Source organism: Lissotriton helveticus, chromosome 2_2 (genome assembly GCF_964261635.1).
Source record: "Lissotriton helveticus chromosome 2_2, aLisHel1.1, whole genome shotgun sequence".
NCBI lineage: Eukaryota > Metazoa > Chordata > Amphibia > Caudata > Salamandridae > Lissotriton > Lissotriton helveticus.
In genome coordinates this window covers 482,051,527-482,339,884 of record NC_136060.1, presented here as the reverse complement: position 1 = coordinate 482,339,884, position 288,358 = coordinate 482,051,527, and the positions used below count along the sequence as shown (strand labels likewise).

The window sequence follows — 288,358 nt, the reverse complement described above, 5'->3', positions numbered from 1 at the left end:
CCAACCCTGGCTACCCTATCTCCTTGCTCCCTCAACCGCCACTGCTCCAGCAAGCCGCGAGTACTAGACTGGCTGCAAATGTCAGACCATATTCGATCTTAAAAAATGCATCTGGGCCATTAGATCACTGTAAAATTCCACAAACAGAGGTTCCTGACGCCGACCCTAGTCAAGGCTGGGGGTGGCTTCCAGCGATTCTGTCATTTAAATGTACAGAATGAATTCCAGTGGCAGGGCTTCCGTCCACGACAAACAAACCTTTGGGCGCGCCAACCCGGTCCGCAGTTTATCCCATCACAGACGAATATCAAGGGCATGCTACATTTTTTATGTGCTCCTGGAATATCAGTGGGCTTCACCAAAAAATCGAGAACCAAGAAACCATCTCTTTTCTATGTGAGCACACAGCAATAGCTCTGCAGGAAACCTGGGCAACTGATGGCCATCCCATTATTGGGTTTATTGAATTTTGGAACCCAGCCCTTAGAGACAGCCCCCACGGACATGCAAAAGGTGGCCTGTCAACTTACATATCCACCAATTTAAAAGGTACAATTAAACAACTATCCATCAAAGAAGACTGGATACTAGGGGTTAAAATCAATCGGTGGCGGAATCTGCGTTCCCTATTTCTTTTAAATGTGTATATTAATCCAAACTCTTGCACCAAAAAAGTCCATCTGGCCCGCCTAATAGAAATCATGAGCAATATAGCCACTGAGCACCCAAATTCAGATTGCATCGCTACGGGGGACTTCAACATCAACCTATTCCAGGGAATAACAGCAGACACCGATGAGCCCCTTTTGTTCAACATCACTGAGGCCGCAATTCAAACTAGACCGCGTAATCAAGCCCACAGCCAACTGGGAAGAACTCTGCGTGTCGAGACTTTACAGTGCGGGCTTCCTGGTAATGAATGGTAGGTCTGCAGGTGACACTCCGCCAAACTGGTCCTGGTCAAATGGCAGTAAATATTCACATCTGGACTATACCATCTGTAATGCTGACCTGCTTTACTATCTAGATACCTTTAGTATCCTCCCACGTACAGAAAGTGACCACAGGCCCCAGGTTATCTCTCTCAACACAAGGCCAGAGACCCATAAATCAGCACCCCCAACCTGTCAGGGAATATACACCGAAAATCTGAAGCGCCTGAAGTGGAGTGACGATACCAGCCCTAAAATTCTACAAGTGTGCATGGATTTCATAAAAGGCGGTAACAATCTAGATGCCTCACCGAGTGCTACATGGACGATCCTCTGCTCCCACCTGACCAGTAGTTTTCCAGCTAAAAAGCAGGCTCATAGCCGAACCCAGTCTCGCAAGTTTGTAGCATCCCTAAAAACGAAATCGCTTAAAAAGGCCAGAAACAATGCGCTACGGCTGCTCGTTAAATTCCCTGGGAACAGTGAAATCTTAAACACTTATCACAGAACCCAAAAGGCTTTTAGGCTGGCGATTACCAAGGACAAGCGGACACATGAAAATCAATTCTGGTGCAAACTGGTGTGGGAGAGTAAGAGCAAAAACTCAAGGAAATTCTGGGCCCTAATCAATCATTCAAACTCGAGTTTTTCAAACTTTGGAACCGCAAATATACAAGAAGCAGAATGGGTCAATTACCTCACGGACCACTTTAAGTCACAAGTTGACCCAGATTCAGCAGGACATGGATTGCAAGGAGAACCGGGCACTGGTCTCGGCACCGAAGGGTGTACCCCCGTTGAGCGAACACACCTGTCAGACGAGGCTTACCAGGTGCCTGAAGACAGGGTCATCATCGCAGTGACAAAGGCAAGACAAGACGGAGCGCCCGGGCCCAACGGCCTCCCACAAAACCTGTTCAAATCGGACATAATCTTTTGGTCTGGATTGTTAACAAACATTTTTAACTACGCATTGAGAACTACAACAATCCCTGATTCGTGGCGGGGTGCAATAATTCACCCTATTTATAAATCAGGTTCGCGTGCTGTTCCCAATACCTACAGACTCATAGCCCTCTTGGATATTGAGGCGAAACACTACGCAGGGCTCCTTTTGGAGGACCTGAGGCATTGGGCAAACGATCACAACCGGGTGCCAATGAACCAAACCGGGTTCACTGCTAACTCGGGGACCATGACCAACTTATTAGTGGTGTCATCTATTGTCGACAAAGCCCTCTTTACATCTAGGTTTGTGTTTTGTTGCTTTGTCGACTTCAAAGCCGCCTTCGACAGGGTCCCCAGGGAGGCCCTATGGGAAAAGCTGAGGAAGTGGGGAATCCCAGATAAATTATTGAATGCAATCATTCAACTGCACTCATGCACCTGGGTCCGAGTGAAGCTAGGGTCCGGCACGCATCTCTCGCGAAAAATTTCAACAACGAGAGGCATTAAGCAGGGATGCGTGCTGGCCCCTCTCCTTTTCAACCTGTTCATAGTTGACTTATCTGGCACCCTGGATGAGGTTAATAGCCACCCGCCAAAGGTAGGAGGTACGGCATTAAGTAATCTCCTATATGCCGACGATCTGGTGCTGTTTAGCCGCACAAGGGTGGGGTTGCAAAGGCTTCTTGACACACTGCTGCAATATACGATTAAGAACTAATTAGAAGTCAACATGAAGAAAACCCAGGTCGTTCCGTTTGGGAAGAAGCGATATGCCGGTGGCGGATGGTCATTTAATAACAATAGCCTCGCCATAGGCAAGTCGTATAAATATCTGGGGGTCCACTTAGACTCCAGGGGTAACCTCACAAAGCAGCGTGATGAGATCGCGGTCAAAGCAACGATGCTTGTGGTGTCATTGACCAAGCTTTCGAAAAATGTGTCAGGTCCCACTTTGTTACCCCTTCTGGAAGTCCTGAAAGCGAAAATTGGCCCTACCCTGTCGTATGGTATAGGGATATTCAAGGGCAAACTGAATACTGTTTTAAATCAGCATACAATTAAAATTTATAAAAAGGTTCTTCAGTTACCACATTCTGCATCTCCTCCACAGATCAGATTAGAGATGGGGCTATTGAATTATGATGTTTCTAGCATTGGGGTATTTCTTAACCTTTGCCACAAATTAAGACAATCCAACCTAGGCACACTAGAGTCTCTAGTCTGGCAAGAAATAACTGAGAAAAACCCAGAAGGTACATTCGTCCGTCTTTTTAAGGATTATATCCAATAAATGTCAGCAGACGGCCTCTGGGCCCCTAACCCCAGTCAGCCAGCATTTAAGCTTGCAATCAAAAAATGTGTAAGAATGCGATCACTCATTAGTGACAAAGCACTGTTTTCAAAACGAAGTCATTCATGGGCATTAATTCTAATAATCAGCTAATCCCTGCCTCTTACCTCTCCAGCCCTTATTCACTGTATTTAAAATGTAGTTTCATAACTATTAGAATGGGTGACTGGCAATTTTTTCAAAATTTACCCCCCTGGCTTCGCACGGAGGAGGATACAACATGCAGAGGATGCGGCGAAGTAGCAGAAACGCTACTGCATGTGGTTTGCATTTGCCCCGCCTTCGACCTCCAACGTAGGCTCAAGCTGAGGAGGGAATGGAATCGGCTGGGTGTTCGGACCTGTAGGCAAGCCATTATTGCGGCATTGAGCCCAGATAACACAGACCTAAACATAAGACTGACAAACTTGATCCAGCATGCATATCGCAATTTTAAACAAAAGTGGCCTGCTACAGCTTCTCCCCAACCTTTTTAAATTAAATAACGCTTTTTATAAGTCTCAAACCAGTAGGAAATTAGCGACAAGAATAGTTTAAATAGTTCCTTGTGATCATGGTTTGTTTTATGTATGTAACCACAGCTTAGGGGAGCAGTTTTAATAATTCTTATAACTGGGAGACCGAGGAGATGATCATTTAGATTTTCGCTGTGCATTTGACTGTTTGTACTGTTTTTACTATTTGTAAATAACATGAACCTAACATGAACCGGAAATTCTCTTTTAAAGATATTTGTTTTATATCTAAATAAAGATTTTTTGATTTGATTTGATCAGAACTGTGCAGAACCGACCAGGCAGTGACTTGTACTAACTAAAGGCATGAAGAGGTTTGTTGTTTCACATCAGACAACACACGGCTGTGGCCCTCTGCTGCGTCACATTGGAGTTTCATATTAACAGAGCCACGGCATAGCGACAGCGTGGATGTTTACATTGCGCAGTCGATCACGTTATCTCGCGCGTGAAGAGTCTGCAGTCTGTGATTCCTTTACATTTTCAAGTGCATGAAACAATTGCGCCACCCTGTGCCTATTTTGTGAGCATTACAGGCAATCCAGATGCTTTGTTATGTATTTGTCTCACTTTGTATTAGAGGCATCTGTTCCAAACTTGCCAATCGTGTTTTTGTCTCAAACTTGCTGCCCGTCGTGGATTCTAAGCAGAAGGAATAACACATGTTTGTTGGTAATCGGAATGCTTCGTCCAAACATTCCTGAGGCTCGATTTAACACGTCTGAATTACAGTGTTTCAGACAATAAAACTGTTGCTAGTAACTTGCACTGAATTAAATAACATCTCGTCGTGTTTTCTTTTCTGTATTTTACCACTTTCCTTATAAACAATTTTTCCAATTTCAAGAACCTGAAAAGCGAGAATTTTGTTGGCCACTGGAAGTGACAATTGAAAGTTCTTTTCAGTTCTAGGTAGTTAAGTTTGAGAATTTTTTATGTGAATTAACATTTAACTCCGACATTATTAGAAATACACTAATGGGGTAAATCAAAACTCAGGCTTTACACTGTGATCTTGGAAGACTTTATATTTGACACTATCTTATCTGATTAAAGAATCGGTGTTGTTGACACTGCACAACTTGTTACTGGAAATAATATTCGTACCAGAGATTTAGCTCCACCCCCTTTTTGTTAGTCTTTGTACACAATTCAATTGATTGGCTACAGATTTTGTTAATTGTGCTTCAAAGAAACCCCTCCTTGTGAACTAGATAATTGTTATCATTGCTTTCATGCTGTTAGTTTTTAATCAAATGGGCCTGTTACATTTAAGATGCTTTCTATCATATTGTTTGTGTACCGAGATTGTTTAATCATGATAAGGAAACAGCCACATAAATATACCCAAAAATTCTTGGAAAGTTTTTCAAGTCCAGAGAAGCTGATAACATTCTATAATATGAAATAAGGAATCAAAGGATTCAATTGTTTGCATTGGGTTTAAGTTATGACTGGTAGATTAAAACTATAATCCAGTTATTGTCTTTTCAGTGGCTCCTGAGGCTTTCCTCCACTCTCTGTGTCTAGACCGAGACTCTTACCAACCCCACCGTCTTCTCTGCATTCCCTTTTGCATTCAGAATTTAAACATTTGAATTAGGTGTATTCTGCCTGGCACTTTACTTAATTGTTGTTTTGAGATTGTTTTGTGTACGCCATATACTCATAACATTTAAGCATGTATTGACATAAGAGAAAGCTGAACTAACAGATTTTAGACAGTAAATATTATAAAATTCATTCCAAAGACTACCTTAAGAAGTCCAGGCTACAAGTCTCCATTTATCCAGTTTCGGCTGCTATTCATGAGCCTTCAAGGTAACATCACTTCAATCTCAAAGCGCCCCTCTGTTTAAGTTTAAAATGTCTTAAGGAACCTCGGAATCACTCGTCCTGAAGCTGTGACTGTGAGACTTCCGGTGCCCTGAAACTACAAATGCATAAATGGCTTCCTGGAGCTAGGTCATAGTTTCTGCACAGCCCTGCTCTTGGAATGCTAAATAACTAAACATTTTTTTTATTAATTCTAGCATGAAAAAGAAGGGTGCTGTCTTTCAATACTTACTCAGTACCATGGATAAGCAAAGTGGCCTATGGCTTATTGTACATCTAATTAGACCCAGTAGTCGCTGCATTTCCCGGCAGTTTAAAGAGCATTGAAGCAACGTGTCTTGCCATAGAGCAGAGAAAAGGGATTGTAATGGGTTATACACTGATTGCGTTAGTCTAATTCAGTTGAGATTCTGCTGATTCGTCCTCAGCATTTGAGAAGTCAATTGACCAAATATGAACAACTCATACTAGCAGCTGAAAATAATTCTGATAGTCACTGCAATATCCTGAATCCTGCCACACTCTGGCCAATGCCTTCTGAAGATACCCATAATGGGGACAATGATTGTGGCTATGATTTTATTAGCATGACAGATTTATGCACCAAACCAAGAGCAGATCCTCAGATGTACCACTCAAATTAACTGATTTGATTTTCTTTGTAGATGGTTCTTGTTTGAGAGACCATCAATGTATTTTGAGAGCAGCAGATGCTGTGTGCACAATTGCATACAAGGTTGAAGCATCGTCCTTGTGTACACAAGTGGCTGCATTAATAGCCACTACAAAAGCATGCTGGATGGCCAGTGGATTTAGTGCTCAAATCTACATAGATTGCCAAAATGGTTTTGGAGTGTTCATGGCTTTCGTAATCTTTGGTCACAAAGGAGTTTCTTAACTTTTTCTGGTAGTCCAATTAGAAATGAACCAATAATTTTGGACTGGCTAATTCTTTGCAGTTGCCCAAGAAGGTGTTATTGAGGAATGTGCAGCACATTAGAGTGGAGCTGGCATGGTCACTCTTGGCAACTGTTATGTTGACGAGGTTGCAAAATACTGTGCTCTTATGTCCATCACATTGAAAATACATGAAGAGTGTAACTCTGAATGGGAGAGTATAAATTGAAATTTATCTTTGGGAGTCCAGACTTTAGGCAAGTTGAGAATTTTGCATCTGATGTTGAAAGGAAAAAATGATACATATTGATGAATGCTGTTCTGAACCATATAGTTAGTAATTTTCATGGTCCTACACTTGTTGGATGCCGTGATACGATTCTTAAAAAAAATGGTTTAATCGTCATTTCAGAGCTGAAGCTTTTTGTCAATGTTGTGTTATTTGTCAGCAGTTAAATGTTGGCAAGAAGACTGCAATTGAGTTATGCTGGACAGTTTTTTGGCCCCATAACAAAAGTACAGATCGACTTTGTTGAAATGCCCATGTGTAATGGTTTATGTTACATTCCAGGTAACGTTACATTCTAGTTATTGTCTGTTTGTTCTCAAAGTGGGTTGGAGCCTTTTCAACTAGGGGATGTGATGGTATGACGGTAGCTAAGCTTTGACTGAGGGCGTTAATCCCTAAATTCAGTTTGTCGACATTTTGACGATCAGGTAAAGGGACATATTTCAAGAATCGTGCACCGCATTGAAAATAGATCAGCACTTCCAATGTAGCTATCGACCTGAAGCATTCGTAATGGTTAAGAGAGTGAATATTTTTCTGAAATTAAAGCTGTCAAAAATGTGCAACTTATGTCCCTGAAGAAGCCAGATGCATTACCTTTCTCACTAATGAATCTCAGAAGTACTCCTAATAAAGTGACTGAACTTTCTCCAAAAGAGGGTTTAACATGGAGAAGGATGCGAGCTCTGGGTTTTACTGCTGCAGTACTTGTAAAGATTGCTGATGACCTTGTGTTAGACTATTGCAAGGGTGGGGGCTGGCTGTATTGACGTCCTGCGTGTGAGTGTGCAGCGATCTTCTCGCCCCTCCGGTGGAAAATATTTCGGAGGGCAAAAGTGCACACACACAGCCAGCCCCCACCCTTGAACACGCACACACACACGCGCGCGCGCACACCCACACATGCACATACACACACGCGCTACATTGAAAACAAAACCAGTTTAGTAAGTCCGTCTCTTCAGTGGGTTTTCCCTTGAATGGATGAATGCAATTCGCTTTACACACTCCCAGTGCTTTTGCCGTTCCGTCATCCTGATTTAAGTAGTTTAAGGGTTTAGAAGTATCTGGTTGGTGGTCACAATAGAGGCCTCTTGTCTCTTTTGCAGAGAATGGGCCTGTGTACCATTGTCGCACGCGCTTCCCCGCGGGAACTCCGGTGTTTGTATTGGCTCTCGTTCCGGAAGCAATACACAGCGGGTTTGCTTTCAGTAAACGCTGCTCAGTGCATGATTACTGCGCACTTCATTATTTAGTCACCAGAGCATTTTGATATTTCTGTTCTTAGTGTAACTGTAGTGTAAACCTTTCGTCAATTACTATTAGTGCATGGTGTAATATAGTTGACAGTCTAGTAGCTGGGGTGGGCGGAGCTAGGTGGGCTGAGGGGAAGAGGAGGAGTCAGAACAGGATGAGGGCAGTTAGAGTAGGGACAGGGTCGAGACAAGTTGTATAGAATAAAGCTCTGATATATAAGAACCTGTGTTTGTGGTTCTTTGTAGCAGGATGCTACAACTGGCGACGAGGGTGGGATGAGCAAGCCCACTGCGTGCAGAACCCCAAGAAGACACCCTGTCCCAGGTAACGTCCAGAAAAACGCTGCCGAGTACAGTAAGCTGCTGCCCGAGAAAAGAAGCCAGCAGCAGGTGACCCTGTCCCTTCAACAGTCGAGAGGGACCCAAGAGGGAGCCGAAGCACCGAGCGCTGACTCGCTCGCAGAAGAGACGCTGTTCGCGCTGAAACGCGACTCACGCGTGAAGCGTGCAAGAACTGGGAGCGCTGCGCCAGCAGAAGTCGGGAGCCTGCTCCGACTCTGCCAAGCCCCAAAAGTGGAAGAAGAGTGCCTCAGCGTGGAGGACATCGCCCCCACGAAGGTCTGTTGCCCCCACGAAGGTCTACTGCTAAGCGCTGCTGAGCGCGCTGAAATTTGAGCCCGGGTGAGGTCCGACGTCGGAAAACCTCACCCCCGATGCGTGAGCTTTGGCAGGGCGCCGCTGAAGGAGCGCGAGACCCTGCAAAGTAAGGCGGGAGCCCACCCCAACCTCACCTGACTGTAGCAGTGACCAGAGGGAGCAAAATCTGGAGTATGCTGACCCTGGAAGCAACTGCCGGTGAGTCCTGTGTGAAGAATCAGGTCGAGTGCAGAGAGAGAAAGTAGTGCCTGCAGACAACTACGGCGGCCATCTTTGAGTCAGGCAACTCATGGGACACCATACCCTGTGCGAACTGTAGGCGGCCATTTTGAAGTCAGGCAAGAAGAGATAAGCAAGCATTGGTTGAAGCAAACAAACAAGCATTGGCGAATGGAGATAAACAAGCACTGGCAAGAACAAATAAACAAACATTGGTATATGAAAATAAAACAAGCATTAGCGAAGACCAAACAAACATTGGCAAAGACAGGCAAGCAAGCATTGGTACATGCAAATAAACAAGCATTGGTGCATGCAACTAAACAAGCACTGGTACAGCAAGCATTGGTACATGCAAATAAACAAACATTGATATATGCAAATAAAACAAGCATTGGCGAAGACCAGACAAACATTGGCAGAGACAAGCAAGCAAGCATTGGTACATGCAAATAAACAAGCATTGGTACATGCAAATAAACAAACATTGGTACATGCAAATAAAACAAGCATTGGCGAAGACCAAACAAACATTGGCAAAGACAAGCAAGCATTGATACATGCAAATAAACAAGCATTGGTACATGCAAACAAACAAACATTGGTATATGCCAATGAAACAAGCATTGGCGAAGACCAAACAAATATCGGCAAAGACAAGCAAGCAAGCATTGATACATGCAAATAAACAAGCATTGGTGCATGCAAATAAACAAGCATTGGTACATGCACGTCAACAAGCCTTGGTATGTGCAGATAAACAAGCACTGGTAAATGCCAAGAAATAGGCATTGGTAAGGCAAATAAATAAGCGTGGATAACGGCGCGTGAACAACAATGAACCAGTCTGGGCAACCAAAACAGAATAAGCACATGCAAACACGAGAGTGAATCAACTAACAAGCATGAGCAACCACAAGAGTGACTTAACAAACATGCATTGACAAAAACAAATGTCAGCCCGGGTGGAAACGCGAACATTGAGAAACGCAAGCGAATGCGCAGTGGCGAATGTAATGAAGTAACACGTGTCTGTAAAATAAAAGAAGCACAAGCGAACACCAGGACCAAGCAAAGACAACAGCACAATGGAACAAGCATAAGCAAATGCAAGAGACAGATAAAGACGACGCTGAGCACAAACCGAAGAGCGCCGAAGGGAGAAAAGCTGCTGGGCAGAACTGCAGAAGACCCAGAGGAGGGCAGTCCTACAGAGGACCCCAGAGAGAGTAGAACCATTCAAGTTCATTCCCCGGCGCATACTGTGATGGTTACAAAGACTATCAATTTCTAAGCAAACGACCAGACCAAAGACCTTGACCAGAATCTCCCTCTCTCATGGCGGGAAGAGACGTAGCACAGCGGATCACTCCATACATTGAAGTACCGCCCCCAGCGGTGCAGACTGATGATTGGATCTCGGATCTCAAACGACACTGGTGGCTCGAAGCCTTGGAAGATTTCTTAAAAGCCAATGGTGAGCAAAGAGAGAGAAAATGTCTGATACTACTCCTCCATCTGGTGGGTCCTGAGGGCCGATGCCCAATCAGGACATTTTCCAAAGAGGATACAGAAATCTATAAAAGACTCCAAAGGGAGCTCTGTGCCCATCTCAACGCACAGACAGATGTGGATCATAATCGCATGGTTTTCAATACAGCACGGCAGGAACCAGGCGAACCGTTGCCAAATTTCATCACTAGGTTGCAAAGTCTGGTACGAGGCTGCCACTTCAACACTTTTACAAATGAAGATGCGGTTCGACTTCGGATAGTTGAAGGTTGCACAAACCCTGACACAAAGCGCAAGATCCTGCAAGGGCATTGGTCGTTAAAGGAAATCATCAAGAAGGCCGAAATTGGAATGCAAATCAAAGCAAGAGACGGATTGAAGGACGTGCACCTGAGAGCAAACCATCAAGATACCTGGGAAGAGAGAACTCAGAAAACAAACAAAACTGAAAGGAGAGAGAGGGAAGGCAGACCAGCAAAAAGACAATGGGAAAGATACAGTGACAAAGAAGGTGACAAAGATTACTCAGAGTCAGATTCCTCAGCATCCGACTACTCAAAGTCAACCAAGGATTACTCAGAGTCAGATGACTCAGAGTCAACCATCCAAAAGACAATTCCAAGGAGTTATTCACCCCCCAGGAGTTCCTCAAGGAGTCATTCAAAGTATGACACACAGTACTCTGATGAGGAAAGAGCGTCAAGTGGGACCGATCGCACTCCTGGACAAGAGGGCATCCTGCACAACAAGTGGGAGAGAAAGACAAACCATAGAAGAAGGGGTCGCACTGGTCAACACTGGAAGTCGGCGCAGGAACATCAGTCGCCAAGCAGTGAAGACGAGTCCAAGGAAACATCTGGCAGGAGAAAACATCACCCCCAGATCAGAGGTGTTAGAGCATCAAACAAGCGTGAAGGAGAAACAGGTCGCACAAGACGGACTGATCCTCCACAGCAACGAACCAGAAAAGATCCATGCATCCATGGCTCTCGCGACAACGAAGAAACGGAGAGGAAATTGTTAACTTCAGGCGAGAAAGACAAAGAGGCGAAAGCTTGGGATCAAGCACAAGGAACAAGCACGGGATCATCAAACAACCTCCCAAATGAGACAGCATTGAAGATGTTCCAACAAAGGCACACGGAGAAGCATCTCAAAGACAATTCAAAGGGAAAGAGCAGTTTGTCGCGGACTACGGAATTCAAAAATCCATTACCCAAGAATGGGAAGAAGGATCTCTCTGACGCGGAGTGCACATCTATCCGATCCTGGAAGTCGACAAAAGACTTCTCTGACCCAGAAAGCACGTCTATGGCCAGGACCTCCTCTGGTTCAGAGAGCGCGTCTGTCCAATCCTTTAAAAGGGGTATGGCCAGGACCTCCTCTGATTCAGAGAGCGCGTCTGCTCGATCCTGGAAGTCGACAAAAGACTTCTCTGACCCAGAGAGCACGTCTGTTCAATCCCGTGAGTCGACCGAGTCATGGTCCCGACAACAGACATGGCGTCAACCACCTGAACGCACCATGGAACCAAAGGACATCCTTCCCGTCAAGAGCAACATGTCACACACTAAGGTCTCTGAATACTCAGTCACTCCACAGGACAACCTGTCATGTCAGTCACAAGTATATCCAGACACAGATCAGACACCGTCACCCCTGAAGGGGTCCGCGAGGCTGACTCAAAGGACCTACAAAAGGAAAACAGAGACAGTGGACCTTAGTAACCGGATGGGAAGGGACCAGCCAGTCACTCCGCAAGGAAAGCCGGACATGTCAGGAGAGAGAGATCATCAGATGAGAGAGAAACATACCTATGCACAGAAGCCGGACGTGTCAGTAGAGAAATATCATCAGATGAGAGAGAAACATGCCTATGCACCGATAGCTCACGAGCTCGCCAGACAACCCGAGGCCGTGAATGAGTTATCGAACCAAACCAAGACCGTCTCATCAGATAGCACCGTACTGTCTGGCATACATGACCCTGAATTGGAGGGCAGTGTTGCTCTCGACCGGACTAGCCAAAAGGAAGTAAGGGTAGATGCGGCAAATGAGTTACCGAACCAAACCAAGACAGTCTCATCAGGTAACACTGTACTGTCTGGTATACATGACTCTGAATTGGAGGGCAGTGTTGCCCTCGGCCGGACAAGACAAAAGGAAGTAAAAGTAGATGCGGGTGCTCGGAAGAGGACCAGAACATTATCCACTCGTGAAAGAGATCGAGCATCTGAACTAACCGTAGTTACACCACCGGAAGGAAACATGAGGACTGCGGACTGTGAGAGTAAACAGTTCACACGCAACGTGGTCAAGAATGCCCTGATCAAGACAACAGAAAGATCGATCAAAGCCAAGCCCACCACTGATTCGACACTACTGAAGCTTGAAAAACAGGCTGACCGCCGACCCGTGTGGTGGATTGAAGAATTGCGAACACTGAAGACATTAAGCTCATTTTGTTAAGAAAGGGGGAGATGTAATATAGTTGACAGTCTAGTAGCTGGGGTGGGCGGAGCTAGGTGGGCTGAGGGGAAGAGGAGGAGTCAGAACAGGATGAGGGCAGTTAGAGTAGGGACAGGGTCGAGACAAGTTGTATAGAATAAAGCTCTGATATATAAGAACCTGTGTTTGTGGTTCTTTGTAGCAGGATGCTACACATGGTATGTCAGTCTCCAGAATTTTTGTAGTACTTATTCTGGCATCGGTGTTGCCTGGGATTATTAGCAAGTGTTTTGGGCATTATCGTGGTTATGTGGATGTTTACTCATAAATTGAGAGAAAACAATACTCATACACTCAAGGAAGTCACAAACAATGTTTTAATTAAGAGGCAGAGCATCTGCACGACTTTATTCGCTGGATTGCGGAAACAAATTACTTATGTTATGCTTAGTTCATATATGTATTACCTACACCTGCAAGTGAACCTTTCCATTAGGGCTCGAGAACCCCATCCCAGCACATACACTCACGCGCACACACGCCCCCCCTCCGCTCACGACTTGTTTCATGGTGGCGCTGTTGTCCATCTGTGGAAAGTCTTCAAACACTTTTCGGAGGCTGGGTGGCGTGCCGCACTTCGCCACTACTATGGATATCAGTTTGCCCTCCGAAATATTTTCCACCGGAGGGGCGAGAAGATCGCTGCACACTCACACGCAGGACGTCAATACGTCAGCATCGGGGGCACCAGTGCGCATGCGCGGTGTAAAATACACACGTAAGAATGTTGTTATAGTGAGATTCAGAAGAGGGTGGCTTTCTTAACATCTCAGGGACTTATTAATCAGTCACATAGAAATAAAAGAAGAATGAAAATAAGAAGTGAGCTTGCAAGGATCGCCGCCATTTATTTGTAGTTTCTGTAATTCTAGGCACGAGCCGGTGGTATCAAGGATTATTATACTATTATTTCTATAACTTTTTTTTTCAGTGAACTTGCAGCATTCATTGATTTATGTTTATAATGAATGGTGATGTCTTAATCTCTCGATCAAACTTCAATTGACATTGTGATTTCACAAGAGACCTCGATATGTGATGACGACCCTTTAAAAATGGCCGTATTTTTTCCCGAATGGTTCTTTATTCAGTTCTTTCTAGGCAGCATGTACAATATGTCACACTTTGAAAGAGTTTTTACAAATTAAATGACAACTCGCAGATCTTCAAATAGGTCTGGACTACATTCCTCAATGGTTGATATCCGTATGTACATCTGGTTTGGATTCCTGTGCCCCTAGAAATGCCCCCACACAGTCCTTACATTCCCGGGGGTTCTTTTCTCAGTGACCTGTGCGGTTGTTCAGTCAAGCAGACCATGGGACCTTCACTCTACTCCCTGATGTAGAAGAGCTATGTGGAGGGGTTAGCAGGGGTCCAAAATTTCCTAATGGACCGGTCCACATTCTTACATAGGACCTGGACCTCTACTCTCTCCCCACCCCCATTAGAGTCTCAGCTGTAGGCATCCCCACCCCGCTAAATTGGCGTTGATCTATTTATTCTCGACTACTGCTCTTTAAGGTTAGAGCTTTCTTGCTTATTAGTTTACCTCTTATTGTCAGACCTCTGGATGAGTGTAAAGTGTTGCTTAAACAGAGGTTTGCATTAGGTTACTGTTGGTTATATTGCCTTGCATTATGAACTATGTGTACATCCTGTGTTGCATCTTTAAGTGGATCCTGACAAAGCCAATAAAGAATTGAGATACAACAAAAAAAATCTTATTCCGCAAATTTCTACTAACATGGAATCAATGAATGGACACAAATCACTTCACACATTTACCTGCAGAAATAAGAAATGGTCAAATCCTTTAACCACAGAGCTCGGATTTTGACATGTTGGGATTTATAGTTTTAAATAACAAGCAATATAGCACTTGACAGGTGACCAACAAAATACAATATCTTCCAATCCAGTGCCCTCCTTAGGCACTGGATTGCGGCAGACAGCTCTCATTTTTCGTAGACAAACATTTCTTCAAATACATTTCATATTCTTGTTTTTTTTTTTTAAATATATTTTATTTTTTCCACACTTTGCACATTGCACATTGTACAATTAAACATTTCATGTCAATCATATGTAAATGAAAACCAAAAAAAAAAAAAAATCATTCTATTATATATATACAGTACATCTTTTAACTCTACATTACAATAAGAATCTTAATCTTAATGTGAACCCATATTCCCTTTCCATCTAGATATATGTTCCCAAATTCTCAATCCTCTCATTTTACCCCTTATCCCTTTCCGAGCATATATAGATTTTTCCAAATGATAAGCCGCTAGTAAATTAGCCAACCAATTTTGCATGGCAGGTGGATTTTTATCGAGCCATGCTCTGGCTATAGTCAATCTGTATACTGCAGCGGCCACAAAGATAAATTCTCTCTGCGCATTTCCCCAATCTGGGTCTATCCCCAACAACAACAGTGAGGGCGTGAGGGTTATTTGAATATCCAATGATCCATTTAAGAAACGTTCTATGTTTCCAATCAAGGTATGCAATTGTGGGCAGGTAGCAAAATCATGAACAATATCTGCCTCATGGAAGTTGCACCTCGAACAGGTAATACCAGTAGTGCCTCCCCATTTAGCTATTCTCGCTGGGGTAAAGTATAATAAGTACAGTGTTTTGTAGTGCTGGGATTGAAGGGGAGCAGAACACAGTACCATACGAGCCAGTTCAAGTGACTCCTGGAATATTTCATTCGGAATGCTCAATTTATCTACCCATTTGATACAGTACTTTTCCATATCATCTGCTTTCCCTTTCACCAAACATGCACATACACACACGCGCTACATTGAAAACAAAACCAGTTTAGTAAGTCCGTCTCTTCAGTGGGTTTTCCCTTGAATGGATGAATGCAATTCGCTTTACACACTCCCAGTGCTTTTGCCGTTCCGTCATCCTGATTTAAGTAGTTTAAGGGTTTAGAAGTATCTGGTTGGTGGTCACAATAGAGGCCTCTTGTCTCTTTTGCAGAGAATGGGCCTGTGTACCATTGTCGCGCGCGCTTCCCCGCGGGAACTCCGGTGTTTGTATTGGCTCTCGTTCCGGAAGCAATACACAGCGGGTTTGCTTTCAGTAAACGCTGCTCAGTGCATGATTACTGCGCACTTCATTATTTAGTCACCAGAGCATTTTGATATTTCTGTTCTTAGTGTAACTGTAGTGTAAACCTTTCGTCAATTACTATTAGTGCATGGTGTAATATAGTTGACAGTCTAGTAGCTGGGGTGGGCGGAGCTAGGTGGGCTGAGGGGAAGAGGAGGAGTCAGAACAGGATGAGGGCAGTTAGAGTAGGGACAGGGTCGAGACAAGTTGTATAGAATAAAGCTCTGATATATAAGAACCTGTGTTTGTGGTTCTTTGTAGCAGGATGCTACAACTGGCGACGAGGGTGGGATGAGCAAGCCCACTGCGTGCAGAACCCCAAGAAGACACCCTGTCCCAGGTAACGTCCAGAAAAACGCTGCCGAGTACAGTAAGCTGCTGCCCGAGAAAAGAAGCCAGCAGCAGGTGACCCTGTCCCTTCAACAGTCGAGAGGGACCCAAGAGGGAGCCGAAGCACCGAGCGCTGACTCGCTCGCAGAAGAGACGCTGTTCGCGCTGAAACGCGACTCACGCGTGAAGCGTGCAAGAACTGGGAGCGCTGCGCCAGCAGAAGTCGGGAGCCTGCTCCGACTCTGCCAAGCCCCAAAAGTGGAAGAAGAGTGCCTCAGCGTGGAGGACATCGCCCCCACGAAGGTCTGTTGCCCCCACGAAGGTCTACTGCTAAGCGCTGCTGAGCGCGCTGAAATTTGAGCCCGGGTGAGGTCCGACGTCGGAAAACCTCACCCCCGATGCGTGAGCTTTGGCAGGGCGCCGCTGAAGGAGCGCGAGACCCTGCAAAGTAAGGCGGGAGCCCACCCCAACCTCACCTGACTGTAGCAGTGACCAGAGGGAGCAAAATCTGGAGTATGCTGACCCTGGAAGCAACTGCCGGTGAGTCCTGTGTGAAGAATCAGGTCGAGTGCAGAGAGAGAAAGTAGTGCCTGCAGACAACTACGGCGGCCATCTTTGAGTCAGGCAACTCATGGGACACCATACCCTGTGCGAACTGTAGGCGGCCATTTTGAAGTCAGGCAAGAAGAGATAAGCAAGCATTGGTTGAAGCAAACAAACAAGCATTGGCGAATGGAGATAAACAAGCACTGGCAAGAACAAATAAACAAACATTGGTATATGAAAATAAAACAAGCATTAGCGAAGACCAAACAAACATTGGCAAAGACAGGCAAGCAAGCATTGGTACATGCAAATAAACAAGCATTGGTGCATGCAACTAAACAAGCACTGGTACAGCAAGCATTGGTACATGCAAATAAACAAACATTGATATATGCAAATAAAACAAGCATTGGCGAAGACCAGACAAACATTGGCAGAGACAAGCAAGCAAGCATTGGTACATGCAAATAAACAAGCATTGGTACATGCAAATAAACAAACATTGGTACATGCAAATAAAACAAGCATTGGCGAAGACCAAACAAACATTGGCAAAGACAAGCAAGCATTGATACATGCAAATAAACAAGCATTGGTACATGCAAACAAACAAACATTGGTATATGCCAATGAAACAAGCATTGGCGAAGACCAAACAAATATCGGCAAAGACAAGCAAGCAAGCATTGATACATGCAAATAAACAAGCATTGGTGCATGCAAATAAACAAGCATTGGTACATGCACGTCAACAAGCCTTGGTATGTGCAGATAAACAAGCACTGGTAAATGCCAAGAAATAGGCATTGGTAAGGCAAATAAATAAGCGTGGATAACGGCGCGTGAACAACAATGAACCAGTCTGGGCAACCAAAACAGAATAAGCACATGCAAACACGAGAGTGAATCAACTAACAAGCATGAGCAACCACAAGAGTGACTTAACAAACATGCATTGACAAAAACAAATGTCAGCCCGGGTGGAAACGCGAACATTGAGAAACGCAAGCGAATGCGCAGTGGCGAATGTAATGAAGTAACACGTGTCTGTAAAATAAAAGAAGCACAAGCGAACACCAGGACCAAGCAAAGACAACAGCACAATGGAACAAGCATAAGCAAATGCAAGAGACAGATAAAGACGACGCTGAGCACAAACCGAAGAGCGCCGAAGGGAGAAAAGCTGCTGGGCAGAACTGCAGAAGACCCAGAGGAGGGCAGTCCTACAGAGGACCCCAGAGAGAGTAGAACCATTCAAGTTCATTCCCCGGCGCATACTGTGATGGTTACAAAGACTATCAATTTCTAAGCAAACGACCAGACCAAAGACCTTGACCAGAATCTCCCTCTCTCATGGCGGGAAGAGACGTAGCACAGCGGATCACTCCATACATTGAAGTACCGCCCCCAGCGGTGCAGACTGATGATTGGATCTCGGATCTCAAACGACACTGGTGGCTCGAAGCCTTGGAAGATTTCTTAAAAGCCAATGGTGAGCAAAGAGAGAGAAAATGTCTGATACTACTCCTCCATCTGGTGGGTCCTGAGGGCCGATGCCCAATCAGGACATTTTCCAAAGAGGATACAGAAATCTATAAAAGACTCCAAAGGGAGCTCTGTGCCCATCTCAACGCACAGACAGATGTGGATCATAATCGCATGGTTTTCAATACAGCACGGCAGGAACCAGGCGAACCGTTGCCAAATTTCATCACTAGGTTGCAAAGTCTGGTACGAGGCTGCCACTTCAACACTTTTACAAATGAAGATGCGGTTCGACTTCGGATAGTTGAAGGTTGCACAAACCCTGACACAAAGCGCAAGATCCTGCAAGGGCATTGGTCGTTAAAGGAAATCATCAAGAAGGCCGAAATTGGAATGCAAATCAAAGCAAGAGACGGATTGAAGGACGTGCACCTGAGAGCAAACCATCAAGATACCTGGGAAGAGAGAACTCAGAAAACAAACAAAACTGAAAGGAGAGAGAGGGAAGGCAGACCAGCAAAAAGACAATGGGAAAGATACAGTGACAAAGAAGGTGACAAAGATTACTCAGAGTCAGATTCCTCAGCATCCGACTACTCAAAGTCAACCAAGGATTACTCAGAGTCAGATGACTCAGAGTCAACCATCCAAAAGACAATTCCAAGGAGTTATTCACCCCCCAGGAGTTCCTCAAGGAGTCATTCAAAGTATGACACACAGTACTCTGATGAGGAAAGAGCGTCAAGTGGGACCGATCGCACTCCTGGACAAGAGGGCATCCTGCACAACAAGTGGGAGAGAAAGACAAACCATAGAAGAAGGGGTCGCACTGGTCAACACTGGAAGTCGGCGCAGGAACATCAGTCGCCAAGCAGTGAAGACGAGTCCAAGGAAACATCTGGCAGGAGAAAACATCACCCCCAGATCAGAGGTGTTAGAGCATCAAACAAGCGTGAAGGAGAAACAGGTCGCACAAGACGGACTGATCCTCCACAGCAACGAACCAGAAAAGATCCATGCATCCATGGCTCTCGCGACAACGAAGAAACGGAGAGGAAATTGTTAACTTCAGGCGAGAAAGACAAAGAGGCGAAAGCTTGGGATCAAGCACAAGGAACAAGCACGGGATCATCAAACAACCTCCCAAATGAGACAGCATTGAAGATGTTCCAACAAAGGCACACGGAGAAGCATCTCAAAGACAATTCAAAGGGAAAGAGCAGTTTGTCGCGGACTACGGAATTCAAAAATCCATTACCCAAGAATGGGAAGAAGGATCTCTCTGACGCGGAGTGCACATCTATCCGATCCTGGAAGTCGACAAAAGACTTCTCTGACCCAGAAAGCACGTCTATGGCCAGGACCTCCTCTGGTTCAGAGAGCGCGTCTGTCCAATCCTTTAAAAGGGGTATGGCCAGGACCTCCTCTGATTCAGAGAGCGCGTCTGCTCGATCCTGGAAGTCGACAAAAGACTTCTCTGACCCAGAGAGCACGTCTGTTCAATCCCGTGAGTCGACCGAGTCATGGTCCCGACAACAGACATGGCGTCAACCACCTGAACGCACCATGGAACCAAAGGACATCCTTCCCGTCAAGAGCAACATGTCACACACTAAGGTCTCTGAATACTCAGTCACTCCACAGGACAACCTGTCATGTCAGTCACAAGTATATCCAGACACAGATCAGACACCGTCACCCCTGAAGGGGTCCGCGAGGCTGACTCAAAGGACCTACAAAAGGAAAACAGAGACAGTGGACCTTAGTAACCGGATGGGAAGGGACCAGCCAGTCACTCCGCAAGGAAAGCCGGACATGTCAGGAGAGAGAGATCATCAGATGAGAGAGAAACATACCTATGCACAGAAGCCGGACGTGTCAGTAGAGAAATATCATCAGATGAGAGAGAAACATGCCTATGCACCGATAGCTCACGAGCTCGCCAGACAACCCGAGGCCGTGAATGAGTTATCGAACCAAACCAAGACCGTCTCATCAGATAGCACCGTACTGTCTGGCATACATGACCCTGAATTGGAGGGCAGTGTTGCTCTCGACCGGACTAGCCAAAAGGAAGTAAGGGTAGATGCGGCAAATGAGTTACCGAACCAAACCAAGACAGTCTCATCAGGTAACACTGTACTGTCTGGTATACATGACTCTGAATTGGAGGGCAGTGTTGCCCTCGGCCGGACAAGACAAAAGGAAGTAAAAGTAGATGCGGGTGCTCGGAAGAGGACCAGAACATTATCCACTCGTGAAAGAGATCGAGCATCTGAACTAACCGTAGTTACACCACCGGAAGGAAACATGAGGACTGCGGACTGTGAGAGTAAACAGTTCACACGCAACGTGGTCAAGAATGCCCTGATCAAGACAACAGAAAGATCGATCAAAGCCAAGCCCACCACTGATTCGACACTACTGAAGCTTGAAAAACAGGCTGACCGCCGACCCGTGTGGTGGATTGAAGAATTGCGAACACTGAAGACATTAAGCTCATTTTGTTAAGAAAGGGGGAGATGTAATATAGTTGACAGTCTAGTAGCTGGGGTGGGCGGAGCTAGGTGGGCTGAGTGGAAGAGGAGGAGTCAGAACAGGATGAGGGCAGTTAGAGTAGGGACAGGGTCGAGACAAGTTGTATAGAATAAAGCTCTGATATATAAGAACCTGTGTTTGTGGTTCTTTGTAGCAGGATGCTACACATGGTATGTCAGTCTCCAGAATTTTTGTAGTACTTATTCTGGCATCGGTGTTGCCTGGGATTATTAGCAAGTGTTTTGGGCATTATCGTGGTTATGTGGATGTTTACTCATAAATTGAGAGAAAACAATACTCATACACTCAAGGAAGTCACAAACAATGTTTTAATTAAGAGGCAGAGCATCTGCACGACTTTATTCGCTGGATTGCGGAAACAAATTACTTATGTTATGCTTAGTTCATATATGTATTACCTACACCTGCAAGTGAACCTTTCCATTAGGGCTCGAGAACCCCATCCCAGCACATACACTCACGCGCACACACGCCCCCCCTCCGCTCACGACTTGTTTCATGGTGGCGCTGTTGTCCATCTGTGGAAAGTCTTCAAACACTTTTCGGAGGCTGGGTGGCGTGCCGCACTTCGCCACTACTATGGATATCAGTTTGCCCTCCGAAATATTTTCCACCGGAGGGGCGAGAAGATCGCTGCACACTCACACGCAGGACGTCAATACGTCAGCATCGGGGGCACCAGTGCGCATGCGCGGTGTAAAATACACACGTAAGAATGTTGTTATAGTGAGATTCAGAAGAGGGTGGCTTTCTTAACATCTCAGGGACTTATTAATCAGTCACATAGAAATAAAAGAAGAATGAAAATAAGAAGTGAGCTTGCAAGGATCGCCGCCATTTATTTGTAGTTTCTGTAATTCTAGGCACGAGCCGGTGGTATCAAGGATTATTATACTATTATTTCTATAACTTTTTTTTTCAGTGAACTTGCAGCATTCATTGATTTATGTTTATAATGAATGGTGATGTCTTAATCTCTCGATCAAACTTCAATTGACATTGTGATTTCACAAGAGACCTCGATATGTGATGACGACCCTTTAAAAATGGCCGTATTTTTTCCCGAATGGTTCTTTATTCAGTTCTTTCTAGGCAGCATGTACAATATGTCACACTTTGAAAGAGTTTTTACAAATTAAATGACAACTCGCAGATCTTCAAATAGGTCTGGACTACATTCCTCAATGGTTGATATCCGTATGTACATCTGGTTTGGATTCCTGTGCCCCTAGAAATGCCCCCACACAGTCCTTACATTCCCGGGGGTTCTTTTCTCAGTGACCTGTGCGGTTGTTCAGTCAAGCAGACCATGGGACCTTCACTCTACTCCCTGATGTAGAAGAGCTATGTGGAGGGGTTAGCAGGGGTCCAAAATTTCCTAATGGACCCGTCCACATTCTTACATAGGACCTGGACCTCTACTCTCTCCCCACCCCCATTAGAGTCTCAGCTGTAGGCATCCCCACCCCGCTAAATTGGCGTTGATCTATTTATTCTCGACTACTGCTCTTTAAGGTTAGAGCTTTCTTGCTTATTAGTTTACCTCTTATTGTCAGACCTCTGGATGAGTGTAAAGTGTTGCTTAAACAGAGGTTTGCATTAGGTTACTGTTGGTTATATTGCCTTGCATTATGAACTATGTGTACATCCTGTGTTGCATCTTTAAGTGGATCCTGACAAAGCCAATAAAGAATTGAGATACAACAAAAAAAATCTTATTCCGCAAATTTCTACTAACATGGAATCAATGAATGGACACAAATCACTTCACACATTTACCTGCAGAAATAAGAAATGGTCAAATCCTTTAACCACAGAGCTCGGATTTTGACATGTTGGGATTTATAGTTTTAAATAACAAGCAATATAGCACTTGACAGGTGACCAACAAAATACAATATCTTCCAATCCAGTGCCCTCCTTAGGCACTGGATTGCGGCAGACAGCTCTCATTTTTCGTAGACAAACATTTCTTCAAATACATTTCATATTCTTGTTTTTTTTTTTTAAATATATTTTATTTTTTCCACACTTTGCACATTGCACATTGTACAATTAAACATTTCATGTCAATCATATGTAAATGAAAACCAAAAAAAAAAAAAAATCATTCTATTATATATATACAGTACATCTTTTAACTCTACATTACAATAAGAATCTTAATCTTAATGTGAACCCATATTCCCTTTCCATCTAGATATATGTTCCCAAATTCTCAATCCTCTCATTTTACCCCTTATCCCTTTCCGAGCATATATAGATTTTTCCAAATGATAAGCCGCTAGTAAATTAGCCAACCAATTTTGCATGGCAGGTGGATTTTTATCGAGCCATGCTCTGGCTATAGTCAATCTGTATACTGCAGCGGCCACAAAGATAAATTCTCTCTGCGCATTTCCCCAATCTGGGTCTATCCCCAACAACAACAGTGAGGGCGTGAGGGTTATTTGAATATCCAATGATCCATTTAAGAAACGTTCTATGTTTCCAATCAAGGTATGCAATTGTGGGCAGGTAGCAAAATCATGAACAATATCTGCCTCATGGAAGTTGCACCTCGAACAGGTAATACCAGTAGTGCCTCCCCATTTAGCTATTCTCGCTGGGGTAAAGTATAATAAGTACAGTGTTTTGTAGTGCTGGGATTGAAGGGGAGCAGAACACAGTACCATACGAGCCAGTTCAAGTGACTCCTGGAATATTTCATTCGGAATGCTCAATTTATCTACCCATTTGATACAGTACTTTTCCATATCATCTGCTTTCCCTTTCACCAAACATGCATACAAACTCCTAATTGTACAGTCTGCAGAGACCTGTATTTTCTCCATAATTTCGTTTCTTTGATACCCTGCGGGTCCTCCTTGTTTATTACTCAAAAAGCTCCTAACCTGCAGGTATTTAAAAAACGACCTCCTATCAATATCATATTTCGCCGTAAGGTCTGCAAACTGTACTATCTCTTCCGTGTCCCTCAAATCCCCAATCTGTACTATTCCTCGTTCAGCCCACCTAGCCATTGTACCGTCAGCAAAAAGTGCCGCAGGGAATGACCTATTTTTATATAGCCTAGTATATCTATTAAATCTTCCAAGACCTGCCTTTTTTAGAAAAGCATTCCAAATTCTGACTGCTGCGTTAAGTGTTTTAAATCTGGTCCTCTTGTAGTACCCATAGTCCGTGCAGTTTAGGAAGCAGTTTTCTGCTTCCTCTCCTAAAACAGCCACGTAGATTTCTGTAGACATGGTTGTCACTTTTTGCTCATTGCCACCCCCCCCCTATTAACCCCTGCATATATTGTAGGGCAGCCGCAAAATAATACATTCTAAAATCAGGTACCCCCCACCCCCCTCTCTCTCTCGGTAAAGCCATAAATCTGTAAGCCCTTCTGGTCTTACCCTGTGCCCAGATGAATCTATTCAAAATAATCTCTAATGAATTGAACCATTTAGTTTAAAAAAAAAGTGGGATAGCTCTAAATAAGTAAAGAAACTTGGGGAGAATTAACATCTTAATAACATTGGTAGTACCTACCAAGGATAAGTGTAGGTTGTTTAGTCTTTCCAAATCAGATTTTACCCTTGATAATAGGGGAGCAATATTGTTTTCAACAACTTTATCTAAATCTGACGAAATAGCCACCCCTAAATAAACTGCAGAGGTAACCACCCGTGGGTCATTGCAGCTGGAATGTGCATTTTCTACAATCTGCATCTTTGATCTATTAAGGCTATATCCAGAAATTTGTCCAAACAACTCAGCTTCACCTTCCACTTCACTAATTGACAAATGAGGATCTGGGGTAAGTATTGCCACATCATCGGCGTAGGCCAGTGTTTTGACCACGCATCCATTCACCCTCACAGGAGGGATCAGTGGGTTGAATTCGAGCCTACGCAGTAGTGGCTCTAAATAAAGTGCAAACAACAATAGGGATGAGGGGCACCTTTGTCTCGTCCCCCTCCCAATTTTAACTGCTGCAGAGTACCCTCTGTTAACTCTTATTTTAGCCGTAGGCTCCTTATATAGCGCCTGTATAGCCCTAATAAATCCTTCTCCTATCCCACACCACCTCATAGTTTGCCATAAGTACTCCCAGGAGCCCCTATCAAATGCCTTTTCGGCATCTAAAAAAAGCGCTGCCATAGGGTCTCCCAGGATACCTGCCGCATCGAACATAGTTACTACCGTCCTAATATGCTGCGTTGTCCTTTTACCGGGGATAAATCCATGTTGGGCTGGGCTTACCAATCTCTCAATGACCGCTGACAACCTTGTGGCTAAAATTTTGGAATACACTTTAACATCAGCGTTCATCAATGTTATCGGTCTGTAAGACCCCGTGACTTTTGGATCCTTCCCCTTTTTCAAAATTACAATGATGTCCGCTCCCCCCCATGATTGGGGGATCGACTCTCTCTTTTGTGCCATGACCATGATATTAAACATATCAGTTATCAGATCAGTGAGCCTTTAAATACTTTATAAAACTCCACCGGTATCTGGTCCGGTCCTGCTGCTTTACCTGATGGTAGACTACTCAATGCAGCGTTAAACTCATCTATATGTAGTGTCATTTCTAAATCTTCACTTCCCTCCTCAGACAGTTTAGGATGATCAATTTCCCTAAGATATCTTGCTATATCCGCAATGCTTTCTTCCTTCTCAGGGGTCTACAGGGTGGTGTAGTAGTTCCTAAATACTTCTCTAACCAGTTCAGTCTCACCTACCATATTACCCTGGTGATCCTTAATCTCTTTAATATCTGAGGTAGCCAATCTCTGTCTAGTGCGCACGGCCAAAATATGCCCTACCCTTTCACTTAGTTCATATGCATTCTCCTTTTTGGTCAGGTAATTCTTTGCAGCTTTCTCAGCAATACCTTCTATGGCTTCTGATTTTAGCGCTATAATTCTAAATGAATATGCTTCTAATGGGCGATTCTGTATTATAGCCAAGGCCAAATCTTCTTCCTCTTTTATCAGCATCAGTCTTACTTCCTCTAATCTTGCTCTTTCTTTCTTCTGCTTTGCTAAGACAAAACTTGTAGTCTCTCCCCTTATCCCAGCCTTAAAAGCGTCCCACACAGCACCTGGTGATGCGGTTTCTCTATTAATCTCCCCCAAAAATTTAATCCATTTCTCCATATGTTCTCTATAGGCGGGATCTATTAGTAAAGCTCTTTCAAAAGTCCATTGTGTTCTAGTATTTTGTTCCTGCCCCATTTTCAAAGTTAATATCAGTGGACTGTGGTCTGACACTATCCGAGGCTGCTTCTCCATTTGCGATCCCTGTAGTAATGTTCTAGAAATTAAGAAATAATCCAACCTAACCAAAGTCTTATGTGGGGCTGAAAAAAATTTACTGCCATCTATATGCGGGTGCAGCTTGACCCAAGGGTCTTCCAGAGAATTATGTGACACCAGATCTACCAGAGCCTTATATACTTTCTTCTTCCTCCCCCCATACTTTCCTCCAGCCTGCAAAAAAGAGCTATCTGGTACATGTATGTTTAAGTCCCCGCAACATACAATAGGCTCTGGCCATTGAGCTAGTTCAATATCTAAATATTGCAGGACATCTGGATCATCCTCAGTAGAGCCATAAACTGTAACTAAAGTTAAAGTCTCCCTTTAAAGCAAATTTCAAGAATCACCCACCTCCCCCATTGATCCTCTTTCTTTCTTCTTACTACTATCTCACTATTTCTGCCCAAGACTGCTACCCCCCTTGTTTTTGTCCCTTGTTTAGTGTTTGCTAATACTCTAAATCCCAGTTGTTCCAATAGATACCCTCTTGTACCTTCTATATGTGTCTCTTGTAGACATACCAAATCCAATTTCAAAGATTTTAACAAGGCTGCCACCCTCATTCTCTTAGTAAAACAATTGAGTCCACAGATATTAATAGAAGCGATCTTACATGTCATCGTAATGCCCCAGTTTCCTTATGTGAAAACCTACTATTTTTGTGTACCATATACTTTTAAACTTATACAATGTGCCACTGTGCTGGATCAAATAGTGAGTACCAAAGATTTGTGCGTTTCCCCCCCCCCCACCACCCCACCCCTGAGCTCCCTCCCCTCCCTCCACCACCCTCCCCCCTTTACGGGCAAATAGGTCAAAAATGACCTATGTGTGGCCGCTTTTGAATTGCGTCAGTCGCATCCCCCCTCAGCCTATATAATCACAAGCCGAATCCCTGAATCATCCTTTCCCATCATACAGAGCTATACATTTGTGCACACCCACCTTATATAGCATTTCCAGCATCTTAACCCCCTTCCTGTTTTTCAATTCTTCAATAAACTGCTGTGCTTTAATTTCTGAATTAAACATTCTTATTTTCCCTTTTGTTACCACTTTCAGTTTAGCAGGGAAGAGGAGATATGCTTCTGACCCTAATGCCTGTAATGGTGCAATCAGCTGTCTAAGCCTCCACCTTCTCTCTACCGTCACATGGCAAAAATCAGGCCTAGCGAAGAATGAAGAACCTTCAAATGTCCTCTTACTGTCGGGTCTGGCTTTAGCGATAATTTCCTCCCTTAGCAAGAAATTCCCCACATTTACTAGGATTGCTCTGGGAAAGGAGCCCTGCCCATCCTTTCTTACTCCCTGCTTCAATGTGAAGGGGTATCTGTGCGCCCGTTGAATCTCTTTGTCCCATTGCCAATCTGACTCTGGAAAAGCCCCCTTTAACATATTCACTACAAAGCGCCTCGTGTCCTGCCCTTCAATCCCTTCTGCCACGCCCAAAAGTCTAATGTTATTTCTTCGCTGGCGATTCTCAAAATCTTCCAGTTTCCATTGGAAGTCCTCCGAGAGTTTTTCTTGGTCCGTCTTAAAAGTCTTGAAATCTCCCATGTCATCTTCCAACTTGCCTGTTCGTTCTTCTGCTTCCGTTACTCTTTCGGCCAGTTCGTCATATAATTTATTCATTTTCCTCATTGTGTTCTGAATTTTTTTAGCATCCTGCCTTGCCCTCCGACTTTCCGCTCTGGCCTCCGCTTGTATTTGTTTAAGAGTGTTAAATAGAAGCTCTACGGGAATCTGTTGCGTTGTACTCCCAGGGGGAATTTCTAGGTTATTATCATCCACTTCCCGATATGACTGTGAAGTCGCTGAGTAGTCCCATACTAATTTCCTCTGGGTCCCCTCAAAACCCCCTGTCAGCTGCCTGGATAGCTTTAGGGACTTTTTTTTCTGGGTAGTGTCTTTATCTGTACTGGACTCAGAGCCAGAGCCTGAACACTCCTCTGTACTCCCAGCACTTGTTTGTTCTAGCTCCGATTCCTCATTGAGGGAATAAAAACAATCCCCCTCAGCAGAGCCACCTTCAGCTTTTTCTATTCCCTCGCTCAGTCCGTCTTTACTTGCAAGGCTTAGGGTGCTTCCCCATGTTTTAGAAGACTCCCCCATTGCTGAATTCATCTCCTTTTCTACTAACATTAGAGCCCCCAACATGTCCGTGTTACCGAACTCAAACACAGCCTGCCCCAGGCTCTCACCAGTTTTTGTTCTATTTTGTACAGCAGGGTCGGTAACATTACCTTCTGGCTGTAGCGTCTGATATGCCTGCTCTGCTTGCTCTGTCAGAGCTACCGTGCGAGTGCCAGCAATTGAATCGCGCTCCAGCTTGCTGCCTGGGTCGAGCTTACGTCGTTGCCTAGCAACCTCACCATCAGCGTCCTCGGCGTCCTCGAGGACGCTCTCTCGATCATCCAGCTTTTCACCGCCTTTACCGGCTCCGCTGATGCCGTTGATGCCGCTGTCCCGTCTGCCTCTGCCGCCTGCTGTATCCTCTACATGCTGAGAGGGTAATCTCGGTGAAAAAGCCTCCGTGACGGTAGGTTGCCGCATCATTGTCTCCTTACTTTTCTGTTTCTCTTCGTTTTTTCCCGTTTTGCTGGTGGTTGCCGCTCGTTGTGCTGCGGTGTTCACTTGCACCTCAGAAGCTGCTTTAGTTTTTTGCTCTGTTTTCTTTTTCCCCCCAGCAGAGATTCCTGTCTTAGGGATGGCGCCGGGGTTGCGAGGGGGTTTACTCACATCCTCCGCATTCGCAGCTACTCCTCCCGGCGTCTTTTTTTCTTTCTCTTTTTCTTGCTTTGACGTCCTCGCTGGCATCTTGCTCACTTGTGCCAGCTGCACCTGTTGTTTCTTTTTGAGCCCGAGCCCGAGCACACTCATCAGGCCTCTAGCACCTCTCTTGAGCCAGGCAATAACCCGATAGCAATTTTGAATATAGTTCACGGCAGACCCTGTATCAAACACTCCAAGTAAATCAGAGTCACCGTGTAATGTCCATTCAGGTGCCATTCAGAATATACAGGATATTCAGGGTATTCAGCATCTCAAAATCATGCTTCTAAGTCCTTAAAGCTGGAGAGGGGAAAAGTGCGACTGCTCACAGGAATCCAGTGTCGGCCATCTTGCCTTCCCCCGGAATCTACATTTCATATTCTTGAGTGGGTTTTGGGTCTGTCACTGGGTTCTGATAGATGGCTTTATTTTCCATCTCACTTCCATGCTTCTGATTCAATGGCTTTTCTACCTATTTGTCTAAACCCACATGCATCACCACCCCCATATGCCCCATGACTGATTTATGTTTGCATCAACACAAATGTGCACGGATTAGAGCCCATCTTGCAATGGATTTTCTTTAACAAAGCTAAAGGCAACACTGCTAGTCAAGCACGCGCTATGACATGTATTTGCATGCAAATGGTGGAAAAAAAGTAAAAAAGCATATCCAATTACTTGGTCTTTTAGAGCAGAAACAATACTGGTTTTGCTAATGCTTTTATTTTTAATATCATGCAAAATGATTGCAAATCTAAAGATACTTAAAAAACCCTACTCCACCAGGGATCTGATCTTTCAGGAGCAACAGCCCTCACACACCCGAGGGGTGTCATGCTTCATCATTGTGCAGCTCCTCGTTGGGCCGGCGCTGCAATGCTCAACGGGCCCGTAAGAAGGCTCTTTGCCAGAGTTCTTTTAGGCTGCCGTTTGTGAAGTGCGAGTATGGTGGTGAGAGAGTAGTTTGTGAGTAGAGTGCTAAGGATTAAAAATAACTCTTAGGGAATTAAAGATTAGGTTTAATGTGTTAAACCCTAGGTTATGGTAAAAACAAGTGTAGGCCAAGGAGGGTATAATGGTCCATGTTTGCTCAAGGTATAGGTAGTGGTCAAGATGGTTCTTGCCATTTAAGTCGTGGAAGGTCAAGGCAATTTGTCAGGACAGTGAAAAACAAAAAACGAAACTACTCCTAATGAAACAGTCAGAGGTGCATGTCTTCTCTAGTGCTGTGCTGTCCCACACACAAAATGATATAGAGAATACCTTTATCCAATCCAATCCAAAAATTCTTTATTTCGGTCATTTAGACCATAAAAGATGCAAAACATATTCACATTTAAAACATAAATATTAAAAAAAAAACACATTACATACAATTACTTCCCATTATAATCCAGGCACTAGTGGGGGTTAAAAAACACTTCATGACATTGTCCGTACTTTCAATTGTTTTTTCCTAATCTGCCACATGGGCGTTAAAAATTTAGCAACTGCAAAAACTATATGGGGCAGAGTGCTAGTTTTCAGTATTCTGTACGCATACAGGTGACTCCTAAATCCCAAGTTCCTGCATAACGGCACCAACCAGTATTTTCTGGGTCTGTTGTATGCTGGGCAGAAAAACGAGATGGATATCATCTTCATCTTGGACATTACAGCCTGGACAGATTTTGTCATCCCCCTTTAGCCATTTACAAGTAAATGTTTTAATGGGCAATGTGCCTAACCTCCATTGTATAAACAATTTTCGTGACAAAATGGGAAAAATAATATCCATAAAACCTTCAAATTTGTAAGAATTTTTGGATTCCAGAAAACGATCGGTTAGGGTGCCGTTATTCGGCGCAGAGACCAAAAGTGCTAGTCTTTCCTCCTTGTAAATTTGCACCCGTTTTTTGCGGGAAACCCTTTGGCAGCCTTGTACAGGATCATCCCACAACTCAGACAATTTCAAACAATACAATTCTTTCTTCACAAAGGCCAGCCAAGGGATTCTATCACGATGATTCAGGTTCAAAACATGAATAAGCTCTTGCCTATAGCGCGCAAGTTCACTAGTAGACCAGAGCCTATGCCAGAACCTTAATGGCTTTGACTCAAGATCCTCAGCAATAGAGGGGAGACCCATATCTAGTCTTAGGGGGAGCAGCGGTGTGCCTCGGGGGAGGGCCAAAAGGCGTCTAAGGAAATTATTTTCCACTCTGGCAAGTTCTTGCCCTGCTTTGTAGCCCCAAAGTTCACTCCCATAGGTTGCGGCTGCCTTTGCTTGGGTTTTATACAGTTCTACTGCCTGGCTGACGGGTTTAAAGGTTGAGGTGTTTACAACCTTCAAAATTGCACCAGACAATTGGGACAGCTTTAGCCGGGATCTCACTATCTGGGGGTCCCAGGATTAATTTTCATGTAGTGTTACCCCCAGATACTGGAAAGTTGTTACCCTTTCGAGGCTAGCTAGCCCCAATGTGGGGTTAGGTCTAGTTTTAGGGGATGGATTAAAGATCATGAATTTGGTCTTTTCTGTATTGATCTCTAGACCATGTTGTCTACAGAAAAGGCCAAATCCATCCAGAATTAGCTGGATCCCCATCGGGGATTTGGAGAGCAGGAGGGTGTCATCGGCAAACATAATAGCCGGCACCCTCCTGCCTGCCAAACAGGGGGCGTCATTGTCCCTAACATTGTGAAGGTGGAGTATGACACTGTTAACAAAGAGGCAGAACAGGGTTGGCCCCAGGACACAACCCTACCTTACCCCTCTGAGAACAGGGAACCTAGATGATAGCGCACCATCCCTTCCGCACCTAACCTGCGCATAATTGCTATCATGCAGCCTAGTTATAGCATGCAGTAGCTGGGCCGGAACACCCAGCTTCTTCAGAACCTCCACAGTTTCTTGCATGGGACCAAGTCAAAGGCTGACCTCAGGTCCACGAACACCATGTACAGCCTCCCCCCCTCGAGCCTCACCGTTTTCCAATACAGCAGGACGAGGCGGAAAATCTGGTCCATGGTGGACGTGTTTTTCCTGAAGCCAGCCTGGAGAGGACTCAGTATTTCATTGGCCTCCATCCAATCTAAAAGGTGGTCCAAGAGAAGGCGAGAGAATAGTTTTTGGGGGACATCTATAAGGCTAATCGGCCTGTAGTTGGCTGGGAGAAGAGGAGAACCCTTCTTAAAAATAGGGACTATCTCCGCCCCCAGCCAAGTACAGGGGATCTCCATACCTCCCGAAAAAGGCTTTAAAGAGAATAAGGAGGTACGGACCCCAGATCTCGGAATGATGTCTAAAAAGATCACCAGGCAGTCTATTAAGACCCAGGGCCTTCCCCATCGCCAGTCTCTCTATTGCACTGACCACTTCACTGAGTGTAAATTCCAAACCAGCTACAGGGATAGATATGGCCTCAGGGGCCATGTCATTGGCAGATGGAATAGTGTCTTGGTATAATTTACCAAAGTGGGCCTCCCAAACAAGAGAAGCAATGTTGGGCTCCACTGCCGCTTTGGGTTCTCCTGTGCCAGTATTTACCAGGGACCAAAATGTTCTAGAGTCCTTCGTCTCTAATGCTGTGGAGAGGTCCTGCCATCGGTTCCAATCCCACTCCGACCTTGCCAATGCCATGGCCGCCTTATATTCCCTCCTTAGTTCAGCGACCCTGACCTTGTTTGAACCTGTTTTAATTGTGGCAATTAGTTCTGACTTAATCTTCTTACAAGAAGAATTATACCAGGATGGAGTTCGGGTCTTTTTGCTACGTGGTGCTGCCACTGGATAGAAAACCTCAGCAAGTTCTCCCACTAGGCTGGCATGGATTTGACCCAGTTTCTCGTTATAATCTGGGACTCTAGGTTGTTCAATTAATTCATCCACTTCTTCGAACTTGGGGAGTGCTATTTCATAGATTTTGCTTAGGTTTCCTTCAGCGTTTATCAGTTTCCCCCATTTTACTCTGCGTCTGTTGGAGGTAAGAACCAGGTTCACTGGGTCATCACTAGGGTTAGAGGATGGTGATCCACCAACAGGTGCGGGATGTTGCATCTCTAGTAAAAGTGCGTTGTGGTCGCTATCAGTTCTGGCTACCACCCTGAAGTCCTGGACCTTAGACCACAGACCAATGTCTATGAAGATATAATCCAGCCTCGACTCATGGTCCTTCCTATTGAAAGTACATAGTGAGGGGCTGTCTGACGGGGTGCACCCATTACAAGCCCATATCGCAAAATTTAAGGTAAGGGACATGATTTGCACTGCAAGTGGGGACCAAAATTTAGGGTGGGGGGATAGGAAAGGTGGAACACCCCAAAAGTCATCCTCAGCAGTAAGAGCACCCTCCTTTAAACCCTCCAGGGTTTCAAAATGGCAGTTAAAGTCTCCGCCCATCACTATCTTGCAGTCACTTGGCAGTTGGCCCAGAAAAGACGATAGGTCTTCGATAGTGGAGGATTCCATGGCCGCACTGACAGGGCGGGAGTATACATTAACAATTGCCAGATTTATAGCACCGGGCCACTTGAGCAGTACACACTGAATGTCTTGCGAGAACGTAGATACGTTTTCCGCATTACATCCAGTATGGCTAGCTACCCAGACCGCCAAACCACCTGAAGGCCTCCCCTTGCCACTCCACCTTGCCGGGATTTCTAAGACTGCGTAACCCGTTCTACTCAGGGGTTCCCTTGCCCACGTCTCCTGGAAAAGACAGACGTCACTGCTACCTACTAAGAGATCCCAGTCTGCTGTATGTATCTTATTTGCAATGCCCGCCACATTCCAGGAGAGAACCTTGAGTGTTTCAGTAAGGGCTTTTATTCCCGGCCCCTCAGTTGCTTCTAGTACAGTATCCGTGGGTGGAACTACGGGCCTTTGCAGTGATGTTTCTGGGGCAGATGGGGCAGCTGATGTTAATACAGGAGCACACACGGCCATGGATGTTAAGTTGCTACCCGGAGGGCTCTGGAGTAAAGTAACTACTTGGCCCTCAGAACTAGTGAGGATTAGACTGCTCTTTAAGGTGGGTTCCAATTCTCGAGTAGGAATCTCGATATCACCTCTCGCCATCCCCTGACCTACACATTCACTTTCAGTATTTTGATTAGCTTGTAGGAGCACACCCTTTTGTGGTCAATCGACATAATCCAGACAAGAGAATTTGTTTGGATGCGTATAGCTAACATAGGCAGGGCAGGCGTTATGTTTGGGCCTGTATCGTGACCCATCCACTGCAAAACCCACACGTGTCCAACCATCGTCCCTCCTCAAAGTTAGATTACGTGCATTTGGATACAAATATGAGAGAGGGACCAGTTCAATAGAGGTATTACCTAAACTACCAAGCCAATTACAAATGTAGGTAGCAACCTGCGGACTCTTAAAACTAACAATTATACAGTCCCCCACACAATTCTTAACAGTAAGCCCAACCCATGGAACCCTTCTAACCATAAGAACTTCTCCTCTTAAGTTAGATGGTAATGGCCTATGGATGTTTAACCAACTGATTACCTTATTGCGTAAAGAATCATGCGATTCCATCACGCCACCAGTAATCTCTGGTACCCCCATCATAATCACGGTATAGGCTGCCGCCTCTGTGGGAAGATTTACTGCCTTGCGCCTGGTGTTGGGGCTGACCAACTGGTTAGAACCATTAACTATCTCGTTATTTGGTCTCTCCTGGTTGGGTAAAGTGGCCGGAGCAGATTGCTTCGACCTTCTGGGGACTGGTACCGGAGGCAGCAACCTAGGTGGTGGTACCGGTACAGATTGGAGCGCAGGTACTACGGTATTGTTAGTATTTGTGTTTTCCCCAGGAGGGGTTAATGAAGGAATCGGAGCCAAAATGGGTGCAGCAATAGAGGAATGGGTGATCCCAACACTGGCCCCGTGTGCCCCCTGTGTGCTTGCTCCTGTCCCTGACTCAGTGCCATTATTAACACTCAATCTTTCTATAGCCATTAGTCTGGACTCTATAGAATCCAGTTTGATGGTGAGGGGATTCAAAAGGCTTTTGAGGATGTCAGTGAGTGAACTAATAAGGAGCTCTGCGGTGTTTGGGGAGGTCCCACCAAAGATAAATGGCCCGGTGTACACAGGTATGGAGGAGACAGATGGGATGCTCGTTGTTTCCATATCATTTATCATAGGTGGTATACCAGACGCGCCACGTTATCTACAATATCTACCTGAGTGGGCATTATAGAATCAACTTTGGCCCTTTTAGCGCCTTTGGGCTGCCTCGATCTCTTCCTTTTTGATGCAAGGTCCCCCCTACAACCCATATGTTCCATCGCTGTTGGGCCCTCCGCCAGAGCCTCAACCTGTACCAACTCAACGACAGGAGAGAGATATGCATCAGCAAGAGTGCAAGAGGAGTCTCTGTCCCTGTGCAAAGTCGATGGTGTCCTTATTTGTTGGAGGACAGACTCTATGGTCTGGTCAATACTATCCATTAATGACAGATGGGTGGCATCAAGTAATAAAGGTGTGCTAGTATTGGTTGGTGAGGCCGGGGATGCCAGAGAGGAGTATTCTGCACCCTCTTCAGTTTGCTTATCTAGCAGAGTTAGACCATTGTTAACCACAGATTTTGCCTTATAAAGGAATTTGTCCAAAGTACCTGATACCGCATGAGCAGCCTTGCTTCTTGATTCTCTACTGGCCATTATGTAACAACCAGCGTCAGGACAACAAACAGTCAAACTGAGGTGACAGTGAAAATGAAGCTTTAGGGAGGTGGCCGGCCCGGCCTCTTCCGTCCTTGAACGGCCTGAAACGGCCCGCCCTTTGCCCGGGCTTAGCCCGGCGCACTCCCGCGCGCGTCCCGCGTGCGCGGTGTAGGGAAGAACTATAAAGAAGTAGGCGTGGCGGGAAGAGTCTCCAGGTCTCCAGGTGCGGCCGGTTGGTCGCCGCACTGACCACTGGGACTCGCAGTCCCGCTTTCCCAAAGCGCCGGTCATGTCTGTCAAAATGCCCAGGTTGCAGGAAAACAAGAGATTAGTTTTGCGCCTCTGCCCTTACGACTCGACTGCGAGCGGCCCTCGCGAAGCGGGGGCCGCGAGTCGTGAAAAGGGCTCTGGAGGCGGGGCGGGAAGAGTCTCCAGGTCTCTAGGTGCGGCCGGTTGGTCGCCGAACTGACCACTGGGACTCGCAGTCCCGCTTTCCCAAAGCGCCGGTCAGGTCTCTCAAAATGCCCAGGTTGCAGGAAAACAAGAGATTAGTTTTGCGCCTCTGCCCTTACGACTCGACTGCGAGCGGCCCTCGCGAAGCGGGGGCCGCGAGTCGTGAAAAGGGCTCTGGAGGCGGGGCGGGAAGAGTCTCCAGGTCTCTAGGTGCGGCCGGTTGGTCGCCGAACTGACCACTGGGACTCGCAGTCCCGCTTTCCCAAAGCGCCGGTCAGGTCTCTCAAAATGCCCAGGTTGCAGGAAAACAAGAGATTAGTCTTGCGCCTCTGTCCTTACGACTCGACTGCGAGCGGCGCCCGTGAAGCGGGGGCCGCGAGTCATAAAAAGGGCTCTGGAGGCGGGGCGGGAAGAGTCTCCAGGTCTCCAGGTGCGGCCGGTTGGTCGCCGCACTGTCCACTGGGACTCGCAGTCCCGCTTTCCCAAAGCGCCGGTCAGGTCTCTCAAAATGCCCAGGTTGCAGGAAAACAAGAGATTAGTCTCGCGCCTCTGCCCTTACGACTCGACTGCGAGCGGCTCCCGCGAAGCGGGGGCCGCGAGTCATGAAAAGGGCTCTGGAGGTGGGGCGGGAAGAGTTTTCGGCCGCAAAGCGGCGATAATTTCATCACCCTATTAGCAAGCTGTCGCTAACATTAGTTAGCGACAGCTTTTAGGTGATAGCGAGCGGTTTGGGGCCCGCTTTGCATGTCAGCGATATTTATCGCTAATGACATGCAAAGTGGGCGTACCCAACCAGTTAGCGACTGAAAGCAGTCGCTAACATCGCTATCGCCTATTAGCAAGGCAGGCGTAGCGATAAAAAGATTTGCGCTAAGCGCCAATATCGCTAAAAACTAACGCTTACTCAGACCAGTTCTTAGCCATTATATCCAATGGGAGGTGGATATTCTGGCTAAGACCCTATTGGCGATGATGCGTGAATATCGCTGGTTTTCCAGCTTTATTCACGCATTTCGCCGCTATCGGCGGTTATTTTATCGCATTGGAGATAAACGTTGCTAATAGCACGTTATCTCTGCGATAAAATCCGGCGATACGCGGCGATAAAAAAATGTCGCTACGCTTCTTTAGCGATAAATACCGCTAGTTGTTGATAATAGGCCCCCAGGCTCGTAAGAAATGATCTTACCAAAAAACCAAAATGTGCATATTTCGTATTGGTTTACATTTGTTATTTTTTTAAATGTTAAAGAAAATAAGGATACATAGAAGAAAGGTTTTAAGTTTTGGACCAGTTTAGGCGGAGAGACGTAAGATGATCTTTCCAGCAGACTGGTTAAAGACCAGATATATTGGCAAATTCGGCCCAGAGAGAGTATGTACACGCTGTTTGCACGCAAGAGGGAAGGTAACAATACAGGACGTGCACCAGACCACATCCCGCCTGGTTTCACTTCGAGGAGCTGGGAGGTGGTGGTAGACCTGCTCGGTACAACTTAGAAGGGACTAATACCAGTTGTGCATGACCTTAAAAATAGGAACTTCAGTCTTGATTCTGTGTCACATCACAATGTGGTACAAACCTCCTCTCTACTCCTAGAAAGAGTCCTGAAAAAAAGAGCCTAAAGATAGATATGGTTTGTCTTGAGTAAAAGTGGTTAGTATGAATGCTATAAAGGCCAGAGACGACTCCCCTGGATTTGCCCCATGTCAAGAGACATCGCTTTACGAAGAATGCGGGAACACTAAAAGGGTGGAGATTTTCAAACTGTTTTATTTGGATGACTCCTCTTGATACCAAGCTCGTCCCCCGCAACCCAGTACACTAAACCAAGATGTTATCATTATGCCTGATAGATGAAGGTGTGGATAGTAACGTATCGATCATCACCTTTTTGTGCATATGCTTTCACTTAGTCTATGTGGCTCTAATGTGACTCTAATTATGAGAATGTAAGTATGGTGGGTGGAGATGCCAACCTAAAGAGTGCGGACATAATCTGCATGTTTTTCAATGTGTCTTGTTCTAATCATTGGGGGTCTGGATGTAGCAGCAGCTATACCAGAGATTATGAGACTAGTAGTATGTATGCGTTGCACTCTTAGGCCACCTGGCTCTATATGTGCAGGTAGTCTGTACGTTTTAAGGCGAGCTGTGTACCACCCCACAGAAAAGATTAGATGTCAATTAGCATCAAAATAGATTGATATACCACTAAGGGAATCATGCTAATATAAGTGGCTGGATTGTAGTGTAATGCTAATTTTAGCAATCTGGATGATAGCCCCTCGCAAACATAAATTGATAGATATTAAGCGCTCAGTGTCAATCAGGATTTTTGCATTCAAGGGATTTGTATTATCTGCAACCCTTCTATCTAATCCTCTGTTGATCAGTAATCTTAGATGTTTAAGGACATTGGGTACCAGTCTCATGCTACGGCCCCAAAACTGGCCTTTATGGTAACACAGGACATGGACAGAGCCTCAAATTTAGCCCAAAATATTTTGTAGCCAGAGAAAGATGAGAATGAGCTCATCATTGTCATTAGTGCAGTGAGCGAAACTTGGTGTTGAGAAGAGTAAGCAGAATGTCAACCAAAATTTTACCTGTTCAAATTGAGTGTTCATGCCCCAATGTCCCTAAACTGTTGGATAGCTCTGATCAGTGGTTCCAGCGCAAGAAGGAAGAATAGGGGAGAGAGTGAGCATCTCTGCTGGATCTCACCCAGATAAGGAATGGGTTGTCCAAATATCTCATCAGGCAACTTCTACTGTCAGAACTTCAGACAGTTTCATATATAATCTTGGCCCAGATCCAGACTCTCCTTTGGTCGCATCCAAAATAGAAGAAAATCGCAAGACTGACACAGTATCACTGTTGAACCATCTTGCAGAACATTGTCATATAATATCTCCGACAACATTGCAATACTGCCCGAAAAAATTGAGAAAGGCGTTTAGAAGGTGTCTTCAGACCAGATCCCTGCGATTCTTAAAATGAACTCATCAACAATCCACAAGGAAATGAGTGTTCTTTGGAATGGTTGTCCACTGTCATCCGCAGATTCCAAACTTTTCCATAATTCATGTGAGTGTTCCGGTACCCTGAAACAATGAATGCATAAATGGCTTCATGGAGCTCAGACATAGTTTCAACATGGCCCTGCTCTTGGAATGCTAAATAACATACACATATTTTTAAAATTCTAGCATGAACAAGAAGAGTTCTCTCTTTCAGTACTTACTCAGTACCATGGAATAGCAAAGTGGCCTCTGGCTTATTGTTCTTCTAATTAGACCCAGTGGTCCCTGCATTTCTGGGCAGTTTCAAGAGCATTGAAGCAACGTGTCTTGCCATAGAGCAAAGGGATTGTAATGGGTTATACACTGATTGTGTTAGTCTAATTCAATTGAGATTCTGCTGACTCCTACTCAGCATTTGAGAAGTAGCTGATTGACCAAATATGAACAACTCATACTAGCAGCTGAAAATAATTCTGATAGTCACTACAACATCCTGAATCCTGCCACACTCTTGCCAATGCCTTCTGAAGATACCCATAATGGGGACAATGATTGTGACCATGATTTTATAGGCATGACAGATTTATGCACCAAACCAAGAGCAGATCCTCAGATGTACCACTCAAATTAACTGATTTGATTTTCTTTGTAGAAGGTTCTTGTTTGAGAGCCTTCAGTATGTTTTGAGAGCAGCATATCCTGCTTTCACAATTGCCTACATCATTGAAGCATCGTCCTTGTGAAATGTAATCTCTACACAAGTGGCTGCATTAATAGCCACTACAAAAGCATGCTGGATGGCCAATGGATTGAGTGCTATAATCAACACAGATTGCCAAAATGGTTTTGGAGTGTTCATGGCTTTCGTAAGCTTTGGTCACAAAGGAGTTTCTTAACTTTTTCTGGTAGTCCAATTAGAAATGAACCAATAATTTTGGACTTGCTCATTCTTTGCAGTTGCCCAAAAAGTAGTTATTGAGGAATGTGCAGCACATTAGAGTGGAGCTGACATGGTCATTCTTGGTAACTGTTATGCTGATGAGGTTGCAAAATACTGTGCTCTTATGTCCATCACACTGAAAATACATGAAGAGTGTAACTCTGAATGGGAGAGTATAAATTGAATTTTATATTTGGGAGTCCAGACTTTAGACAAGTTGAGAATTTTGCAAATTAATGTATCTGATGTTGAAAGGAAAAATGATACATATTGATGAATGCAGTTCTGAACCATATAGTTAAATGTTTTCATGGTCCTACACTTGTTGGATGCCGTGATACGATTCTTTAAAAAAGAAATGCTTTAATCATCATTTCAGAGCTAAAGCTGAAGATTTTTGTCAATGTTGTGGTATTTGTCAGCAGTTAAATGTCGGCAAGAAGACTGCAGTGAGTTTGAGTTATGCTGGAAAGACTTTTGGCCCCATAACAAAAGTGCAGATCAACTTTGTTGAAATGTCCATGTGTAATGGTTTATGTTACATTCTAGTTATTGTCTGTTTGTTCTCAAAGCATGTTGGAGCCTTTCCAACTAGGAGATGTGATGGTATGACCGTGGCTAGGCTTTGACTGAGGGAGTTAATCCCTAGATTCGGTTTGTCGACTTCTTGACAATCAGGTAAAGGGGACATTATTCAAGAATGACTTGATGAAAGTATCGTGCACCACATTGAAAATAGATCAGCACTTCCAATGTAGCTATAGACCTGAAGCATTCGTCATCACCATTGTTAAGAGAGAATATGTGTTTCTGAAATTAGAGCTGTCAAAATGTGCAACTTAATGTCCCTGAAGAAGCCAGATGCATTCTCTTTCTCACTAATGAGTCTCAAAAGTACTCCTAATAAAGTGACTGAAAGTTCTCCTCATGAGGTTTTAACATGGAGAAGGATGCGAGCTCTGCGTTTTTCTGCTGCAGTACTTGTTAAAGATTGCTGATGACCTTCTGTAAGACTATTGCAAGAGCGTGGCTGCTGTGGTATGCCCTATCTCTAATCAGATACATTCTGATCCACCATCATCAAGTGAAGAGCTGTGCAATGATCTGGTTTCTGGTGACTGGATCATGGTGAAGAAGCATGTGAGGAAGAGTGGTCTGGATCCAGATGATTTGGACCCTTTCATATCATACTTGTGATGAACATTGCTGAGACATAAGCAGGCTTTTCACAGTGGATCTACGTGTCTCACGCAAAGAGATTAAAGACTGCAGATGAACCACTAATTCACAATGTCCATTTCAAGTTTGCTTTATGGATCCAGAGGGGGGCAAGTAAACCAAGAAGAAGAAGCACTGAGTGCAGCACAACAGCAGTCAGCAAGAGTATATTCAAAAGTGCAAGTTTAAAAAACCTTCAGAGTGGATAGAGTTGTTCTAGTGGAAACCTGCACAGAGCAAGTGTCATGTGAAGATGAAGATGCAGCAGTTGTCTCGCTTGGGTCTGAAGATGAAAGCTGGCTCCAACTTCAGTTGTCCTGAGAGTGTGAAGAAAAGAACACCAAAAGAGAGTTGCAGACTCAAAAGAGTGGATGAAGAGACACAGCAGGACTTAGAGCAAGCAGAGACCAGTTTGAGTGAGAAAGAGTTAGAAAAATGAGTTGCCAGAAGATCTACAAGAACAAGAGTTTCGAATAAAAAGTACTCAGCATCGGAATGAACATACTTGACTAGAATTAAGCTGGAGCAAATAGGCATTGACTTGATTTGTTCATTTCTGAAGAACCACTGTGGACATGCGGAAGAAGAAATTTGAAGAAATCAGTGTTGACATTTATTTTGATGGAGTGCTGAAATATGAATTTAAAATGTTGTACCTTTTCTGAAGTACGTACATTTCCTTACACTGGTTAAGATGTACATTCATTTTTTAGAAGATTTGTTTTTGTACTTCAGGTATGCAGTTGAAGATGGTAGGTTTGATATGAGCATTGTCTGAACTGAATCTCCTATCAGTGACTTATTGATTTGAAGACATTAAAGATGTTTGCACCATATATAGTTACATATAGAATAGAAGTTTAGATTCTTGCTTTGGATTTTTGTTTTTATTAGGTTTATTTATAGAAATGAGTCATGGCCAAAATTAAGAAGAGTTGCTGTTTAGCTTTAAAAAACAGTTCTGTGGTTTTCCCTGATATTAATTTTAATATGTATTCTGGCAATGCTTCACACGGAAGTCCTCATCCTGGGCTCGTCACCCTCCGCCTGTGACAGCTCCTGGTGGCCCCCCGCCCTGGGCAGCGCACCCAAACCCACAGACCACGCACGCAACCTGGGCTTCATCCTGGACTCCTCACTCTCCATGACCAGACAAGTCAACGCTGTCTCCTCGTCGTGCTTCAACATCCTGCGCATGCTACGTAAGATCTTCCGGTGGATCCCCACCGAGACCAGGAAGACGGTCACCCAGGCCCTCGTCACCAGCCGTCTGGACTACGCCAACTCCCTCTACGCCGGAACCACCGCCAAACTCCAGAGGAGACTCCAGCGGATCCAGAACGCCTCAGCAAGACTCATCCTCGACATCCCCCGACAGAGCCACATTTCCGGACACCTGAGAGACCTGCACTGGCTCCCGGTCAACAAAAGAATCAACTTCCGTCTCCTCACCCACGCTCACAAAGCTCTCCACAACCAAGGCCCAAGATACCTCAACAGCCGCCTCAACTTCTACACCCCCACACGCCAGCTCCGATCGACCAACCACGCCCTCGCCGCCGCCCCCGCATCCGAAGAGCCACCACAGGAGGAAGGTCCTTCTCCTACCTGGCCGCCAAGACCTGGAACTCCCTCCCGACTCACCTCCGTCTGACCCAAGACCACCTCGCCTTCAAGAAGCAGCTCAAGACCTGGCTCTTCGAGCAGTAGCGGACCCCCCTCCCCAAGCGCCTTGAGACCCTCTGGGTGAGTAGTGCGCTATACAAATGCTTGATTGATTGATTGATCTGAAGGTCTAGAATCATATGTTAGTACTATTGCTACTAGGGATAAGAGATTAAGGGCCTGATTTAGAGTTTGGTGGATGGAAAACTCCGTCTTAATCGTGATGGATATCATGTCCACTATATGACAGACACATTATATTTAGTGGCACTTGTAATACAAATAATGTATGTGACCGTAACCCATCTGACAAGCTATAAATCAGGCTCTAAGTAATACTGAAATATGATGATTCGGAAAATGTTTCTTCTAGCTTGTTGAAAAAGTGTTTACTAATCATGAATGTCTTAAATTGTTTTGTATGTACATACCTTGCTGCTTCTTTTACAAACAGATGACGTATAATCAGTATACCCCTTAAACTCTAAAGACAACCCAACTCAATTGACCCCACATGCCAACCCTGCCAGCCAAGACAGCCACGATACTCAAGATTAAGTTCCTCGTCTCTTGACAACTACTCGATCTGTACCTAACCCCGGTACCGGTCAGGCACAGTGTAAACTTGTTTGCTATCAGCGTAGTTGCCGATACCACTCATATGTTATTATAAGGAGCTATCACCAGGTTCAAGACAGTCTCATCCCGTTGAAGACCTTGTGGGAAAGCAGAATACGATCAACTCAGGGACACTCTCACAAGACTATTTGCCATTGGCTACCATACAAAGTCAGAATACAACTCAATCTGGCCTGTATCACTTTTAAGGCGATACATTCAAAAACACTGGCGTATCTAGCTCAGAAAGTGGTGATATATGGAGGAGGCAGGTACTCCCAGGGCACAAAATATCTTGTGCTGAAACCACCATTCTTCCAGAAGAAGAAAACATACAACAGAGCTTTCTTAGGTGCCGTACCCAGAATCTGGGGCTTGCTACCGCCAAACATTAGAAGAATACCGTCCTCATTAAAATTCAAGAAGGAAGCTAAGATCTTCCTAATGGGTAAATTTTTCCATAACTCACTACAGAGCAGTCACCTAATCGTCTGACTATCGATCATCATCCGGTCCCTACAGATTTATAATCAGAGAGCCCCTCAAGACTTTCTTAATAAAACGCATTGGGATCTGGACAACCTCTTCTAGGGTCCCCTATCAAGTTAAGCCTCTGAGGCGAACGTTTAGCTAAACTTTGAATTCTGAGTCCTTTGATGGTAAAGGAACATTTTTAATATTTTTTCAGTCTCAGTTATTATTGTAAGTGCTTATATTTTTTTCAGGCCACTGTTTTCTTTTGTTCTTCACTCGTAAGTTTATTATGATGCTTGCTATTGTTGCAATCGGGACCCTAGAGGGTCATGTTCACGCTATATAAAACACTAAATAAATAAGTAAATAAGGGAGATGGGAGAACACTGCCTCATACCCCAGCACAGTTTGCCCCTTTGCATTATGGTGAATGCAGTTCACAATTAGCGCTTTCTTGAATATTAGTAAAAGCATTTTTATTAAAGTTTGTACTATTCATCTCTTGACACACGTGTTTCTGGATTTTATCCTTCATCAGTAGAGATAAAAAAAAATGTACACCTGGGGTTGCTGAGAATGCTGCCACAGTGCTCTCAGGTCTCAGTACCTTTTACAGGCGCACAGGTGCGTCTCCAAAACCTTGACAGCTCAATGGCTCATGAGAGCCTTTTTAAACAGACGGGAAACCCTCACCATTGTCTGTCCCAATGTTAGTTGGAACCCTCGCTGTTCTCTGTCCTGATGATAGTTGGGACTCTTACTGTCCTCTGTCCCAGTGGAGGTTGGAACCATCAAGGTTGTCTATCCCAACAGTATTTGGGACCCTCACCGTCCTCTGTCCTGGTGGTGGTTGTGACCCTCACTCCCATCTGTCCCTGTGGCAGGTGGAGCAATCACCGTCCTGTGTTCCTGTGGTGGTTAGGACCCTGACTGTCCTCTGTCTTGGTGATAATGGTGGTTGAGACCATCCTGATGATGGTTGCAGCCCTCACTATCCTCTGTCCCAATAGTGCTTGCACCCTCACTGTCCTCAGTCCCGTTGGTGATTAGGACCTTCATCGTCCTCTTCCCCATTGGTAGCTGGGCCACTGGTCATGTTTTCTTGGGATCCTGTTTAAGTAGGTTTGTGACAGCATTACAGAAGTTTTAAAGTCTGTTCTCTAATTTGAAATAGTACAAAAGCAACACATTTTATTTCATGGGCATCATACTTTATTGTCTGTGCCGTAAAGTGGCCCTTAACGCAACATGCCAAGGCCTTGAAATGTCACACCTGAGCACCCTATGGACATGGACATGTGAGACGTTAGCAAGTAAAATACAAGGCACCTTTCAACATTAGCTGTTTTCGTTCGATTAAGATAATGGTAATCATGGATCTTCTGAGTTTCTTCTGCACCTGTTATCATGGTGAAGTATTGTATCTATCTAGCTCTTCAATAATTGCAATACAAATAGAAACTGATCATAAGGAGGATATGGGTATATTCAATCTAATTTTGCAAGTGCCATTGTGGTGATCTTCTGAAATGACCACTTACAAAATCAGAATCCTGTCGATTTATAAATGCATAGCATTCTAGGCACTCTTTCAGTTGGATCCTTGTCAACCACAAAGGGCTTCTTACAACCTCTCCAGCTTTCAGAAACCTCCAAGGCCCTAGCTTAGTTCTAGGTGGCTCCGGAGTGGATGTTCCAGGACCCCTCTGCCATTTTTGTATTAACTCCCACATGTTGGTACTTATAGTTTTGTATTTCTAATAGTATAAACAGGACAGCAGATACCAGAGAACAAAGATAAATATGTGAAACAGATGATCCGGTCACTCATAGAACTCAGGATGTTAATCGCTCTCTCACCCTCCCCTTCTTGTGGGTGATGGCAGTGTCGCGTACGCGTGATTTCTGGTGTATGATCACTTTGCACAATTGTGACTCTATGTTCAGGAGGGGTTCTGCATCACTGATCTCTGTTTCTACTGAATGTCATCATGGTACTCTCTGGACTCATGTTATGTCTCTATGGTCTCTCCTCTTTCTGCAGAGCTGGTGACTCTGGACCCGGACACAGCCAACCATAAGCTGACCCTGTCTGAGAGTGGAAGACGTGCGAAATGGACACGCGAAGGAGAGATCTTGCCCGCTAATCCCAAGAGATTCACCCGTGATGGGTGTGTACTTGGGAGGGAAGGGTTCCTCTCAGGGAAGCATTACTGGGAGATAGAGCTGCTGCAGGCAGAGTATTATTGGATCATTGGGGTTGCCAGAGAGTCTGTGAGCAGGAACAAAGGTCCACCTATGGCAGGGATGTGGGCCTTATTGTGGTCTATCGGAAAGTATGAGACTATCACTGATGATCCTTCCCGTTCGTCCGGCTACTCTGAAGACCGCCTTCGATTGCAAGACCCCCTCAGAAAGCTGGGGATGTATCTCGACTATGAAGCAGGGCGGCTGTCTCTGTACAACACCGAGACCCTGGAGCACCTCCACACCTTCAGCAAGGCCACCTTCACCGAGAGAGTCTTTCCGTTCTTCTTCCTCTCACAAACAGAAATTCGTAATATATAGTCTCTGCAGTTTCTTTCTCATTTCTATAATGGCGTCCATTATTTCTGGAAGTGGTGTGTCACACTAGTAATTTATTCCTGCATAAGGGGTCTGTCTCCAGAATCTTTTAGCTGACCTGTTCATCTTTTGAGTGCACAAGCGACCTCAGGATGTATGCACAAGATATTTGTATAGTGTAAACCTAGCCAAACCGCAGCAGAGCGATATGCAGTGCCTTTGGCAATGATACAGTCAGTGAATCATGGGACGGGGTAGCTGGTTCTGGGAACAGACACAGACCATGAATGCATTGTGATGTAGTGTTCTTTAAAGAGGGGTGTCTACAGCTCTTTCCTAATTGCCTCCCTAAAGGATATTTGGATGTCGTTCCTGGCTGCATAGATGGTTAACACCTGATGTTTTTTTCCTTTTGGCTACTTTGCGTCTAATGTCTGAGAACATAAAAATGGTAGGTGTGCTGAGAGTCCCCTGAGATGGTGAGCTTGGTAGCCAGATATGTGGGGGTACTGGTCAGTATGGCTTTGTAGAAGATAGGGCCCATTCACAAACGTAGATTTATACATGAGTAAATGTACACTTGTATGTTTACTCTTACATTTTGGAGTGACTTTATTACTTTGGGCTTTTCATCCTCACTCAAAAGTGTAGGCTTAGCTGTTACTCATCAAATTTAGGAATATAAAAATCCTGTAACCAAAAAGGAGTAGTAGTAAGTCCAGCCCACATATGGTCAACCACTGACACGGCAACAGCCTTCCACAGAAAATAATAGAAGTAGGGGCGTAAAATCTCCTCCGCCCCAATAGGAAATAATTTTAAGTTAAATTACATTATTTAAAATCATTAAAAATATATATACATTTAATTTAATACAAAACATCTAAAAATAAAACATGTTTTATTTTATTTTAACATATTTTATTAACCTTTTTTTAATGTAATATATAACTTAACATTACTTTTTATAAATTACATTTCTTGAAAATAATTCTACACAACAACTTTAATAGTTCTTAATACAAAATAAAGAATAGTACCTTTCATGGAGATGTTTTTTTTGTTAATACATCTTTAAAACATTCCTGGCAATTTAATATATTTAGATTAATTAAATATTCAAACCTAAATCAAGATAATAGTGTTGTATCATTTTTTAGTTTCTGCTATGTTAAAAGTAGACAAGAATATAGTATTGCCCATAGTACAGTATAGGGAAAATAAAAAATAAAAAAGTAGATTAAATTTACAAATAATATAAAACATAATTTTATGCTGAATAATGTAAATTATTTCAAATGTAGAACAAAACTAAAAAGTACAACATTTACAGCTTAATTTACATGCAACATGTAAATATTTTGAATATACTAAATTAACATTATTTTTCATATATTTAAATTGAAACAAAATTTAATCTAAAGTAAAATATATATGTAATTTAGGTGCACATGCATCAAAATAGACAATAGCGATTATTTAATGGCGATTCTTAAAGAATCGCAATTAAAGAATCGCTATTGCCTATGCCTGTAGGGAAAAGAAATTGTGATTCCTACACATTCCATAATTGCGACTCGCAAATTGCGAGTCACAATTAAGGAATTGATTCCCATTCATTCCTAGGGGCCTAAAGGCCCCCAAGAATGAATAGGAATTTCATGCGCAATTTGCGAGTACCCAATAGATACTTGCAAATTGCACATGCAATTTCAAGGGTGCAAGGTTGCCAAAAGGACATCCTGTTGCACCCCATAAATTACAATTTATCCACATGTTGCGCACACACATGCCTCAAGGGCATGTGTATGTGTAACTTGGAACAAGAAATCGCAAATTACCGTCAAATTTGGATTGACTGTAATTTCCTATTCCTATTTGCAAAATCGCAAATTTGTTAAGGTTAATGCATTGCATTTAAGAAATCGCAATTTGCGATCCCTTCAATGCAATCGCAAATTTTGCGATGACTTAAATTGCGATTTTTGCATTTGGGATGCATCATCCCAAATGCAAAAATACCTGTCGGAAAGGGTCAGATTCTGAGAATCTGCCCGTTTGCAAGCGTTTTTTTCATTGATGCATGGGGCCCTTAATATTTTAATAAAAAATGTTTGCAATATTTTTTAAATTTGAAAAAAAGGTGAAATATGTTGAACTAAAGGAAACACATCTTATTAGATGTTTTAATTACAAAAATACATTTAATTGTGCTTTTAACTATTTCAAATAACTTCATTTATTTTAATTTCATTTATTTTAACAAAATTTCCTATGAGGTTTTATTTTGAGTCCCTACACATTTATTTTCTACAGGAGGGTGTTGGACTATGTATGGGCAGTTGTGCGTAGTGCTAGACTTACTCCAGGTCTGAGCTGAAGTACCATTTACTACTGTTTTGGGACCTTTGTAGCAGTAGTAGATTTAGAATAGCAGTGTGTGGATAGGATGGTCTTATTGTTTTGTAGGCAGGTGTTTGTCTCTCCCCAAACCCCTCTTTAACTCCCTCTCAACACCTCCCTAGTCCTTCCCAAATGCCACTTATTATGATGTAAGAACAACCTATTTTTGGGGAGTGTGGTCGAGCATTATGTTGGGAGGACATACTTGCTGGGCTCTTCAGCCTATGAAAAATAAGCCAATGTGCAGTTCCTAGGTGTGTGGGAGTGTTCAGGTATGTTATGAGGTGCCCTCACACACCCCGGAGGATGTCATGCTTCATCATTGGGCCTGCTCCTTGTTGGGCGACGCTGCAATGCCCGACGGGCACCCACAAAGGACTCTTTAGCGGAGATTGTTTTATGAAGCCGTTGGTTGTGTGAGGGTATGTGGACAGGGTAATGTCATGAGTGTTCAGTGTAGTTTAAAATAGGTCCAGAGCTGCCCTTTTAAATAATTTTACTCTCAGGGTGCACTAACCTAACTAAAAACTGAAAGCCCTTCCTGGAGTTAATGGTCCAACCATGTGGTGCATGGTTTTGCCTAAATAAGCCCCTAAGGGCAGGACTTTCAGTTTTTAGTTAGGTTAGTGCACCCTGAGAATTATACACTCAAATTTGTACAAAAATCCTGCACCTTCTTGAGGAAGGCGTAACAAGGAGAAATGTTTTCCTTTCTCCCTTTTTACCTCTTTGCTCGTGTGTTGCATTCTCCAGCATGCATGCAAAGAGGACGATGCTGACAACAAGGCCAGACACCCTTGCACTACGGCGCCAGGGAGCATGCGTTTAGCGCTTGGCCGGCAAAAGAATAGAAATGCACCACTCACTAGTAGATAGGGCGCAGGTCTGCTCTCTCCCATTGACGCAAGACAGCGCAGCCACTTTACTTTCTGTGCTGCATTGCGCCAACGCTTGTAAATCTGGTCTTAAGTACACAATAAGAAACTGTGCGTTTAAGATTCTTATACTCATTACTGTATGAAGATGGTGTAGAAATCCAGTGATGTATGACTGGGTGTGGTACTGATTGTAACAAATCTCTCACTGTTGGCACAAGTTCCTATAATGTTTTCTTCACTTGTTTGTAAAAAAGAATGAAACATTTGAATAAAAAGATTTTTTGTATTTTTTAAAAAATTTCTTGTTTTGCAATCACTACCCCTGGTCACTTCCACATTTACTGCTTAGTAGTAAACTTAGATGCGTGAGGATCTCCTCATAGAACATGTAAGAGAGGTGGAAGTGTAGATTATACTCCTAGGTGTGTGTTCATAGCATTTGTGGTACTTTACCAGTACTATTGCAGTACTACTACACGTACTACAAAATGCAGTTTGTGAATGGGCCCGGTGCATCTGGCTTTTGAAGATTGTGCTTGTCGACAAAGGGCAGGCAGGGAACTTCTATCGAGGTGGGGGTGATGTGGTCATATTTATTTATTTATTTTAACAACTTCTAGAGCGCACAAATAGCCATGGGTGTCTCGGTGATATGGACTGTAAGGATTAGCGGAGGGCTTGCCACTTATTGCTCAGAGAGCCAAGTTTTTACTTGTCTTCTGAAAGATTACAAGGTGGGACTGGTCTTAATTTGTAGGGGGAGTGAATTCCATAGTTTAGCCGTGGTCACTATAAGTCTTCTATCACCCCAGTTGAGTTTCTTGATTCTGAGGACGATCAGAAGGTTGGTATCTGCTGAGTGCAGGGCTCTGCTGGGCGCGTATGCAAGAAAAGCTTTTTTCGGGTATTCAGGTCCTATATCGTTAACTACTTTGTAAGCAATGCATAGCGCACAGCTTTCCAAACTGTGTGGCGCGACAAGTTACTGTGTCGCGCCCCATGGGTAGGTGTGTCGCGCGATCAGCATGCTGTTTAGATCACCCCCGCGGGCCTTCCAGCCACAGGCAGTGTGGCGCTGCAGGGGCTCTAATATGAAAAACTAAGCCTTATTATCATGTTAAGTGGTCTTTTAAAGACCTGTGAAGTGCTCGGGTACGGCTGTGTGAGTGCCCGGGAGCCGTCTGAGCCAGGGCTGACACACACGACGGAGCGGGGCTGGGGGATAATACATCCAGCTATTTGGGTGTAAGCTATGTTTTACAATGCGCATTGTGTTAAAAATGTATTTACATACCGAATGATTATAAAAATTGTTCCATTATATAAACACAGCGAATGCTGGTGCAGAAATAATTGCCATACTACGCAGTAATAGCATTTCTACCGGTCAAAATACACGGATACAGTCGGGATATAGTCAAGGAGGAAACTGTTGTTTCTTGTTTGCATAGCATGTGTTATTAATGTGGATTCTGTAACAAACATGATTACATCCAGAATGCTACAAAATAAATTACATCATTGAGTTGTATCCACTCCACGGAGGGAGGCAAATTCATAGCGAATACAAGGCAAGAAATACTTGCTATATTACACATTATTAGCATTTCAAAATACATGAATACAGTCAGGGAGCAAAACATTGTATCTTGTCTACATATCAGAGTAAAGGTAGGTAAACCACGATGATGTTAATGCACTGTATTATGTGAATATTTGCCAAAATACCAATGCACGTGTGTGTGGCTACTCATTCATGCGAGAGACACGCTAGTTGGGCATGGCTGACTTCAGATTCATTAAGGCCATTATTGATGGTGTCAAGAAGTGACATGCATTTGCATTCCCTCACATCTAGTATGTGCCCCTCATATTTCCACACCTTGGGCCCAAAGAGGCCTTTTCCAGGATCAGCCAGCAACGTTCATCAGCGTTCTGGAAGTGTTCAACCAGGGCATTTGACTTTAAAATGTGTGATTCTGGGCAAATTAGTTGACCTCACTGTGCATAAAATTGTAAATATGTGTGGAATGTAATCTGATTGTAAATATATAAAATGTAATATCACAAATGTGCAAATCTCCTGTTCATGCTCTGTTACCAACCATGTGGGGTTTCTTCAGATCCATACAAACATACGTACATTATCTGGGGGTGGATGTGTGTGGGAGTGTGGGTGTGTGTGGGGGTCTGTGTGGGGTTGTGTGTGGGGTGGTGTGTGTGGGGGAGTGTGTGTAGCTGTGTGTGGGGATGTGTGTGTGGGGATGTGTGTGTGGGGGTGGGGATGTGTGTGGGGATGTGTGTGTGTGGGGTTGTGTGTGTGGAGGGTGTGTGTGGGGTTGTGGGGGGGTGGGTTGTGTGGGGTGGGTTGTGTGTGTGTGTGTGGAGGGGTGTGTGTGGGTGTGTGTGTGGGGTTGTGTGTGGGGTGGTGTGTGGGGGGGGTGTGGGGGGTGTGTGTGTGGGGATGTGTGTGTGTGGAGTTGTGTGTGTGTGGGGTGGGTTGTGTATGTGTGTGTGTGTGTGGAGGGGTGTGTGTGTGTGTGTGGGGTTGTGTGTGTGTGGGGTTGTGTGTGTGGGGTTGTGGGTGATTCGGGCTAGCTCCCCTCTGTTTTTATGATCCTTTATGGTTAAAACCTTGTCCTGTATGCACTTATTTCACTCACTCGCTGGGTTGCCTATTCCAAGATGGCGCCCAATATCGGGATCACTGTCACCTCCGACTAGTCCGTCCTCACTTCCCATCACCACTAACCCGGACCACATTAGGCGCCGCTGCATGCAGACGCTGAGCACCAGGCCATCGAGCCTCCAGACGGGAACCCATTGCGGCCCCACTACGAGCGTATTACGGTAAGCCTTGAACTGATGCATTACCCCGGCTCCCTTGAGGGCCCATCTCAGTCCAGTGTGCCTTATGTGCGCCCTCCGTATTCTTTCCTTACAGGCTCGCACGGATAAGGCCCATGCTATTGAGCGCCATGCGGCGTTCACAAACCGCATATTACGGTAATTACCTGCCTGCACTCGCCGTCTTCACCTTCACTTTTATTCACTTCCAACCTTCTCATGTTTTGTTCACAGGTTAAACTTCCATTGAAGTTCCCCGTCGAGCCCACGCTAGATGCTAGGCTTCAAGGGTAATATTCTGTTCCTTCACTGCACTTAATCCGCCACTTCGGCTTCACCCAGTAGGTCCTAAATTTTTGTAAAAAACCCTTTCTTTTAGGTCTGAATTGAACCGACCCAACTGGGTTGATATCCACACATTCTCTGACGCCGCCCAACTACGAAGCGGAAACAGTAAACCCGGTAATTCTAGTCCCCTTAATTGTTCTTCTTTAACCTGTTATTCGCCTCTTATAATAAAGATATCTTCTTATAGGCATCAGCTATATCGGAAGCCTATTGCTCATTTGAAGTGTCTTCAGCCACGCCCGGCCAACCTTGCCTCGCTTGTGGTAATCAGATTTTATATTAAGGTCCGACTCACATCCTTGCGACCTTCTGGCCAACACTCCCTCACTATGACAATTTTTCACAAAACACCATGAATCTCGCCACCGAGCACTACTTTTTATTAAGCAAATGCGGTATGCCCTACTATCACTCGGTCTTCTTCACTCCAAATACGAGCACAAAAGCACCCGTGCCCTTTGGAACAAGCAACTGCATGTGCACGTGTTGCATTCTGCATGTCAAGAGTGGTCACTGACTAGCTTCTTTTAATCCTCACTATGTAACGAACTGATGAAGAATCTTCTTTCCCCTTTTTTCCTTCCTGTTTAAACCCTACAGGCTCACTCGACCAATCAGGCAAAGTCAATTATAGTCCTGAAGATGATCCCACTATACTGTAGGAGATAGGGATCGAAACGTTCGTCGACTGTTTTGCAGTACTGCTCGTTTCATGATTTATAATTTTCACGGCAGTTACTGTGGGTTTGTGCTTATTCAAAAATTGTTTGCATTGTATTATAAGCCACCCTGCTCTCCTAGTTTGCCTGTAAACTATTTTTCTTTTTCCCTTGTATTGTTTTCTTCTGACTAGGTACAGGCTTGTGCCCAGTTACCAATGTGCGACTTGTCTCGCCCTATTCTGCCTATACTAAAAATTGCTTTCCAAATAAACGCTTCTAGGTCCGGCTGGACATTGAAGAAGAAAAACACAGCCTTTATCTTGAGCCTGTGTAAATTATTTCTCTAAGTATTACTTAAAAACCTAGGACCTTTGTTAAATAAAAATTGATGAAACAGGAGTCACGGCCGCCGGGGGCCACCAGAGAATGCTCTTTTCATGAGTAGTGTGCCTGCTGCATTGGTCTACGTTTTCACTAAGTTGATTGTATTATTTGAAAACGTCACAACATCAAAGGCTTATTTCTGTAGACATTGTGCCGTTTTCAGATTATAGCATTTATGGTGCAATTCGTATTTTTTTGTAATGTCCACTGTTGTAGGAAGCAATTGGAGGCCTGCCACTGGACATTAGGCTGGTGATTCAAAAAATGTTACCCACTCCATCTCCCCAAATTACTTCGAACGAAGAAGGCGTATCTTGTATGGCTTTCATTAGTGGGATAATATGTCAATGTGAAAAGCTGCGCTAGCTCAGTGGGCTAAATCACCTGATGCAGGTATGCATCCACGCGCCCATCAGGTCAGGGGATTTGAATTCCGTCGTTTTCAGCCTCCCATCTCTCTAGGGGTGATAACATGAGCTCCGAAGGGTCGGTAAAAGTAACCCCTGATGTTGAAGGTCTACAAAACCAAGCACTATGTACAAATGCGTATACTTTGTGATCATTAATAAGATGAAGCAACCTTGAAATTAAGACATACTTTTCGTTCGTCCTTTATTGTTTTAATAAAATGTGCCACTGGAGGAAGCGCAGCGGACGAACGCAGCGGGAGCGCCGTTAGCGCGCCGAAGGCGCGCTTAAGGCAAGCCCGTCTGCGCCCGTCCGCGCCCGTCCGCGCCAGACCGTGCCTAGGGCCAGGCACTCTGGACCTTTCCCCTCAATCCAGGCTATCGTACTCTAGGGACTCTCTGCTACAGTTGAACCAGCCTTTACAGGCCCCCTGCGCCAACTCCCTTAAAGGTGAGGACCGCTGCAACAATTGTCTATATTGCCCATTTAAACTTTCTCCTACATTTAAGAACCAACTTCCCCCGACAATTATTAATATGGCTCTACTAAATTGTAGATCTCTACCCAAACACTCCCAGGAAATATATATGTTACTAGAAGAGGAGAATTTGGAGATCCTGTTTCTTACAGAGACATGGCTCACACCAGACTCGGACCATGACATTGTACGGGCGTTACCTCAGGGTTACCTCCTGCAACATTTAGACCGAGCAAAGGGAAAGGGAGGAGGGATTGCTATCATCTACAGGGACTGATTCACATGTCGTTTTCACGACAGTCCCCTATCAAACTGTGAAAATGTACACTTTAACATCCAACTATCCCCATGTAAATCCCTCTCAGGACTCCTCATCTACCGCCCACCAGGGTCACTGGGTCAATTCTGTAGTTCCCTGGTGGAATTTTCAACTATACTGTCCAGCACCTCGCCCAACATGATAGTCCTAGGGGACCTTAATATTCATTTTGACATCAGCGAGGATAACACCGCCTCAGAATTGCTTTCAGACCTAGCTACCCTTCAGCTCCACTTACAGAGCAATGAGCCCACGCACAGGCTCGGACATCTACTTGACCCCATCATAAGTAACATGAGCAATTTTAAAACTAAGGCCCCGATCCCGTTGCCATGGTCGGACCACTTACTCATCCCTTTTAGGTGGGAAATACCCCATATCCTTCCGCCTAATAGACCCTCAGATAAACTCACGCGTCCATGGGCCAAGTTAGATTCTGAGAATTGGAAGCAGGTTTTGTAATCCCACAAACCTCCCCTGGAAACAGATCCTATCAAAGCAGATAGGAAGTTTTCCTCCTGGATTGAAAACTCCCTTAACATGACTCTCCCCAAAAAATCTCATCCTACCTCCCATAAAAAAACATCCGCTCCTTGGTTCTCACAAGAGACCCGCCAGCTAAAGAAACTCTGCAAAAAAGCCGAAAGAGAATGGAGGAAAGACTTCGACCCTAGCCGCAAGAAGGACTACAGATTGTCCATTCTTACGTATAAAAAAGCCCTGAAAAATGCCCAAACCGCTTTTTTCCAAGAGAAAATCAGCTCTGCATCATGCTCATCTAGGGAGACTTTCCTAATCGTTAAACAACTTCTCAAAACACCAGAACCCACCGGCTCTATCGACCCATCAAACAACCATTGTGATGAACTGGCCATGTTTTTTGACCAAAAGATCTTAAATATTTTACAGTCACTCCCACCCCTTCCCCCGACTGACCAGACATTGCCATTGGTACCGCAGGGCAACGATCTCAACAAGGGATTTGATTCATTTACCCCGATAAGTCCTGATACTCTGTCCCCTATCCTCCAATCACTTAAAAGTGGCTCACCTTCGGACCCCGCCCCAGTCAGAATCTTAAAGCTGGTTGCACCTACTATTCTTGAACCATGGGCAAATGTGATCAATGCCTCGCTGACCAACGGATTGGTTCCCCCCAGCTGGAAAAAGGCGAAGGTGAGGGCCTTACTGAAAAAACCTAACCTAGACCCCCTCAACCTTTCCAACTTTAGACCGATCTCCCTCCTTCCATGCACCAGCAAGATCACAGAAAAATGTATCAACTCTCAGCTGTCTAAGTATCTTGAATCCAACGAATTACTTAAATCATCACAGACAGGCTTTCGCCCGGGCCAGGGCACTGAAACAGCGATGGTGACGGTGATCGAGGAAGCCAGGAGGATCATGGACACAGGAGGATCAGTAGCAGTGATCCTCCTGGACCTAAGCGCGGCCTTCGACACGGTCAACTGCCAGATCATGGCCCAGCGACTCAGAGACCTTGGGATCACAGGCATCGCCCTGTCTTGGCTGAAATCATTTCTGCAGGACCGCTCATTCCAGGTCATAGAGGGCAATTTTACATCGAAAGAAACCCCTATACGTTGCGGAGTGTCTCAGGGCTCCTCCTTGAGCCCTACACTCTTCAACGTATATATGTCCCCCCTGGAGAAGATAGTTACCCCACACGGGATAAAACTCCTGACATACGCAGATGATACGCAGCTGGTGGTTTCCCTCTCCCAGCAGGAAAATTCCACCATAGACCTCTACTCCTGCTTAAAAGACATAGTCAGCTGGATGGACAGATCTCACTTGAAGCTGAATAGCGACAAGACCGAGATCATGGTGATGGGGAACCAAGCCCACTTCCATCCAGACTCCCTCTGGCCCCCCTGTATGGGTAAACCCCCAACTCCCAAGCCTGAGATTAAAAGCCTCGGTATATGGCTTGACAAAAACCTCACCATGCAAACCCAAGCCAGGAAAACGGCTGGAGTTTTCTTCGGTATCCTACGGTCCACCCGAAAAATTCTGCCATTGCTCCCTTTCCAATCAAGGAAACTCTTGATCCAAGGTCTCGTCCTATCAAGACTGGACTACGGCAACGCACTGTACCTGGGTGTCCCCCAGAAGGTTATAACTAAATTACAAGTAGTACAAAACGCTGCTGCTAGGATTTTGACCAACACTAAGACCCGTTGTTCGGCCAAACCAGCTATCCGCGAACTACACTGGTTACCCATCATAGAAAGAGTACAGTTCAAAGCGCTCTGCCTCACGCACAAAATTCTCAATGGAAAAGCTCCCCCCATACTCAAAGATCTGGTCACTCCTTATATCACCTCCAGACCCCTCCGATCCTCTAACGCCCACCTCACACGAGTTCCTAAGATCAACAGAGCACGAACAGGAGGCCGTTGTTTTTCGTATAATGCGCCCAAATTGTGGAACTCCCTGCCCTCTGACCTTCGGGCACAACCCAATCTGCTTGCATTCCGGAAAGCACTGAAGACATGGCTGTTCCCATGAGCCCCCTCATCAGTAATGGGTCAGCGCTGGGACGCTTACGGGCAGCTATGCACTTTAGAAATATTATAAATAAAAATAAACTTGATAGTGTCCCATTTCATGCTCCATGATAAATACAAAGTTCATGGTTGGCGTTTCTTTTTCCAGTAGAGATTACAGTGTGACTGCTTTTCTATAATGTTTTGTTTTAGCACTGTCGCCTTCATAATTGCGTTCATATAGCGCTTCACACCTGCGAGCGGGGACTTAAAGCGCTTTTGCCAATGTCATCATAGTCCTTACTGTATTGAAATATGCAAATCGGCACCACGTACAAATGCATATACTTTGTGATCATTAATACGTTGAAGCAACCTTGAAATTAAGACATACTTTTCGTTCGTCCTTTATTGTTTATATACTTGTTTGCAGTGTTGCTCATCCGTCTGTTCGGCCTCTCTCTCTTCCCTACACTCTCTCTGTCCTCATACACCCTCTCTCCTCATACCCCATGTCTTCTCACTGCTACCAACTCTCTTCTCTATGAAACTTTCTCTCCTCGTTACCGTCTTTCTACTCTCTTTGTTGCCTCTTAACCATCAGATCCACTCGCTTCTCTCCCCTGTAGTGACCCTACTCCTCAGAGCCCCTCACTCATCTTTGCACTTTTTATCCTTTCTTCTGCCCTGCATACCCTAGAACAACCTCTTCTAAGATAACTACCCTCCATACTGCCACACAGTCTCTCCTTAGACGCTCTGTCCACTCTCCTCTCTCACTGCCGTCGGTCTTTATTCCAGTCCTTTCTCTTCATCCACCGTAGCACATATGTTCTGTACCATCTCTCTCCACATATGCCCTCTCCTCATCCCAGTTCCTTGCAATCACAGTTTGGACATGGGTCGGGTTACAGCACCCTCCCTCTCCCCCCATCTGTTTCCAAGACCGGTTTCTCTTCATTTTTTGGAGAAAAAAAACACTTTGTTTATTCTGTACAAATGGCGGTGGGCTGTGTTTGATCTGTTGGCTGGCAGACCAGAAAAATGTGCTGAGTTGCTGTAAATGGAACATTTATGTTTGTATTTGCTGTAGCATAAATATTCACAGCAGAGCTCCCCTCGTACAAATTTGGAGGCTTACAGCCTCATAAAGGCATGGCGATAGTAGCAGAGCAATGACACTGCCTCTCCCTTTCTTTGGCCCTCGAGCCCTGCCCCCTTACGCCCCCTCTTCACTGATCCATGTCATCCTGGATTGTGTGGAAAAGTACGTCACGACGTGCAGGCATGAACTTTCAACAACCATGTGTTGCTATATTTTCCCTCTTGCAAATATTTCTATCACACTTCACTTTAGTACACCACACACCTCGCTCTCCATCACATGCAATCATGCGCAGTTACAGAAGTGGAGGAAAGCTTACACTGCTGCTGACTGTGCTGTATAAGTGTGTAAACTTGTTAACCACTTGCGTTCTCATTTTGGTGGTCTTTCATGGTGTCAATTTGTGTATTTCACTATTTGTTCACATTATGCACGCTTTTCTTTGTTCAGTGTTTTTTATTTCCAGTGGGTAGCTACCAAAGAGTGTTTATCTATCTATCTATCTATCTATCTATCTATCTATCTATCTATCTATCTATCTATCTATCTATCTATCTATCTATCTATCTATCTATCTATCTATCTATCTATCTATCTATCTATCTATCTATCACCCTCACTCTGTCTATCTATCTCCCTCACTCTATCTATCTATCGCACTCACTCTATCTATCTATTGCCCTCACTCTATCGATCGCCCTCACTCTATCTATCGCCCTCACTCTATCTATCTGTCTGTCTATGTATCTATCTATCTATGTATCTATGTATCTATCTATCGCCCTCTATCTATCTATCTATCTATCTATCTATCTATCTATCTATCTATCTATCTATCTATCTATCTATCTATCTATCTATCTATCTATCTATCTATCGCCCTCCCTCTATCTATCGCACTCACTCTATCTATATCATCACCCTAGCATCACTCAGGGGCACCACAACATCACTATGCGCTACCACAGCATCACTGAACACCACAGCATCACTCGTCGCCACCACAACATCACTCAGCGCCACCACCGCATCAATCTGTGCAACCTTTCGACAACAACTGGTTCAAATATGTTCTCTCAGTGTTTCAAGCTTTATTACAAATGTCACAAAGATGTTAATATTTCACTTCTGTTCTTGGATTATCGTCACAATAAAATACACTGAACATGATCTTCACAAAAGTTATTTACAAAAGTTTAAGCTATTACCATTATAAATTACAATAACTTTTATTTAAGTATTAATTATTTTAAAAAATTAAAAGCCATTGTTATTTTAAATATCAATACATATAAGTCACGTAAATACAACACATATTGCATTACAATTGCTATAGGTGTCACATTTGCGTAAGGTATAACTATTGACATTGTAAATGACAAAGCTATTAATTTCGCTATTTTCAAAACCAACACATAAATAAAAAATGTCATTTACAATACCAATAGCTCAAACTTTCATAATGCGAGACCTATTGCATTGCAAATGCTTGTTGCCCTTGCATGTGTGCACTGCTGAAGCCTGAGGTCAGTTTGAAAGCAGCCCTGTGTTGCAGGATTGCGTTTAAATGTAAACTGTACTCAAACTCGACTTTGGTGGTAGGAGCACTTAAAGATTGATATTCGACAACATTTTGGTATTTTAAGTACATCCAGGGTCTCCTGAGGAAGATGCAGTGCTTGGAGTCAATGGTGAGCGGGGCAAGGAATTCAGGAATGGCATTGCAGAAGCCAGAGCATGGTCCTGGGGGTATGTAGGTAAGGGTGCCTCTGATATTAGTTTTACCATGTGTATGGAGTTGGAAGTTGAAGTGTTCCATGATCGCTGTGGTGTCGTCTTTGGTCGTAGTGCAACAGATGGTTTCTTTGTGTATGATGGCGGTGCCGCCTCTGTATTTGTTTGCACGTTCCTGGTGTATCACCTTGTAGTCGTAGGGTATCATGATGGCAATGTTGGGAGTGGTTTATGGGTTGAACCAGGTCTCTGTGATGAAGATAACTACAGGGGTGAGGGTTGTGATGGGGTCCCAAGTTTTGGTGGTTCATTGGCAGAGTGTTCGGGAGTTGAACAGGAGGCAGTGTAGTAGTTCCTGGGCAGTCTTGGTCTGTGAGGTGGGTGTAGCTGGCAAAGAGGCAGGCAGGTGAAAGGCAGGTGTGGTGGCAGCAGGTAAAAGGTCCTGCAATTGATCGGGGAGATGCGATACAGGAGTTGTTGTTGCGGTATCTGGAGTCCAGGGCTCAGAGCTCTGCGGTGTAGTATCTGTGGGTGGTCAATGGACTAGAGTTCCTCTGGCCAGGCGCAGTCCAGCCGGGAAAGGGTGCCGGCCGGCCAGCCTTTGGCGCTTCAGCAGCATGCCCATGACACATGGGTGTGCTGCGACCTCCATTAAATAGGTCCTGGGATGTGGGCGGGCTGGTGGGAGGCGTAAAGTGAGTGAGCGCGAGGTCACAGAGACAGCAAACAACAAGAGGAATCAATCAAGGCATGAAGAAGAAAAACAAACAAAACAAGTACAATATGGGCACAACTAAATACTAGAACAACTACCAAACAAAGCAATATAAGCAAACAGATACCAAAGATGAATACAGGCAATAATTGGAGGCAGTGTAGTACCATAAAACAAGAGCAATGTGGGCAAAGGCAATACTGGAGACAAACCGAGGCTGAACAATCAGGAGCACTGAGGCAACAAGGTGGGAGCAGAACACGGGGCTCTGCTCTTCTCTCCACTACATGCAGCTCCACTCGGCAAGACTCTACTACACTGCATGCCACTCTATGACACTCAACTCCACTCTATGAACCTATACTTCAATGTACAACACTTTACCCCACCCTTTGCCTCTACACTCCACTGTAGAACACTCTGTGAGACTCTCCAACACTCTAGGACATACCGGTCCACACTACTGTAGGACCCACCACTGCCATTTATGACAGTTTTGTTTTAATGGGTAAATATGATGTCAATGAATACCATGATATGTGCAGGCCCGAGAATGGCAATATCAATAAATGCAAAACAACAGTTGATGGACAGAATGCAGAACAATGTCATACATTCACCCCAGTACAGAGTTCTGGGCCTAAATCCATCGTTTTTTTGCACTCCACACCACCCCAGTTCAGACATGGCCATATGCAAATCAGTCTTGACCCTGTGCCTCATGGGAACAGTCCAGCCCGAACTGCCAAGCCATGTCTTTCCTGGACTGGAATCAAACATCCTAGGACCGGTTTCTGGCTATCAGCCGTCTTCAGCCAGGATAGCTTGACTCCAGTGGTGTGGAGAGCATGGGACTCACGTCTGAGCATACCCATCCCACTCGGGGTGACAAATGCAAAACAACAGTTGATGGACAGAATGCAGAACAATGTCATACATTCACCCCAGTACAGAGATCTGGGCCTAAATCCATCGTTTTTTTGCACTCCACACCACCCCAGTTCAGACATGGCCATATGCTGTAATGCCAGAAACCGGTCCTCGGAAGCTTGTTTCCGGTCAAGGGAAGACATGGTTTGGCAGTTCGGGCTGGACTGTTCCCATGAGGCACAGGGTCAGACTGATTTGCATATAGCCATGTCTGAACTGGGGTGGCAGAGTGGGCTAAAGAACGGTGATGGATTAAACCCAGATCTGTTGACTGGGTGTGAGTGTTTGATTGATTCAGATCCTCCGTCCATCACCACCCCTTTTTGTACCGCTTTTGGCCGCCATAAGTGTGGCAGGGTATGCTCAGACGTGAGTCCCTTGCTCACTTTGCCACTGGATTCAAGCAAGCCGGGCTGAAGACGTCTGGAATGCCAGAAACCGGTCCTCGGAAGCTTGTTTCCGGTCCAGGGAAGACATGGTTTGGCAGTTCGGGCTGGACTGTTCCCATGAGGCACAGGGTCAGACTGATTTGCATATAGCCATGTCTGAACTGGGGTGGCAGAGTGGGCTAAAGAACGGTGATGGATTAAACCCAGATCTGTTGACTGGGTGTGAGTGTTTGATTGATTCAGATCCTCCGTCCATCACCACCCCTTTTTGTACCGCTTTTGGCCGCCATAAGTGTGGCAGGGTATGCTCAGACGTGAGTCCCTTGCTCACTTTGCCACTGGATTCAAGCAAGCCGGGCTGAAGACGTCTGGAATGCCAGAAACCGGTCCTCGGAAGCTTGTTTCCGGTCCAGGGAAGACATGGTTTGGCAGTTCGGGCTGGACTGTTCCCATGAGGCACAGGGTCAGACTGATTTGCATATAGCCATGTCTGAACTGGGGTGGCAGAGTGGGCTAAAGAACGGTGATGGATTAAACCCAGATCTTTTGACTGGGTGTGAGTGTTTGATTGATTCAGATGCTCCGTCCATCACCACCCCCTTTTGTACCGCTTTTGGCCGCCATAAGTGTGGCAGGGTATGCTCAGACGTGAGTCCCTTGCTCACTTTGCCACTGGATTCAAGCAAGCCGGGCTGAAGACGGCTGCAATGCCAGAAACCGGTCCTAGGAAGCTTGTTTCCGGTCCAGGGAAGACATGGTTTGGCAGTTCGGGCTGGACTGTTCCCATGAGGCACAGGGTCAGACTGATTTGCATATAGCCATGTCTGAACTGGGATGGCAGAGTGGGCTAAAGAACGGTGATGGATTAAACCCAGATATTTTGACTGGGTGTGAGTGTTTGATTGATTCAGATGCTCCGTCCATCACCACCCCCTTTAATATCAATAAATGCAATGTCAACGTGTGCCATAAACTGTGCCCGCATAACCATACCAATGCCCATAAATGCATAGCCAATATGTACTTTAACCTGTGCCTGCAGAACAATGTTGACACCATCAGTAACTATGTCAATGTATGCCATAATCCATGCATGAATGACAGTGTTGTTACCAGTAGAATGCATGTTGATGTACGCGATGACCTAGGCAAGCATAACTGTGTCAATATCAGTAAAGACAATGTCAATGTACGCTATGACAACTGTACGGCACAATATTTAGACTGTCGATAAATTTGATCGCAGTGACTGCCATTTTATTTTTCGGAGTTCCAGTAAACTTGGATCATTGCTGTTGGATTTACCCAAGGTGACCTTCCCATCAACTCTGAGACACGTGGTCAGGCAGGACCTGTGACACACACCCATGCCTATCGAATGACAGATATCAGGTGGGGTCTCTCTTAGCCAAAAGACAAATGAGGACATAGGCCCAGATCGATTGCTAGATAGATAGTTGCACCGAGAAAATTGGTCCCAATGAAACATGTTTGGCCAAAGACTTTCATTCCCCAAAAATACCATAAAACTAGATACCACATGTAGATGGGAACACTCAACCCACAAGGTTGCTCATTAAAGGACACACTCACTGTAGTTCGATTGTTCCCAGCACTAGAGGAACCATAAGGCCATGAGACTGGCCACGGCCACTGGCGCAAACTTTTGATTGATTATTTAATGCACATGGAACACGTCCTTTACTCGCAAAGAACGCCACTGAGGAAAAGAAGCAATTCTTGAAACGTGTCTGGCTTGGCTGCAAAACGAAGATGTTTGTACTTGCACTATTGCCTGTGTGTGAGCCTTCACCATTAAAAGCTGAAATACTAATCTGCTGGTGGTCCTTTCCATTGGGGCTAACTTTTGGCTTGGATGTAAGCGGCTGAGCCCAGCCGCGGAAAGAGACCCACCGCTGTTGTGCGGGCCCTACTGAGTACCTGGAAGGTGGCAGCGGACACCGGGAAGCTGTATTCTGGTGAAGGCTGCATAGTAAACTTCCCATATGGGGCAATTCAATGCTGCCCGGCATTTATCAAGATAACACAGCCCTTCAATGGGCCAAATATGGGGTACACTTTTTGGGTCAACTGTTTGATTGCACTGGTATAAAGACATTTGAGAACTTCTCTGTAACATTTAACATTCCACAAAGCCTTTTTAAAAAATATTTACAGATTGATAGTGAACCTCCTGAGGCGGAAGCCGGGAGTCGTGAGAGCCTAGAATTATTGTTTTTAACCTGTGATAAATTGTGTTTAATACTTGCACTGACCGTTTGGCACTAGCTTTTAGACTTTACCGAGCAGCAGACTGAACGCTGTTACGGGTAGACCCCTCCTTCCTGCCGCCATTACCTTCATGCAAGGGAGCCACGAGACACGCCCACCTCGGCTGGCCATGCCCCCCTCTCACCTGGTTTAAATAGCGCGCGCTGACTACTAACGCCGCATTGATAGTGAACCTCCTGAGGCGGAAGCCGGGAGTCGTGAGAGCCTAGAATTATTGTTTTTAACCTGTGATAAATTGTGTTTAATACTTGCACTGACCGTTTGGCACTAGCTTTTAGACTTCCCCGAGCAGCAGACTGAACGCTGTTACGGGTAGACCCCTCCTTCCTGCCGACATTACCTTCATGCGAGGGAGCCACGAGACACGCCCACCTCGGCTGGCCACGCCCCCCTCACCTGGTTTAAATAGCGCACGCTGACTACTAACGCCGCATTGATAGTGAACCTCCTGAGGCGGAAGGCGGGAGTCGTGAGAGCCTAGAATTATTGTTTTTAACCTGTGATAAATTGTTTTAATACTTGCAATGACCGTTTGGCACTAGCTTTTAGACTTCCCCGAGCAGCAGACTGAACGCTGTTACGGGTAGACCCCTCCTTCCTGCCGCCATTACCTTCATGCAAGGGAGCCACGAGACACGTCCACCTCGGCTGGCCACGCCCCCCCCCTCACCTGGTTTAAATAGCGCGCGCTGTCTACTAACGCCGCATTGATAGTGAACCTCCTGAGGCGGAAGCCGGGAGTCGTGAGAGCCTAGAATTATTGTTTTTAACCTGTGATAAATTGTGTTTTAATACTTGCACTGACCGTTTGGCACTAGCTTTTAGACTTCCCCGAGCAGCAGACTGAACGCTGTTACGGGTAGACCCCTCCTTCCTGCCGCCATTACCTTCATGCAAGGGAGCCACGAGACACGCCCACCTCGGCTGGCCACGCCCCCCTCTCACCTGGTTTAAATAGCGCGCGCTGACTACTAACGCCGCATTGATAGTGAACCTCCTGAGGCGGAAGCTGGGAGTCGTGAGAGCCTAGAATTATTGTTTTTAACCTGTGATAAATTGTTTTTAATACTTGCACTGACCGTTTGGCACTAGCTTTTAGACTTCCCCGAGCAGCAGACTGAACGCTGTTACGGGTAGACCCCTCCTTCCTGCCGACATTACCTTCATGCGAGGGAGCCACGAGACACGCCCACCTCGGCTGGCCACGCCCCCCTCACCTAGTTTAAATAGCGCACGCTGACTACTAACGCCGCATTGATAGTGAACCTCCTGAGGCGGAAGGCGGGAGTCGTGAGAGCCTAGAATTATTGTTTTTAACCTGTGATAAATTGTTTTAATACTTGCAATGACCGTTTGGCACTAGCTTTTAGACTTCCCCGAGCAGCAGACTGAACGCTGTTACGGGTAGACCCCTCCTTCCTGCCGCCATTACCTTCATGCAAGGGAGCCACGAGACACGTCCACCTCGGCTGGCCACGCCCCCCCTCCTCACCTGGTTTAAATAGCGCGCGCTGTCTACTAACGCCGCATTGATAGTGAACCTCCTGAGGGGGAAGCCGGGAGTCGTGAGAGCCTAGAATTATTGTTTTTAACCTGTGATAAATTGTGTTTTAATACTTGCACTGACCGTTTGGCACTAGCTTTTAGACTTCCCCGAGCAGCAGACTGAACGCTGTTACGGGTAGACCCCTCCTTCCTGCCGCCATTACCTTCATGCAAGGGAGCCACGAGACACGCCCACCTCGGCTGGCCACGCCCCCCTCTCACCTGGTTTAAATAGCGCGCGCTGACTACTAACGCCGCATTGATAGTGAACCTCCTGAGGCGGAAGCCGGGAGTCGTGAGAGCCTAGAATTATTGTTTTTAACCTGTGATAAATTGTGTTTAATACTTGCACTGACCGTTTGGCACTAGCTTTTAGACTTCCCCGAGCAGCAGACTGAACGCTGTTACGGGTAGACCCCTCCTTCCTGCCGACATTACCTTCATGCGAGGAAGCCACGAGACACGCCCACCTCGGCTGGCCACGCCCCCCTCACCTGGTTTAAATAGCGGGCGCTGACTACTAACGCCGCATTGATAGTGAACCTCCTGAGGCGGAAGGCGGGAGTCGTGAGAGCCTAGAATTATTGTTTTTAACCTGTGATAAATTGTGTTTTAATACTTGCACTGACCGTTTGGCACTAGCTTTTAGACTTCCCCGAGCAGCAGACTGAACGCTGTTACGGGTAGACCCCTCCTTCCTGCCGACATTACCTTCATGCGAGGGAGCCACGAGACATGCCCACCTCGGCTGGCCACGCCCCCCCCCTCCAGCGCCCCCAGCACCCCGATAAACCATGTGTCTCTGCCGGAAGCGCAGCGGACGAGCGCAGCGGGCGCGACAATGGCGCGCCGAAGGCGCGCTTAAGGCAAGCTCGTCTGCGCTTGTCCGCGCTAGGCAGAGCTCAGAGCCAGACACTATGGACAACACCTTGTACCCCACGCCCAGATACTCAAGGGACGCTCTACTACACCTAAATAGAGAGCCTAAGGGCCCCTGTCTACACTCCGTATCGGGGGACCACTCCCTTAACCACTGTCTCCACTGCCCATTTAAATTTACACCCTCCGTGCTCGAAAATTCATCCCCCATCCCAATGCGCATGGCTCTGATCAACTGTAGATCTCTCCCGAAGCACTCATTAGAAATCTACCAAACGATTGAAAACCATGAGCTAGATGCTCTTTTCCTCACGGAAACCTGGCTAGGACCTGACTCCAATCCCGACATTGGTAAATCCCTCCCCCCGGGCTTCCTAATTCAACACATGGACTGCTCCAAAGGGAGGGGTGGGGGTGTCGCTATAATCTACAAAGACCATCTTTCCTGCCGACTGCAAGGTAGCCCTCTTCTAGAATGTGAAAATGTTTTGTTTTCAATTCAAGTATCCCCATGTAGATCTCTGTCGGGTCTTCTTATCTACCGCCCACCAGGACCCCTGGGCCAGTTTAGTGAATCTCTTGTAGAACATACATACACACTGGCCGCCACTCACCCCACTTGTATGATCCTAGGTGATCTGAACATCCACTTTGATAAAAAGGAAGCTAAACCAGCCGCTGACCTAATAGCAGACCTCGAAACCCTTCAGCTAAAACTACAAAGTCGATTACCCACCCATTCACTGGGCCACCTGCTGGATCCGATCTTCTCCAACATCAACGATCTTACCATCCTAGATCCCATCCCGGTACCCTGGACGGACCATTTTTTAGTCCCACTTAATTGGCAGTTGTCTCCTACCCCACGCCTCAAAACAATACCTAATAAGCCCACTCGCTCCTGGGCCACACTAGATCCAGAAAAATGGAAACTTCATCTAGAGTGCTCTCCCCCTAAACTTGTCTCCAACCCCATTTACGCGGACGCAGAGTTTTCGACCTGGATAGGAGAGACCCTGGACAAAACGCTTCCAAAAAAGTCTTCCTGCAAGCCTCGGGGTAAAGCTACCTCCCCATGGTTTACGCAGGAAATGCGACTTCTAAAAAAAGCATGCAAGAAATCAGAAAGAGACTGGAGGAAAAATTTCGATCCCATTAAAAAAACTGAATACAAACAGATCCTTCTATAAAAAAGCACTTAAAATTGCTCAAGTCAATTATTTTGAGGAAAAAATCAGCTCATCCACCAACTCATCTCGGGAGACGTTCCTAATAGCTAAGAAACTCCTCAAAGTACCGGACCCTCCTCCCCTAGTAGAGCCGTCAGTTACCCGATGCAATGAACTTGCAGAATTCTTTGATTCAAAGATAAAAAACATCATCAATTCCCTCCCGCCGCCTATCGCGGACGCCCCTGCCGTTGCCGATCAGTCCTGTCTTGCACCCCATGCTACAGCCTGTCAATTGTCACACTTTACTCTCCTGACAATAGACACTCTCCTTCCTATACTTAACTCAATCAAAAGGGGTTGCCCTACTGATCCCGCACCACTTAACATCCTTAAGTTAGTTGCACCTACCATCCTTCCATACCTGACAAAGCTGATTAACATCTCACTCACCCATGGCATTGTTCCCCCCAGTTGGAAAAAAGCAATTGTCAAAGCACTCATCAAAAAATCTCACCTCGACCCACTAGAGCTAGGCAATTATCGGCCGATTTCCCTGCTCCCAGGCATCAGTAAAATTGCTGAGAAGTACGTCAATTATAACCTCTCCCAGTATCTCGAAACCAACGGGCTCCTGGAGCCTTATCAGACTGGTTTCAGGCCGGCCAGAGCACAGAAACTGCGATATTGGCGGTTGTCGAAGAGGCAAGGAAAATCATGGACTCACGAGGATCAGTGGCAGTGATCCTCCTAGACCTAAGCGTGGCCTTCGACACCGTCAACCACTCGACACTGGTCCACAGGCTCAGAGAGCTTGGAATCGCGGGAACGGCCCTGGCCTGGCTGGAATCCTTCCTTAACAATAGATCCTTCCAGGTAGCAGATGGCAATTTCACTTCCAGGTCCACTGCCATTAGCTGTGGGGTTCCTCAGGGTTCGTCCCTGAGCCCGACCCTTTTTAATGTTTACATGTCCCCCCTTGAAAAGATCGTCACCCCTTTTGGGATCAAGCTCTTAATCTACGCTGACGATACCCAACTGGTAGTATCCTTAAGTCAGCAAGACCAATCCCTCCCTAACCTCCAAACCTGTCTAAGCGAAATAACTAAATGGATGATCCTCTCCCATCTCAAACTGAATAACGACAAAACAGAGATAATGATCTTGGGCAATCAATCACTCTACCACCCTAAATCGCTATGGCCGCCCTGCATGGGTTTACCACCCAAACCGAAACAATAAATCAAGAGCCTAGGGATATGGCTGGATGAAGGCCTCAATTTTTCCGCCCAAGCAAGAAAAACGGCTGGTGTGTGCCACGGCCTCCTACGGTCAGCTAGGAAAATTCTGCCCCTACTCCCTACACAGTCCCAACAACTCTTGATCCAAGGCCTTGTGTTGTCACGCCTGGACTACGGCAACGCCCTCTATCTGGGGGCCCCTAAAAAAGTGCTGTCAAAGCTCCAGACAGTACAAAATGCTGCCGCCCGCCTTCTTACAGGAACTCATCGCCGCTGCTCGGCCAAACCAGCTTTGAATGCCTTGCATTGGCTGCCTATTCAGGAGAGAATACAATTCAAGGCACTCTGCACGACATACAAAATCCTACATGGTAAGGCCCCACCAATTTTACAAAACCTAATTTATTTATTTATTTATTTATTTTTGCAATTTTTAAAGCGCTACAATTACCCTTGGGTGTCTCGGCGCTAAAGGCTAAAGGCTGAAAACCAGTAGTTAGAACTTTAAGACATTGGTTGAGATGATCTATGAATCATGTCGTTGAGAAAACAGCCAAGTCTTTAGCTGTTTTCTGAAGACAATCAAAGATGGACTAATTTTTATGTTGAGGGGAAGGGAGTTCCATAGTTTTGCCGCTGCTATGGCAAAACATCTGTCTCCCCAGTTAACTTTCCTTGTTCTGGGAATCTGAAGCATATGAGCCGTGTTGGAACGCAGCGTTCTGGGAGTTGCCAAAGGCTTAAAAGAACTTCTCAGGAATTTGGGTCCCATATTGTTTGTTGCCTTATAGACAATGCAGAGGGTCTTAAACTTCGTGCGACTTCTGACTGGAAGCCAGTGCAATTGGTCCAGATATCCAGAAACAGAGCTATATTTGGGAATGCCCAATAAAACTCTGGCGGACGCATTTTGTATCAATTGCAATTTGGAGATAACCTTTTTTTGAGCATTGAGGAAGAGGGCGTTGCAGTAGTCAGTACGTGAAAACACCAGTGTGGATATAAGTGTTTTTCCCGTAGCTGTGGGAAGATACGGTAGAAGTTTCTTTATTTTCCTTAAGATGTTAAAGGATGATGAAACTACAGCGTTCACGTGGTGATGGAAAAGGAGCTTGTCATCAAATATCACTCCCAAATTTCTGACTTTACTGACAGGTTGAGGTGGAGTTCCCAGTTCCTCAGGCCACCATAAGGGGGACCACAAAGGTTGAATATTTCCAAAGAGCATGACCTCCGTCTTAGATGAATTGAGTTTTAAGCAGTTGGAGGCCATCCAACTACTAATGGCCCTCATACCATTCTTAAAGTTTGCTGCAACAGTAGGTCCGTTTTTGTGTATGGATAGTACCAACTGGGTATCGTCGGCGTATGTTGTCAAGTTGATGTTGTACTCTTTTATTACCCTCGCTAAGTCCGAAACATAGATATTAAAAAGGGTCGGACTTAGCGAGGAACCCTGAGGGACTCCACAAGGAAGGCTGAAAGTAGGTGAAGTGAAAGTACCCAACTTAACTGCTTGTTTACGGTCGGCCAAGAAGGATGTAATAAGATCCCTGGCTCTATGTTTAATACCTATGACCTCGACACGGCCGATCAATGTTGCATGATCGACTGTGTCGAAAGCCGCCGACAGGTCCAACAAAATCAGGACAGCCTGTCCACCTTTGTCCATTGTGGCCCTTATTTCGTCTGCCGCCTTGATTAGGGCAGTCTCTGTTCCGTGACCTTGTCGGAAACCGAACTGGGTGTCATCTAACAAGTCATTAGTTTGAATGTAGTCAGACAGTTGTTTATTCATGACCGATTCAAAGATCTTAGCTGGAAACGGCAGAGAGGCAATGGGACGGTAGCTGGAAGGTAGTGAGGGGTCCAGGGAAGGTTTCTTAAGAAGCGGCCTGATAATGGTATTTTTCCAGATGGTAGGGTAAGAGCCTGTTGAAAACATAATGTTGCAGATGTGTGTCAATGGTATAGAAATGATATTTGAAATATTGTTAAGTATAGATGGATGACAAGGATCCAGAGGAGAGCCAGATTTCATTGACTGAGTTAGTTTGTGAATGTCTTGTGGATTTATCCTGGTAAATTCAGTTAGAGCTATCGTATTCTCATGTATCTGAGAGTCGGAGGAATCAGAGATTTTCACATGTGGGTTAAAGTCTTTGAATATAGATGTGACCTTTTCGGAGAAGAAATCGGCCAGTACATTACAAAGATTTTTAGATGTTTCAGTAGGAGGGTTAGGTGGTTCGGCCAGGTGGTTTACAACTTCAAACAATTTCTTCATGCTGCATCGAGCTTGGTCTATTTGAGTAGTGTAGTAGATGTTTTTCTCTAATACTATGCTCTGCTTATAGCTAAGGAGTGCAGCTTTGTAGGTTGACTTGTCTGCTGAATTATAATTTTTGCGCCAGTGTCGCTCCATATTACGACAGTGTTGTCGTTGGAGTCTAAGATTTTCGGTGAACCATGGGGCCGAAGGAGTCTTCCTGTTGCGTTTGAGTGTTCTAGGTGGGGCTAAAGTGAAGAAAGCCTCTTCTAGAATAGAAGTGTATGTAGTAGCTGCAATATTGGGGTCAGTTACATTATCTATACTCATAAAAGCATCAGTGAGAGTCTGTTCAAGTTGATTGTAGTCTAGATTTTTCCAATCTCTCGAGATTAGAAGAGGGTTTGGAGATATAATGTTAGGAGCTGTGATTTTAATTTGAATATCGAATAAAATGGCAAAGTGGTCAGACCACGTTAAGGGAAGTATTTTGTTCTTGATGATATGAGGGTTGTTGGTAAATATGCCATCAAGCGTGTGACCTGCTTCGTGAGTTGGAGCTGTAATCAGTTGTTCGAGACCTACAGCGAGAAGATCATTAATAAGCTGATCGGTATCTTTATCTGGCAGTGATTCAAGATGAAAATTAAAATCTCCCAGGAGAGTGAAGTATTTATGGTCTGCAGATAACTCGCTCAACTGATGGAGTTGTGAGAGAAAATTCGAGCGAGAGCCTGGAGGTCGGTACAAAAGAGTGCCTGTGAATGATTGATTAGTGGTAAGAGTAATCGTAAAGGCAAGCGCCTCACAACTCCTATGTTTTAAATCAATGGCTTTAACGCGGAGGCAGTTGCGATATATTATTGCAATCCCCCCGCCTTTATGGGCAGAGATGCGGTCTTGCCTATGAACACAGTAATCTTCTGGCATCGCAGCCTTAAAATCCGGCCCTGATGCATTGTCTCCCCAAGTTTCGGTCAGAAATAGGAGATCAATAGCATAGGTGTTGAGCAACTCCAATATGTCAATTTTGTGACAAGGAAGTGAGCGGGCGTTAACAAGTGCAGCATGTATGAGTTTCTGGGGTTTTAAGGTTGGAGTAACCAAGCTATTGTTAATGCACATAGTACATAAAAATGGCCCTCCAATGGGGTCAGCTAATAAGCATGTCGGAGAGACATGAACATTCTGTAAAGTGTTGTTTAAATTACGAAGTTCATTAGCGGTGTAAACTAACCTTGTTGAGGGTGAAGATGTAAGGGGGGTGGCCCTGGGCTCGATCCAGGCTCGGACGGGCGCAGACGGGCTTGGCTTAGGCGCGCGCCCGGCGCGCCCGCTGCGCCAGCCCGCTGCGCCGTCTGGAGATAACGCACATTTTATGGCTAAGTGAGGAGGGCGTGAGTCCTGCGCGACTAGAGCGCTGACCCCGCTACCCCCAAGATGGCGCCCACCGCTGCCAAACGCGTGATCAAATCGCCACAAACAGAGGTAGGGAAATAATAAAGAAGCGTGTCAAGGGTGTCAGAGTACCTAAAATAATTCCCCAGTTAATTCTCTGGTTGAAGAGCCCCCAGATAAAAATTATCGTTCAATATGCAGTTTTTGTCACAACCTGGTAAAAAACGCTATTAAACACTGTTAAAATATAGTCTCAGTTTTAAATCACTGGTATGCACGCGATTAGCTCGCAGCCCCAGTCGCAATCACCGGGGAGAGCTTCTAAGGCAACGCGGCCACCGGGAGCCTACCTTAAGTATGCTGGGAGGGCGGGAGTCCTGCGCGACTAGAGCGCTGACCCCGCTACCCCCAAGATGGCGCCCACCGCTGCCAGACGCGTGATCAAATCGCCACAAACAGAGGTAGGGAAATAATAAAGAAGCGTGTCAAGGGTGTCAGAGTACCTAAAATAATTCCCCAGTTAATTCTCTGGTTGAAGAGCCCCCAGATAAAAATTATCGTTCAATATGCAGTTTTTGTCACAACCTAATAAAAAACGCTATTAAACGCTATTAATAATCACACCATACACCACCATGAGAACGCTACGATCCTCAAATTGTAATTTAGCATCTGTTCCCAGAATCAAGAAAGCCCGCTCTGGCGGTCGATTGTTTGCATACAACGCCTCCAAACTGTGGAACACGTTACCCCCAGGCATCAGAGCCCAACCTAACCTTCTCTCATTCCGTAGGGCACTTAAGACTTGGCTGTTCCCGTAAGGCTCCATCTGCATCTGGTTCATGTCATTAGCGCTGGGACGCTCACGGGCAGCCATGCGCTCTACAAATCTGTAAAATAAAAATAAAATAAATAAAATTAGAGACCATTTGGTTAGGAGGTTAGAAATACGGATGGTTAGCGGGGCTAGTATGTGGGAACTTATCTATGGTCAGAATCTGCAAGCAACTATCAGCAAGGCATATTAAATGCTGTATCAGAATAGGGCAGATGGGTGTGAGAAATTGGCGCTTAAATGGAGTGAGAATTTGGGGGAAGCTATTACTATTGATAAGATGAAGATAGCCTTTGATAATATCTCCAGATTTGTACATTCAACTAATTTACAGCTGCAGCAATTTCGGACACTTCGTCGTCTTTATTATACACCGGAAAAAAATTGCTTGATGGTCTCAAGCAGGTAATGTATGGGGTAGTCCTCAGGGAAGGACTCGTCAGAATTGCCCTAAATGTGGGCAATATGCCGCAGACATTGTACACATGTTTGTGCTTTGCCCTTTGTTGAAGGAGTTCTGGGATACGATCCTGGGGACTATCTCTATTAGATTAGGTGGGGATCTTAGGTTGACGACAACAGAGAGGATGTTAGGATATAAAGAAGATGCTGGCAGAATGGCCCTATATTGTCAATAATTATTGTAGTTGCACGACTAGCGATAGCTAGAGCATGGATCTCTCCTAAACCCCCTACGCAGATGGAATGGTGGTTAGTTTTTAAAGAAATTGGGAAAAGAGAGAAGGCTCTGGCTAAAGTTAGGGGAGTTCAGGCTCTTCGGAAATATAGATCTGTTTGGGGGGTCCTAGAGTAGGAGAGCTTTAAGATATCTTGTTTTCAAACAAAGCAATGACATAAATAAATGAATTGGTTGCCTAGAAAAGAAGCTTAGTAAGGAATGCTATTGAGGAATTTTGAATATATGCATGTGTCATTAATTTGTTATCTAGGCTATATATGGGTATGCTATAGGATTTAAACTGTTGTTCTCTCTCTCTTTTTATTTATTTTGCTTGTTTGGATTATATGTATCTTACTTGAATGTATGATTACAATATCTCTTCTTTTTGACAATAAAAAGTTTTTTTTTAAAAGGGATTTATATTTCAGCAAACAGGATATCAGTCACCATTAACGTTGTGATGGAGTAACCCGTCCACCAACATCTAAATCAGGCTGGTTGAGCTAATGCTGGGACTTGAACCTGGTTTCCAAATTTCAAAATCGGCTGCTGAAGCTTTTATTAAAATAATTCTACACAGCATTTGCTGCGGCTTGAAAATGATACTTTTTACATGTTTTTGGTGTGAGCACAAAACCAACAAGCAGTTACAATGCAACGGTCTCGCCTTTGCAAAAGTTAGAGCTATTGGCATTGTAAATGACAACATGTTTATTCATGTGTTGGTTTTGAAAACAGATAAATAAATGGCATTGTCATTTACAAAGCCAATAGCTTAATCTCTCGCAAATGCGAGACCTATTGCATTTGCAATGCAATAGGTCACGTATTTACGCGAGTTTGAGCTATTGACTGTGCAAATAACAGCAGGTTTTATTTATGTTTCAAAAACACACACACAGCCACACACAGCCACACACACAGCCACATAGAGCCACACACACACACAACCACACATACACACAGCCACACACACACACACATACAGCCACATTCAGAGCCACACAGCCACACACACACACACAGAGCCACACACACACACAGAGCCACACACACACACACAGAGCCACACACACACACACACAGCCACACACACACACACAGAGCCACACACACAGAGCCACACACACACAGAGCCACACACACACACACACAGAGCCACACACACACACACAGAGCCACACACACACACACACAGAGCCACACACACACACACACACACAGAGCCACACACACACACACAGACCAACACACACAGAGCCACACACACAGAGTCACACACACACATACAGGGCCACACACACACACACACACACACACGCATTCACACACACACACACAGCTACACACACAGAGCCACACACACACACAAAGCCACACACACAGAGCCACACACAAACAGAACCACATACAGCCACACACACAGCCACACACATAGAGCCAGACTCACACACAGCCAGACACACACAGAGCCAGACACACACAACACCAAGCCACCACCTTTCTTTAAAAATCAAAGAAATGTAAGACGCATGTCAAAAACCAACAACCATGACGAGTGGAACCAGTTGGTCAATCCTCAAAGGGGCACCCAACTGGGCTAATCCTCACCACACCCAACCATTTCGCCTAAACTCGCAGAAACTGACAACAGAGCAAAAGCTCACAATTACATCATGGTAATGGGCTGGTCTGAGGGCAGTTCTGCAAGCAAAACCTGAGGTGGCTTCCTACATAAAGTGATATCCTCTGCCTACAGGAAACGTGGGCGCTCACCCCAACTGTCTTACATGGCTTCTACGAGATGTTTAAACAAGCCAAATGCACTAGCATATTTGGCCAGCCACAAGGTCGTTTCTCAGTCTTTATGAAGCAGAACAACAAGATCAAAGTTGTGCCCCACAATCAAAACTCCCCAGCTCTGCAAGTGGCAACAGTCTCAGGTTTAACAATAGCTCATAAAAATCTTCCATTGCTCCTGATCAACTGCTATCACAACCCGCAGAAAGCATCAAAACAACAAGCAACCAGTGACCTCTGTAACCACCTAGAAGCCATTCTTATGGAATTCCCTTCTCATAAAGTTGTCCTCACAGGGGACTTTAACATCAGTGACCTGGGAAATCCTAGCAATGCTACTTGAAATAGCAAGGAACGGGAAGAAATTAACAATTTCCTCGGTTCCTTGAAACTAATCCCTGGTAAAACAAGTGTTCAAGGCCCAAGACCCCCAGTATCAGTCACACAGCATCTTCAAATAAATCTCAGCAATCAATTACATCTTCCTGTGTGAAACCTTCGCAAATAATCTTACCAACTTTGAGATTTCCAACAGGGGGAAAGCAACCACAATCCCCTGACTCTAAGTATGGACCTAGGAATACCAATGCCTACACCATTTCGTGCTGTGGGCACTTCCGCATGCGGGGAAGCTACAAAGTTAGACAGGAGGATCAAATGGAGGGCCATAGATACATCCACAGTGATCAACTGGCTACGCAAGGTGCTCAGAAATTTAAATAATGAATAGCGAGACTTACAAAACAACTGGGGCAAACTGACAACAGAACTTATGGACTTGTTACTCGCCACTGGAGCCCGTAAGCAAAGCGCCCTCTTCCCCCCAGCAAAAGGGAAGGTTCAGCTCAATCAACTAGACAATAAGCCTACTGTTATTCATGGAGAAATCTAAGAAGATCCCTGTGCAACTATGAGCTCAACCCCACCACTAAACAGGCACAGGAAGCCACTGAATCACATAACATGTATAAAAAATAACTAAACCTCTCCAAGCCCTAAACAGGGTAAATACAGCACACCCCCCACATGAGCCAACCCACTAAACTGACAGTAGCTGACACAGACGAGCATGTGCGAAACTGCACAGCCATCCAGCACGTCGGAATCCTGTGCGGCGCGCTGCGATAGGCTGAGAGGCCCGTAATGCTCCAATCCTATATCACCTTACTCTTTAGCAGTACCTCCTCTAAATCTAGATGACTCTCTGGATATGTTCTGCCTCGGGATTGGTCTTAACCCGACCCGGGATGCTAAAAGAATTATGAGCAAATGAACATCCGTTAAAAGATCAACGACGGACATAATTAGCAGAGTGAATTGCACGGATGGTCAATGTAAGCAATGAACAAGTGGTCTTTTTAAGTGGGTCACATACTGACACGACAAAAACAATGTCTTAGAAGTGCTCTAATGAACGCATACCTGGAATTGATTCTAGTATAAGGGCACTAGCTTTGATTTTGACACGGACGAAGGAACACTGTGCCCGGGATGGAGTGGAAAAACAGCTCCGGAGCAGGAAGCAGCCAGAATAGGGATAAGAGGGAGCGTCCCCCGCCCCCTCCCCCAGGCTGGGCTCAGCCAGTGGAAGGGCAGGGACGCCAGGGAGGACGGCGCAGGCAGAGCCAAAACTTTCTCCAATGTCTGCTCCCACGCAGGCCTGTCCGCGTTGCCACTTCGCTTCTGCTGTCCAGCTACGGAGATCAGATCTTGAAGCACTAGAAAGCGAGGTTGAAGAAAATTGTCTTTTAACCCCGTCCCTTTCAGACTGGGCGCCCCGACTTCCTGCTGGGGAAAAAAGGTTCCTTATCTTCTTTATGTGGCCGTCTGGACCCATAAAGAAGATAAGAAACCTTTTACTTCAGCAGTAAGTCAAGGAACCCAATCTGAAAAGGACGGGGCTTAAAGAGAAAGAACTACGTCATGGCGACCTCTTCTCCAATGGATGGCCACCATTTACGAGGCCAGCCAATGGAGAAGAGGGGCTGGGTTTAACCCTCGCTATTGAAACTCACTCTAAGACATAAAATCTCGCGAGCTCGACTGCGCATGTGCGCTGTACACCACACGAGACCTAAAAGCGCTTTGGTCTGATCCTCAGCCGCTGTCACTCAACCTCATTCTGCCTGCTGCTAATGTTTAAGGCGAGTGGCACCGACTGCGGTTTCCTCCTGCCTCATCTGCTCACTTAACTAAGGTGTGTTTATCATGTTGCAGGAGGGCCCATCCCACAGTCTCTGACAGTCATGGCCTGGAGGTGTTTTCATGAATGTTGGTTAATTGTTCTTTGTTATATAGATACGTGCACTTGCAGATCTTTGGCACACCACGGAAACGCCCAGATGTCCTCTGCACAGGAACACTGGGCAAAGCCTCTAGGACTCCTTAAACAAGAATCAAAACAACCCAGCAATTTTAAACCAAATGTCAGCACACATCAAATAACACAAATAGCATATATTTCGAGGTACATGCTAAATCATTGTACTGGCATAATAAATAAACTGCAAAAAAGGTCTTGTATTTTTAAGCCTTTTGCCGTTTGCTCAGTTAAAAGTACTTTAAGTATGTTCTAGCCATGTCTTAAATTGCTGCAGTTACATTGCCACGTTTGAAATTGAAATAAATACAAATTCTCATTAAATGGCTTGGGATTTTTCCTTTTATTTTTTTTTGTTCCAGATGAGTGCATCATCGCTTTCACTACATTAGGTTTTCTTTGTCTGTGCTGTTAACAGGGTTTTTTTCATCTTTTGTGCAGGCCCACTTTATATGCACCTTGGGTATTGGCTGCCAGTAGATAACCGGCCAGCAGAATTAAGTCCACCATAGGAACCGTATGGCATGGTTATTCTGCTGCGCCATCCACCATCAGCTCACAATTCTCCAAAGACAGCCATATGACTTCCTTCACAAGTATGCAGTGTTGGAGAAGCAAAGATATCGAGAGTTGGGTAACCAAAATGATTTGTCATTTCTTGGAATGCCTTGAAACTCAAATTCAAACTCAAACTGAAATTTTTTGAAGATGGCATGTATCGACTTAGGCTGCCTGCTTGAAGATTGACTATCCCCGTATCATACTGGGCCCGAATCAAATACAGGTTAGGGTCTGTCCAAAAGAAACATTTTCTGCTAATGTGGCCAGGGACTGTGACTTTGTCCATCCTTGTCTGTTTTCACCTAACTTTAGGACTCCTAAATGCCTTCTGTGAATACCGAAAGTCTTAAAGTTAGGATTTTTCTCAGTTTAGGAGTAGTAAAGTTAGACTTTAGGACTCTTAAACTGAGAAAAATCCTAACTTTAAGACTTTCGGTATTCACAGAAGTCATTTAGGAGTCCTAAAGTTAGAACTCCTAACTTCTGTGAATACCGAAATGAGTAAGTGCATTCTGTGAATACCAAAATGAGTAAGTACCTTCTGTGAATACAAAATGGTAGTAAGTTTAGAATTTTGTCTTAAGTTAGTTCTGTGAATCGGGCCCCAGGTGTATGTAAATCGGCAACCACTGGTGCAAGTACCTCTGTAAAAACCCTTGGAAATGAGGAGAAAGGGAAGAACCTAGAACTGGAAATGCTGGTTCCCCACCACAAATGGAAGAATCCTTTGAGAATCCATGTGAATTGGCATGTGACAATAAGTGTCCCGTAAGTCTTGGGTCATTACAAAATAGCCTTGAGAAATAGAGGGGAATCCATCTCTGTACAGACTCTATTTTTAATGTAATGTATTTCACGAACTTGTCCATGTTTTTCAAAACTCCCGTACGACTTTGGCACTAAGAGGAGTAAAGAATAAAAACCTTCACCTCTTTCGACCTCTGGTACAGACACAATTGCTCCTTTCTGTGCAAGGGTTTCAACTCTCTGGAATAATGCTTGATTTTTTATTTGATTCTTGGAAATTGGAGTTTGCAGGAAGTGTGTTTGGGGGGAATTCTGTGATAACCTTGACAGACTATTGACAGGACCCATTTGTCTGTTAGTAGTCCTTGCCATTGGTCCATAGAGACTTATTCTTTCTCCTGCCATTGGTAAGCAATTGTCACTGTGTCTGTTGTCGCTGCTGTTGCAGGTGTGGTTGCTCTGGCCATGATTGTCCACCTGCCATAGATGCCTGACCTCAAGCCTGGCCTCAAAATGGCTGTTTATTTTTGTAGACTCAGATTATAATGTCTTTGGATGAATTACCTCTGGAGCAGTGTAATTTAGTCTGCACCCTTACTCGTCACAAACATGCAATTATTAACGTGAACCTGACATTATATTCACTGTGTGCATACATTTCATTAACATGAGTAAAGCATTTAAAGGCATTACTGAAATATATTCATGTGCAAACTAGAGATGTATGTATATACCTGTGCACTAATGTTTAGTGTAACCATAATTCATGTATTCGTTTTGCACTTACACTTCTAATTATAGTGCACCTGTAAACAAGTGTTCTTTTTGCTCACGTTTTACAGTTCATTTAAAGTTACACATGTGCATGTATAACCATGTACACGTAGGTCACATAAAATGTTCATTTAACTGATTATTATTACTACCTCATTCACTTCGTCTAGTCATGTAAGCTGCACCCAGCCACCTTCTACACCTCGACTACACCACTGTTACCTCGTACATTCTGATGTGTAAATCTGATTCCACCTAGCCGGTTCTACCTCTCATATCTTGTACATGGTGTAAGCTGACTGCTACCTCGCATATAGGATACATTATGTAAGCTGCACCTACGGACTGTTGTTCCTGGATTGCACTGACTTCTACCTCTTACACATTGGTCACTCTCAAGTGTCACTCCTTTGCACTGTAACTAGCGGCTGACAGTTTTTATTGTCGTCCTATCTCCTACACCCAACATCACAGCCTTTCTAAAATGGAGCTCAACGGCACGCACACTTTTAGAATTATCTACCCTCCCACACTCACCAAAAAAGCCACTAAACGTTTTAAACATAACTTCTTGAGATCGCACCCTGAAACACCCTTTGCCGACACCTACTTCTCACCGGGCAATGGAGCCCTGAATACTGATATCATCTTCCACACCTCACGCAGAGCCCAATGGAGAAAAGTGTTCCTATCCCTACTCACCGTCTCCACCACCAGGAAAACAACTCATGGCCTAACTCTCTCTATCACACCTTCCCACCTCTTCCCTGGCAGGACTACCATTACTATCTACAATAACGGGATTGTCCTAATTCAATCCACGGATAAGAACCTGGAACTACTAGACAACCTGTTCCCCAAGTTCAAAGAACACCTTTCCAAGCTGCGGACCCCCACCCAGAACTCCACCAGCACTACCACCCCTGACGTCGCAGCCCCCACCTACAACATCTATACCCCTAGCACCCCAATAAATTACCCACCTGCAGTTAACGCCCCACACTCCCCAAGAACAGTCACAAATGTCTCCACCTCATATACTAGCCGCCCCTCTAACAGGACCCCTCGTACCCCCACTCATACCCCCGCCATCCCTTTCCCCCCTGACATAACAACTCCCACTCACAACACGCCACCATCTGAACACACCATCGCCCGGAGTTTATCCACCCCCTCCTCCCTTCCCCCCCACGGCAGACCCCTCTCCCTCCCCAGCTCCCTCCCCAGTCCCACCCACGAGTCTCTCACACCTGACACAATAACTCTCACCCACACGCCACCATCTGAACACACCACCATTTGGAGTTTATCCACCCCCCACTCCCATCCCCCCCACGGCGGACACCTCTCCCTCCCCAGCTCCCTCCCCACTCCCACCCAAGACACTCTCACCCTCCCAACAAAAGATACAGAACATACCGCCTCCCTTACCTTAGCATCCCCCTCTCTCCCACCTCCTATTCTCAGCCCCCACTACCCTCCTGTCTCCCCCACTGTCTTCAGCCTTCACTCACTCTTCTACTCACCGACACCGTCTCCCACTGACGTCACAACCTATGCCTCCCACCCACCGCCTACTTCACCTACTTCACCCACACCCCTCGCCCACAAACACGCCCACACTTTGAATGCCATCCCACTCTTTAGCACTGCATAACCCTCCAACAACGCCAGTATATCCACCCCCTCGATACCCTGCCTGCTTTCCAGCTCACTACTCAACGATTCACCAATGGCTCTCACCACAAACCCCATCCCCAATGCACCTCCTGACCAGACTTTATCCACCCTCCAGCAAGTCAAAGAGGATATTCTACAAATCAAAAAAGATGTCCACGCAATCAAAGAGCTTCTCTCCTCACAGCCCAGTCTACCTCCCACCATCCCTCTACCCTACAAACGACGCACCCTCCCTACATACACTCGCCTCCAACGACACCCGCGCTGGCCGACTATCCCCGTTCGCATTAACGCCCACCGCCCCCGTCGTGTCCTCAACCCATTGTCGGACCGTGACTTATGCTCTCTACTACGCTCTTATGGCCCAGGTCCGGTAAAACACATATCCAACACACACATCCCCATACCCACAATTCTTACAAACCCTCTGAGGCTCCCAACACTCAACAACAGAGGTTCCGTCCCTAACAACCTCAGAAAAGTTCCCCTCACACTAGAAAGCTCGACCACCCTTCTCTCTCCCAAACTCAAATGCATCCTACTCAATTGCAGATCGGCCCAGAGACACTCCTCCGACATCGCTGATCTCGTCTCAGCTAGGGATCTGGACCTAGCCATTCTAACGGAAACGTGGATTACTGAAGCCTCTACCCCGATTATGGACATACTAGTCCCCCCCAATTATCACATCATTAGGCTGGACAGGTCTCCTGGCAAGACGGGCGGGGGAATTGCATGCATTTTTAGGAGCAACCTCTCCGTTACTAAAATCACCCCCCCCTCCTTCTCCTCCAGTGAACTCCTCTGCCTCGACATCACCAGCGAGGGCAAACAAGCTTGTGCTTTACATCTCATCTATCACCCGCCTGGTGACAATTTCATATTCACCCAACAACTCATGGACATGATCACTTCCAATACCGGTCGGCAGACAACCCAAGTCTACCTGGGTGACTTCAATCTTCACTGGAACGATCAGAAAGACACAGTGGTGAATAGTCTCAAAACTTTCCTTAATGCGCTTGACCTCACCCAAATATGCAATAGACCAACACACGACAAAGGCTCGATACTCGATCTCATCATTGCCAAAGAGAACTCAACACAACTGGAGGCGATTCAACCCTGCGACTGATCTGATCACCACATTATCACCTTCTTTATCAATGAAAAAGTTAAACCTATCCCAGCTCAACCAATCAAATCCAAAACATGGAAAAGGGACATGAAGAACCTTAACCCCTCTACCCTGCCTCCCCACTTCGGCAATCTCCTCCTTCCCCCTTCAGGTGCCTCGGATGTTCAATCACTGATGGACCACTACCTTGACTCTATGAACACAGTAGTCAATGAAGTCGCCCCACTGCAACTGAAGAGAGTCTCCACCAAAACTTCTAACCCCTGGTATGATGATAGACTCAATGACGACAGGCGTACTATGCGAATGGCAGAGCGCACCTGGAGATCGGACCCTTCAGCACTGCACCTCAAAAGGCTTAAGAACAAGAGAAACGCCTACTTCAGGAAAATAAAGCGCACAAAGGCGGACTTCTTTAGCCGCCAGTTGGACCAAGCAAAAAACAGGCCAAGAAAGCTGTTCGAACTAATCAAGACCCAAACAAAGACTCGACCCCTACAATCAAACAGCACAACAAGCGACACCCCACACTGAAGCCTTCTCTGCTTTCTTTAAGCTAAAGACTGACAACATAAGAAATGACCTCATCATGGATGTAAGTCGATTCCCCAACAACACCAGAATGTCTTACACTCAACCTAAAAACAAGGCATCTTGGCTGTACTTCGATACCTACTCGGAAGAAGCAATACGCAAACTGCTCTGCACCTTGAAGCCCTCTAATCACCTCACAGACCCTCTACCTGCTAATGCTGTAAAAGACTTCATCCCCTTGCTCCTCCCTCTCTGGACCAAAATCATCAACAGCTCCCTGCAACAAGGCCTCACTCCGGACTCCCTCAAGGTGGGGCAAGTCACGCCTATACTCAAGAAACCTACAGCTGATCCGTCTGACCTAAACAATTACCGGCCCATCACCAATATCCCCACCCTGGCCAAACTGCTGGAAAAATGTGTCCAACTACAACTAACTAAACACATTGACCAATTTGACCTCCTCAACCCTCATCAATCAGGCTTCCGAGCGAAACATAGCACGGAAACAGCTATGACACACATAATTGATGACGCCCTCCAAATTCTTGATCGCAATGAGTCCTGCCTCCTCATCCTTCTTGACCTCTCGTCAGCATTTGACATGGTCAAACATGAGAACTTGCTGGAGCTGCTAAGCACTAGAATGGGTCTATCGGGAACTGTTCTCAAATGGTTTTTGTCCTTCCTTCACAATCGGTCACAGAAGTTCAAGATCGACAATGTGCTATCCACACCTGTGCCTGCAGATCTAGGTGTTCCACAAGGATCCTCCCTCTCCCCCACACTGTTCAACCTCGTCATGGAACCGCTCGCCACCTTGCTCCAAGCCTCCAATGTCCAATTCCATATGTACGCCGACGACACACAACTCTACCTAAAGCTACAATCCCCGGAAGATATCAAACATCTGAATTCCACGCTTATTAACACTCAATCTTGGCTGGCAGATAATCACCTCAAACTAAATGCTCTGAAAACCGAGTTCCTACTCATCTCACCCCCGGCGAAAACTTCCACCACCCAAACATGGCTCAATAACCTAACAGCACTCAATGTCCAACCTACCATCGTGGACTCGGCGAAATCCCTAGGCATCACACTCGACGCCAAGCTCAACATGCAGCAGCACGTTAGCAAAGCCACAAAAGCAGCTAATTTCCAAATCAACACATTGAGGAAAATTAAACCTTTCCTCCCTGCCGAAGACTTCCAAACTGCTGTACAAGCTCTAGTCATCCCTCGAATAGACTACGGAATTGTGGCCCTCAGCGGACTCCCGCTATCCACAACTGCACCCTTAAGAGCCTCCCTGAACGCTGCAGCAAGACTCATTACTGGCTCAAGAAAACATTCGCATATATCCCCAGACTTAAAGTCTCTAAAATGGCTGCCTTTTGAAGCCAGAATACAGCTAAAAATTGCAGTTATGACACACGCGGCCGTGCACCACAATGCACCCAACTACCTCGCTCAAAAGTTGTCTATCTCAGGAGGTTCGAGGTCCAATAGAAGTACAAAAAACCTACTCCTGAAACCTCGTAGATTCCGGAAAGAGAAAACATACAAGCGCTCCTTCTCTGGAATGGCACCCAGGATTTGGAACGCGCTCCCGCCTGAAACTAGGCTGATCTCCTCCACTGCACTCTTCAAGAAAGAGGTGAAAACCATCCTTCTGGCCAAGATCTCCTGAACATGATTGGTGCTGGATCAGAGACTCTGCATTGCTTTGTATCACTGTTCACCTTGTCCTCTGGCACTATACTTCTAACTTGATGCTGTCACTACCAATATATGATAAACGTTGATTCACTCTCCAGATGCCCCCACTCAGTGTTCTCGCTACACTAAGACTTGGGTATAAGCCATCCACACACCCAAGGGGTACCTGAACACCCCTGTAGTGGGATCAATGACTTGTACCGTCTTATATTACTTGTTTACCTGATTGTATATTGATATGTTTTATGTATGTTACTATTATCCCACCATGTTAGTGACTACTATACTGCTCCCATTATCTCTGTTCACTCCTACTGCCCCTACCCTGTCTTTGTGAAGCGCTCTGATATCTGTAAGGATCTTGTTCGCGCTATATAAAACTTCGAATAAATAAATAAATAAATAAGTTAGCCTGACTACAGGCCTCAGTCGAAATGCTTTCTGCTTCACCACAATGTTTTCCCTTTCTTCCTTGCAGGTTTATTATCATGATTTACATTAGCTATTGAAAGGTTAGTTGTCTGTATTAGATGGCCGAGAGAGAGACTTGGCAGTGAACGTGGAGAAAGATGTTTATGTTCACCGTGTACCTGATGCATTGGGTACTTTGAGCAATGTCACATTCACAGCATTCTGATTGGCTGCTGGTAGATATATTGTAATCTCATGTTTCTTTTATATTGGTGTTCTCACAGCTTTGAGCTAGTGTGGTCAGAGTTAGGGAGAGATCCCATTTAGACTTTGAGAGGTACAGATCTCTCTCCTGGCCCTGTTCTTGTAAGTATGATGCTTTATGTTAAATACTTAGGGGCAGATTTATGAAGGCCTTGCGCCGCCGGTGCGTCACTTTTTCCCATGTTAAAAATGACGCACCGGCGGCGCAAGGCCTTCATTAATCTGCCCCTTATTTCCTCTTCGATTTCTACTAAAGTCTGATCATGCTGACATCTACTTTTACTATTCTCTCGAATTAGAAACCCTTAATAGATGATCCTATATCTGGCGCACATTAGAGTAGAGAAGGAAGATTTCTTTATGGAACGCGTATTCGCTTTTATTTGTTGTAACATGCTTGTGGCTGTTACAATTCTGTATGTCATGTTATTGCATGTTAGCCATCTGAGATATTTTTCTTTACCCATTGTACTGATGTACTTCTTGACTCTGCATTTGGCTTGCATATTGACTGTATTGATTGGTAATCCAAATAAAACCCTTTAATCTTATTAATTGATTCTTGGTCCTCATTGCGGAGTGACATAGACTTCACAAGTCAAATTGTATTGTTGATCTGTTCTCCCTTTCAACACTAAGGGGTCCATTAGGATGGCGGGCGGCCTAACGGAGATTGGGACCGCCCGCCATAATGGCGGGGGTCCCGTTGGGGGTATTAGGATGTGCCCGCCACAGTGGCGGGCACATCCTATATGTTTTACATTGTGGCGGGCGGTGCTCTCTGCACCGCCCGCCACAATGTAAAACATACGTTGATGCATTCACACATGCAAAGCGGCAGGCACCGCGCGGTGCCTGCCGCTTTGCATATGTGAATGTGGGGGGTACCATAGGTACCCCCCATGTACTCCCCACAGTGACGGTAACCTGGGGCCCTGCAGGGAGCCCCCGCAGCAATCTCCGCCTGCCTTTCCGTGGCGGCATTGCCGCCGCGGAAAGGCCCACACATTTTGCCATCGTAATATGGCTGGCGGTGTCCATTGGACACCGCCACCATATTAATCTATTACCGCCGCGGTCGCAAGGCGACCGCGGCGGTAAAGCAGCGGACGGTCTTTCCGTCCGCCGCTGTCCCCTCTGCCATCCTAATCTGGCGGAGGGGAAACGAGAGTGATTGTCGGGCGGATTGCCTCCGCCAGGGTGGCGGTGGCCACCACCACCCTGGCGGAGGCAATCCGCCCTATATCCTAATGGACCCCTTAATGTCAGCTAATAATGTTCATCGAATTTGTTGAGTAAATACTTCAACGACATGACAGAGTGACCACAGGGCTTATTCATGAGAGCCCTGCGTCACATTCACACCACGTAAAGTGGAACATGAGTAACATAGGCTCTCATTTCGATTTATGAAGCCACGTACAGCCACCCAGCATGGCTTTAAGTGACCTTATAAAACATGAGTAAGGTGATGCAGCATAAACTCTGCGCCCTGGGTCCATGGGGTTGGTTTTCCCTGCAACACTCATGGAATTTGACACTTTCCCAGATCTACAAAGTGATGTAAACCTGGAGGAGTGCCAAATACTTACGCCTCCCGAGGTGAGGGCCTACTAAGGTGATGTGTAAAAAGTATACATTTCTTTATTTCTCCTTGTTTTTTCCGCTTTCCACGTGTGATGCATTCAGCATCTCCCATAGAAAGAGGAAAATGCCTCTCAGGATTGTTTTCTTGCAGGAAGATGCCCCTTCCTGCACAAAAACAATCTTGTCTGAAATGTAGGTACCCTTACACCCTAGTGTAACAGTGCCTACGTTGGCGCTAGGGTGCCAAATCAGCTTCAGAGCTTGGAGAAAGGACACACATGCACTGTATTGCTTAAATACAGTGCATTCCTGCTATTTCACGTTGGCGTAGGGGAGCGCAGCAAAGTGCTAAGCTGCGCCTCCCTATGTCAAAATCCCATAAACGTGCCCCCATGTTTGTAAGACCCAGGATGTTCCATCACATTTCAGTATTGTATGGTCTACTCTGAAGGGCTGAAGTAGCTTATTTTCTTCAGCTTCTTTTTTAAAAAGTGTATCCAATTGAAAGGACAAGAGTTTCTCTTTTTGAAAGGAGGCCAGAAAATGAGAGTTTTGAGCTTGACCAAGCTGCCAAATGTTCAACTAAAGGAGGAGTCATGCAGCTATTGCAGCCACTGCTGAGGTAGCAGGCAACCAAAGGAAATCAAGACCGGTCAGAAAGAAATTGAGCTAAGATTTCCATATTTGCCAATATTTCCAAAGGATCCTTTTTATCCTGGGGACAATCACCAAGAAGCTGGAAATCTTAAATAAGGGTCTGAGAAGAATATACAGCATATATTGCTGCACGTAAAGCAAAATTAGAGGCTGCATATGTCCTTCTGAAATAACCTGTAACCTTTTTATCTGCAGGATCAAATAAAGATGCCTCTTCCTTGTACATATTTGCATTTTGTAGTTGAGTCAGACGTAAACTACGATAAGTCTCAAAAGAGGGGGGGCTTTTAATGAACACCGGAGCAGCACTAATTACTTAGAATGGGTTATATATAGTTTGCTTGTTGACGTGCAACAGTAACACGTCCCATTGGGCATAACCCGATCAGAATGTTTGCTAAATATCATATACCAAAAACCAAACTAATGCAAGGTTCTATCTACAGTCAAGATATATTTATTATAATTGCCTAGTTCATTTTACTAGAGGGCGCGGTATGTATCTGGATGCCCAACTTCTATTTAGGCATAATACATCACATGACCTTCTATTGTTCCCACACGAAAACAGGACAAAAAATAAATCTTTGGTTTTTGGTATATGATATTTAGCAAACATTCTGATCGGGTTATGCCCAATGGGACGTGTTACGGTTGGATTTTCTCAGTCACCAATCTCTAAATATGACTGCAATCTAATTGAGTTTCAGTTCCATGATCTGCCTATATTTTACAAATGAAATTCTGCATGCAATGGCTGGTTCAAAGTGGTGAGGTTGCTGATAATTTTGCTATTTATGGAGTAAATGGAACTTTGTTTAGGCAAATCCAACAGCAGATTTTTCCCAACATATAGATAGTATAGTGACGGAGACAGCAATGCTGTATACTTCACACTAACCATCTCATGCATTCTCCATACTACCCCTATAGAGCTGCAACCTGTGGATTCTCCTTTTTTTGGCACTTATTTCACCCAAGGACTTTAGGGTACGCAGCTGGGCTGATTTACAGTTGAATGGTAACATTAACCCTGTCAGCCCTCAGCGTCACACGTCCACTGTCTCAAACACGGCATGATGTATGCCTATCTAAAGCTCAACCCACCCAAAACAGAATTCTTGGTTTTTGCCAAGAACCATAGACAAAATACAGCACAAAGCTGGTTTCAATGGCATGAACCTTGATGGTTTCAACCTCAACTTTCACTTAAGGCCAGGTCACTTGCATTCAACTTGGACCCCAACCTCATCCTCAAGAAACACTCTGGCAAGAAAAACACAAATATCTACCGATACCAGCTCTCCCTTCTAAAGAACGCAAACCCATTTCTTTTCAGAAAGTGACTTCAGAACTGCTGTTGGAGCCCTTGGACTCTTGCATCTGGTTAGTGGTAATGATTTGCTCCATGGCCTCCCAGACTACACACTGGCTCTCCTTAGGAGGAATCCTACACGCTACAGCTCATCTCTTCCATGGCCTGAAGAAATATGATCACATCACCCCCATTCTAATGAAACTCAATGAATTCCCATTGCCGGCCAGCACCACCTTCAAAACGAGCATCATTTACAAAGCTATCACGACTAGTAACACCATTTATGTTGCAGTGAAGCTCATGATTTCTGATTAATCTCAGCACATACGGAGTCAGGACACCATCAGACTAAGAAGTATAAAAAAGAAAAAACAAAACAGCAGAACTTTTCTGTCTCTGCACCCAAGATCTTGATCAAACTTCCTGTGGCCATCAGGACTGCCCCAAAGCTGCTCCAATTTAGGAAAGAGTTGTAGACTCACCACTTTAAAGACCACTACATAACAATGCATCAACAATCTACAACCCAGCTTCTTCTCCTCTTATTCATTGATTTTATTATTGTCCATGACCATGCACAAGCGTTGCACTTCCGTTTGCCTAGGTTTGAGCCACCATATACATACATACATACATGATAAGGAAGTTGAAATTAATTTATTTGAGAAGACTGGCCCAGTAGAAAATCAGACATCAGAATTGCATCTGTCGTGCGATGATGAAAACTCTGCACAGGCCAAGAATTCTCCAATGAAGAGCATACCACTTACACCACAACGTGGAGGGTTTCCTGTTACTAGCCAGCTGTGAAACAGTCCCTTATCAAATTATATCTTCTGTGATATTAAAAGTAGCTTGAAAAATAAATAAAAAGTCTGATTTAGATTTGGGTCAAGGTGGCAGATGGCTGAACCTGGATGAGAATCTGCTGTGGAATGCTCATAAATATATTGTTAATATGGTTGAGGACCTACAAATGGAGACGTCTCCTCTACATTAAGAGCTTACTCTAATGCAAGGATTTCTTTGTGTTACCCAAGTAAAAGCCAGGTACGCAATACATCTTTCAGGGGTTGCAGAGAGTCCAGTCTATGGCGGCAAAGATGGTGCTGAATAAACAACGTAGGTCCTCAACAGCATTGGCCTTGAGAGAACTTCACTGGCTGCCCATTAGGGAAAGGGTGCAGTTTAAATCACTCTGCATTGTATTTAGAGCTGCGCACAATTTGGGTCCTATTCCGTTACGTGAGAAATTTACGTGGTATAATCCAAAAAGGCAGCTACGATCTTCTAGTACAGGCCTGTTGATGACTACTAGATTTAGGCGCTCCAGGATGGGGGGGGGGAGGGCCTTTAGCATGGTGGCCGCCCAACTATGGAATGGACTGCCACAGAACATTAGACAGGCCAACTCGTTGACGGAATTCAGAAAGAGCCTGAAAACTTGGCTCTTCCCTAGAACTGACCTTTAACACTGCCTCTACGGTTGCTTGGTTGCGTGTAGGATGATTGTTCCAAGTCTGAGCACCAGGATACCCGTAGGGTGACGGTTGCGCTATATAAAAGCTCAATACAATACAATACTACAATACTAGGGTTACTACGGCAGTGATAATTCAGCAGCTAGATTCTCCATTGGCCGAGAATCCACCACAAGGAAAACTTGCCCTCTTATTGTAACCACCCATCATTAAATCAATTTGCACCTAAATCTCACATTGGCAAATACATTTGCTTAACAGCACCCATCTTGGACAGTGAATATTGCTATCCAGAAACCAAATAATATTCCAGAAAAAATAAACCTCTGCTTCAACTGCTCAATCTTAGAATCCATGATCTGAAATAGATAATTTGAATTATCTAGGATAAGGTGAGTCAGATTCTCCACAGCAAACCATTCCTCCCAGTGCAAGGAATCTCTTACCACTGCAGCCAGGTACATAGAAAAGATAACCTGATTCCCACCAGCTGACTCCGAACCCAGAAATCCTGATGGAAAAGGACCAAGATACCTTCCAACCCACAACCCAATCCAACACGTTTCACTTCTGGTGGATCCCTGAGTATCCTCACTTGGAGTCATAGTATGAACTTGGCACACCGTCCCACTCTGCATCACAGTGCACCATTTACAGACCAGGAGAGTCCATTCTATGTGAGTCAATGGTCTGTTCCGAGCTCAGCCACAAATGAACTCAGATCAGCGCATTATCAAAGGTCAGACTGGCTGTTTGAAGTTATCCCTCTGCCTTTCACTGCAGGCAAAGATCTAGCCTGAGTTTGAAAGGAGCCAAAGATTCCCCCTGTAGGCTGGTGCAGTTATTGCCTGCACCCACCTGCAGGGTGTATGCATTGAGGGCTCCAAGCACCCCCATCCCTCATTCCAAAGGGTACCATCAGGGTGCGCTGACTGACCACCACATCTAGGTAGTGCATAATCAGTGCACCTCTTGATGTCTCTTTTGACATTGCCCCTGCATCTTTAATAAGCTGTATGCACAAGGGAAAATAATTCCTTTATGTGTGTGAGGCCACACCCCTATGTAGATCAAGAAACGCTCCCTTGTGATCATGCTGAAGCACATCTTGCATCTGCGTGATACATATTACTGAAGGGGCCACAAATTCATATATGGTCTATTCTGTAATATTAGTGCACCAGAAGGACAATCAACTGGCGTCTACTACTGTTCAGAGGCACTTTCGATAAAATGGTGACTGGCGTCCTCTGCTAAAGGCAAAGAAATATGAGGGTGTCGCCTGCTTGGGCCTACCTCAAAACATAACAGCTAAGGGAGAAGTGTGGCTCACCGGTTAGAGGTGGCAGACCCAGAAGCAGAGGTCAGCCCGGGACCAGGGTTCAATTCCCGACGCGGCAGGGTACGGAACGAATGTCAGCGGGCTCGATAAATCTCGCCTCGGTGCCTCTCTAACCATGGGTCCCACGCTGCAACTCTGGGCAATAGCTTGCTTAATCTCCACAATGGCCCCCTCGCTGCTGGGGATGCCCAACAGGGACCATCTCACAGGGATAGCCAGGACGGGTTCCCCAGCGGCACACAGCGCCAAGAAACCATGCGGTGAACGTGCGCTCTACAAATTCAGACTAACATAACATAACATAACAAGGGACACAATTTCCTCATCTTGACCCATAGACCACACAGCATTTCGGCACCACTCTCCACAACACTGTGGGCCACCCACCTCACCTTTCATCGGATTCTCGCTAGAACATTTGTCTAACAACCACATTTTTATACAAAGCTAAAATGTAAAACAACTGAGTAACTTCATCATTGAGATTTCTGAAGGCTAATGAAACAATTCCAAAGATACATTTATACAACTGAAAGCACTACAAACAAAGACAAGTGATGGGTAGAGTGCTTGAAATAATTTCAGCCTCTGGTAACCATTCTGCGCCACTGTCTAAGTTAGTATACATGAGTGCGAGGGTAGGCTCCCACATGGGCATAAAGCCATCTGTTCTATAGGACTCAAGCTGCACTTCACTGATGAGGCCAAGTGTTACAAATGGGGTCTCTAGTTGTCAGAGGTATGCACCCTGTCCAAGCAGAGACCCCCATTCTAGTCATGATAAGCTAGATATACACTAAAGAATATCCTGTGTTCACCCTTTGGTAGCTTCACGCAGAGCAATCAGGGTTATGTAAAGAGGCAATGTGTAAAGTACTTATGCAACACATACTAACACAATGAAAACACCACAAAGTCTCCACACCAGGTTAGAATAGATAATATTTTTATAAATAAATCAGGACCAAAACTACATAAATCCAGATAGTACAAGTCAAGTTATGATTTTTATAAAGAATAAAAAGGTTTCTAGTGGTTAGAAGCAATTAGCACCAATGGTGGTTATCTGGTTGCGCTGGACTTGGGCAATGTATTAGTTCAGGCCAACCGGGATGGAGCGCAGGCTGGGGACAAGAGCCACGCTGGCCTGGTGAACAGAGGTACCTTGATCCTGGTCGCAATAGTGAGATGGGGGTGCAGATGAGCGTGCGTCGATGTCACACCCACAGTCGAGGTGATGCGTCGATTTTCTTCACGCAGTGGTGGAGATGCATCAGGTCCATTGAGCAAAGCGCCTGTTCCGAGTGCGGTGGTTCCGAAGACGATGTGTTGGATTAATCCACACGGGAGGGACGATGCATCGATCTTCTCCACACAGTGGCGGCGATGGATTGGTTCTGAAGCTGTGGTTCTGGATGCAGTGCTGCAGTTCCGAGTGCAATGCACCAGGTTTCACCCCTGCAACAAGGTTCTCCTACATGCAGACTGCAGATGCATCAATTTGTATGGTGCAAGTATCTGGGTCCACTACCAGTGAACCAACCACAGGAGCAGGGTTCGAGACTTTAATAGCCCTGAGTCTCAAGCACCATGAGGCAAACCAACAAGCCCTTAGAGATCACTTCACTTGCAAGGCATAGTCCCGCTCTCCTCAGCAGGGGTAGAGAGCAACAGGCCGTAGGGCAGCACAGCAGAAAAGCAAGCCTTCCAGGTCATCAGTCCAGCAGAGTGTCAGTCCTTCATGCAGCACAGTAGTTCCTCTGGCAGGATGCAGTTGTAGGGCCAGAAGAGTCTGATTTAGTGGGGTCAGAGACCCAGTACATATCCCCAGTTGTGCCTTTGAAGAGGGGGTCACTTCAAAGAAGGTTCTTTGAAGTGCACAGAAGCCCTTTCTTCCAAGTTCTTGCTCCAGACTATCAGTAGAGGCTAATCACTCCATTGTGTGGGGACAGGGCACTGCCCATTCATGTGTAAATGTCACCATTCACAATAAACAAAAGAGTTCTATGTTGTTCCTCTAACAAAAGAGGAGGGTTGCACCGCCGCCCCAACGAGGAACAGCCCAGATGATGAAGCATGACACCTGTAATGGGTGTGTGAGGGCATTATGATCCAACAAAAAGATCGCCATGTTTAGGATCCCCTCATTAGGACAAAGTGAGGACCCCACGTTTGGCTTCGACTCACTGCTACTTCTATCTCTCCCTCCTCTTTTGTTAGAGGAACAACATAGAACTCTTTTGTTTATTGCGTTTGCTGAGGCACACTCTATGTTGGACCTCCCCACTACTCCCAAGAGTGGGAAATAGCCTCTTGTCCCTCCTTTTTGTTCTTAAATGTCACCATTCCCTCGCTTTCTGCCCAGGAAGAGCTATCAGAATGCAGATGAATACTCGGACACAGCTGGTGGACTGCATACCTCTGAGCTACACCCACACCGACTAACCATGCACGCAACCTTGGAATCACCATCACCAGCCAACTGACCTTGAAACGACAAGTCAACACAGTTGCCTCCTCCTGCTTTCACACACTTCACAATCTCTGCAGCATCTTCAGATAGCTTCCAACCAACACCAGAAAGACCATGACTCAGGCACTCTTCAATAGCCGCCTCAACTATGGCACCACCCTCTATGCTGGTATCCCCACCCAGCTCATCAGCAGACTACAGACCATACAGAATGCCGTAGCCAGACTCATCTGAGACCTCCCCAGATAAACCTACATCGCCCCCCACCTTCGAGTCTTCCACTGACTCCCCATCAAGAAGAGATGCCAGTTTAAGATCCTCACACAAGCCTACAAAGCCCTCCACAACCTAGGACCTACCTGGATCAACCATCGACTGAGCTTCCACCAACATTCCAGACACCTGCACTCCTCCTCGCACACACACCCAACATCCATCACAGCCGCAGCTGTGGCTGCTCCTTTTTCTACATCGCTGCCAAGAACTGGAATGTCCTTCCCTCCAGCTCCATAAGGCCCCCATGCTGGCAGACTTCAGAAAGGGACTCAAGACCTGGTTCTTCGACACAGGTACAGAGCCCAACTACCCCGTGGATGAAAGTGTGCACTTTACAAATGCTTGATTAATTGATTGACACACATAACCTTCCTGTGTATGTGGCTGTCTAGAAGGAATGCACAAAGTGTAGCTGTCACCCACCCCAGACGTGTACTGGAGACAGGCTGCAGGGACACAGAGCTGTTAGGGCAGAGATATGTCTACTTTCTAAACGTGGCATTTCTAAAACAGTAATGTTAAATTTAACTTTACCAGTAAAGAGGATTTATCATTACCATTCCAAAGCTATAAACCATGAAACAACCACTCCTTTCTAATCAGAAATGACAGCTTAAAGGTGTATTAAGGAATTCCAAACGTTATCCTATGAGAGGAGTAGGCCTCACAGTAGTGAAAAATATATTTAGTGGGGGTTTCACTACGAGGACATGCAAAACATAAACACGCATGTCCTATATTTCATTTACAAAGCATCCTGCCCTATTGGCTACCTAGGGCCTCCCTTAGGGGTGACTTAAGTGCAATAAAAGGGAAGTTAAAGGCTTGGGAAATAGTTTTAAATGCCAAGCCGAAGTGGCAGTAAAACTGCACACATAGGCTCTGCAGTGGCAGGCCTGAGACATGTTACAGGGCTACTGATGTGGGTGGCACAATCAGTGATGCAGGTCCATTAGTATCATTTAATTTACAGGCCCTGGGTATATAGTATACCACTTTACAAGGGCCTTAAAAGTAAAATAAATATGCCAATTGTGTATACACCAATGTTACAATGTCTAGGCGAGGAGCACATGCACGTTAGCTCTGGTCAGCAGTGGTAAAGTGCTCGGAGTCCTAAGGCCAACAACAAGATTCAGCCAGAAGAGGAGGTAAGCAGGAGAAACATCTGGGGGAAGACCACCCTAAGCCAGCAATGCCAAAATCAACCTAGGGTTACTTGTGCTTGCTTTCAGAGGGGATATGGGCAAAAATGTCAGTCTAGACAGTTTCATGTAGGTTGCGCCAAGGCTAGTTAGCATGATTTGCATATGGCTGGCTTGTTTGTAATAAAACACTAAAGCTCAAAAGATAGACATGAATGTGGCCCAGAATAATCAATAGTTGCTGAATGTAATTAAAGCATACCATCTATCATTTTTTTTCTAAGTGAGTCTCTATAATCTAAGACATTCCTATATAAGAAAAGTATGGAGTTGCCTACAATCCATGTGGATGCAACACAACATATTCACGTTAGCATTGCGATCATAAATAACCCTGCGAAATTCTGCATATTTACACAAAAGTCTGCGAGATTACGTGAAATTCAGCGAACAGGAGAAATCAGGCTCATTGCGCTGCTTGCACTGTAATTTAGCACTGAGGACTCGTTCTGTGCTGAAAAATCAGCACCAACTGCACCAGGCAGCGTGCCTGAGGGTGCAGCTTCTCAAGTTGAGTTTCTACTTGAGGGGCGGCTTTCAGATCGCAAATGTTAGCGGCATCCTGTATTGGAGAAATCTAACCGGGTGCCCTACCAGTGACCGCAATCTTGCTCGCAAATTTATCAATAGTGAGCAGCATGCAAGAAAAAATTCTGCCACGTGGCGGCTGGTGGAATATGGCCAGAACTCTACGGTACAAGCATAACACAGAGTGGGTAAAAGTCCGGTGGAGCTCAATATATCGCTTACTCCTGATCATAAAAAGGTTGGGCGGAATTGGCGGCATTTGATTCTGTGGAATTCCACTGAATTACATTACAATGCCATGCAATCTGCAGAATTTCTCGATGGGACGGAGGGGGCATTCAGTGCTATTTTCGTAGAGCAAAGTGCACCCTCAAGTCCAAAAATGGATGTGAGGACTCATTTTGTGCTAAGAAATACCGCTATTAAATACCCTGTGGATACCCTTCTGCGCTCTTGCATACTTTGAAGTGATTACTGCAGAGTGTCTAACGGCGTCTTAGGGTATACACTCTTAGTGCATTTGGTATTTCACACTGCTCTAGTGCATACCCCTTGGTGCCTTTACATACTCAAAGTATATATGCCTTATAGATTGAGTATGTAAGGAAGCCAATGGGTATGCGGCATTACAGTCAGTGTTTTTTAAACAGCCTGGAGAGGGAGGTGTCCCTCTATGTTTACAAACCACTGCAGAATAAAGTTTAATCTGCAGTGTTTTTTAAACGTGGAAGGACTGCTCCCCCTTCCCGCCCTTTTTAAAAAACAAACATGTAAAAAAACAAGGGGGCATGAGAAGCTAAATAAGGGCAACCCTCAGCTTCCTTTCAATATAACAATCAGCACACAAGAGAGGGAAAGCCTCACAAATGGTGAACTCTTAACGTGTTAAGAGGCCAAATAGACTGGTCTCAATATATACCAAAGTGGAAAGGGATCTGCTACCAGGTGAATCGGTGCAACCCTTGCATCATATGGATGTATTAGTAGTATTCTCACCCATGAGTACCACCAGTGGCATGCTACGTCATCGGACCTCACCCACAGCAACTAGTGTTAGCGGGAGGGCTCGACATGATCTGAGAGAGAAGCTTTTACAATGTGCAAATTAAAAAAGCATTGAAGATCCTAATACTTGTTTATTAATAAGGTACTTTAGCAAGGATAAAAACAGTGTGATGTTCAATGGGCACAATGACCACTAACATCTATTGCTAAGTAAGGTCAACAAGTTTATTTATTTATTTATACATTTTGTATAGCGCCAACATGACCCAAGTAAGTATCAGAGCGCTTTACATAAGGTTAAAGAAGAAATAGGAACACAGCTCAAAGAGACAAAACAAGGTACAAATTGGTCAATGTGCAACAATAGCAAAAATTACATAATGGAGGGAAATAGGGAGAAGGCTATGGTAGCAAGAGAATAAGGACAATATCCATCAAGAGCAAAAGGGACATTATGGCAGGCAACAGTAGGTCTCAACAGATGACATGTAATAGTTAGGATATCCAAAAAGTCTCGGGGTAAGAGGAGCAAAGTTTCTAGATCAGCGCATTATTCATTAATAGTGCTTTCACTTCCCATTTGAAGGTAAAAATAGATGGAATAAGCCTTGTCTCCACTGGAAGGGCATTCCAGATTCTCGGGGCAATGCCCGAGAATGTACGATTGTAGGTTTTAAGCTTACTGAATTTCTTTGCCTTGAGCAGCAAGGTGCCGGGGCTCCTTGAGGGCCGGGCACCCCCAGAAAGTTCCAGCTTATTTGCCAGGTTATGTTATGTTGAATGGGTGTCTTGTATAGCGCACGGCTACTCGGGCAGAGTGTCCCGGTGGTAGAGTGGGGTATTAAAGTGAAGAGCTCTATGCGTCATACAAGCAATCTTTAATTGGATCCTTGCCTCAAAATGAAGCCAGTTGAGTGATATCAGGTCCGGCGAGATGTGGTTGGTCTTCTTGGAACCCGTGATGAGTCTCGTAGCCGCATTTAGCGAAGGTCTGATGGGGGCTACACTGAGTTTCGGCAGTCCACATGAAGTAGCACTGCCATATTCTAGTCTGGAGATGACCAGTGCTTGCACTGCTGATATGAAGTCCTCATGGGGTAGGTAGGGTTTGAGTTTTCTTAGGATGCACAGCTGAAAGTTTGCTTCTTTGGTAGATGCTCTGATGTGCTCTTGCATGTTTAGGTTTTTATCAAGCAGAATTCCAAGTGATTTCGTGGAGTCAGTGAGGTGTGGTGTGCAGTTAAGTGTGGTAAGATTAGAAAGATATTTCACAACAGTGGGGGTTTGCCAAGCCGGTGCAATGAGGAGGAATTCTGTCATGAGGGCGTTTAGTTTGAGGTGGTTGGAGGTAAGCCAGTTTAGGGTTTTTAGCAGTTTTCCTTTGAGAGCATTGATGTCTTCGGGGGAGGATATTTTCATGTATAGTTGGGTGTCATCGGCGTACATGTGATATTGGATGTTGGAGGCTTTAAGAATTACCGTCAGTGGTTCCAGGAAAAGGTTAAAGAGCGTGAGGGAGAGTGAGGACCCTTGGGGAACACCCAGCGTGCAGGGATTGGGATTGGATAGAGTCTGATTGGATTTGACTCTTTGAGTTCTATTGTTGAGGAATGAGGCAAACCATTTAAGGACCGTGCCAGATAGTCCCATTCTGCATTCAAGGAGGTGGAGAAGATTGTCATGCTTGACAGTGTCGAATGCAGATGAGAGATCGAGAAGAATTATTAGACAGGCTTCATTCTGGTCCAGTAAAGTGAGAGCGCCATCCACTATGTGAGTGATGGCCGACTCAGTAGTGTGGCCAGTGCGGAAACCGGATTGGAATTGGTTGAGGAGCTGGAATAGTTCAATGTGTCTGCGCAGTTGTTCATGAACACATTTCTCCAGCAGTTTAGCCAGGGTAGGAATGTTTGTGATTGGTCTGTAATTATTCAGGTCTTCAGGGTCAGCCAAGGGTTTTTTAAGGATGGGGAGCACTAGGCCCTCCTTCAGGCAGTCCGGGATCTCGCCTTGATGGAGAGAGGCGTTTATGATCTTGGACCAGAGAGGTGCTAATGAGCCTATCATTTCTTTATAGAAGTTGGGGGTGAGGGGGTCATTGAAGTGGTTTGAGGGTTTAATGGTCGAGTGAGTGTTGAGGATGGTAATGTCATCAAGGGGTGTGAATTGACTCCAAGAGGCATTGTTTTTGGGAGAGAAAACAGACTGGCTGGGCGGGGGCGTGGAGAGGGAGGAGGCAGGAGGGGGTGAGAGTAAGAGTGCAGCAGACCTTAGATCAGATTCGATATTGTTCGACTTTTCCAGGAAGAAGTCAGCAACCGTTTCGCAGTTTGGTTGCTGACGCGCGAATTGCTGAGATTGGGTAGGTGCGTTGTTGGATTGTGTTTTAATCAGCTCAAATAGTCGTTTCGGCCAATTTCTTGCTTTGTCAAGTTGGGCTTTGAAGAAGGAAGGTTTTGTGGTTCTAATGAGTTTGTTGTATCTACTTTTTGAGTATTAGGACTTTTAGATGATCTGTGGAGGGAGTGGATCTCCAAGTGCGTTCAGCTAGTCTAAGGCTGCGTCTGTCCGCGTTTAGGTTGTCGTTGAACCAAGGTTTGGAATCCTTGACGGGTATTCTTTTTTGTTGTAGGGGGGCCGTAGCATTCAGCGCCGAGAGCATGGCATTGTTATAGTGCTCAGTGAGGTCGTGCACGTCAGTCATGTTTGCAGGTGGTGGAAGGGAGTCATTACAGTGCGCTAGGAGATCATTAACGCTAGTGTTGAGAAGCGATCTTTTCCAGTGTTTTAATTTTAGTGGTTGTGATCTATTGGGGATTCAGAATTCAAGGATAAGGAGGTTGATATAGTGATGGTCCGACCAGTCACAGGGAAGAATAGATTCGAGGTGAATGGTGTTGGGGTTGGAAATGATTAGATCAAGTGTCGAGCCTAAGTTGTGTGTGGGGTTGTCGCAGAATTGAGATAGAGAGAGGTCTGTTAGGAAGTTCTTGAGAGTGTTATCTGCCTGATCATGCGGGTCATTCCAGTGAAGGTTGAAGTCTCCAAGGAAGATCTGTGGGTATGTTTCAGCCTATTACAAGTGCCACTTAGGGTCAACAGGCTTTCTTCAGGACTTACTAAATCTGTGGAATTCCCACTGATTGGGGTTGGTGAATGTCAAGTCCAAATGCCGGTTTATACAATTCACTCAAAAGAAGCATGGTCTATCACTCATAAATATTTGGGCTCCATGAGGTAGTGGGGGTGGGGAGATCTCTGATGCCACACTTACACCAAGGGACATCATCCTCCCTGGGAAGCTAAATAGGTGCATTCTGCGGCAAACATATAAAGAGGAAAATGCTTCAGGGGGTTGCCTTGTGCAGGAAGGTGCCCCCGCCTGCACAAAAATAAACCTGCTTACCATGCAGGCACCCTTGTACCTTGGTGCAAGAGTGCCTGCTTTGGCTTTAGGCAGCACCTTGTGCGCCAGCGTTGGGAAAATGCATCATATTGTGTCAATACAGCGCATTTCTGCCCTTACCCTGTCATGCAGCACAGCAAGCTGACTTGCTGTGCTGCACTGCATGACTTCTAAGGAAATACGTCCCTAACTTTTCGGGAGATGTGGTCTAATGGCTAGAACTACTGACTTTGGAACCTGGGTCCCCAGGTTTAAATCTCAGCCTCGGTGCTTGACTCGTTATTATGTGAAATGTAATGTGTAAACTGCATTTGTGCAATCCTCGCTTGATGTATGCAATCTTGTATACTGTCTCCCATTCCTCTCATATAATGTACAGTGATCTTTTGCTTTCTTGCTAGGTGTGCACAATATAAATACTAAACTCGCAACTTTTTAAATCCTAATGAGACGAAGTCTCCTTCTGTGAATACCATCGCCACCCAACTAGGAGGAGCTTCTGAGGTTTTAGTACCACCCGTTCTTGCTCAGACAAGCGCCACACAATGAATTGCTTAAAAAATTGAGGAAATAAACCACCTCTCCAGTAGTGTCCCAATAAACTATTCTCCACTAAACTTGGGGAAAGGAGTTGGCCTAACGGCTAGGGTGGTCTACCTCGAATCTGGGGAACCGGGTTCGAGCCTCGGCAATGACGCTGAACATCCTGTGATTCTGGGAAAATCTCCCCGTGCCTAAAACAAAATGCATGTGTCCTCATGTAATGCAACTGGTGTGCTATGTAAAGCGCTCTGATACTGGATTCGGGTCAAGTTTGCGCTCTATAAAACTCTGTAAAATAAAAAATAAACATTCCTTTAATCTCTTAGAAGGTTACAGGCCTCAAAACCAAGCTGTCACTTCCACACTGGTGTTAGTTCATTGACAAATTTGACTTTGGTGAACAGGCCAAGTATATAGACAAATTTCACCCCAACAAAGCCAAGTAAAGTTGGGAGGCCTTCTGGTGGGCTGATAAAATGGGTCAAGTCCTCAATGAACTGTAAAATTTGACAAGTAAATACTGCAAATGTGAATATACATGGTATTGAAGTCAGTGCTGACAGCAAGCCTTTACTGTTATTGCTTAGTATTTATGCGAGAGGAGAAATGGGTGGGGCTCCCTCACCAACAACTGACTCACTTGAGGCTTTGTTGAATAGGCAACATCCTGGGGTCAATTTGATTCTTGCTGGTGATTTCAATACAACTTTTGAGCCCCTCCATAGAGATGATATTAATATCACAATTGAAGAGGACGAAAGGTGGGCTATCCCACAATTGGAGATCGCCCCGGTTAAAAGGAGGACTCTGGCTGCTCTTCAGTTCAACGCACTCACCACTGAATTTGATATACAAGCTCTTGTTTCCGTCCGAATCGTTCACAGTTCTGAACAACCAAGTCTGATGCTTGGAAACCCTTAGCGTTGACCAAATCGGTTCCTGAAGGCTTTCGGAGAGATAGAGCATTCCGGAGCCGATTCATACAGCTCTATGGACTAGGTTTACAAAGAAAGCACGAACGATGAACGATTCGGACAGCCTTTCCAATTTGGATTGCCTGGATCAAAAAAGCTGCTGAAATCGGTCTTTGGGGGCCGGTAGCAGGCCCCCCTTCAACCAGGGCCCTCCGAATTGGGGGCATGAGGGTACCCATGGGTCCCCTCTTCCCAACCATGCACAATGTGGCAGGTACCAAGGGGTAAACGATTATACCCAACCACTCCTTTTGTCAATGCAAGCCTGTGTTCACGTTCACTACACAGGCTCCCCTTGAAACCAATGGGAACCCGACCCATTCATATCAGGGTGCATTCAAATGCATCGTAATCATTCGGTCAGACTCTACCATCTGGTATGCTGTCCGGACCCGAGTTGTAGGAAAGTGGCTCTATATATACTGGACCAAAGTAAGGTACAGTGTGTATAGAGTCCTCCAGTCCCCAGAGGTTTGGCAGAGGCTAAAGTTAGATATAACCATACTCTCTAAAGTGGTAGCTTGGTCGAGCAGTAAGGCAGTATCAGAGGACAGTGTAAAGCATTTATTCTACCCACTCAGTCAGCAAATGGTCTCACACACTGAAGAACTGAACTCTAGGCCAATGGTTTTGTATCAAAAGATATAGTGTCTTATTTTAGAACCAACAAGGTATCAGTTTGTGGCAATAGGCAACACAATTTCAAACACAATGCAACATTGAGCTCAATGGGAATTTCTGGTTAAAGGCAAGTAATTACTCTGTAGATTACTTTTCTAACCACAGGACTGGATCCTGGATTCTGTCCCGGGACATGAGCTGTAAACAGTTAAGTAAAAGAGTTTTGGTTACAGTAGAGATTTTTATGGAAAATTGTTGTATTTTAAAAATAGACAAAAACTTTTTCAGTTGAAATGACCAATGTTATCCTATGGAAGGAAATTCAATTTGCAGGTAAAGTAGGTTCTCGTTACTTTTGTAATCCAGTACTGGACGCCTAGGTTCAGCACTGGGACCTCTATCTAAAACAGGTAAGTAATTACGTTTTGGTTCTTGGTACGATTTTTAAAGAATATTTGGAGTTTGCAAAAATTGACACTGGTGAGTGAATCAGAATTCTTTGTTTGGTTGATTTTAGGTGAATATTTCAAAGTTCCAAAACTCCACACACAGAAGAATTTCTGAGTGAAACCAGTCAATATTAGCCCATGGAAGAAAAGTGAGTTATCAGCTTTTAGGTAAGTACTCGACTGGCAGAATTAAGGTTCTGGGCATAGACTCAGGGGTCTCCCAGGGTCAGGTAGGTACCGTTGATACACCCTCAGCGGCACAGGGGCAGCCGGGTGCAGAGATAGTTAGGTCCAATGTTATCCAATGAGAGGCAGGGGGTCTTCGGTTGGTGGCTGCTGGCTATCAGGCCACACGGCTGTAGGAGCTGGGCTCCTGGTCACTTGCTCAGGGCAAATGGGGAAGTAGGATAAGACAGAGGTTGTACTGCCAGGGGCACTCGGGCGGCTGGTTGCAGGGTGCTTTTGAGCCGTCGGGCGCTCAATGTTATTCAATGGAGATCTTGAAAAGGGAACAAAGGCTGCAGGCCCGGGGACGGTGGATTTTCTGGAGCAACCAACACTTTAAGGGGTAACTTGGGATCTTGGAGGGTAGGTAGGCACCCCGGAGTTGGGCACAGGAGGCCGGGGGGTGCCGGGTGCAGGGGTGTCTTTGGACGTCGGGAAATCTTACCCTCTGCTGGTCGCGGTGGTTGTATGATTTAACAACTACCTCTGGAATCACGAGTGCCTAAACCACGAAGGCTAAATAACGACCTAATCCCAACCACTATGTTTTGAACCACGACTCACTGAACTACGAAATAAATTCCATTTACATTTAAACCAAATCTACTACTATATATCTCCGTTTCGCTGTCAGTGCTTCAAGTCTGATTAGGGCTACATAAACGCTTTAAAAACCATTTATGGAGTAACACTATTAACAGGTGCTGGTTGTGCTGCGAGAGTGTTTTTTGTGCCACCCTGCCCTGTTACCAACATCAGCAACATTTTCCGATGCCAAAGCTCTTCCCCTGAATGTCAGTCTTGATCTTTTTTCCACAGGGTCAGAGGAAAGGGCATCCTCCGAGCCAAATCACCCCTCATTAGAAAGCCTTAACATGTTAAGTAAATTCCTCAGAAAAACCCTCTGAAGTATAGGAAGCAGAAAGCAAGGAAAGGATTGGCGCTCCAAATTCTTCCATTCATTGGTTTCATTCATTCATTCATGGTACGGAAGGCACCATGGTCCCAGCGGTCGACTTCACGCCGCAAAGTCTCTACAGCAGGGGGTGTACCAGCACCTCTCTCTTGGCCCCCACTGCATCCAGCAGGGGTTGCTGCGCCACACTGCCCCTCTGCAGTCCTCGTCCTCACATCACGGTGTACTGTGCCTCACCCTCTCAAGGGGGGTACATTTCCACACTGCGCCACAGGCCTCCACGCCCCCAACCTAAGTGCACAAATCAAAGTGTCCCAGGGCGGAGGGTGCGCCGAGAAACAGATCCGTGCACAAGGTCCTCCTGCCTGAAAACTATCCTACAGTGCCATCTACTGGTCAATTAAAACCAGGTAAATTAAAACGGACTATCATTAGATGTTTATTAAAAATAGTATACGTTTGAAGTGTACTTTAACTAAATTACATTATTTTCATGTTTAAAGGTTGGAGTCGTTGTTAAGGCCATTAGTTGTTTAATAAAGTAGTTGTTAAGGAGGTCGTGGTTCAGTCCAAGGTCGTTGTATATGAGTCGCTGTTAAGGCCGCTCGTTGTTTAAAAATCGTTGTTCAGGCCGTTTCCCGGTCGCGGTAGGGGGGGTCCCTGGTTCTGAGTCTGCAGGCGTCATCTGGGTCATCAAAGAGGGTCCTTGGGCACTGGAATCCAGGTCAGAATCACCGGGGGGACGTCCTCAGGATCTTTGTCCACTTGGGCACAGGCCGGGCTCGGCGGATGCAGCGTGGGCTGGATTTGCGGATCCTGGTTGGCACCAGGGGTATTGGTGTTTGAGCAGAGCCACTGCTCGTGGGAGTCCCAGTCTCTAAGAGGGTCAAGACAGGCAGGTCCTCCGGGGTTCTCGAGGTTGCTGTCCACAGGAGACGCCGGGATTTTGCAGGAGCAGGTTCAAGGATCAACAAGCCTCTGGGGCTGGGTCCAAGTCAGTTGGTGCCGTCCTCTTGTTAGCAGCTGCACGGCAGGTCTTCTTCTTCTTGGTCTTCTTTCTTGTTTTGAAATCGGGATCTGAGGAGGGAAGGTTCAGGGTGCCCCTAAATACTATATTTAGGGGTGTTACAGGTAGGGGAAGGGCAGGGACCAATAGGGGCCTGTCCTGGGGTGAGTACACACCCTATCCTGCTCCTCTCCTGTGGGAGGGGGCAGGAGCCTATCTCTGATTGGGCAGGGCTCCACATCCTCAAGATGACCGGAGCCCGGAGTTGTGCTTCAACTCGCCTTGTCCACCTGAGGGTTGGAGTTGGCACAGGCTGGCACATCCCCTTTCCTCACGTAGGGTTTCCCGCCAGTCTTCCCGCCAGAGTGGAGGTCAGGACTGGTGGGGGCCAGTTGCTGATGGCCAGGTACATCATCTTCTAAAAGTTGAGGCTGGTGCCACAAGTTAGGTAAATGGTAAAATGCCATTGCTGTTGTTTGGGGACGGCACTCTGTTAATCTCAAAATCACCAAGTGGCCTTTAAAAACTCTTGGTCAGTTTTAGTGATTTCTGTGAGGAGTGGGGCTTGCAGATAAATGTTGATAAGACAACATGTATGACTTTTAATCATCGTAAAAAATGTTTTGGAAAGCTACCTTTGGGAAGTGAGTTTTTTGAGCATGTAGATTCTTTCACATACTTGGGCATTAAACTTACACCCAATTTATCCTGGGATAACATATTGACGTTGCCACGTTAAAACATAAACAAACAGCTGGAGTAATTTTAAAAGAACAGCATGCCAGTTATACTAGGCCTATTGCTCCTGCCTTGAAAATCAATTAAGCTAAGGCTTTAGGGGCTTCATTGCATGAGGCTGAGCTATGGGGGTTTGGTGATACTATGGGGATGGCAAAATCTGAGAACAAATTTGCTAGAGAACTGGTTGCGCTCCCAGTGAGTGCCACTTTGTCCCCCTTATTCATGGATTTGGGTATGAAAAAGGTAGCCTTGAAGGTCCAGTTGCGGCCTTTATTTTACTTGCGTAGGATTTGTGTTACCCCGGAGTTAGTGCACTATGCAGCGGCATTGGGCGCATAGATTAAGTTGGATAAATCAAATAAAGTACCATGGCTATGCTCAGTAAAGCAGCTATTGAAGGCGTTTGGTCTTGGTAACCTAGGCCTCCACCCTGAGATTGGAGAAATCCCACCAAAGGATGTGATGAAAAAAAATTATCGGGCTTACATCCTCCAGAAGGAAGAGGGGAATGCCGGGAATGCCTCACTTACTACTAACTGTCCAACTTCATAGAAAGCTTTATCATCAATTTAGAGTGGGCTCACTTCCTGTAGAGGTGTTTGCTGTAAAATGGAAGGGTGTTGATAGTGAGGATTGGCCATTCTCTGAAGTTCAAAAAGAGACAGTTCCGCATGTGTTATTCGCTTGCCCTTTGTATGCTAAGCTCCGCTCTGTTTGGATTGCACCAGTGTGTAGGCGGCGAGGCACTGCCAGCTACCATGTAGTATTAAGAATTCTACGCATGGATCCATCCTCACTGTATGTATGTGCCATTGCATAATGTTGGGACCTGATGTGGGCGAAAAGGACGCCTACCACTGCTGTTAAATAACATTAAGGGTTCTTAAATGTTTTAATTGATTCTGTAGACCTTTTATCATGACTTTGAATCATATTTTATAGGGAATACTATTTGTAATGGGTATTATCTCATGTGAACATTGATTGCTGCTTGAAACTGACATAAATAAGTTGTCTAATGTGATTATATATTATTAAAGTATACAGCCCTGTTGAAGGCTACGGCTGAAACACGTAGGCCATTTCACTTTGGTGCTATGTAAATACCTAATAAATTAATATCTTGAAGGATTACCTCTTTAGCGTTGCCGTGTCCTGTGTGCGAAGTGGATGCTGTGCGAGGGCGTTCCGACCGCTGCAGAAAGGATCAATTCAATATATACTTTTATGGCTATCCTGAAATAGTTATCTATGATTGATAAATACCAATACATAACTTTCATGGAATCCTTGAGGTACAGATCTTCACTTTTCTCAGGGCAAAAAAAATTCATTTTTCATTTTATTTACTGACCTATAGAGGAAGCTCATGACAAAACAGTAATGTAGGCCCTCATTTCGGGTTACTCAGGATTCCAAATTAGGGCTGAATAAGGGGGTTCGCTCTCTCTGCCATAGTCTAAATGACCCCTTAGCCTACTTCATGTTTACGTGCCCTTCTTGGGGATCACTTGAAGGAAGAGCAGATGCTCTTCCCATATGTTACAACAAAACAAAGCGACTGGAAGGACTCAATGTCCATGAGAAGGCCTTGACAGAACTATGGTTGGCGGATGACATAGACTTCGAAAAATGAAGGAGCTATTCTTGTTTTATACCTCAGAAACTAATACTAGCCTCATTCGAGTTAAACAGCTTTAGGAAAACGTAACGTTGAAGTCTACCAAGTAAGGGCCGTGGTAAGTAGGAATAGACGACCTCGACACATGTCCCGATTACAGAGCCAATTCACAGTCTACTATTATATTCGTGGACGGTGCATCATTGAACTAGATGACACTTTGGCAATAGCAGTTAATGTGAAGTTAAAAATTAACAAGCATTTGCAATGCAATCGGTCTCGCCTTTGGGACCTTATATGTTTTTAGCTATGCAGCACATTAGCCTGGGTGCTGAAACATCTACTGTTGTAAATTGTAAATAAATTGTAAATTTGTAAATTTGTAGAGCGCGAATTGCTGCCCGGGGGCGTCCAAGCGCTAAAAAGGTAACAGAGGAGACCTCGTCAAGTAGCCAGCAGAGGATTAGTGGGGAGAGGTAAATAGGAATGTTTTTAACAGTTTGCGGAATGAAGAGAGGTTGGGGTTAGCTCTAAGATGTAGCGGGAGAGTGTTCCAAGTCCTGGAGGCATTATAGGAGAACGTCCTGCCGCCAGTTCTGGTCCTTTTTATTCTTGGGGCCATAGCCAAATAAGACTCGCTTGAGCGGAGGTTTCTGTTGGGTTGGTAATGGGTGATTAAGTCGCGAGTGATCATAGGACCTGTGTCCCAGAAGGCCTGATGGGCAATACACATGGCCTTGAAGAGGATTCTCTGGCGCACTGGCAGCCAATGAAGGCTGACCAGACCGGCTCTCACTGATTGCCTGCGAGGAAGCTCGAGCAGTGCGCGGGCCGCACAGTTCTGCACTATCTGGAGTCTGCGTAGGGTGAACTCTGGAGCGCCAAGGTAGAGGACGTTGTTAACATGGAGGGAAAGGAAGCACCAAACTGCGTGACACGCCAGGTATGGGACCTCATGGAGAGAAATATTGCCTTTCAGTGGGAAATGGTTTAGTCCAAAGCTCTGTTTTTAATATAAAATCGGGACCTTCGATGGTGATATCACGGAAATTACAAGATTTGAAAAAAATATTATTGTCTACGTGTGCTCGTGATAGACAATTTCTATAGACTGGAATATAGAGACTGCTAGAGTGATTCTGGTATTTTATTGACCTCTACTGGTCGTTTTCTATTAAGAAAGTTTAATAGAGGCAGTTGCCAGAATTTTTTTTTAAAAGAAAGCCCCTCAGCAGGAAGCAATTCTGGTATTTTACTGACCTCTACTGGTCGTTTGCTATCAAGACAGTTAAATCGCTGCAGTTGAACAGGTAAAAAAGTCCCTAAGCGGAAGCAGACAAGTCCTATGGTGCTCCCCCTTTTGATCTCGGCATCTTGAGGTGCCTGCCAAGCGGTGCAGGGATGAACACAAACTCCCTTTTCTGTATGGAAGCTTGCACTGCGGCCGATTTCTAACCGCAGCACAAGCTCCCGTACAGAAAAAGGCCCTTGGATCGTACATTAAGTGGTCGGTACCGCCACACAAAGGTCGCTCAGACCCGTATCTGCACTGGTGTTGTGTCCGCCCGACATCTTAATAAACCCCCTATGCCTATAATTCTATGATGGACAAAATATTTTTTATTCATATTTCTAAAAAATTGACTATAGGACTTTGAATGGTCTAAATGCATTCCCCTATAATCTCAACATATGTTCCTCCCACACTTTATCATGAACTTCACATTACCTGCTCAAGACATCAATGGTTCACTATTTCTGAACCTTTGCTTTCCATGCTGAGAAGAGTGGAGACTCAAAGGGGCTTTGGGGGATGGAAGCTGTTGCCAAGTGACCATACGTATGTAAATTTAATCATGCTTCCCTGTGCTGGTAAAAACAGCATCATGCAGAAAAGGCCAGGGGAAGGAGGGCGACATTAGCAAATTGTTATGGGCTATTGTTTCATGGTTTGACTTGAACCCCCTTTAGCTGGTTTCCAGGCTAATTAATATTCCAAGGAAAGTCAAGTGTCTTGAACCCAGCAGACTCCTAAGAAAACCCGAGTACTATGCAGAAACATACCTGTAAAGTGTAAAACAAATTAGCCTTTTTTTAGGAGCCATGAAGACATTTCTTCAAACAGTAGATGCTTAAAATATAGCTTCCATGCTTTTTTTGTTTCCTTTTTTCACAAAACATGCATGTAGTGAGTTTACACCTTTTTTTAATTAACAATAGCATTGCTTTAAATTCCATATATGTTTTCCTTTCATTGATGAAATTGGTCTGGGGTGTATAATAATATGGCGTTCTTTAAAGTTTGAACAGCATGTTACTTCCAAAGCTTCATCCGTCCCTGAACGTTAGTATTAGAATAGACACAAAGTTGGATTTGTTTGTTGTGCAGTGGGCAAACTGTGCTGCTCCCATTTTGCACATTGTGTGGTCACCAACTCCGTGATGTTGATACCGGCTTATGCAAAAATTAGAAAATGCTGTAGCAACATGCACAAAATGAGAAAATAAAAGTGTGCGCATCATACTCCCATGTTGTCAATGTATTCATCAAGTGTAAAATGCACAGATGCCCAGGACAAGTATTATTTGTGTTTGGATGTTCATTTTACTATGACTAGGGTTGTGTGAAAATTATCATGCAAAATACAAATCCATCATTTCACGCTATATTTTAGCCTGAAATAGGTCACTGCATCAAATTTTGCCATAAGGCCACTTTTTGTTTTGGTCAAGGAGCTTTATTTGTTTTTTTAAAATGAAAAGCAATACAGAAGAAATGAGGAGGGAGAAGAGAAAACAATTGAATAAAACACCTGACAGTTACATGATGTGTACATAAATGTGATGAACAAAAACACAGCAAACAACAGCTGCTCATGTTCTGTTTGTGTGCTCTCACTGACATTTTTAATTGTGAATTGCCCATTCGCAGTAACTTTTTATTGCAAATGGCATGTAATTACCTGAAGTGACATAATGGGGTATTTACAGGTATTCTGCACAACAGGTTTAATTATGACATATATTTTCTGCATAAAGTGAGCCACCATAATCTAATTTGTACTGGGAAGCATTTCCAATGTACAGTCACTGCTGTGGGTTACTCAGCCTTTACACTTTTAAAAAACGTGACATGCCATATATTAATATGTTAACATCATGAGAAACAGACTGAATTTTACATAATAAATAGTAGGAAGTTAAATAGTTCTCTAAAAAGAAGATCTGAACATTCACCTTACTCAGTTCTATATACAAAGGCAGGCGCACAAGCATACTGTTTAGCTCCGAACATAAGAAAAGAAATTACGGTCCGTGCATTTTGAACTGGTAAGGTACTGCTGCTAAAGTGAAGTGTCTTTTTCATTCAAATAAGTAATCTATCTAATATCATTAATACAACAGAGTCATGAGTTACTAAATAGTGGTTCTGCATTTATTTATCTGAAAACAACCGTTCCAAACATATAGAAGGTGCAAATTCAGAAGCTTTGTTTGATTGTTATTTTTAATAAAAGGAGGAAATGTATGAGACTACTACAACCATTGTTTTTAGTTTGAGCCTAGGCCGCATGCATGCGCTGTCTGCAAAACCTGCTGTAATCCTATACTGAGTGAAATCCCGCCATCTGCTACAATTGGTTCACTCCTGCGTCCCTTGTATTTCCTGGCCCCTTAATTGGTGCCGCTCCCGATAGATCACTTCTGTTTTTAGTTCAGGAGCCCCGGCAAACTACAGTTTCCTTACGCTGAAGTTGTTTATGTGTTCCTTTGGGAACTACTTGTTTTATTTAATTTTGGTGTTACTGTGTGAGTGCTCATAACTTGTATGCACACTGGTGCGGTGCTTCATGTTTTAGCACGGAGCCCGCTCTCATGTTTCTTTGCACCTCATAAAAGGTACACGGGCGCCGTGATTTATATTTAGTACGGCGCCTGCTTTTATTTTTTTTATTACCATTGCCCACTTCATGGTTTTTTGATTACCATCACCCCTTTCCTGGGCCGCCACACACATGCGTTTTAATCTGTACACGGGTGTCACACTTTGTTTCAGCACAGCGCCATTTCCATAACATTCAGGTGCCCCTTGGGTACCTGCCATGGACTATGCACTGCCGAGCTGACTCACAAATGCTAAAACTATTGCTGGTTAATATTCATAAAGATGATTATATAAAACTACTAGTAGTAATAAAATAAGAATTATACACCTGAAACCTCCCTTCATCCTGCCCCTATTCGCTCCCCTCTTTCCCTCATCACCATTTCTTCTACTTCCACTTAACTTCATTACTGTCTCAGCGTTTCTTTCCGTATGATCTTGGGTGCTTGTTACATTAAGGATTGTTTGCTTATAAAGGCTTATCAATAACTTGCAGTAGCAAAGGACTTGCAAAGCACAAGCAACACGGAACAGTCTGCTGGAAACTGAAATATGCCATTGGAAAGTTAACAACGTGGTTCGGACTATAGCCGCCATCGCTCACACGTGGATGTTCAGTGCTGTGTTTATAACATTGCTTTGGAGTGTGTTTTCAATAAATTGTCTTGGGCAGTGCACTGCTCGTACTGCTGCACGTACATAGGAATGTGACATGTTTTGAGGCAGCACGCATGCTAGTACGCATTTGCAATCGGATCATTGATTATTCAGGTAAATAACAGTGTATCAGTTGGGAGGATGAATGCAAGCATGTTTGTCTGGCTGCATGCACAATCTGGCAATATTTATTCAACAAGCATTTGCAATGCAATAGGTCTCGCGTTTACGCAAGATTAAGCTATTGCCATTGTAAATGACAATGCCTTTTATGTAGGTTTTAAAAACAAATACTTAAAAAATGCATGGCCATTTACATTGACAATAGCTCAAACTCGCGTAAATGCAAGATCTATTGCATTGCAAATGCTTGTTAACTATATGTCTCAGAACCAAGAACAAGCGATAACCCCTTTTGGATGTATATGTGCTCTGCAAAAGATTCATGACAGAGCAACTCTATACAGAACTAAATGAACAGCTATTGCAGACTTTCCTCCAGCATAACCATACTTATCTGTTTGAGGCACTCTATGACGGAAGCAGGAATTCCAGCAATTGTGATGGCTCTTTCTGTCGAGTTGGGTAGCATGTCCCCCGTGTTAAACCTAAGGTCAATGGACAATCGATATTTGCCCGGCGGTATCGCCTCTTTAACCCACGAAATATTAATCAATGAAGAGGCAGGCGCTGGAGACGAGAAGGCAGGAAACAAGGTTTATTCTCTCCGGAGGAGAACACATCAGTTCAGACAGCAGGTATCGTCATGAGGTGCTCTAACCGCATCTCTGAGGCCTGGCCTCTTATACACAGGTTTATTGCTTTATTACATACAACATATTCTTGGCAAGGCTTTGATATACGGAAAGACATTCTCGGAACCCCCGCTCCCAGCCCGTTCCCACACACATATACAGCAGAAGTCCCCACCCCGGTCGCAACAGGTGATGATTATCGCGCAGCTGGACATTCCGCCGATTCACGGAGTGTGGGGGGTTTGATCGGATCTCATAGGGTGGGGGCTTTGATCAACTCGAGGGTCCTTTAATGAGGGAAACTTCTTACTGTACGGGGGGGGCAATAAACAGTATCGGCAGGGCTAGGTGTCGGCCTGGGAACGAGGAAGACAAACGGGCACACAGGAAAAGGGGATTTGTATCAAAAAGGGCCTGGGACCATGAAAGGAAGGGAGGGAGGTGTCGCGCCGGGGACAGGATGGGGTTCTGAGGCAGAGCTGCGCTGAAGAGGGGTTTATGACCCAAGGCATGTGCGAGCGGGGGGGGGTTGTCAGAGTGCGGGCTTTGTGAGGGAGGAGGGCTATGCTGGGGGCCAGTGGCATGCAAACGGGTTTGTTCTGATCGAGGCACCTAAAATGGCGGGTGCGCACGACAAAAAGTGTGGCATCAGGGGAAAAAGGCAAGATGGCGCAGATAATGTTTACCAGACCGTACTAATTTTCCACAGTCCTCCCTTTAACATATCCAAGACATCTTGCTGGCCTATTTCCAATTCATGTCGACTGTGGTGGTCATAGGAAAAGAAGTAGGCACCCAGGTGAAGGAGTTATAAACATTACATTTTAAAATCTTTCATCTTAGGAGGCGGGTCTATCGATAAAAAAACTCGTTTGCAGGGAAGCCATAGTAATGCAATAATAGACAAAGATGATTCTGTAGTGAGAGCATTGGGTACATTTCATAGCTACTTATAGTCGTTCGGAATGTAAATTGATAGGTCATTACATATGTGAGTTTTGTTCATGTTTGGTTGGAGCATAATTAATACAATGGTGGCTGGGAGAGAAATGAGACGTAGTAGAAACGATAATTGAGGGTGTCAATGTTCGAAGTTAATGAGTTCTCAGCATTCTTTGTCGTCTTTTGTTGGCGCTGTGGAGCACCGGCGGTGGAGCTACGGGTCCAGCTCTATTCTAGGTCCCGTGTTGCAGGGCACGACCTTTTCCTCGCGTTTCTGGTCAAAAAGGTCCTTTTCGCCCTGTGTCCTTTGAGTTGTTTGTCAAAAAGGTTCAGATGGAAGAAGAGTGTGTAGTCCATAGGGTAGGTCGGAGAAAAAAGGGGGATGGAGCTGGGCCAAATCGGGAACAGATCAGGGGGGTGGAAATTTCAGGTAGGCGGGCTCATGACCGAATTCAGAGAGCGGGGACTTTTCGGCACACGTTGACCATTGAGCAGGGGCATCAGGTCAGCCCTTTCCTCTCACTTTGACGGAAACAGTGCCTCGTCCTGCAACTCCTTTCTGTCGCGGTCTCGCCTTGGCCAATGTCGCAGATGTTCCACGATCTGTAGTCAGGCCACGTGCTCCCACATCCGGTCCTTCTTTCCTTCGACAGTCGTACCCTTAAATTAGTTTGAAAAGACAGTCTTTAGAGAATTGGCAGAGGAAGGTAATCACATAAGTCTATTTCTCTCCCAGCTCCAGGCAAAAATGGAAACGTCCGTTATATTAGGGTTCGCAACTAACATATAAATGATTGATGCTGAGCCTGCTGGATTTACTATAACTTTCCTTCACAGCTATTTCTTTGGTGTTTGTTGGTCGTGGGACGAGATCTGGCACCTTTTATTGCATTACAGTTACGTCAGTTCTTCTGACGGAGACCCACCTTCTTAATACGAGCCTTACAAAGCTATACCGTTCTCCAGGGCTTTATATTTAAAAAGGGTGCTGTGTGCTATCACCATGGTCTGACAGGTATCTTGCTGAGGGACGAACATAGGCTAAACATTTTTCATTCTATCAATGCATCCTGCCTTTCAACTAAACATTTTCGCTTTCAACAGGGTTCATTGCAATGATTTCTTCGCTTCGGTCTAATCTTTAACTTTGTAAAACATCATTCTGGTTCCTACGTAGCCTCTTACGGCCTGACTACTCAATTAGAAAAGACAGGGGTCTTATGGGAAACAACTAGGGACATAGAAAACTGTGGTAAGGGCGTAAATAGACCCATCTCTTACAACCGGGGGTGAGGGACAGTTTTATAACCCTCGTCTGGGGCAGCTGATACGAAACAGGGGGCGTTCCGGGAACATGAGGATGTTTCGATCACCTTTACTGTTTGGGTATTGCGACAATTCGGGACGGGGAAGGTCGCGTTATCTGAGGCATCTTTTTATAAAACAGGAGCCGCTGACATGTAGTTCCCTTATTTCGGGTCAGATTAGGGAATCTCAGTCGTCTTACCTGTCCTTTCCCTAATGGCCAAATCTCGGTTTCATCAATTTTAGCAGAAAGGAGAGGTAGTGACACGGCGTCAGGGTGATTTTTATCTAGGATAAATTTTGAGCAAATACTTGTGGTATTTGGAGCCAATTGGGTGGTGCACTAGGGGTGGCGGTTTGCCAATTTAGGTGCTAGTCGTTCGGAAGAACGGGAGAGAGAGAGAGAGAGAGAGAGAGAGAGAGAGAGAGAGAGAGAGAGAGAGAGAGAGAGAGAGAGAGAGAGAGAGATGTGCAACAACAGGCTAAATAGTACACGTGCGACATGGGGAGTGGCCGTGTATTAAGATAGGCTATTCAGCGCATTATACAACATAAGACATTACGGGTCTGTGTTAGAATGTTGAAAGCATGCAGTTTGGGATGGACGAGCATTAGGCCGGGTACAGGGGACATGCATCGAGTAAAAAGGGCACCATTGTCGCATTTCTTGCATTCTCGGTCCTTTAACCAGTTAAGTCAACGCGTCAGTCATACACAAACATCATCTCATAGTTTCAGACATACGTGACAGGTGTCCATTCATGCAACACGGATTAAGGGTGATCGCTTTCATCATGTCATACAGTTTATTGGCTCTTTTGGTACAAGAGCAGTTTGTGGGTGTGTTTAGGTGCCACCAGGCAGTGTTAGTCCGCTTCGTGTATCAGACATGGCGAGGCTTCAGATCTTCACCATACCTCGGTCGTGATTCCGATGTGGCCTGCAGGGGGGGGAAAAAAGAGGGGAGGGGAGAGGGACAACATCCGAGCATATCAAAAGCACGGGTACGAAAGTCTTTTACTTACCTCATACTCGTCTTATCTCCTCGGGATAGAATCCCTGGGGTTGTGGTTTCTGGAGCCAAGGGGGGGGGGGGCAGTGTGTCCTTATAGGCTGTGAGTAGGAGAACGTTAGAGAATCAGAAGCACTTAGCGTGAGGTTTCTAGTTGGTAGGTGTATTTAGCTATCGGGGTCCTTAAATCTCTTCCAACGCTGTGATGTTCTAAGGTTTATCAGCTCTTCGGTCAACTCTGTTCCCTAGTACCTTTGAGTGTCGTATCTTTATAATATACTATCATTTACATCGTTTCACTTTACCCATCCTATATATTCCATCTTTTACACCGTTTCGCTTTACCCAACCCCAGAAATCGAGGTCTTTCTCCATGCGCGAGTCCCTGAGTCAGTCGCATATTCGACGGCAGAGGGTCGTGTCTTAGATTCGATCCTCCATCCGGGGCTGGGCAACCATCTTCTATTAACCTTAAAGAGAGAGCAGAGTAGGGTGCACAGAAAAAAAACTCTCCCGCCGATCCCACATTTTAAATAAAGCATGCAATACCCGTTCATAGTTTCGAAAACCTTTATTTGCACAATCGTTCAGCATGTTGATAGGACAGTGTGATCGGGGGTGGCCGGATACGGCAATGGCTAAAGTGCGTACAGTAGAGGGGGGGGGGTTATCTTGTAGGATTAAAAACATGTTTAAAAAGGTTCATTCATTCATTTGCAGGGAACTAAAAACGTCTATCGAATAGTTGAGGGACCAAGGGGCATTAATTTCATAATTGGAAACACAGTTGGACTAGTTGTAATCAAATTCCTATAGGTATACCATGGGTGTGTGTTATAAGCGAGGTTACATGATAATATCATAATGAATCGTACATTGAAAAAAACAGTTTTCACGGGGCCCTTCTACATGTTCATCGAGTGAACCCTCCCTCTTTTTCGTCAAGTGTACAAAGGATCATATACATTTTTCAGAACATCGAGTCTTTTTAGCTAAAAAAAACACCACGAGGTGTTCGTGAGTTCCTATTGATACCGGCGCCATTTTGGGCGGGGCCGGGTTAGTCCAGAAGTAGCGTCAGGGAAAAAATGTTTCCTACAACCGGCAGTTGGACCAGAGTCCTTTTCGGCAGTTCGAGAATTCATGCTAACAGAAGGAGTGGCTATGTCATGCTTATTTCGTTAGCGATCAAGGCAGTTGTTCCTCACCGGAAGCCTGCAGGGGCCGAGGGCTCCTGGGACTTTTGTAGAATCTTCAAAGCTGTGGAGATGCTGTCGGAGGTAGGGGCTCGTGCCCCGGTGGACAAGCGTCCGAGTTACATTGCTGGTCAAAGTTACTCTAGCGGCCTAGACCCGCCTTCCAGGGGGCCCAGACGCCATTTTGCGGCCCTGCAGCAGCCGCCCTTTGTCCAGTTTGCAAGAGTGGAGGAGACCTTTTGGAGTGAAAGAAAAAGGAACTCTGTGTTGTAAGAGCAGGACATTCGGCTAGGGTGCAGCTGTGGCGCCCCCACATGGGGGGGGGCCAGGGAGACTCGTTCGCGCCGTCTCCCTCTCCCGGTGCACTCCATGCCGCTCTCTTTCATGGGCATGCACGATGGCCTTTCCACATCCCGTGCTCCACAAGTCCCATGTCCAGTGCTGCGGAAGTATGGGCACCTTTGTGTGTTCGGTGCTGCGCAAGTATTGGCACCGTTGCATGTTCAGTGCTGCGCTAGTATTGGCGCCACCCGGCTGGAGGATTTCGGCGCCGGGCCGGGGGGCTGGGGAGCCTCCTACCTGTGGAGGTGGGAGAGGCTCGTCCGCGTCGCCTCTCCCTCCCAGCCCAACCTCCAGAGTTGTTGCAGCCATTATTCAAGTGGCGCCGGGCGTGCTGCTGCGGCCATTACGGAGGGGAAAAGAAAGAAGTGGCGCCTGGCGTGCTGCTGCGGTCATTACGGAGGAGAAAAGGAAAAATGTCCCGTCCGTCTCTGGGCCGGGCTTCCGGTGGATGTCGGCCGGACGCCCCTTGCTCTGGCCCCATGAACGGGTTCCTTGGCTCATCGGCTGCAGCCGGATCCAGTTGGCCCCAGTCCCCGGCCATTGGTGGCCGGACCGGGAAGACATGTGGCGGGACTACCTGAAACTCCCACGCGCCACCGTGGCCGGACTGGGGGAGAGAGAGAGGGGGGGGTCGAGGATATAGACATTCCCCCCCCCTACAACTCTCCGGTGTGGTCAAGGTGATCCCCTGGCTGGGTCCCGCTGGCCCTTGTCTCTCCTCCGGCTCCACCCTATGTTACGATTTCCTGGCCGACTGTTGGCAGCAGGACCCGCCTTATATGGGTTGCTGCCTGCTGGGCGTAGCCGTAACCCTGCCCTACTTTGGAAGGTTCCAGAGTGGGGTGGGCGAATGTTCTGCTGACTTTCATTTTCTAGTTTACCATTCTTGTTTCAAACGTTTTCTGTTGTTAGGGCATTGATAGGTGTTATTATTACGTACTGTTATTTGTTTCTTGTTCGTTATGTAAAATAAAAGTTCAAGCTCATCAGTGGCCTACGGATTTCGTTTTCCCATTCCTTTCTTTCCAGGTTGTTCCATGCTAAAGCTTCTGTTAACAGAAGTTTAAGTAACACGGTAACACAGGCAGAGGGATGACGCAGATTCATGCATCATGTACACACAAACTCAAACGGGGAGACAGTACGAATATTATATAAAAAGACCCAAGACAAACATAAAACAGTTATTGGCCATAATTATCTTATTTCTATATGCTGCGCATACTCTTTGTTAGAGCAATGGGGCAGGCTTTAGTTATATGCCTATAAGGATGCGGAAGAAAGGAGGTAGTAGGTTTTCAGACATTGGCAATATCCCTAGTCCTCTCGGCGAAGGATACTTGTGTAACCCTTTACCTCGAAATACCCTAAACTTTTCCCTACTTGGCTAAACGTAAGGATGCTTGATCATGTGTGTACATTATTCTTTCTGCTTTCTTCGGGGTTTGTCGTCTGTTAATTTAGAGCTAGACTGGGTTTCCCGTCTTAGCGTTGTTTGATCTATGAGGACTCGAACATGTCGCTGAAATCGGCCTGGCGAAATCTGTGCCATCGGGCATAATCGAACGTGGTGGTTCTATCTGGCCTGTCCATGTCAGTCTGATTCATCTTTGTCTCTCGCCTTTTCCCTTTCTGCCGGCCTGTTATTCCTGTCGGTCCTCTGCTCCTACTCACATTCAGTAGAGTCGGGCATTGGGCTTTCCAGTGCCCGGCATATCTACAAAAAGCACATTGGTTTTGCCCTAAGTCTGGCCGTCCTGTGCGTAGTGTCGGGGGATTACTTTCGGGACGTTGTGTCCTGGGGTCGTCCTGTCGATATGTTCCTTTACCTGCTCTGTCCTCGTCTCTTTTCTTTCGTTGCATTGCTTCTTTGCGCCACATACCGAGGCAGTCGAGCATAATAGGCGTTGTCTTATTATCACGAAGGGCTATTTCTAACGTTTCTATTTTATCAAGATCGAAGGATCCTATCAGTGGCCACTGTTTCTCTTGACTTTCTTTGGTATACCTGTGCCACAGTTTACTATAGGCTATGGTAACTAATCCATAGTTTATGAACATGTCTTTATTAGGGGTGCCTTCCAGCGGAGCTAGATGATCCACCTCTAATAAACGGTCCGGGCTGAACCAGCTATCGACCAGTGGGGAGAAGACAGACATGACAGCTCACAACGAGGGACAAAAGTCAGCACTGCCTATCTTATCACTGTATGCAAAGACTAGACAGAATATTTCTATTCTACGTTGTTTGCAGGCAGTGAATACCTCATGAACAAATATAAAAATAAAAAAACAATTCAGTGGGAAGAATAAGTAGATTCGCAAAAGGTCTGCGTCCTCTACCCTCTCACTATCTGCAAAGGGGAACCTGTTCTTTCCTGTTTGTAGACAGAGAATCTCCAGAAAACAATCCGCGAACAGTAGCTCGGGGTCAAAAACAGTTAATCAGTGTCCGTTAATAAATAATTAATCAGTGGGGGAGAAAGATAGGCACGACGGCTGCGTTACCTATCCTTCACTGTTTGCAAAGAGAAAATAGCCTACTGTTTCTTCGTGTGCAGACAGTGAATCTCCAAATAGGTCAACAAAGAGTAATACTAGTATTTTCTGAACAATTAAACAATTATTTCATGTTTCGTCGTGTCTACACAACCTTACCCAGACCGTATGGACATTTCTTGTCTTCCGAATCCAGCGCCCGATCGTCCTCTTTTCTTTGTATTCCTCGCAGCACTCCTGATGGTTCCCAGTCAGGACCGTAGATCACTCGAGAGAGGTCTGTTCGGAACCAGTGAAGTTCGGATGATCGGCTGCCAGACGAGGGTCTATTGGGCAAGAGCTCTCCCGATCGTTGCAGTCGTTCACTCTGTCGTCAGGACCTCTCCCACTGGATCCACGAGTCGCTGATGGGCCCCACGCTTGGGACGCCAATTGTTAAACCTAAGGTCAATGGACAATCGATATTTGCCCGGCGGTATCGCCTCTTTAACCCACGAAATATTAATCAATGAAGAGACAGGCGCTGGAGACGAGAAGGCAGGAAACAAGGTTTATTCTCTCCGGAGGAGAACACATCAGTTCAGACAGCAGGTATCGTCATGAGGTGCTCTAACCGCATCTCTGAGGCCTGGCCTCTTATACACAGGTTTATTGCTTTATTACATACAACATATTCTTGGCAAGGCTTTGATATACGGAAAGACATTCTCGGAACCCCCGCTCCCAGCCCGTTCCCACACACATATACAGCAGAAGTCCCCACCCCGGTCGCAACAGGTGATGATTATCGCGCAGCTGGACATTCCGCCGATTCACGGAGTGTGGGGGGTTTGATCGGATCTCATAGGGTGGGGGCTTTGATCAACTCGAGGGTCCTTTAATGAGGGAAACTTCTTACTGTACGGGGGGGCAATAAACAGTATCGGCAGGGCTAGGTGTCGGCCTGGGAACGAGGAAGACAAACGGGCACACAGGAAAAGGGGATTTGTATCAAAAAGGGCCTGGGACCATGAAAGGAAGGGAGGGAGGTGTCGCGCCGGGGACAGGATGGGGTTCTGAGGCAGAGCTGCGCTGAAGAGGGGTTTATGACCCAAGGCATGTGCGAGCGGGGGGGGGGGGTTGTCAGAGTGCGGGCTTTGTGAGGGAGGAGGGCTATGCTGGGGGCCAGTGGCATGCAAACGGGTTTGTTCTGATCGAGGCACCTAAAATGGCGGGTGCGCACGACAAAAAGTGTGGCATCAGGGGAAAAAGGCAAGATGGCGCAGATAATGTTTACCAGACCGTACTAATTTTCCACACCCGCTTCTTGCACCTGTGCTCCAGTGGTCTTCAAAGGAGAAGAAAACGAAATGGCTCAACCCCGGGATGCAAAGCCTAAGATAGTTTCGTAATGGGAGAATGAAGTTGAGTAAGGTGACGGACCTCCGAAGTTCAAACTGTCCCCCACTACAGAACTTATGGTTTCAAAGGCAATTGGCGAACAAGTGAAACCCAACCCAGCGCTTTAAGTTTGTTGGACCCAGAGAATCAAACTAACTAATGGTGGAAAGTGTTCTCAATAGGTCAAAGTGCCAAAGAGGCATGTATACTTAAAGCATTGAAGCTTATTGTTAAGTCATGTTTTACTAGCCATTCATCTAGTATGTCTTAACACCCTAGACTGCTCTAGCTGGGGCCTACAACATGGCGTAAAGGCAGATATGCTATCTACCCTCCTAAAGACTGCACCCAATGGGTTAAAAACTAACAATGTACCTCTCTGATCTCTTTAATCTTGCAACCTCATTTCCCAACGAGGGAACCACACTGGCTGGCAGGGACCATGAACCTCAGAGCGACAGGGGGTTTGCTGGAAGCAGTGCTGTTGGTCATCGCGCTACTGATGTCCTTCGTGGGCAGAAAAGAACAAAAGCATCAGACAACCATGTTGCAAAAGAAAATCTGAACAAGCAACTTCATCTTAGGCAAAAATGTCCATTTGGTTGCTAGTCTAGCTTTGAGAAAGTATCGCAGCCACGATACCATAAACAAAAAAGCTAGTGATTAGTTTAAATTTCGTTGTACGCATTTTTACTTTTACATGGTGAAAAAAGATGGGCCTTAGCACAGGACAAAAATTAGCAATTTGAATGTGCCTTCTGTACAATGCAATACAGACACGAGGTGGGGTAGCTGCTTGCATGCAGAACATGTTACTTTGCCTGCGACATAATGTTGCAACTAAGTAATGTGCACGAGGATGTTTTTCCCATACGTCTGTGGTATGACCCTTAGCCAGACCAAAATAAAACACACTCGAGACTTAACGGTGGAGTTAGACTCTCTCCACGACATCTTTTAAGTTAATCATGTTTATTACGGACATTTAAGTCAAATAGGCTAGTGGAGATTTCACATGCGCAACCAGGAAAATTCTCGGCACTTGCCAGGTAGGGAAAAAAAAGTTACTTTTCAATGCCAAGTTTTTACTCGCCAACGCCCCAGTTAGACATTTGCACTACCCAAAAGATATTGAGGCAGACCTCTTCTAGTTTGTCAATGATCATAGAAAAATGCTTTGAAGATGGCATTAGTAGGTCCAGCGAGAGTGAATATCCTTTCTGGGCAGTTGCCTTCCGAGATGTTTATACGAGCTCCGCTCTAAGAACATGATAAATAAAAGCAAAGTTGATGTCATTGTATATACTGGCAACAACTTCAATTCAAAGTCGTAACCCAAATAAATAAAGTCAGTTGCATTGGTGCTCCAGCATGCCCACCCATACATTTGCACCTGTGTCACCACTGAGCAGTTGAGATAAAGAGTTCTATAAAACTTGCACGCATTTCAACAGAAAATATTTATCCACAGTTGGCCAGCGAATGAAAATCGAATTCACTATCCATCTTAAGCAGAGTGAAAGCTGTTCTAAATAAGAATTCCAAAGCCAATGTCCGGGTTCTTGAAGGAGAGGGAGGGAAAGTGAAAGTGCGCGATGTGCGCTCTGTGCCGCCGGTTTCTCTGCTGAAGGGAGACAGGAGGTGGCACGCGCAGACAGGAGATGTGCACGTGTATGGAGTGCACATCTCCTGTCCGGCGTGCTACCACCTGTCTCTCTTCCAGCACCAAAGTGGCAGCAATAGAGTCTCGCTAGCGAATCAGCGCATGCGCTGCGTTCGTAGCGAGACCTAACAAAAAAAACACAGGGACTAGTGAGGTCTGAAAATCGATGTCTGTCCTTCTTGCTGCAACAGATCTGGGGCAAAGACAGAACCTCCAAGGTTCCATAGCGTGAACCAGCACTGTCTTCTGTGCTACTCCTATAGACAGTCCGGGCTACAACTTGCCCCGGTTGATATATTAGTGGACAAACTAAAAGGAGAAAGTATGGGTTTGCAACATGGGAGCTTGTTCCTTAAAACCCCTAAGATCGTGTCCAGTCCAGATAATGGAAGCAAAAAAGAGAACTCCCTCTTGACCTATAACCACTTTGCTACTGGGAAAACCTCTAATAACACAGGCATACATAAACCACGTATTCATCTTTTTTTGATTTATTTATTCATTTTTATTTTTAGTCTTTTTTTCCTTCATTGAATCATTTTTTTCTCTTTTTTTGAAAACATAATTATTCACTGTATTTCATATCATTTTCTTTGAATACATATACAAAAGTTCATTTTATAGTTCCATTATCTAAATAAACATACATATCTCTTTAAAAAAACAAGACAGTTATCATGAACCAGTTCGAGACACAAACACATCCACTCACTCACACATCCTAATCATGCATAAATCCACTACAACCAAAAGAACACCCTGTTGTTTTACACTAGTTGTCCACTATACAACCAAAAGGTTGGATCTAAGTAAAGGAATGGCCGACGCGTTTCGGTGGAAGGACTGCAATGAAGACCACCTTCATCATGACCAGCCAGAGGCAATTCAACAGTGTATCTCGCAACCTGGAATTAGTGTCTGTGAAAAGATTTTTTTGAAAAAAACAGTTTTTCTTGTATGCCCAGATTAATTTACAAAACCTTTTGAGACAACAATGACAAGGACCAAACGCACCAAGCTAGCATTCTATCCACATTGTGCTGCCTTATAGCCCCAACAACGTGAAAATACACAAGAATACACCCAGGATTTATTGAAACAGAAAATAATAGCAGAATGAAGAAGTGAGGAAGAGAGTTTATTAGGGTTTTTTTTGGCCACTAAGTCTTACCAAAGACCTAATACACAACAGATTTCTTGGTATCTACCTCTATATTAAAATGTACTGTAACAGCATGTTGGTGCGAGCCTTCTTCACACCTCAACAACCAGCTAGAGGTTTAAACCATTTCAATTTGGTAACCGAGGATTTTTCACCGTCCGGTAAAAAGTAAAGGTTCACACTGATAATGCAAACCCCAGATTTGTGGTAATTACTGGTGGAGTCTGCCAGCAAAAAGGGGAGACTCGTCTCAATTTAGTCCAAAGGAATGCCAATGTCTACAAGAACGTCATTCCTCCGGTTGTGAAGTACAGCCCTAACCGCATCATCCTTGTGGTTTCCAATCCAGCGGATGTGCTCACATACGTGACCTGGAATCTGAGTGGTCTCGCTAAACATCGTGTGACTGGTAGTGGATGCAATATAGATTTCGCTAGTTTCAGTTACCTTATGGTTGAGAAGCTTGGCGTCCACCTTCCAGCTGCCATGGCTAGGTTTTGGGAGAGCATGGAGATTCCAGGTTGCCTATTTGGAGTGCAGTTAATGTTGCTGGTGTTTATATGGAAGGCTGTCTGGCATTGTCACACTTTGAATATTGCTGATTAGGGAATCCGATGGAAAATGGCTGAACAGTGATTAGCTATAATCATGCTCTCTGTTATTTCTTTGCGCTTTGGTGAAAAGGTGGGCCATAAACTCCTCTCTAGCCACGTTCAGTTTCAGGGGAAAAAACTCTCTCTCTCTCTGCCTCACTCTCTCTTTTTCTCTCACACTTCCCTGCATCCATATTAATAATAAACTGTCCACACTGACACAAGCAGACACGCAGTATTCTGTTCTGATGTTTTCTCTTCTGCCTGCTGACATCACAGAATAATCTTAATGTTTCAGCAAATCCCGTCAGTGATACAAATAGCCTGTCTACAGTCAGTGGGGCTTCATGACCCTTAGCTCTTAATCTGTGTTTATCTAGACCAGTTTGTTTTATTCAAAATATGTTTATCACTGGTGCGTATAGCATGGGACATCATGTGTTCAACACGCACAGGGAATTAATATTTAGAATCACCCTTTACAACATGCCCTGGTTCTCAAATTCTGACCCAACATCCTTCACTCACATCTAGACCGTTGCTACATCCTTACCACCATCCCTCTCTTGCACTCGTTTCTGCTTCTGTGGTCCCAGTGATAATTCCTCATTCTTAATTCTCTAGACAGTGCAGCAGCTGCTTCTGTGGTCCCAGTGATAATTCCTCATTCTTAATTCTCTAGACAGTGCAGCAGCTGCTTCTGTGGTCCCAGTGGTAAATCCTCATTCTTTCTCCTCGAGACAGTGCTGCCAGCTGCTTCTCTGGTCTCATTGGTAATTCCTCATTTTAAGTCCTCTACACAGTGCTGCAGCTACTTCTTTGGTCCTGTCAGTAATTCCTTCATTCTAACTCCTCTAGGCAGTGCTGCTAGCTGCTACTCTGGTCTTGTCGGTAATTCCTCTTTCTAACTCCTCTGTGTTGCAGCTGCATCTTTTTTTAATACATCTTTTTATTAAGATATTGAAGGGAGACAAAGGGAAAGGAAGGGATGGGAGGAATGAAAAGCAAGGGCTACACAACAAAACAATGTGGTACAGCACCGAAAGACATCATCAAGCAATTAAATCAGGGGTCATTTCGGTTGAGTGACAGCACTATTAATATAATAAGACTCTTTCCATCCTGTCCACCCCACTAGTCTCTTAGCACCCTTCTGGTGGGATGAGTGGGGTGCACAGCCCTCCACGTGCGTCGTTCCACGTACCCCAAACCTTAACCAATTTACCAGGGCAGCCTCTATTAGTATAAATTGTCTTCTCTGCCACCATATATATGTCCATGTCCTTTTCCCAGTCTTTGAGGCTTGGAGGTACAATTACGAGCTATGTTTCGTTTGACAACAATCAAACCCAATGTCATCCAAATTTTTCCCATTGTTGTAATAGCTACTTCTTCCCAGATATTCAGGAGGCACCATTTTGGCGTTGGGTTTGTCGACGCCTCCCATATCTTATTCATTTTTGTTATCACTGTCTTCCAATAGGGTTTGGTTGACAGGGTCTTCCCAAATAATACGAAAGAAGGTGCCCTTTTGATTGCACATACGGCGACAGCTCTCTGTTTGTATCCTACCCATTTTCAAGAGTGTAGCGCAGGCGTAGTAAACCCTGTGTAATTTCTAAAGTTGGATCAACCTAAATCCTGCCTTAATAGCTACCTCTCTTGGTGAGGCTAACTCCTCCGACCATTCATTATCATCTAAGCCACCTACATCTGGTGCTCAGTTTCCCCGTAGTTCCAAGAGTGTGTCTGGTAGATTATTTGTTAGTTTTCTATATGTGAGTGAGGTCGCTTTACGAGTCATATGTCCCTCAAGCAGTCGTTCTTCAAGTGGGGAGCTCTCTGGAAGTTCATCGTCTGAGTGGATTACAGATTGCAATGCATGCCTAGTTTGTAGGTATCAGAAGAATTCTGAGTCTGCCAAGTCATATTTGTGCCCGTACCCACAAGTCCCCAATTTTTGATAGGCCTATGAGGTCCCATTTATTGAATCCCTAGTGTCCCCAGGGCCTTCGAGTCCCGTAAGGAGGTAGATTGCGTCAGTTTGTTTTCCCAGCCTCATGCCCAGTTGGCTGCATGCCAGATTTTGATTGCGATATTTGTGGGATTCTGTTGCTGTGCATTCGGGGGCGAAGTATATAAGGCTCCCAGGTATCAGCCAGGACGCATCGTCGATTGGTACATACGGATCGAAGGTTCGTCATCAGGTAAGTATACCCACTGGTTGAAAGTAATTAGTTGTGCAGCTCAGTAATACATCTGTATATCGGTTAAGGCGATCCCTTCATCATACCACCCCAGAGTTAACTTTTTGAGTGCAATCCGTGCCGATCCTTCATCCCATAGGAGAGTCAATAGTTCTGAATCTATTGCTTTAAAGTGCAGCTGCATCTTTGATCCTGCAAGTAATTCCTCATTCTATGTCCTCTAGACGTGCTGCTAGTTGATTCTGTGGTCCCGTCAGTATTTCCTCATTACAAGTCCTCTACATAGTGCTGCTAATTATTTTTCTGATTTGATCAGTAATTCCTCATTCTAAGTCCTCTAGAGAATTTGCTTAGCTGCTCCCTCTATTTTTGTATTTTGCTGTTATAGGAGTGAATGCAGAAATGCAGCTGTGGAATATTCTAGGCGTAGCTTCAACTCCCATGCACACTCATAAACTGTGGCAAGAACGTACACCAGTTTAGACAGCAGAACAGGAGCTCAAGGGCTTTTGGGAATCTCATTATTGTGGGCCCAATTCAGAAACGTTTTGTGCCTCAAATCTTTTGTGTGAGCACAAAAGTAATTCTTGAGTTTGTCAACAAAGATCTCAATAGTCACATAATCTGTATTTTATGCAATTTAGTACATTGATAATGTGTTTCCACAGAGCTGAATATAGTGGCAGGGGTGTGTGTATATATGTATTCCTTGGGGGAGGGTAGATGGGATGGGGTGGGGGATGTGAACCCAGACAAAATCTTAATGAGTCAAGCCACCTCAGAGTTTGAGACTAAAGCCAGTGCTCACAAATACTGGCTGTGCAAATTTTAGTGTTAGAGACAGAAAAACATGTGTTTTATAGCAGTCTAGAGAAAGGGATTGTTTTTCACAGGAAAAATTTATTCCTTGTGAAAAAAGCAAGTCGATCAGAAGTGAAGTTAAAAACATAACTGTGCATTGTTACCTTTAACTTAAACCTAGTCCAACTAATTTTTGTACAACGCTTGCAGCTGCACCCCTTGACTTGCTAAGTAATGAGCAATGCTATACAAATTGCTACAGAAAAAACACACACACAACTGAGGGGCATATTACCAACAACTAGCGAAAATTATCGCTAAATAGGCTTAGCGACAATTTTTCTATCGCCAAGTATCGCCTGATTTTATTGCTGAGATAACGTGCTATTAGCAACGTTTATCTCAAAAGAGATAAAATACCTGGCGATAGCGGCGAAATGCGTGAATATCGCTGAGAATACAGCGATATTTACGCATTAGCGACGAAATGCTTTTAGCCATGTTATCCACCTCCTATTGGATAACATGGCAAAGAACTGGTCTGCTTATTTAAAAAGGCAGGATGCACACCTGTAACTTCAGTATTTTTAAAGTTAATTCAATTTGTGTCATTATATGCGTGCGACTTCACTGAAGTGCCGTGCCCATTCGCACTCGGGTACTAACTTCAACAGAGGTGGGGTTTCATCCAGTCCCCAGTGAATGCACAGCGAAGGTGCTGTTTTTCGGCTTATCTTAATCCATACTTTTATTTTTGTCCTTTTTATCCGTTTCATCAAAATTATTTTAACCATGTTTTCTCAGTATTTTTTAACAGAGCCACACGCTGCGTGTACACATTATTTCCAAGTTTCTACTGCTCCATGGAGTCACGTGACTTTTCCAAGAACATGAAAGATACGTGAATTATTTTAAGGCAGTGTTTTATTTCATTAAAATTACCCAATGCATTTCGGGCTGCACGCCCTGTGCATTCACTAAGAACTGGTCTGGGCAGGTGTTAGTATTTGGAGATATTCGCGCTTAGCGCAAATATTTCCATCGCTACGCCTGCCTTGTTAATAGGCGATAGCGAATGTTAGCGACTGCTTTCAGTCGCTAACAGGTTGGGTACGCCCACTTTGCATGTCATTAGCGAAAAATATCGTTGACATACAAAGCGGGCCTCAAACCGCTCGCTATTGCCTACAAGCTGTCGCTAACTGCTGTTAGCGACAGCTTGCTAATAGGGCGATAGAATTTTCGCCACTTAGCGGCCGAACACGGCCGCTAAAGCGGCGGAAATTACCTATCGCCCCCCCTTGATAATATGCCCCTGAGTTCTTTGTTTTATTAAGGTGGGGGACGGCATAACTTTACCTAGTACATTAATGTTTGGCCGTTTACATCATGTATTATGTAATGTTAAAAGTATTATTTGTACACGTTTTTGTGCTATGGAAGGCAGCCCTCAACAGCACACCACATCATTAAACTCCACTCCATACCATTCCACAGCACAAAATACCATTCCACATAATTACTCTCCAAAACACACAATCCCACTCCACATAATTCCAGTACACTCAATACTACATAATTACTATACATATAATTCCATAGTACACCATGCCACATAATTCTACAACACAAATCCACTTCACACAATTCTACTCCACACAGTTACACAACTAACTAATCTAATCCCACTCACATAATTCCACAACACACCACATACATACACTCCATAACACATTGGTAAAATAAATTGCAATTTACAATGCCAATAGTTCCAACTCCAACAAATGCGAGACCTATTGCATTTCCAATGTGTGTTGATTCTATGTAGCTGCTGAAGGTGATTTCAGGTTTGAAATGTTTCTCCTATCTGTTGCTAGACTGGAGTCAGATTGGTGAAGCACGTTTAAATCCATTGGTATTTAACACTGCAGTACTTCCACCTGTCCACAGTGGGAGAGATGAGTACAAAAATATGCACACATGATGAAACATAGGTTCCCAAAAGGTCTGCATTTTAAAACTTGTTAAGTGTTTGCACAAATGTTTCGCAAGTTATTTTTTTATCATTTAGAATATATTGCCTTGTGGGGACCTAGGTTCAAGTGCCCTCAGTCCTTCTCAGGCAATGCGGCTAGAATTTGGAACTCGCTTCTTCCAATCTCCGAACCACCGCTTCTTTCCGGACTTTCAAAACAGATGTTAAAACTTTTCTCTTCCAAAGACACTTCCAGGAATAATTCAACCCATTTCATGATCCTTGGGGCCACCTGGCGCTCAACTTTGTAAATATGTATTCTATACCTTTTTTACCTATTTTTGCCACCTTCATTTTTTTATAATCCTGAATGAGGCTGTCCGCGGCCCACGGCCCACGCAGGGAGTCCCCCAAAAGAGGGTGGCTTCCCTAGTGCAACATGATGGCACAAACACAACAGGGCTAATGTTTGGACCTCCAAGCACAACTCTATCATTTCCGGAGTGCCAGTGGGCGGAGGGAAGGTATATCTACCTCCCCTGCCCAGCTGGTGATACTTTTTCGCACCAAGGGCACGCCGTCTGATCTTGCGCCGTGCTGGTTTCATCCCCGATGTAATAAGGGAGCCACCCGGCGGGTTCACACACGCACGCAGGCACACATCCCGAGGGCAGGAATAAATAAAGAGGCACGAGACTGCTCTGGGTCTTCGGCCAAGAATAGTTAAACTGCGTCTGTGTGTCTCATTTGAACTTAGTGAAGGCCCAAGCCTGTGGCCTAGGTTATCCCCTGCCCCGGTGACCCACGTCACCACACTGGCGACGACGAGGGTCTGCCCCACGCCTCGACACCGTAAAAACAGGCCGGTGTCCAGACCCCATGTACGCGGTGCTCGCGCTGTCCGCGCTCGAGCTGTCGCCGAGACACGACCGCGGGTGCCTACCCCGCTTGCTGCGGCTGCCCGTGCCCTGCACGACTGCTGAGACGCGTGACCCATCGCGCCAGGACCCGCTCTGCTCCGCTGCCCGATAGCGCTCCTGCCCCCACGTGTGGTGCCGGCGGACGGGACCGCGCACTTCGTCAAGTGCGCTCGGGTGTGCTCGCACGGGGGGGGGGAGTCGGCCCCCGTGAGCTGGGGCCTGCCTGTAGACACTCGCCCCCACCGTCCCACCCGAGGATCTCGCTCAGGTGTCCTCACAAGGGGGGAGGAGTCGGCCCCGCGAGCTAAGGCTTGCCTGTAGACTCACGCCCCCACCATCCCTCCGAAGGATCTCCTTTGCTGGCCAGCATCACCCACCTCCACACAGGAGTGGAGCGTCCCGTGCTGCCGCTCTTTTGGCCTGCCCCATCTGCAGGTGGGTCTACACCGTGGGGATTGTTGTGCCCCAATACGAAGGCACTGGACATTGGCGCCAAGGCCCTCATGACCCAAGGTCCCTAGGAGTACAGCAAGTCCTGGTCTGGCAGCCCTCTCCTGTGTAGGGCCCAGACACGCCGGCAGCCGCGCACAGCTAAGTGGCCCCAGCCCAGGGGTGATCACTGAGGGGAGGAGGCCACACACGCTCACGCCTGCGCCAGGTATGCCAGCGGGCAGCCGACGCCCGCATCATCGTGGGGACTGCGCCAGCACCGCCTGCACCCAGGAACAATGAGTAATCCGCCCGCCACCAACGGCGGTGCCCCCTCGACGGCGCCAGCGCCTCCTCAGGTCGCGCTCCAGGCCCCAGCCCCACAACATGCAGCCCACTAGGCTCCTGCTCCGGTTCAGGTCACCCAGCACGTCCCCGCTACCCCTGGCCACGGAATAGCCGCCCCGCTGCCGCCATTCAATGAGCTCGCTGACCCGTCCACCGCTGCGGCATGATGGCGCTCCTGGATCGGTCGCCTTGATCACTATTTAGTAGGCGTAAGGGAGATGGATGGAAGGGTGAAGAGGTCGCTCCTCATGTGCTATGGCGGAGCAGAACTGTACGATCTGTACGAGACCTTGCCGGATAGAGGCGGAGATGACGACTATACCGGGGCGGTTGCAGCTCTAAACCGCCACTTTGATCCCCAGATCAAACTGGACTACGAGTGGTTCAAACTGCGGCAAGCGCGGCAGGGGGAAGCGGAAACTGTGGACATCTACTATGCCCGCTTAAGGAAACTTGCCACCTAATGTGAACTGCCTGATCAGCAGCTAGAAATCCGCGCACAACTCATTCAGGGCCGCCGCTCAGTCCAGCTGAGGCGTCTCATCCACCGGCAGCCACGTATTTCCCTCGAGGAAATACTAGTCATTGCTAGGTCCCACGAACTATCCAATGCCCGGGCAGACGAGATGGACGCATCGCTGAATCGTCCTTTGGCGGCGCCGCAGACGCCCACAGTCAAGGAGGAGAAGGTAGATGTGATCCGCAGACGACCTCAACAGTCCAGAGGAGGTGTGAGGACTCCGCAGACCTCCATGTACGGCAACTGCGGCATGGATCATCCCCCCCGGAGGTAAATGTTTTGCGAAGGGAAAAACTTGCTCACAGTGCGGCAAGCTCAACCATTTCGCTAAAGTCTGCCGGAGTAGTGGTGGGAGGCGCAACACCCCAGGCCCGCGCGGACTCACACAAGGGGTACGACAACTGACCTTGGAGGATCCAGGCCCCTTCAGCGACAACTCCCGATCAAACTTCGACCTTGGAGAGGATGATGATGATGTATTCTTCATGTTGCTCGTTGGCAGAGAGGGTTCCAGAAGACGGCCACCGCCAATTTGCGGCATCACCGTAGCAGGTTCCCTGGTGCACGCCCTGATAGACACTGGGGTGTCAGTCAATGTGATGGACAGCATCCAATACGAGAAGCTGGTGCCTCGCCCGCCCATCCTGCCGTCCAGAGCGAAAATATACACGCACGACAGCGATGAACCACTCCCTCTGTGAGGGGTCATGGAGGTGGAGGTCACCAGTGAAGGCCGGAGTCTGAACACGAGATTCCATGTCACGGAGGGGAAGAGAGGGACCCTCCTCAGTTGCCACACGGCAGAAGACTCACAGCTGGTATTCTTTGGTAACCAGGTACACGAGCTGCATGTACGTGAAATGCTCAAGTACTTCCCCATGCTGTTCAAGGGCTTAGGCTGCCTAAAAGGAAAAACCTTCAAGCTGCACGTGGACCACACGGTCAGGCCCATGGCGCTGAGGCACCGGAGGGTGCCGTTCCACCTGTGGCCGCAGGTAGAGGAAGAACTCCAGGAGCTTGAGGAATTGAGGGTGATTGAGAAGGTGTTGGGCCCAACCCCGCAGGTCTCACCCCTCGTCATTGCCCCGAAGCCGAAACAATCAGGAGCCATTCGACTGTGCGTCGACATGCGCTTACCGAACAAAGCCCTGAAGAGGGAGCGTCATCTCACACCCATGATGGATGACATCGTTGCCGACTTAAATGGTGCCAGGTGGTTCACCAAGCTGGACCTCAATGCGGGGTATCACCAACTAGAGCTCCACCCTGACAGCCGAAACATCACCACGTTTTCCAAACACATTGGTCTACGTCGCTACAAAAGGCTAAGTTTCGGTGTCTCATCAGTGGCGGAGAAGTTCCAAAATGCCATAAGGAGACGCTCTCCAGACTGTCTGGTGTAATCCACTTAAGTGACGACATACTCGTATTCTCCAAGACCCTTAAGGACCACCACACACACCTCACGGCCACCCTGCAACACCTGGCGGACAAAGGACTTACCCTGCACCGGGCGAAGTGCTCCTTTTACCAGGAGTCGGTAGACTTCTTCGGCTGCATTTTCTCCAGGGATGGCCTGCATGTAGACCCAAGGAAGGCGGAAGCCATCCGATCAGCACCGAGACCCACAACAGCCACTGAAGTACGTAGTTTCTTGGGGATGGCCACATACTGTGGCCGGTTCATCCCCAACCTCGCATCCCTCTCCGAACCACTTCGGGTCCTAACAAAGGCAGGACAACCATGGACCTGGTCAGCCAAGGAAGACGGGGCATTTCAGGCGGTCAAAGATGCCCTCATCGACAACCGAGTAATGGCATACTTCCACCCGAACAGGCGCACAGAGGTCGTGGTGGATGCAAGCCCCATTGGCCTGGGAGCTGTTCTCATGCAGGAGACGGAGTCGAGAGACTGGGTACCCACAGCATATGCCAGTCGGGCGCTGACTGCCACAGAGATGCGGTATGCTCAAATAGAACGGGAGGCATTGGCTATAAAGTGGGCGTGCCAGCACTTCCATCTATACCTCTACTGCCATGAGTTTCGGGTGATTACAGACCACAAGGCCCTTGTCCCGCTTTTCCCTGGAACTGCCAGGCTTGCACCTCCAAGGATCAAGAGATGGGCTGTGCAGCTGCAGACTTACCGCTTTGAGGTTTATTTCCGACCAGGGGTCGACAATCCGGCTGATTTACTGTTGCACCAACCCGGGCGCGCCCCTGCTGTCTCTCACGCAGGAGGATGTCGACGATGTCGAAGAGTTTGTGCAGATGATCTCACAGGAAGCCTGTCCTGTCGCTCTCACGCTGGAAGACGTGGGGAAGGCCACAGAGTCCGATGAATGCCTCACGAGAGTGAAGAGCACGCTGACCAATCGAAACTGGGGACGCTTTCTGGATGGCGCCAGCTCCCTCACAGCAGGTCTGGAGGGCCCAAAGCGAACTCAGCGAAGGCCCTCATGGGGTGATACTCAGAGGAACCTCCCTCGTGACCCCGACAAGTTTGCAGAAAGAAGTGATCCGTCTGGCGCATCAAGACCACCAAGGTGTATCCAAAACCAAGGCCAGACTCAGACGCAAAGTATGGTTCCCAGGGATAGCCGCTATTGTGGAGGAGGTGGTGCGCAACTGTCACTCGTGCACCATCACAAGCGGAGACCCGGTGCCACACCCGGTAATCACCGAAGACCTGTGTCCGGACCCATGGTCCAAACTGAGCATTGACTTCGGATCACTTCCGGATGGACGGAACACCCTGGTGCTCATCAACCCGCATTCATGATTCCCGGTGGTAGAGGTGGTCCCCTTGACGGCGTTTCCCCATGTCAAAGTGGTACTGGATTGCACATTCGCAATGATGGGTCTGCCCGAAGAAATCCAGTCAGGTAACGGACCACCCTTCCAGGGCAGTGACAAAATACATAGCACGTATACATATATAATTAAGATGGTAACTATGCCACATAAATAACTCAGTGGCTACGATATTTGTAAATATATTAAATATAGAAAGAACCTACAGTGGCCCAATTACTGCACAGTGCCCACCAATAAGGGCAGAGTGTGTCTGCATGATTGCTCGTGCTGTAACCAAAGGCATGCACCTACTCTCTCTATGCAAATGAGGACGACAGTACCACAAGCTCCATTTTATGGGCACAGTGCAATTGCCGTTCGTTTTCTTCCAGTGTCTAATATTATCAGGATGAGGAAACGCTGCTTGTCTGATTTAGTCTAACATGAGATGGGTGGCTGTTTTTTCCTTGTTCGCGAGGTGCGTGTAGCGCCTCACGTGCTTCAGCTACATCAAGTAGAAACAAAACATTTGTACCAGTGAGCTGGAATTTACCCAGGTTGTAAATCTGTGTGCGCAACCCTAACCTTCATCTTGTGTGGCAGGTGCTTCCGACTTTACGAGTCTTCGGTATGTATATTTTATGATCCTATCTGGACATTGTGTGATGCGAAGAGAGGTGGGGGTACCAAAGGGTGTGAGGGGGGAGGTATTTGTGTTTGCACCCCCTTATGCAGTTGGGACCTCCTTTCTCACCACTGGATTAGCAAAGTTGGCATGGGCTCTAATGCAAGCAAAGATAATCGTCCTCATTCCGAGGTTTGGTAGTTTAAAAAAACACAGCTATGTTTGGGGTGTATTGGGCTTGTCTCGGCCCTGACCCTGCACCTGCCATACTACAGATTGCTACGTTGCAGGCTCTCACAGGTGTAGGCAGTGTAGACCATTTACGAACCTTGCTTTTAATGCCGCTGGTGGGCCCAGGATCTTATTTTGCCTTCCAGAGCACTGAAACTACTCCTCCTCTGTGTACATCACACAAGGGACGGGAGGGGCAGCTGACACAGACCCCTAGCTCTCTGCCAAGAATGTTTACCCAACTCTTAATCCTCTCTGCCTGCCCTCTGCCCCGCGTGGTGCGGTGTCCAGCGTGGGCAGATAACGCGCACCTTGCAGATAGTTCACTTACCGACTCTCCTGGGCAGTTTCACTTCTCTGTCATTTGTTTTTCAAAGCTCTTGTGCTTCGGGTGGTGGTTGCCTGGGACGCTGTTGTTGGAGGAGGCCCTTCATAAAACTTCAGAAATCGTCCCCTCCTCAAGAAAAGGCCTGGGTTTGTGTAATGTGCATTTGCAATGTGTATCCATCGTGTACATGCACTCTCGAGTTGTCCTATCCCCTAGTGTTACTATAGTTACATGCATCCCGCGTGTCAACTCTGAAGACGGAAAGGCCAAGAGGGTCCCCTGGGGATACACAGCTGTGATTCAAAAGCCAAGCCTCTCAGAATCTATTGGGTGCTGAACACGGTATCCTGCCTTGCCGGGTAGCCAAGATCTTGCTGTAGTTGGGGAGATATGACCTGCTGATTTTATCTCAGGAATTTGCAATACCCTTAAAATGATTTTTCTTGGGGTTGAATATGTCACCAAGTCTCTGCAGCACGTGCATGCTCCCTTGTACCTATCTCACTGGCACAGATCTCTTCAGCAGGTACATTAACCCGACACGCTATACAACTCCAGATTATACGTGTCTGCAGCTGGTACATTAGCCAGACAAGCAATATAACTGATCTTGAAACATATGAAGGGCTGATTAAGATTTCCTCAGTGGGACCCAGCCCCACGCGGTATCCCCGTGAGACCTTTAAGTGGGTTTGAAACTTATAACCTGCATTTTATCACCTTTAAACTAATTTTTAACCTTCAGTTCTTAAACTTATAGGAAAAATGAGTTAAGACTAAATGTGTACAGCCCATTGAAAGCAGATTACATTGGTTCAGTTATTAGCATTTTGTTTAGCCTATTACTCTGTTGAGAAATGCTAATTTTGTAGATCGGAAGGATACAAAAACCTAGTTGGGGCCCCGGAGATTGGAAACTGAGTGTGCAGGTTAAGCTCTCGGACGTGTTAACTGGACTAACTATGCGACCACAAAGAGGGACTCCCCAGTGCAATCTGTTATTCCATATACATTTAGGTGCACGGTGAACCTATCAGAACAGACACTTGCGTAAAATCTTCAGTATGGAAGGGTATTACACGAATCGGGGTCAAGTGGCTCTGTGGATGGCTCAGTTGCGTTGTAGAGGCTCATCTTTGAGCCGGAGTTGAGGTGCTTTCCAAGAGCGCCGGGTGTTTTGGTTCTTGTAGAGTTGGATGAAATAATTAGCATCAGTTGTGTATCCCTGTCCCAGGCACATGCGACTCGCCCAGTCTCTGTGGTCACTGGTAACTTGATGACTATACCATTTTATTAGATTTGTTTTGTACCTATAGGACAGTACCAAAGAACTAGTGCATACACACAGCTGAGAAAATACTGAAATACAATACATATGAAACTGTATAACAATACTAATTAGCTATATGTCACATAATTGTGTATCATCACCTACGGAACTGTATGAGTAACTACGGTAACTGTGGATCTTTGCTGTGTAACTATACTGTCTATGTACTATATAATTAACTGTATATTGATACAAACTATGCCACTATACTCCAACTCATTATACTCTATTTAACTGTATGACAACACAAACGATTTAACTATATTAGCTATGTAACAACAGTTAAAAAAAAGATTTCGACATTGCTAGAGTAACTGTGTAAGTTAAATTACAAAGTCCAAGCTGGCTTCAGTTATGGCAGTTGAGGACTACTATCATGACTGAAGTGTACTAGAATATTGTTTGTGACTGCTGATGTGGCTTTTTGGATTTTTCTTTTATTCTCAGCTATAGAGTGAGCCTGGTTAGGTCTGACCAAGATCAAATGATGTTAGTGAGGGAGCGACAAGCAATTGTTTTTGCATTAGTCCACTGAGGCACCTTGTTTGTCTCATTTCTTTCTCATTGTAGTGCTTTGCAGGCCACAGGTCTTCTAGCCTAGATGACAGGGGGAGAGAGTGATGGTAGTAAAAGGAATGGGGCGACATTTTATGGGGCGACAGTTTTCAATTCTCGCATAGGGAGGCAAAACACCTAGAAACGGCCCTGGAAGCAAGCAAGTACTCCCGGAGCCAGAAGTATGGTCTCCGGCCGAATCCGACCCCCAGCCAGAGACTGAAAGACTATGCGTGGTGTGCCCACACGATCTGAGTGTTCCCCCAGAGAATAGCCTATGTATCTGAAAGATTGGAGGGATGTAATAAAGGAGCCACCCGGCCCGTTTACACTCGCACGCACACACACCGAGGGAATAAATAAAGGGGCGTGAGACCGCTCGGGGTCTTCGGCCCAGAATTGTTAAACTGCGTCTGTGTGTCTCATTTGAACTTAGTGAAGGCCCAAGCCTGCGGCCTAGGTTATCCCCTGCCCCGGTGACCTACGTCACCACACCCCTGTCTCGCGATCGATGGACGGCCTCATCTGGTTTTCGGTGAGTCAGGGCCCCTACTTCCCGCAGTGGGGGACAGTCCCATGGGAGAGAGTTAATGCGAATGGGTGTCGCTGTAATTTGCAGGTGTGTGGTCCTCACAGGCAGTGCATTCTCGTTATTTGTGTCTGGTGGAGGGACCAATAATAGTATGGTGTGAGTGGCCGGTGGACCCTACGAATCATGCGTCCGACGCAGTCACTGTTAGTCCAATCTGAACACCCAGCTAGTACAGGTTGCTGCTGTCGCTTGCAGTGACCGATGCAAGGCACACTCAGCATTCCATCATTCCAGGGACGGTAGTGTGAGAGACGTCATTTCGTAGTATAATGGCAACATCAGGTCAGAGTTCGCTTTCTTGGTGCCCTGTGAAACTTATTATGTGGAGCACTTAGGAGCTACAGGAGCAGCCTTTGAAGCGCAAATAACTGAAGACAGCATAGTGCTACATATATTAAACAAGCATTTGCAATGCAATAGGTCTCGCATTTACGCGAGTTTGAGCTATTGACATTGCAAATGACAATGCCTTTTATTTTACTTTTCGTTTTTAAAATGTAAATAAAACGCATTGTCCTTTGCAATGTCAATAGCTCAGACTCGCATAAATGCGAGACCTATTGCATTGCAAATGCGCGCCGCACGCTTTAGGCATCCCGCTCACTTTATTTATTTATTTCCCGCTCCACTTTTCTCGTGAAGCCCAACGCTCCATTCCTCTCCCTTCTCAACATACTCTGTTACTGCACGTGTCTGGGCAGTAACAGAGTATGTTGAGAAGGGAGAGGAATGGAGCGTTGGGCTTCACGAGAAAAGTGGAGCGGAAACTAAATAAATAAAGTGAGCGGGATGCCTAAAGCGTGCGCTGCGTTTTAAAGTAATGTAAAAAGTGGAGGGGGAAATAAATAAATACAAGCCGATCACCTTGCAGACCGCAGATGTTATCGGCAAGCCTGTTCCGTTCCGTTGCATCGAACATTGAACCCACAACCAGAAGGAGGCGTGCTCGCGAGAGGCTGCGGAGCACGCGCACACGTTCCAGCCAGCGACGGAGGCGTGGCGCGCACCGCCTCCCTGTGCCGCGTCGCGCGCCAATGATCTCGTCCCCTTTTGCGATTCCCAGTGTGCGGGGGCCTGTTTCTTACGCCGGGGGCCTGCAACCGCAGCCCTCAGCGATGTTGGCGGAGGCTGGCGGGGATGCGCCCCGGTCTGGGGGAAGCTGCCAGTTTTGCTGCCACTCTCGCTCCTTCCCCTGAAGGTATGGCAGATCTCACGATGCATGGGGCGGGGGTGTGTGTCTGTGCAGGGGGGGGAGGTAGGGGGCAGCGGCGTGTGTATGCGTGCGTGTCTGTATGTGTGTGTCTGGTGAGGGGGCTGCAGCGTGTGCCTGTGTAATCTGTGTGCAGGGGTGTGGGGGCTGCCTGTGTGCGCATGGAAATATGAGCCACGGCGACGTGCGCGCCCACGAGATAAAATCTCCGCCAGGAGAAGCTCGTAACACTTTGCTGTACACATTCCCCCAGAAGTGACTACATAAGTTGTCTCGCCCTAGACAGCAAAAAGCTTCGCTTTTTGCTTTCGTCTAGGCGAGACCGTCTAGGCGAGACCTAAAAAATGAATAATCCAGAATGTATATTTAAAAATTTAGTGTGTAAATTCCATCACTTACTTGGTTCCTTTGTAAAGCGCTCTGACACCTTTGGGTAAAGTTCATGGCTATATAAAACTGAATTAAATAAATAAAATAATTAAATAAATGAACAAGGATCGTTATGAAAGGGCGAGATTTTGATCGATATCTTATATCTATTGATCCAAACCTCGATCTGGTCGACTGAACCTTTGTTGCCTGTCTGTGAGGAAAGAAAGTGCACCTATTTCCAAGTTAGTTCACCCAATAAAGGACTCTGCTCCCAAAGATCACAAACAACTTCTAGCTTTCAAAAGTTTATTGTAAAGATATGATAAGCTGCAAATACAGGCATCTCAGAATGAGATTCACGAGATACACAGGTCCAATTACATACATGTGCTCTCGGAAAGCCCTCAGACGAGCAACGGAAATCACTAACACAAGTTCTAAGAATAATAAAGCTATCAGCATAGACGCATATCTCTCCTTCATTTAAGTTGGAGGAAAAGCACAGGTTAGGCTGTCCCTACCCTGCTCTAGATGGTATCCCTACTTAACCAAATCCCAACCTAACAAAGGTGTCAGCAGTGAATGACCCCCAAGGGAAGTCACCCACTCTAAGTCTTTTGGTGAAAACCTATAGTTCTCCAGTCATGACCCCTCTCTGCCTACCCATCCACTCTCTAAAGGGTCCTCAGGTATCTGCTCTAACTCCACCCAGGGGTGCTGTCCCTAATACAAAACAGTCAACAACATTTGAGACGCCCCTTGCGAGACGCCCCTCACGTGGTGTAGCTTCTGGCTTTTTCCATGATGCTTTGTATTGGGCCTCATACGTTAGAGTTGACCTTGCTTCTCAGACTCTTCTCCGGCCCGCTGATACCCCTCAAACATTCCGGAACCCTCCTCCATGTCTAGGCCGTCTACTGAACAGACCTCTATTCATTCATTTATAATTGGATCCCCCCTCTTCCTTTGCAGACAGATATCTGCAGCCAAGAACCCAACTCTCATAGACTTCCAAAAAGAAGGCTTGCAACATTTCTCAGCCCAGACATGTACGTATAAATCAATGTTAAAACATTTCAGGCCTACAATATTTCTCATCATGATTATAGCATTCAACTTCTTCATTAATTAAAACATGTTAATATTCTTATTCTATTATTCAATAAACATTTCTATAAATCATGGCCCATTTAATGCAATGGCCAAAACATTAATACAATCTGTGTCGTGAAAAGAAACACCTTCCCTTTTAGCTCTGGCCCTGAGGCCTACCACATTCTGCGTTTAACCGCATACCATCTTATGTTTTAACAGCTACACGACATGGATTCAGAAATAATCACATCTACTAAAATCATATAATGTCACACATTTCTGTATTAGTTCCACTTCTACTTAAATCTCTACATTAGCTATACATTCAGAATATAATTGCAGATACTATTAGCACTCATGGCATTTCTCCTCATGATTTGTGCTTACTACAGGTAAGTGTGATGTACTCATACATTTAAGTCAGTTTGCGCTCTCTCAGTTCCCCCCTTTGATGACCTCTCGGGGTCATCACCAACATTTAAACTGCAGTTATTGCTGGCATTCTCTGCGCTTCCAGAGCCCTCAAGCTCCTGTACTGATTATCTTGTATGGCAGCCAATCTCTGCAGCTGTTCTCTTTGGGCCCTTTCTGACCTTCTTGCTCTGTACCATTTGAATACCCTCACCAATCCCCACAATATAATCCCACAGATCAATATTATGATGATAGGTTTTAGTATATACCACACAAAGCTTTTGCCTAAGGTGGAAAACCACCCTCCAACTGTACTCATTCCGTGGCCCACCTTTTCCCAAACATTTTCTCTACTCAAGTCTTCGATCTCCTTGTGAATATTAGTTATGTTCCTAATAACTTTCTCAAGGGGCTTCGAATTGTCTGGAATGTAAGTGCAGCATTCCTGGACCTTCAAAGCCTTACAGACTCCGCCCTCTTTTGCTAGTAGGACATCTAATGCAAGACGGTTTTGAAGAACCATAGCCCTTATCGATTGCATCTCTCCTTCTACCAGCATTAAGGACTGAGCAGTGCTGGCAGACAACCTGTCGACAACTGTTGCCAGTCGTCTAATTTTAACATCATTAAGGATTACTCCCAAAAGAGGGAACATAGCTCCAAAGACATCTCCAACCATTTCTGCATCGCCTACATCTCTCCTTCCCCTCGAAGATGTCTTGCCCTCAATGATCACTAAGTCTTGTGCATGATATATTTTGGGGAAGACAATTGCTAAGTAACATGATCCATACCAGTTGTCAGGTAGTCTCACGTAGGCATTTCTTCCACATACAAAATACACATTTGGAATCACTTGCATTCCCTTCAGGAAATCCTTAGTATAGTACTCTAAATTAAAAGCATGTTCGCAGTCAACTTCTCCAACGTATACATTTTCATAATACGTTTTGGCTCTGTGAAGACATAGCTTTCCTCTCTGCGTTTTATCTAAAGCTATTGGACCACTACTACCCTTTCTCTTGTGTGCCTTCTCTTCCTCGGTCCAATCTGTTTTCCATTGTCCTGATTTTTTCAATATCTTTTGTCTCCTATAACGATCATCCACCTGCCCTATGAACTTCTTCTCGACTTCTGACACCTTGCATGTCAGGTTATTTCTACGGGCATGTGAAGTATCTAAGGTAATCCAAGGAATGAAGAACTTGGCCAATCTGTCTTCACTCTTCCAGTAGTCCCATTTGTTCATCTGCTTATAATTTGGGACTTCTGGCAACACTGAATCATAATTGGAGAAATAGTATTCAAAACTATCTCTCTCATAAAATATACTAAGCAATAAGCTACATGTAATGCCATATGTCAGCGGGAGGTGATGGTACCTAATACCCTCATCTACAGACGCCGGCAACTGCATGCAGACGTAACAATCCTTAACCTCCATGGCATCCACGTATTCATATAAGAGTTTAGCATAAGCATTTGACCTAAAGTCTCCTTGGGACTCATCTACGTGTAATCTGCGGGCTTCTGCAGCTAGTAACGCTTTCTCTTGAGTGTTTTCCCTTTTCTCACCAGCAACAGTAGGTGTAAGCGTTTCTACAGATTTCACATCAGTTACCTTTGCCTCTTCCTCATGTCTCTTTACATAAGAAATTGTTACCACTAAAGCTATTAATATTATCACTCCTACTATTAGTGTACCTATTATACATTTAGCTCTGCGGTTCTGGGTGCCGGCCTCCATTTCGTCAGACAATATGGCTCTCTCTTATCTTTAGCAAAAAGTTATTTTCCTCTCGTTCCTTTACAGTCTCTTTTTAATCCTTTTGTCTTTCGAATCCACACAACTGGAGGCTGACAACCTTCTTCGCAAAAGTCCTTTAACAGTTCAATAAAGACAACCCTAGCCCTTCTCCATCAACTCAAGGGAAGTTCCCTAAAATTCTCTGCTTCCTGGGCGCTAGGTAATCTTCTTTTTCTGCTTGCTCTATTTACAAAGTCCTTTAACAGTCTACTATCAGGTTTGTGGTTGCAGCTTCAATAGCATAGTTCAGTATTTCCAAACGAAGATTGTGCTCTTCATGTGCTGTTATCGTTGTACCAAAGTCGGGGAATTGCAATTCTGAAAGGAACATGTGTTTTAACTTGCTGAGGCGGGGAGGTCTGGGGAGCATGAATGTTAGTGACCCTTCTTGTTCGACACCGGGTACCAACAGTCGTATTTCCACGGTGATAATGGGCTCAGAACTGGACACCACCACCGCTCGGATCCTCCCTGTCTCCGGTTTCACAGACATTTGTCGCCAGATATGTCCACTCAGGAGTGGAGTATCTTCTGTTAGGCACACGCACTCTTCTTGACCTTCTTCGGTCCGGTGCTTCAGCGCCCTGAGCACCTTCTTCTGGGTCTGAGTCTTCGGATATCGGAGGAAGGGTTAACTCTGGAGTTGACCTCAGGCTAGAGCTCCTTCTTTGCGGCCAATTAGCTTCTCCACGTGCCCTTCTACTCCTTCTCCTTCTGGTCTGTTCTCGCTCTCTCTCAGACCTGTCAGGGTCTGACTCGTACTCCCAGCTACTTTCTCCTTCTGTAGCGTCTTCTGTTTCGCTGTTGTACTGACCGTCCTCAGCTTGGTCAGACTCGTCCCCTGCTTCCGCTGGCACCTCTACAGCTTGGCTAGCCCCCTCTATGGCTTCTCGGTCCTCTTCTGGACGTCTATCCGAGAGAGGAGCTGTTTCTTCCCGAGGTGCTGGAACCCTTCGCGTATGTGACGCGTGGATCCAATTGGGCAGGCCTCCCACCTTCACAGCTGTATTCGTGATCAGGATGATCTGGAAGGGCCCACGCCAACGAATATCCAAGCAGCTTCTTCTCACATGTTTTTTCACCAGGACCCAGTCCCCAGGGTACAGGTCATGGCACGGGCCCTGGCACGCTGGAACCTCGGCAGCCTGCACCTGAAGGGACACAGAACGAATGGCGTCAGACAGCCCCTTACAATAGTCCAGGATCATATCATCTGTGATATTTAACAGTGCAGTAGCTGGGACAGATGGCAGCCTCATTGCTCTCCCCATTAACACCTCATGTGGTGATAACCCCGTTCTTCTGTCTGGGGTACTACGAAGGCTCATGAGAACCAATGGCAGGGCATCAGGCCAACTCAGGGTCGTTGAGGAACAAACTTTGGCTATTCTGGCCTTGATAGTGCCATTGATCTGCTCCACAATTCCTGAGGCTTCTGGTCGGTAACTGCAATGCAACTTCTGGTCAATATTTAGCGCTACACAAACCATCTTCACAAGCTCGCTGTTAAAATGTGTTCCCCTATCTGATTCCAAAAAGGCCGGCACCCCGAAGCGCGGAATGATTTCCCTAAGCAGTAACTTGGCCACTGTGAGGGTGTCGCACCTACGTGTAGGGTATGCCTCAACCCATCTGGAGAACACACAAACAATCACCAGGACATAGCGGAGGCGGTTGCACCTTGGCATTTCAATGAAATCTATCTGCATTCGATTGAATGGACCTCCAGACCTTCCTATGTGACTTAGTGCAACTGGTGTTCTTTTTCCTACGTTCAGCTGCTGACAGGTCACACAACGCTGGCACACTGCTTCTGCTGCTATTCTGAACTTAGGATTGTACCAAGTTTGTCTAAACACTCTCAGCATAGCATCTCTCCCTAAGTGTACGGGACCATGTATGAGTCTAGCCATTGGACTCACCATCTCATTGGGCAACACTGCTCTGCCGTCTGCTGAGACCCAAAAATGGGTCTCACCCATTACACATCCTGCCTTTTCCCATGTTTCTTTTTCAGAATCAGGAGCATTTTCTTGCATGGTTGACAGTTCATCCCAAGTATCAACAGTTTCCAGTATCATGGCTAATTCAGTTCTTACATTTATTCCACCCACTTCCACCTCTGTGAAAGAGTACCCTTGTTCTGCGCAATACCGCGCAACTTCATCAGCATATCTATTGCCTTTCGAAACAAAGTCCTCATTTCTGGTATGTGCGGTGCACTTTACAACTGCGATACTTGCTGGGCATTGCAACGCCTCTAACAACAGGCGCACAAACTCTCCATTGCGAATGGGAGAGCCTGAAGAGGTCATGAACCCTCTTTGAGACCATAACTGCCCGTAATCATGAACTACCCCATAACCATATTGGCTGTCGGTGTATATGGTGACTCGAATTTGATTGCTTGCCAAGCAAGCACGTGTCAGGGCAATAATCTCGGCTACCTGAGCGGAGTGTACTCCTTCCAGGCACCCAGCTTCCACAACTCCAGTAATTGTACATACAGCATAAGCTGCTCTCAACTGCCCAACTTCGTCTCTTACACATGAGCCATCGACAAAGAAAATTTCATCTGGGTCAGTCAGTGGCTCATCTACGATGTCAGGTCTGGGTTTGGTGCATAGTTCAGTCACATCAAGGCAGTCATGGTCTGTATATTCATCATCATCTTCGATATCATTTGGAAGTGGCATCAAGGTAGCAGGGTTCAAAACAGAGCATCTCTTGAGGGTCACATTCTCTGCAGCAAGAATAACTTGCTCATAGCGCGTGAGCCTGCTGTTGGTCAGATGCTGTGTTTTGGTCCTGGTCATCAACAGTTCAACAGAATGGGGCACGCACACCTCTAACGGGTGCCCCATGACGATATTTTCACATCTCTCAATGCTGACACCCGTTGCAGCAACGGATTTGAGACATCCGGGCAACGCTGCGGCTACTGGGTCTAAAGTAGCCGAGAAATAAGCAACTGGTCTACGGGCATTCCCATGGATTTGGACCAACACAGACAACGCGCAACCTTCTCTCTCACAACAGTAAAGAAAAAATTGTTTATTGTAATCAGGCATTCCCAATGCCGGAGCACGACACAGGTCCTCTCGCAGCTGTAAGAATGCCATCAAACAGTCTTTGTCCCATGGTACCGGGTCGCTCACCTCTTTGTGCGTCAGTTTTTGCAAGGGCTTTGCTTTCAGTGAAAAGTTCACGATCCACTGTCGGCAATAACCCACCATCCCTAGGAACATCCTGACCTCTCTCTGTGTCTTAGGCGCATTCATTTTCATGATCGCCTCTATCCTGTCTGGTGACACCTTTCGTTTGCCTTTCTCTATTCTGTGTCCCAAGTACTGCACTTCTGTCAGGCAGTACTGCAATTTTCCCGGGGATACCTTGTGCCCATTGGCAGCTAGGTGATTTAACAAAGCAATGGAGTCCTCCCTGCAAGCTTCTTCTGTTTCTGACGCCACAAGGAGGTCGTCTATGTACTGGACCAGAACTGACTTCTGGGGCAGCACTAGACTTTCAAGATTTTTCTTCAAAAGCTGGTTAAAGATCGATGGGCTCTCTGTATACCCCTGAGGGATACGACACCATGTTAGGACGCGATTTTCCAGCTTAAATGCGAAAAGAAAATGGCTCTCTTCGTCCAGAGGGATCGAAAAGAAAGCCTGACAAAGATCGATCACAGTGAACCACTCAGCTTGGAATGGAATCTGAAACAGTATCACTGATGGATTCGGTACCACTGGACAACACGAAACGACTATGTTATTAATCTTTCGAAGGTCCTGTACTATCCGAAATTTCCCATTTGGTTTCTGCAGACCCATAATCGGGGAGTTGCATGGACTACCCACGATTTCTTTCAGTATTCCCTGTTTAATCATGGACTCGATCACGGGTTTTATGCCTGCAATCGTTTCTGGAGTCAATTTATATTGGGGTGTTCTTGGGAACTCAGCATGCGGTTTCACTACAATTTTCACTGGGTCCACCCCTTTGACCAATCCAATCTCTTCCCCAGTGAAATCCCATACTTCTGATGCCACTGTCTCTCTCAAGTCCCAGGGGAGCTCATCTACTGTCAAAGTAGGGTACAGCTCCACGCATATTCTTGAGTTTGCAACTTTGAAATCTGCGTCATCATCATTGGTCAATACCTCCACTCCCTGAGGTGTACAGTATATAGTACAATTCAATTTACACAACAGGTCTCTTCCTAGCAGACACACAGGACTTGAATCGCAAACCACAAACTGGTGCTCATCGCTGTACTTCCCTATTTTCACCTGTACCGGTTCTGTCAATTGGCTGGTTATTCTCCTGTTTGCGACCCCCACCACCTGTATGGTCTCTCCAGACATGGGCAGGTCTGGAACTGCAGCTGATCTGATCGTGGATCTAGTGGCTCCTGTGTCCACCAGAAATGTCGTAGGGCACCCTGCTACTTCTGCTTCCACATAGGGTCCCCTTTGATCTACCTCCAAGGCTGCCCCGAGGGTGCAGTCTTCTCTTTCCACTCTCTGTCCGGTTAATGGGTCCACATAATAGCACTCTTCCCCTTCCACAAACAGGGGCATTTGTCTATAGGTCTTACCCATAGTCCCTACTCGAGGAGGTTGCGGGAACTGGGCTCGGGGAGGAGCCCCCCCCCCTTTGAGCACCTTTCCTTGGTATGGCGTCACCCCTCTTGTAGGCGCTCTCTGGACCTCTTCCTCCTCTTCCTCTTGTTCTCCTATCTCTACATTGTAGGGGCACTCGCGTTTCCAATGCCCCACCTCGTTACACTGGTGGCACCTAGTCGTTTTCTTCAAGGCAGCTATATCTATTCTGGGTCTAAAGGTGGAACTCTCCTCATTGCCCTTGTTCTGACTGTACTGCTTCTTTCCTCCTGTACCTGTCCCTTGCTGCTGTTGCTGTTGTCCCCCCTTCCCTGCTGCCTGCATCTGTACCACCATCAACTTTTCTTTTAATTTCTTAGCCTTGGAGTCTATCTCATCACAGCAGTACCTGGCATATCTCAGTATTTCGTCTAGAGGTTTAGTTTGCCAACAAATCGAGTGTTGCTGAATCATTAAACTAATATCCGGTCTCAGTCCCAGGACGAACTTGGACACAAATTGCCCTATGTCTTTTGGATCCATTACATCCAAGCCGCTATACTGTTTAAACGCCTTCAGCAATCTCTCGTAATATTCGTGGACTGTCTCTTTGGGTTCCTGTCTTGTTCGGTCTATTCTGACCCAATCTATGTCTTGCATTGGCACCTTCTCTTTCAGCCAAGTCATCACTCTCTCGAATTTTGCCATCACAATCTCGGACGGCCCATTAGTCTTAGCATCTCTCTCTGGCTCCGTTATGGGCCACTCAGCGCTAACCTTGCATGCTGTCCACAGATCTCCTGGTACTACAATGTCAAACAGCGTGTTCAGATCTATCCATAGGACCTTTGAGATTTTTACAAATCTCTCCACTTGCTTGTACCACTCCACTGGGTTTTCACGTAATTTGGGGAAGGAGGTGGTAAAAGCAGCTAAATCTCCCCTACTCCAAGGGACATGTACATAGTTCCCATTTGCAACTTCACGCAAAGGGTAAGCTTCTATTCCCTGCTGTCCTGGTGTCATACCAAGCGTGCTTCTCCTGCCGGTCCCTTTCTTGGACCACCTCTCTTCCCACTTATCTAGTGCCCTCCATGTCCTTATTCCAGCGATCAGTTCCCTTATGTGCGTTTTCAGCCCAATCGTTCTCCTCTCATCTAGGTCTCGATCTGTATAATGTAGCCTATGGTTACCCTGTAATGCTTTGGTTCTTGACAAGTCCACCATATATTTGCCTGCTAATTCGACTAACTTCTCATGGACTGCTCTCGCTTTTCGAGTAATGTCCTTTGCCATATACAATATTTCATCCTGTTCATACATTTCCATTCTTTCTAAAGGCAGGGTACCATCTACCATGTCATCCAGGTCTGACCTTAAACTGGTGACATCGAGTCTCTTGGCTTTTATCTCAGCTCGCAATATGTCTTTCGAAGGGGGCTCACTGGTCTCCCTACCATCCCAACTTCGAGCTCTACGTTTGGGTTCGGGAGAGTTAATGGGTGCCCTCTCTTGCTCCCATCTCTCCAGGTCCCATGCTCGGCCATCCGATCTTGGAAGGAGATGAAACACGGGCCTGTTACCCCTACTCTTGCTCTGCCCACTCTCTTCTTCTTCTCTCCTCTCACCGCACACCTCTCTATTATTTTCCCTCTGCTCTCTACTCTCCCTTTGCCTAGTATCGCTCAGTATCTGATACGATCCTTCCTGGTTCCCCATATTCCCTGGGCTGCGCTCATTTCCGTCATCACAGGGACTATGGTGCGACCTCTCACAACTCCCATTCAGTTCTCTGGTGCCAGGTACACAGTGTGGACACTTAAAGCTGTTTCTGTACTCTTGCGCTCTCCTCTCCCCTTCACTGAGTATTGGGCGCGCCACCCCTTCACTCCCGGGGCCCCTGTTTTCCAGGTCTGTTCTATCTCCCCTCCGGGCCCAGTGGGTGACTCCCCTACTCTCTCTCTCTCTACAGTCCCACTCCGGGCTGCTCTCCCCAGCCCCGCAGTGAGTCCGAGCTCGGCTGTCCTGGCTTTCCCTTTCAGCTTCCGCAGCTATGATGTTCTTTTGAGCCTTCACTGCCTCATCCCACTGCTTCATGTACTCATTTAGCTCTTGAAAGGATTTTCGTCCAGATCCCCTCAGATCCATTGGCCATCTAGGGCCCCCAGGATCTCCTCCTGGGTCCCCTGCTGTGTGCATCGGGGTGCTCCACTCTCTCGGTATCGGCATCTGACTTGGGGAATTGATCGTATCGTTCCTTCTTGCCTTCTCTGCTCTTTCTCTGTCCTTCCGTACCCGTTCTTCCCCTCTTGCTCTCTCTTGGTCATATATCGATATTATAGGACCTATGGTAACAGGTACCTGTAGTGCATCTGGTAATGCGTAGGATGTGGCGCTTTCCGTTTCCGGCGCTCTTTGTACCACAAACCTCCCGACTACCTGTTGCACCTGACTAGGCTGGGACAGTTCTTTCTTTGCCTCAGGATCCCACTCTGAACTGGGAAGCAGTCTATGCTCTCCTGTATTGCCCCCCTTTTCTCCTTCTGTATGCTCGACCTCTCCCCCTGCTCTATTATACGGGGGTGGCCTGTCTGTCAATAATCTGTTTATCAGGCTGTCCTCTGTTTCGCTCTCATCATCTTCTTCTAGGGGGCTTTTATTTACGGGTACCTCTAACACTGGGTACAGTTTATTTACTTCCATGTTATGCACTCTCCATCTTTTAGCATCCGCATCCCACCTGGCATCCTGCACTGCCCTTACCGATCGTTTCACCCTTTCTTGTCGTCTGTTCATATTCTTTTCATGCGCTGCCCTAATCCATGCATCGAGAGCTTCAAACTGGGTCGGTCTAGGCAAGGGTCTCATTGAGGTCATGACTGATTTTAATCGATGTAACACCTCTAATCTGAACGTCCCGTACTTCGGGAACGTCAGTTCCTCATTTCCTTCAGTAATCTTACTCCACTCTGATATCCAAAGGATCGTATGCAGCCCAACATTCACTGCCATATAACGAGCTGGCGTACCCTCCGGCGGGGCTTCTTCCCCTTCATACGATCCCCGCTTCTCTTTTTTAAACACCGCTTTCAACCATTTAAAACACTTCATAATTATGCGCACAATATCCAGCCTCGCTACTCTGTTTACTTCCTGATGACAATCCACCAATCCTGTCGCGGCTTTGCTAGCTTGGCCTATCGCAGCGCGGTCTTTCTCCGGTCGGCCAATCACGTCGCGACACTTTCTGACGTCACTTTTCTCCGCTTCGCAGCAGCACCCCTCCTTTCTCAACTCGTCTCCCGGTTATGCATGCGTCCCATTCATACACCGAAAAATGACTACTTCCGACCAAGCGGTCACTTCTCTCGACTGTACGTCCACAGTCTATCTGTAATTGTCAACACAACTGACGAAATGTCTATCGTCTCTCTGATAGGTTGCTTACACACACAGTAACTTCCGACCAGCGTCCGTTACTCACGCACTCACTCTTACGTTCCCCCTATCTCGGTCTTTCGGGTGATCAATGGTACCTCATGACCCCCTTCACACTAGTTGACAATTACTCTGGGTGTCCGATACACCCGAACCACTTAAGCTCTCCTTGAACTTAAGATTTCCACCGGTTGCGCGCGCTCACAACCTGTTCCACAGTCACTCTACAGACATTCAACTCCGCCAGACATTACAACATAGATACAATACAAAACACCGCAATCTAACACGCATAACCCTTTATACTCACTCTCGACCGATACTGCTGCTTTTTCTGTCTCACGTCATCCGGATCTTCTTCAGCGGGCTGTTCTTCCGATCATCGATCTCTAGGGGCCTTGGGGTAAGCTAACCTGGCCTAGGTCACCGTCCTCAAGAAGGCAACCATCCTCTATAGCTACCAACTGAAAGGGCGAGATTTTGATCGATATCTTATATCTATTGATCCAAACCTCGATCTGGTCGACTGAACCTTTGTTGCCTGTCTGTGAGGAAAGAAAGTGCACCTATTTCCAAGTTAGTTCACCCAATAAAGGACTCTGCTCCCAAAGATCACAAACAACTTCTAGCTTTCAAAAGTTTATTGTAAAGATATGATAAGCTGCAAATACAGGCATCTCAGAATGAGATTCACGAGATACACAGGTCCAATTACATACATGTGCTCTCGGAAAGCCCTCAGACGAGCAACGGAAATCACTAACACAAGTTCTAAGAATAATAAAGCTATCAGCATAGACGCATATCTCTCCTTCATTTAAGTTGGAGGAAAAGCACAGGTTAGGCTGTCCCTACCCTGCTCTAGATGGTATCCCTACTTAACCAAATCCCAACCTAACAAAGGTGTCAGCAGTGAATGACCCCCAAGGGAAGTCACCCACTCTAAGTCTTTTGGTGAAAACCTATAGTTCTCCAGTCATGACCCCTCTCTGCCTACCCATCCACTCTCTAAAGGGTCCTCAGGTATCTGCTCTAACTCCACCCAGGGGTGCTGTCCCTAATACAAAACAGTCAACAACATTTGAGACGCCCCTTGCGAGACGCCCCTCACGTGGTGTAGCTTCTGGCTTTTTCCATGATGCTTTGTATTGGGCCTCATACGTTAGAGTTGACCTTGCTTCTCAGACTCTTCTCCGGCCCGCTGATACCCCTCAAACATTCCGGAACCCTCCTCCATGTCTAGGCCGTCTACTGAACAGACCTCTATTCATTCATTTATAATTGGATCCCCCCTCTTCCTTTGCAGACAGATATCTGCAGCCAAGAACCCAACTCTCATAGACTTCCAAAAAGAAGGCTTGCAACATTTCTCAGCCCAGACATGTACGTATAAATCAATGTTAAAACATTTCAGGCCTACAATATTTCTCATCATGATTATAGCATTCAACTTCTTCATTAATTAAAACATGTTAATATTCTTATTCTATTATTCAATAAACATTTCTATAAATCATGGCCCATTTAATGCAATGGCCAAAACATTAATACAATCTGTGTCGTGAAAAGAAACACCTTCCCTTTTAGCTCTGGCCCTGAGGCCTACCACATTCTGCGTTTAACCGCATACCATCTTATGTTTTAACAGCTACACGACATGGATTCAGAAATAATCACATCTACTAAAATCATATAATGTCACACATTTCTGTATTAGTTCCACTTCTACTTAAATCTCTACATTAGCTATACATTCAGAATATAATTGCAGATACTATTAGCACTCATGGCATTTCTCCTCATGATTTGTGCTTACTACAGGTAAGTGTGATGTACTCATACATTTAAGTCAGTTTGCGCTCTCTCAGTTACAAATTTCTCTCTCTCTTTCTTTCTTTTAGTTCGGCTCTCTTTGGCCCTGATGCGCACCTTCAGAGGTACAAGTAGGAGGGTGGAGGTGGAGGGGCGTGCGTTCAGTAGGAGAGAGCACCTTTTGCAGTATTATACCTCAAATGATACTTTATTTTCTCTTGTAACCGCACACTTGTCACTTTTTCCTCTTGTGCACTTTTTACTACCTCATGTATTTTTTGGTTGCTCACAATTTTTACTACCTCATGTATTTTGTTTGCTCACAATTGTCACTATTACCTTATGTAACGTAACGTATGCTTTTGTAATCTGTTAATGTGTAATGTTTCTCATTATGTTTCATTTCTGATCCTATTGTGAAGCGCTCTGACGCCTTCGGGTTAAGTCCGCGCTATATAAAAATGCATAAATAAATTGAAGCCCTGCTGAGACCGCCCTGTTTTTGCAGCTACCAGGAGCAGTCATAATCTGTGACAATGGAGCCTTGCTGCTGGTAGGGAGGGTGTTTTCAACGCAAACCACCGCTCAGCAGCCTTTTCCGGAAAGCAGTCTGCTGTTCTCGTAATCTCCCGCCTTAGGTCAGGCAAAGCACAGAGGCGTGGCCCCGCCCTCATCGCTGATTGGTCGTGGTTGCCTGACCTCGAAAGGGCCGCCGCCGGACGTCAGGTCACGTGACCCACCGATTCAACGCCGGTAGCCAGAAAACAGCGTGGTGGTGAGAGTGCGGCACGAGACGCTGCTCCAGCCGCTTCAAGGCGCTTGTCCTGCCTCCAGGTCTGCTGAGGTCGCCTGTTCGCCATGCCCCCTGCAGCCTCCCTCCTGCTGCTCCTGTGCGCAGCCGGGCTCCTCGCCTCTCCCGCAGCCGACAGCGGTGAGTGCGCAGGGACTATTTTTTTTTTTTTTTTTTTTTTTTTTTACTGAAGATAGTATAGTGCAACATATATATAAAAAAAATGTATAATCCTGAATGTATATTTAAAAATTTAGTGTGTAAATTCCATCACCTTGTCTAACTTACTTGGTTCTATTGTATAGTGCTCTGACATAGGGTGACCAGATTCTCAAAACAAACAAGCATTTGCAATGCAGTAGGTCTCGCATTAGGAAAGTTTGAGCTATTGGTATTGTAAATGACAAATATTTTAATTATGTGTCTTTTATAATGCCAATAGTTTTAACTTTCGCAAATGTGACACCTATAGCATTTGTAATGCAATATGTGTTGTATGTACGTGACTTAGATGTATTGATAAATAACAATAGCTTTTTTTTTTAAAATAATTAATACTTAAATAAAGTTTTTGTAATTTATAATGGCAGTAGCTTAAACTTTTGTAAATAACTTTTGTGAAGATTATGTTCAGTGTATTTTATTGTGACGAAAATCCAAGAACAGAAGTGAAATATTAACATCTTTTTGTGACATTTGTAATGAAGTTTGAAACATTGAGAGAACATATTTGAACCAGTTGTTGTTGAATGGTTGCACAGATTGATGCTGTGGTAGCGCATAGTGATGTTGTGGTGCCCCTGAGTGATGCTGTGGCGCCCTTGAGCGATGCTGTGGCGCCCTTGAGCGATGCTGTGGCGCCCTTGAGCGATGCTGTGGCGCCCTTGAGCGATGCTGTGGCGCCCTTGAGTGATGCTGTGGCGCCCTTGAGTGATGCTGTGGCGCCCTTGAGTGATGCTGTGGCGCTGTGGCGCCCCTGAGTGATGGTGTGGTGCCCCTGAGTGATTGGTGCTGAGTGATGCTGTGAGGATGCGATAGATAGAGTGAGTGCGATAGATAAATAGATAGATAGAGGGAGGGCGATAGAGTGAGGGCGATTGATTGATAGATAGAGTGATGGCGATAGATCGAGTGAGTGCGATAGATAGACAGATAGTGAGGGCGATAGATAGATGGACATATAGAGGGAGGGCGATAGAGAGAGTGAGGGCGATAGAGCAACGGTGATAGATAGAGCAGGGGCGATAGAGTGAGGGCGACAGATAGATAGTGAGGGCGATAGAGTGAGGTTGATAGACTGAGGGCGATAGACTGAGGGCGATAGAGTGAGGGCAATAGATAGATGGTTGTGTGTGTGGGGGGGTTGTGTGTGTGTGGGGGATTGTGTGTGTGGGGGGTGAGTGTGGGGGGTGTTTGAGGGGTGGGTGTGTGTTTGGGTGTGTGTGTGTGTGGGGGATTGTGTGTGGGGGGTTGTGTGTGGGGTGTATGTGTGTGTGGGGAGTGAGGGTGTGGGGGGTGTTTGAGGGGTGGGTGTGTGTTTGGGGGTGTGTGTGTGGGGGGTGGGGGGGTGGGGGTGTGTGGGGGGGTGGGTGTGGGGGGTTGTGTGTGTGGGGTTGTCTATGCGTGGCTGTGTTTGTGTGGGGTTGTGTGGGGCTGTGTGTGTGGGGGGTGTTGTGTGTGTGTGTGGGGGGTTGTGTGTGTGTGTTGTTTGTGGTAATGTGTTTTAGCCATGTTGCACACAAGAATGGCTGCTGTTCAGCATGCTTAAAAGTTAGTGAGATGGGGTGCAGTGGTGTGGGTAGATTACAGTGGAGTAGGGTACAGTGGAGTGAAGAGATTGGGGGAGACTGGAGTGGGATGGATTGGAGGGAACTGGAGTAGAGTGAGGTAGATTGGAGTGGAGTGGGGTAGATGGTAGTTAAGTGGGGTAGTTTGGTGTAGAGAGGGTTAAATTGGAGTCAAGTGGAGTAGACTGAACTATTACGAAGTGGATTAGGGTAGCTTGGAGTGGGGTAGATTGGGGTAAAGTGGGCTTGATTGGAGTGGAGTGGCTGGTGCTTTAATAAGATTGAGTTGGCGCTGTATAAACCGGGAAAATAGGAAAATAAAGCTGTTCCGTCCTTTTGAAGTACTTTGAGTATTGCTGTGACGACCTCTGCTAAGGGCAAGTGGTAAGGTTTTTAGGTTTCCCCTGCAACTGTGCCTTTTTCGGAACACATATATTATAGACAAACAATTTCCTCATTTATCCTTGTAGGCACTAGGGTCAGGATTTGAATGGTGCAGCAGGTACAGCGACACAGGGGCCAAAAAATTTGGCACTGAACACTTATTATTGCTACCTTTTACTACTGAAGAAGCAGTCACAAGTGCAGTTACATTGAAGGCACTAGGGTCATGATTTGAATGGGGCAGCAGGTGCAGTGGCACAGGGGCCATAGGGTCTAGGAACCCCACTGAATACCGTTATATTGTGATATTGGAATCACAGGTACTGTTTGGCAAAGGAGGCTCGTGCGCATTTGAATTATTAACTGCATATAGTTGATGCACTTTAAAAATGGGCAACTACCGGTTGCATAGATAAAGTTAGCAAGATCTGGTATTTTTGCAAAAAAGAAAATCTAACTGTACTAATAGGATTGCCTCGGCTCCGCCACCCATCGGAGAATAATGATAACAAAAGAAATGTACCTGCTATGCACGCGCTTTGGGTATTTTAGAAGGTCTCTGAAAGGTCTGAGAATTATGTTTGTTGCAAAAATGAAGTTGAGTGTCGGTAATTGGAAAAACAAACCTTGCATGTACTCAAAGCAGACACATCGAAAAGCAATCATTGTTTAAACACGTCCTGAAACACCGAAGCAAGCTTTGCTTGCAGTACCAAAAAGCCTTAATGCGCTGTCTGTATAAACAAAGGTAGCTACAATGCCTAATTTAGGTAAAACATGCATGTCCCCAAGGCAGACAAATCAAAAGGCGATCACTGTTTAAACATTTCCTGATACAACATACTCAGAAGCATCCTTTATAGTAGCAAAAAGCAGTCACACGCTGCCTGGTAAACAAAGCGAACTACGAACCGTAATTTAAGAACAAGATCTACTACGTCTCTTGTCCTGGAGGCATGCTGCTGGGGGAGGGGGACGACGATGAGGGAAGAAGGGTGACTGTATATGAAAGCAAAACCAGGGGGGGCGGGGGGGGGTGAGGGAACACTATACAAAACTGCCCCCAAAAAATAAGCATCGAGAGGCGTTTAGGCGTTACCAATGAACGTGGCAAACAGGAGCCAGGCGGCACGCGATAAACAAAAAATGTATTAACTCGGTACTTGCCATTCATTAAAACAATTGCAAAAAACAACAAGTGATGGACTGAATGTGGATCAATGTCACACACTCCCCCAGTCAAAAGATCTGGGCCCAAATCCATCGTTTTTTTGCACTCCACACCACCCTGGGTCAGATAATGGCTTTATGCAAATCAGCTCTGACCCTGTTGCCCCATGGGAACAGTCCAGTCCGAACTACAACAGCCATATCTTTCCCAGACCGGAATCAAGCATCCGAGGACCAGACCGGTTTCGAGGTAACACCTCTCTTCAGCCCGGCTAGCTTGACTCCAAGTGGTGTGGAGTGCCTGGGACCCACGTCTGGGCATCCCCAGCGCACTTAGGGCAGCAATTGCAAAAAACAACAAGTGATGGACTGAATGTGGATCAATGTCACACACTCCCCCAGTCAAAAGATCTGGGCCCAAATCCATCGTTTTTTTGCACTCCACACCACCCTGGGTCAGATAATGGCTTTATGCAAATCAGCTCTGACCCTGTTGCCCCATGGGAACAGTCCAGTCCGAACTACAACAGCCATATCTTTCCCAGACCGGAATCAAGCATCCGAGGACCGGACCGGTTTCGAGGTAACACCTCTCTTCAGCCCGGCTAGCTTGACTCCAAGTGGTGTGGAGTGCCTGGGACCCACGTCTGGGCATCCCCAGCGCACTTAGGGCAGCAATTGCAAAAAACAACAAGTGATGGACTGAATGTGGATCAATGTCACACACTCCCCCAGTCAAAAGATCTGGGCCCAAATCCATCGTTTTTTTGCACTCCACACCACCCTGGGTCAGATAATGGCTTTATGCAAATCAGCTCTGACCCTGTTGCCCTGTTGGAGTGCAAAAAAACGATGGATTTGGGCCCAGATCTTTTGACTGGGGGAGTGTGTGACATTGATCCACATTCAGTCCATCACTTGTTGTTTTTGCAATTGCCGCCCTAGGTGCGCTGGGGAAGCCCAGACGTGGGTCCCAGGCACTCCACACCACTTGGAGTCAAGCTAGCCGGGCTGAAGAGAGGTGTTACCTCGAAACCGGTCCGGTCCTCGGATGCTTGATTCCGTTCTGGGAAAGACATGGCTTTTGTAGTTCGGACTGGACTGTTCCCATGGGGCAACAGGGTCAGAGCTGATTTGCATATCGCCATTGTCTAACCCAGGGTGGTGTGGAGTGCAAAAAAACGATGGATTTGGGCCCAGATCTTTTGACTGGGGGAGTGTGTGACATTGATCCACATTCAGTCCATCACTTGTTGTTTTTGCAATTGCCGCCCTAGGTGCGCTGGGGAAGCCCAGACGTGGGTCCCAGGCACTCCACACCACTTGGAGTCAAGCTAGCCGGGCTGAAGAGAGGTGTTACCTCGAAACCGGTCCGGTCCTCGGATGCTTGATTCCGTTCTGGGAAAGACATGGCTTTTGTAGTTCGGACTGGACTGTTCCCATGGGGCAACAGGGTCAGAGCTGATTTGCATATCGCCATTGTCTAACCCAGGGTGGTGTGGAGTGCAAAAAAACGATGGATTTGGGCCCAGATCTTTTGACTGGGGGAGTGTGTGACATTGATCCACATTCAGTCCATCACTTGTTGTTTTTGCAATTGCCGCCCTAGGTGCGCTGGGGAAGCCCAGACGTGGGTCCCAGGCACTCCACACCACTTGGAGTCAAGCTAGCCGGGCTGAAGAGAGGTGTTACCTCGAAACCGGTCCGGTCCTCGGATGCTTGATTCCGTTCTGGGAAAGACATGGCTTTTGTAGTTCGGACTGGACTGTTCCCATGGGGCAACAGGGTCAGAGCTGATTTGCATATCGCCATTGTCTAACCCAGGGTGGTGTGGAGTGCAAAAAAACGATGGATTTGGGCCCAGATCTTTTGACTGGGGGAGTGTGTGACATTGATCCACATTCAGTCCATCACTTGTTGTTTTTGCAATTGCCGCCCTAGGTGCGCTGGGGAAGCCCAGACGTGGGTCCCAGGCACTCCACACCACTTGGAGTCAAGCTAGCCGGGCTGAAGAGAGGTGTTACCTCGAAACCGGTCCGGTCCTCGGATGCTTGATTCCGTTCTGGGAAAGACATGGCTTTTGTAGTTCGGACTGGACTGTTCCCATGGGGCAACAGGGTCAGAGCTGATTTGCATATCGCCATTGTCTAACCCAGGGTGGTGTGGAGTGCAAAAAAACGATGGATTTGGGCCCAGATCTTTTGACTGGGGGAGTGTGTGACATTGATCCACATTCAGTCCATCACTTGTTGTTTTTGCAATTGCCGCCCTAGGTGCGCTGGGGAAGCCCAGACGTGGGTCCCAGGCACTCCACACCACTTGGAGTCAAGCTAGCCGGGCTGAAGAGAGGTGTTACCTCGAAACCGGTCCGGTCCTCGGATGCTTGATTCCGTTCTGGGAAAGACATGGCTTTTGTAGTTCGGACTGGACTGTTCCCATGGGGCAACAGGGTCAGAGCTGATTTGCATATCGCCATTGTCTAACCCAGGGTGGTGTGGAGTGCAAAAAAACGATGGATTTGGGCCCAGATCTTTTGACTGGGGGAGTGTGTGACATTGATCCACATTCAGTCCATCACTTGTTGTTTTTGCAATTGCCGCCCTAGGTGCGCTGGGGAAGCCCAGACGTGGGTCCCAGGCACTCCACACCACTTGGAGTCAAGCTAGCCGGGCTGAAGAGAGGTGTTACCTCGAAACCGGTCCGGTCCTCGGATGCTTGATTCCGTTCTGGGAAAGACATGGCTTTTGTAGTTCGGACTGGACTGTTCCCATGGGGCAACAGGGTCAGAGCTGATTTGCATATCGCCATTGTCTAACCCAGGGTGGTGTGGAGTGCAAAAAAACGATGGATTTGGGCCCAGATCTTTTGACTGGGGGAGTGTGTGACATTGATCCACATTCAGTCCATCACTTGTTGTTTTTGCAATTCATTAAAACAATAGCACTCCTAATATGTGGCTTGATCGGTAAAGAGACTAAGCAGAGTGCGACTTGCAAAGGTAGTGTGGTAGAGCAAATAGAAATGTGTGACGATATAGACAACAAGCCGTCAGCATGCGCATCCCGAAACCGGAAGTTCGGGAGCGTCATGCCTGTCGTGCGGCGGGACTTCCGTTTTCCGCGAAGCCCGCGCCCTCGGAGTGGATGGCCCAGGAGCAGTTGTGACGCACAGCAGAAGTCAGGAGTGGCGGCTGAGGCCGTTGATGCGGTAAAGTGGGGCGTGGTGGGGGGCGGTGGCGGTATGTGTGTCTGTGTGCGCGTGTGTGTATGCCTGCGTGTGTGTGTGCGCATGTGCCTGCGTGTGTTTGCCTGCATGTGTGTGTGCTTGTTTGTATGTGTGTGTGCGCGCATGCGTGAGTGTGTGCGCGCGAGAGGCTGACTTGCGGTGAAAGTGGGACAGGGGATGTGCACGGCGCCGGCCTGGGCGTGCGCGCCCACGAGGTGAAATCGGCGAGGGAAAGCGCGTGCGCTTCCCCTGTCCCACATTCAAGTAAGCAAGAGGTATACTAGAGGGTCTCTCCATGCTCGACCTAAAAACGGGACAGGTCTATGACATAGAAGTAGGACTAGGTTAGCAGTAACCATCGACCTAAAAATAGGACTATTTGACAGCTGTCATAGACGTAGAAAAAGGACCACAATGACCGCTCCCCCCCCCAGACCGAGATGAAACATTACAGACAACAAATCCGGGGTCTTTTATTGGCACCCCTCTCCTTTACGCAGCAGCATTGGTACTTTTTATTACATTTCCACTTTTAACCGCATTGCTGCGGTGGCTTTTCCCGCTGTGCGCGGCAATTTTAAAAATACCGCGTTACATGACGAGCTTAGCTCGTCATGAGCGCACGGCAGGTTACGCTCATGACGAGCTGAGCTCGTCATCAGCCTGGAAGGGGTTATGGACTATAGCATATATTTGCCAAAAATGTATAAAACATCACAGGCTAGCAAACGTCAGATTTATTAGCGTTATCAATGCTCCTTTCTAAAGCTGCGCGTCAGTACCATGTAAAGTACAACTCACTAATGTTGCTTAGTTGCTCATGACAGAAAAGCATGGGAGGTAAACTGCGGAATGCTAAATAGCCGAAGGGCAGCCAATGAAAAACAGGGACTTTTCTGTGTTTAACCGGGACACTGCTTGAAAACAGGGACATTTGAGTCACTTGGAGACAAGTGTCGGGACACGGGGACACTTCTCCAAAAACGGGGACAATCCTGGGAAAACGGGGACGTCTGGTCACCCTATCTGACACCTTTGGGTGAAGTTCACGCTATATAAAACTGAATTAAATAAATAAAACACTATTCCTGGGGAGATGCTCCGCTCTATGCATGAAAATGACTTTATTATTATTTGTTGTACTTTTATATAGCGGTATTGTAGCGCTGCACATGAGCACCAGTGACATCACACAAAGTCGCAGTCAGTTGTATGGGGGGGGGGGGGTTGCTGAGCCCACGCCGGGACTTGAACCTGGCTCCGAAGTGGGCAGCGCTGGCTGTCGGGTCTCATCCTCCCCTTAACAGAGATCACATGGGTGGTTGGAGTAGGAGCCGGGAGTGTGGTGCCTGCCTCTTACCCCCTCTACAGGTGTGCTGCAACACCTGTAGAGTATATCCATCCGTATCCCTTCCCTAGGTATATAGAGATACCTCTAATCACTAGTATATGCAGTAGACCTTTGTACTCTACCATTCCTATGTGACTCTTAGAGTATATCCATTCGTATCCCTTCCCTATGTATATAGAGATAACTCTAATCACTAGTATATGCAGTAGACCTTTGTGCTCTCTACCATTCCTATGTGACTCTTGGAGTATACCCATTTGTATCCCTTCCCTATGTATTTAGAGAACTCTAATCAATAGTCTCTTCTTCGTGTGGCTTTACATCTTGTACATTTGCAATTTTTTCTGTTGGTATCTTTTAAGTAACTCATGTAATCCTTAGTCCTTATGTTTTGCAACTGGTTCTTATGTAAAGCGCTCTGACACCTTCGGGTAAAGTTCACGCTATAGAAAATCGCATTAAATAAAAAATCCCCTGCTCACCTGAGAGTCAACCCCGCCCAGCCAGGGGCAGGTAGAGGGCGGCCGAGCTCGCCTGACCCGGTACGGGGATCCTCCAGCCTCGGGGCAAAACTCCATCCGGCTGTGCATGGCAGAAACGTGTCTAACACTGCACCGCAGGCAGAAGAGCAGACGGATATCCACTGTGAGAAGTTGGCCTGATATGCAGTGCTCACTATTCTAGTGATCACTATGTATCAGTCCAGACAACCCTTATTGATGATTCGTTGTAAGTCAACCTTATAGACCAGCTATCCTAGTAGCATGGATACGAGCAGTCTAAGGCTAAGACTCTAGAGGGCGTGTTAAGCCAGCTGTTTTACCATCACATTACCCCTTGAACACCAAGTGAAAGGACACCACACAAGTTGTTATGAAAATAAACGTGTATTTATTTCTAACAAGACTACCCTGGCTCTTTATGAGACAGGGAGCTAAGCACACAACAAAACTCTTATAAAAATACTTAAAGTCGCACAATTTACACAAATGCCCGAGGGGCACGAAAAACCATATACACAAGAAGTGGAATGCGAAATTAGTAGCAGGTAAGTACTATTCTCATAGGCTTTAGAATCGCTAGGACTGGACTACTGAACCTTTAGATTACTAGCAGGAGACCTAGGGACGTCGTGTGCAGAGTGGGAACTCTCACGCGTAAGGCGGGAAAAAGTCTATGGAGGCTAGCAATTGCAAAGTTACTGTTCTCGGGCGAACCCGACTAGGTGGGTCGAAAACAAGAGTGGATCCGAACACTTAGAGTGTTGGACTATGCTGGAGCACCGGAGTACTCGGTTTACCTAGCCCAGGGGCTGCGGCTGCATAGGGTTCAAGTTGCGTCGGACACCCTCGTTGAAGAACCAGGAGCCTGAAGAAAGAAGTTGCTGGCAGGCGGCCAGTGAAGAAGTTCGTGGGGATCCAAGCCTGGATCAGGGAAGAAGAAGACCTGTAAGCAGAGGGGACCAAGTTCTGAATCACTAGCCAGTGATTTAGGTGGGCACCAGGATGGCACCGGACGAAGTCACCTCGACCAGGTGAGTGGGCGCTGCTGGGCTCTGCAGTCTCTCGGACCAGGAGGCGCTGTCGGCGACCAGGATCGAGGTGCGAGCTGTCCCACGAAGGTATCTGCTTCTGACGTCGCTGGACTCAGGATTGGGGCAACAAGTCTTGGCAAATGCAAGGCCCACGCGGTGGACCTAAAATGGCGTCTGGAGTGGACCAGGAGGGTCCAGGGTGCTCCTCTGTTGGAGGGGAGCAGGGGCCAGTCTGGAGCAACCAGACCAGCGGTGTTTGTCGTCGTGGAGCGTCGTAAAAGGGCCACTAGCCAACGGGCAAGTGACCTGGACAACGCGGTGAGCAGCAAAGAGCAGAAGGGCCTCACGCAGATCTCGTGGATGCAGGGGGGCTGAACTTCGGTGCTGGAGCTGCTCAGGGTCGGGGCTTCTCTTACCCCAAAGCACTCAGTCTAGGGTCACTCGGTGGTCGTGCTGGACAAGCGTCGTGCAGTCTTTAAAGATGGCCGGTCCCTCGAGGTCTCGTCACACCCACGGATCACAGCTGGGCTGATGATGCAGGTTGAGGTCAGAGGTGCCAGGGAAGCCGGTTCTCGTCGTGCTGGGCAGTCTTGATCCGGAGGAGAGACTTACAGCAGACCGCGATGCTTGGTTGGTGCCTGCTGCTGCAGGGTGACTACTCCTTAGTCACAAGGGAGAAATCTTAGGAAGAGTCTTGAGTTCCTCTCGTAGAAAGTCGGTTCAGGATTCAAAGATTGATCTAATTTGGAAGGGGGCCAGTTCCTACCTTTATCCTGAAAAAGGGGGCTGGCACGCGACTAAGTCCTGCCCTATGGGTGGGACTAGGAGGGGGGTGGTTACACCCCTCTCCTTTGGCGGGCTTTTCCCCAGTTCAGGGTCTGGAGTGCCCCTGGAACTGGTTCAAGCCGGCCTATGCACAGTGAGCACTGGGGTGCCACTTGCAGTCACCTTCCTCTAAAGCCCTGCCTACCTAGGATACACAAAATCCTGTCTGGGACGGTGCTGGCACCGCCCCTGACAGGAAACCCTTTGTCCTTGCCTCCTGCGCTGGGAGGACTCCCAGCAACAGGAAGGCAGACTTGTGTCTCGGTGGCAGCATCCATTTTGTGGAGCTAAGGCTATGTCTGACTTTAACCGGGGTTACAGGTTACCAACATGTCGTGTCCCTCTAGAAGGGTGGAATGCTAACCCCGTCGCCAGAATTGGCGAGGGGTTAGTATTCCAATTCGTATGACACCTTACTCGACATGTTTTGATAAAGCGATACCAGAGTTGGCATATAACCGCGAGGATTATAATGCACTTAAGAGTATATGGTATGCGTTATCATGGAACAGCTATTAGGACTTGGTTCCGCAAGCTGCAAACGGGCTCAGCTCATGCCAGAGCACCATCTCACATTATTCCAAGCACTCTGCCTTCAGGATTGTTAAGGCCTGCCATAGGAGTGACTGATAGGAATATATGTGTCCATTTTAGGGTTAGATATAGGTATACTATATCTAAAGCAAAGGGTGATTACACCACCTTGCCCCAGCTGTCGTGCAGCCAGTTGTGTCAGATTTGGATGGCCAGCCAGGGGTGGCATAATGTAGTTGAGCTTATATAGCGCACAGCTACCCGCAGTGGGTGTCCCGGCGCTTGCTTAGGGAACCCTTCCTGATATTCCCCTGTGAGATAGCAGGGTATCCACAAGGTGAAAGTCAGGCATCCCGCTGCGAGGGGCCGTTGTGGAGATTAAGCAAGCTATTGCCCAGAGTCGCAGAGTGTGAGCCCGTGAGTCGAGGAGGCACCGGGGCGAGAATTATCGAGTCCGTGGAATTTTTTGGCCCAAGACCCGCCGAGGCGGGGGAATTGAACCCTGGTCCAGGACCGATCTCAGCTTCCGGGTCTGCTGCCTCTAACCCCTGAGCCACACTTCTCCACGAGTATAATACATGCTGCAGCCCCTGGTAGGCCCTGGGTACACCTATACCCTGGGTACCTAAGGTACACTGTACAGGGACTGATAAGGTGACTCAGTATCCAATTAGATATGTACCTAAGGTACATGGAATCCATTTTACAGAGAGAGCAGTAGGCCTGGGGTCCTGAATAGCAGGGCCCCAGGTCAACTAAGTCAGAAAACCAGCAAAACACCAGGCAAAAAGTTGGGGGCAACCATAGTCAGGGATCTACCTTCCTACATCCACTATATGAATGCATCTACTTAGTGAAAGCAATGCAAATGTTTAATGGAGGAAATGGACCTGGCACTTTATTAATCTGTCAATATTACTTCATTTTATAAGCACTCGCAACCCCCCATCTTTCCCCCCAAAGAAGGCTTCAAGTCCCCCGGGGGTGAAGAATCCCAGCAATAGACCATCATTTCTAACTTTAAATGGCAGCATATTCGCTTTTTAAATGCCTGTTACATCGGAGAGAAAACACTACTGGGTATGGGCTCCCAACAGTAAGGCCAAGCCACTGACATAATAAACTGAACAATCGCCAATACTGTTATCCTCAATCCCTCTCATTTATCACAACACATTGGAATTAAACCAAATATGGGTCCAAAACTTATAATTCAATCTGAATAAATCATTATTTTTATTTTTCACTTAAAGTACACTTGTTGGTTAATTTACACCAACAATTTTTCAAATCCCTGTAATCAACATACGAAAACAATTTATACAATGAATAGTGAATAAAACTGTACATAATCCAAAACATTCATCACTCACAGTCAGTCAACACATTCCACATTGTGCCTCTCCTGGGGTGGGCGGCTAAGGAAGAGCCGTCGAAGCTGGCCAATGGGGCAGAGCTTGTATGTCCATGCCGAGGTGTGCCTCTCCTGGGATGGGCGGAGCTAAGGAAGAGGCATCGAAGCTGGCCAATTGGGAAGAGCTGTATGTCTATGCCAAGGTGTGCCTCACCTGGGGTGGGCGGGACTAAGGAAGAGCAGTCGAAGCTGGCCAATAGGGCAGAGCTGTATGTCCATGCCGAGGTGTGCCTCTCCTGGGGTGGGCGGGGCTAAGGAAGAGCCGTCGAAGCTAGCCAATAGGGCAGAGGTGTATGTCCATGCCGAGGTGTGCCTCTCCTGGGGTGGGCGGGGCTAAGGAAGAGCCGTCGAAGCTGGCCAATAGGGCAGACGTGTATGTCCATGCCGAGGTGTGCCTCTCCTGGGGTGGGTGGGGCTAAGCAACAGCCGTCGAAGCTGGCCAATTTATTTATTTATGCATTTTTGTATAGCGCGGACTTTACCCGAAGGTGTCCGAGCGCTTCACAATAGGAACAGAACTGATACATAAGACCATTACAAGTGAACAAATTACAAAAGCAAACGCTAAGTTACATGAGGCAAACGTGAGCAAACAAATACAAGAGGTAGCAAATGATGCATTACAGGAGAAAAAAGTGACATGTGCAGGTTACAAAAGCATATAAAGTACAAGTAGAGGTAAAATACTGCAATACATGGCAGAAACTCAAACACAAGAAGAAACATTACGTAGGCAATGGTGGCACTTGGCAAGTATTGAAAGCAAACAAAATGTAAGAGGTAGCAGACAGTGTGTTACAAGAGAAAAGTGACGTGTGCATGCTACTAAAGAGTACCAAACACAGGTTAAAGGGTAATACTGCGATAAATGGCAGACTCTCAAACCACAAGAACACACTGGGAAGACACTTCCATAGTCAAGGAGAATAGAATTTTCTCCAATAAAAGGTCTTCCTTCAGATAATAGAGAGGGCATGAATTACATTTGGAAGTGTCTTTGAAGGAGGAGAACTTTGAGGTCAGTTTTGAAGGCCTAGGAGGAGGAGGTGGTTCGGAGCTGGGGCGGAAGTGAGTTCCAGATTCTCACCGCGTTGCCTGAAAAGGATTGGGCCATCGTTCTTTCCTTCTTGAACGTGGGAGGTTCAAGCAGTAAATATTCTGCATTTCGTGATGGTGTAGAGCCTCCAGAGAGTTTCAGTTTATTCGCCAGGTAGCGAGGAGAGGAGAAGTGCAAGGCTTTGTGGGTGATACAGGCAGTCTTGTAGATAGATCTTGCCTCGATGGCAAGCCAGTGGACGGTGGATAGCATGGGTGTGATGTGGTCGCTTCTTTTGGCCCCATAAATGAAATGAGCTGCTGAATGAAGAACAGACTTAAGGGGGACAGGTGGGATTTAGGGAGGCCAGTAAGAAGAAAATTGCAGTAGTCCAGTCTGGAGAGAACCAGCGATTGGACCAGGGTTTTAAGATCATGCTCCGCGAAGAAGCGACGAATCCCCCAAAGAAGGCGCAGTTGGTATCGAGCAGACTGTGCAATTGAATTAATGTGGGAGAGTAGATTGAGTTTTGTGTCGAGTATGACACCAAGGGATTTTGCGCTGGTGACAATTATGGGTTTATTGTTCAATAGATTCATCTGGTCCATCCATGATTGAACCGGGGGAGGAGAAAGTGAAGAGGAGAGGAGGAGGAATTCAGTTTTGGAGGGGTTCAGAATCAGTTGATGTGTTGACATCCAGTTATGAATGGAGTCCAGAGTAGAGCTTAGGACGGAGAGATCGTGAGTGGAGGCAACCTTGAGGTAGATTTGAGTGTCGTCTGCGTAGAGATGATAGTGGACCCCGGATTTACTTAGGAGATTTCCCAGTGGTTCTAAATACAGATTGAACAATGTGGGTGCAAGTATAGAGCCTAGAGGAACACCTTGACCTACCGCCAAAGGAGATGAAAGACTGTTCGCTATTTTGATCATTTGGGATCTATGAAAGATGAAGGAAGCAAACCATTTAAGCACAGTGCCCTCCATGCCCATTCTCTGTTGCAGAGTGTTGAGGAGAGTGTCGTGATTGACAGTGTCAAAGGCTGCAGAAAGGTCGAGGAGAATTAGAAAACAGGACCCCCCCCGCCCCCCGAATGGATTATCTGCAGCGCGTCATCAATCTCTTGCAGCAGGGGTGTTTCAGTGCTGCAGTTTTGGATGAAGCCGGACTGAAAATTGTCAACAAGATCATTGTCCATGATATGACGAGAGAGTTGTTTCGCAACACATCTTTCTGTGATCTTCCCAAGAAAGGGTAGGTTCGTGATGGGGCGGAAGTTATTGAGGTTGTTCGCATCAGCAGTGGTTTTTTTTTAGCAGAGGGGTGACCTGCCCAGTTTTGAAGGGAACAGGAAGGGAGCCTTGACAGAGGGAGAGGTTGACCAGAGTGGTCCAATAGGGAAGAGAATGGGTATAGAAGTCGATGGCAATGGAACTATGGATGGGGTCCAGAGAATGGTGAGAGGGCTTTGTTTCAAGGATGAACTTGAGGAGGACATCTTCAGAGATGGTATCGAAGTTCTGCCAAATGCCCAGTGATTTGCGCTCCTCTGGAGGAGTAGGATGAGTGACCTGATCCACAAGTGATTTCACTTTTTCATCAAAGAATACAGTAAAATCCGCTGCTTTCTTTGTAGAATCCTCCAACTTGGAGGTTGGGGGAGAACAGTTAGTATTCTTGATGAGATCAAATAGTTTTTTTGGGTCTATTTTTGGCTGAGTCAAGGAGGGTTCTGAAGTGTGATGCTTTCACAAGGAAGATGTGCTTGTGGTACTTGGATCTTGCTGAACGAAGCGTGTCCAAATTATCGGTGGAGGGCGCTTGCCTCCATGGTTTCTCCAGGAGTCTTAGGTGCTTCCTTTCTTCATAGAGGGATTCGTTGAACCAAGGTGCTGAGGGAATGGGCCTTTTCTTTTTGCTTTGGAGAGGAGCGACGTTATTGATTTCGACTGCAAGGACTGAGAGGCATTGGGAGGTGAGTTTGTCAACATCTAGGTTCGGGTCTAGCCTTGGAAGTGACAGCAAAGCTGATTCACAGAGGGAAACGGTGTCAATATTTTTAGTGTCACGGAACCAGGAGGTAGCCCTCTTAGGTCGGCCAAGAGTTATAGAGTGTGCTAGGTGAAGAGAGAGTGGGATGAGGAGGTGGTTAGACCAGTCTACATGAATAGGGGTAGCGATAGTAAGCATGCCTGCTTCAGAAATAACAAGGTCCAGGATTGAGCCCTTAGAGTGTGTTGATTCTGTGCAGTGTTGGATAAGATCGTTTGTAGAGAGGAAGGTGGCCAGCAAATTCATGGAAGAGTCTTGCGGAGAGCCCCAGTGGAGATTGAAGTCACACTCAAAGGTCTGATTGGCCTCTCCTGGGGTGGGCGGAGCTAAGAAAGAGCCGTCGAAGCTGGCCAATAGGGCAGAGCTGTATGTCCATGCCCGAGGGTTGCCTCTCCTGTGGTGGGCCGGGCTAAGGAAGAGCCGTCGAAGCTGGCCAATAGGGCAGAGCTTGTATGTCCATGCCGAGGTGTGCCTCTCCTGGGGTGGGCGGAGCTAACGAGGAGCCGTCGAAGCTGGCCAATAGGGCAGAGCTTGTATGTCCATGCCGAGGGTTGCCTCTCCTGGGGTGGGGGGAGCTCAGGAAGAGCTGTCGAAGCTGGCCAATAGGGCAGAGCTGTATGTCCATGCCCGAGGGTTGCCTCTCCTGTGGTGGGCGGGGCTAAGGAAAAGCTGTCAAAACTGGCCAATAGGGCAGAGCTGGTATGTCCATGCCGAGGGTTGCCTCTCCTGGGGTGGGCGGGACTAAGGAAGAGCAGTCAAAGCTGGCCAATAGGGCAGGGCTGTATGTCCATGCCGAGGTGTTCCTCTCCTGGGGTGGGCGGAGCTAAGGAAGAGCCGTTGAAGCTGGCCAATAGGGCAGAGCTTGTATGTCCATGCCGAGGGTTGCCTCTCCTGGGGTGGGCGGCTAAGCAAGAGCCATCGAAGCTGGCCAACAGGGCAGAGCTGTATGTCCATGCCGAGGGTTGCCTCTCCTGGGGTGGGCGGGGCTAAGGAAGAGCCGTTGAAGCTGGCCAATAGGGCAGAGCTGTATGTCTATGCTGAGGTGTGCCTCTCCTGGGATGGGCGGTGCTAAGGAAGAGCCGTCGAAGCTGGCCAATAGGGCAGAGCTGTATGTCCATGCCAAGGTGTGCCTCTCATGGGGTGGGCGGATCTAAGGAAGAGCCGTTGAAGCTGGCCAATAGGGCGGAGCTGTATGTCCATGCCGAGGATTGCCTCTCCTGGGGTGGGCGGAGCTAAGGAAGAGTCGTCGAAGCTGGTCAATAGGGCAGAGCTGTATGTCCATGCCGAGGTGTGCCTCTCCTGGGGTGGGCGGGGCTAAGGAAGAGCCGTCAAAGCTGGCCTATAGGGCAGAGCTGTATGTCCATGCCGAGGTGTGCCTCTCCTGGGGTGGGTGGGGCGAAGGAAGAGCCGTCGAAGCTGGCCAATAGGGCAGAGCTCGGAGCGCTGCTTCTTCTGTGTGTTCATTTATTTATTTTATTTTATTAAATCTTATTTAGCGCGGACTTTACCCAAAGGTGTCAAAGTGCTTCACAAGAGAACCAAGTACGATACATAAGGAGAATTTTACATAATAACACGTTACAGATACAAACGAGATAGACGAAAATGTACAATAAAACAATAGATGGAAGTCCCAAGAAAAACACATTAGGATGAGGATCGTACAGGCATAGATTACAAAAGTAACATTGGGATACTTGTAAGCTCCTATGAAGATCGGTTATGGCAACCATACCTTGATTCTGCATTAAACAAGATAATTTTAAAGCAAATCTTAACAGTGAGGCTTATAGCATTGTCAATAAAAGATATCAACAGGCGCTGGAAATTCCTAGAGGCGATTACCACCTGCAGACTATGCCACTGTTATGTCGGACGTCCTCGGGATCGGTTTGAAGATTATGTTCCACCTCTCAATCTATCCAATGTCTGAACTGCCGTAATGGCACAGCACATTGAACGGATTAAGTGAGGGATGTTGTGGGGGTTTTGGGAAGAGGGAAGGAAAGGAAGGGGACAGCAGGGAGGGAGATCTGGAAGACACAAAGAGAACAAAACTCATGAATACCTTTCCTCTTCAGGCGTTCTACATACAGTAATTCCAAGTAACACCTTTGCCTATCTAAATACCTGTAAAGAAAAATAATCCTTCAGGGGATAGGTAGGTGATGGTAGAGGATGGGATAGAGGTGTTGCTGCAGTGATACAAAATCAACAGGGACATGTAACCTCATGCAAAAAACAACTAAAGAGTGACTTGTCGGTGCTGTGGTCAAAGAAATAACGCCCAAGACACCAAAGAAGACAACCTCACAGCAATTGTGACGAGGCAGTTTTGGAACAGGAAATGGAGAAAAGAGTGAAACACATACAAAAAGAGTATAAACAATAACTCATATTTGGTTTGAAAGAACCCTCACTCACCCTAGTGGTGACATGCTTCATCATGGGGTTCCCACTGGAGGAACCAAATGTCCCTCCAGTGTGCTTCAACGCCTGATTTACAGCGGAGCAGGTTATTGTGAAAAAAAGTTGTTTGTTTTTATAGGTATGTGTTCTGTGCAAGTGATAGTGAGGATTAAAAAATATCAGTTGTACCAAAAACAACTTTATTTGGTGGTCTGCTGATATTATTTAAAACAGTGTGTTAGATATTAGTAGTGGTAATATTCTTGACCAGTTATATCCGTTAGGAGTTAGGTCGACATGTTTCAGCTGTCTGGGATTATTAATGCAGCTTTCTTCAGGACCATAATAGTGAATATCCCTGGCGGTCCGCGCTCGCTAAGGCGTGTCCAACCAGTGGATATATAATATGTGAAAAAAAAAATATTTTGTAAAAAAATATATTTATAATACCGGAATATTTCGGTTTCTGCAACCCTAGTATTTCTAGGGGCAAAAAATCTGTAATTATAAAGCACAACATTAATGCATTTCAAAATCTTTCTGTTAATCATATACAATATATCTTCTCATGCATATATCCCATTCATTTCCAGCATTTAAAGTCACTCCCTAGTGAAACTGCTATTTGAGAACCCAAATTTGGGGTAGGTAAAAGGAGGGACTCGGGATTATTATTTCCCAGTCTTCACATGTGCTGTTTTTTTGGTTTTATTTATTTAACAAAACGCATTCATAACATTTTTATCGTGGTTTAATCTCATCAGAACAAATCGGCATAAGTGATATATTCTCAATACACCCGGCCATGACGAGTTTCGAAAGGCAGTTTGTTGAAAGTACCATAGTACAAACAAATTAATTGACCCGATTCACTAACAAACATTAAAAATGAGTCCTTGTTGATCCCACGCTTGTAACGTGAGCCAAGAAATCAAGCGGGATTTGTTAAAGATATACATAAATGAATATACCGGAAAAACCTTGGTTTGTTCTACTCACAACACGATACTAAGGTGCTGTCTTCATAGGCTTAGCGGGGGAGGCTTTCTTCACGCTACGGCCACTGTGTAAAAAATGATTAAATAATAACGTCAAACTGGGTTTAAAGATGTAAATCCCTAAAGGTTTCCAGTTAGTCCCATAGCACTTACTTCGCTCGTAGCGGCTCGCCGCCATGAACCTACTCGATCCGCTGCCGCCGCCCGAAAAGTGGAGTCACCGCCGCGGCGCGTCAGTAGAAAGAGAGGCCAGGGGTAGGTCACGTGTTCAACGTGAACTGAGCCTTAAAGGTATACTATCCAAAGATAGGAGTTGTCTAAGACGATAAAGATTTTAACGTTATGCAACAATAAATCAAAGGATTCAAAAGCCCTGACATTGTCATTAAGGCGGTTTATAGAGGCGCTGAAAACACACCTATTTAAAACATGTTAAGGGCATAATGTGAAAGTTCCTTAATCCCCAAACACACACTTTTTTCTTGTCAGGAGAAAAAACTTTATTGACAATACCACTCTGTCAAACTATGATCCCGTTTTTCTTAAAGATTTTCTGTACGGGTACTTCATTGCCAAAGCTACTTGAGGTTCGGATTGGGAAAATCCTAGTATTTAAACCCCTAATCATGCCGCAATAGTAGGTTTGTGGCGATAATTGTAACTAGTGTCTTTAAAATGAAGTTGATATCCTCGAGTTCCTCCTAGTATGGAACCAAAGTAATTCTATTAGATTATAACCACTCATAGGAGAAAAGTGTAAATGTTGTTTAACCTTAAGGCAGTACTGACAGTTAGCATCTATACCATCAAAAGCCACAGGGGAGAAGGTTACCATGATTTAGCCTCATGACATAGATGCATACACAACAGTATAGCGACAAGTATCGGAGGAAGTAATAACATACCCCTAGCTCACTCCTTGATTGCCTCACAAGGATCGAGAGTATAGACTACCACTCCTGATCAATCCCTGTTAATAAAGGAGCCAGAGACAGTAGGGTTAAACACCATGCATATCATACCACATCCATCTACTTTAAAGATAAATCAAAAGCAGTTGTCCCGGTATTCACATCACACGGGGACACTCAGAGTTATAGGGAAGATCCTTGAACAGATATTTGTATGGAAGTCAAGAGCACTCTGCTCCCACCTCTTGAAGATCACAGTAAAATAAAGACAATGTAAAAGGTAATCAAAGGGATCCGTGGATTGAAAGTCATCCACCTCTCCGTTGCTCGACAATACCGACCGGGTCAAATCCTTACAATCTCTGAAGGTTTAGTCCTCAGAGGAAACTAGAACAAGCGTGTCTAGCTTGGTAGCTAACACGAGCCAATTTCAAGAACCGTAACACAGCGGTAACTGTATCTTGGTGCAAGCACCCTTACCGCACCCAACAACGAACAGCAACGGCAAACGCCAGCTCGGACCGGAGGAATTCCCGACACCGAGCTCTGGAAGTCTTCCTCCTTATGCTTCCGCGAACAAGTCTCGCGAGAATTGCAAAGGAGCATGGGAGCGGTAGTTCCCCACCGCGTCTTGCAGGGAAACATCGTCCGTTCCACGGCGCGATCATGACAGCCACCAGCATGAAGAATCCGTGGTCCATTTGGTCTGCATATGCCATTGCCTAATACAAGCACGTCGCACTTAACTAAGGCCCAGGGCACAAGTCCTAAAAAAAAGAAGTGGGGGGACTCTCCAAGTTAGGTGGTGTCACAGAAAGTGACATTACGGCAGGAAGTGACATCACGGCAGGAAGTGGTACTATGGTAAAGTACCTATGCTTTATGGGAGGGTTGAACAAGATTGGCAAGTCGAGACACAAGTACTGACCACACATCTTACTCTTCAGATTTGTGTTGCTTTCTCCATCATGTGCTTTCTTCACTTTCTGAACACCCCTGCACTCTGTGTTGCTCTCTCTCCTGTGTGCTTTCCCTTGCAAATCCCTGTCTTGCTCATTTCTCCCCTGCCCTTTTACTGTATTTCTCTTCCTCTTGTGCGCTTCTTTCCCCTATAAACTCCCTTGCTCCATGATCTCTGTTCCTCCCTATCCGTTCTGTGCTTCTCCCCCAGGAAGATGCTCCATCTGCTCTGTTGCTTTCTTCCTCGAGTACTTCCCCCTGCAAACTCCCTCCATGCTTTGTGTTACTCTCGCCCCCCCTCTGTGTGCTCTCTACCCTGAAAACAACCCCTGCCCCACACTCCTTGTCACCCTCTTCCTTTCGTGGTCCCCCAAAACCTGGAAAACACCTCCCCTGCTCTGTGTTGGTCTCTCCCTCGTGTGCCTCCCTCCTCTAACCACCTAACCCCCTGAAACAGCATCGGCAAAACCAGAAGCCCAAAAAGCGAGGCCTATTGGCTGATGAGGCCCTAGTTCCTTGGCAACACGTGTCTATGCTGCCATCATCGCTTGACATGAGCTCTTCTGAGAACGTTTTATGCTCCATGCCCTGAAGGTCTTTCTTCAAACCTGACATTTATGGAAGTTAAAGATAAGTATTTAGCACAGAAAAGCTACCCGTATCTTTCATGATTTAATCCCTGACCTGCCTCCTTCCCAATTTGTTTGACACCAGGATTTTCTTTTTCTTTACAAGTTACTTCATGAACCCAGCCCTTTAGATTTATTTTTTTTTCAGAGTTTTATATAGCGCGAACTAGACCCGAACCGAATCGGGTATCAAAGTGCTTTACATAGCACCAGTTACGTTACATGAGGACAGACACACATTCATTTTAGGCATGGGGAGATTAAGTGATTTGCCCAGAATCACAGGAGGTTTTGGCGTCGTTACCGAGACTTGAACCCAGATCCCCGGGTCCGAGGTCGAGCGCCCTAGCCATTAGGCCAACTCCTCTCCCCTAGATAATGTTTGGAAATATTTGTTTTCCCCCTGACTGCACTACTGCCTGTCTTCTAGGCATGCTTGAGAAGGATGCAATGCAGCTGCAGCTTGCACTACTTCCTGCCTTCTTGGTATGCAAGACAGGGATACAATGCCACATATTCTATATGTCTACGAGATAGCATGCAAAGCTGATATCTGTATATTACGCGCCGTATTTGTGTGTGTGTGTGTGAGGGGGATTTGCACAGCTGTGCATGTCACCTCCCCTATATCTTTTTTTGTGTTGAGGAAGCTTGCACTGCTCCTGCCCAAATTGCATTTTTCTGTTGTGCTGTTGCCTATTGGCCCATTTCTGAAACAAGACGCCGAGACGACTGTAATTGGCAAAATATGTTTTCTCCTGTCTGTCCCATTTCCCTTTTATGCCCCTTCAGTTCTTGTCCTGTGGCTCTAAGCCCTGCTCTCCCCTCTGTCTCGCCCTCTCTTTTCTTCCATGTGTAAAGACTGATCACAACAGATACCCACGCGCCGGCCACATGCTCGACCCCCTCTTCTCCACAAGCACCCACGTCGCCTTCAACCACGCCATGAACTCCACTGGACTGACCACCGGTGCATCCACTTCACCTTCAAGAAACCAGCCACGCACCACCGCACCCAAAAACTGCCTCGTTGTTGCTGGAGCAAAGTCACAGAGGACCAGCTAACCTCCACCCTCACCCAGAACCCACCTTCCGACGCCACCGCCCGAAACTTCATACAGTGAATCGACAACTGCACCAACACCCTCACCCCGATCAAGAAACCCCACGTCAACCACCCCAGCAAGAAAGCCTCCTGGTTCACCGAAGAACTCCATATCTCCAAACGGACATGCTCGAAGCTAGAGCAGAAATGGCTTCACGACCACGCACCAGACAGCCACGCTGCCCACAAGGACGCCATTCGCAGACATCACCACCTCATCAGAACAGCCAAGAGACCATCCTTCAAAGCCAGACTGGACAACAACGCACACGACAGCAAAGAACTGTTCAACATAGTGAAGGAACTCTCCAACCCCAGCGCCAACACCAACAACATCCCACCCTCACAAGATCTGTGCGACTCACTGGCCACCTTCTTCCATCGTAAGATCGCCGACATCCATGACAGCTTCAACTCCCCACCCGCCCCGACCACTACAAACCACACCCCGAACGCCACCTGCACCAACCAGCTGACCTCCTGGTCCCACGTCAACGACGAAGAGAGACGCAAAGTCATGAACTCCATCCGCTCAGGATCTCCTACAGACCCCTGCCCACACCAATTTTTCAACAAAGCGGACACAACCATCGCACCCCAACTGCGGAATATAATCAAAATCTCCTTCGACACAGCAACATTCCCGGAAAGCTGGAAGTATGCCGAAATCAACGCCCTCCTCAAGAAGCCCAAAGCGGACCCCAAAGACCTCAAGAACTTCCGGACCATCTCCCTGCTCCCCTTCCCGGCGAAGGTCATCAAGAAAATCGCCAATATGCAGGTGACCCACCACCTCGAGGACAACACCATCCTAGACCCATCCCAGTCCGGATTCAGACGCAACCACAGCACCGAAACTGCCCTCATCGCTGCCACAGACGACATCAGGCGCCAGCTAGACAATGGCGAAACTTCAGCCCTCATCCTCCTGGACCTGTCAGCCGCCTTCGACACAGTCTGCCACCGCACACTAAAAACACGCCTCCAAGAAGCGGGTATCCAGAAGAAGGCCCTGGACTGGACCACGTCCTTCCTCTCCGGCAGAACCCAGAGAGTCCGCCTCCCGCCCTTCCGTTCCAAAGCCACTGACCTCATCTGCGGCGTACCCCAGGGCTCATCCCTCAGCCCGACCCTGTTCAACATCTACATGGCCCCCCTCGCTCAAGTGGTCCGCCAACACGACCTGAACATCATCTCCTACTCCGACGACACCCAGCTCATCCTCTCCCTCACCAAGGACCCGCACACCGCCAAAACCAACCTCCACGAGGGATTGAAGGCCGTCGCCGAGTGGATGAGAAGCAGCCGCCTGAAACTGAACTCGGACAAGACAGAGGTCCCATCCTAGGCCCCACCCTCTCTGCGTGGGATGACCCCTGGTGGCCGACCACACTGGGAGCAGCCCCAACACCCATGGACCACGCACGCAATCTAGGATTCATCCTCGACTCCTCCCTCTCCATGGAGAAGCAGGTCAATGCCGTCTCCTCCTCCTGCTACAACACCCTTCGCATGCTTCGCAGGATCTACAAGTGGATTCCGACCGAAACAAGAACAACAGTGACCCAAGCCCTCTTCAGCAGCAGGCTGGACTATGGCAACGCACTCTACGCAGGAATTCCGGCCAAACATCTGCGACGATTACAACGCATCCAGAACACCTCTGCCCGATTGATCCTCAACATTCCCCGCCGTAGCCACATTACCCCCCACCTCAGAGACCTCCACTGGCTCCCCGTCAACAAAAGGATCACCTTGAAACTCCTCACCTACGCACACAAAGCACTCCAAAACACCGGACAAGCCTACCTGAACGACAAACTCCACTTCTACACCCTCGCTCGCCAGCTCCGCCCTGCCAGCCTCGCCCTCACCGCCGTGCATACAACGAACGACCTCCGGCGGCAGATCCTTCTCCTTCCTCGCCGCCAAGACCTGGAACACCCTCCCCACCCATCTACGACAGACCCAAGACCTGCTCGCCTTCAGAGGACTCCTCAAGACCTGGCTCTTCGAGTAGTAGCGGCATCCCCCCCGCCCCCCCCCCAACCCCCCCAGCTTCTTGAGACCCTCGCGGGTAAGTAGCATGCTTTACAAGTTGATTGATAGCTTTGCCTTCTCCTAATAGTCTTCAAATGTCTTTTTAATTGGAGAGGGCCTTCTCTGCCTCTCCCGGTGCTGCATTATTCTAACGCTGCGGCGACCTACACATGTGGCGCGCAAATTCAAGCCAGGAGACGTTGCAGCATCCATGCAATTGGGCAGACTGGGGGAAGGCCTAGCAGCAGAAGACTAGGGGTAGGCACGAGGCAGCGCCGGTGGGCAGGTTGGGGTGGGATGGGGGGTGCTACTGTAATCCAGGGTCCATCCATCGGATAGCGGTTGGAATCCAGTGTTACCTCCCGTTTACTCCTTTGTTTTCGCAAGCAAGCACCGACTGACTCCTTCGCCCCCTCCTTTTCCCCAGCATGAATCAGCCCCGGCGATAATCTTCGTGTTTAATCCTGGAACGCGCAGTCATGAGCAGCTGATTATCATGCTTTTGATAAGCAGGGTGGACTGCGTCCACCCTGTAAAATAAGTGGGGGGACGCCGTCCACCCTGTAAAATAAGTGGGGGGTCGCCGTCCACCCGCATGGTACCCAGACTCGTGCCCTGCTGAGGCCATTGTTTTTAAAATATGGGACACGTAATTGCAAGGATGCCATGAAACTCTTGTTTAGCCTGGAGACAACAATGGAATTAGCTAGTTTTGCCAAATTTGCACATAAAGTTAAAGAACGTTTAAGTAACGCACCTTGCACTTTAGAACTTCAAGACTGCACTTTAAGCATGCCCAGACTTTGATTTGCATGCTGTGACAAGCTGTATCTATTTTGCACTTTATTGGAATCTCTCTTCCAAAATAGGTCTTTAAATGCCTTGAATTCATAATTGACACATGGGTTTTAATATTTTTATTATCTATGATCTGTATTTTTAGGATTTGTTTTACAGGCTCTAGTGCATCCACATTTGTAGCAGTTAATGATGGCTACTGTAGCAAGCAAGTTTGGTGGCTATTTTATAGGACATTTTGTTAATTGATACAATAAAATATATTCATTCATAGATTACATATTTACAGCATTGAAAGAACTTCCTTAAGGGACATGAAAAGGGATGTATTAATTTTGGAAGTGTATTTGGGAGAGAAGAGATTTGAGGTCGGTTTTGAAGGTCCGGGTGGAGGTGGTGGTGCGGAGCTGCGGCGGAAGCGAGTTCAAGATTCTAACTGCATTACCTGAGAAGGATTGAGCCATCGATCTTTTCCTTTTGAAGGTAGGAGGTTCAAGCAGTACATTTTCCGCATTACGAAAAGGTCTAGAGCCTTCAGATATTTTAGGTTTATTTGCCAGGTATCGGGGGGGGGGGGGGGAGTGTGCACGGCTTTGTGGGTGATACAGGCAGGCTAGTAGATTGTTCTTGGCTCAATGGTAAGCCATCGAAGTGAAGACAAAAAGGGTGTGATGTGGTAACTTCTTTTGGCCCCAAAGACAAAACGAGCAGTTGAATGGAGAACAGAATTTTGGGAGGCCAGCAAGAAGAGAACTGCAATAGTCCATTCTAGAGAGAACCAGAGATTGGACCAAGGTTTTTAGGTTTTTCTCTGGAAAGAAACATCGAATCACCCAGAGAAGGCGCAGTTGGTAACCTGCATTCTTTGCAATAGAATTGATGTGGGAGAGTAGATTGAGCCTTTTGTCAAGTATGACACCAAGGGATTTAGCGATGTCGACAACAATAGGTTTATTGAGTAAATTCAGCTTATCCATACAAGATGGAACATGAGGAGGAGAGAGTGAGGTAGAGAGGAGGGGGACTTCAGTTTTGGAAGGATTCAGAATGAGTTGATGAGCTAACATCCAGTTTTGAATAGAGTTGAGAGTAGTGTTGATGATTGAGATGTCGTATGCAGAAGACTCCTTTGGGTAGATTTGGGTGTCATCCGCAGAGAGATGGTAAAGGATTCCAGATTTACTTAGGAGATTTACCAATGGTTCCAAATAAAGATTGAACAAAGTGGGTGCGAGGATAAAACCATGAGGGACGCCTTGAACTACCACAATTGAAGACGAATCGCTGTTCGCTACTTTAATCACTTGGGATCTGTCAGAGAGGAATGAGGCAAACGATTTAAGCACTGTGCGTTCCAAGCCCATTCTCTGTTGTAAAGTGTTTAGGAGAGTGTTGTGATTAATAGTGTCAAATGCTGCAGAAAGGTCTAGAAGAATCAGAAGACAAGACCCCCCCCCCCCTCCCCCCCCCCCCCCCCCAATCAAGTACATGGACCACATTGTCGATCACTTGCAGCAGGGTTGTTTTAGGGCTGCAGTCTTGAATGAAACCAGACTGGAATTCGTCAAGAAGATTATTATCCTTAATATGTAAGGAAAGTACCCATCCTTCTGTGATTTTCGCATGAAAAGGGAGGTTGGTGATGGGGCGGAAGTTATTGAGGTCGTTTGCATCAGCGGAGGGTTTTTTAAAAAGTGGGGTAACCTGTCCGGTTTTAAGGGCAACAGGAAGGGAGCCTTGGCTGAGGAAGAGGTTAACCAGACTGGTCCAATAGGAAAGAGTGTGGGTGTAGAAGTCAATGGCACGGGATGAGCTCAAAAGAATGGTTAGATGGTTTTGTTTTGAGGATGCATTTGAGGAGGGTATCTTCAGAGATGATGTCAAAGTTCTGCCAAATGATTAAGGATTTGCGCTCCTCTAGGGGGGTAGGATGAATGTTCGTTTCGAGTTTTTAGGTTAAGAATTTGAGAACTCTTGTATATGTGTGTAGAATGGCAGGATTATAGTCTAGCGGTTGTTGAGCAGGACAATGTAGCCATCTTAGATGAAGATCAAGTATGAGCAAGGTGAGTTTTTATAACACACTAGCTTACCCGTCGCGTGTTGCTCAGAAGAAAGGAAATTCAAGTTAACTCGTTATGATAACATTCAATTTACATTGTCATTTTTAATGAAACGTATTCATTTTAATATGGAAAACATTTCAAAGTGTCGTTTTAATTCTATTTATTTATTCGAGTGCTTGTGGATACACGATATTTTTTGTTTTTCCGTCTGGTGCATACACGAATAAATCCGGTTTTCCGGCGCGTGAGCTGTCCACATGCAGTTGTCCATGTGAGAAGCACGGATTCTCCAAATCTAGTCCACACACTTGCAGTGATTGTCCTTGTGCTTTGTTGATGGTCATTGCAAAAGCGAGTCGCACCAGAAACTGTAAACGTTTGAATTCAAATGGCATATCTGTTGGGATCATTTGAATACGTGGCAACAGTACATCTTCCCCCTTGAATTTTCCATTCAAAATTGTAGCTTCGATGACATTGTTCATTATCATTTTCACCTAAAGTCTTGTACCGTTGCAAAGTCGCGGTTGCAAATTCAGTATTCGAAAGATTATGAGGGGCCTGGGGGGCCGATCTTTAAAAAATGTTTAGGCCAGAAACCTTTGCGGGAGTGTACTCAACAACTTCCCAAAGTTTAATGGCGATCGGATAAATGGTGTAGCAATGCATAAAGGACAAACAGACAGACAGACATACATTCGTTTTTATATATATATATATATATGTATATATATATATATATATATATATATATATATATATAGATAAAACAATTGATTATGGAAGGATGGAGGAATAAAATAATTTTGAATGATGCCTGTAGGACATTTTGGGGAAAATGAAATTATTTATTGGTGATAATGGGAATGTTTTAAGAAGAGATGGCTGTGTGTCTGTGTGCGGCTGGCTGTGTGTGTGTGTGTGTGTGTGCGCGGCTGGCTGTGTGTGTGTGTGTGTGTGTGTGTGTGCGGCTGTCTGTGTGTGTGTGCGGCTGTGTGTGTGTGTGCCGCTTTGTGTGTGTTTGTGTGTGCGGCTGGCTGTGTGTGTGTGTGTGTGTGTGTGTGTGCGGCTGGCTGTGTGTTTGTGTGTGCGGCTGGCTGTGTGTGTGTGTGTGGCTGGCTCTGTGTGTGTGTGGCTGGCTCTGTGTGTGTGTGGCTGGCTCTGTGTGTGTGCGGTTGGCTCTGTGTGTGTGTGTGTGCGTGTGTGCGGCTGGCTCTGTGTGTGTGTGTGCCTCTGTGTGTGTGTGTGTATGTGGCTCTGTGTGTATATGTGGGTGCAAATGCAATAGGTTTCGCATTTGCGAGAGATTAAGCTATTGGCATTGTAAATTACAATGCCATTTATTTATCTGTTTTCAAAACGAAAAGAATTGTCATTTACAATGCCTATAGCTCTAACTTTTGCAAAGGCGAGACCGTTGCATTGTAAATGCTTGTTTTAAAAATACTTTTAACCGCCATAGACTGTATTTTATTTCTACTTTGGGGTCTGTGTTGGGTGGGGGGACTTACTTCTTTGGTCACCCGCCGCTTCCCCTTGGTCCTCCACAGCACCTCGTGCTGTTTGTGCAGAAATGGTGTTTAGCTTTCTCACTATGTTGTTGGATAGAAGTCTAACCCGCATAGTGCATCGAACCCTTAACCTGCCCCTACGTAAGGTGTACGGCAGCACAGGGGCACCAAAGGCAAGTCTGTCTTTGCCAGACCGTCGCCAGGGGCAAGACCCCTCCTCCTTTCATTAGAGGTTTGTCACCCGGATAGTATTACATACATTTTTGAAGCACTGTACAAAATAGATGACTGGCATAAAGCCTCTACTTCGGTAACCACCCAGTGTACCAGCTGCTTCCCGCCCCCTTTAGAAGGCTCTGTGGGCTGCTTAAAATGTAAATTCTGCTGTTTCAAGGATCCTTTTAAAGCACAGATGTCGCCTGTAAAGGCAGTAATGTTACCACTCAACCATTGGACCCTTCTGCTCATCCATGTGAAGGGGATGTCCTAACAGATAGGGGCAGAACAAATTTTCACCTTTTGCACCCTCTGACCCCCAACTTACTAATTAGTTTTCTCTGTAATATCTGGTCTCTACCTAAGCATGCTATGGAACTCTGGGACCTGCTTTCCTCTTGACCAGAGGCTGCTTTTCGGACAGTAACCTGGCTGAGTCCCTACTCTTTACCAGCAATTACTCTAGTACTCCCTGACAACTATCACATGCTTAGACTTGTCAGAGAAAAAAGGATAGGGGGCTGTACTGGCATTGTTTTTAAAGGCTCAATTAAAGTCTCATATCGACTCCGCTTATAAAGACTGGGCAGAGTTATTTGTTTTTAAAATGGAACTCTTCCCAAATGCATACTGGAAAGGTGCTTTAGTATACCGACCCCCTAGACCTAAAAAAACTTTAGTCATTGCTTAACAGAATATATTGCAACCCATGTTTTATCATCCCAACAATTCCTCCTATCAGCTGATTTTAATTATCATGGCAAAGACTTCCTCAATGCTGATGTACCACAGCTTATTTCTGACCTTGTGATGCTCGACCTACATCAGAAAAATCAGTGGCCCACCCAGGTGGCTTGGCACACATTGGATTTACTAATTCTAAAACCCAGACCCTTGAGTCCCCTTTACCTTCTTGTCTGGACAGATCAGTCTTTGATCTGTTTCAAGAATCCTAAAGTAGACAAGACTAGTAAGACCAAAAGAATGAACACTAGCGCTGTCGAACATTGGCAAAGTGTTTCTCCTGACTCCTTCGCCAACCAATTTGAATTCTCATTTGCTCCCGAGTCCTCAGAAGTTGATCAAGCTGCTGACTACCACAACGCATTAACCGCTGCTCTTGACAGTGTTGCTACTCCCAAAGCCTGCTTGTTAATCAGATACAACTTTTGGATTACTTGGAAAACCTAATTATCCTGGACTCATTACAGTCTGTGTTCTGATCCTCTCACAGCACGGATGCGCCTTAGTGGCAGTCACAGATCACACGCATTTAGCTCTTAATGCTGATACATCAGCTATGCTTGTGCTGCTGTATTTATCCGCATTGTTTGACATTGTGTCCCATCCCATGCTACTACAAATGTGGAAATGTATCTGTTCGAGGCATATGAGCTGCAGATTGCACACTATGCATAGATGGCCACTTAGTGTTGGGCCCGGATGTTTGCAGTTTGTTTTTCTTTGTAGAAAGTCTTTGGAAGTCACGAGATAGGTGACTCCTCCTTTGGGTGATACTGCGCATGGGCATCGGCTCCATCCCCAGATTGTTTTTTTCCGCCACCGGGCTCGGATGTGGTTCCAGCGTTCCTTGTTGGAACCGATTACCGTCGGCGCGCAATCCTCACCGTCTTCAAGAAAATACTCTCGAACGCGTTTTCCAGTCGACACTACTCTTCGAGACCAAGAACGCCCATTCCGGTCGTCGACTACGGCCTTCGGGCCCAAATAGGCCTCGATTCCAGCTAATGGAAAGGACGCCATTTAAAAGGTGTCCTCAATGTGGGTTGAAGTTTCCCCACACCGACCTCCACGAGGTATGTAACCTCTGCCTCTCTCCGGAGCACGAGGCCAAGGACTGTTCAGCCTGTGCCTCCTTCTGCTCCAAAAAGACTATCCGGGACCGGAGAGCCAGAAGGACAATGGCTCAAAGATCTACAGCTTCGGTTCTGGACGACATCTTCCAGGAAGGCGTTGATGTCCCAGAACAGCACGACGTCGACAGTGACTCGGAGGAAGAGGATTCTGATGTCGAGGACGTGACTCCAGCGCAGCTGGTCGTAAGTAAGACCGTCGACCCTGACCCTTCCTTGACACACACTAAAAAGGCTACGGTCACACCCTCACCCGCACACCGAGACACTACTTCAACTGCTCCACCTTCGGGCTCAGCCAAGAAGTCAATAAAGCCTTCGGGCGACTCTGGCTCGAGTCGACCCCCACTCGGTGCCAGCCCACACTCACCGGCACCGAAGAAACCATCTAGTACCGCACCGAAGCCATCGGCGCCGAAACACTCTGTTCCCTTGGCACCCAAAACAACTTCGGAGCCGCACAAAGCTTCCGGCTCCAAGAAAGCACCGGAGCCGAAGCACGCATCGGAGCCAAAAAAAGTATCGGACTCGAAAAAACCCTCGGAACCGAAAAAGACTTCGGAGCCGAAAAAGACCCCGGCTTCACCCATTAAAGATAAAAGGTCAAAAGAAGCCGCTACGGCGCCAAAACCAGCTTTCACGCCGAAAGGTCACACTCCTGAAAGAGACTTGTTTACTCCAGACCCAAGGCAAAAAACTCATAAAAGATCCCAAGACTGGTCGATTGATGTTGTCAAAGAAACAACCATCAGAGGCTCCAGCTCCGGCCCCAAAGAAGGAGGACATTGCTACTTCACCTATGCATGTACCTTCCCCGTCTCCTGCACCCAATCCCTCCCCCCATATTTCACCACCTCGCTCCCCTACACCATCTAGCACACATGATGATAATGGGGACGATATATCAGATACAGGGGATAACCCACAGGAGCCATATTATCCCCCAGCCTCGCCAGACCCATGGGACGACTATAATACACCAGACGTCCCAAAACGGCCACAGGATGACATATACCCCTCTAGGCCCTCACCTCCAGAAGACACTATGGGGGTTTAACCAATTACTGCTTAGAGCAGCACAATACCATGGGGTAGACTTGCACTCCGATGCAGTAGAGGAGGACTTCCTGCTAGACACATTTGACACCGCTCAAAGGTCCTCAGCAATTCTGCCAATGCTCAAAGGCGTGGTAAAACGTGCCTCTGAGGTCTTTAACCCCTTCAGCGCTAATGACAAGGGTAACTCGTCATGGACTTTCCATTGATTTCAATGGAAAGTCAATGGAGCTCATCGAACACCCTTAGCAGCCAAGTGGTTAAAGACCCAGTCAGAACTCGGGTCATAAACCCGAGAGTAGAGAAAGTATAAAGCTGCACCATCTGACCCAGCATATATAAAGGGACCAGTTCCCCTAGACTCTCTAGTCGTATCTAACGCACGTAAGAGAGCTAACTCTCAAACATCAGGAGAAGCTCCCCCACCAGACAAGGAATCTAAACTCCTTGACGCGTCAGGGAAAAGAATGGCCTTACAAGCAGCAAACATGTGGCGCATTGCCAACACACAAGCCTTGCTAGCACGCTATGATAGGGCACATTATGATGAGCTCGAAGACATGATGCAACATCTCCCTGATAAATGTAAAGGTCGAGCTAGTGAGCTAATTCAAGAAGGGAAAATTATCACTATCCGCTGTGCACTAGATGCAGCAGACACAGCCTCCAGAGCCGTCAATACTAGCGTCCTGCTGCGCAGGCATGCTTGGCTACGCATATCTGGCTTCAAGCCAGAAGTCCAAAGTGCTATACTCAATCAACCATTCAATGAGCAACATTTATTGGACCCGAGGTGGATGTCTCCCTCGAAAAAAATTAAGAAAGACACCGACAAAGCAAAATCTATGGGAGCCCTGCAGTCGCAGGGCTCCCATACGTTCATTTAGTCGCTCCACATATAGAGGTGCAAACAGAGGGTACTCATCAGACACACCTTCTACAGCATACAAAAGCCCCACTCAGTCTACCTACAGTAAGGGCTACCAAAGGGGAGGTTACCGCGGTAACAACAACAAAAGCAGAGGCAACAACTCCCGCTCTGCCTCCACCCCTACCCAATGACTCCCCTTCCCCCGCCCCATTAAACTCCTGTCGGGGGAAGGATACAGCAATACCTACTAGCCTGGGAAGACATCACATCAGACAGGTGGGTGCTTCAAATAATTCAGTCGGGTTACTGTCTAGAACTAACATCCACCCCCCCAAACCTACCACCCAAACAGCGTCCAATGTCACAAGATCATTTAACGCTGCTCAGACAAGAAGTACTTTCTCTCCTGCAGAAAAATGCAATAGAGATAGTTCCAAAACATCAAAGGAACAAAGGAGTATATTCGCTGTACTTCTTGATTCCAAAGAAGGACGCATCTCTGAGGCCTATTCTAGACCTCAGACCTCTAAACGCTTACATACAGTCAGACCATTTCCATATGTTCACACTTGAGCAAGTCCTTACACTCCTATTGCAGAACGACTTTCTTGTCACACTAGATCTCAGACGCCTACTTTCACATCCCAATTCACCAGGTGCACAGAGAGTATCTAAGATTTGTGCTAGAAGGTCAGCACTACCAATTCAAGGTACTCCCATTCGGAGTAACAACAGCGCCAAGAGTGTTCACCAAATATCTTGCAGTGGTAGCAGCACATTTAAGAAGACAGCACATCCACGTCTTCCCATATCTAGACGACTGGCTCATAAAAGCACAGTCGTACAGCCAGTGTGTACAACACACTCGCAATACAATACTGTTACTCCACAACTTAGGCTTCACAGTAAATTACACCAAGTCACATCTGCTACCATCGCACACTCAACAGTACATAGGAGCTACAATCAATACTCAACTAACACTAGCTTATCCCTCTCCAGCAAGGATAACAAGTGTGCAAACGCTCCTAACAAAATTCAAATCACAACACTCGCTTCCAGCTCGAGTGTTTATGCAACTCATAGGGATGATGGCATCTTGCATATTCATAGTGCCTCACGCAAGACTGCAAATGCGTCCACTTCAAGAATGTCTAGCACGTCAATGAAACCAGGCTCAGGGTCAGTTAACAGAGCTAGTGTTGGTAGACAGTCGGACTCATTGCTCTCTGCAATGGTGGAGCACAAAAAACCTGTCAAAAGGCCGACTGTTCCTAGAGCCAGTTCCACAAATAATACTAACAGCAGACGCATCGCTCTCCGGCTGGGGAGCCCACCTACTGCATCACACCACGCAGGAAAAGTGGGCACCAATGCAAAAACTACTCCACATCAACCATCTGGAGTTGTTAGCTGTGTTTCTAGCTCTAAAAGCATTTGAAAAACAAATTGCAAACAAGATTGTCTTAGTCCGCACAGACAATATGACAGCCATGTATTACATAAACAAACAGGGAGGGACACACTCTCTGCAGCTCTCTCAATTAGCTCAGCAGATATGGAGGTGGGCTATACCTCAGAACATCTTCTTAATAGCCCAACACGTCCCAGGAGTTCAAAACACCATGGCAGATCTGCTAAGTCGGCAGACTCAGCAGATGGACGAGTGGGAACTTCATTCACAAGTTCTTTCAAATGTGGGGACAACCTCAAATAGACCTCTTCGCCACCCACGAGAATGCAAAATGCCCACATTTCGCCGCCAGATACCCACACTCATTGGCCAAAGGCAATGCGATATGGATGAACTGGTCAGGACTATTTGCGTACGCTTTTCCTCCTCTACCAATTATTCCTTTACTAGTTCGCAAGATGCAACAACACTCGCTAACGCTTATACTAGTAGCTCCAACGTGGGCCAGACAACCGTGGTACACCACACTGCTACAGCTATCTGTGGTACCACATCAAAAACAAAACCTATCTCCACGTCTTTTAACTCAGAACCATGGAGAGATCAGGCACCCGGACCCAGCTCAGCTCAACCTTGCGATCTGGCTCCTGAAGTCATAGAGTTTGGTTATCTTAAACTCCCTCAAGAGTGCATGAATGTTATCAAGGAAGCAAGGCGTCCCACCACTAGAGCATGTTATGCTGCTAAGTGGAAACGTTTTGTAATATACTGTCAAAACAACAACATAAATCCCCTAGATGTGTCCATCCAACACATTATAGGCTATTTACTACACCTTCAAAAGTGTAATTTAGCCTACACATCTATCAGGTTGCACCTAGCTGCCATTGCAGCTTACTTACAAAATAGACAACATCTGTCTCTTTTTCGAGTACCAGCCATTAAAGCTTTTATGGAGGGTCTCAAAAGAATAATACCTCCAAGAATACCACCTTCACCTGTGTGGAACTTAAACATAGTGCTCACACGTCTCATGGGACCTCCATTTGAACCTTTACATAAATGTGAATTGCAATTTCTCACATGGAAAGTGGCTTTCCTAGTAGCCATTACTTCTTTAAGAAGAGTTAGTGAAATGCAAGCATTTACCATTCAAGAACCTTTTCTGCAAATGCACCACAATAAGGTTGTTCTTCGTACAAACCCTAAATTCGTGCCAAAAGTAATTTCACCATTCCATCTAAACCAATCTGTGGAACTGCCAGTTTTCTTCTCGCAGCCACAGACGGTAGCAGAAAGAGCTCTGCACACCTTAGACGTCAAAAGAGCATTACAATACTACATAGAGAGAACACAAAGCTTTAGGAAAACAAAACCGCTTTTTGTATCTTTTTCACCACCGCATAAAGGCAACCCAATATCAAAATCTGGAATTGCCAGGTGGATCGTTAAGTGTATCCAAATATGTTAACATAAAGCTAAGCGTTCACTAACAATTCCTCCAAAAGCCCATTCTACAAGGAAAATAGGGGCTTCCATGGCATTTTTAGGGAACATTCCCTTAGAAGACCTCTGCAAAGCAGCTACATGGTCTACACCACACACATTCACAAAACACTATTGTGTTGATGTGTAAACAAAGCAACAAGCCAATGTAGGCCAAACTGTACTTCAAACACTATTTCAAACAACTGCAACCGATACGGGTGGTCGCCGCTAATGTGGGTACTGCTATACAATCTATGCATAGTGTGCAATCTGCAGCTCATATGCCTCGAACGGAAAATGCTACTTACCAGAATGCGATTCAGAAAAGGGGGGGGGGGGGGGGGGGGTGGTTAATTCAGAGAAGTGCTTAATTCAGAGACTCTGTCCATCACCACCACTTGTTGTAAATAATTTTGTCCACCCTAAGCGTGGAAGGGTATACTCAGATGTGAGTCCCTTGCTCATTGCACCATCAGGATTCAAGTAAGCCGGGCCGAAGACGCCTGAAATGGCAGAAACCGGTCCCCGGAAGCTTGTTTCCTTCCCAGTGTAAGAATTGGCTTTTGTAGTCTGGTCTGCCCTGTTCCCATGATGCACTGGGCCAGGGACAGACTAATTTGCATACAGCCAGGTTCTGAAACTGGGATGGTGCAATGAGCTAAAAAACGGTGTTGGATCTAGCCCTGATCTCTTGACTGGGTGAGAGTACTCTGCTTAATTCAGAGACTCTGTCCATCACCACCACTTGTTGTAAATAATTTTGTCCACCCTAAGCGTGGAAGGGTATACTCAGATGTGAGTCCCTTGCTCATTGCACCATCAGGATTCAAGTAAGCCGGGCCGAAGACGCCTGAAATGGCAGAAACCGGTCCCCGGAAGCTTGTTTCCTTCCCAGTGTAAGAATTGGCTTTTGTAGTCTGGTCTGCCCTGTTCCCATGATGCACTGGGCCAGGGACAGACTAATTTGCATACAGCCAGGTTCTGAAACTGGGATGGTGCAATGAGCTAAAAAACGGTGTTGGATCTAGCCCTGATCTCTTGACTGGGTGAGAGTACTCTGCTTAATTCAGAGACTCTGTCCATCACCACCACTTGTTGTAAATAATTTTGTCCACCCTAAGCGTGGAAGGGTATACTCAGATGTGAGTCCCTTGCTCATTGCACCATCAGGATTCAAGTAAGCCGGGCCGAAGACGCCTGAAATGGCAGAAACCGGTCCCCGGAAGCTTGTTTCCTTCCCAGTGTAAGAATTGGCTTTTGTAGTCTGGTCTGCCCTGTTCCCATGATGCACTGGGCCAGGGACAGACTAATTTGCATACAGCCAGGTTCTGAAACTGGGATGGTGCAATGAGCTAAAAAACGGTGTTGGATCTAGCCCTGATCTCTTGACTGGGTGAGAGTACTCTGCTTAATTCAGAGACTCTGTCCATCACCACCACTTGTTGTAAATACTTACCAGAATGCATCAGTTCTTAGCATGTAGAGCTGCAGAATTGCACACGCTCACCCGCCTCACCGGCTACCTTTATCTGTTCCAGTGTTATCGTCATTAGATACAAACACACATGGTCATCACTATCTCTTAGCTCCATCACTTCCCTAATGGCGAAAAACAATCTGGGGATGGAGCCGATGCCCGTGCGCAGTATCACCCAAAGGAGGAGTCACCTATCTCGTGACTTCCAAAGACTTTCTACAAAGAACTGCAAACATCCGGGCCCAACACTAGGTGGCCATCTATGCATAGTGTGCAATTCTGCAGCTCTACATACCAAGAACAGATGCATACTGGTAAGTAGCATTTTCCTTTTAAGGGCACACTGAAGACCAACAAAATAGAGATCGGTACAGAAGCAAAACAAATTAAGTTTATTAATCACTCATGAGTGGGACTGCATCCAAACAACACCTTCGAGTGCTGCAGGAGGAAGTACATAAAATTCACACACCATTGTCCTTATATACAATTTTGTTGCAATGCAAGCATGTGGACAGAAATGGAAAGAGCGAGTTTAGACACAGAAATAACTATCAGCAAACAAGGGCAGGTGGATGACCACTTGGTCAGCAAATAAGTAGTTGGAGCAGGAATGTTTGACAGCAGTAAACAGTCAATAGATAGCCTCTAAGACCAAGTGCACCGGCAGCTACAAACCCCCCAGCACATACATTGCTTAGCCATGTCTAAAGAGGTCGATTAAAGTTGATGACACAAACAGGGTGAAAAAGGCGAACAGCAGAGGACGAAAGAATTATAAAGTAAGCAAAATGGAAGCCACAGCAAAAATGGCTGTTGCTTATGCACCCTTTTAGCATAAGCTGAGACATTTTCTTGTCCCTTCTAAGGGGTATGATCTACTTCGTGAATATCAATTAACATAATTTCACACATTTCTCGTTCCATTGCTAAACAGGCATTTGCATTTTGAACATTCGTTTTAGATGGTACACAAGTAGTACAAGAGGAAATACACAGGGAACAGAGCATTGGTCCACATTGTATGCATAAACAACGAGAGGATAATTGCAATAATTATGAATAGGGTGGACAATACTTTCAGACCCCATGCAGAAAATAAGTTCCAGATCCATCCAGTCCAAGTCCATGTTCCTGGGTCTTGATGTATCTCAGTGGCAATTTTATGCAGTTTGGAAATGGCATCATAAACGCAAGAGGCGTGGTCAGGGATAAACACACATCAACTACTCCTGATAATGCGACATGCTCCACCACGTACAGCAAATATTACATCTAAAACCAATCTATTATGCAAAGTCACAATTCTCGTGATTTGGAGTTCTTCTGTAATCTTTCCAAGAGCCATTGCTGTTTGATTAGTCACTACCTCTACCACTTGGGTCAAGTGTCTTATTTTTCTACTATACAAGGCCGCACCAACAAAGAAAAAGAGTCCCAAATTAAAGTCAACATAGTGCAGTGTCAGTTTGATCCACTTCATTATTATTTATAGTTCTTTTGAATCGGTTCAAGGAAATGTCATTAAACAATTTTTGATCTTTATGATGAGATGCAGGTGCTAAGAACACATGGGGAAGCAGGAAGGACACATAGCATATTCCAGACCTTTCAATTGGTAGATAATAAAAACCTTTTATTTCCACAAATGAAATGTGTTATGTGAGGATAGAAAACTGCTATTGTTCATTCCAGTGATATTCAATACTGTAGTACAGTCACTTTTTCCCAAAGGGATACTGCCAGAACTGCTTACACAAAGATTTGCTTGGACTCTGGTAACAGCAATAACAGGAGACCTGTTACCCTTGGCCGTTCGAGTACTGGGGAAAACGTAGCCTGTTGAGAAATTTCCTTTGCAATACTCCTCCATTTCCCATATAGTTCCTTTGACTTGTGGTTCATCATCAGGGTAACACGCCTTATTCAATTGTGCATTAAGTCCCTTTACATCAGCTGTAATAATATTATTGATTTCAGAGGCCCACAAAAGTGCAAACCAGACTCTACAAGAGCCATTGTATGAAAATAGCAGGGGAATGAGAGGCGTTTCTCCCTTCTTCTAATGGGCTGGCATTATTCCACATATCCAGCATTTGGTAGTATTCGTAGCATTATGAGCATGATGCAACATGTGAATGAAAGTGTTATTGAAATATGACATTCGATCAGGGGCGGCTGGTGACATTTGAAAGTGGTCAGGCACAAAATATTTGTCGTACTGCACTGTGGCAAGCGAGCGAGCCCTAACAACCTACGGGGGGTTCCCCCCAGAGAAAAGTTTGAAAAAAGAGTGGCCAAATGGTGCATTTTAAAGCAAAGTTGAGGTCACAGAAACCCCTCTTGACTAATTTTCAAATGTCCACTTTCACCTCGCCAATGTTAATACCAATGAGTGGCTGAACAAAGTGCTGCGCCTGACCTGCACAATTACGCCGTCAAACCAGTCATCCTGTTTTCCGTGGTTTTACTGCCCCCATAACAAAAACATTTCAAGTGCTCGGTAACAAAGGCCTGCCAGAAATGCTCAATCTTCTACAGATGGGTGTCTCATAAAGTAATCAGAAAAACTCCATGTTGTGACTAACATAACTGAACATGTTGGTATTGTTACTAATTGCAACCAAACTGCACTGTCCAGTGACTCACATACTGTTTTAATAAACATTATTCTACGGAAGAGACTTGCGTTATTAAAACTAATATCACCTGAAATAAACATGCAGTATAACAAATACAAAAAGCGGCCATTGTGTACTTTGTCACCAGAACCCCTACCGTGATAGAGCATACATATCACTGAAAAAATATAATTTTTCTCTCTCCACACTCTCTCTAATAATAATAATAATAAAATGTATAAAGTGCATGGTTACGCCATCTTGGCGTGTCCCCGCGCTAGGTGAGAGGGAGGAGACAGATTGCCGCAGTAGAGGAGCATCTTGCGCTAAGCAGAGAACAGGTGGGTTTTCAGCAGCTTTCTGAATTTAGTTTCAGAGCATTCAAGCCTCAGTTTGATAGGCAGTCTATTCCAATTCTGAGCAGCCAGAACCCGGAAGGAACGGCTTCCCATTTGGCCTTCTTCACCTTGGGAATTACCAGCTGCCCCGTCCACAAACACGTCAGACACAAACACACGCGCAAACACCACAAACCAAATAAACATCAAGCTTGCTTGTGACGTGTTTCATGACAAGCTACAGGACTCTGCGTGTGGCCTCATCCTATGCATTGTCCGAATCATTCTTGGGTGCTCTTTGCAGACAGACATGCATCCTACAGTTCCAGTGACTGTAGTGTAGTTTCTATTTTCAGGTAACTCAGAGGTCACTAGAAACTTCTTAAATAAATAAGGAGGGAGTAGTTTCTGACAACTGCATAAACATGACAACTTTGTTTCCCGTAGAATCGGAACAGTCTCTGAATCGTGGAAACAATAGATAACATTTTCACTCAGTCAATCATGCATGCTTAGTTTCTTCAGAGTTGCACCGAAATAGATAGAGGGGCGTTTCAAGAAAAGGATTTATTGAACAGTCTTATTTCTTGTGCAAGAGATATGAGCTGTTACAATCGCAAGACAGTATGCGAAATATAATACGTACAGCATGAGCAGTAATAAGAAATAATACTGCAATAGCATGGTCTTTTAGCTATGACTTATAGTCATATAAACATACATAAATAACATAGGCTAAAATGTGTATACTCGTCTGGTGCTTCTAAATAGTTCTACCCCAGTGTACCTAACCTAAGTATAGTACGAGGTAAGAAGTAGGTGCTGTTTTCTATAGTATAGTTAGCTATAGTTTTGTATTGCTAAGAGTCCCTCTAGGTTCTAGTCTGCTCCATACCTTAGAATGAGAGAGGTGGGAATCTCTTTCGGGATCTCCATCCCTAACACCCCACGAAGGGAGTCAGGACACTGGAAGCTGGAGTCTCTGTGCGCAGGATGACAGCGTCTGGTCAGTGCGTCAGGCGGGGACTCTAATTCCTTCCGAACTTGCCGTGGCGAGCTGTGTAGCCGAGCCGTGGTTTGCCATGGTAAGTGAAGGTATATTTATACCTGGAAGGTGCTTAGGAATGCTAGCATTGACGTAAAGTCAGGCATAGGAAGACGTCATGAATGAACCCCTAAGGAATAGTTGTTCATGCATAATAAATGAGTTCTTGGAGAAATCAATAATCCAAGCAGGGAAAGACCCAATGTCTTACGGGTCTGGTTTCTAAGAACTTGTGGAATGGACGGATGTAGGTGACCATGCCTGTATTTGGATAGCATGGCTGATGCCTAAATAAGGACTGGGATTCTATGCCTAAATAAGGGCAATGAGTTGTGCTTATATAAGGGCATGATTCCGGAAACCTATGTACGGTTATCTAAATCGAAACACAACAGGACATTATTCTGTGTCCTCATCACACTCACGGAGCTGAAGTGGGACAGCCACAGAAGGGAATCCCATGCATGGGACCTGCAGCTTGTTTTCAGAGTGTAATACAGTAATAGCATTACCAATGGCATGTGGTCTCGGGCATTAGTTATTAATCAACACATCATTAGCATTAATGACATCCATTCTGAGATCATGTGCTTGGAGGTGGCAGAAAATCTGTACAGATGGGATTTATTTACGCACTTTACCGGCCTTTGATGTGTGACGCATGGCAGGACTTCGCCAGGCACCTGCACACCATTTAGATTGAAAAAGGCCGTTGGACCGTAGTACAATTTACCAGTTTGTGACATTTTAGGGAGCTGTGTTACGGAGAAGTTAACAAAAATAAGCACTAATTTGAATGAATGCAAAACATGTTTTTTCAATTTTCTCAGTTGCACACAACTTTATGAAAAGCGGATTAATTAATAAAAATGTTTTTTCAATATTTTGATTCACAGTGCTGTTTATGCTTTTAAGCTCCACTTTTGGCAGTGCACTAATGTCTCTAACACTATAAGTTGAAAAAATTAAGCAAAATTCTGTAGTGAACCCCTGAGAACATCGTTTCTCCTACTGAGAGTTTAGTGATGCTAACAGATCAAGCAGTGTAGTCGATCTAGGAAAACCACCCAAAATATTTACAATTCCGAAGTTCTCTTGATACTTGTTTTTTGAATGCAGGTACCTAGCAGAGAATATTGATCTAGGCCAAAGGGAGGTGTTTCTAAAACTCAGTCGGAACCAAGAATGTTTGCATTGGGATCATACAGATGACAAAGGGCGTTCAGTGGAGGGATGCCACTCCTTTGGGTCTGCAGGCAATCACAGGCCTTGCAGGAAACTACAGAAATGTAAACTATTGAAGACACGTTTTCTAAGGGCCCCCCGTGCCCCAAGGGGTCGCCACCCCACAACATCACCTGTGGGATTGGGTATTTTATCCCTACATAGCTGTTTCTTCAGTATCAGCAGCATTCCCATCACTTTTCCGCCCCGAATTAAACGGTCCATATATGTAATCACAGATTTCTATGCCAACATTTTTCAAATTCCCTTTTTGAATTTAGGTCCGATCACATGTACTTTGATGTTTCTGCTTCTATATTTTTATTTTGTACGGCATTTCAAGCCATCTTATTGTCAACGCTTTTTCTAAAAGCTATAAAATTTGATTTGAAATATTTGCAACGTTTTATTATTTTAATAAAGTACATCTTTTTTGAGTTAATTGTCACGGTCCGTTTATGAAGTGTGAGTGCAGCAAGTTGTGCTTATTTTGCATTGTTTCTTCGTTGATTAAATATGGACAAATCGTGGTTCAAACTCGCTTATCAACATTTCTACACAAATAGGGAAGTCCTGGCTAGCGTGCTGGGCTCAACCCACTCCGAATGGGCTGCACCATCCCACAACTAGGCAACCCTAGACGAACGGGCTGTACCATCTTACAAATGGTCCACCCCAGCAGAACCATCCCACTACTAGACAACCCAACCCAAACGGGCTGTTCCATCCCACAACTTGGCAACACCACCCGAATACTGCGTGTCAACTAGCAAGCTCACTACATACATCTGTACCAACTGGAACCCCCAGGAGAAAGAATAGGCTGCACCATCCGTCAAATGCATCTCTGCCAACCTGGCAAGCCTGCCTCTACGACTGTATTTAGCTCAACCAACTGGAAAACGGTCACTGAATGCTGCTCTAGGGAGTGTACAGCCCTAAGTAAATGTGGCTGCAATAACGCACACGCACGCATTGAATACAGCTCTCCCAATGTATACATCCAAACTGAACATATCTCTTCGAAATGGGCAACCTCAACTCCACCCGCTGGTAAACACACACCGAATGCAGCTCCACCAGCTAATAAACACTTGCTTAATTTGCCCCGCCAGCAAGGAAACGATCAGTGAATGACGTGTTGCCAACAGGCATCTATCTCCTAGAATGAAGCGCCACACAAAGCCAAACTGGCACATTAGTCCTGTATAATCATGTAAATATAGAACCCTCTGAACACACTCAGGGTAAAATATTTTTATCACTTGTGCTTGTTTAGGTCGAGCCTAGAGCAGCGCATGCGCTGCTGCTCGACTTTTAGTTAGGGGCTTTTCAAAGTGCTATCCACAAACTTTTCCTGGCCTAAAGCTTGCCTGCAGGGGCACATGAACACTCGCAGCCGCCAGCTGCCTTTCTTATCTCATTAACACGAGGCGCCATCTGGTGCGTGATTACTTTCACTTTTGCCGCTCGCGTGTTTGCCGTCGCTCGCGCTCACATCCCTGCTTTCACTTTTGCCGTCTTGTCCTTTTATGAAGCTCCCCCGCATGAACGTCACTGCTGAATGAAATCCAAGCTTTTGCGTCCTGTCTCCAGCCGGGTCCAATTTACCATTTGCCTGCAGGCATTTACAATTAAGCACCCGCAGCCGCATGTTGCCGATCAGCTGAATCCAATTTATTTCAGATCCCTCTCCAAGCGCATGCTTCTCAGTTTCAGAGCAACGCCATAGAGATAAGATGTGGCCATCCCTTACTACACATGAATACTTTACATTTTCCAATCCAGTACGCGCTTTCTGCTCAATTACTTTCTCTTTCCCAATCTACTGAAATATCTTTCAACATTCATGTCTTTTAAAAGCATCGTTAATAATTTCATTCCCTTAGGCAGTCCGCGCTTTGTGCATAATTCACTTTCTCATTTCCGATTGCACTGAAGCGTTTTACACTTGGATGCACTGAAATATCTTTCAACACTTGCCGTCCTTTTAAAAAAATCACCATCAATATTAGCGATTAGAGAGTCTGTGTTAAGACCGAGAGGGCACAACCTTCCCTTTCGTGAACATAGAGCGCGAGACCGAGAGGGCACAACCTTCCCTTTCGTGAACATAGAGCGTGAAAGATTTAGTGTAATCTGGGGTACCTAATACTGGTGCAGAACAAAGGGCTTCACGTAACTGTTGGAAGGCGCTCTGGCATTCAGCAGTCCATGGGAGGGGCATCGGAGTGTCTTTGGTCAAAAGCGCTAACAAAAGTTTAACAATGTTTGAAAAACAGGGAATCCACTGCCAACCAATGCACAAACATCCTTTTGAGTGCAGGGTACAAGAGTATCTAAAATGGTCCGAATGCGATCTGGTGTGAGCACACGTCCCTCCTTAGACAGGAGGTGACCTAAATAGGTAGCCTGCTGTCTACAATATTGCCATTTCTTTCTAGAGACTTTGTGATTATGTGATGCAAGAAACGATAACAGTAACAGTGTACCTTCTTCACGTTGCTCAGCAGTGTCAGCAGCTAACAAAATATCATCGACCTACTGAATGAGGCCCACCCCTTTTGGTACAGGAAAGGAATCTAGTTGTCTCTTCAAAGCCTGACTGTAAATACTGGGACTTTCTGTATAGCCATGTGGAGCTATACAGAACCGGAATGATCTTTTTTTTAGTGTAAATCCAAAAAGCTAACAACTGTCTGAGTGAATAGGTATTGAAAAAAAACACATTCTTCAAATCAATAATCGAAAATGTAGTGGCAGTGGGAGGGACCATAGTGAGGAGGGAAAGGTAGAGGAGTCATAAATTATTTTTCAAATTATCTAAATCAAGTTGAACACCACTTTAAATGCATAGGAAGCATAAAACCGCCTCAGAAGCACCTGGACTTCTAGTGGGCTCGCCACAGTATTTAATCAGTGAGAACTACAGATGGTCAGGGTAAATCACAGCAATTACAATAAAATCATAGGCTGCAGGGGCACCTGTGTGCCTGTTAATCATAATCGGTTAAAACACCCACCACACAGGAGCATGTAGTAATTTCTGCTACCACCAGGAGCCTCTGAGGTTTTTCCTGGCGTACCAGTGCTGTTAGCAAGCAAAATGCCACCCAAGGTATGTGCCATCAAATGAGGGGAAGCACAAACGGTGGATGAGGGCGGGGAGACAGTCTTTGGCTCCTCTGCATGCAGTGTAGTGCAATGCGGTTGCCCATACCCATGTGGCTGCTGCCCCCAAACGCAGCCTTCCTTAGAAAAATGGTCCGCTAGGATGTGGTGCGGCTACACCCCTCACCCCATAGTACCTTGATCGCCATCGCTGTGGGGGTCATCGGACGTGCTGCTCTGTCCTGCTCTGTTCCTCTGTAAAAGCAGGAACTCCCAGAAAGGGGGGATGGGGTTGGGGGAAGGGCAATTGCAGCTCCTTCCTCAGCCCACAGGTGCAGTGATTTCAGGTGCTCTGTGCCGCGCTGAGGAATCTTTGCTTGTTTAAAATGTGGTGTGCCCGCCCTATCGAATCTCGCTGCTCAGCCCTCAGGCACCAAGAGGAATAAAAAATTTAGCATTCACTACGCGCTGAAAGGTAAAAACGCAAGGAGCCTCAGTCACCGCTCACTATGCACTGGACTGGAAGGTACAAGAAGCATAAACAACACTCCTTGGAGAGCACTTGGGGGCACACCGGGAGAAACTGGCATGTAGAAGGCCAGCACATATGTCCATTTGTGTGTAGCCTTCTCTCCAGCAGTCCAGCATACCAAAGCAAGTGGTCCAGATGGCAGTTCTACTGGCAGCACAGAAATCCTCTGGTGCAGTCTGTGGAGCCACCAGCGTCTGGTCACAAGTCCCACCCAGTGTCTAGAATCATGTGGTCAGAGCCCCTGTACTTATACTCAAAATGTCTTTGATCAAGAGGTCACTTAAAAGGAACATTTTGAAGTATACATCAAACCCCTTTCAACCCAAGCGGTGGCTCCAGACTTCAGTAGGGGGTAAACAAGCCCTTTCTGTGAGGGCAGGACACACCCTATACTAATGTAAATGCCCCCCACCTCCCTCTCTCCCAGCCCAGGAAGACTATCAGTATGCAGATACCTTTCTTGTCACACCTAGCCCTTCCTGTGTTGTGGCGTTCTGGAACTTATGCACAAAGCTCAGCTGTCACTCAACTTTAGTTGTGGATTGGAGTTAGGCTGCAAGACACTAGACTGTTTAGCACAGGAAAATGTCCACTTTCTAAAAGTGGCATTTCTAAAATAGTAATAAAAACTCCATCACCACCAGGAAGTATTATTTTTCATTTCAATTCTAAACATGGCAGCGCTACTCCTTTCAGATCAGGAATTACCTCTTAAACCTATGTAAGGGTATTCCCAATGTTAGCTTATGGAATGAGCAGGCCTTGCGGTACTGAGAAATAAAATAGGCTGGTTGTCCCTACCAGGACATGACACACAATAAAGGCACAAATTCTATCTTAAATCTACACAGCACCCTGCCCATAGGGCTACCTACGCCTACCTTAAGGGCAGGCACATCGGATACGGAAGGTAAGACGCCAGTGGAGCTAGACGGTGCACGCTACTTGCATTAATTCCCCTGCGAGTCGGTGTTGTTGCGGGTGATTTTGTCCCCGACATGGAGGGAACATAGAATTGGACCGTATCTCCAGCTTTAGGAGACTCTACATTGTGCTCGCTGTGAGTGATACTGGTGTACATTAGACAGACTCAGTCTGTGTTTGATAATAATACATTTAACCCTGTCCTGAAGAAGCCAAAGAAGATCTGGCTGAAACGTGGTCATGTCGACACACCAGTGGAGGAATCTCGGAATAGCTGCAATTTTCTTTTGTCATTTGTGTTTGTTATACTTGAGCTTGGCAAATTTATAGCCGTCCAGTGTTGCATTTTGAAGATTTCCTCCTAGTGGTTCTCATACAATCAGAGGGAGACACTAGTATGTATATATGTATATGTATATGTATGTGTATGTATGTGTATGTATGTATGTATGTGTATATGTATATATATATATATATATATATATATATATATATATATATATATATATATATATATATATATATATATATATATATATATATACACACACATACATATACACACTAGTGTCTCCCTCTGATTGTATGAGAACCACTAGGAGGAAATCTTCAAAATTCAACAACGTGACAATACATATTTAAGACATACAAAAAATAACCCTAAAAACATATTTTAGATACCCATTGCGCAATCGCACCTTGTCAAAGAAATAAAATCTGACAATGGAAAGAAAAACAACATGAGTCCAGACCTAATAATAAACCTATCGAATTATACCCTAACCACCAATGAAAGAAAAGTACTTAACAAAGGATTAACATTTAGCCCAGAAAAACATCAGGATGAGGTGGAAACAAAGATTGACATGTACAGATATATAAGGAAACTGAAATTAAAAACGTTTTTTGCCAAATCCAACAACAAAAAAAGTACACATGAGCTCAATGCGACTAACAGTGGAGATGAGGAAGGATATACAATCTCAGACCTCCCGGCACTCGTAGTAGCTCACAACCTGGCAAATGAGGATGATAACACCTCACTAACGGAAACACAAATTTTGAAAGAAATGGATATCTCATATAACAAGCATCCAAAAACATCTTTCAAGAACCCATCAAAATTCTGTCCATCCTTACATCCTGGTAACAGAATTGATGCATTCCATGACCTAATCACTGCGGAACTAGATAAACTGAAAAATGTCAACAACAAAAGTAAAGAAAACTTAACTTGGGAGGAACGTCAAGCATTGAACTCTCTAAAATCGAACCTAAAAATCGAAATAAAACCAGCCGATAAGGGTGGGAATATTGTGGTCTTAAACAAGACTGACTACATAGAAGAGGCGAATCGACAATTACAAGATACTAAAAACTATACAGAACTGGAAGTTAACCCAATAGCGATGATGACAATAGAAATACATCGCCAAATAAGAACCTGGCAGGAGAGTGGGCTGTTAAGTCAAGAAGAAACCAAATTTTTGACAGTAGAAAATCCGATAACACCAACTATTTACTTTCTGCCGAAAGTTCACAAGACATTGTTCAAACCCCCAGCTCGACCAATCATTTCCAGCTGTGGATCGCTATATGAAAACATTGCCTCATATGTGGATCATTTCTTAGCTCCCATAGTACCAACACTAAACTCCTTCATCAAGGACACTGGAGACTTTCTTCGAATAATAATGGACACACAATGGCAACCAACATATCTTTTAGCTACAATTGATGTAGTTTCACTTTACACATCAATAACCCATCAAATAGGTCTAGAAGCTACTGCTTACTTTCTAAGACAGAGACCAATAGGGGAACTCAAACATTCCGCTATGCTGTTGGACATGATACGCATATGCTTAACAAACAACGTGTTCCTCTTTAATAATGGAATATATTCCCAAAACTGTGGAACTGCCATGGGAGTTTCTTTCTCTCCAAGCTATGCTAATCTCACCATGGGTTGGTGGGAGAAACACATAGCTTGGAGAGAAGAAAACGAACCATATACTGCTAAGACAATTCTCTGGCTGAGGTTTATTGATGATCTCTTCCTTGTGTGGAATGGAACCAGGGAAGAGTTGGTAGAATACATAACGATCTTGAACCAGAACAATGTGGGCCTACAATTTACTTTTAACATCCAAGAGAAGGAAATAGAATTCTTGGATACAAAAGTATACATTAAAGACAATACAATGCACACGACCCTTTTTCGCAAAAAAAACTCCACTAATAGTATCCTGCATGGGACCAGTTTTCACCCAACATCCTTGAAACTAAATGTACCATATGGAGAGTTCCTAAGGATGAAACGTAATTGCTCTGAACCATCTGAAATGGAAAACAAATTTGCAGAAACAGTTAATCGATTTTCCCAAAGAGGATACAATATGAAAACAATAAAAAGAGGAGAAATGAGAGCTCGAGAAAAGACCAGAACAGAGACACTGATAGTCAAGAAAAAAGAGGCCAATGAAACAACGAAGGAAGACAAACCACGCCTAATATTGACATATTCAAAAGAAAGTGCAAACATCAGGAAAGCGGTCACCAAGTATTGGAGTGTATTAAAAAAGGATCCTGACATTGGAAACACGATAGGAGATGCACCTTTAATCTCCTATAGAAAAGCACCATCAATTGGTGACATTCTGGTCAACAGCCACTTCATAAATAAAAGAGAAGAAACGTGGCTAGAAAAAAGACAGAAAGGATTCACCAAGTGCACATCGTGCAAAGCATGTAAGATCGGTAAAAATCTTAAATCCATAACAGATCCAAAAGGCCAACCATTTGAAATACGAACCAAGATCACTTGTGAATCCCATTATGTTGTCTACCTCTTGGAGTGTGATTGTGGAAAGAGATATATTGGATCAACAATATGTGCCCTAAAGAAAAGAATGCTAGAACATATTAGGGCCATGCAAAACAAGGACCAAACCTATGCAATGGCAAAACACCTCATGACTCACAAAAACAAAACTTGGTTAAATGTGAGATATTCAGGACTAGCAATGATACCTGACAATGAGAGAGGAGGTAATCGCCTGCAAAGACTGAGACGTTTGGAATCCAAATTAATAATAAAATTCAAAACCAAGACCCCGCAAGGATTGAACGGGGACGAGGAGTTATATGTACATTTATGAATCAATTAAAATCCAATATCCAAAACAATCACATGACAATAAGAATGAAGGTCTCCTTTGACTATGATACTTTTCTCATTAGATAACTGTTTGAATCAAAAGTATAATAATTGTACGAAATGTAAACTTGAAACTTGAACCAAACGTATTGATTCCTTTCAGTACATATTGCTTAAACCTCTGAAATGTATAGGGTTAAACTGAGAATTTATGTAAAAATTTATGTTTGTTATTTACAGTGTTTATTTTAAACAATGTCAGAGTCCTGGAACAAGTTACAAGTCAATGACCTTGGTATATAGCACTTAGCTATCACCCACCACTATGTACAGTATAATATTAGTACATACAGGCAGCAAGAGAGGTAATTTACTCGACTTGCCTTGGAATGGTTACACCACCCCAAGCCATCTGGCACTCAGCCACCAATATGCCATCGTCACAATAGTCACCTAGAAATGACTTTGATAACTTGTTAAAGTGACCTGACGTGGTTGTTTCAACCAAAAAACTACCCCTCCCATAATGCATCCTAATTGCCAAATGGGCAGGAGGGTATAAATAGTAAAAAGAAATAATGGACTTGTAACTACCGTGAGCAAGAACAGTAATCTGTTTGAAACGCGTAGGTGAAGAAGTTTTTTCCTTGATGGATTAAAAAAGCTTAACCAAATCCTAGAAGAGTGCGGTGACTTATTTCAAATTGCTTTGCAAAAGTCTAAACGAGTCTTGTCCTTGACTCGGCACCGGCACCAGCTGAATGGTCGCTCCTTCTCCAGTAAGGGACATTTGCTTCTACATATATATATATATATATATATATTCACTGAAAAAACCATAGGTTATAGACCATATATAGTTAGGAATTAGCATTTAAAAAACCTTATTTTACTCACACAAAACCATTGAAATTCCATATATAGTTAGTTGCACTAACTATATATCGCGCACCTGCAATCCACTGCTGATGATGTCACATATTACATCATTCATGACATGGTCAGTGACATCACTGATGACATCACTGATGACATCTCAAATGACATCACTGATGACATCACTGATGACATCTCATTTGACATCAATGACCACATCACTGATGATATCATTCATGTGACAATACAATGCATCTCCTCACATTTTAATATAACCTCTGTTTCACCCAGTGTTAAATACAGAATATAATTTTTGAAACCATTGACACACCAATACTAGTTACTACATACGCACTCACTGATTCCTACGTCTACACACACCTTCACTCATTCACCCATACTATCATTCATACATACAATCACTCATCTTTACAACACTATCATATGCACTCATACACCTATACAGACACTCACAGTCTGCCACTCATCCATGGAGTTACTCACACACCTAGTCAGTCCTGTAAAGAATCAATGACACTTCCATTTTCTTGTCTATACAGTTAAACATAGAGCACCTTACATTTTCAAACATATACTAACACATACTTACCTTGTTATACAATCATTGATACAAGTACACATTGATCTGCACAGAGTCACACACCTCCCAGCCAGCCACACACACACTCAGTCTCCCATACAAATACTTGGACAATCAATCAGTAACCCATATAGTTAATCATATAGCTACTGATCAAAACATGCAGCAGTTTACAGAACAACAGACATAATGATGCACAAATTAAGACACTTTAGTCACTAACCCATGCACTCAGTGAGACACATTTAATCACTCACTCATGCATTCAGTCATGCACCTACTAAATCCTTTGTCCAGACACTTATACTTCCACTCATTCTTCAATATGTAAGACACATTTTAACTTTACAGAAACATACAGTCACTGGATGTTGTCATCAGTGATGTCATCAGTGATGTCATTTGAGATGTCATCAGTGATGTCATCAGTGATGTCACTGACCATGTCATGAATGATGTAATATGTGACATCATCAGCAGTGGATTGCAGGTGCGCGATATATAGTTAGTGCAACTAACTATATATGGAATTTCAATGGTTTTGTGTGAGTAAAATAAGGTTTTTTAAATGCTAATTCCTAACTATATATGGTCTATAACCTATGGTTTTTTCAGTGAATTTTCAAGGTTTTGTAAATGCTAATTCCTAACTATATATGGTCTATAACCTATGGTTTTTTCAGTGAATTTCAATGGTTTTTTAATAGCAAATATCATAAGCTGTCGAATGTCAAGTACGTGGTAAGTGAAAACATTTTCGTGTTTATGCACACTGATCTGCTTTGAATGGTGCCCCCCCCCTCATTTCTATTAGGAGTACTCTCTCTTTGCAGATAGTGAAAGGTAGTTAACGCAGGTCTTTGCCCCCATTGTAATCCGTCGTGCCTGCTTCTCTCTCCATTTGATTCATTGTTATCCAAGTATTTACTGTTTTAGAATTAGTTCTCTTTGGTTCATTCTCTATTTACAAACAAACACAGAGTCGCAATACTCTGTTTAGTCTTTGCAGATAACGAAAAATCGTGTAAAAAAAAAGAAAAGGAATCGAGCAAAATCAGTAGGCCACTAATGGGATCTCTTTTTGACCTCGCTAAAATAGAAACATTAGGAACAACCCCTCATGACAAATACAAAACTAGTGAGATGAACTGAACTCCACACAATGATGGCTGCAAAACAGCTCTGCTCCGCCACCCACCCCGCCCAAAATAACGATAAAGAACGGCTGCCATGATTGGTTGCGGAATGACCACGACGGAGCTACGAAATGGTGCTGCTCTCATGCTAACCCCAGCTTCAGTCTGAAACATCCAGAAACACTGTAGACTACCAATTCGATCAGTTCCGGTAGCGCCCCAATGTAACCCGGTAGAGAAGAACTAGCCCTCCCCTCTTTGACTGATGGTTCTTGTTGCCTGTCCCTTCTGTTGTCATTTAACAGAACTATTTAGCCTGCTGAAAGGGGTTGTGTTCCGACCGCTGGTTGGTGGAGACATTTTGACTATATTCTGTACCTGCGTTGTCGCGTAATGCGTCATATGACGCGCCGCGTTAGCGCATCCGGAAGTCATCCGGGGCGCGCAGCGCGTAACGTAAGCATAACAAGTCATGTGACTTGTTAATAAAACTTTTCATTGGTTCATTTTACTTTTCTTATTGTAATGATGAAAGGCTTGATCATATGACCTAAAAATTACGCTTTTCATTACTTCCGAACATTATTTTTTCTTAAATATATGTTATAATGTTCCAGGCTAATATACTTTCCCGGAAATTTTACAACTGTCCTGCAAGTAAAATATATTCTTTTTTCGAGAAAAAGAGCGTTTCTTCGTCCCATGACGGAGCCGTTGAGCAAAAGAGGGTCGACCTGCTGTCTTAGTCGCCGATACGCCTGAATATGAGATTCTTATCGATCACTTTATGTTGCAGGAATAGAAAACACAACAGCCCTTGACCATTTATCTTTACTGCGTTCCTTCGTATTATACCTTTTACCCTTCATGTAATTGGTCTGCTTTATTTCACTTGCCTTTTAATGATTCTAAAACAGTGACTATTATTAAAAACTTTACCAATGTATATACTACTACCATGTTTTCTTTTAAAAACCTTTATTGTGAAAATTTCATTATACAAATACGAGCCTATAACCACGTGGGCCGGCCACGGAGCAAACTGTAATCGTATATGATAAATAGACATTTACACTGTAGAGGAACGTAACGGGCGGGCCATTAGGTTGCAAGAACTAAGGTGTCTAACAGTTACGGAATCGGTGGACGTACATTTTATAATTAAAATACGACAGGGCCAGTTACAATAAAATTATCTAGATATACATTTGCGGGCAAGTACCATGGGTGACGTTAATTCGAACTTTCAACAGTACAGTAATCAATAACACATCAGAACTTAATATCAATAGGGATGTCGAAATATTCAATCAATTCTCGTCCCCGCCCGCCATGTGCTTCAAAACTGCATACGTATCTCGTGATTTCAAGGTTCTGCAACCAGTACACAACAAGGAGTTACGAGTCCCATTTATTCTGGCGCCATTTTGGGCGAGGACGGGCAGGTCCAGGATATAGTCAAAATGTCTCTACCAACCATCGACTATGATGATGTTCATATGCTGTATTTATTAGAGTAACACTCAGATGTCCACATGAAATAAATTTGCCACAATCTAAACATGTCATTTTAATCTTTCCAAATTTCTTCTAAATATTTGGGACCGTTTCCCTTGCCTCTGAAGCTCTCAGTGCCACTTCTTTGATGAATGTACTAGCAGGTCAGGGGTTCTCCTCCAAATCTCTCTTTTATGCAGCACTATAATTAATTGTTGCCACCTCTCCATATGACGATGCATGGTATAGTTACCACAACTATATTTTTTTTCGGTTCCTCTAGAGAGTTCATCGTGGCAGATGAAGCGTGTAACGTACCGGGCATTTACCTTTTTTTGCATGTACAGGAAAGGGAAAAAAAATCGAGCGTCCGAGTTCTAAGGTGTCCCAGGGCCATTTTAGTGGACCAGGCCCAAATCCAAAGAACAGGCCGCCATTTTGAGAGTCCTGTTGCAGCCGCCTGTCGCTGTAGCATCAAGAGCAGCCGAAACTCAGCTGAATGGCAACTGAAACGGTAAAGGGGCGCCCCACTACAGCAGACGAGCCAGGCCCAAATCCAAAGAACTGCTGTCTCACAGGCTAATGGGGCGACCCACGCCGAGTTTCAGCATTGTAGGATGACCACACAAGTACAGCAACTTGCTAGACATCACCTCGGTGCCATCCGGATCTCGGCGCCCCACTGCAGATGAAGTGCCTCTCAACTATGAAACCACCACGGTGACATCCGGATCTTGGCGCGTTGTGCTGCCTTCGGCCTATTCGCACATCGGTCCGCTACTGACGCCATCTCACAGGCTAATGGGGCGACCCACGCCGAGTTTCAGCATTGTAGGATGACCACACCAGTACAGCAACTTGCTAGACATCACCTCGGTGCCATCCGGATCTCGGCGCCCCACTGCAGATGAAGTGCCTCTCAACTATGAAACCACCACGGTGACATCCGGATCTTGGCGCGTTGTGCTGCCTTCGGCCTATTCGCACATCGGTCCGCTACTGACGCCATCTCACAGGCTAATGGGGTGACCCACGCCGAGTTTCAGCATTGTAGGATGACCACACCAACTTCCTAGACATCACCTCAGTGCCATCCGAATCTTGGCATCTCAACGCCTAGTGGTATCTTCCATACAAAAAATATTGTTACGCTGCCTTTGGCCCCATTCGCACATCAGTCCGCAACTTAGACATCACCTCGGTGCCATCCGGATCTTGGCATCTCAGCGCCTTGTGGTGTCAGTCAGAAAATATTGTTGTGCTGCCTTCGGCCTATTCGCACATCGGTCCGCTACTGACGCCATCTCACAGGCCAACGGGGCGCCCCACGCCGACTTTCAGCATTGTAGGATGGCCACACCAGTACCACAACTTGCAAGACACCACCTCGGTACCATCCGGATCTTGGCATCTCAGCGCCTTGTGGTCTCTTCTACACCGGAAATATAGTAGAAAATATTGTTGCGCTGCCTTTGGCCCCATTCACACATCAGTCCGCTACTGACACCATCTCACAGGCCAACGGGGCGCCCCACGCCGACTTTCAACATTGTAGGATGGCCACAGAAGTGCGACAACTTACTAGACACCACCTCGGTGCCATCCGGATCTTGGCGCGTTGTGCTGCCTTCGGCCTATTCGCACATCGGTCCGCTACTGACGCAAACTCACAGGCCAACGGGGCGCCCCACGCCGACTTTCAGCATTGTAGGATGGCCACACCAGTGCGGCAACTTCCTACACACCACCTCGGTGCCATCCGGATCTTGGCGCGTAGTGAAGCTGCAGCAGCTGCAAATAAGCTTCAGACAGTGTTACAACCGCTGCTCAGAACTCTCAACTATGACACCACCTCGATGCCATCCGGATCTTGGCGCGTTGTATTGCCTTCGGCCTATTCGCACATCGGTCCGCTACTGACGCCGCCTCACGTGCCAACGTATTTTCTCCGCATTTTATACCCTATGCCGCATAACAGGTCATGTGACTTGTTTATAAAACTTTTCATTGGTTCATTTTACTTTTGGTTTCCTAATGATGGAAGGCTTGATCATATGACCTAAAAACAACACTTTTCATTGGATGAAAACTTTTTTTTTCCCCCAAACGATGAAAGCCCCACCTTGTTTCTGGATGTTTCAGACTGAAGCTGGCGTCACCATGAGAGCACCACCATCTCGTAGCTCCGTCGTGGTCATTCCGCGAGCAATCATGGCAGCCGCTCCCCACCAGAAGCCTGCAGGAGTCGGGGCCCCCAAAACTTTTGATGAATTCTCAAGGCGGAGGGGACGCTTTCGAGAATGGGGTCCAAGACCTAGCAGACAAGCGTCCGATTTCCAAGGTGTCCCAGGGCCATTTCAGTGGACCAGGCCCAAAAAGGAAACAGCCTGCCGCCATTTTGAGAGTCCTGTGACAGCCGCCTATCGCTGCACCGCAAGAGTGGGCGCAACTCAGCTGAATGGCGGATTTTGACACAGTGGACCAAAAGCGGACGGAATGGCAACTGAAACGGTAAAGGGGCGCCCCACTACAACAGACGAGACTCCACCTGGAGAGGCCCGTTCACGCCGCCTCCCCCGGGGCGCTCCACGCCGTTATTCGGAGCAGCATTGTAGGATACCAAAACCAGTGCGACAACTTACTGGACATCACCTTGGTGCCATCGTTCTGCTGCCTTGGAACTATTCGCACAACAGTTTGCTACTGATGACCCACCCCCCGCGACGCCCCACGCCGTTATTTGCTGGGTGGCAACTTACTAGACATCACTTTTGTGTCATCTAGATTTCGGCGCGTTCTGCTGCCTTGGAACTATTCGCACAACAGTTTGCTACTGATCACCCACCCCCCGCGACGCCCCACGCCGGAAATCTGGACGTTGTGCTGCGTTGGGACTATTCGCACAGCCGACCGCTACTTCGTTGTTTTTCTCTAAAAATGTTTATATGTTATTACTATTTTTGTTTTCTTGTATATATTTATAAATTATTAAAGTTTTATAATCTTACTACTTTGTCGGAGTGCTATATATTTTTAATGTGACACATAATTGTAAAAACTTTGATGTACAAAGAGTCATCCCTGGAATCTTCCGCTTCACGCTCGGTCCCCTCCCCAATCACAATACAGAATGGTTTTCAGATAATAGCAACGCTTCTGCTGTGACGGATCTCATCGAGTGTGGGCCTTGATCTACTATAACTCCTTTGAAGACGGGTGATTCTTTACAGCTGTGGCCATAAACTACATCTGCAGGGCTAGCTGATAGCCTAGGACCGGCCTGGACAATCGGACACAGAGGAAAAGGAGTGTCAGAGGGTGCGGTAGTGAATAGGGCGAAAGGGAGGTGTCGGGCGGGCACAGGGTGTGATTCTCAGGGAAGAACAGCGCAGATGGGGGGAGGTTTATTACCCATGCATAAAACAGAGAGCGGGGGTGACCACTGCCTGGGGGAGATGCTTGCGAGGGTGGGGAGCCATGCTAAGGATCGACAGCGTTCACAGAGTGGATCTGGTCAAGGCATCTAAAATGGCTGCCGTGCACGACAAAAGTGTGGCATTTGAAAAAAGACAAGATGGCGCACACAATGTTTTTCAACAATTCCTGATTTCCTTCGAATCGAACGTTAACAGACGTTGGGGCATATTACCAAAGTTAAGCGATATTTATCCCTAACGATGCATTGCAAAGATTTTTTTACCGTCAGAAATTATCGCAGATAAACCTTGCTATTATCAAGGTTTATCGCAAATACGATAAAAAACGAGCGCAATGCATTAATGTCGCTGAAAACTCCGCGATATTCATGCATTACCGAGCTAATGCTCTTAGCCATGTTATCCACCTCCCATTGGATAACATGGCTAAGAACTGCTCAGGGCAGCTGTTACTTTTTGGAGATATTCGCGCTTATCTCGAATATTTCCAAAAGTTGATAATAGGAGATAGCGATGTTAGCGACTGTTTCCAGTCGCTAACATCTTGGCATGCCCACTTTGCATGTCATTAGTGATAAATATCACTCACATGCAAAGTGGGACCCAAGATGGTCGCTATCTCCTACTAGCCGTCGCTAACTGGTGTTAGCAACAGCTAGGTAATACACATATAATTTTATCTCCGCGAAGCGGAGCGCTGTTACAGATATATATCTTGTTTTTGAACGTTAATTTCTCAAAATGCACTGAAGCACATATATTGAGACATAGCAAAGGCACATCGGGCTACCAGTCCCTAATATTTTACCAAGTTTCGTGCAAATCCATTCAGCCGTTCGATTATTATTATTATTATTTTTTTTTGCCCCGCGGGGCCCTTTTAAAACCTCCACATCAAACCTAGGGGGTCAGCGAGGATCTACTATGCCCCCTTATGGTCATCAGCCGTTCGATTATTATTATTTTTTTTTTTTTTGCCCCGCGGGGCCCTTTTAAAACCTCCACATCAAACCTAGGGGGTCAGCGAGGATCTACTATGCCCCCTTATGGTCATTTGCCCCTTTGCTTTGGCCTCCTCTTGTCTCTCGATCCTACCGAGAGACAAGATGGCGGCCGCTACGTACTGTTTGGAATGTTTACAGACACCGGAGAGCCAATCAGCTTCGCTTCGCAAAGCTCCGTAACGCGAAAAGTACGCGAAGCGGTGCGCTGTTACAGATATATATCTTTTTTTGAACGTTAATTTCTCAAAATCCACTGAAGCACATATATTGAGACCTAGCAAAGGCACATCGGGCTACCAGTCCCTACAATTTTGCCAAGTTTCGTGCAAATCCATTCAGCCGTTCGATTATTATTATTATTATTTTTTTTTGCCCCGCGGGGCCCTTTTAAAACCTCCACATCAAACCTAGGGGGTCAGCGAGGATCTACTATGCCCCCTTATAGTTATTTCCCCCTTTGTTTTGACCTCCTCTTGTCTCTCGATCCTACCGAGAGACAAGATGGCGGCCGCTACGGACTGTTTGGAATGTTGACAGACGCCGGAGAACCAATCAGCTTCGCTTCACAAAGCTCCGTTGCGCGAAAAGTCCGCGAACCAGAGCGCTAACCGGTCCGCTGTTACAGATATATATCTTTTTTTAAACGTTAATTTCTCAAAATCCACTGGAGCACATATATTGAGACCTACAAAAGGCACATCGGGCTACCAGTCCCTACAATTTTGCCAAGTTTCGTGCAAATCCATTCAGCCGTTCGGGCTAAAAGTGAGGCCAACCGCCCTATGGAAAACTCAATGTTAAAAACACGTTTTGGGACCCCCCTTTTTTCTCGGCCCCCACTGGACGAACCCCCCCCAAATTTTCAAGGGCTGCTCAGAAACAAAATGTGCCATTTTCCTGAAAATTTCAGCCGATTCCGTCCACAAACGCCAAAGTTATTAGACATAGAATTTTCAAAAAACCCATAGAGAAAAAATCCTAACTATATATACCTACTGGCGACCGCCAGTAGGTAATATATACATACATACAAATTTATAGCCATCCAGTGTTGCATTTTGAAGATTTTCTCCTAGTGGTTCTCATACAATCAGAGGGAGACACTAGTGTGTGTGTGTGTGTGTGTGTGTGTGTGTATATATATATATATATATATATATATATATATATATATATATATATATATATATATATATATATATATATATATATATATATATATATATATATATATATATATATATATTTGTGATGAGAACCTGATGAGGAGACCCTAACATGACCCGTGTCAACCAATCACAGCCCGAGTTTCTGCTAAGAATGCACATTGTTCGATAGTGAGAGACTAATGAAGGTATAATTGAGGCCGAACCAGAGAAAAAGTTAGTTGATTGGAGAGGGAGAGAAAGAGACACGGACTGAGACCAAAGGAAAGAAAAGCAGATTGAACGAGAAGTCATCGATCATCTATTGGGTTAATTACAAGAACGTCGCAGGTATAGACTGGGTGGAGATTGCAACCGAGGAGCATTGGAGCAAAAGTATATAGATTGGGAGATTGTTTTCTTATTAGTTATTGCAAGATTTTGCTGCTTCTGTCAAGTTTTGTCCTCTGAGCCTATCTCTGGGGACCCCTGACCAGTCTCGGTCAAGGAAGTGGTTTTCTTATTCTTTGGTGGGTATCACCCTCCTTTAATGCCTTAATTTCGCAAAATAGTTTTTTAAAGTATTTTTGCTCTACCTTCTTTTCCCCATCCCTATGCATGCTTTGATGCTGTGGCAATGCTTCATTTTGATTACTTTGCATGATAATTGATTTTTTCACTTATGTGTGATCTTGTATGTTGCACTGAATTATGAGCTATTTTTGTTAATAAGAACAAATTATTAACTTGATAAATGACTCTGTGGTTATTCAGTTAAAGTGTTAAACTGTTTAGTTAGTCATAGATTGCCATCAACCGATCAACTAATGGTCCTTCGACCAAAGGAAGACAGTTGAACTTAAGAATAGTTAAGAATTAGTAAACTATACTATTAATGTGAGGAATAGTTCTGTGCATAATTAAAACTGACAAAATAAAGGCAGCGCACGTTATCAGGGATCATATATGGGAAATGAATGATGAGCCCCTTTGTTTGGTAAGTGGTTTATGTATAATGGGATTTTTGGTCCCTGGCTATAGATTTGGGGTTGTGTGCCATCATCTTCATCAAATTTGATTTCTGCAACAGTTTCCCTAACATCGCAGCCGCATTCCTGAACACCTCTGCGACCTCCACTAGCTCCCAGTTGACAGACGAATAGCCTGCTAACTCCTCTCCCACGCATCAAGGCCATTCACAAAGCTGGACCCACATACCTGAATTACAGCCTCACATTCCACGTACCCAACAGACAGCTCCGCCCATCTTTCCCTGGCCACTGTCCCACAAATCCGCAAGACCAGACCCGGAGGAATGTCCTTCTCCTACCTCGCCTCCAAGACCTGGAACACCCTGCCCATTCATCTCAGGAAATCCCCCTCGCTGATGCAATTCAGGAAGGACCTCAAGACCTGCCTCTTCAGATTAACTCAGCACTTAGTCTGAGCCACTGTCCCCCTCCTCCCCAGTACCTTGAGACCCTCATGGGTGAGTAACTTCGCTTTACAAACCCTGATTGATTGAACATCATGTTTCCGTTGCGTGTCTCCTCTATTTGCTCACTCCCACTTAGCATTACAATCTTTCAGAGCCCAAATAAATTGCCTCTCCTTATTACAGTTAAATCGAGGGTGACAATAGCTGTTAGGGGCCACAGAACCAGGGGGCTGGCAAACACATGAATTGCTCTCTCCTTTGGGAATGGCACTTAGGTAAGATTCTGCTAATCCGCGTGAGTCCCTGTAGTGAACTCTGAAAGTCTGTAGGGTGTTGGGAATGCTAGGATGGTCCTTTTTGCATTTCTCTAGCCCTGAGGCAGCTTAGGTTGGGCTGTAACAGGTTAGTTTTAAGCTGCTTTTATAATCATTAATAGTTGTCAGTTTGTTTCATGCACAATGTTTCTTCCATTAACAGTGACTTTGCCCTCCAAAACAGTTAACTTTGTTCTTTTCTTGCAGCTCTGGACCAAAACATCACAGCAACTATGGGCGAGTCAGTGCTCTTTCCTAAAATACCCTTTGCGGCTACTTCTGAGTGGGTGTTTCTTGGAGCACAGAGAACAAACACAGCAGGGAAGGATTTAATGTATTATCACCATGACCCTCAAATCTTTAAGGCATATAAAGGACGTATACAACCTTACAATGGAACTTTTCTATTAATGAACGTCAGTCGTCAAGATGAAGGCTGGTACTGTCAGACGCGGGATCTTCAGTACATGTCCTACCACTATATCCGTGTTCTTGGTAAGTTTGAGTCAAGATGGTTTAGGATTTAGTGTCTATTACAACAAAATACCACACCATTAACTTGCAAATGTCCTGCTAGTAGCAGAACTCTTTGCAGTGTTATAACAGAATCTTCAAACGCAGAGGCCGAAATTGTGATCTATTTCATCTGATAATGCTAGCAGAAGCTTGCAATAGAATTATCCTAGTTTTTACGGGCTTTAACACTCCTTGGGGGCGCAAGAAAATACAGGACCAAGTCTTGGCTCACTACAAAATATACACCTCCCGGAATAGGTAATTTCAGTATTCTTCTCACAAAAATGTGTGTAAAATTTACAATTTTCCTATGGAAAATAACTTTCTTTCAGATAGCACAGGAGTTCCTCCAAAGACTACTACATGTACCAATGTGGGCATCTTAAGTTCAATTATTTTCTCGGTCCGCGTTTGGCAATCTGTACATAAGCCCAGGTACACTGACCAGTCCTCAAAAAATGTTACTAGACCTGCAGGTATAGTGCCTTAAATAATCCACTCAGCCTTATTATAATGCTCTTGACCCATAAACTGATTTGAAATTGGGTGATCCTGGGCAAATATTTTAAGGCACTGAGACACCATTTCCTTCTTTATTGCATATGAGAGCACCTTCAAATACAGGAGTTCAGCATGTGTGCTGTACAAAACAACTCTTGTATGATTTATTAGATCAAACTTTTGCTCCATGTATAAAAAAATCTAGCCACATATAGGATACACAGGACCGCTGACTTGTCTTAGTTCATAAACTACATTGTCATCAGGGCGAGGGCAGGAATGTTTCTCAAATCATGATTTAAAACTATCACTTTTAATAATATGTAACTAAAGCATGAAGTAGAAGCACACTACTGTTTGCAACCAACAGATTTTACATCGAAATGGTCACGACGTTTCGCACTGACGTAGTTTTACATTTCCCACTGAAGTAGTTTTACTAATAAAACTACTTAGTGTAAAATGTTTGGAGTTTTTGCAGATGTTTCTCATTTGCACATCACCAAGTAGAGTGTTCTGATTTTGTTTTGCTTCTTTTAAAATCTTTGTTTGCATCACGCTTATGAATTTCCCCCCAAAAATTCTTTAATAATTCAATTCGGATATATTTTGAAATACTTGTACTAATCATTTACAAGCTGTTTAAATGTTGTTAGAAAAAAACCTGCCATTTTTGTTTCACAAATATTGTCTGATGGCTCACTTGACAAAAAGCTGTAACTGTAAGAAGAGAAAAAAGTAAACACCATTTTGCAATAACAGATCAGCAACAATTAGTAAAAAGACAAACCTAGATTTGACCCTTGTCCTTGAACAGACCACAAATGTGTCAAGATAAAAAATAAGATTTAAAGGCATCTTTATTGCTCATTCACTTTTTGAATGAAGAGAAAACATGCTCCTCCCAGCTTAAGTTTGCACGCCAGCACGGACGAGTAAGTGCTAGAAATATTTATTTATTTATGTATTTATGTATTTAAGAAGCTTATAAAGCGCACGGCTACCCCCGAACAGGGGTGTCCCGGCGCTACAGACTGCAAGCTAGAGAGAAATGAGCTGCTTGTGAGATAGTAAACAACCAAGTTTTCAGTTTGCTTCGGAACAAAGGCTCCGAGTCAGTGAACCTAAGATCCAGTGGGAGGCTGTTCCAAAGTTTAGCTGTTACTACGCCGAACACTCTGCCCCCGCTTCTGGCACGACGGAATCTGGGTATCACCAGGAGGCGTAGGCTATTCGATCTCAGAGACCTGACAGATTGAGACAGTTTAAGTCTCTTTCTCAAGTATCCAGGGCCTAACCCGTTAAGGGCACGGAAGGCAAAAATCAAAGCTTTAAACTGGATGCGACGGGCAATAGGGAGCCGGTGCAGCTTCTTCCGGTATGGAGCAACCGAGTGGCGAAAAGGAATTTTGCCTATCAGTCTCGCTGCGGCATTTTGTACTATTTGCAAACGTTCAATTTGGTACAAAGGGGTGCCCGCATAGAGACTGTTGGCATAATCTAAATGCGAAGTAATCAGGGTGTGAACAATGGTTTTGCGGGAATCCAAAGGGAGGTAAGGAAAGATCTTCCTGATCATACATAGTTTGCCGAAGCAAGCTGCCGTGACCTTGTTGATTTGTGATTTGCAGGACAATGCATTATCAAATTGAAAGCCCAAGTTTCGAGCTGTCTGGACTGGGACCGGAGGAGGATTAAGTACAGTTGGCCACCACTGACTGGCAGGCACCGCGGTTTTCTGATTAAAAAATAAAACCTCAGTTTTGTCGGTATTCAATTTAAGGTGGTTAGAGGTCATCCAGGAGCAAATATTGCTGAGGCAGTGGCGAAAATTGATGAAATTGGAGTCAGAGTGATCTCTAAATGAAAACACAAGCTGAGTATCATCAGCGTAGGAGATCACTCTGACCCCCCAAGATTCCACCACTTTTGCCAGCGGAGCTAGGTAGACATTAAAAAATAGCGGGCTCAAAGCAGAGCCCTGAGGCACTCCGCAGAGAAGAGGTTTACCCTCTGATTCGAAAGGTCGGAGAAAGACCTTCTGAGTCCGACCTGTAAGGAAAGATCTAATCCAAGTCAGCACAGTACCTCCAATTCCTGACTGCCCCAGCCGGTCCAGAAGTATCTCATGAGATACGGTGTCGAAAGCGGCGGATAGGTCGAGGAGGACCAACATGGCCTCCTCGCCCCCATCCACACACTCACGAATAGTCTCCGATACCTCCGATAGAGCGGTTTCGGTACTATAGCCTGTTCTAAATCCAGACTGCGAGTCATGTAACAATTGGTTGGATTCTAGATAGTCTGCCAGTTGTTTCTGGGCAGCCTTTTCCAGGATTTTTTGCTGGTTTTGGAAGGAGAGAAATCGGACGGTAGTTGCAGAATTGCAAGGGATCCGCATCCGTTTTCTTCAAAATCGGGACTAACATTGCCTGTTTCCATGCCATGGGGAATTGACCCGTGCGAAACGAGGAATTCCAAATGGAAAGGAGTGGGCTGATCAGTACAGGGGCGAGATTGCCCATCACTTTAGCAGGAGCCGGATCAAGCGGCGACCCTGATTTGCATTGGACAAGTAGACTTACAGCAGTCTCAGAAGTAAGCTCTTTAAAAGAATTCAGCGAGACTTTCTGAGAGTCCGGATCACTGGTTGGAGGGGAGGCCAGAACCGGATTGAAAGAGGAAGTTAACTTAATAATTTTGTCCTGAAAATAGTCCGATAGCCCATTGCAAAGTGCCTGGCTCGGAGAACTCTGAGCCATCATAGCGGGAGGGTTAACGAAGTCCTTCACAATCTTTTTTTTTTTTTCACAACAAAATTTTTTATTTATTGGCAGGATCGGGCAAGTAATATGCGTGGCTCCCCACAGTCAGGAGAACACCACCAAACATCATGATAGCATGACAGCACAGGACCAAGTGACCAACCAGTCAGTCATGAAAGATAGATAAACATTAACAGCACGATGCCTTCCCCCATCCTCAAAAACTCCAACTACCCACTCCTCCCAACCCCACCCCTGTGTCCCACCCCACCCCTCGCACGCGTGTAACAACTGCTGCACGTTTCAACATGAGATAGGATTCGTGGCAAAATGCAAGGACTCGCCAATAACAGACTTCTAGGGATCTTCCTCCAGTTCCGCTGGAGGGTCAAGTGTCAGCCCCCTATACTCAGCCCACCTCTTCCAGATCTTGAAATGTTTGCGGGGGCAACCGCGCACCTCAAATACCGGCCGTTCCAGGCCCATGCAAAAGTCCAATCCGGCCCTCCACGCACACAGGGGGGGAGCCCTCACATCCTTCCACGCTCGGGCCAGGTCCCTCTTGGCCACCACTAGACCCAGGAGCAGGAGATGCCGTTTGTATATGTTTCCACCAACCCCCTCCAAGACGTGTAGGAGGCCTAGGCGATGGGTACGAGGAAGAGTCCAACACAACACTTCCGACAAACAGCCCCACACACCCCTCCAGAACCCCACCAGCCTCGGGCACGACCACATCGTATGAAGCAAATCGCCCACTGCATTCCCGCAGCGCAAACATTCAGGGGACTCAATCAAGCCAGCCTTCCACAGTCGTGCACGGGTGAAGTAGGCCCTATGGAGAATCTTGAACTGGATTAGCCTAAGCCGCATGGCAATGGCCGCACCTTTAGGGGACTCCAGAGCCTCCCTCCAGTCATCCTCGTCAAGGGGGCCAACGTCAGCTTCCCAAGCCGTCTTCAACGAAAGAAGGGTGGAGGAGCAATGAGTGACCAAAGTCTGATAGATGCGAGAGACTTTCTTATCACCCAAATCACCCATAAAGACCTTTGCCTCAATGGGACTAAACTCTGGAAGGGAAGCTAAGGTGACAATGCTGGGCATCAGCGCATGGCGAAGTTGCAAATATCGGAAAAATTGGGACTGGGGCATATCAAACTCAGCGCTAAGTGCCTGAAAGGACTTGAGAGTCGTACCGGACATCACATTACCCAGTCGCGAAATCCCGATCGCATCCCATCCGTCGAATCCCGTCAGGGCCGAAAGCTCGGGCAAGAGGCCATTATGCCAAAGCGGCGTCTCAGCGGTCAGGCGACCCCACCAGCCCATGCGGCGCAAGGCCTGCCTCCACACCGCAAAAACAAGGCACGTCACCCTCGGCAGATCCCGCCGCACGCGGGCCGAGTAGAGAACCGTGTGGAGCGTGTTGTCACCCATCAAGGAGCGCTCCAGGGCATAGGCCGGATCCGCTCTGTCACCATACCACCAGTCGTTCAGGATAAGCAGATGAGCGGCTTGGTAATAGGATAAGAGATCCGAGGTGGCTAGGCCCCCGCAATAGGTGGACAAGAAGCATGTACGGAGAGCCACTCTGGCCGTCCCCCCCGCCCACAGAAAACGGCCTAAAACCGAGTTGACTTGTCGGAACCACCGGGGTGCAATTGGATAGGGATGATTCTGCAACTGGTAGAGGAGACGCGGGAGGGCCACCATCTTAAAAATAGCGGACCTGCCAAATATAGAGAGTGGCATTCGAGACCAAGTCTTGACATCCGACTGCACCCGATCCCAAACCGGCACTACATTGCGCTCCCACGCAACGTCCGCCGAGTTCGACAGGAACACTCCCAAGTATTTCAGGCCACGTGTAGCCACCTGAAGCCCCAGCGTCCAGGGATCTGTCACATCACCGCCATCCAGCACCCAAAGGGTGGATTTACGCAGATTCAAATAGAGACCGGAGACCTCCCCAAAGACTTGCATGATTTCCAGGACGCGCGGTCCCGATCGCCGCAGGTCGGTAAGAAAGAAAAGGACATCGTCCGCGTAAAGCGCAATTCTATCAGTTAAACTGACGCTCCACACAAACCCCCGCATTTGCGCATCTATACGGACCCAGGCAGCCAGCGGCTCCATAAGGAGAGCAAACAAATAGGGGGAGAGTGGGCATCCCTGCCTGGTCCCTCGACCAATTGGAAACGTCTCCGATACCGCCCCCGCAACCCGCACCGAGGCCGTATTGTCGGTGTACAATAGTTTAATATAGGACAGGAAGACCGGGCCGAGATTGAGCCGGGGCAAGAGTGCAAACAGGTACATCCAACTGACAGAGTCAAAGGCCCTATTGATGTCAGCCAGCAATAAGGCCGCCTGCTCCCCTGTGGCTCCCATTGCATCAATCGCCGCCTGCGCGCGTCTGATGTTGTGCCGCGTCGCCCTATGAGGCATGAACCCGGCCTGATCCGGATGCACAAGATCTGTTATATGTGGGGACAAGCGATTCGCTAGAGCCTTAGCCAGCACTTTAGCCTCAATATTGAGCAACGAAATGGGGCGGTAGGAGTCGTGCCTCTCCGGGGGTCTACCCGGCTTCTGAAAGACCACTATTTCGGCGTGCCTCCAGTCCCGGGGCAGTGTGCCCTGCTCACGTGCAGTCTCAAGCGCACGGTGATAATGGGGCCCCAGCTGTACATGAAACTTTTTGAAGAACTCACTCGGGTAACCACTTGGGCCAGGGGCTTTCCCAGTATTAAGCTGTCCCAGGGCATCGCCCAGTTCCTCAGCTGAAAGGGGCACATCCAGGGCTGTCCTGGTTTCGTCAGACACTGCCTTGGGGGGCAGGTCCTCAATAAATTTAACCACCTCATCAGCGGACAGGCGGCCGCATGGGGCGTATTGGGCAGCATAGTAAGCGGCAAAACTCGCCGCCAGTTCAATTGGATCGGTAATGACCTCACCGTCAGCAGACGTGAGCCCCGGCAGCACAAGCGGCTGAAGATGGCGTTGGCAGAGTCTATGAAGCATCGTGCACGACTTGTCCCCCCACTGGTATATTCTACTACGTGTGGCCAGCCACGCCTGTCTAGCCTCATCAAGCAGGACAGACGCATAGGACTGTTGAGCCTGGAGAAGCAATCGCAACCCGGCGTCGTCTCCCCCCGCGCGGTTCTGCCCTGCCAACGTTTCCACCCTTGTAGCCGCGTCTATGATCAGTTCCCGCCGTTTCCGACGCGCCGCGGCGCACCACGCAATGTCCACTCCACGGATAGTGGGCTTCATGGCCTCCCACACCACCCCAGCATCCACGTCCCCCACAAGGTTCTCCCGCCAGTAGAAGTCCAGCGCCTCCCGTAAATGCGTCACGTAGGCCGGCTGCTGCAGATGCCATGAGGACATCCGCCATCGAAACGGTTGGCGCGTTCGGCAGAGTTCCACCCTAACCGAGACCGGGGAGTGATCGGACAGACCCCTAGGCAGAATATCAGCACTTTTCACTCTACACAAGCAGCCCCTGGGCACAAACACACAGTCCAACCTCGAGTAGGAGCCATGCACAGCAGAGACATAGGTATATTCACGAGCTGCAGGATGCATATGCCTCCAGGTATCCGACCAACCCAGTCCCTCAGCCATAGCATGCAATCTAGTGCGAGCAGAGGGAGGGGCAACGTCCAGCACATCCCGGCGCCGCCAGCGGTCCACACTCGCATCCATCACATCGTTCCAATCACCACCAACCATCGCCAAGGAATCAGGGATGTCCTCCCACACAGTGAAGAGTCGCTCAGCCAGGGCCCACTGCAGGGGGGGGGGGGCATAGACACTCCCAAAGACCACAGTTTCAGCACCCACCATGCCCTTGACAAAGATAAACCGACCCTGCGGGTCAACCCACTGTTCCTCATGGACGTATGCCACCCTGCGATGAATCAAAATGGCCACACCCCTAGATCCCCGGGAAAAACCAGCATGGAACACCTGGTGGTAGCCAAACCTCTGCAGGCCCAACACTTTCGAACCCATCATGTGCGTTTCCTGGAGCAATAATATGTCAGCACTCTCACGCTTCCCCCAACGCAACACAGCACCACGCTTGATCTTGTCAAGCAACCCCCTGACATTCCACGTGACCACCCGCAATGACTCCCCGGGGAGTCTATGAGTCCCATCAGCCATAATCCAGCGGGACTAGATCAACAGGGCGTCCTCGCCATTGCCACCCATCACACACAGCAAAGAACAATACAGCAAAACACACGTGCAGTCCCACCCTCCCGTCCCAGAACCCCAACAAAACCCAACGAGCAACCCTCGTCTCACCCCAAACCTCAGGGCCAACCAACAATAGAACGTCAGCATAGTCCAGATCAAAGTACAGTCCCAACTTAGTGGCCTTGTCTCCAGCCACCCACACCCCACCGCCCCCCACCCTATACCTCAAGGAACCATGAAGTACCTGTCGCGGCATGGGTGACCCAGGGTCCAGAACAGAGAGCCCCGAGCCATCCATACCAATGGATCCCAACTCCCCCAGAACAGTAATCACACCCCTCCCCCCCCAAACCTCCTACAGTCGTAGGAGAACAACAGCCCCTAACATGCAACCCCCGAGCCCCCACTCCCAGTACCCCCTCATGATCAACGAACAGTTGCAAAGCCAGGCGGTAAAATGGGACCCCGCGGAGCATGTCCACTCAGCCGGGAATCATGGTAGACCAATACGGGCCTATGTCCCCACTGGCTGTCAGCGGCCTCTTCCAGAGTGATCAGAGTCAGTAGGCGCAGCAGAAGGAGATCCACCTCGGGAAGCGGTCCGTTTCCGCGATCGTGACTTCCTATCCCTTCGGGGCCTGGCAGCCTGGTCCCCCCGATCTTGCGACGGCTCCCGTGAACGTCCCGGGTTCAATCCAGGCTGATCGTGCGGTCTGATTCTCACCGTCTCATCCGTCCATTTGAACACGGCCTCCGGGGTGTCGAAGAAATGGGTACGAGATTGAAAGATCACCCGTAGGCGAGCCGGATAGAGTAAGGAGTACTGGATCTTTAGGCCCCGGAGTTTCGCCTTAGCGGCTAGAAAGGAGTGCCGCTGTTGTTGCACGAGCCTAGTATAGTCCGGGAAGATCATAATTTTTTGATTTTCAAACAGAAGAGAGTCTTTGGCCCTCGCTTCCCGCAGAATGGTGTCCTTGTCATGAAAGTTCAAGAGTTTGGCGATCACAGGTCTGGGCCTCTCACCCTCCGGCGGCTTCTGCGTCAGAGCCCTGTGGGCGCGTTCGATCACGAAACAGCGGGACAGGGCCTCCGGGGGGAGCCAACTCTCCAGCCACTGAGTCAGGAACCGTTCCATATTGCCCTTCTCGCACCCCTCCGGAAAACCCACGAAGCGTAGGTTGTTTCTGCGCGCCCGCCCTTCGGCATCCTCGACCCTAAGCGCCAGACCACGTTGAATGTTTTCCATCGCCGCCACTTTCCGCTTCAGGGTCCCAACATCGTCCTCCACGACAGAGATCCTCGATTCGGTCTCAGTAATTCTAGCCACGGCGTTGCGCAGATCTTGGCGCAGCAGGGTGACGTCCGCTCCAACAGCCCCAATCTTGGCATCGAGCATGTCCCTGGACTGGGTGATCGCCGCCATGAGCGCCGCGTTGTCGGGGCCCGAACCCTGGCCACCGGACGCCCCCTGACTCCCACTCGGGCCAGTAAATTTGTCAATTGGGCCCTGTTTGGCGGGCCCTCCCCCCCCTCGGGTCATGGTGAAACTCTCCTCAGGTGACCGGAGCCCCAGGGCAGGCACCTGTCCTCACAGCCGGGCTGTCCGCGCCGCAATTCACCACCAAGTGTGGCACCCAATCTCAGGCCAGCAGACCGCCACAGTCCGTCCGCGGGGGGGGGGGGGGGGCACACGCAAAGCTCCCAGGGCTAGGCCACCGTCCAGCAGGGGAGCAGGCTCCAGCGGGCCGACTGTACACCCCGTCGTCTCAGCCGAGGGATCGCCAGCCACCCCGAAGTCAGGCACCACCTCCAGGCAAATCCGGGGCACCCCAGGGGTCCGGGAGGCCACACTCACCCCCAGTCGCAGGATAAGGCCACCCCCGGTACCTTCGCCCCGAGGCAGGTCCAAGCCCCCGGCAGCGGGCCAACAGCTCACCTCGTCGACGCAACCAGGGCCCTCCAGCAACTCCAAGGCCGGGCACCACCTCCAGAGAAGTCCGGGACAGAGGGGGGGCCCCCAGCCAACCAGAAGGCAGACAATCGCCAAGGCTTCAGGCCAAGGAGCAGGCAGGATCGCACTCCGGGGGGCCGCAGCACCAGCCGCCCCAGCGCCGCAATGCGCAAGGCACCAAAATCTAGGCCCCGGTCTCCGGGCCCCGCAGCAGGTACTGTCCGCCCTCAGGGTCTGGGGGGCTGCACTCACCCCCCAGATGCAGGATATGGTAGCCTCTGGCACCTCCGCTCCTCTTGCAGGATCAAGCCTCTGGTCGCGGGCTGCACCGCCGGCCCCGCCCGCCGAGCCCGGAGCCCCGGGCCGGGGATCACCAAAATTGAGGCCCCGGCGTCACTCGGCTAGTGTAGGCCCCAGGTCGTCGCCACCACTAACTCCGCCACCGATGTAGCCAGTGCTCCGGTTCTTGCACCGGAGGGCACCCCTCGCCGGACTCCACCTCCGCTGCAAGTTTGGGTCGGGAGTCGGACTCGGGGGCAAGGATAATGCGACGGATCAGGTACGGGCTGGCGGGAGCTCTAAAGAGCCGCGTCCACCATCGTCGCCCTCAAGGCCACGCCCCCTAAGTCCTTCACAATCTTAAAAAGAATTTTAGTGGAGTTCTCTGCATTCTTAATTTGCTGGGTATAAAAATCTCTCATAGTGGACCGTTTTCATTTTTGAAATTTGTTGAGGGCAGTCTTGTAAATCAATTTAGACTCAGAATCATATGTCTGCCGCCATTTACGTTCCAGCTGTTTACAGCGGCTTTTTTCCTCTCGCAAGGCGGGGGAGAACCAGGGGGCAGAGGGCCTAGATCTAGTGGAGGTGATGGGTTTTAATGGGGAAATGTCATCAATAGCGGCTAAAAGAGCAGAGTTGTACACTGCGTAATTTGTACAAAATTAAGTGCCAGGGCCTTCCATAGTGGACCACTGCAGCTTGCACCACACATTGCCCCTGCCACGACTGCCAATGACCGTACCAACTCAAATACTAACCATAAATCTCCTAGAAGTGTGACAATTCACACTATTCCAGGCGCCCGACACTACAAGGATGGCTTGGGCAGCAGATATTAGTCATTTATAATGTATACTTGTTAGACTTGGCATCTTTTGGCATGTTTCCCCTGAGTTTTTGCTTTCTGACCTCCCTGTTATGTCTCTGTTTTTGCTGGCGTAAACGTTTCTGTGCACTTATTGCACTGCTGATCAGTGGTAAAGTGCAGGTGCTCCTGTGGTAAAGTGTGTTATGGATTGATGTTTTCAAGATTGGATATTTGACTTACGGGTCAGTCCCTAGTAAAGTGCACTACGGGTGACAGGGCTTGTGAATCAAATGCTACTCGTGGGCCTGCAGCACGGATTGTGCCACCCACGTACGTAGCCCAGAAAAATTAATCTCAGACCTGCCATCGCAGAGTCTGCGCACAGTGCGGCTACCATGTTGACTCGGCCGTGCCCACAATGGCCCCTCACGGAATCTTCCCTTTTCTTACATGTCAGGCACCCCTCAGGTAGGCCTACAGTACCCCTGTGGGCAGGTTGCAGTGTATGTGAAAGGTGGGACATGCCCTGGTGTGTGTGGCATGTCCCGATAGTGAATTACAGCCAATTTCGTTGTTCACGATTGCAAGGCTAGAATGGGACGTTTGTCTATAACATCTTATAAACATAACTGGCCCTGGGAATTAGGTAGGAAAATGAAGTATAGTATGCCAGAACTCAGAATCTAAAGATGCATCTTTTAGTGAAGGTGGTTTTTACCTTCTGCATTTGAAAATACCACTATTAGAAAGTAGGTATTTTCTTGCTGAGTCATCTAGAATGTGGATTGCCTGTCTGGATTTTGGACGACAGATGGCTAGGAAGCAGGATAGTGGCTCCAGATAGTCTAGGTAGGTCAGGAAAGGACTGAATAGACCTGGGCTGTGATGGAAGAAGGAGGAGATTTCCTTGCACCTCAAAGGGCCTGGTCTGCCTCTGCCGTCTCCACCTCTTGCCAGGAAATCACACCAGAGAAGGCAGAACTGGTTCTGGCTGGGCACAGACACCCTCTGCCTAAGAGATCAAAGGATTTTTGGATGCAAATACTGGGCCCGACCCCTGAACTTTGGAGTTTATCTGGATCAAGAAGACTGCCATGAAGAAGAGCTGGAGAAGCTGCGAAAAGGGACGACTGCTTTGCTGGGTGCTTTGCTGGGCTGATCTGCTGGGCTGCTTCTGTCTTGGGCAGTGAAAGGCCTGGATTGGACTTTCTGTGACCTAAATTGTGAGTCTCTCCAAGGGCTTGAGGTAGAGCTTGCCCCCTGTTCACGAAGTCTCAGGAACAGCAAAGACTTCAAGCTCTTCTGCCGCAGTACTGGGGACTGTGCATTTTGTGGTGTAACTGAGGCAAACCCACTCAACTCCATCTATGATTCCACTGCCGAAACAGTGTCCTGAAGGCTCCTCAGAGGTCACCACCGCAATGCCGTATCGCAACCTTGGTATCACTGATGACGCCTGTTGATGCCGCCACCGAGCCGCTGCTTGCACCGCGACCTGTTGGCACCGCACTCTGCACCGCCTCGCTTCACGCCGAAACTTCAGTACCGCAGAGAGCACAGCCACAATGCTGCACCGCGACCCTGGTCTCACCGACGACGCCTGTTGATGCTGCCATGGAGCCGCTGATCGCACCGTGACCTGTGGGTACCGCACTACGCACCGCCTTGCTTCACGAGAACATCTTAGCCTCCCTGATGCTGCCGCTCCACGCCGAAATAAACGCCGCTGCTTGCACAGTGGTTCGAGGGCACCGCTCGTAAGTTACACGATGCACCGCCCTCATCCCGCACTGCAGCCTTGGCCTACCAACGTTGGTGCCATCGACTCTAGTTCATCCGCCGAGGACAGCGCTTCAGCAACGACTCCGCCACTGCTTGCACCGTGATCTGCCAGCACCGTGACGAGCACCGCCTTCATCTCGCACTGCGACCCTGGTCTCACCGACGACGCCAACTGCCATCACCACCGAGCCGCTGCTTGTACCGCGACCTGGGGGCACCGCACGCCGCACCGCTACACTTCGCACCACAGCACCTGACTCCTGCCAGCGCTCCTGATTCCCTCAGAGAGGAGTTCAATCTTCAACGTGAGTGACTTCAAGCGCCTCAACGGCCTGCATTTATCACAGGTACTGTTTGGGGGTCTTCCCGACACTGTAGCTGGCCCGTGACCCTGCAACCAGCCAGAACTGTTGAATTTTTTGTTCACAACGCCATGATAGCCCTGGATGGAGCTATCGACATCAAGGAACTGTGTTTGAAACTTATTTTGATAACTGCAGATTTTTAAGTATTGTATTGTGGATTTTTATCGTATTTGGTCTTGTCTTAAAGTATATAAAAATATTGCCTATTTTTCTAAACTGGTGTGGTGTCCTTTTGTAGTGCGTACACTGTATTACTGTTGGTTATGTGCAAATGCTTTACACCCTGCCTCTAAGATAAGCCTGGCTGCTCGTGCCAAGCTACCAAGGGGGTGAGCAGTGGTTATTTTAGAAGTGTAACTCCCTTATCCTGACTAGAGTTGTGGTTTTTGCCTGGCTTTGCCCCACGCCCTAGCCCACCAAAAATCCCATTCCTAACATTGGTTGTCAGCGGTGAGGATAGAACTTGCGCTTGACTTACAGTGATTGGTGTGCACTACTACTATATCGCAGACTATTATGTACCACACACTAGCCCGTTTTCTTTTTGGTCGATTTGTCTTGTGAACATTCTACTTTGTCATGCCGGAATCAATAGCATCATCCGTTGCATCCATGGAAATTGCCTTTGAGGAGGATAGGTTGGAACTCTACACTGTTAGAGAATTGAAATCCGTTTGCAAAAACCTAAAAGTCCAAGTCAGAGGCCTCACTAGGAAAGACTAACTGCAAAAGGCTCCGAGGGCCTGGGTATCAGCCAGAGACACAAGTGGGCAATCTGGTGATCTTAGTGGAGAGGCGGGGAGCCTAGTCCTAGGGTGGATGTGCTGTTGGGAGGGGGGGAAACCTCCCAGCCCGGCAGCAGTGGCCTATCCCCAGAGGAGATGGAGGATACACTGGAAGCAAGGAAGGTAGCCACAGAAATAGAAAAAATTATATTAGCCTTGGAAGAAAAGAGAATGCTTTTGGAATACGAAATCAGAATGAAGGAGCTGGGTCGAGAGAAAAGGACCAGCCCAGATGGAGGCAGCAACTCGTCAAGGCAGGCAGGCAGAATCGTGCACATCCCCAAGAATGTAGGCAAGGAGTTCCAGAAGGGGGACGACATACAGAGGTGGTTCCAGATGTACCAGGCCGCAATCCATATGAATGGGGTCCCTGAAGAGAATTGGGGAGCAGGATTGTGGCCTCTCTTCCCCGAAGAAGCGAGGGATACTTTAATAGCTTTAGGTGGGGTGTATCACCTCACCTATCACCTCACCTATCACCACATGGTGACCCTCCTCACTAAGTATGGGCTTACTCCTGAAAAGTACATGGACCAGTTTAGGTCCAGTAAGAAGTCCGATGCTAACACGTGGTTGGAATGTGCGGATGTGTTTTGCCGATCGTTGCATGGCTGGGTAAAGGGCAGTAATTTGACAGATTATCAGGGGCTCTACAATTTGATTGCATGGGAGCACCTGTCCAGTCTGTTTTGCTGATCTGCGCCAGCACCTAGTTGATAGTAAGCTGACTGACCCCAGGAAGCTTGCTATGGAGGAGGACAGCTGGTTGAGTACCAGGGTCCACAAGAGTTTGGGGGAGACTCAGCCAAAGGTGGGCAGGATCCCCAGCAGAAAGGTGGGGGGGAGAAGGGTAAAACACAGGAGTTCTCCAAAGAGCTCCAAAATAACACCCAGGGTAAAGGTTCCCATCCCCCCGCAGATAAGAAACAAGTGGTCTCAATCGGAAAGCCAGCGGAGACCGCATCCCGCAGATGTTTTGCATATGACCAGATGGGGCACATGAAGCGAGACCCCAGGTGTTCAAAGGGGGCTCAGCCACCCAGTGGGCCTTCCGAGGTGTTGGCTAGTGTAGCGCTCGAGGAGGAGTACCCACAGGATGGTGGGACCCCTCAGAAATGACCCTCGTCTCACTATGGGACAGTGAGATGGTCCCAGGAAACCAGGTGCCCCCTAACACAAAGAAATACAGCACCTGGGTGACCATCAATGGGCAAAGGGTAGAGGCTCTGAGATGCTGGATCCAGTGTGACCTCAGACCGGTGTCACCTGGACTCTGAGAAGCAGGTAGTCCCAGGGGCATTCCACCAAGTAATTGCAGTTGACAGAGCGCCAGTGTCTGGTGGCGCAGGTTCCCTTTGAGTGGGTGGGGGTCTCAAGTCCATTGAGGGTAGTTGTGAGCCCTTCCATGACTGCCGATTGTCTGCTCGGTAACGACCTGGAGAAGTCCTTGTGGAAGGATGTTGAGCTCAGGTCCCACTTGGAGATACTTGGGTTGCCAGAGTGGGCATGCGTGTCCACTCGGTCCATGGTGGCCAGAGAGGGTGATCAGAGGGACCTGGTGCCTGGAACAGTGGCCCAGGTCCCTGCCAAGAGAAAGGTCTTGGGGTGCGGGAAATCGGCCCTTGAAGGTCCCACAGCCCGGGAGGAGGCGGACGCCCCGGTGCCTACAGGGTAACAGGTAGCCGAACTGGGGGACATCTCTGAGCTGCCCCATTGGCAGCAAGAAGGGGGTCCCACTAGGGAGGAGTTCTGCCGAGAGCAGAAAGAATGCCCTTCTCTGGAGGGTCTGCGGCGGCAGGCCGCAGCCCACGTGACTGGTGATCAGTCCGGGTCACATTGGATCTACTGGGAGAATGATCTCCTGTACAGTGAGCCTAAGGTCGTGGAACCTGGGTCAGCCCATGTGCTGGTAGTACCCCAGCGCTCCCGGACCTTCCTACTGGGTCTGGCTTACGACGTGCCTTAGGAGGGACATTTGGGGCAGGACAAGACCTTTGACAGGCTTGTCACCCACTTTTTCTGGCCTCAAATGCGAAGGCAGTCTGATGTGCATTGTCGGTCTTGCCAAACTTGCCAGGCAAGTGGCAGGAGTGGGAAGAAGGTCAAAGCTCCTCTCCAACCGTTCTCCTGTTGTTGGGACACCCTTTGAAAGGGTAGGGATGGACATTGTGGGGCCACTGGATCCCATGACAGCCATGGGCAACAGGTACATCCTGGTTTTGGTGGACCATGCCACCCAGAGGCAATCCCTCTCAGGGCAATGACGGTGCCAGTGGTGGGCCGAGCGTTAATGGGGATCTTCTCCCGTGTGGGGGGCCCCAGAGAGGTGGTTCTGACAGTGGGACAAATTTCATATCGAAGTATATGACATCCCTGTAGGAGGAGTGTTGTGTTACTTACAAATTCACCACTCCTTACCACCCCCAAGGTAACGGTCTGGTAGAAAAGGTTCAACCAGACCTTGAAGGGCATGATCAAGGGTCTCACCGAACCCATAAGGCGTAAGTGGGACATCCTCTTACCGTGCCTTCTCCTTGCGTACAGGGAGGTACTCCACAAGTATCTTGGATTCAGTCCCTTTGAGCTTCTGTACGGTCACCCGGTGCGAGGACCTCTAAGCTTAGTGAAGGAATGCTGGGAGGCCGCTCCCAGGAAGACACCCAAGGATGTGTTTAGCTACATGCTGGCCTTTCGAAACCAAATGTCCCACTTCAGGAAACTCGCTCAGGCGAGCCTCGAGGCCAGCCAGGAGGAAATGAAGAAGTGGTACGACCAGAATGCAACTCTGGTAGAGTTTTATCCTGGACAGAAAATGTGGGTCATGGCCCCAGTGGAACCTTGTGCCTTGCAGGACAAATGGACTGGGCCCTTGGAGGTGGTGGAGCGCAAAAGTGAGGTCACCTACCTGGTGGATTTACAGGCTCCCCTTTACAGGTCCTCCACGTGAACCGCCTCAAGCCCCTCTTTGAGAGGTCTGAAGTGAGCATGCTCTTGGCGATGGACAACGGGGAGGAAGTGGAGAGTGAGCCTCTCCCGGACCTCCTGTTTGCCCAAGAGGGGGATGGGTCGGTAATGGTATGATCCTCTCCCCGACCCTCACTGCTGAGCAACAGAGCGAGTGTCGCCAGTTGCTGGGGCAGTTTGACCTGCTGTTCTACTTGACCCCAGGTGTTACTCACTGGTGTACTCGCGATGTGGACACCGGTGACAGCCCCCCTGTGAAATATAAGATTTACAGATTGGCTGACTGGGTCAAGGCCAGCATCAAAGAGGAGGTCTCGAAGATGTTGGCGTTAGGGGTGGTTGAGCCGTGCAGCAGTTTCTGGGCCAGTCATGTGGTGTTGGTCCTGAAGGCTACAGCACCCGGTGCCACCCCAGAACTGCGGTTCTCTGTGGACTACCGGGGGCTCAGTGCCGTCACTCGGACTCACGCACACCCCATCTCCCGAGCTGATGAGCTCATCAATCGGTTGGGAGCTGCCAAATTTCTTAGTACATTTAATTTAACGTCGGGGTACTGGCAGATTGCTCTAACCGAGGAGGCCAAGGAAAGATTCGCGTTCTCAACCCCAGAAGGACATTACCAGTTCCGTGTGATGCCCTTAGGGTTGAAGAATGCCCCTGCCACCTTTCAGAGGTTAGTCAACCAGTTTAGGGTTGAAGAATGCCCCTTCCACCGTTCAGAGGAATTCAGTGCCGCACACCTGGACGACATTGCGGTGTTCAGTTCCAGTTGGGACGAACACCTGCAGCACCTCAGGGAAGTGTTGAAGGCACTGTAGAAGTCAAACCTCACGATTAAGGCCAGTAAGGGCCAGATCAGGCAGGGGTCGGTGGTGTACTTGGGACACTAGGTAGGGAACGGCCAGGGGGCGCCCCTACAGCCCAAGATTGACACCATTCTGCGTTGGGAGCCCCCCCAAGACCCAGACTGAGGTGAAGGCCTACTTGAGACTCACCGGGTAGTACAGGAGGTTTGTTAAGGGATATGGCACCATTGTTGCCCCCTTAACAGAACGGACTTCCAAGAAACAGCCAAAGAAGGTGATCTGGACTGTGTCCTGCCAGAAGGCTTTTGATGCCCTGAAGAAGCCATGTGCACGACGCCCGTGCTCAAGGCACCCGACTTCTCCAAGGAATTTGTTGTGCAGACCGACGCTTCAGAGCATGGAGTGAGAGCAGTGCTCTCACAACTAAACGAAAAAGGCCAAGAGCAGCCAGTAGTCTTCCTTGGGAGGAGACTACTTCCCAGGGAACAGAGGTGGAGTGCCATAGAAAGGGAAGCTTTCGCAGTGGTCTGGGCACTTGAGAAGCTGAAACCATACCTGTTTGGGACTCCCTTCCGGGTTCAGACCGACCCCAGGCCCCTCAGATGGTTGATGCAAATGAGGGGGGAGAATCCAAAACTGCTGAGGTGGTCCATCTTCCTAAAGGGCATTAACTTTATGGTGGAACACCGCCCTGGCACGAACAGGCCAATGCAGATGGTCTGTCTAGGTTCTTCCGTCTTAGTGAAGTGAACTCCCAGGACGGTGGGTAGTTCTCCCTACTTTCAGCTGGAGGGGACGTGTTAGACTTGGCATCTTTTGGTGTGTTTCCCTTGAGTTTTTGCTTTCTGACCTCCTGGTTTGACTGTTTTTGCTGGCGTAAATGTTTCTGTGCACTTTCCGCACTGCTGATCAGTGGTAAAGTGCAGGTACTCCTGTGGTAAAGTGTGTTATGGATTGATGTTTTCACGATTGGATATTTGATTTGCGTGTCAGTCCTTAGTAAAGTGCACTACGGGTGCTGGGGCTTGTGAATCAAATGCTACTCGTGGACCTGCAGCACGGATTCTACCGCCATCGCGGAGTCTGCACGCAGTGCGGCTGCCATATTGAGTAGGCAGTGCCCTCACTGGCCCGTCATGGAACCTTCCATTTTCTTACATGTCAGGCACCGCTCAGGTAGGCCCAAGTACCCCTGTGGGCAGGGTGCAGTGTATGTGAAAGGTGGAACATGTCCCGGTGTGTGTGGCATGTCCCGTTAGTGATTTACAGCCAATGTTGTTTTACACTATTGCAATGCTACCGGTTCCCCATAGGAGAGAATGGGAGATTTGTCTATAACATTTTATAAACATAACTGGCCCAGGGAATTAGGTAGGAAAATGAAGTATGGTATGCCTGAACTTAGGATCTAAAGATGCATCTTTTAGTGAAGGTGTTTTTTACATTCAGCGTTTGAAAATACCACTTTTAGAAAGTAGGTATTTTCTTGCTCCGTCATCCCGTGTGCTTCTGCTGGAATGTGGATTGCCTGTCTGGGATTTGGACGACAGATGGCTAGGAAGCAGGAGTGGCTCCAGATAAGTCTAGGAAAGGGCTGAATAGACCTGGGCAGCGATGGAAGAGGTAATAGATTTCCTTGCACCTCAAAGGGCCTGGTCTGCCTCTGCCAATGCCGTCTCCACCTCCTGTCAGGAAATCACACCAGAGAAGGCAGAACTGGCTCTGACTGGGCACAGACACACTCTGCCTAAGAGATCAAAGGATTTTTGGATGCAAATACTGGGGTCCGACCCCTGAACTTTAGAACTTATCTGGATCAAGAAGACTGCCAAGAAGAAGAGCCGGAGAAGCTGCGAAAAGGGACGACTGCTTTGCTGGGTTGATCTGCAGTAGCTGTTTCTGTCTTGGGCAGTGAAAGGCCTGGATTAGACTTTCTGTGACCTAAGTTGGGAGTCTCTCCAAGGGCTTGAGGTAGAGCTTGCCCCCTGTTCACGAAGTCTCAGGAACAGCAAAGACTTCAAGATCTTCTGCCGCACCACTGGGGACTGTGCGTTTTGTGCTGTAACAGAGGCAAACCCACTCAACGCCGCCGCTGCCGACTCCGTGTCCTGAAAGCACCGCAGAGGGCAACGCCGCACCGCATCCTTGGTCTCACTGATGATGCCGCCACCAAGCTGCTGCTTGCACCGCGATCTGTGGGCACCTCACTCCGCACCGCCTCACGCAAAGCTTTGGCACGACTGAGAGCACCGCCACAATGGTGCACCAAGACCCTGGTCTCACCGACGACGCCACAGAGCTGCTGCTCCCACCGCCTTCCTTCATGAGAACGCCTTGGCCTTCCTGACGCCGCCGCTCTACACCGATATCGACGCCGCTGCTTGAACCGTGGTTCGTGGGCACCGCTCGTAAGTTCCATGGCACACCGCCCTCATCCCGCACCGCAGTCTTGGTCTACCGACGCCGGTGCCATTGACTCCAGTTTGTCAGCCGACGACAGCGCTTCAGTAACGTCACAGCTGCTTGCACCGTGACCTGCCAGCACCGTGATGAGCACCGCCTTCATCTTCATCTGACGTCGCCACCAAGCCGCTGCTCGCACTGCGTCCTGGGGGCACCACACATCTACATTTCGCACTACAGCACCAGACGCCTGCCAGCGGTCTTGATTCCATCAGAGAGGAGCTCGACCTGCAACGCGAATGACTTCAAGGGCCTCAATGCCCTGCATTTCTCACAGGTACTGTTTGCGGGTCTTCCCGACACCGTAGCTGGCCCGCGACCAGCCAGAACTGTTGGATTTGCTGTTCACGATGCCGTGATGGCCCTAGAAGGAGCTATAGACATGTGTTTTAAACTTATTTTGATAGCTGCAGATTTTTAATATAGTATTGTGGATTTTTATTATATTTGGTCTTGTCTTAAAGTATATAAAAATATTGGCTATTTTTCTAAACTGGTGTGGTGTCCTTTTGTAGTGCGTACACTGTATTACTGTTGGATATGTGCAAATGCTTTACACACTGCCTCTAAGCTGGCTGCCTGTGCCAAACTAGCAAGGGGGTGAGCAGGGGTTATTTTAGAAGTGTAACTCCCTTATCCTGATTAGCGTGGGGCTTTTTGCCTGGCTATGGCCTTCGCCCCAGCCTAATAAAAATCCCATTTCTAACAATACTGAATTAATAAACTACTGTTGTATTGTTAATTTCCATATTAGACAGACACTGCCACCATGTGGCAGTCTTCTTAAGTGCCGGTGTTGACGGTAAAGTGCCGTTGCCGAGGACTGGAAACCACTGTCTCAAATTAAGCACTACAGAAATAGGTCGACCTGATAAAGTGTTCAGTAATTGATGGATGAGGTCAGTTGATCTGCTGAATGGAGCTGGTGACAGATTTAGGAGGAGAGGGAGAAGTGCTGGACAGAGAAAACAGACTGAGAGAACTCTTCCTCACCAGGCGTTGATTCGCTCACCTCACTATAGCTTATGATCCAAGCCTTGTTCTATATCTTTACTTCTATTTGGATCTAGACTGGTCCTAAGCTTTTCATGAGGAGTAGAATGGGAGCCCTAAGGCCAATGGAACACTTGTTACTTTAAAAGGCTGTGATCAGACCAGAATTGGAGCTAAGTTCGGGTCCGTAGTCTATATGGGAAAATGAGAATTTATTCAAAATTGTAGCCAGTGGCCACAGATGCCTTCTAAGTAAAACTAGTTGAAATACGAGGTCCCAAGTGGCCTCTGGGTCAAGATTAAAACGGCGTTCTATTGAACGTACCTGTCGATCTGTCTTGCGGCGAATACGGCGCCTGACTTGTGGCAATGGGTACATCGAGTTACTGATGAACGCATGCGCTCAAATAAGGCATGCACCTGTGGAGTGGCTGTGCGCTAGACTGCTAATTCAAGTTCCGGGTGTCCCAATACGTAAAACCGGAAGTGAGTATGTGATGGTTGCGAGAACAGTAATCCCGCAAACCTGAAGACTATTGCCGAAGGTAATACTGTTTAGAATAATTATGTAAACATATGAATTGGCGTAACATTGGTAAGAAGTGGGTCTAATTAGGAATTTATGTCGAGTTCGTCCCTATAGGATGAGAGAATACGAAAAAAGTATTTCGTGAGGTTACATGTATGTTCAAAGGAAAAAACATAGTACCACCACCATTGTGACTGGCACTGTTTATACAGCATACAATACAAGATGGTTGCAACTGATTTAGTTCTAGACAAAACTAACCCACATTTATGTAGTTGGAAATGTCCATGTTTCTGGTCCCCTATACACTGACATTTCGATATGGTAGCCTAAGAACAAGACTTCTTACACTTTTTCATTTACGCAAATGAGTTACATACCTTATTGTAAAGTGCTATGATCAACGCCCACAATATACACATATTATTGCTGCCAATTTACTGAAAGCGTTAAGTCTTGTAGAAACAACAGAATCCTTCCCATGATGTACATTTAACCTAAAAAATACTGCATCTCAGAATCACAATTTAAGCCGTGTTTGACTGATTCCAGATGCATTATCCAGAGGGCCTCAGTCCTGCGAAGCCGTAGCTCCCTGTTCCCCCCTCTTGGGTGTTGTTCTATCAGGTCAATCCCAAAGAAGGAAATGTGTTTGTGTGTCCCTTGTGCTGGACACAACGTTGCATGAATAGCCACTGGATATCTAGCATCACCCTGTCTCAGTGCTCTCACATGTTCTGTGATTCTCTCTTTCAGAGGTCTTATAGTGCTACCTACATATTGTTTTTGGTATTTGCACGTGATCACATACACAACATATCTCGAAGTACAGTTAATGTTGTTCTTGATAATATAGGTCTGATTATTTGGTCCTTTAAAACTCTTCACTTTGTGTTGTGCCCATTTACACATACTGCAAAAGCCGCATTTATGAAACCCCAAAGTGTGTGGTGTTAGCCAAGTGTTGGTTTGTGGTCCTCTTGGCATAGAGGGACTTAGTCTAGTACGTAGGGTCCTACCCCGTCTAAACGTAATCATGGTCGTGTTGGAATATTCTGTGCCAAGATATTGTCAGCCTTTAGTAGTCCCCAATGCTTGGTTATACTTTTTCTCAACACCACATTGAGCCCATTGTATTCTGTGATCATGCGTACCAATGCTTCGCCTTTGGTTTTGGGAATTTGGTTTTTAAAGTGTCAGCCCTCTTCATTTTGCTGATTTTCTTTGCAGCTTGGTTCAGTACATGTTTGTCATAGCCTCTATTACGGAATCTTTGTTCCGTATTACTTCTACATTTAGTAAATTCTGTGTCTTTGCTGCAATTACGTCTGGCTCTTAGGTATTCCCCTAATGGAATTCCATTGATTTGGTGTTGTGGGTGACTGCTGTTGGCGTGCAAAATGGAGTTACAAGAAGTGTCCTTCCTAAACAGGCGACTTTGTAGTTTGTTGTCCTATATGTACAGTTCAATGTCAAGAAAGCTTATCTTCTCAGTGCTATGTTCCATGATGAAGACCATGCCATAGTCCTTGTTGTTCAAGTAGTTTTTAAAATTATGTAGTTCATTGATGGTGCTCGACCATATCAAAAGGCAGTCGTCTATATAGGGACCCCAATAGATAATCTGATTGATCCAAGGTGCACCCTCCTTTCCCCAAATATATTCCATCTCTAAGCAGCCCATGAACAGATTGGCAAAGGAGGGTGAAAACTTAGATCCCATCGCCATGCCTTTCTTTTGTTCAAACCATTTGTTGTTAAACAGGAAGAAATTATTCTCTAGGATAATTCTCATCATTCCAATCCGTTTCGCTGTGAAGCCATTGTGTAGCCGGTCTGTTACTTAACAGGCGTGTGATGGCTTTCAAACCCTTGTCTGGTTCAATACTGGTGTACAAAGCCACCACATCCAAGGTTACTAGCAACAGGTCTGGTTACCATTGTAGGTCAGATAAAATACCCATAATGTGGGAGAGGTGTGGCGCCGCGGCCAGGGCGACTGACGCTGGAATCTGGGGATCACGGTTCGATCCCCGGGGCCGGCGGCAGGTTAGCCCAGCACCATGTGACTCTGGGCAATAGCTTGCTTAATCTTCCCGACGGCCCCCAGCGCCTAGAGACCCTAACGGGTGATTGTGCGCTATACAAATGTGGATTATTATTATATTATTATTATAATATGCTTCGAATCTTGGATATAGCTGGCCATTGTACGTACAAGAGGACCTATAAAAAGGTCCACATACTCAGAGATTCTTTCGGTCGGCCCACCGATACCAGACACAATAGGCCTCCCAGGTGGGAAGGGTAGGTGTTTGTGTATCTTAGGTAGTGTGTACAGGATGGGATATGTAGGGCGAGTGATCTTCAAGTATGCAATCTCGTCATCGTCAAGTATGCCTAGTGTGTGCCAACTCTGTAATTGTTTGTTAATTTCTATGCACAGGTTTCGTTGTACTAATTGTAGATGTATGCGTATCATAACATTGATAAGGGGTTGTTAGGGTCACCCCTTTCCTAGTAGCACCACACCAGTAGACCTAGATCAGTTACCTGGCCAATTATCCAGTGGAGCGCAACTATTCCCTCATAATAAGAACCCTTATCGTCAGTAGCTAATAGTGAAACGTGCACAGCAGAGTATGTGGCACCTTCTCAATTAGAAAAGTGTGACAACAGACAGGGTATAAACTGCATAGGCAGACATGAGTATGGCCCCTATTATCCCCGAAAAGACTACATGTACTGGCCTAGCAAATAAACACATTTAGAGATCTGTCTTGGGAAGCAACCAGTAGGGATCACATGTGACTGCTTACTGTACAGGAGGGCCACATAACATTTCAAAATCTTTACAATGATCAGACATTGCAATTGAGAATTGATCATAAGCCATGAATGTCCACAGCTGCTAATGTGAGCGTATTCTTGGCGAGGATCTTTTCTTCTCATAAGTGTTAGACCTGGCATCTTTTGGCATGTTTTCCCTGTCTTTTTGCTTTCTGACCTCCCGGTTTTGACGCCATTTTTGCTGGTTTAGTGTCTCCGCGCACTTTCTCACTGCTGTTCAGTGTTAAAGTGCAAGTGCTCGTATTGTAAATTGAATTATGGATTGGTGTTTCAATGTTTGGTATATTTGATTTACTGGTAAGTCCCTAGTAAAGTGCACTGAGAGTGCCAGGCCTGTAAATCTAATGTTGCTAGTGGTCCTGCAGCACTGATTGTGCCCCCCACACAAGCCTTTCAAAGGGTTCTCAGAACTGCCACTGCAATGTCTGTCACAGTTTTTACTGCCATGTAGACTTGGCAAGTGCACCCACTTGCCAAGCCCGTACCTTCACTTTTAGTACATGTCATCCCCAGGGTAGCCCCAAGGTTGCCCTATGGGCAGATTGTAGTGTATTTGAAAGGTAGGACATGTACTTGTATGTATGACATGTCCTGTTTGTGAAATACAGTATATTTCATTTTTCACTGTTGAAAGGCTATTCGTGCCATGAGATAGAATGGGGAATACTCTAACATTTATTCAGGCATACTAAAATCCATTTCTCTGAGTATAGAAATGCATCTTTTAGTAAATGTGATTTTTATGTTAGGTGTCTGAAAATACCACTTTTAGAAAGTAGGAATTTTCTTGATTAACCATCCTGTGCTTCTGCTGGGTTTGTGGATTGACTGTTTGGCTTTGGAGTGATAGGGGCTGGGGATGTGCATTCTCTTCAAGCAGCCACTAGGGGGTCGAGGTGTGTTCTGCCTTTCCTGGATGAGCCAGGGCTGGGCTGAATAGATCTGGGCTGCATTTAGGGTAGTGTGAGGCGATTTCCTTGCACCTAAATGGCCTGGTCTGCCTTAGACAATGCTGTCTCCACCTCCTGCTGCGAAGCTGGGCCAGAGAGCACCAAACTGGTTTGGACTGGGCACAGACACTCTGTCCAGGAGAACAAAAAAAAATATATAAATATTGGGGCCCAGACCCCAGAACTTAAGATCTCGCTTGGATCAAGGAACCTGCCAGGAAGAAGAGCTGGAAGAACTTCCAGGAGGAGTACTGCACCTTTGTTGTGTTGGCCTGCAGTTGCTGCTTCTGCCTTGGGCAGTGAAAGGACTGGACTGAACTTTCTTCACTTGCTGCGGAGGGCTTGAAGGAGAGCTTGCCTCCTATTCTCGAAATCTCAGGGACAGAAAATACTTCACTTACATGTGGGTACTGTCCGTGGAATCATGGGTATAATTTGCCACAATGGGGGAAAAGCAACCAGCACTGCTGCTGGAATGTTCCTCAGAAGGCACCGCCATACCTCGCACCGCAACCTTGGTCTCACAGATGATCGTCTCCTCCACAGAGGCACTGCTTACACCGTGACCTGTGGGCACCGCACTCCGCACAGCCCCGCTTCACTCTGCTGCCCTGGTCTAACCGACTGCATAGCTGACTGGGACCCCCATGACCGCACTGTGGTTTGGGGGCACTGCTTGTCAGTCACACGACACACCACCCCCGTCTCACCCCACAGTCTGGGCAGACCGAAACTAGCTCCCAGCAACTGCCCCTGTCGATTGCACTGTGACAGGTTAGCACCACCACGAGCACCGAACACTCCACACCGCAGCCCTGGTCTCACCGATGCTGATGGACAACTGCCAATGAACTTCTGCCTGCACCGCGACTTGAAAGCACTGCGTGCTGCACCACTACGCTTTGCATCACAACTGCGATGGTTGTCACTACCGTCCCGCACCGACCTTACACTGATTGCTCGTGCCAAGCTACCTAGGGGTTGAGCATGGGTTATTTTAAGAGTGTATCTCCCTTATCCTGACTAGAAGGAAGGGCACCTATTTGACCAAAAGTGCAAACCATTGCCAACTAGAGGCCGCACATTTCTAACAAGAAGGTAACTTTTTTAGGGCAGTTGCACATAATGAGGCAGTTAAATTTAGTTTGATGTTGCAAAAGGGAATTTCAAGGACATAGTAATGAGATGTGTATGCGGATAGATAACCGAGAATTGCCTCCATAGTGGCCAAAATTTCAGCCCAAAAGTTTAATGTGAGGATAGTCCCACCAAGTGTTTGTCTGTTTTAGATGACTAATTAACCACATACTGATGCGTCAAAGAAAAAAAATGACTACGTGAATCCAAGTTCATGAAGCTACCTGAAGCATTGCAATTCTCCGGTGTTCTGTTCTCTGGCTGCGGTCTACACACTCAAAAGTTTACCTTTGATTTTATTTCTCCACAGGGGAATTTTTCAATTACTTGATGTTAAAAAACTATCCACTTAGGTTTGAAAATGACGCATTAATTGATAATTTCCCTAGATTAGTTGTACTGTCTCACCCCATGTGATAGACAGTTGAATGCTCCTTGAGTAAACCAGAGTTGTATGGAGGTCTCTGAATCTTGCCGTTGTTTACCCAATTCAAATAGATTGCAAATTTGTGTTTGGTAATTGCACCATCAAAATGGGTAGGTTTACCTGCATGCCACGGATATACCTTGGTTACAAGTGCAAGCTTTTATAGGAAAATGTTCTATTATGTGTACTCGAGTGAATCTTGGAGGTTTAGGCTGATTTTATTTGTTAATTGCTTTAAAATTTCTTGGTGGCATTCAATTTTCCAGTATGTAAATTTGATTTTGCAACTCAATGTAACTTTGAGCTCTTCAGAACATGACTCCGGGTCCATATTGAGCTGTTGAATTTATTTTCTAAATATGTTCTGTTTTCTTGCAGATCCTGTCTGCAACGTTTCGATTGTAGCTACACAGACTGACAATTATGTGTTCTTTCACTGCCGCTTCACTGGAAAAGCGGACACTGTGGTTTGGTCTCACAAAGTGCCAGCCTCTCAGTTGCTGTCGGGTAACCACAGCTTGCAGATTCCCAGTGCAGAAGCCCTCGGATACGTCCAGTGCAGCGTGATGTGTGGTGAGAGGGGCTGGCAGCACGCGGTCTACAATATCACGATGGATGGTGAGGCTCAGATGTATACTCTTCCTTACGGTGGTAATTTAAAAACTTAGTATGACAGTTGCCAAAGCACTTGCACCACTTTATTTAAAAACATTTTTTTTACAGAGTTTTATATAGCGCAAACTTGACGCGAAGTGGGTATCCGAGCGCTTTACGTAGCACCAGTTGCATTACTTGGGGACATATTAATTTTTGTTAGGCACGGGGAGATTAAGTGACTTGCCCAGAATCACAGGATGTGTAGTGTCATTGCCGAGACTTGAACCCTGTTCCCCAGATTCGAGGTCGACCGCCCTAGCCATTGGGTAAACTCCTCTCCCCAATACACTGATAATATATGCCCTTCTTTACCAACCACGATTATGATAAGTGTGTTTCCAGGGGCTTGGATTGAGGGCACCTAAGAGTTGAGGGAGGCTTTTAGAGCATGTTGTAGCTGTAAAAAGGAAAGAATTGACTTGTGCATAGTATAGGTGTCCATAAGGTGTTGGAATGTACGCATAGACGTGTCAGTACAACATCCCCAATGTCAAGACACCTATGAAGTCCCACTCCCAGATGACATCAAGGCAGCAGTTTGGGGGAGCCAAGACCCCACCCAAAGTGGTGTCATTGCTGTTGGCAGCCTGTGCCATCCAATCTGCCCCAAAGAACGGTGAGGAGCGAGCAGAATCACACTGGTAGCTGGGGGCTGGTCTATGGGGACAGCGCAGACGGAACTCTGCATTGGAACGTTATGGTACTCGTCTTCTTTACATCGCTATGGGCAGCGAAGAATCAGTCAGTGATGGGGAGAAGGTGGTTGGCCCACGAATATAAGGGAACGTCTGAGAACCCCCAGCACACAATTGTATAGGTGAAATGAAATGAAATGAAAAATTGCACTTATATAGCGCGTAACTACCCGGAGGCCTCGCAGCATGCCCTTGAGGAATGAGATTCCTAGCCGGTCCCCGGACCAGACAAAATGTGTCCCCTCAGAATGTAGGTTGCGGAAGAACGACCGGGGGATGGGATTAGAATAATTTGGTAAGATTTAAAGGAACTTTGACAAAAAGACCATCTTAGACCACACTATCCTGCCAGCTACATTAAGTGAAGAGTGGCCCAATGGGCCTTGTCTCGTCTGGCCCCAGCTACGAGGGGTGTGGCATTAAGGTTCCAAGCCTTCTGCTGGGTGAAGGCGATCTGAATTCCCAAGTATCGGAAATGGGCAGTATACCAGGGGAACAGGATTATGGCTCTAATGTCGTCATGGGAGTCCCGTAGGGGAATGTAGGTGGATTTGAACCAGTACACCTTGAGGCCGGAGGAATCTGTGTGGACCTGTAACCTGCAGGAGGCCAGGGATTGAGGCCCAGGTAGACAAGCAAGTCATCTGCATAGAGCGAGACCCGGTGTTCACCTTCATCCAGCCAGTGTAAGTCAGAGCTGTGCATTCTGATGGATCCACTCTGCCAGCGGCTCAATGGGGAATGGAAAGAGTAGGGATGAGAGAGGACAACCCTGTCTTGTACCAGACTCCACGGGGATAGTCCTGGAGGCTACCCCCATTTACTCAGACCTTAGCCCAGGAACCGGAGTAAAGTGTACGAACCAGACGGCAAAAGAGGGGATCGAAGTAAATCCGTTCCAACAAGCAGAACAGGAACTAACAGCTTAGTAGAAGACCTTCTCTAAATCATTTGAGATGAGGGCTCGACGGTACGTCACATCTTTAGATGAGGCAATAATGCTGTGAACCTGACGGAGGCAGCGACGAGTACTGCGTCCTGCCATAAAGCCATTCTGGTCTGGGTGAGTTAGAGGTGATAATTTTCACCACCGGGTTTGCCACCATGGAAAGATTCTTAGATTCCATATTAAGGATAGAGGTAGTCCTATAGGACGAGCTGAGATTTCCGTGGTTTGAGATGGTCCATAGAGATTATAGGGGAGTTAACCCACTCTCAGGGCTTCTTTGTACATTGCAAGTAAGGGAGTGGTCAGTGAGAAGCATATTTTTATATGTTTCCAGTGGAAAGCCATTGGGGGCCAGACAATTTCTCGTTGGGGAGTGGCCCGATTGCTGCTGATATCTCAGCCTCCATGCTGGGTTCCTGTCTGTCAGTGTCAGCTAGGCAGATGAGAAGTCAGTCTTCCACAACAGGGTGAAGGCATTCCGCTTCCATCGCCGAGTGGCATGCATGTGGGTAAAGTAGTGGGCAAATTCTTGCACGATCGACTGACACATCTCCACCCATCCCCGTAACTAAGGAAGAAATCGGGCATAGATCTAGGTCCTTGCTTGCCAACCAATGTATGAGCTTCCCAGCTTCATCCCCCACTTCATAGACCTTGCCCTATGAGATAAGGTATGTGGAGGCTGAAGTGTCCAGATATTTCTGGCGAAATCCAAGCCTCTTAAAATCCGCTGTATGTTTCAGTTGGGCAGTGGGTTTAGCGACATAGACCTCATCTGCCAGGTGCAGATCATGCTTCAGGTAAACTACCTCTTTATGGGATCGGTCAGCTGTCTTGTAGGAGATTATCTGGCCACGAGGGGTTGCCTTCTTTGCCTCCCATGCCATGGTGGGGGAAGTAACGAAGTGTGGGTTAGTCTCTAAGTAGTCAGAGATTTGGGTTTGGAGAAAGTCTGCAAAGTCGGAGTCTGCCAGCAACTATGTGCCAAGGTGCCAGTGGCTTAGTTGCTGGTGTGTTGAGGATCCGAGAGTCAGGGTAACGGGGACATGATCTGTCAATGCACGTGGTAGGATATGAATATTGCTCAGACTTGGAGGATATGTAAAGATATTCAAGCCTGTCATAGGATTTGTGAGAGTAGAAGGTGTATTTTTTAGCCTTGTGATGAAGCAGGCGCCATGTGTTGGAGAGGGCCAGGAAGGAGTTCCAGGCGGCCAAATCGTAGGTGCAGTGGGATTATTAGAATCCATCAGGGGTTCATCAATGAGTTTAAGCCATCCCTCAAAAGGATGAGGCAAGGGAGGGATTGTAGGAGTAAGGATGCAAGGGCCTGCAATGTAGGGGACAGTAATGTGGGGTAAGGGCCATAAACAGAAGCGATCATTCAGTGGACCCCCTCCATGTGACCAGGACAAAGCGGCCTAAGACCTCAGTACGTTCTTGTGACGAGCAGAGGGAGTCTTTTATGGAGCAGCATAGCAGTGCCCTGGGAACTGGCTGTATATTTGACGTGTTAAACTCTGGTGTAGCCCCCACCGCCCCCTACTGCAAAACATATCATTGATTGTTGAGCATGTGGGTTTCTTGCTGGAGCACCACCAAGGGGAGAGTGGTATTTAGGGTATTGGAAGATAGACTCACCTTGGAGTTTATGATTGAGGCTATTAGCATTTCAAGAGAGGGCGGTGAGCGGTGTTTCGGGATTCATCGTAGGGGAAGAATATTAAAGGGGCAGGCGAGGAAAAGTGGTTTATGCAATGCAGATGAGAACTTAAACAAACCACAATTAAAAGAAAAACCTTTAAACTCCCCCTATAGAACCCTCCCACCATATACAACCACCCCAGAAACATCTGTTGCCCCATTACACAACAACTAGTAACTAGATGAATGACTAATCAGAAAAAGAAAACCTATGAGTCAGGATCCATCTTCTGGAAGCCAGAGCTAGTTAAAAGATATTGTTGTACTGGTGGTAGTCCTAAGAGAATAGATGGATATAGTCACCATAGAGAGTAACCATCGTTTTGGAAGGTTCCTGTTACTCACGGAGCAGATGGCTGAGGAGGGTGGGGGAGGACAAAGAGGTTGGGGAGCTTTTGCAGGCCACCCCTCCCCACCCCCTTTGGGATCCATGGTGGGACGTCTTCGAGAGCCCAGGCAGTTGTGGCCTGCTTACCCTGTGCGTTTCCTGGGGGGGTCAAGCCCGGGTTAACTCTCCCCATGAGGGCAGGGTGTTGCACTTCATGGGAAGTTGTTCGGTAGCCTAAGTGAGAGCCTCCTAATAAAATAAATGACGCATACAGGGAAGAGGAGCATGTAGCTGATCCCCCTGGTTGTTTAACACCGTCTTGGGTCCGGTGCCTCTGTTGTACCACGCAAGGGTAGTCTGGGAAGCTCAGCATGTGGCTGACCTTTTAGCAGAGGTCGTTCGCTTTGTGAGCCTCCCGGAGGATGGCGTCTCCATCCAGCTAGTGCAGAAACTCATCTATTGTGGGGTGCAATGTGGTTTAAGGGGGGGCTGATAGGTGGATAGGTAGGAAATGGTTAGCTAGGAAGTCAGCCAAGTTTCCAGGAATTGCTCTGGAGACTGTCCCTCTGCTCCCTCTGGAAAACCCACAAAGCGTAAATGTCAGCAGCTGGCTCGGCCCTCTGGATCTTTGGCCCGAGCCTCCAGCACCACAGAAGTCGAAAGGCATTGGACCCTCTACTTGAGTTCCCGGACTGTGCCCTCCAGTTCAAACACCCGGTCCTCTCCGTGACCTTGTCTGCCACTCTCCGGAGGTCCTGGAGAAGGAAGGAGACCTCCACTCTTATCTCGCCTATTTTGGTCTCTAAAGCTGAGTGGGAGGCTTGAAGCATAGTCCGTACTGTCAGGGCTCAAAGGCAAATTAGGATGGTCCGGTGGATTTGAGGAGCCGTGGGAGGTCTTAGTTAGGAAGCTGCGTAGCGGTCCATTTTTGGCTGCGACTGGGTGGTGGAGGATTAGTTACCGCCCAAGGTGGCGGAGACGAAATACACCAGAAAGCATAGGGTCCAGTGTTAATGGGGTGGGGTGTCGTGAGAGCGATCCAGATTGACTTCAGAGGAAAACTTTGTCCCATGCCTGGCCAGCTTGCCCCTCCAATGATATCTGTTGGGCAGCATGTGCAGCCAGGTCATGGCCACAAGGGTGACAGAGAGGGTCGTATGCCTCTAGGAAAAGAAAGCAGTGTGCAGTAGCTACTTTTGGGAGGGGGTACAAAGGAAGGTGCCCTGTTATGGGGTGGGTGGGGAGCATGCATCCCCTCACATGGCAGTCTCAGTGAGGCCCTGGTGGATTATCGTTACTGATAGCCGTAAAAATAGTCAGTTGGGGTGGAAGCTTCCTATTAAGTAGTGTTGCCTACCATCCCCTAGTAAAGGGGGTGCAGCGCATCTTTCCTGTCGCCCAGGCCCGAGAGTCGCAATGTCACCACAAAAATCCCTCAGGGCCCCGGTACGGCCCAGCCCATATCTGGAAGCGAAGATGGTCGCCAGTAGTAGGCAGGCTGCGCCAAACACCTCCGGGGCTGATGTAGCTCTAATACCCTGCAGTAGGAAGACCGGCAGCAGCTTGGTAGTTGCAGATTTCTCCAGGACCCAGTGTAGGCAGGCAGGGCTGACATCCCAAGTGCTGGGGTCGTGGCCCAAGCTCACCAGAAGCCGCATTACACATGTGGCGCATTTTTCTTCTCTGCGATGAAGCAACATGCACAGCATTATGGGGAATGCTCTGCCCCCAGGGCAGCCGTGAACTTCTGCTGCCCTGGGGGCAGCGCATTCACGTGAAATACGGAGCGGCTGCTTTACAGCCACTCTGTGTTTCACTGTGTAGGCAGCAACCCGCCTGCACTTTTTATGGGGAATAGCCAGGGCACAAGTCCTAAATAAAGAAGTGGGGGGACGCTCACAGACAGGAAGTGACGTCACGACCGGAAGTGACGTCATGAAAGGCAAAAACCTAGAAGTGGGGGGACGCTCAAATACGTGAAGTGACGGCACGACCGGAAGTGACGTCACAAAAAGGAAAAAAACCTGTTAAAATAGGTATGTGTTTAATAGTTGGTGTAGCGCTTTTGCGCAGGGGGGACGGCGTCTATCCATTGGTTGAAGATCTCGGCGTCTATTGGGTACCCTGGCAACGGCGTACCTGGTAGGTGAAGGGGCGTGGTGACCGGCGTGGTGTCCTGCGGCAGTATGAGAAACTTCCGATTTCAGCCATCCACCCGCGCGCTCCTATTTTGTAAGGGTGGACGTGGTTTTGATTGTAAATGGTGGACGGCGTTTTGATTGAACAGGGTGGACGGCGTCCACCCTGGAAAACCCTCGAAAATAAGTGGGGGGATGCCGTCCACCCCCGTGGTACCCCGACTCGTGCCCTGGGAATAGCTATCCCCCCCTGCAGGCGGGTGCAGTCAGTGACTGTACCCGCCTGAAAGGGGATGTCTGTGGAGTCCATAGGACCCCCTTTACCTCCTGCGGAGGGCTGCTCTTAGGAGGTGCAAGTGCTTCTTTGCCTCTGCGCCTGCGTTGGTAATATGGCAAAGGGATTCCCTCATTTGAATGGAACACGCACCCATGCAAAGGAGGGTCCGCCCCCTTGAAGAGATTTATGTGCGCCAGCGCTATTGGTATTCCAGAAGGGGACGCACAAGCGTCTGTGGCCCCTTTAGTAATACCAAAGTGCCACGGGGATGCACAAAGCGGGTGCAAACCCCTGTTGTGCCCCCGGGCACTTTCAGTAAAACGGCCCAGGGAGTTCCCCGGGGCCCAACACAGCAGTGCTAGCGTCCTTCGATGTATTGCGGGCCCACATGACGTTCTAGGCCTGCCCTGTAGAGCAGTGCGAAGCAGTGGTTGGCGCAAACGGGCACAGTAGCAGACTGAAAAGGGCAAGATTCATGGCGAAAGCCTGCCCAACGGTGTGGGGCATTGTAAGGCAGGCGGGTGTGTTCCAGGGTTGCCCCCCAGCCCCCATGATGTTAGCCCCGGACAGATGTATGGGAGCGCAGAGTGGAGCCTCCACCATCTTGGGCCGATTAGGAGAACCCCCCTTCAAATCCACAGTCCTTGACTGAAATATGTAATGTGGATTTGGGACAATAGTTGATTAGATACCTGCAAGAATAGTTGTTGGATCACAAAGTAACCTAGTTTATTTCGATTTAAGAATGTAGTCGTAGTTTCCCAAAGTAGACTTTGCAAAAATAAGGACCAAATATGAGACGCTCGGTGGAGAATTCTCATGAAAAAGCAGATCTAGAATGTTCAAAAAGCTCAAAGTTCATTAAACCTGTATACTACTCAAAGACCTACTACATCCTACAAAGTACTGCTCTCTGACCTTATTTTATTAGACATATTTTATTTTACTTGTACTATTTTTGAGAGAGACCCACGTTTTTGTGTCAATTTCTGCGATTGTAATGCAAAACGCTTGGTTGCTTTATTTTAATGACTTTTTACCTGTTTTCTTAGCTGGTAGTTTTAGCTTGACTATTGGTTTCCTGGGGTTGATTTGTGCAAAGGAGATCTGGGCTCCTGCCTCTCATTCTTCTCAATCGGTCCTCGTTTTGATTCGCGGAGCCTGCTCACCCTGGCGTTGGGTGGGTTCTCTTGTCGGTCCTTGCTCCCTGAAGAGTTCTGCAGTTGGATGCAGTCTTGGTGAGTCACTGCTGGTGCACAGAAAGCAAACCACTATGCGCCCGCATGCCTTCTTGTCTACGGACCCAGAGCAAGCTACCCCGCTAAGGTAGTTGGCTGATATCCATGCCAAAGTTTCTTATTTAACCACCTTCTCTGCAGAGAGATAACCTTTTGAATGCCTCTGCCTTTGGGCTCATCTCTGCGAATTAATATCTACCTGATCCAGTACCAGGAGCAGAAAGGTGTAATATGTACACTTCAAGTCTTTACATGAGTTGTGTGTAGGCACACAAGGAAAAGGGAAGCCTGAGGAGTGCTGACACGCAGGTAAGTACTTAGAAATCAACCAAGTCCAACCCGGTTTAATTTACAGTAAATGTTATTATACTTAGTGATAGTTGTAACTTCCTTCTATTACAATTCATGTCTATCACACAAAGTATTTCAAGGAGACCATATATGCAAGGAAATCATTTTATGTACCTATGTGGAAAAAAATCTACCATGAAACTTTCTATGAGCTGTTCAGTAAAAACAGTGCTCTGTGGCGTGGGAGCTTGTGCTAATCCAGGGTGTGCTTATGAAAATGCATATGGCCATGTCTGAACTGGGGTGGCAGAGTGGGCTAAAGAACGGTGATGGATTAAACCCAGATCTGTTGACTGGGTGTGAGTGTTTGATTGGTTCAGATGCTCCGTCCATCACCACCCCCTTTTGTACCACTATGAAAATGCCTAGACTTGTCCCTTGACATGGCCCCGGAGGGACAGGCCAAGCCTGCCCTCATTTACCAACAGTGGGCTGCCTTCTGTGACATGGGTTTAGTATGTAGAGTGGTGATGGCAGTATGCTGTGTTTCGTGAATCCACAGTTGTGACCGTCCAGACCTTTTTGTCCATCACTGGAGAGGAAGCCTACAGGCCAAATTGTGTAAAGTTCCACTTCTGTGCGCTTTCAGTGGTACTAGCGCTAACATTCCGTGTTTTTAATTATGCATGTAAATGTACGTGGCCTGTGTTCAACAACTCCATTCTCCCTGCATAATGAAGAGGATAGATTTGCAATCGGAGTGCCTTGTACATTTTACTTTCAGTTGAACAGCTTTTACAAGTGTAGTTCATCAACAAAATAAGTCCAGTCCTACATTTTTAGTTGAACTTAAGCCCCCTGGGCTGGTGTGGGTGTAACAGTCTGTTGGCCTGCACAGATTGTAGGGAATGGAGAGGAGAAATTGTTACCTGAACCTGAAAGTTCTGTAAAATTCACAAACCATTAAAATTTCAAAGACTTTGCTCAATTATCATTATATGTTACAGCAGTAACAGTGCAAAATGTTCATAGTCATTTGGGGTTTAGTCTCAGATACTGAGCTAGCTACCAAATCCTAGAAATCCTCATAAAAGCACAAAGCTACCAAGAACCCAAATTCAACCTAAGATTTCTAAAACGACCAAATAAATGTGCAGAATGATTCAATGAAAAGTAATCTGTATAAATATTAATAAAGGACTGTCTTACCGAAAAAGCGAGCATAGCAAAAACAATATTATAGACCACTTAGCAATCCAACAAAGACTAAAAATCAACAGGAATCAAAATGCACAAAAAAATATAATTATTTATCAATATTACTTAAATTACCTTTTAATAATCAGTCTGTATTATAAACAAGAGTTTCTATTAAAAATAAAACCTGATACAGTAAGACTACTAAAATATATTTTAATATAAAATAAATACATTTCACGTCATAACCACCATAATACAAAATGTAGAAAAATGCAAACCAATAGGAATTTCATAACCTAATTACAAAGTACATTTAATTTAAAATCTCATACCAGTCTTGTTTCTGCAGGCAGTGCACCAACAAAACCCAACACTCTGGAGAGCCTAACAGGCTAACTTGTGTTAAATTAAAAAGAAAATTTAAGGCGCCATAAGGAATATTTTTTAAAAATTATAATTTTGACCGATTAGAGCTCCTGTTCAAATTGAGGTCAGGTGGAGTGTTACGCTATATATATATCTATATCTATACTACTATTATAAAGAGAGAGCTGAAACCTTTGAGGCGGGTAAGCTCAAGAAGTACAGCACCAATCACAACACCCAATACAGCATTGTAAAGGGGAGTTGTAGCAGATGGACATAGGCTATAGAGCTGCTCACCATATACATTACAAAGGTCAAAGAACCTTAGGGGTAAAGTAGTCCCTTGTGGGCGTGCAGTGTTGTCAGAGGGGCGTGGCACAAATAAAAAGTTGGCGTGGGCGTGTCAAAGTACACTTCACATTAGTCCTTTGTGGGCGTGCAGCGTTGCCAGAGGGGCGTGCCCCCCCCGCCCATAAAAATGGCCACGGAGTTCAGTAGCGCGGCTTTCACAAGCAATGTGCGCACACATTCACGCTCCACCTTCGCGTTCTGCTGACTTCTGACATGGCCGTCTCCAAACACCAATGTGCGCCGCATTCACGGACCTTGCCATACTGCGTCGCAACTTGGAAACAAAAACAAACCTTTACTCCTTTCTGGCCGTCAGCTTTGTCAGAGGGGGCTGCTCATAAAAAAAACATAAAGGGGCGCACAAGCGCGCCATTCACTCAGCGCGCCATTCACGCTACAACGGCTCCGGCGGAGACTCAAGCTAGGCAGCGTACCACACGATAAAAGCCACTTTACGATTGAAATTTAGTCCGGGGCTCAGGCGGGACCTCAAAGCACTCAAACTACCAGCGTGAATCACACACGCATTCATCCCCAGACAACGTCGGGACGGGCTGCTAGTATGTAATAAAATTCCAGCAGTGTCTAGACCTTTGCTCAGTGAAAGTCTGCGAAAGAAACGTGATCAAAACTTTTTACTTTACCGAACCCTATCTAAAGAAGCAGATGGCAGTATTTTATGTAACATATCAGTACATGATGTGTTATATGAACATATATGTTGAACAATAGGAGTATATAATTGTGTTCACATCTATAATCGCTCAAGGTTAATTTCTCTAAAGATAATAGATTCATTTTGTGAGGTTTTTTGTGTGAACTGTGGCCTGTGGTATCTTGGAGTTGTCACCTTGAACCTGCAGCATCTTCAAAGTGAGTCACCTGCATCTTCAGTCGTTGAAAAAAGGAGCCTTAAATGGAAGTTCATGGCTGTAACATGATGAGCTCTGTCACGTTGATAATTAGACTTTTACAATAGTTCTGATGCAAGAGGTTAGACACTCGTCCTTGGTTAGTTGTAGGGGTTTTGTGACTGACCTGTTTATGACTAACTTTGGCTGTGTACAGACTTTGTATTGTTGCCTGTCGTGTCTCTAGTCTCTTATGATGGATCCCAGCAGTAACAAGTGTAGTCTATGCAATGCTTGAGATGAAGACGGCATGCTCAGACATCATTCATGTTTCTTCCTATTCTAGGCGGGCTGCCACGGTCTCGCGCGAGGTGGGGTATCTTTGCTGCAGTCTTTGCATCTCTGTTGGTGCCATCTCTTCTGCTTATAGTTCGGTAAGTGAAACATTTGACTAACTGTTACCACATGATACCATGGTGTCTGGGATGGCATGCTTCAGACCCTGCTTTCATGTGCCAGTCCACTGGGATGAATGTAATTTCTGGTCCAGGATAATGACTCTTAACTTGAAAGCATCCCTTGTGTTCTGTCTGTAAATAGAGTACTGCACATTCCACCTCTAAGGTGGACAAAACCTTTTAGGTCAGATTGGATTTTGTCTTCGAATGCCCGTACGTCTGTAACCGGCATCTCCGGATACAACACTTTGGCAGGTTTGTACTGTTTTCAAGCTGAAACCATTAGGTGCTTAATCACTGGTACTTCATGCTACGGCGCGTGAGATGAATCCACTTAATGATTCAGTATCAGAACTGCCATAGGATGGCTCCGGCGTTAACATGGAATGAAACCTCCAAACTGACACAGGATAATGTTGAGTTCTGATGAGGTGCAAGAAGAGCGGCCGAAATGTGTAAGAAGATACATTATCGTTGCCAAAAAACCCTATGCTTCCAAATCCCAGACAACAAGTAATCCCAAATTGTCTATTCCTATGAAATTTTGAAAATTAAAAAAGAGTGTACCATGACACCCAATACCAAAGTACTGTGATCCTTGTGAAAGTGACAAACATACCCTAGCCAGTTCAACCACCAAGAATGGTGTTAAACGTTGACCAGAAATAAAATCTGCCTTTTGGCACCAGTGGTCCTCGACTACCAACTTCAATACTCTGTGTCAAAAAGTGAAGGAAAGAAAAGTATGCACTACCGAAAACTTTATAGCACTTGGTGTCAGTGGCAAAGTATTTAAAGGCATTACGGTAATGCCATCTCAAGACATTCATAGTAACAGAGGCCAATAATTGAGGCTGAAAGTCATGGAGGTGTCGTTCTCCGGCCCCTATTAATCCTGCTAGACAGACGAAGCCTCAAATGTGCCTCAGAGTAAATGATGGACCAGATGAAGATAAATCGTAAAATGATCAAAACTTCCAACAAGAAGATAACTTGGCAAGATATAAAGATTCTTTAGAGAGCTTGGCCTACATTTCAACCTCCATAAAAAAGGTAAATGGATCTGTATAAAGGACAGGACTTTGCAAAGGTCTATCAAGATTCCTTCTTAAAAGAGTATAACAGTTTGGTGATCAACAAGATGAACGATAAAGGAACGTATGTGTTGCACCACATCTACTCATTAATTCTGCCTATTTATATCAAACAGTAACTCGCGTTACTTCAGAAAGACTCCACACCATCTTGAATTGGGGCCTGGGGAAGTAATCTCTGAGCAGACCCTCTTTGGAATGACCATTCGCAAGGATTGGTCGAGGCCCTTTCTTCAGATACATGGCATCGACTCCATATGAAGAACTCCAAATATGACATTATTCCTGTAATGCAGGGCTGAGCACACTAGTCCCTGCCCTTTCCTGCTGACCACGCAAGTCATATAGCACCCCAGAGGTCACTATAAGAAGAGAAAAGCTTGTGCAGTGAAGGCTGTAGCCAAGAGTCTAGCGGTGCTTGCCCTGACCGCATCATAAGCACAGCATTGTCTTGCACTCCCTGAGCCCCGTTGGATACAATAGTGTGTTTGGATCGAAATTGCAGACCTTTTAATGGGGGTCTGAATAACTTTTTTCTCAGGTGCCCTTGGCCAAGCCTCTTCCAGTGGGGCATCCTGTGGCCTGGAAATAACTCTTCAACAAAGTCTGCAGTTGAGTGCATGGTCAAGAGTGCACCACATCTAGAAAGGTGGGGTGACCTCCGATCACAAGTATCCTGCGTCTTCTAACGGAGAGCAAAAAAACCAAGTGATAGACAGAATGCAGAACAATGTCATACATTCACCTCCGTACAGAGATCTGGGCCTAAATCCTTCGTTATTTTGCTCACCATGCCATTCTAGTTTGGACCCAGCCATATGCAAATCAGTCTTGACCCGGCGCCCAATGGGAAAAGTCCATCCCGAACTGCAAGGCCAGGTCCTCCCTGGACTGGAAACGAGCATCCTAGGACCAGTATCGGAGAGCAGCACCATATGGACCCTGGTAGTTTTGTTGCCAAGCCCCAGTCCGAGAGTTTCCTCGTCTGGATAACATTGAACTGTGACATTCCTGAAGCAAATGCTAAGTATTATTGATGCTAAGAACGATACGGAGGCTGTAATTATGTATTTTTAATGTTTTGCTTTTATGGTTATCACAAACCGAATAAAGCTTTTGAATTGAATTGAATTGCCTTTTTATATGATTGGATCTTGGCAGAGGTTTGAGGCCAATATTAAATGTGAGTGACCATTGGGCTCGAGGCCAACAGCCACTATAACTGTATATGAGTATTGCTCGCCCAGCTAAAGAAAGCTGGAAATCTGTGGTGAAACTAAGGCGGTCTCTCCTGGAAGGGTAGAGAACATGCTAATTAGAGTGCACTGGTGCAGCCTAAAGAATAGAACAAGATACACTGGCTGGAATGCAGAGACTTAGCTGTTACCTCACCAGATCCTTTCTCCATGAGGAGTTTGAGACTTTCAAGACTATCAATCAATCAATCAGTGACACTTATAAAGCGCGCTACATACCCGTAGGGTCTCAAGGCGCTGGGGGGGGGGGGTGCCGCTACTGCTCGAACAGCCAGAAGGTAAGTGACCACTTCCTTGTGCACAGAGCAGTGCTAAGAGGCAGAGTGAGGACTTATTTGCCTCTTGCCCTTTGGTCCCTGTTATTGTAACCCATACTGCTTCAATAGCCGGTAGTCTTTAGCCTTTGGAAACACTGCCATAGAATGCTCCTTCGGGGAAGGAGGGAGACTTTAGGTAAGAAGCCCAAGGCCAGGCGGCCTTTCTCAGCTAAGGAAATGAGCTTGAAGATGAGCAAAGAGCCCTAACCAGGAAGTCTCCATACTCAACATGAAGATAACCTCACCAACAGCCCAACTAATAATATTATTATTAACCCTACAATTCTACCCCATCCGCTGTACCCCATCTTCTATTTGAGACACAATTTATTTTACAAATGTTATTATAAAATCTAAAATCAGCAAAACATTTCTTTAAAACAATATGTCCTTCTTCTCTTCTTATTCTGTTAAAATAATAATCAGAGGGGCGTGGCCAAGATGGCTGCTGAACAGTAGCGACCTTTGTGAGCTACGCCGCCTGCCACAGTTATAAAACAGCTTGGAGCTATCCTCGGGTCCCCAAATGCAACTAAGAACCTACAGTGTGCTGGGCCCCTGCCGGAGCAACCGGCGGTCCAGTTTGTTGGCTGCGGACGGAGTGGAGGCACAGAGGAACCCCGGATGCCATCGGCGGCTGCAGTGCAAAATGGCACTGGTTGGAGTCTCCCGGAGGTCGGCAGTCTGAGGCGGCCGGGAGGGCTCAGCGGCGTCCCAGAGTGAGAGATGGGGACGGCGGAGGTAGTGGTCGGGGGGAGGGCGAGAGAGGCCAGTGCACTCCCCTTGCAGACTGGTTGCGAGCAGTGATGAGGCCCGAGTGAAGGCCTACAGGAGACACGCTATCAGTAAAACATAACGGGAGCTGCTCCCGGCCCTCGGACGCCAACAAGGAGCACCAGACACGCCAAAGTTGTCACGGCACTCAGTGGTTGTGCCTGCTGGTTGCAGACTGAGCGGATGTGCGGTGGAGCCCGGGACATCATTGACGGTTGCCGCGCGGAAGGTGCTGCGACTGGGGATGCAGAAGGTCTGTGCACGCAGTGGAGAGGCCCGAGAGAGAGTTTACACAGGGCCCATCTGGGAGAAGTGGGCGAGGTCCCTTGCCTGCGGCATCTGCAGAGGAGGTGAAGACCACCCCCCACGTTACACACCTGTTCCTGGGGACGCCCATGCCGCGCACCGGGGAGAGTGGAGCTTACAGGTGGGGGCACAGTATGAGAGAGATCAAGAACCCTAGGCAGCTGCACGAAGTGAGACAGGCCTGCACCAGGCAGGAGGCCTACCAGACCAGTGACGAGAGCATTAGGAAGAGCGGCCAGCACCTGTGGCTGCCGGAGCAGAGGAAAATGCAAAAACAACAATTGATGGATGGAATGTTGCACAATGGCAAAACGTTAACCCCCAGTCACCGATCTGGGTTTAATCCACCGTTATTGTGCTCACCACACCACCCCAGTTCAGACATGGCAATATGCAAATCAGTCTTGACCCTGTACCTAATGGGAACAGTCTAGCCTGAACTGCCAAGCCATGTCTTCCCTGGACCGGAATCAGGCATCCTAGGAACGGTTTCTGTCTTTCAGCCTTCATCAGCCAGGATAGCTTGATTCCAGTGGCATGAGATCACGGGACTCACGTCTGAGCATCCCCGTCCCACTCGGGGTGACAAATGCAAAAACAACAATTGATGGACGGAATGTTGCACAATGGCAAAACATTCACCCCCAGTCACAGATCTGGGTTTAATCCATAACAGAGGAAAAGGCAGCCCCCCGCGACAGACATAAAGACACATCTAAGGGGGTGAAGTTGGCAGTCTTGAGCTATGGCGGACCTAGGGGGATAACTCCAAGGAGCTAGGTGACGTGCTTCGAGTGGACTGGAGGAAAAAAACAAAGTCTACAGAGGCAGTCCAGAGAAAGGAAAAAGAGGCGAGTAATATGGGCTGTTCAATTCCTGAGAGAAGTAATGGCAACCTCTAAACCCCCACCAAGAAAGATGGCAGCATTGAAGATTTGCTCATCAAGCCTACCCCTAAAAAACAAATGGGACGCAATACGAGCCCTGAGAAATCAAACAGTAGGATAACGGGAGGAGGAGGAACCCCAGTGACAAGAACCTTCATGGAAACCTTTTTTGGAACGCTGAGGTCCGATATTGCCGCGCTAAAGCAAGACAAGGCAACCGAAGTTAAATAGATCCGGAGAGAGGTGGGGGACATAGGTCAGAGGGTGGGCGCACTGAAGTGAATGGGGTACGCAAGAGAAGAGCTGGATGCCCACCGCAGAGTACTCCTGGGCCTTCAATAAAAGAACACCAAACTCCAGTATCGACTGGAGGACCTTGAAAACAGATCCAGGAGAGGCAATATACGTATAAAAGGAGTCCCACTACAAGCAACGGCAACTGGGCTGGAGCAGTATGTCCGTAGACTCTTCCACCATGTGACCCCCACACTGGCACCACAAGATGTCATCCTGGACCTCAGTAACAGAGCCGGTCGCCCCGCAAAAATGCCTGGGATGCCACAAGATATTCTCACATGCTTACATTACACCCAAAAAGAAACAATTATGAAGGCAGCCAGAGATCGCACCAGCATTGACTTTCAGGGCATTAAGATATGGCTATACCAGGATCTATCCCCTATCACGCTGCAGAGAAGGCGCCATCTAAAATCCCTCACGGAACTCCTTGCAACGGAAGGGAATTCGATAGAAGTGGGGACACCCGTTCTGCCTCACCTTCGTGTGGGCCAATCAGACCCGCTATGTCCGCAACCTGGAAGAAGAGAAAGACCAACTAGAAACTAACGCATCTCTACCCGGCGACATACCGGAGGGAGACATTGATAAATCCTACCCAACTAGGCGCCGGAATAAACTATCCCTCCGATCAAGGGGGAATAAAGTGGACAAACCATCGGACTTAGAAAGTCGGTCAGAAAGGGAAGCATTGTTGAAACCGTTGCAGAACCAGGAGGCGCCGGAGGAGCCGATTAGTGACTAAGGAGGATTGGGAACGGCAACGACGACAACATCGAGATATAGCTACTGACCTCCTCGAAGATAAGAGTAGTCCTGTGGACATTCCCCAATTTTGATATGTTGGATTGTTGTTTGGGAGGCGTGGTGCGGGGACCGAGGACTTGCTGAACCCTGTGATGCACCGCCGACACCATGTACCCTGCTTCTCATGTGTTGGACGGTTTGCAGGGGGGCATCAATACCCAATTTCTGATGAGTATTGTTTATTTTGTGTACCTTCTTTTTTTTGTTAGTTTTCAATATCTCTTGTCGTTCTTTATGGGAACTACTTTCTGCTTAAACTCCAGTGGGAGGGCTGAAGATGGCTAGACATAGGCTTACCTTAAGCACAACACATATAGTTGAGAAATGGTTAGAATAGTTAGTTATAATGTGAGGAGTTTGAATGAGTCAGCAAAAAGGAAGCACTTCGATCTATGCTAAGAGAATCTAAATGTGATATTTACCTATTCAAACAAACACATCTGCTTTCAGCTGACTGGCGACGACTGTGGTCTCACTGGTTTGACCGCCAATATTTTTCTGCAGGGGAGGAGAAAAAAAGCAGGTATGGCGATCCTTTTAGCGACACATTTTGAGGATAAAGTTATTAGTACACAAGCTGAAATCCCGAGGCGCCTTCTCTCACTTCGTATTAAAAATGGGGCACACTACATAACCGTTGCTAACGTGTACACCCCCCACCGAATGTCGGGAACCCTTTATCCTGGATGCAAAAGTACGGGTGATGGAAACTACAGATATGCACATACTCATAAGCGGGCATTTTAATTTGGTAATGGATGCAGCATTGTATCGTTCAGTACAAAGGGTGGGTAACATAGGCGCGCTATCACCACAAGGTTTATGCCAACTAACTCTAAATAACCTTGATGGCACCTGGAGTAAACACCATCTTACAGAGATCCTATTCCCACTACTCGGCAGCACACCAAAAACCTACAATAATTGACCTTTTCTTCACCACTCATCCTTAGAATCCTATATCCAAGAAATAGAAATTGGAGTGGTGGCACCGTTGGATCATTCCCCCGTCTACATCAGATTGAGCCTACCCACATCAACTCACAAACACCGCGCTTGGCGTCTGAATCTTAAAATTCGTACATACAATTCCGTAATCTCTGTGATTACGGAGAATTAAAAGCTTTCTTGGGATTGAATGACACACCGACAACCCAATTGTGCTCTTATGGGACACCTTAAAAGCTGTCATACGAGATCACATTATTAGCATTGTGGCCCGTTTCAGAGGGAAGGATCAAAGAACTGAAGGGTCTATATAAAAAAACAGGGATGAACCAAGTTCGCCGCAGGCTTAATATAGCAACACATTTTGAGGATAAAGTTATTAGTATGCAAGCTGAAATCCCGGGTCGCCTTCTCTCACTTCGTATTACAAACTGGGCACACTACATATGTATTTATTTATTTATTTACTGAGTTTTATATAGCGCTAGCTGGACCCGAAGGTATCAGAGCGCTTTACATTGTGAGAAACAGCAAGTTACAACAATCGTCATTAATACATGAAACAAGCAAATTAGAAGGTGAACGCAAAGATCATGGGCAGCAGAGAGGGGGAAGGCTGAATCAGGGAAAGACTAGAAGGATAGAAGGGGGGGGAGAACCAGAGGAGGGAGGGGGTTTAGGCAGAGCAGGCAGAAAGAGAAAGACGTTACCTCAAGGGAAAAGAAAAATATAGCGACGAAAAGGGTGAGTTCAGGGTATAGTAATTGGGAGCAAGATTAGCGTGGAATTAATAGGTATGGTGGACGAGAATTAAGAAGGAGGGGAGAGAGGAAGAAAGGGACAACATTAATAATATGGAAGCGGGAGAGGGGATAGGAGGGAGCCAGGAGGGAGACTGAGTAAAGGTAGACCAGGGGGAGGGGGATAAACTCTGAGGATCGTCGAAGTGGGAGCAGAGGAGTGCCGAGGGATCATGGATAGTCCACAACAAAATGGCTGGCGAGTCAAAAGTCAGAGGGACAAAAAGTCCCCGATACCTACCGGGGAGTAAAAATTCAATGCAGAAAAGGGGGGTGAAGTCAAAGATGGGTGTGTAGATCCAATGTCAAAGGCAGGTGGCCGGGAACAGAAGAATGCAGTGGCTCCGGATCCCTGGGGCATCGGCGGTGGCAGTCCACCCAGCATTGCTCTCTCTCCCCCATACCAGTAAAGGGCTCCCAGGCCATAGCAGACAAGATCAAAGTAGAGAAACCTCTGCAAGTACTGCCAGTATGGTGGATAGCGAGGCAGCAGCGTGAGATAGGAGAAAGAGTTTTCCGGGATGGAAGACTGCAGGCAGGAAAGCAGGTACAACGGGGCAAGCAGAGCCGCAACACTCAACATCGGAAAGGCAGGAAGTTGCGGCCCGGTGGAAAGAGGGACTGTACCGTAGAGATGAATCTCGTCCCCGTTCAAATTTTCGCTTTTAGAGGCCATTGCGATGGTAAAAAACGCTGCATCCAGGCTGGTAGGAAGATCAGGAATCCACGTAAATTATTTGTGAGGGAGGCAGCAGGGGGAGAAAAACTGAGGTAACGGGACGGAGCCTGACTTGTCCCGATGTCCAGGAGGGAAGAGACGGACGCCAGAGGACCAGGGCCAGTCTCCTCAATAGCCGAACCAGGCGGCTCCTCTGGGCATCGGCCATTTCATCTCAGAGTCCCGGAGGTTTGGGGATCAATCGGTCGCCATCTGGAGCCTGCCGACGTTTACAGATAATTTCGCCGAGGCTGATCTTATATCAGCAGTCCATAGCAATTCGATTCCAAGGGCAATAGGAGGGGTGGAGGAATATTACATAACCGTTGCTAACGTGTACATCCCCCAACAAATATCAGGAACCCTTTATCCTGGATGCAATAGGACGGGTGATGGAAACTACAGATATGCACGTACTCATAAGCGGCAGCACTCCAAACACCTACAATAATCGACCTTTTCTTCACCACTCGTCCTTAGAATCCTATATCCAAGAAATAGAAATTGGAGTGGTGGCACTGTTGGATCATTCCCCTGTCTACATCACATTGAGCCTACCCACATCAACTCACAAACACCGCACTTGGCGTCTGAATCTTAAAATTCTTACATACAAGTCCGTGATCTCTGCGATTACGGAAGAATTGAAAGCTTTCTTGGGAATAAATGACACACCGACAACCCAATTGTGCTCTTATGGGACACCTTAAAAGCTGTCATACGGGATCACATTATTAGCATTATGGCCCGTTTCTATAAGGAGAGACGGGCAAAGCGGACTACATCAGAGGGAAGGATCAAAGAACTGGAGGGTCTATATAAAAGAACAGGGATTAACCAAGTTCGCCGCAGGCTTGTATAGCGCGAAAGGAGCTCAAGGCCTTAGATATGAATAGAGCTGAATATGCCCTATTCGAGATAAAGCAGAAATACTATATGGGAGGGAACAAGGCCAGACGCCTTATGGCCCAGAGGCTCCGAGCACATTCAAATATCCAGAGGGTGACCACAATTGTGAATGCCAGGGGGATAAGCTGGAACAGGATGAGCTGATAGAACAAGAATTCCAACACTTTTACAGGGAATTGTATACAGCGGAAGAATACTCTTCTGCAGAAATAGAAACCCACTTGAGCTGCACACCAACAGATAGGCTGGACCACCAAAATGCCCTTGCCCTCGATAAAGACATACATATCAACGAGTTAATTACTGCAAATTTCCACCTACCGGGTGGGAAGACGCCGGGCACGATGGCTACCGTCCAGAATTTTACAAACTGTTTGCCCCAGTTTTAGCCCATCCTTACCCTGCTATATAATTCCTTTAGCGAATCAGGCATGATACAATGAGATTAGTCACCATTACAGTTCTACCCAAACAGGGCAAAGAACCTACTCAATGTGCATCATATAGACCTATCTCACTACTTAATGTAGATGCAAAGGTTTTCACTACACTCTTAGCTGCGCAACTAGCCCCAATGATTCAGGTCCTCATTGACCCGGACCAAGCCGACACAGAGAATTTGTCATCTTCTAGACAAAGTCCAACAAACTAAGACACCAGCACCACTATTCTCTATTGATGCCGAAAAGGCGTTCAATAGAGTTCATTGGCCATACCTAAAAGCAATTCTATGGTCTATAAGCCTGGGACCCCGATTTATAGGATGGATCCTAGCTGGGTATGCAAATCCTCAGGCATTGGTGCGTGTTAATGGAACAATATCACAGCCTTTCTCTATTGAACGGGGAACCCATAAGGGCTGCCCTATCCCCGCTCTGATTTGCATTATACATGGAGCCATTTGCGGAACGTTTCGGGGGGGAAATGCAGAGATAGTGGGAGTGAAGATGGGAGGTAGGGACAATAAATTGCTGTTTATATGCGGATGATGTCTTTGTGATATTGGCAGACCCCTTTTGCTCTTTATCAAAGCTTGTCTTTGAAGTGGAGCAGTGTCAGGCTTTAAGATCAACGCACAGAAATCGCTACTCCTGAACCTCAGGATATCGGCTCCATAAGTAGACACTATGCAGAATCTTTACCCGTACGCATGGGCTTCACAGGGGGTGACCTACTTGGGCCTTCATATACACCCCACGGTTGAGCAAACGGCAGAGAGCAACCATGGCCGCCTGCAAGCGGGCACATGCAGAGCGGTAAAAATGGAAGGATCATACTTTGTCCTGGCTTGGGAGACTAGCGGCTGTAAAAATTACACTTCTTCCCAAGATACTCTGTTATGCAGACCCTACCTGTGAGAGGCTGGCCTGGCATATGCTCTCCTCTCATTAAATTGGGTTGGGCACCCTTCACCAGTCCAGAAAACTCTCATGATGATTTTAGAGGCGTCAGGACAACCTTTAGAAAGCTATCCAAGTGGTAGCTGTGGAGAGCTCCCGTCAGGCTTAGTCTTGAAGGAGTGTAAAGCAGCTTGTTTTACCAGAATCCAATCTTATTGTATAGATTACATTAAAAGAGAACCACACAGTAGTTATAAAAATGTTTCATTATATAACAATATCTAGTAGGTTACATTATCTCCTACATGGAGATAAACACAAAGCACACAGTACTTGGCCAAAGAAATGACAGTCAGGACCACTAATACAGAGTGGGCCCCTGGGGGGGACCAAAGCATATACTAAAAGAGGTATAAGAACCACGACTCGAGTCAAGACCGAGTCGAGAGGACATAGAATTGCTGGGACCCCAAGGAACCACCAAGGGTGAGTATATAGGGACCCCACGGAGTGTGTGTGCAGTGTGGGAACAAGACTGCGTGCCCCATACAAGTCTATGTGAAAGTCGTGTTGGAATTTGAGGTTAAGGACCCTTCCAAGTGGACTTCAAAGAAACCCCATGGAAGACAGAAGGTTGGATAGCCACTCCACTCGTGGATATTGAGGTATCCAAGTTACCTATCCCAGGGAAGCCGGGTGCATAGGGATGAAGTGGTATCGGAAACCGCCGTCAAACCCAATGGAGGACTTCGAAGAAGAGCCCCTGCTGGAAGGGTGAAAAGTGTCCTTTGGAATCCAAATGTGGCTTCTCATTGAGGAGTACCTGAAAGCAGAGGGGACAGAGTCTGGGTCACTTGGGAGTGGCAAAGGGCTAGGTAAACGAATGCCCACCAATGTCGGGTGTTTCAGGATAGTTGACGGGAGCTTTGACTCGGCAGCCATGGGGACCAGGCGACGTCGAGGGGGACCAGGAGCCAGATGTGAGCTGTCCCACAACGGAGGCGAGTGCTAAGGGGTCTGTGTACAGTGGGAGCACTAACAATACTTGGCAGCGACAACCCACGCAGAAGGTCAAGGATGTGTATGGTTCGGACCAGCAAGGTCCAGGAGACTCACCACACACATGGGAGTCAGAGTAGTCCCCAAGCAAGCAGGGGACCCCACGGAAAGCAAAATTGACCCTCAACTGGACTCACAGGCTAGATTCACGAGAGGACCTCGATCAGCTCTACAAAACAGGCCTCGGTGGTTGAAGATCTTTGCAGGAGAAGTTGCCGGAGGTTGGGGCTACTCAGCGCCCAATGCACTTGTTGTAGAACTGCTAACAAGGACTTGCACTTGCAAAAGTACATGGTGCAGAGAGGTTCGGGTATTGCAGCCCCCACAAGGGATTCTGACCCCAAACTTGGTGAGAGGGCAGCTTGGGCCTCCAGAGACGTAGGAACCCTTCTCCTGTGTTGAAGCCTTTGGAGTCGTAGGAGCTCGGGATCAGCAGACTGGACAGCAGTGTGTTGAGATGCCTGTAAATGCAGGGGAGTGACTCCTTTTCTCCAAGGGAGATTAACTTCAAGCGTCTTGGATGCTCCACAGGTCCTACACGTATCCTGTATAGTGCACAGGCACAGACGATGAAGCAGACTGAGAGGGAGACTAAGTCAGGCCTAAGCGAAGTCCAAAATGCCCAGACGTCGAAGTGTATTGGTTTCTCTTCAGGATCTAAGATCCTTAGATAGGTATGCCCTTAAGTACCCATGGGAGAGGGTTGGAAATATTCAGGGGAGAGTCTGGACATGGGGGAGGTTACTCCCCATGTCCTACCATGTACTTAGCCACAGTGGGAGCCAACTGCTCCCAGGACTGGTTTGAACTGGACTATGCACAGGGACACCAAATGTGCCCCATCATGCAGACGTTCAGTCGCTGGCAAGCACACCCACCCAGTCCTAATACAGTAAGTCCTGTCTGGGAGGTGTCACACCTCCCTGTGAGAGGATGCCTATGGTTCTGCCTTCCCCTGCTCGAGCTTGGCTCAGCAGCAGGAGGGCAGAAATGTCTCTGGTCAGCAAGAACCATGTTGTGCTGTCCGGAGCTAGAAGGCTGGTACCTGGAACACCAGGGAGCCCAAGAAGCACGCTTCTGAGGGGTGGAATCATACCTCCCACACCAGTTACCGGTGTGGGGGAATTATTCCAACATGTTTGATACTAAACACAATAGGGTTTGTTTCAGCCGTTTTAGAGTTGGTCATCACACGGTCGCATAATGCCCCTCTATACTAGTATATGGCTGCTTCACTGACAACCTGGGAGTATAGACTCCGTTGGTTGCAGGGGTGCCTTGCTCATGCAACAACACCCTCTCACTTCGAACCAAGCACCCTGACTTCAGGATTGGAACGGCCTGCTATAGGTTTGACTTAAAGGTTTTAAGTGCAGTGACCCTTAGCTTTAGTAAACCTATATCTTAAGTAAGGGGTGCATGCGCCAACTTACACAGGTTGTAACGGCAGGCCTGTACTTCAATTTTGCATAGCCTTTGTAGAGTGGCATAATACATGTTTAAGCCCATGGGAGGCCTCTTGAGTACCTATGCCCTGGGTACATGGGTACCATAAACTAGGGACTGACAAGGGTAGCCCAGTATCCAGTCTGGAGTGTACCTAAGTACACAACACAACAGTTTAGGGAAAAAGCAGATAGACTGGAGTCCTGAATAGCAGCATCCCAGTCCGACTAGTCAAAAACAGTATTACATTCAGCAAAAGTGGTGGTAACCATAAGAAGCAGATCATACTTTCCTACACTACCCCTCCTCCCCTCAGGCTGTGGGATCTATTGGGAATGGAAGCGGAAAATCAGTTGCTGCGATTCGATAAGATGCGCGGTCCCTGCATTGGCTATTTCAGTAGGGAATTCAGAGAGCTGACTTGTCCGATTTACTTTCGCACGATTCACCCGAAACCTCAGGAAACCTCTCCCCCAGAACAGAGTTAGGACACCTAAGGTCTCCGAAACAGTTTACACCAGCATTAGTTAGTATAAAAGCCTTAATGTATGACACCAAAGAGCACTGACAGCCTACCCGGTACTCTCCCCCAATGGCCCCCTCTTTTCCTTTCTATTAATGGTTTGTTTTTCTTTCTTCTTTGGAAATGTATTATTTCAGATTTTGCTCCCTTGCATCCCTTTTTGCCTCACCGGCCTATGGTTGTAGGTGAGAGTATTTGTATTGTATCTCTTCTTAAAATTGCTATGATATTTTTTTCCTATTGAATCTCTTATAAAACCAATAAAAAGTCTTAAACATAAAATAATAATCAAAATCTTTCCTTCAAGTGTTCTTTATAATAAAAATCTTGCAAAAGTTAATTTCAATCAGACTACATTTCCTGTTTTAGTTTTTTATTGTCTTTTCTTTCAGCTTTGCTTTTTAGTCTTTTTTTTTTTTTTCTTTCAAGGCAGTACTTCTTTAGATTCTATCTCACTTTCAGTTTGGCTCAAACTTGTATTTGCCGGATTCTCTATTAATTTGTAATCTCTAATTCTGCTACTTCATCTTTTTCAGATACTGCAGCTATATACAACCATTAAGGTGAGTCATGCTTTCTTTTTGGTATATTCCTTGGTAATCCTTTGGCCATAGGTTCACTAGTTTCAGTCTGTCTCAGGTTTTTTAACTGGCACAATGTTTTCTCTTGCAATTTCTTCTTCATTTCTTTGAAATATCTTCTTCAGCTTTTCTCTGTTCAGCAGCAGTCCATCCGATGCTCTTTACTGTCCAAGGAACATAGGGCCCGATGTATATATTGGTGGTATGTATACTCCATCGCAACGGAGCCAATACCTAGGCCCTCCCTATTTAAATGTGATCAGTTTGGCCATGGCACAAACTTCTTGGCCTCCACTGTGACCAAACTTTTACAATGGCCTTGGAGATTAATGGCCATCTAAAAAATGGCTACATGTCCGCTTGCCCAATTTAGATGGGTGGACATGCAGTAATTGTTTTACTGTACCTTACCACCTGTTAAAACCCGGGGCTAAGAAACAGTAAGACAATTATAATGCTCCCCCACCACGGGAGAAGACTCCCATGGAGAGGGGAGCATTATATTTTTTCTTTTAAAAAAAGAATCCTGTTTAAGGATTTTTTTTTTTAAATGAAAAAAAGAATGACTCTGGGCCACAGGGCTGCATCTTGCTATTGCAGCCCTGTGCATACAGTAATATGCATTGGCGGAACCCTCTGCCCTGTTTCTAAACTGGGCCTCAGAAGTTTCAGGTTCTAAATCATTACTTTTACAACCTGAAATTAAGATTGTATCACTCCATTACTTGTATTGTTACCAGTTTCAAAGTGTTCACCCCCCCATCTCTGGATCCATGCTGTGAACTTGAGCTTGACTTTCTGCTCCACTCTGCCCTTTTCTCTGTGGAGTTTTGTCCCTACCAGCTTCTGCCACTCTTGCTCCCTTTGTGTGAGCAGCAAGGATCCACTACGGCACATATCACCAAAGTGCTTGTCGTCAAGATCACCCGTTAAGAACTGTTCCAGTTCTTCTCCAGGCAGCTCTTCTAGACCTGTTTTCCAACTGCAATCCAATCACCTATGCTCAAGCAGTGGCAGGGAATAGCTTTTCTTTCTTCAGTTGCCACATTCACCTGATGAGGCATATTTTGCCAGATCAGCCAGGCCTTTGCTGCAATCTAGCACAATATCAGTTATTGAAATAAGTGCAGCTGACATAACACAGGCAAGCTACATTGCTCTCCTGACAACTTCATGGGAGACAAACTAGTCTTTCTGTCACATGTACGTCCAGTTTGCCCTTTCAACAACACCAGAAGATTGTGGACTATAGCTGTAAAGGAAGTTCTGCTTCATCTGGAATGCAGTATGGATGATTTGCAAAACCTAATTTTTGAAGTCCATGTAGAAATGAGAACTCAAACTGTGGAATTCATTCCCTCAACAAAAATTTGGTAACTGTATGGCTGGCTGATCTCCGGGTGGGATAAACCTCAACCTATTCTCAAAACAGTCAGACCATCACTAAGATGCACTTTTGGCCTTGTAGTTCTGCATGTCTGCCTGGAGGCTTGCAAAAAGGGCCCTCTGATTTGCCTATATGATTCATGAATGTAACAGTCTTTTTTTTCCCCTTGATTATTTAACTTGCACACCATGCACCATCTACAAACCTCCTCAGCAACATTTTGAAATTTAGTTTTTTTCCAAATACTTTTTAAATATTCTGATCAGACCATCTCTTACTGCATGCGACTTACCATGCAAGTATTTACATATTGGGTAGAGCATCGAATCTGGAAGGACATATTTATTTTTAGCATTTACATACAAATCCTGTTTTTCTTGTAAACCAATGTATCAGTTCTTTTTCTCTGCATCTGGTGAATTTTGTGGCCCCCTCAGCTCACTCAATTAATGAAGAAAAAGTTCATGTGATCTGCATTTTGTACTGCACTTATTCTTGAGTCATTATCCTCACTTGACTGCACGACTGTCTCCTCTTGTAATCCACAGTACTTTACCACCTGGTTTGTGTACTTGTTTCCAAATGTTACTAGATCTTTACCAGGTTTATAGACCACACACTTGCCCTCTGCAATCTCCTTTGGCTTCTGTAAAGCTTTCAAAAATCCAGTATGTAAGCATTACTCTTTACTGGGGCTCCATAGGAGGTCTTAAAACTCCTTTTGGTCCAGAGTTGGCCAAAATAATGCACAACTCCAAAACCATACTGACTAGTATTGAACTCGAACTCCAAAACCATACTGGCTGGCTGTGGGAATCAATCCATTGACATTTTCCAACCAGGAACAAGCTTTTGTCCATCCAACCAACTCTTCCACTTGCACTAAAGTTACTTTTGCAGAGAAGATGCTTCCGAGGTCTCTGAAACGGTACATACTGCATAGGGTGCTCTCAGTGTTGCATATTGGTCTCGCAAATTGGAACCATCAACAAATATTGTCCGATCAGCCATTTACAGAGGTTTTCTTCCCAACTGTCACCTTCAGTCAATCCTGTTCAGGTTCAATTTCAACATCAAATTTCCTGTCCTCTCAAATCTTTTCTGAAATAGGAAGTAGTGTTTCTGGATTCAAAGTACTACACCTCTTGATTGTCATGTTTTCAGCTGCAAGTATCACTTGCTCATGTGTCAACCTCTTACTGGTATGTTGCTGAGTTATCGTTCTTGTCAACAAGATCCCTACTGAGTGTGGAACATAAACAATTAATGTATGACCCATCACAGTTCCTTCACTCTGTTCAGTGGTAGTACAAACAGCTGCAACCGATCTCAAACAACCTGGAATACTTACTACAACTGGATCCAATATGGCTTACAAAGCACATTAAATCACTGTGCCTTCGAGTCAGAATCTAAAGTACACATCCGCCTTTTTCATGACAATATAGATAAAATGTTAAACTGTAATAAAGCATCCCGAGTGTGGGCACTTGACAGACTATTTCAGCTCTTCAAATGCATTAGGACGTTCCTTGTCAAATGGTCCTGGATCTTGAATGTCCCCACGTGTCAACCTTACTAAAGGTTTTGCAATCAAGGTAAGGTATGGAATCCACTTATTACAATAGCCAACAAATCCAAGAAACATCAGAGCCTCCCTCAGGCAGCTGGCTCATTTTCAAAGTTGCAGAAACTCATTATTTTTAGACTTTCCTCACATATTCAGAGTGGTGTCCAAGACAAATCACTTCTTTCTTCCAGTACTACATTGTAGTTGGAGAAACCTTATGTTCTTTCACAGCCAGATAATTCTATATGGCTATTGTATCACACTTGCAGTCTTCCTTTGTCTTGGATGAGACCCGAAGGTCATCTATGTACTGCAGTAATACCGAATTGCAGGGCAGCTTCAAACTCTCTAGGCCTTCTTCAGAATTCGGCTAACAATCAAAGGGCTTTAAGTATACCATTGATTCTACACCACACGATAACTGTATTCAGAATGTAAAACGCAAAAAGAAAGATTTCTCTGGCAAAGAAATTGAGAAGAACGCTTGGCATAAATTGTTGACTGTATACCATTGTGCATCGTAAAGCATTTTTAACAAAACAAGTGTTGGATTCTGTACCACTGGAAAACATGGAATCTCAACCTTATTAATCTTTTGGAGATCTTGCACGATTTTCCAATTTGCCATTCAGCTTTTTAATTCTCGTCACAAGGACTACCAAGTATTTCCCGTAAGATTACCTGCTGAATTTTTTTTTTAAATCAATTTTGTTTCTGCGCTTGCACGGTCTAGTTCTAAGGAATATTGCATCTGGTTTGACTTTTATTTTAACTGGCTCTGCTCTTTTGATCAGTCCAATTTCTTTTCCAGAAATATCTCCTACCTCATCTTTGACAGTATGTCGCAAATCCAGAGGCCGGCATTCTTTTGTCATGGTTGGAAATAATTGTTTATTTTAAACACCAAATCCTCATCTTGTGTCTCAACTGCAATACCATTTGGTGTGCAGTAGATCACAAAATTCATTTTTCAGAGACAGTCCCTTTGCAATAAGTTCACAGGACTTAAATCTCATGAAATAAGTGGGTGCTTGTTTTCCATCTGACCAGTTTAACCTGGGACATCTGCCGGTAATAGTTTGATTGCTGATCTCTATAAATTGGACTTCTCTTCCTGAGAGGAGTTGGTTTAGGACTCTCACAGAACGATCTGTAAAACGGTAGCCCTTGTATCAATCATTAACAAAACTGGATGGCCATTGACTTCTCTGTCAACATATGGGCCTCTTTGGTCTAGCGCCAGGACTGCTCAAAGTATGCAATCTTCCTCTCCCACAGGCAGCGTCATTGTGAACTGGTCCCAGCCAACGCATCATTCAGTAGCAATGGATTATATTTATACCATGCACAATAAAGCATTTTCTCGTGTTTTGCTCCACCAGTGGGGTTGAAGGCATCGAAATACATAATGATTTCTGACTCTGCACATTCTACTCAGAATTTTACATATTCGGGACAATCCCATTTCTTCTAATCTCTCAAACAACCTCCAATTGAATCCTATTTGGGTTCTGATTACACTTCCTCTTCCAGTGCTTAAACTTCCCCCAGAAGTGACAAGCAGTGTTCTTCATCATCATTTCAACATTCACATTCATGTCTTCATTGTTTATCATCCCTCTTCCACTACCTTGCATCTGCATCACTCTATTTCTCATTTACACACCTTTAATTTGATTCATTCCAGGCTGAAAAAAGTTTATATGTGAATTAATTTGGTCTGGTCTCTCTCTCAAATTGCTTAGTCTGGGCAACCATCAGCTTCTCCTTGAGCTTCTTCTGCTTTGCATCAAAATAAACACTACAATATTCTGATGGCACCAAGATCTCATCCATGATCTTTGTCTGCCAACAACATTCATTCTGCTGAATGTGATTAATGAGCCTAGGCCTCAAACCCATCACAAAAGCAGACGCAAATCTACTGACGCCACTTTTCCCAGGGTCATCTTAAAAATATGCGTATGTGTCTCACAAGCACGCACTGACTCCTCCAGCTCTTGTGAAGTTCTCAAAATCTTTAACAAAGTTATATCCTTCCCTGGAAGGCTCAAGCACCTTTTTTCCTTTGTCACAGAATGGGGACATGGGATGGTTGGTGAGCAGTCTGCAGTTAGATAATGAATCTATCAAAAAAAGCATTACCGAAGGTAAGTAACTTGTTCATCTGATAGATACTTTTAAGCGAAGATTATTTACCTTCTAACTGGATACCACACCAGTACTTATCCAGGTGGTGGGTATGTGAAGTGGTTCAGACCAAAAAGGACCACCGGACCGATCAGGCAAAATATCCTTCTTTACGGATCTGACAAAAGTGACAGCAGGGCTTCATGAAGATATGTGCCGACACCCACGTATCGAGCTCACAAATGTCTAGGCAAGGTACTTTGTGTGCTAGCGCAGTATTAGCAGCTTTAGCTGTGGTGGAGTGATCCCGTAAGGCTTATGGAGCCTTCTTCACCAGTACGTAGCAGATCTTTATACAGTGAACAATCCATCTGGAAATGGTCCGCTTTTTCACTGCCTTGCACTTTTTTTTGCCTTGGAGAAACCCATAGTGAGCTGATCATCCACCCAATGTTCTTTGGTGCAATCGATATAAAAGCTTAGTGCCATGTTAGCGTCCAAACGATAGTCAATAGAGGAGTTAGGTGGGGCAAAGAATGTCTGAAGGGGGATGTGTGACTAACGTAGAATGTAGTGACTACTTTTGGCACAAAGGACGTTGGGTCCTCCACACTAACGTATATGGAAAAATGTTTGTATATGGTGGGTTGACTGAATGAGCCTGCAGCTCGCTTACATGCCTAGCTGTTTTTATGGCGATGAGACCGTTTTCAATGATTGCCTTAATGGGCAATGCATAGAGGCTCCAATGGGGTGCACATAAAAAATTGTATTCCCACTATAACATCATGAAGGGTGTTCTTAGATAGAGAGGTCTGATACGGTAACCACAAAAATGCAGAAGTGGCCAATAAATAGCCTTTAACTGCACCGAAAGCATGTCCTTACTGGACCAGGGAAAAAAACAACTAGACTTAAGACAACTTGGCTTATAACGGGTTAAGTGTGTCTGGTGCTGCACCATGCCACAAGTTAATCTCATCGACTAGCGTATACCAGTTTTGTAGGGGGGGGGGGCACCTCTCTGCCAACATGACAACAGCCGCAGAAGGAAAGTCGAAAGAGGATTATTGTATTGAGAAGTTCCTGTACCCCTTCCTGATGATTCCTTTGTGCCCAAAGTACTGTGCAAAATCAAGAGAGAACATTGCAAATGAAACATCATGGGTCCGGTGTGGCTGATACATGGAATTGTTAAACATGTTCACTCATGCGTTAATTCATGCAGAATCTGGAAAAAGAGACACTCCTCCGCTGTCTGTGGTCCCTATATACAATTAAGCCAGGCACTTTGATATTGCATGCATTTTTTAATAGGGACACAGCTTTGTTGACGCCACATCAGCTTTTTACCATATCTTTTGAAATGGAAAAAATTGGGCCTTACATATGCTTCTATAATAGTGACTTGCCAACAATTTCCAAATACCTCCATAACACTGGATAAACCTACTTAGTTCTCATCAAGGCTGAATATGGACTTTATGGAGGGTGTATTCCTACAGTTAAAAAAAGATATCGCCCATCTTGGCAGCTGACTAAAGCCTAGACGGCACTAAGTTGGCCTCCTTTTGAACTGGTTCAAAATACACTCCTCTTTCATGGAAGACCCCTGTATTAGCCACCAAATCAACAAGGAGTTTGAATGAATTGCAAGCACCTACTTGTAAATAGCCATACTTATGCTTTGTCAAAAGAAAGTTTATCTTCACATCTTCTAGATTCATCCCTAAAGTTCTCAATTTCATCACAATCAAAATATTTCATTACCAACTTTCTTTGCATTTGCTTCTCTCCACAACCTGCCACTTCGATGGAAAGAGCATTCCATTTCTTGAACATTTAAGGGATGGCTAATGCTCTTTTTTTGGAGCAAATCAAGATTTTTGTCAGTCGGACTTGGTGTTTTCTGTTGCATAGTCATTGAAAGAAAGGTAGACTGCATTATGTCACCTCATTGGCTAGAGGATGGCAGCCTGGCTGCATCTAGTCTATGGCTGCTCCCACTTTTATTAAATGTTTTTAAACAGCTGTGTTAACATGGATCTGAAACTGATTTTTAGGTTTGCCTGAACCAGCGCATGCGCTGCTCTGGCGAGACTTTTAGTAAGTGGGCTCAGAAAATGCTACCATGGCCGGCCTAGAGCTTGCAGTTATGCGCGCGGCTGCGCGCTTGCGAGCAGAGGCGCCATCTAGCCCTCCTTTCGCTCTCCTGTGCGCGCGCCTCGCTCTGCCTCTCTGTTTTGCTCCCTTCAACTTCCTCCCCCTCCCTCATCACAGGCCGCATGCCGAGACATCAAGGACGAGCGTCGCACGTGAGTGCTTTGTCATTCCACCTCACAATTAAAACAGAACGTTCCCTTGTTCTGTTTCTCCTACGAGGGGTATTTTTCCCGAGTCCTCCTCATCTCAAGAGGCCCTCACCTCTGACAGGCAGCCGGCCTGCTGGCTTCACGCCTGTCCCTGCAGCTCGGCGCCCTGTCAGCACCGTGTTTCTTTCGCCCCGTGTTTGCTTTGCAAGCCTGTGCCATGCCTCCAAGGACCGCCGCTGCGCTCTCTGTTTCTAACACCAGATGGGAGCCTGTCCTCGTGAAGCCTGGTCGGGAGGGTGAATCCCTCACCTCGGTGTGAGTTCTTGCGCCTCCTGCTTGCAGCCTTTCCAGGCTGCCAGTGCTGCGATCACCTCTTTCCCCGCTGCTGTGTATTCGAGCCCCTCTCCTTGCGCTCCGGTTCCCAGAAAAATAACTGTAATTTCCACACTGGTGCAATCCGACGCCCAGTCACTTAAGTTTGCTACAGATGAATGCCCTTCTTGCTTATTTTGGAAGTTTGTGTTTTTCTTTGCATTCTAATACTTGCACGCTGTCCCCCACACAGGTGCTCCTGCCTCCTTGCATGCACTCGGCGATCTCGCTTCACAGGTCAACCCTTATAACCCCTGTTTTGCCCACTTCCCTGGTCTTCTTCTTTACCATGTTTTTGGCTGCCTTTTATTAGCACCTATCCGACCCCCAGCCATGCGTTCCTGCGCGCTCAGCTATCCGCCTATATGCTTAGTCTTTGCACAGAGACGCGTTCTCGTTACTGTACTCTTCTAGTATAAAGTTAGGTTTACTTTTGTGATTTGTTTCGCTAAGAACTGTACATACCAAACTTAATCTTCTCGCTGCCTGATGTGCCCCTGGCATGCCTTGATGCCCCACCCCCTCGCTGCTCAGAAGTCTTCCCTCTGCTTTTATTTTTCATCTTTTAAGCTCCTTTGTTGACATTCGCTAGGAAGAAGGTTTTATTTGTGAGATTGGCAGTTTGTATTTTCTTTGTGTGGCCCAGAACTATGTAAGAGGCAAACATTACAAGTCTCATATCCGCTTTAATAGTGAAATACATTACATGTTTGGATGTAAGCTTTCCCACTTCAGTGAGCCGACTTCCGGATTATCGTGAAGTCGGCTCACTGCCATTGAGCACACCGTTTGATTCCTGCTCGATTCTGGAGCAAGGCAGCACCGTCTGCGCAATAAAGAGTGTGCCAAAATTGAAAATCCGCCCTCGTGAGACCGGAACTAACTCGCATAATTGCGGCACGGAAGAATCCCTAAAGACTGGTGACATTATCATGTCTACCAAGTAGGAACCGAGGCATCGCCCACTTCCATCATTTTGACTCGTTGGAACAGAGTAATCAAGGCTCTGAAAGGCTTATGACAAAAGTACTTACAGGCAAAAAATTAGAAAGTCCTGATGATGATCCCAGTTCAATAGGAGCCCGGGGATCGAAACGCCGTCGACACTTTTTACAATTCTGTAACCTGTCTATTATGTTATTTTTGTTGCAGTTATTGTTTGTCTTAACTTGCTTTGAAACTGTATTAATGATGCAAGGGACAATTGGCTCCCACGTTCTTTTTGCCTGAAATTCTTTACCCCCGCTTTTCTCTTCCTAATTTCCTACCCCCGAACCTTGTTCAAGTGTGCTCTGGATAGGTACAGGCTTGTACCCTATCAAATTCTAAATCAGACCTCTTGTTTGGTCGCTGTATTTATACCTATACGTGAATAAAAATTCAGGCCCGGCTGGGTACTGAAAAAACTCTCAGATATAGTACTGATTGGAGTCTATATGCCATTTGAATTGTTAGTAATCCTTTACTCTAAGGACCACTGTTTTCCTTAATAGTAAGCTTTCCCACGCCACGTCTGTCATCACGGTGGTTGATAGTTGGGGGATGTTATGCGGTGACTCGTTTTTTTGTATCATACTTTCAACTTTGAAGGTGAAATGTTATTTCAAAGGGTGGGAGGTGAAAAGGTCGCTGGTTTGTTGTTGTATCCCGGTGCGCCTTTGCTCTTACCCATAGGATTCACTTACCTCATTTGGTAAAAATATGCGTGGTCCGAGCAGCTCTGGAGGCATGTATGCAACACCATGATGAACTAACTGTGTAACAGTGGAGGGGTCAAAGTACGGGCGGTAGATGAAGTTAAACTGCAACAGTTTCAGTGGTGCATTCCTCGAAATCTGCTGGATTCATCTCGGAACCTGACACCAATCTTTGTCTGTAATGTTTATCTGTAAGTGTTGGCTCCAGCTGTGTCTAATTGCCCCCCTATCTTTCCCAGTGCTCTGTACACGTTGGTAAACCTGTGGCTTGTGGAGCTCCACATAGGCAACGTGTTCAGCGCAGAGTCCATGTCGGTCCCAGTACCCAAGTCAACTCCCCTCCTCCCCCCACCGTCTCCTGATTCGCCGCCTCCCTTCCCACCCTCCTCTTCGCTGCACACACCACCTCACATGACCCCCAGCCAGGAGGCCTAAGAGCCCGGCACCTTCTCCGCCAGGCTCTGCTCCGCAGCTCCATCCCCTCGGCTGACACTGCAGGATGCCGCACCGAGGGCCGTCTCGATCTTCCTTCCCGCCAGTGATCACCAGCTCCCCAGACCTCACAGGCTGCTGCCAGGGCCGGACTGGCTACCGGGCAGTTTGGAATGCTGCTGAGCTGGTGGCTGAGTTTCTTGCAGTGGGGGCTGAGTTCGTTCATGGGTGTGCTTCGAAATAATGAAAGCAAAATGTTATAACTTGTGTTCCCTGCTGCTCAGCTGGTATGTATGTCATATGGATTGTTGGATGATTGGAATGTTGCTGTGTTGTGAATGTCAGTTGAGTGAGGGCTGAGCAGCAGGACAGCTGCTCCTGATGGGGTTATCTTTATAACTTAACTAACTAACTTAAATAAAGTAACTTGACCTACTTTACATGAAGTATCCATCTTCCTTTTGAGTACAACATTTTGGCGACATTTGGGAACTTTACTGAAAAGAATCAACGCGTGCAAAGGAAAAAGACTATTTGAAAACTTCATTCTGACCAAGGAAAGAACGGAAAAGGTACTAGTAAAGAAGAAAAAAGAAGACTAAAGGTAACAAAAAAAAGAGAATATTTTAGTTTGGATGAAAAATGCGTGTGTAATCCTGGCTGGCAAACAAACCCCATCAGTGACCAAGACATCGGTCGCCCTGTAATCAAGGTTTGCCAGATTGGATTTGTTTGATTTACCAGCGACAGTGCGGAGTTTGCCTGAAGATCTGTATTTGGCATCTTGATAAGACATTACCTCTCTGTCTGTTGAAAATGAAAATGAAATTTTAACAGAGCACAAGAGATTAGCGCTGCAACTGTGGAAGAAGATAATATCAGCGCTGTGTGATTAACACTATCACTATGTAAGAGAGAATAAAACTGTCGCAAGTCTGAAGAGGTTAATGTAAGAAACAATGTCTGTTAAAAAAACGAAATTAAAACTTTGATAAGCCACTAGAAAATAGCGATGTGACCGTTGATAAGGAAAGTAGAGCCTTGGCAAAGCAGTTCGCAAAGCAGAAGTGACTGGCGCTGTGTTTGTTGAAGAGGGAAATAAAACTTTGAAGAGCCACTTTGAAAAGCCAGTACAGATTAGCGCTGTGACTGCTGGAAAGGAAAGTGAAGCTTTGGCAAAAGAGATTTGCGCTGGAACTGTACAAAAGAGAGAAGAGGAAAAGCTTTCACAAGGCGGAATGAATTAGCGCTTATGGTCCAATATTTTTAATTGACGTTTTGGCAGTGTATGATTGTTACTATGGAAGAAGAAATCGGCACTTTGCTAGCAGCGGGACTTCGAGCATTATTTGAAATAGCTCGAGCGGAGAAGAGCGAGCCGACGTCTCACTTACTGTTCGAATTTTCAGCTCGGCAGCATCTTTCAAATCGAGCCAGCACTTGTGGAGAAGCTTGAGGCTCCCGTGGAATCCGGTCGGCAGTAGAAGGAGAATGCAAAGGTAAACGTCACAAGGAGAAGCGGAAGTGATGTAATCACGCTACGTGGTTGCCACCTTGAATCTGTGATACTAGGCAACCCGTTTTCAGCGGAGCGACGTGACATGTCGGAGCGATGTGACATGTAGAAACTCTACTTTAATTGGAACCTGGCGCGTGGTAATGAGCGCTGAAGTGAGCAATGCGTTTTTGGTGGTACAACGATCTCAAATCCCAACTCGGTGAGGCTGTAAAATTTTTTTTTTTAGACTCTGCCTGAGACGTATCGTTTTTTTGATCAGAGGAAACACCTTAAAGAGAACTAACGCGATATTTAACCAAAACTGCTCGTTTTGCAAAGTGTGTAATTTTTAGACTCTACCAGGAAATAAGTAATCTGCGACGGAGAACCAGTGATGATGAGGATCCACGCTGGGGACACTTTGATGAGCCTAATGATGATGTTTTTGACCAACTACAGTGTATTCTGCTTGCAGTGTTTAGGATGTTTGTATGAGAATTTGTTTAGTGTAATGCTAATCAAGCACGAGGATGGGTTTCTCATTACTGCTGTGTGAGGTGTTGTCAAAGTGTTAAACTATTCATTTGTTCTCTGGTGCGCGTATTATTTAGTGTTTGTAGTGGCTACGTAGTTTGTGGTCACTTTGTCATTAGAGAGATATGCTGTACTTAGTTACTCATTGGTTATAATGTTTGGTATCAGTGAGTGAATCACCATGAGTTGTTACACAATTGGTGTTGTGTGTGAGTGTCTCTAGTTTTTCGGCAACTCATTACTCATGTGTGTGGGGGCTGTGTGGTATGATATGATATGGTCACCCCTTGATTGTGTGGTTTTGGTGTTCAAGTTATTTAGCAAGAGTTGTTACACGGCTTATGTTGTGTGTGGGTGTGTCTTGACTCATTAACTCATGTTTGTTGTGGCTATGTTGTATATGGTCACTTGGTTATTTGAGGGCTATGCTGTATATGGTCACTCATTGGTTATTTGAGGGCTATGCTGTATATGGTCACTCATTGGTTATTTGAGGACTATGCTGTATGTGGTCACTCATTGGTTATTTGGGGACTACGCTGTATGTGGTCACTCTTTGGTTATTTGAGGGCTATGCAGTATATGGTCACTCATTGGTTATTTGTGGGCCATGCTGTATATGGTCACTCTTTGTTTTTTTTGAGGGCTGTGCTGTATACGGTCACTCATTGGTAATTTGAGGGCTATGCTGTATATGGTCACTCATTGGTCATTGTGTTTTGATAAAAGAGTTGTTACACAAAGTTGGTGTTGTGTGTGATTGTAGGTTCGTTATGTGCACCTGGTTTCCCGGCTACCTATGTGTTTGCTGTGTGCACGTGTTGTGCGGAGGTGTGCTTGTTGCGAGTGTATGTTTTCCCGCGGTATGGTTGGGTCACACGAGTTCTGTCACTTATAGTGTGCGCGTTGTTTCCTGGTATTTTTACATTAAGTTTGTTCCTGTGTGTCTCGCTTCTTATACTGGTCTGGCCAACTTGTATAATTAGTGGCATAAGGATGGAGGATGAAGATAGTTGTTAATGTCAGGAAGTAATGCGGTGCGGGATGTGTTAAATTTATCGTATGCGTTGTTAATTTGTACTTTAGTGCATTGTGTTTACATTACTGACTATCTGTACTAGAGTGCATCTCATTGACAACCATTTTATTACTTATTTGCAATTGTACCCATAACGAAGGGAGATATGTTATAACTTGTGTTCCCTGCTGCTCAGCTGGTATGTATGTCATATGGATTGTTGGATGATTGGAATGTTGCTGTGTTGTGAATGTCAGTTGAGTGAGGGCTGAGCAGCAGGACAGCTGCTCCTGATGGGGTTATCTTTATAACTTAACTAACTAACTTAAATAAAGTAACTTGACCTACTTTACATGAAGTATCCATCTTCCTTTTGAGTACAACACAAAACAAATTTTGTTTTGTACACGCAGGTCCCCATCAACGAAATCAGCCCCCAGCTCAGCAGCATTCCAAACTGCCCGGTAGCCAGTCCGGCCCTGGCTGCTGCTGATTATGTATTAGTAGTCACCAAGCCCCCACAGACACTGGTGATGATGAGGAACCAGACCGGTCCCGTATGCCTCCTTCAGCTAGGCCGCCAGCAGCCACGCGGTCTCGCCACCGGTCTCCTCCGGCAGCCCAGGAGCCAGTTTCTTTGCCTACAGGTTGGGTTAAAGCAGAAAGTGTGGCAAAGAGAAATTTCTGAAACAACTTTTGGCAAGAGAACTGACCACCTAAAAAGCACCTTGGTTAAATTTCACTGTGCAGGCCTTTTTTAAGCGAAATGCTTTCTTTTGCTATTTTTCTAAAGCTTGCGAACGTCCTGACAGACATACATTTTTGTAAACTAAAAAACAATACAGGTAGTTGGCAAGAAAAAATCCCTTGCAAATCCCGACCGATGGCAGGGGGAGCATGTGCGGCGACTGTCACTAGGGGCATCAAAGTTTTCTTTTTAATTGTATTTGTATTTTCTTTTCCCAAAAATTATACACACGTTCCACACAGATAATTAAACTCAACAAAAAAGAGACCTATTGGCTATGCCAATGCTTGCTCAATTACTGATCTTTTCTGACGGTCCAAATTGGTATCTTACCCTCTTTCTGCTTTAAAGAATCTATTTCAGTTGGTGCAGCTTACCACAACTATGAGGTTGATAGCCGATTCCCACTTACACAGATTTTGTGGGGTCTTAATGTGGGGATTTTGTGGTGAGTTAATGCATCTTTGACCCTCAGTTAATTTCATAGAAGCACAGTTCAGTGTGTGCATTATAAACCTCTTTACAGATCAACTGTTTGTGTGGGTTCATTTCTTATATTTGATGCACTAGAGCAGTCCGCTCCTTGATTTGATATCCAGAATTATGTTTGCTGTTTTACAGATGAGATGAAATGGTCTAAAGACAATCAATGGAGCAGTTTTGAAAATCTGCGGAAACATAATGGAACAACCTCTGACAACATGCCGAGGGTGACTGAGGAACAGAGGACACTGGAACGGTTTACCTCTGGATTTAATTGGGTTCATAAATGTTACTGTGAATCCCAGATATGTCCTGCTTTAGTAGTGCTTCCCTATTTTAGTCTGCAGGAACCATTTTAAGCTGTGAATTCAGGGATTCATGCAGTGGCAACATACAGCGTTGTACACTTGTGTATCAGGGCACTGCTCTATGCCATATGACTTTTAATTGACTTGTCACAAATTGATCGCATTCTGCTCCATCCTCCACCCTCTGTGCTGTCTATAGATCTCTTAGGGACTTATCTCTCCCACACATGCAGTGAATCTCTTTTTTCTTACTGGTACTTATGTATATAGCACTGTTTGCACTTTGAACTGTGAATCAATGTATCATCTGGTTGTGGGATGCTTTGAGGCTTGCTTTTAGATATGTTTGTGAGTCCTTGTTGAAATGTGTCATCTGTGAAAAAGTGGCTCTCTTGGTGACTTCATGGGAGAGGGATTGGCGGATGGTGACATTGGTCTAACAAAGTTTCACTCCCTCTATCACCATTTGTCCATTCTTCAGATATCTCAGGAAATCAATTTAGTTTCAATAAATATGGCTACAATAAAATTTCTAAAGGCAAGGACCAAAAAAAACTGAAGTTTGTGCACTTAAGAGTCACAAAGGTGTAAAGCATACTCTGGCTGCCTTATTATAAGTGCATTAGGATATTGCATCCGCCAAACACTAAATCCATCAAAAATCTCTCAATGTGTTTATCTCATTCATGTTCTGATTTACCTTCAGCGGATGATGTCAAAGATTGAATTTCCGTTTTAACTACTCAGTTGATTACATCAGGTGTCGTTACATTTCAGTTTTTACACTAGGAGTGGCTTAACATTGCATGTCATTACATCAGGGGCAACCTTTAAATCACATACCTTTACATCTGCAGTCCTTTACTTCATAGGCAAGTATTATTTTTAACCCTTATTTAATTTATTTACAGTATAAATTTTAATCTATATATACCCTTATTTACACTTGTATATTTAAACCCTTGTATATTTATGTACACATACATATGAAACCAATCACTAACAATTTAAATTTAACTTAATGTTATTAGATGTCAAATGTTTATACATATAATTACATTTTAAAAATTGAATTTTACTATTTGAAACGAAATTTTAAAATACCAACACATTACTTCCCACACAACCCTTACATGTTAACGTGTAAACAACCCTATGTCCTTGAATCCAAAATGTTCCTTAATTTACCCCCTCACTACCATTGCCTGAGGCCTAAAACCTTTTACTAGCCCCAAACACATTTCCCTGAACCCCCAAAAATAATTACTATTCATACCCTCTGCCCATCACTTAGGCCGAAAAGGCACATTACTGCTCTTATTTACAACCCATCCCTGAACCCTAAACAACCCTCACTATCCTTATATGCTACTCATTCAATCAATCAATCATAGCATTTGTAAAGCGCACTACTTACCCGTGCAGGTCTCAAGGCGCTGGGAGGTGGAGAATGCTGCTACTGCTCGGTCTTGAGGAGTCTTCTGAAGGTCAGCAAGTCTGGGGTCTGCCGTAGGTGGATGTGGAGGGTGTTCCAGGTCTTGGCAGTGAGGTGGGCGATTGATCTACCACCGGAGGTCGCTCTTTGGATGCGGGGACTAGGGTGAGGTTGGCGGAGCGGAGCTGGCGGGTGGGGGGTGTAGAAGCTGAGTAGGCTGTTGAGGTACGCTGGTCCGGTGTTGTGGAGTGCCTTGCGTGCGTGGGTGAGGTGCTTGAAGGTTATCCTCTTCTTGACGGGGAGCCAGTGCAGGTATCTCAGGTGGGGTGTGAAGTTGCTGCGGCGGGGGATGTTGCGTATCAGGCGTTCAGAGGCGTTCTGAATGCGGGAGAAGACGGTGGCAGTGTCTTCACACCGCTAGCTTGCTGGACAAGAAGGGAAACTTTCGAGTGACAGAGCATTTTCCAACATTGCCGCTTTTTAAATCACTGTCAATTTTAAAACGATTGGTGCTCGTTTTTAGTGCTTTGCAATAGTTTAATACTTATTTTAATCCTCACCGGAGTGCTGGTCTCGATCCCACTTCCTGCCCGCCTCGGTCCGACTCGGTAATTCATTACCGTTGAGCGGAGGGTGGACAGGTGAGGGCCAGGCACTTCCGGGAGCGGTCAGCGCTCTAGCTGTCAGCAGGGGGCTATTTAGCCATCGCCTCACAGGAAGCGCGCAGCGATTGCGCGCAGCCTCATTTCAGCCGAAGACCAGCCTAAGAGCTGCCCGTCTGCGCCCGTCCGCGACAGGACGAGGCGACGGGGCGGCAGCTCTATACTATGGCGCCACTTCATGCAGATAAATGTATCAGGTATGAGGCTTCCTCCCTACTACTATTAAGGCAATTCACCTCCCCTTGCCACATAGAAGCTAACAGACCCTGCTTCGAAGGACCTTTCTCATGTAAAAAATGCCATTATTCGTCCATGACATTTATTGACTCTCACAAACCTAATATGTCTTTTAAAGATATGCATTGTATCCTTATTAATGTTCGATCGATGCCCAAACACCAAATTGAGATCTGGGATTTAATACACTCCCTGACTCCAGATATCTGTTTCATCACTGAAACTTGGTTAAAGCCCCACACGGCATCTGCCATCACCCTGGGAGTACCTATGGGATACAAACTTCACCATTCTGATCGCCCCGAAAAAATAGGCGGCGGCATTGCTATAATTTATAAAGACTACCTCAAACTAGACATCTTAGACAAACAATGCTGCAAAGAAATGGAAATAATGGTTTTCAGAATTACCCTCCCTAACAGAAAGACTAGTAAGGGAGCACTTGTATACAGACCACCACTTCCATGCCCCAGTTTTTCTACATCTCTTTTAGAGATGTTAGGCCCACACATACGGGCCAATGAGGACTTCCTTCTCCTTGGAGATTTTAATATTCATACCGACCAACCTGACTCCACGGGGACCAAAAGTTTGTCTACTGATATGACAACCATTGGTCTTACACAAAAGAATCAGGGTCCCACACATGAAGGTGGACACTGCATCGACCTGATATACACTAACTTCGACAATATATTGTGTCACGAACCTACCCAAGTCAACTGGTCTGATCATTTTTTACTACAATTTACTATTCTTAAAGTCAACAAAGGTCCCCATAAGAAATCCCTACCCCCCACTACACGCAGACAGTGGCACAAACTCACACTGGAGACATTACAAAAAGTGTGGGAAAAACCCGATACTAAAGATACTGAGGAAGTAGAACATAGGCTAACTATGTTTCAGCAATCTCTAACTGTAGCCATTGACAAAATTGCCCCCCTGAAAACATTTAGACAATTCCCTGTGGCCAGACAGGAAAAATGGTACACCGAGGCTCTCAGAAAAGAGAAACAAGAATGCAGGAGGATAGAGAAGAGATGGAGAAAATCACATTCTGAGGATAACAAAAAGGCACATCGTGCAGCTCAAGCCAACTACTATAAACATATCAAAGCTGCCCGTAAAAATAACATTGCCCAACAGCTCATAGAAGCCGGCAACTCTCCTAAAGAATTGTACAGGATTCTTGAAACATTTGTAAAACCCATGGCCTGTGTAAGTCCAGATGACTTCTCACAAAGTCTATGTGAAGAAGTCTCCTTATACTTCGAAAATAAAATAGAATCCATCTATGATAAAATTCTAGTATCCCAAACTAAT

The 288,358-nt window shown here is 46.2% G+C and overlaps 1 protein-coding gene and 1 pseudogene across 1 annotated transcript; both read left to right on the top strand.

The window, feature by feature from the left end:
- The first annotated feature begins 124,669 nt into the window (after positions 1 to 124,669).
- Positions 124,670 to 126,828, top strand: LOC144821686 (L-lactate dehydrogenase B chain-like; annotated as a pseudogene).
- A 29,104-nt stretch (positions 126,829 to 155,932) lies between these two features.
- Positions 155,933 to 286,035, top strand: LOC144821549 (uncharacterized). The gene is made up of 6 exons (XM_078678724.1): positions 155,933 to 156,158; positions 217,766 to 218,053; positions 245,023 to 245,262; positions 256,036 to 256,123; positions 270,165 to 270,191; positions 284,529 to 286,035. Exons 1-6 carry the CDS (start codon positions 156,086 to 156,088, stop codon positions 284,530 to 284,532), a joined length of 720 nt encoding a protein of 239 aa, XP_078534850.1. The 5' UTR covers positions 155,933 to 156,085; the 3' UTR covers positions 284,533 to 286,035.
- The last annotated feature ends 2,323 nt before the right edge of the window (positions 286,036 to 288,358 follow it).

Bases quoted from the DNA above. Each gene is read 5' to 3' on its own strand.
- LOC144821549 (XM_078678724.1), top strand. From the start codon at position 156,086: ATGCCCCCTGCAGCCTCCCTCCTGCTGCTCCTGTGCGCAGCCGGGCTC. The intron at 156,159-217,765 runs GTGAGTGCGCAG...CTTTTCTTGCAG, and splicing joins CTCTCCCGCAGCCGACAGCG to CTCTGGACCAAAACATCACA. The intron at 245,263-256,035 runs GTGAGGCTCAGA...TTCCTATTCTAG, and splicing joins CTACAATATCACGATGGATG to GCGGGCTGCCACGGTCTCGC.